A 288,358-nucleotide genomic window follows, 5' to 3' on the forward strand; every position below is an offset into this window, starting at 1 on the left:
CTGCATCACTGCCTGGTATGGGAACTATACTTCCCTCAATCGCAGGACTCAGCAGAGAGTGGTGTGGACAGCCCAGCTCATCTGTAGATGTGAACTTCCCACTATTCAGGGCATTTATAAAGACAGCTGTGTAAAAAGGATCATTGGGGATCTGAGTCACCCTAACCACAATCTCTTCCAGCTGCTACCAACTAGGAAATGGTACTGCAGTATAAAAGCCAAGACCAATAGACTTTGGGACAGCTCCTTCCACCAGGCCATCAGACTGATTAATTCATGCCGATACAATTGTATTTCTATGTTATATTGACTGTCCTGTTGTACATACTATTTATTATAAATTACTATAATTGCACATTGCACATTCAGATGGAGACGTAACATAAAGATTTTTACTCTTCATGTATATGAAGGATGTAAGTAACAAAGTCAATTCAATTCAAACCCTTCGTTGTAACATTCCTAGTGTAATTAATTTTGAAATAGTAAATCAAAACATTTTTTTTTATTTAGACACTTTATTTGTTTCATCTATGACATAAGTATTCAAAACACTGTTATAGAAAAAAACCTGAATTCATGTTACGTATATGTATAAATCAAAACTGGAAGAAACCTTTTATCTCAGTAATAGCTCACAAAGCTGCTTGCTGATAATCTTGCACAGTTCAGTGAATAAATGAAATGGATTCATAATTTTGAGACCTGTAGAAACTATTACTGCAAAAGCTAGAAGTTTTTGAAAAAGAAATTTCAAGGTTTTAGTATGTTATACTCAAAATAGCACCAGTTTTAAGGCAACATTTTCTCAAGGTATAAGCACCAGTAGACAAATGGCTGAACACACCAGTTAATTTTAAGGTACTTTATACAATTTATTTGTAATAAATGTGCTGCCATACTTCAATAGTAAATGAACATATTTTCACTTGTTGCACTTCATCTTGAATCATCCTCAAATTTATTGATTCTGGAAGTGTTTAGCCACATTTTTGGAGACAGAGGCTTTAGATACCCATCTCGTGCAATATTTTCTTGGGAGCATCAAACTTATCCCAGTTTCTGTCCGTGGTGAGGTAGTTGAAGCTGGGTAAGTTTTAAATGCAGTTACGCTTCTAATAAGAAAGAAGGGCGAGGTCAAATCTGCTACTGGGAATGTTCGGTGCTCTGTAAAATTACATTTGATTTCACCCCAGCGTTTAGTACCAGAGAGCATTAGTTATTTGTACACCTGTGACATTTTGTTATTTTATTCCATTTTCTGATATGTCATATAACTTCCATCCAAACAATCAAGTGATTTAGAACTTGTCATCCTGGTAGCTTCAAACATAAGCAAATTAAGTGCAGTTTAGTTATGTGCTGCAAGTGACTGTTCAAACTATCTTCAGTGTTACAAAAAGCAGACAGGCCCAATGTCAACACCAAATTCCTGATCCTTGCCACCAATATCGAAGGGTGCAATGTCTACAATGGGTAGATGAATCGTTTTCCGTGTTCGATATTCAAAGATAGTCTTGCCCCATTCGCCTGTGTGCTTCTGTAGGCAAACAGAAAAGTGCAGCTTTTAATTTTCACCCTAAAAGCAATGTTGCTGACATAATAACACTTCAAGTAAATATGCTCTATGAATAGAAGCCTTTCATTTGAAATGGATTTAAAAACTGTAGTGGTATAATATGGCCCATCTACCTCGCCTTATCTTTTATGCTACTTACTGTACAACCATCTTCCAGGATGTTGTATGTGAGTATCTTGTTTCCTTCTGCTTTGAGTTCAACATCAGCTGTGCTCATCAGTTTTAAAGCTTTTTTAACATTTCCAATCTCGTAGTCCATGTAGGCAATGCTGTTCTTACAGTGGTAGGTGATATTCTGGACAGCTTGAGTAGATCGAATTCGAAGAAATGCCATTTGGGTTTCAACAATATCTTCAGACACTCCAGTAGAACCGTAACTGAACTGTGGAAACAAAACATTTTACAATGAATTTGTTCAATAATAATCCATGTTTAAATGTATTCATTCTCAAGCAGTGGGTGTCACCAATAGAGCTAGCATTCAGCTTTTGAGACAGTGACAGTGAGTGAGTCTTTATCTTATACAACAGAAATGATTATTTTGATTTATGGAACAAAATAATGACCAAGTTTTATAAAAGAATGAAAAGTCTTAACCATAAGTTCTGGAAGAGAATTTAGTCTCCCTATTCTCCCAAATAGCTGTTAACCAACTTGTGCCTCAGGCCTGATATTTCTTTTTCATTATATAGGCTATGGAATCACAATGAAGATATTTGTGCTCAGAAAAAAATGTAATAAAAGTTCCAAATTATGTATTGTACTGAAACACATTCTAATTAACCTGGCAACAGATGCCAAACATACATGCATTCCAATATTGTTACTTTGTCCAGTTCTAAGTATTATGGTTATCATACAACAGTTTGACTTAGCGTACATGAAAGCCACCATCCATGGAGTTACCAAACCACACATGCTTCTTGCTGTGACTCTCTTTGCTTGCCCACCAGTTCTTCTGAGGGACGTTGCTGGGATTGGAAGGCACACAGGTCTCACCAGTCTCCATGTTGCAGTGTACCTTGATGGCATCCATTTTGCAGCCTTGATTAGGATCAATCCAGTACTCTCCTGTTTTGTGAATGTGAAACCATAACTGTTACTGTGCTGTCAGGCCTGGATTTAAAGCAATTTAATGGATAAAGAATGGGATACTTTCCTTCATATGATACAAATGTTTTAATTAAAATAAAACAAGAAGGTTAAATTCCTCTCAAAGGAAGAATGAGAACTAATAATGCAAAGGAGATATAGACATGCTAGGTATGCGAACTGATTGGGCAACAACATGATAGGTGGAGTGCACTGGGGAGGAGGGAGGTTTTTTCTCCTGAAGCAGATAACAGAAATGCAGACAGCTTTTCAAATAATGAGATGTTCAAATGGAACCTTGTATCTTTGTATATAAGCCAGTGAGATCTAATATGTAGCTGCAGCAGGCAATTAGGAAAATAGATTGTTGACTTGTAGATTTGGGTAATAATATGTCTCCCTGCATTTATATAGTGCCTTGGTGAGACCACATCTTGGGTTTTGCATAGAACATTGGTCTTTTTTTCTAATAAGTTCAACTATACTTTCTACAGAGGAAGTACAGCAGAGATTGACCCAGTTGGTTCTTGGGGTGTCAAACCTGTCATATAAGAACAAAGTGAGGAGGTTAGGTCTATTATCTAGAAGAATGGGAGGTGACCTTATTGAAACACAAGGAAAATTAAATATAAAATAAATGAACATTACACACTTCTTGGCCAGAGTAATTGTAGGGAGAAAGTTTTCTGTTACTAAGTCATCGATCTCTTGCCTACTTCGGACCAAAATGAGGAGTTCCAGGGTAGAAGAAGATGACTGCAACCCCACAACAGCTATCAAATACTTCATGCCAATTTCCCAAATGCTTCTTCATTTGTACTGGTTACACATAAAGTTGGGTGTTCCTAACCTGGGGGAGGACCTGTAACTGAAATCAAATTGTAGAAGCACGGTACAATGTGCTGGTATTACCAACCAGCAATGCCTTATAGGCACAGGTGGCTAGACTTGCCATAATTGAGATGGACTTAATGGACCAGTGGGCCTTTTCCAGTCCAATATTACATAGGGTATAAACTATTAACTGTAATAATAGATGTTATTTGTAATCATACTTTCAAACATACATTTCTATAAATTAGAGGATTCAATTTATTATTATACTACTATTTCTTTAAATGACATGCTTACCACTCTTGAATTCTGGATGACAAATTTTTAAATCGCGACAGCTGGGTGCTGGACTTTTCTGTGATCCATCTGGTGTCAGCACAGTCTCCATTTGGCTCTTCAGGCTTTTCAGTGTAGCCATTATTTCACCAATGCTCACAGATTCACCAGCTTGATCGGCACTCCAGTACACTTGGCCCTTTTCTGGTTGTGGTGGGTAAATAGTGTTGCCAGGTAAACCTGGTGGACCAGGAAGTCCCATAGGTCCATCTTTACCAGGAGGACCCTAGGGAGTAAAACTTACTTGTAAAGGAACAGTCTATGCAAATAAAAAGTAAGTTATTGTGAATTTTGGAAATATCAGAAAACAAAACAACTCTGAAGAAATTATTCAGTCCAAGTCGACAAACACACATCCTTGATCTTTCACCAACTTTATATGTATTTCCTCAAGTATTTAGATGACTCACTTTTTAATATTGCTATTAATTCTGCTCTATCATGCAATCATAACTTGCCACATAAACTGATAGTTCCTTACATTGATACCTATATTTTGCCAATTACCTTTGAACTGCTCACTTGCTTTTCTGCCGCTGGAGACTCTGAACTGTGCTCTTATTCTCAATCAGATTATTGTGTTTGATTTACACCACAGTCTTGAGAATAAAAAAATTAGGCTGACGTACTAGTTCAGAACTAAAATGATACTGGACAGTTTGAATTGCTGCCTTTTGGATGGTTTGTTAAACACAGACATTACTTGTAGCATTTTAGATAGTGAAAGTGGAGTGTATATTATTAAAAGAGCATCATTTAAAGCAAGTATTCTTCCATTATACATGCTTATTTGTCAGAACTGGCTCTGTGCAAATTGATTCCCCCATGCTTTTTTTTAAAACAACATTCCAGAATCTTTCAGAAGGCGTTGCTTTTCTACAAAGTTCAATCCTATTTGCATGTCATGATGGGGTTGCAAAGATTTAAAGATTAGTTTTATTTTTCACATTTACATCAAATATACAGTAAAATGCATCATTTGCTTTCACAACAACACCGTCCTACAAGTCCTTACATTCTCATTTACTTTTGCAATAGATCCAGCAACATAGAATCATAGAAAACCTACAGCACAATACAGGCCCTTCGGTCCACAAAGTTGTGCCGAACATGTCCCTACCTTAGAAACATTAAAAACATTGAACATTTTATTCTGCTTTAAGTGACCAACTTCAGTTTTTCACTCAGATGAACTTTTTCATCTTTGTACCCTCTCCAAAGGGTGAACTTCTTTTATGAAATATGATAGCAATAACTGATATGATTTCAGTTGGTACCTATGTTTTTCTGAATGTTTAGCCCCAGTTTTGCATTTGTATTCTACTTAATGAAGATATTTAAAATGCTTTGTTAACAATTTGCTGACTTCTTTCTTTCACTTACTGAAATGTATACCCAATACACCATCATAACTCTGCTTACGTGGCCCCCTGCTTCTTTCTGGAGCAAAGACACAACCAGTTCTGCTGCACTATCTGCCTGGCAGTAGTTGTCTTTGCCCTGCACAACTTCTCTTTAGGTTCCTCATGCTATCTACATATCAAAGATGTAGCCTAGGACAGCTACGTGGGCACTAAATACACCCGCCTTTTTTTGTTGGCTGCAGGGAACAGTCCTTGTTCCAAACTTAGTCTGGCATCACACTACATTGGTAGTTGTATCAGTACTACCTGCTGCACTCGGGTAGAACTAATCTATTTTATCAGCTTCGCTATAAAATTCCACCCTGCCCTCAACTTTACTTCTAAAACCCAACTCCCCCTTCTGGCTCTGCCTGTCTCCGACTTGGGAGACAATCTACTGACATTCACTTTTAACCCACAGACTCCCACAGCTACAGCTCCCTTCACATGCTTGTGTGCCATTCCTTTCACTCACTGTCTTTGCACGAGCTGCTCATGAGATGAGGTTTCCAACCCCAGGACATGAGAAATGTCCTACATTTTCAGGAAACGTGGCTTCCCTTCTACTGCAGTTGATGGAGATCTCACTCACTTCTATTCCTACCTTACCTCCCACCAGACAGAATGGAGACTTGTCCTTGTCATCCAGCCTCCAGGTCTAGCTATTCTTCAACATTTCCACCAAATCTAACAAGATCCTACTACTGCCTACTACATCCCCACCACTTCCTGCTTTCCACGACTCTCTGATTCATTCATTTCTTGCCCAGTTACCTGCAATTCCCCCCACCTCCCCACCCCCGGAGATGCAACACTTGTTCCTACAAAACTATTTAGTTTATTTCCTCTTGTAATTCAAAGTTAAGAACTGTTTTCTAACTCTTCCATCAAGAACTTTAGAATATTTTCCAGTGTACAGGAATACACAAGGGTTTGCCTTTGTATACACTTTTACAAGACAGACCAGCCAAAAACAACTTGCAGAGTAAACAATAGGCTACAAAATGGTTGGATGAAGTTGGGATTTGATGGCAGTGGCTCAGATTGACAAACTTCAGGTAGCAGATAATTGAAGTCCCGATTATCCCTAGCTTTCTTACATAGTTCTGTATTTTATCTTCAAATTTATTTCTCTGTTGCCTTCCCACCATTTCATTGGCTATAGTACAAAGACAGCATCATAATAGCTTCCTTCTCTGTTCTGAATTACAGCAAAATAAATTGTGATCTCCAGCAGCTTTCATCTCCAGTAATCTATTTCTCTGATCAATAGTTGCATTTCACAGATACAAATCTGTTTTTTCCCCAAATATCTAGAGCTGGCCGTACAAGTTTGTAATGCTCCCCACCTTTGGGCTATGATCCATATATATACTTACACTGGAGCCAGGTTCTCCACGTGTACCCCGTGGACCGGGAGGCCCAATGGGACCTGGAAAGCCACTGCTACCATCTTTGCCAGGGAGGCCAGGTGGACCACTTGGACCCTTGAAACATTTTAAAATTCAGTTAGAGAATCTGAATGCGAGCATCACAGTGTGCAATTAGTACAATACAGTTTCACAGCTACCCTTTAATAGTAAGCAGCGCACTGGTTGGTAGCACCAGCTATTCTATTAAATAGATAGATTATAATTGGAATCATCCTATTTCCTCATGGACTGCAGCGTCCATGCATTTCTTCAAGGAGAAACTGTGACAGATTCTGACAGATATTTTACATCTAGAATTGTCTAAGGATACTGCATATGAGAGGTCTGTAGATGTTCAATGCTGAATCTCTGGCTTTAGAGAGCGATCTGTATGGGGTGGAGGATACCTTCTTGATCAAAGTTCTAAAACCAGTGGACCATTGAGCTCAGTGCCAAGAATCTAATTCCAAATTATAACTGGCAGATCACAACAAGAAAAAAAACAGATTCCAAAAGATATTTAGAGCTTGAGGCTGCTGTATACTGTATTGGTCAGCAAAAATGGCATGCGATTTGAAAACAGAATCCTTTATTTCCGTGCATAAGTTTAAGGAAATAAACTTTTGCAGGAAAAAAAAATGAAGAATCAATGCAAAAACTTTTATGGCTATATATGAAAATGGGCATGATGATTGTTTAAAAATAATCACAAGGTTGAGCAGCAGATTAACATCCTAAAAAAGTACGGCTAATAATTTGCACATAATTCTGATCAAAATGAATTACAACACAAGTACTTTTTCATTTTTTGACAACATAAATATGGCTTTACTTTTGTGCTTTTCTTCCCCTTGGTGACTGCTATAATTATTAAGGGAAGCCACCTACCTCATTCAGTTTGGATTTCAGAGAATCGGCAACCAGCAGATTCTGAAACAATTGCCAAACCTCCAAGGGGCATAACAACCGTCTTTGCATCCACAAAATATAAATGCAGTATATTCCTAACCTAGATTGGTCTTATGGTCTTCAGACGCAAGAAGAGTATGTACTAACATTGAAGCACTGGTGGGACTGGGCAACACAAATTGTCAAATTGTTCCAAAGTCTGATAAGTCTTTTTATCTCTGAAAAGTGCAATGTAACACTGAATCAGCCCCTAAAACCATTCATAGACCTGACAGACCATAAATCAGGGCATTCCTCAGTGTCTCTGTAGTACATTAACTGCCATGGTAATTATAGAACAATAGAGTTTTACAGCCCAGAAATAGACATTTCAGCCCAACTTGTCCTCGCTAACCAAGAACACTGCCTGAGATAGTCAGATTTGGCTCATGTCCCTCAAAACCTTTCTCATCCATGTATCTGACTAACTGTCATTTAAAACATAATTGTATCTGCCTCTACTACCTCCTCTAGCAGCTCATGCCAAATATCCATTGCCTGCTTAAAAAAGTTGGTCCCTCATTTATAATATTGAGGAAAAGAGCTTGAGAAAACTTTGTGTTTTTGGAGTCTGTCACAGTCCCGACCATTAATTCCCCATTTCTCCTAATTCCCTTTGATGACGACACACCTGGTTTTCATCAAGACCTGCAGCATAAGAACCCCAGCTTAGCACCCACTAGTTGCCAGATTGTTGGTTTTGCAATGTGGTAATTAACGCTTCCCAGCCGCTTAGGATTGTGTGTCCTAAATTTTGCTTCAGTACCGAGATTTATCTGTGAAACTCAGTCTCTCCGTGTCAAGATCAGTTTTCTAAGTTCCACTCCAGTTCCGAAGTTTACCTGTGAAACCCAGTCTCTCAGTGTCAAGATAAATTCTGCTTGTCTCCTGCCTTCCTGCTCTTCCTCCTGTCTGCCGTTCAATGCTCATGCCCGCGTCTGCATCCTAACTAAATCTCCATGCCTGTGTCCTGCGCTTGGGTACGCCTCATTCGTTGCAACAGAGTCATTGTCAAAGTCACTGTTCAATTGAAGCAGGGTGAACATGCTTTGCTATAAAAGGTGGTGAGTCTGGCCTTAAAGGTGGAAAAGGAAGAATAGCTTCCGGCAATACAAGTGATAATGGTACCAAACAGCAGCCGATGGGTAAAAATTACAGAACTCATTGAATCATTTTACTGATGAACTGTAGTCAATCACTTCTTTTGATTTTGTATGAACATTAATTTTCTCACAAATACCAGCAGTAGCAGTCATGAAAAAGAGGGTCTTGGAATAATTAACAAACAGTATATCTATTAAATCAAACAAACTTTTGTCCCTGACATCTTTTATGAATTATTGACAGTGATGATTAGTTTGAATAATGCACCAAGCTCACAGCTGGTCACCTAATGACCCTTGCCTGTATAACCCCATATCCCTCTGCTTCTCCAAAAATGTAAATTGATTATGCATTTGCCTTTCAAATCACAATGCAATATTTTCCATACTTCAAAAATAGTAAGAGAATAATCTTTGGAATAGTGTAATTAACAGTCTGAACCCATTATCTTAACAAATGAAAAGATCATCAATATTCATGTTTCTTCTAATAATAATAATTTTTGTAAACTTTGATCATTTTACTCACTCTTGGACCTTGACCTCCAGGAATTCCACTTGGACCTGGTTGCCCAGTATTACCCTAGATATAAAGAAAATATTTATTTTTTCCAATACGGCTTGGGAGATGATGACGAAAATCTCTGGTGAAAACCAGCTTTGATAGAAAGTCTTGACCCACTACTTAAATACAATCCATTTGGTACTAATAACTTCTGCTCGTTATGTTATTTCTGGAGTTGAGATGTTGTACTCTATAATTTGCATTTGGTGGATACCCATACCTAGTATGGAGGAAATTTAGAGTCATAGAAAAGTACATCACAGAACCAGGCCCTTTGGTCTATCTAGTCCATGCCCAAGCATTTAAACTGCCTAGTCCCATCAACTTGCATCTGCACCATAGCTCTCCATACCCCTACCATCCATGTATCTATCCGAACTTCTTTTAAACATTGAAATCAAGCTTGTGTGCATCACTTGCACCAGCAGCTCGTTCCACACTCTCATGACTATCTGAGTGAAGAAGTTTCCCCTCAATTTTCCCAGTGAATATTTCACCTTTCACCATTAACCATTGATCTCTATTTGCAGTCAATTTCAACTGAAGCAATTGTACATCATACTTCAGAACATGAAACTATCACAGGGGGGAAACCAAATTTGAAGATCTAATTTGTGGATCACGCATATTAAAATAGTAACAACAACAAAATGGTGGAGGAACACAGCAGGTCAGGCAAGGACAGTGGAAGGAAAAGAACACTTAATGTTTCAGATTGAGATTTGTCAACTGGGCTGAATGATAAGGAGAGACAGGCATTATAAAGAAATGACGGTAACCAGTTTAGCAAGAGCTGGCAAGTGATAGATGGATCCTGGTGAGCAAGGGCAATAGGCAAATGAAGGGGTAAAGAGTGGAAATAGTAACAGAGGCTGGGAGGCAATAGGTGGAGAAAACTATTTTGTGTCTTGCTCCTGATTCGTCAATTGTGTCTCTACTTTGCAGAGCATCAAATCTTTCTAGGGTGAATAAGCTACATGCAAATTAATTTTGAAAACATACAGTTTTGACACTTCTCATGAATTGAACCAATGCATGAAATACTTACAGGAGGCCCTAGGGAACCTGGCAAACCAGGCCTTCCTTGGTGACCCTTCAAACCAAACATACCAGGTTTTCCATCTTGACCTTTTTCACCACGTACACCTGGTGGGCCCTGGAAAATGCACAGTCATTAAGTCACAGGGCTTGAAAAAATATGACTCAATTTCAATAAATAGAGCATTATTAAAAATTCTTATGTTAAAGCAGTTTTGAAGAAGTAACCTCAACTGATTTACCATCTGCCCACGTGCCCCATTTAAGCCTGGAGGACCTTGTGGACCTGGAGGACCCTGAAAGATATTGAAGGAAGAAAAATATTGAAATTAAGAACAATCAGACTCAAATTCATTCCATACCTGAAATTTCTCTGAATGTTGTTAACCCCTATGCTATCATATTCTCTGGTAAAATACCAGAGCAGCAGGCAGAGCATTGGATCCTTGACCAGTGATACTAATTTAAATTCCTCAGGTACTGAGATTCAAACTCAAATAATTAAATAAACTTGGGATTCAAAAAAAAGAAAGAGTCTTTCTTCATAGTTGCACTAATGTGGTAAATGCCTCTTGTTCCATTAATATCCTCAGGGAAAGAAATTTGAAATTATACTTGTTCTGATCTTAATGTAACACCATATCTGTCAATGAGATAGAATCTTCTCTATTTAGGGACAATAATGGTGAAGGATGTTGGCATTGAATGCAATTTTCTTATGCTGTGAATGTTTTTTTTTCAAAAAACTTCAGTATCTTTTTTTCTTTCAAGTCAAGAAACCAGGGTAATGTAAATGCTAGCCAGTATTAGCCATAAGTGCTAACTTATGATAAAAAGAGAAATTTCTCATTTGGTCAGGCAGCATCTATGGAGTGAGTTAACATTTCACATCAATTTTCATCTGCCTGAAGTGTTAACTCTGCTCCATACTCTAAGGATTCTACCTGACCTGTTAAGTATTTCTTGCACTTTCTGCTTCTATTTCAGTTTTCCAATATATGCAATATTTATATTTTTATATCCAGAGGTGACATGAACAGGAAAACATTGCAGTCCCATTGCAGCCTCACTTTAGAGGTTTATTGAATTGGTGAAGGACTCACGCCACTCAAGCTGCTTCTTGATTGACACGAAGGGAACTTGATATACATACCTGAATGCAATTAAAATGATACCTATCTTAAACTTTGTACATTCTTTGAAACATTATTTGAGCAATTACATTGTACTAGGTAATGTGTTTCAGACAGATATTTAAATACATTTCATTGTTTTCTTCAAAAAAATCAAACATAATTACCAACTGCTTATATATATATGTCAGAATACTCTTAGATGCTGAAATTTTCAATTAATTATCAATTCCAAATATAATTCCAATGATGCAGTTCAAGATTCCAAACTTACCCCAGAACCTTTTTCACCGGGTTTGCCAGATAAACCAGGCTGACCAGGAGGTCCAGGAGCCCCCGGTGAGCCTTGATACCCTGGTTGCCCAGGCTCACCCCGCTCACCCTGTATCATTCAAAACATCAACGTTAATAGTCAGCACTGATCAGAAAATAAATATACAATTTATACACAATTCTTCAGCTCCTTTTGCTCCAACCTTAGGACCAGGGTTTCCATCTCGGCCAGGGAAGCCACTTGGACCAGGTTCACCCTAAAACATAATAGGAAATTTCCTTAGTATAATGTAAAACAATGCTGGATTAAACTGGTAACAAAGATCACTTGTGAACAATCGGCCCAAGCAGATTTTCAGTAGTTGTTTACTCATTAAGTGAAGTTCATTACTTAAAAATGTCAGAGCATCTTCTTCTGAAATTAATAAAAGACTAAATATAATTTCATGAAAAGCAATTAACCAAAGGGTCCCAAGAATTAGCTTAATCAAAAAGATCATTCTCTAACCTGAACTTCATGAATAATAGTGAACCTGCTGTTCAATTTCTATACAAGTTAGGGCAAGAATCAAACTACTTACCTTGCTGCCAGGTTGACCAGGTTGTCCAGGAATTCCTGGTGATCCTTTCAGACCAGGAGAACCGTCTTTACCAGCAGGACCAGGACTACCCGGTGACCCTTTCGAACCCTAAGTGACATATCACTAGATTAACATTTACTAAATGACAATATGAATTACTACATTTTTTAAAGAGTGCAAAGCTGCTTGAAATCCAAGAATCCCATACTTTAGAATAAAAGAACATCACAACTTAGAGCACAGCAAATAGCTTTGGGCCTTTTTTTGGCATCACCTATCCAACAGAAAATTTACAAAAAATAAATCTCATATCCACAGTCGAATAACTCTGGTGCTTAAATTCCTACTATTTTCGAACATGTGCAAAAGTCTTACTAACATGAGAAAATCTACAGATGCTGGAAATCCAAAGCATCTGACTGTTTACTCTGTTGACTGCTGACTCTTTTCCATAGATGCTGCTTGGCCTGCTGAGCTCCTCCAGCATTTTGTGTCATTGCTGTGCAAAAGTTTTCCTTATTTTGGAATGGCATTGATCTAAGCAGAACCAAGATATTAGAATGGAAGAAAAACAAGAACATAACTGGAGAAACTCAAGAGAAGACATGAGCTCTTTTCAAAAAGAGCTGCTGTTTATAACTGAGTTTCCAGAATAGTGTAAATTATCTTGTTTGATATTGTTGAGAGAAATGGGACCACGTTTTTCAGAAAATTTAAAAAAATAATTTCCAATGTAGTTTTAAGAAAATACAAAAAAAAAATGTGGATAGCCAAGGCTGTTTGAAAGTTTAATAGGAGATAACCTGAAGGTTATGCTGTTAAAAACCTACTTACAACTGATGCATAAGCTGGTGATTTTTAGAAAATCTATTTAAGCATCTAATTTTATCCTTTAGAAACATTAGAATTGTTATAGCACAGAAAGAGGCCTTTCAAGAAGTTGAGCAAATGCAGACTCTCTGTAGATCCATGCTAGAAGTTCCATTCACCTATAGTTTTGTAAATATTTTCTCTCAGGGCTCTCTCCAATTCTCTTTGAAGACACTGGGTGCTTCTCTTCCAACAACCTGAAAACTTTGAACACGTCCACTCTATAAAGGAAAGTGATTTTGCCTGCGTGCCACTTATTTTCTTTTGGCCAAAATTTTAAATCTGAATTCAAGACCATTGTGTTCTGTTCAGCTACTTGGTGAGATTCCAGAGGAATGCAGAGGGCTAATGTTCTGTGTTCAATAAGTGAAATAAGGACAATCATAGAAGCTGCAGATCTGTGAGTCTCATGCTAGGGGTAGGAAACTATTGGAGAAGATTCATAGGAATAGGATTGATAAGCATTTGAGGAGCTAATATTTGAGCAGGGCCAGTCATGTCTAACTAAATTGACTGAGCTTTTCAGGGAAGTGACGAACGTGACTGATGAAGTTAGAGCTGGGAATGTTGTACACGTGGATTTTAATAAGATGTCCAACAAAGCATATCAAATATATACTGTCCATATGATTTGGATGAAAACTTGGATGGGTGAATTAGTAAATTCATAGGCGATACAAAGACTGATGGTGTTGCAGATAGTGGGAAGATTGCCAAAGGTTACAAGCAGGATATATAGTAGATCAGATGCAGCTATGGGCAGTGAAGTAACAAATAAAGTTTAATCTAGGCAAGTATGATGCATTGCAATTTGAGAGATCACATGTTAAAGCACAGTATACTGTTAATGACAGGACCTTTAAAAGTGTTGACATACAGAGGGATCTTGGGGTCAAGTCCATAGATCTCTAAAGTTGATTTTAAAAAAGCACAGGAATCTGGAGCAACACACACACTAAATGCTATAGGAACTTTTATACCTTGAGGGAAATGAAGAGTTGATATTTTAGACTAAGACCCTTCATCTGGACTAGAAAAAAAGAGGCTGTATTGAGTTTTTCAGTCAGCAAATTATGCTGCAACTTTATAAGATTCTTATTAGATTACATCCAGAGAATCACATTCAATTCTAGCCCCACACACAAAATGCTGAAATGCAGCAGGCCAGGCAGCATATATAGGAAGAAGTACAGTCGATGTTTTGGGCCGAGACCCTTCGTCAGGACTAACTGAAAGAAGAGCTAGTAAGAGATTTGAAAGTGGGAGGGGGAGGGGGAGATCCGAAATGATAGGAGAAGACAGGAGGGGGAGGGATGAAGCCAAGAGCTGGAAAGCTGATTGGCAAAAGGGATACAGAGCTGGAGAAGGAATATGGGACGGGAAGCCTTGAGAGAAAGAAAGGGGAGGGGAGCCCAGAGGAAGATGGAGAGCAGGCAAGGAGTGATTCTGAGAGGGACAGAGAAAGAAAAAAGAGGGGGGGGGGGAAAGAAAGATAAATAAATAAATAAGGGATGGGGTAAGAAGGGGTGGAGGGACATTAACGGAAGTTAGAGTAATCAATGTTCATGCCATCAGGTTGGAGGCTACCCAGTCGAAATATAAGGTGTTGTTACTGCAGCCTCAGTGTGGCTTCATTTTGACAGTAGAGGAGGCCATGGAATCACATATCAAAATGGGAATGGGATGTGGAATTAAAATGTGTGGCCACTGGGAGATCCTGCTTTCTCTGGCAGACAGAGCGTAGGTGTTCAGCAAAATGATCTCCCAGTCTGCGTCGGGTCTCACCAATATATAAAAGGCCACACCGGGAGCACCGGACGCAGTATATCACCCCAGCCGACTCACAGGTGATCTGTTGCCTCACCTGGAAGGACTGTTTGGGGCCCTGAATGGTGGTAAGGGAGGAAGTGTAAGGGCATGTGTAGCACTTGTTCCACTTACAAGGATAAGTGCCAGGAGGGAGATCAGTGGGGAGGGATGGGGGGACAAATGGACAAAGGATTTGTGTAGGGAGCGATCCTTGTGGAAAGCAGAAAGAGGGGGAGAGGGAAAGATGTGCTTGGTGGTGGGATCCCATTGGAGGTGCCGGAAGTTACAGAGAATTATATGTTGGACCCACAGGCTGGTGGGGCGGTAGGTGAGGACAAAGGGAACCCTATTCCTAGTGGGGTGGAGGGAGGATGGGGTGAGAGCAGATGTGTGTGAAATGGGAGAGATGCGTTTGAGAGCAGGGTTGATGGTGGCGGAAAGGAAGACCCTTTCTTTAAAAAATGAAGACATCTCCTTTGTCCTGGAATGAAAAGCCTCATCCTGAGAGCAGATGCAGCGGAGACGGAGGAATTGCAAGACGGGGATGGCATTTTTGCAAGAGACAGGGTGGGAAGAGCAATAGTCCAGGTAGCTGCGAGAGCCTGTAGACTTATAGTAGACATCAGTAGATAAGCTGTCTCCGGAGACAGAGACAGAAAGATCAAGAAAGGGGAAGGAGGTGTTGGAAATGGACCAGGTAAATTTGAGGGCAGGGTAAAAGTTGGAGGCAAAATTAATGAAGTCAATTATTCATTAACTGAAGTTCATTACTTCAAAATGTCAGAGTGTGGTAGAGTGTATATTGTCTGGCTGCACCACAGTCTGGTATGGAAATATCAATGCCTTTGAATGGAAAATCCTACAAAAAGTAGTGGATTCAGCCAAGTACCAAGTACATCATGGGTAAAGTCCTCCCAACTATTGAACACATCTAAATGAAACACTGTTGTAGGCAAGCAGCATCCATCATCAGTGATCCCCACCGCCAAGGTCATGCTCTCTGTTTGTTGCTGCCATCAGGTTGAAGCTACAAAAGCCTCAGGTCTTGGACCACCAAGTTGAAGAAAAGTTACTACCCCTCAGCTGTCAGGCTCTGTACAAAAGGAGATAACTACACTCAGTTTCACTTGCCCCATTACTGAAATGCTCCCACAACCAATGGTCTCACTTTCAAGGACTCTTCACCTGATGATCTCATAACTTATTGCTGTGTATTTATATTTATATTTTCATTTGCACAGTTTGTTGTCTTCTGCCACTCCGTTTCATCTCTCATTGCTCTTATTTTGTTACTCATCTATAGATTTGTTGAGTATGCCCACAAGAAAATGAAACTCAGGGTTGTATATGTATATATGTATGTGTATGTAAAAAAAGAGGGTTGAGGGCTGATTGATAAGTTCGTGGCCTAAGGTAGAAGGAGATGAGTTATACAGCTCTTGTTACATGAAGGTGCAGTTCAACTCTTTGAGTGATTATGCAGAAAGTTTGAAGTTAATAACTTTTGTGGTATTTCTGTTGAATATTGGAAGTAAGCACTGTCTGAGAAACATCAGCCTTCGTGCAGTCATCGGCTACTTCTGCCTCAAGGGCTTATCACCCAAGGAGGTCTACGTGGACATGATGGCAACACTAGGGGAGGGTGAAAAATAATTGAGCTAGAGACCATTTGGCCCATCACATTTGCTCTGCCATTCTATCTGGTTGATTTATTATCCCTCTCAATCCCATTCTCCAGTCTTCTCACCTAAACCTTTGACACCCCGATTAATCAAGAACCCATCAACCATGGTTTTAAATATACCTTATTACTTGGCTTTCACAGTGGTCCAGGCCAATGAAGTTTCCTCATGCTCAACACAAAGAAATTCATCCTCAACTCTGTTCTAAAGGGACATTACTTTATTCTGCATCTGTGCCCTGTGGTGCTCACTCCCCATTATAGGAAACATCCTCTCCACATGCACTCTATGTAGGCCAGTCAACATACTATAGGTTTCAATGTGATTCTCTCTCATTCTTCTATACTCCAGTGAGTGCAGGCTCAGAGCTATCAAACGTTCCTCATAGGTTAAACCTTTCATTGCAGAATCATTCTCATGACCTCCTCTGGGCCCTCTCCTATACTATCCCATCTTTTTTTTAGATAATGCGCACAAAACTGCTCACAATATTCCAAGCGTGGTCTGACCAATGCCTTATAAAGCCTCAACATTACATCTGTGCTTTTATATTCTCATCCCCTCAAAATGAATGCTAATATTGCATTTGCTTTCTTTGTCACCAACTCAACCTGCAAGTTAACCTTAGGGAACCATGCACAAGGACTCGCAAGTCCCTTTGCACCTCTGATTTCAGAATCTTCCACCATTTAGAAAGTAATGTATACCCTTATTCCCTCTACTAAAGTGCATGGCCATACACTTCCCTACACTATGATACATCTGCTGCTTCTTTGCCCATTCTCCAAATCGGTCTAAGATGTCCTGTTGTCACTCTTCTTCCTCAAAACTACCTGCCCTTCCATCTATCTTCATATCATTCACAAATTTGGCAACAATGCTATAAGTTTTATCATCCAACATTGTCTCTAAGGAACTGCAGCTCAATATACCTCATGCAGATGTAGTTATCAAGAAAACTGAAGGTTGCCTGGAGTTCCTACATCTCACACGAAGAACATATCACTAACTCTGGACCCATTCTCCTTGCACTAGCTATGTACTAATAGACAAGGAAAGAAACAAAAACTTACAGTACTTAGAGTCTTCAACTCTTCTCACCGAAGCCTCTTGAGGCAAAGCCTGACCATTGCAACACTGTCCCACTCACACAATGACCGCTCCACTATAGGAAGGATGTGGAAGCTTTGGACATGGTGCAAAAAGTGGTCTGCAAGGATGTTGATTAGAGGATATGTGCTACAAAGTGAGCTTGGAAAAACTTGGGTTGTTTTCTAAGGAGCAGAATAAGTTGATGGGAGAGCTGATAAAAATGTAAAAAAAATTATAGAATGTGTAGAATAGATAGTCAGCATCTTTATCCCAGGGTGAAAATGTCTCATACCAGAAGGCACACATTTAATGTGAAATGGGGTAAATTCAAGGGAGATGGGAGGGTGTATGTTTTTTTTTGCACAGAAAATGTTGGATGAATAGAATGCACTGCCAGGAGTTGTGGTGGAGGCAGATATGATAGGCTCATGCGTATGGAAAGAATGGAGGCATATGGACTTGTGTAGACAGAGGGGACTAGTTTAATAGGCTTCCAATTACTATTTTAATTAGTTAAGAACAACATTGTGGCCTTAAGGACATTGTGCTAGAGTATGTTTTTTGTAACTATTGTGATGCCAAACCAGGTTATTGGGTGATTGATGCTAATGAGAGAGATAAGAGAGACAATGGAGAAACATTCAAAATGCTAATGAGAGAGGAGAGAGAGATTAACGGAAAAGAAACACAATTCAGAATATTGTCAGACCAGTTGCTTTGAACCTGAACTGTTTGAAGTTTGATGGACAGGCGATACCCGAGCAGGGGGATAAAAAGAGCAGGTTCGTTAGGCACACGACACACCACGAGATCACGAGATAACAAGACCCTGGAAAGAGCGGTGTGCCCCCACAAGTTGGTGGGAGTTTGGAGGTCCAGTTCGCGGGAACCGACCATAGGCTCACAGGATGTAAAGGTACGATCGATGGGAACCTGGTGTGTGTGTCCGCCCTTGCCTGGCTGCTGGGTTCACCACGGAAGAATGATCATATCCGGAACGAAGGGGTCACAGTCGGTGACCACAGCGGGATAGAAGACATAAAAGGGTCCGCCCGAAACCAACTGTGAAGACATCAAAGGTCTGCCTGAATCAAATTGCATCCCCCTCCCTCTCTCTCTCCAACGGCACAACAGCAATTACTGCGAACTGTACTAAGCTGAACTGAACTCTGCGTCACTTAAGACTGATCATTTTACCCCTAGACTGCGATAGAGCTTGGTTTGATTCCTATTACCCTAGTTCTGTGTACATGTGTGTATTATCGTTGCTAACCTGTTGCATTTATATCCTTACGATTAGAGTACTGTGTTACTTATTTCTTTAATAAAACCTTATTAGTTCCTAGTAATCCAGACTCCAACGAGTGGTCCATTTCTGCTGGTTTGGCAACCCAGTTACGTGGTACGTAACACTATCATGAAATCCTTTGAATCATCCACCAACAAGAAGTTTCCCATTCTGAACCAGTTATGATCCTCTATCAAATTACCACTTAACCTCTTTTTCTTTCTCTAACCTATTCTTGTAGGTTAGCCTAGCCTGTGAAAGCCAGGTAATAAGGTATGACAACCAATTGTTGTCATTCTAGGTAACATTTTGATAAAGCTCCTCAGCACTGTCTCAAGGACTTTCTTTTATAATGGAGGGTAATGTAATGGGTGGAAACACCTATTACAGACCTTTGGACTATTGGAGTCTGAGCGCGCCAAACAGATACTCTGCTTGCCTGGCCTGAAGGATGCTAAGCCTTCAAAGCTAATGGACCACATTCTTTTTCCCCTGGGAATTCGCCATCCTTGATATCCCATGAATAATTATAGGGAGCTTGCTAAAATGGCTGAGAGTCTATGCTTAGCCAGGCAGAGGTGCCTACTTCCTCTTCCTTTTTTAGCCTCAATAAGCCCGGTCAGCAGGGCTTCCTACACATGTATGGCCGCAGCTGCAAAGCAGACAGCGTTGAGTCTGTGCTTTTACCATGATTGCTTTGGTATGAATGCCAGGAAGTGCCAACTGCCTTGCTGCTTTGACAGTGCCAGTGCATTAGGACATCAGAGGTCTATGAACACTGCAGGTTCCAGCTGCCAGGCTCGGCTATGGTTCGTTACTGACACCCTTCTAGGGCAACGCTTCCTGTATATTACGGATGCCTAAGTGAAGGTGCTGCCAGCATTGCCTATTTTGATAAAAGGCAAAGAGTGAGGAAACCTCACTGGAGTCTGCCAGCAAGAGCAGGATCCAGACTTATGGACACAATGGGTGACACTTTGCTTCAGTGGGCAACATTACATATGGGACTTCATCCTAGACCTCCGCTCAGTGCAGATTTTCTGTGTGCCCAAGGACTAACAGATTTTCTGTTAGTTAGATCTTAAGAACTGCTGGCTTCTGGATGTCAAAGACTTTGGGTCGTTACCATAACCATATAACATATAACCATATAACAATTACAGCATGGAAACAGGCCATCTCGGCCCTTCTAGTCCGTGCCCAACTCTTACTCTCACCTAGTCCCACCGACCTGCACTCAGCCCATAACCCTCCATTCCTTTCCTGTCTATATATCTATTCAATTTAACTTTAAATGACAACATTGAACCTGCCTCAACCACTTCTGCTGGAAGCTCGTTCCACACAGCTACCACTCTCTGAGTAAAGAAGTTCCCCCTCATGTTACTCCTAAACTTTTGCCCTTTAACTCTCAACTCATGTCCTCTTGTTTGAATCTCCCCTGCTCTCAATGGAAAAAAGCCTATCCATCTCAACTCTATCCATCCCCCTCATAATTTTAAACACCTCTATCAAGTCCCCCCCTCAACCTTCTACGCTCCAAAGAATAAAGATCTAACTTGTTCAACCTTTCTCTGTAACTTAGGAGATGAAACCCAGGTAACATTTTAGTAAATCTCCTCAATTGTACTCTCTCAATAATCTTTCCTATAATTCGGTGACCAGAATGTTCCCCCAACAAATCTGTCAAGTGCAGGCACCACTGCCCGTGTGCTCACTGAACTGCAAGGCGAATTCCGAACCCTTACCAAGCCCACATATTCAGTTATGGTCACAAAACATGGGGAAGAGCACAAATTTTCCACAACTAGCTCACCAGTCCATGCCCATGCTACACAGACTGGACCCAAAGAAGCTGGCGACCGTGAAGGCTGAGCAGCCAATATGGAAAGTCGTGGCATTGTACACTGGTCGAATAGTCCCTCGGCTTTGCTTCTCTATAAGGTCCCTACGATTAACAATGGTTGTCGCCCATGTGGCAATTACTGGTGCCTTAACAATTTCACCTCCCACGTTCATTACCCAGTCACAAATATACAAGACTTTTAGGCATGTTTAGCTGGAAAGCTGATTTTTTTTCTAGAGTCGACTTAGTCATCATCAGGTGCCTATAGACTCAGAGGACGTTCCAAAAATGGCAGTAATTACCCCGCTTGGCCTCTTTAAGTTTTCTGCACGCGCCATTTGGGCTGCAAAATAAAGCACAGATTTTCCAATGGCTGATGGACTCTGTATCAAAAGACTTTGATTTTTTTTTTTGTTTATTTGGGTGACATACTTGTCGCCAGTGCATCCAAATCCAAAAGTGTATCACATCTCCGCACACTTTTTGAGTGCATAAGCCAATGTCTCCATTCCAGGAGCTGATGACCATATGCATCCCCTGTATAGTGCCCTCAAAAGCAATACCCCTTCGTATGCTAGACTGGTCAGCGGATTTGACCAAAGCATTTCATGACACCAAACAAACTATTTCCAATGCTTCCCTAATAGCACACCCGCTCCCCAATCCACCTATAGCCATTACTACTGATGCTTCAGACTATGCTGCAGATGCTGTGCATGAACAGTTGGCCAGTGGCATGTGGCAGCCACTCACCTACTTCAGCCAGAAGCTCGGTACCCCCAAAAAGAAGTACAGCAAGTATAACTGCTAAATTCTCAGTTTCTATCTGGCTGTCCGCCATTTTCATTCTCTACCAGAGGGTCACCGTTTCATGGCGATCATTGACCACAAAATCCTCGTGCACACGATGGCCAAAATATTAGACCAATGGTCTGCACAGCGCCAATGCCACCTGGCCTACATATCAGAGTTCACAACTAATGTACAACATACCAAAGGGAAAAATAATGCAGTAGCTGATTGCCTTTCATGGCAATAGGAGATGACTATGCTGGCATAGCAGCTGGCCAAGCTACTAACCCAGAGATCCAGGCTTACAGGACAACGGTCATGGGTTTGTAATTGGCTGACATTAAGCTTAGGGAAACTGGGGTTTCTCTCCTGTGTGATATCTCACCTGATTTCCCTCGCCCTATAGTGCCCACAAACTGGAGTTGTACTATTTTTAACTCCATTCACGGCCTCTCACATCCAGGCCCCAAGTCCTCACAGAAACTGGTTGCACTAAAATTTGTGTGGCATTGTGTGACTGGAGTGCAGCCTGTGTTAAGCCCCCGCAGGTGAAAATTAACCGTCATGTTCGGACACCATTGGCATCTTTTCAGATCTAAGAGCGACAATTTGATCACGTCAACGTGGACTTGGCTGATCCTCTCCTCCCCTGCTGCAGTTTCACACATCTCCTTACCATGGTGGATGATATTACCAGATGGCCAGAGGTTGTCCTTCTAGCATCGGCAACAGCCACAGATGTGCCTTGGGCGTTCATCAGCACCTGAGTTGTTGGATTTGGCACCCCATCTCATTCTTCCTTGGACTGTGGTCCCCAATTCACATCAGAACTCCAGGCTGTATTGGCCCAGAACTTCGGCGCTAGGCTGCATCACACCAGGGCGTATCACCCGCAATCCAATGGCATATAGATCATCAATCCTTAAAAGTCTGCTCTGAGTCCTTCCCTGATAGATGACTGTTGGCATGATCTTCTCCTGTGGGTCTTGCTGGAGCTCAGGACAGCTTCAAAAGGGGGCCTGCAGTCGTCCATGGCTGAGTTGATATACAGGCAGTCACTATGACTGCCAGGTGATTTTATTCCTGATACCACGACTTGCTAGTCAGCCTCTCAACAGCATTCTGCTCTCGTCGGCAGGGCAATTCCTATGCATCTATTCCTACCTCCCATCATGGCACTCAGCACTCTTGGTTTCCTGTTGACCTACATTCTACTTTTTGTCTGACATGATGCATACCAACATCCCCCTAGGTCCCCTTATGATAGCCCGTTCCGTGTTTTGGAATGGACAGAAAAGACTTATACATAGATAGGAGGGGTAAACCTGAATGCATTTCAATAGATCACCTTAAACTGGCTCACCAAGATTTGGGGGATACTGCTAGCATGCAGCTGGCATCAGGACATGTCAAAATACCTCTGGATGAGTCAGAAACACCTTCTGTTACTCCACCCATGGAACATAGGACCTGAGCAAAGCGGCTTGTCCGAGCTCTGGACAAGCTCACGATGTCAGATTTGGTGATGTAATGCGTGGAAACATATACTGTTTCCCTTAAACTTAAATTCCTCTGCCATTTTATTTGCAAAAGCCTACCATAACATAGTACTGCTTGATTCAGTGTTTCATGTGGGTCCAACATAAGTTCCCCTTTTGAACTCTGTGACATCATTCATAGATCTCATATTTTACGAACCAGTCTCTGAATATGGCTAACAACAGGAACTCTGCAGATGCTGGAAATTCAAGCAACACACATCAAAGTTGCTGGTGAACGCAGCAGGCCAGGCAGCATCTGTAGGAAGAGGTGCAGTCGACGTTTCAGGCCGAGACCCTTCGTCAGGACTAACTGAAGGAAGAGCTAGTAAGGGATTTGAAAGTTGGAGGGGGAGGGGGAGATCCAAAATGATAGGAGAAGACAGGAGGGGGAGGGATGGAGCCAAGAGCTGGACAGGTGATTGGCAAAGGGGATATGAGAGGATCATGGGACAGGAGGTCCGGGGAGAAAGACAAGGGGTGGGGGGAACCCAGAGGATGGGCAAGGGGTATAGTCAGAGGGACAGAGGGAGAAAAAGGAGAGTGAGAGAAAGAATGTGTGTATAAAAATAAGTAACAGATGGGGTACGAGATGGAGGTGGGGCCTTAGCGGAAGTTAGAGAAGTCGATGTTCATGCCATCAGGTTGGAGGCTACCCAGACGGAATATAAGGTGTTGTTCCTCCAACCTGAGTGTGGCTTCATCTTTACAGTAGAAGAGGCCGTGGATAGACATGTCAGAATGGGAATGGGATGTGGAATTAAAATATGTGGCCACTGGAAGATCCTGCTTTCTCTGGCGGACAGAGCGTAGGTGTTCAGAAAAGTGGTCTCTCAGTCTGCGTCGGGTCTCGCCAATATATAGAAGGCCACATCGGGAGCACCGGACGCACCGGACGAGGGAGATGTCCTCTTTTTTAAAGAAAGGGGCTTCCCTTCCTCCACTATCCGAGGGCGATGTCATCCTTTTTTAAAGAAAGGGGCTTCCCTTCCTCCACTACCAACTCTGCTCTCAAACGCATCTCCCCCATTTCACGTACATCTGCTCTCACTCCATCCTCCCGCCACCCCACTAGGAATAGGGTCCCCCTGGTCCTCACCTACCACCCCACCAGCCTCCGGGTCCAACATATTATTCTCCGTAACTTCCGCCACCTCCAACGGGATCCCACCACTAAGCACATCTTTCCCTCCCCTCCCTCTCTGCTTTCTGCAGGGATCGCTCCCTACACGACTCCCTTGTCCATTCGTCCCTCCCATTCCTCCCCACTGATCTCCCTCCTGGCACTTATCCTTGTAAGCGGAACAAGTGCTGCACATGCCCTTACACTTCCTCCTTTACCACCATTCAGGGCCCCAAACAGTCCTTCCAGGTGAGGCAACACTTCACCTGTGAGTCGGCTGGGGTGATATACTGCGTCCGGTGCTCCCGATGTGGCCTTCTATATATTGGCAAGACCTGACGCAGACTGGGAGACCGCTTTGCTGAACACCTACGCTCTGTCCGCCAGAGAAAGCAGGATCCCCCAGTGGCCATACATTTTAATTCCACATCCCATTCCCGTTCTGACATGTCTATCCACGGCCTCCTCTACTGTAAAGATGAAGCCACACTCAGGTTGGAGGAACAACACCTTATATTCCGTCTGGGTAGCCTCCAACCTGATGGCATGAACATGAACTTCCCTAACTTCCGCTAATGCCCCACCTCCCCCTCGTACCCCACCTGTTATTTATTTTTATACACACATTCTTTCTCTCACTCTCCTTCTTCTCCCTCTGTCCCTCTGACTATACCCCTTGCCCATCCTCTGGGATCCCCCCCCCCCACTGTCTTTCTCCCTGGACCTCCTGCCCCATTATCCTCTCATATCCCCTTTGCCAATCACCTGTCCAGCTCTTGGCTCCAGCCCTCCCCCTCCTGTCTTCTCCTATCATTTTGGATCTCCCCCTCCCCCTCCCACTTTCAAATCTCTTACTAACTCTTCCTTCAGTTAGTCCTGATGAAGGGTCTCGGCCTGAAACGTCGACTGTGCCTCTGAATATGGCTTCTCATTATCAAAGCCTTAAGCATGCTTTTGCCCTTGTCTCTTTGTTCCTGCTTTCCCTGTAAATGTTTTCTAATACTTTTAGATCAGGTAGCAAAACACACAGATACCATTTCTAAAGAAATACTATGTTGTTTTTTAAAAATTACTTCTTTATTTTAATAACCTAGGGGAAAACCTTGCTTTTATTAAAAGCTAAAATTTGATACCAATGTGGAGTAAAGTAAGAAATTATAATTGAATTAATTGGAAGATAAATACTTACTGGTTCACCAGGTTTACCTGGGTTACCTGGAGTACCAGGGAAACCATCTAAGCCCTTCAAGCCACGACCTCCTGTGATTCCTGATGCGCCTGGAGGTCCAGGTAGACCCTATTCAAAATAAAATACTAATTCTAAATCACCTTATCCACCATGAGTCAAAGCATTAAGACATATCCACTAACAGGCTATACTGGAAGAGAAAATTTAGATGCTGTATCTGGCATGAGTGCTTTCTCTTAAAATTAAGATAAGATAAAACTTTATTTATTCCAAAGGAAGCTATTATTGCAAGGTTGTTCAGTCAGAAGTATATACTTTAAAATACAAAATGTAAACATTGAGGTACGAAAAATACAATATGTGTATTAAAGGTAATAGTCCAAAATACAGATGTGCAATTAAATAATATACTTATATATTTAAGGTGGAGGAGTTGTAGAGTCTTATCACCACAGGCAGAAATGACCATGGAAAGGAATATGCCTGGTTTTCCTATTCTTGTAATTACTGTGGCTAAAATATTGTAAAACCTACTTTTGATCATGTCACTTCATAATACTAGATGCTGCCAGAGCAAATCAACTTCGGCCTGCTTAGAATCTGGTGGATGTAACAAATGTGCCAAAACATTGGCTGTTCTGTGTCATAATTATCAAACTATTTCAAGTATTAAATGTGAGAAATGTTATCTCCTGTATATACATTCATTTTCTGTGTATTAACATTGGATTCTTCTGATCTACATGCAAGATGCTTATTGCCTTACTTACTGGATCACCTGCTTTGCCAGGCTGTCCTGCTGGACCCTGCAGACCAGGTTCCCCTTTGTAACCAGGTGATCCATTTCTACCGGGGGGACCAGTTTTACCTGCTTCCCCAGGAGGGCCTATTTTACCAACTGGGCCCTGCGGACCAGGATTACCAGCACCGCCCTGTACAAAAAAAAACAAGACATTGATGTAAGAAGTGCATTTTGAATTTTCTAATTATCTGGAAATTCTTCAGTGGTGCTCCAGTCAGACAGTGGGCAAACCACCAGAAATATAACTGTTTTACAGAGATTACAAGAGGTATGGAAGACTTTCATTGAAATCTAAATCTATTCTATGAAGAGTAATTTATTAACAATTCAGTAAATAATGAAAACATGTAAATAAATTCAAACAATTCAAAGTACAAAGTGTTCTGGCCTTCAATTTTCTCATTGAACTGAATGTTTCTATTCTACATCCAACTTCGTACTAGTCTTCGATGGGATGCCTATGTGTAAATGCTGACAATCTAGATGTTTGTGACACTTGATGGGAATCACCAGTAGACAAAACATTGGGCTTATTGCATTCATGAATGTGTACTTCTTAAATTTGTTGGCACATTACAGGGGAATGCCAATGTTCACACAAAGAATTGTCAAGTTCATAAATTTTAATGCCAATAAATTATAATAATATACAATGCAAGGCCAAATAAAACTATTAAAAGCACCCTACAGATTTTGCATTTTTTTTGTATTTTATTATTATAAATGTAAATGATTCCCGGTATGAAGTTAAAAGCAAAAGCCTGTTGCCATCAGGCCATATCTTACCTGTAAAACATGGATGACCTTGTTAAGAAGAATGTTATATATTTTCTATTTTATAGGTTCACTTTTAAAATATGTTAAAATATGATAAGGAAAACGTATTTATTAGTAATGGATTTAAGGTAAGATATTACAGACATGACAAGGTGGTGCATTTCAAAGAAAAGTCTAACTAGAATTGTGGAAGAAGAGGCTGCCTAAGCAATAACAGAGGTTTGAAAAAGTAACTTACTGGTAAACCAGCTGGACCACGTAAACCAGGAGCACCAGGCATACCTGAAGCACCCTAAAGAAAAATACAATCCAATTTATGAAATTTTCAGATCCACTTGTCTAAAAAACTATTTTAGAAATTGAATGAGAAATTATATTTGTAGTTCTAAAGCAATAATAAAAACATATATAATATTAGCTATACTAACATCATGGGCATGTGGCCAAGTGGTTGGGGCACGTTAGTCCAAGCCCCAGCCGAGGCAACGTGTTGTGTCCTTGAGCAAGGCACTTAATCACGCTGCGACGACACTGGTGCCAAGCTGTATGGGTCCTAATGCCGTTCCCTTGGACAACATTGGTGTCGTGGAGAGGGGAGACTTGCAGCATAGGCAACTGCTGGTCTTCCATACAACCTTGCCCAGGCCTGCGCCCTGGAAAGTTTCCAGGCGCAGATCCATGGTCTCGTAAGGCTTAATGGCTGCCTTTACTTTACTAACATCATGGGTAATAATAAAAAATATTAAAATCTAAATTAGGTAATTAGTAAATGAGACAAAAGGATCAAATTCTACTACTCTTGCATCTAGAAATAACAGCTATAGTAATTGATAAAGAACAACTGAATAACTATGCAACACCACTTACGTTTTAAATTGAACCAAACAATTAATCCTGTGTGAGGTTGGGATGAGTCATTATGAAACAAACGTTTAGTGCTAAATGAAACTGAACAGCATCTTTATTTGAACTATTTAGGTAAATATTTTGAGAATTCATAAAATGTATACTTTGCTCTTGCAGATTGATGACCATTATTGCTTCTAATTAACCTAATAGTAGGTACACTTAATTAAAATAATTTGTACTAAACATAACTAATACGAGTGAGTTATGGAAATTACAAAAATCAATGTTAATACTTACAGGAAGGCCATTTAATCCCCGTTCACCTTTTGCACCTGCATACCCAGGGGGGCCCTGTTATAACACAAATAGTTTAAAAGACGTAATTCAAATTGCACTTTGGATCCTAAGAAATCAAAGCATGTACAATCAAACTTAAAACATTTACTATTACTTATTTACTCAGTGCAAAGTATTTACTTACAGCTGGACCTTGAGCACCAGGTAGCCCTCCAGCACCAGGAAGTCCAGCTTCACCTTTTGGACCTGGCTTGCCATCAGTCCCTTTAGGACCAGCTTGCCCATCAAAACCCTAATTGCAAAAACATTAGGTTAGGTGTATACACAACCAGAATTAGAAATATAACTTTCTGCTTTAAACTTCAAATAGTAGGGCAGAATCAACTTGCAGCTGTTTCTTGGAAAGGAAACTTCCAATTCTAGAGTATGCCTAAGGAAACAAATTTAGCAAGACTAACATTTAATTGTTGGTAATCAATTAGACTTTCTTCCCCGTCATCAGATTCCACTGGCTGAGTGCAGGTATCTGCAGCTGCTATCAATACTTTGCCATGCATTAAATGCCAGTGCTCAAAGTCAAACATCTTTCCTGGGATGTCTCCACTAAATAATGGCCTTTTTCAATTGTTGCAGTTGGAAATTTTAGTTTAACCAATTTTCCTCCCAAATGACTTGAAGAAACAAGTGTGAGTATCTGTCTAAATATTATTAGAGCTACTTCAGGAAAATGAATCAAGGCAAAGTGCTAATGTCATTTAACCTGTTATTTCATGAAGTCGCGCTCCCTGAAATAACAGGTTATATAATGTTAATAATAATATTATTAATAATATTGATGTAGTATAATATTAATAATATGTTAAAAGCAGGGCCTTTCCATTTGGTTTCCAATTCCACATTCTAATCAAATCTTGAGTGAAGTGGCTTCAAGGAATTCAGCACTATAATTGCTATTCACAGTTTACCACAAATGGGCATAAATGTTTGTGTACCTCGCTGCCTCTCACCTTCCTCCCTCAATTTCCCCCTTTGTAGAGGAACATCCAACACCTAGTACAGTCTTCCCTAATAGATGTAACTACTCAGTTCTGGTAACACTACAATAATCTTGTTTGTACCTTTTTCAACACCACTGTATCCCATCTATAATGTGGAAACCAGAACTGTCCATAGCATTCCAAATGTAATGTAACCAGTCATCTGCACAAGCTTAAAATAACTCTCTACTTCCTTGTGCTATTTCTCTGGAAACGAATGCTAGTAGTTTACTTCTAAGGCCTTACTAAAATGTGCTATTTCAATTAGTTATTGGTGTAACTTTACTATTATGACATTTTCAAAGGTGTACGTTACCCACTTCAGCTTCATTGCTGTCATTGACATTGATTTCCACTGGTTCTAACCAAACCTGGTGTAATATATGCTGTCTACTTCCTTGTGCTATCATTATGTCATATTTTACTGCCTGAAAAGTAAGGAATCTGACATCTGAACTGAACCACAAAAAAAATGCTGATTACTCCTGGCATCCATTAGCCTGTTGGGAAGCAGAGGCCTTAAAGTATCAAGCAAGAGTTGTTAATTATATCCACAGAATGATTAAACATTGGGAAGTTAAATTGTATTCCAAGAGAGAGGGGACCATTAATGCATGAACTCTACCTCAATATCTTTGCACTATTTATTTTTGTAATTTGTGGTAATTTTATGTCTTTTTTGTACTGCTGGTGCAAGAAATATCACATCGTATATGCAAGTCACCAATAATAAATTATTCTAATTCTGAAAAAAGCAGAAAAAAATTATTCAAAGTGTCTTCAGTCTGAAACACTGATTCTTTTTCTTGCTACATGTTTCCAGCACTATCTGTTATGTATTTCAGACACAGCGTCTGATCAATTTTTGATTTTCAGGAAAAAAACCTATTTATTTTAAGAAAAAAGTAATTGAAATGTGATGGGAAATAATCAAGTTTTCAGTGTCAAAGAGGATATTTGGCAATGCCAATATTTGATCATGATATTCAGGATTTGCTCAGCTAAATACCCCAACATCACTGTCTTCCACAAATTGTATACTGTTCCTGAATAACCTGAAGAGGAACTTCTGCAGTTCTACAGCCTAGACTTTCAACACCTTCAGAAGTTGCTGTTCAGTTTATTCCAGAATAATGATGATGAGAGTTAGTTTCACCCGTATTCTAATATGAGGTATATGTCTTTGTAACAATGAAAATAGCAAAATGCACCACAATGTCTTACTAACGGTATACTCACAGGAGGTCCAGGAAATCCACTGGCGCCAGGTGGACCAGTTTCTCCTCGTTCACCCTGGAAGAAATAATCTTGTGTATTTTAAAATCAGTATGGAATGCAACATGGAATAGAACATCAGTTATGCTCCATTCTGTCTAAATCTAACTTAACTTTAATTTGCCTACATTGTTAATCATAAATCTCAAATCCAGCAGCTCCTATCATTTGAAAATATATTTAAAGTATACAATCAATCATCCCTTCTTGGACTCCTTCGTGTATTCTGCTGTTACTCCTTCCCTCTATCACTCTAACCACACAAAAGATGATGATGGAGCTAGACAGAAGCAAGGTACCACCACTGCCCAAGGCTCAGTTAAGGAGATTCAGTACATTTGTCCCAGTTATATCACAGCAACTGTAACCTCTCTACTTAGAAGTCGCAAATCCAGGGGTCAGATCTTTATATTCTGTCTGAACTTCCTATTGATGAAATAAATATTTCACCTCAGTAGTGAAGCTGATGTATTTTTTATTAATTGTGAGTTTAAAGGAATATCAAGAAGGCTCAAAAAAGGTGAGTAACTATCTGCCTGATGTGCTGCACCAGGTTAAGAATTCTTATTGTTACCATTCTTCTTACTATTTTTGGACTTTATATAATACCCTATTTACTGTAATACTTCAATGGGGGAAATGCAAGCGGGATTTTTCCATTGAGGTTGGGTGAGAATACAAGAGGTCATTGGTTAAGGGTGAAAGGTGAAAAGCTTAACGGGAACATGAGGGAAACTTCTTCACTCACAGGGTCGTGAGAGTGTAGAATAAGCTTGATGTAAATGCTTTAGTGAAGTTTGGATAGGTACATGGATGGTAAGAGTATGAATGGATATGGGCCAAGTGCAGTTCAATCGGAGGAAGCAGTTTAAATGTTTTCAGCATTACTAGATGGGATGAAGGGCCTGTTTCTGTGCTGTAACTTTCTATGAGTAATTTTCTTTTCTTTTTCCTATTTATATTATTTTTTCAAGTTATATTAATACTTGACTCTCTAAATTTCTCATTTTGTCAATTCGACTAAGAATGATTATTTAATTACCATAAAATGCATTTAACCATCTAAACTACTGTTAAAAAAGATTGTACATTAATTTATGATGTATTCAAACCTTGATATGCTAACATACAGATTACTATTCAGAATATTTTATGTTGCAGTCAATGAACACCAGTCAAGTTTGTTTTAAGACAATGAGATATTTCCGTGTTGCTGCAAAATACTTCCATAGCTGTAAGTAAATTTTTCTTGTCCTTAGCTCAAAAGATAATCAAAGTTATTATCAAAGAATGTATAAAAGTTTAATATTTCCCCTGGAGATAGCCATTACCACCCTCAGACCAGATTTGGTCATGGTCCAGCAATCTGAAGGCTGTAGTAGTCTGGGAAGGTGCAGTCTGCAAGGCATATGAGTGGAAAAATGTCGGGTCACAAATGGTAAGCTGTGTGGATAGAAGATGTCAATTTTCCCAGTACAGGTTGGCTGCAGAGGGTTTGTGGCTACTTCTATGGTCAGATTATTGAAGGGATTGGGAGTCTGAGGCCAAGGCCAGCGGCAAGCTTAAAAGAATTCTCAGAGGTAGCCAAGCGAAGTGGACACTGGTTATGGATGAAGAGGAGTAAGGGCAGCTGGGTCCTAAAATGACCCGTGGGTGGCCAGATGTGGAGGGGGGTGCACCTGGGATGCCGGGTCGCACTGTTGAGCCCTCTGGACATGTAGTGGGCTTAAAATGACGAACCATCTAAGAAGGGGGGTGCCCATCTGATGACCACTGGGAAGCATTTGCCATCCACCAAGCCCCACCTCAAGATCTCTACACTATGACCCAAATTAGGATCTGCTTATCAAAGTGATTGACACATCTTGCTCTATGAGCTCAAACTAAAATACAACCTTGAGATTTGTTTGCTTACAGGCAGTCACAGAGCAAGGAACCTGAAAGAACCCAATTAAAAATATAAGATCAACACCCCAGTGCCCACAGAGAAAGAGAAAAAAAAAACACAAAACAAGTCAATAGAAGTGAACAACAACAAGGAACATTCTGAACCAAACTGAATTCTTAAATGCAAACTCCTGGAGCAACCCGGAGTAGGCCCAAAGTCTCTGTATTTAGTTCATCATATTAGTGGATCATCATTCTGTTAAATGACAGATAGTATTTACTTACACGTGGGCCTGGACCTCCGATAGGCCCAGGAAGACCAGCAGAACCAGGTTCACCCTGGAAGGGAAGATTGAAAATTGAATCAAGTATAAAGAAAGTTTGTTATCAATGACAATTATACAACATGGAAATGTAAATTAGCAGGGTGTGTGTTAATTAGGTTTGATTCAAGTCTGTTATATCAATAAGCACGTTCCACTTGAGAAGACTAAGCAATCAGAAATATATTTCTTAATTATAATAGGGTCACCCTTCTCCTGAGATGATGGCAATAGATTTGGATGCCAATCATTCACCCTGATTGATCTTTCTTTTACATTGGATGTTGCTGCTGATAGCTAAACCGCACTGTCAATGATTAATATCAGTTGCATTTAAACCCTGTACTCTCTCCCTGTACTTACTTCCAGTATGATACAAGCTCCTTTGTGTAACTCCCTATGTAATGTGTAATTTAGACATATTCATGCATGTTTCTGGGTTTTTTTTTGCACAAACAAATGTTGGTGGGACAGTAACAGTCAACAGAAGAGAGCAGGACATCTGGAACTTAGTGAATAAGAGACAGATACTGTACGCATTTATCCAAGGAGGTGGAGAAATGGACAGGAAGGACTAACTCTGAATAACAACAAATTTCTTTCACATGATAATAAATCAAACAAAGGAAATTACCCTCTCTCCTGCACCACCTGGTTGACCAGGACCACCCATGGGACCTTGTGGACCCTGTGTGAAGTGAGGAAATATTAATAAATTCAAGCACAGATTGCACAAGATAAAACTGCAAACATTGGTCAATAATATCCTGTGTACTTACTGGACTACCATCTTTGCCTGGTGTACCAGCATTTCCTGGAGAACCAGGATCCCCCTGTTAGAGAAAATACAGGTAATCAGAAGCTGAATATCAGTTCCAAAACCTTTTGTGCTGACAAAGTGTTACATTGAATAAGAGTTAAAAATACTACAGGGAAAAACAACACTTACCTTTTCACCTTTTGGACCATTGCCACCTGGACCACCTCGTTCACCTGGCATACCTTGTAGTCCTGGACGGCCCATTTGGCCTGGTAGACCTGGAGGCCCAACACTGCCCTAGCATTCAAAGAGAAAGCATTATTATTTTTTAATAATAATAGACACAAGACAGAATGCAGATACTGGAATATTATTGTTATATGTTCCTGCTTTACATGTAGGGATGTAAAGAAGAATAAGTTGAATAGGTTAGGAATTTATTCACTGGAGTGCAGGAGAATGAGGGGCAGTCTTATAGAGCTATACGAAATTATGAGGGTTATCTATAGAATGAATGCATGCGTATGTTTTCCCCTCAGCTTGGGTGAGACGAGAACTAGAGGTCATAGGATTAGGGTGGAAAACAAAATATATGAGGGAAATCTGAGGGGGAACTTCTTCACTCAGAGAGAGGTGCAGGTATAGAACGACCAAGTGCCAGACGTGGATTCAGTAGTAACATTTAAGAGAAGTTTGGATAGGTCTTGGATGACAGCAGAATAGAGAGCAGTATGGAGGTGAAGGTAAATATGATTAGGCAGGATTAGCAGATATGATTAGGACTTGTTTCTGTGCAGTGGTGCTCTACGACTCTATTTTTAAAAATTCCAGAATTACTTACCTTGGCTCCAACTAACCCACTTTCACCAGGAGGGCCTCTAATCCCGGGAATCCCGTTGAGACCTTGGGGTCCAGGCTCGCCTGGTGGACCTGAATCACCCTACATTTTAAAGCAGTAACATTTAAATTTAGAGTTTCTAAAAAAAAAATGTGCAATTGTTATTCAAAGCCAAGCTGAGATAGGACTTACTTTCTCACCACGTTTTCCTGGTACACCATTTTCACCACGAGGTCCCTAGCACAGAGAAAAGATATCAATATACTGCAAGTTCCTATTCAAATCGAGAGCAGTTTTTACAAAACCTCCAATGAATTAGCTAGTGATAAAAGTAGTGATTAGGTTTGTGTCTGGCCAATAGTCTTGGGTTTCTCTTGTCCCAGCACTGTAGTTCACACCTCAAACAGTGATAATAATCTGGAGTCTGACTGTAATTTTCCCAGACACAAGTATCTCTGGAAAAATGGGTGGCCAGAGGTTTTGCTTTTAAGTAGAATCTTAGAGGTCATTACAAAATGCACATTCAGAGTGGAACATTTACTGGCCTATAAACAAAGTTCCCTCTAAGGTGTGCCAATGTGCATGCACACACATCTTTTACTACTAGTGCACAAAGGAATTTAAGCAGCACACAAAAAATTGTCACCCTCGACCTCATTGTCACGTTAAGTATGTTTAATGATCATACACATAGCATTTCCTTTCTCGGTTTCTGATGTGGACGGTGTTGACAACATGGAATTTGTAATGATTTATCTGCAGTTTTCAGAACTGGCTTATTTATACTCTTTTTACTGAGGAAATTATAGATCTATTAAGTCAAATTACAAGGAAGCAAAGGTTGTGAAGCGCAAAAGAACTCTGCTAGTTCATTTAAAATGGAATGGCTTAATGAAACGGTAGAAGCTGCTACACTGAGAGCTCATGAGGTCAGGAATGTATAGCTATGAGAAATATTTATGTACAATCCTTAGAATAGCTTCAGCTTTATTTCCACTTAAAAATTCAGTGCACACATGTTGTTGTCACTGGGCAAGAACTTGCACAGTACAAGATTTTTGTGCATACTAGTCATTACAAAGTAGAGGGAACATTCCCTATAATCTTTTCACACAGAAGGATCAGATCTATCTGTTGTGTCAAATGCTCACTCTGCATCTGAAAGTCAGGTTCATGGATATTGACATCAGTGTGCAACATTCTGAGTTGTTGCCTGTTTCTCTTTCCACAGGTGCAGCCTAACTTGCAGAGTCTTCCAGTATTTTCCATTTTCTACTTCACGCTCAATTCCTTTCTTTTCATACTCACATGTGCCTGGTCTGCAGGCCAAATCCCACCACTAACAAGACATTACACTGACCTAGATGCTTAACATCCTGGTAACTGTCTCCAGAAGGTCACTTCACTCACCCTATCACAGCCATTTCCTTTGTTCTATATATTTTACACCTCACACCTTTTCTCCTACTGAAAACTAAGCTGCATCCCTCTCTGTTTACCAGTTGTGACCCAAAATATTGACTTTTCTTTAATCTTTCCATCAATGCTCTCTGACCAGCCTGAGTTCTTCATGCATTTTCTCTTTTATAGCATTCTGATGTTACTGCAGAGCAGGTTAGTGATCAAGAACTAATTTTATTTGCCACATACATTTTCACGTATTAGGATTTTGCTGTGTGTTTTAATCTACTTTATTTTATTTTGTGATACAGAACAGACTTATTCCTTCTTTCTCTTTGAGCCATGCTAGCCCAGCATCTCCTGACAACGCTGATTAATCCTAACCTATGCACAAGACAACTTACAATGGCTAATTAACCCACCTGGTACCCCTTTGGCCTGTGGGAGGAAACCAGAGCACCTGGAGAAAACTGACGCTTTCCACAGGGGGCCCATACAGACTCCTTACAGAAGGTGCTGGAATTGAACTCTGAACTCCGATGCCCTGAGCAGTAATAGTATCATGCTAACCATTATGTTACTGTGATCAGGGCACAGCATGTGACAAAAAACAACATTCATCAATTCCAAAGAATAAAGAATTATATATAAAAGAGCTCATACAATTAGAGGTTTAAGGACAGAGATAGAATAAATAAATAAATATCAGCACATATTTACACTCTAAGGAGCATTAAAAAATTGTCCGCAGTACAGTGCAGTGAGGGGGTTGAGGTGGACTAACTAAAACAGTTGATCAGATTAACTGCTCGGGTTGATCAGATTAACCTTATCAATATTCTATACTGCTTATTGATCCTAACTATATTTTCTATATTTTAACTTGGGTAAGATAATATATTTAAAGACAATTATTCTGCTTCAGCATTTACGTAATGGTGTTGTCAGAAATTATGCTGGATAAAGACCTACTCAAAACAGTAAGTAACTTACCATTTCACCAGGTTTTCCACTTTCACCAGGTATGCCTGGATTACCAATTGGACCCTAATGTACAAGAAAACAGAACTGAAATTTTAACCTACACACTTGTGCTAAATAATTGATGAACAAAAGTTGTTTGCGTACATAATTCCTTTGTTTTTTTTATACTGACACCATTCGAAATTTATTTCAAAACTGCTGAAACCTTTTGTAATGAGAAGGCAACCTTTGATGTTCATTGCTAATTAAACCTCTCAGTTCACAATCTGATGAATTCATTTCCCATCTCTTGTGAATACCTGCTTTCTCCAATATTGGTGTTCAGACACTTTTGGAGCCCATTCACACTCTGCAACTGTGAAGACTTTTTTTTGATCTGTAGCTCAATCATATATTTTAAATTAGGGCAAACTTAAGTGACTTTGAATGTGCTTTTATACTGAAAGTAGAAATACAAAAATCCTATTTAAAAATGTTTATTCTCTGCTGATGTCATGCACTCTCATCCCTCCCACTTAAAACTTCATTTCCTTTTGTTTTTTGCTTTACTTTTCATTTGTCTCCTCCACCTATGACCTTCCTGTTCCCACTCTCATCCAGTCTCACAATTTTCCCTTCTCTCACTTCTGTTGTTTCCTGCTCATCAATTACCCTGTAACAAAGAATCATGAGCCTTTTATCCCACCAATTCAACCATAAAGCACTCATTCCCTATTTTGTCCTGTGATCGTTACCGTAACACCATAGGACCTTCTAAACCTTGGCCTCTGAGCACATTCCCTCTTTGTTACTGACCTATAAAGATGTGCTATATTTGTTACACCTATGTTGAAACATACAGTGAAATGTGTCATTTTTGCATCAAATCAGCGAGGAATGTGGGGAGAGTCCCACAAGAGTCATTGTGCTTCCAGTGCCAACATGGCATGCCCACAACTCACTAACCCTAACTATAGGTCCTTGGAATGTGGGAGGAAACTGGAGCACCCAAAGCAAACCCACATGGTCCCTGAGAGAATGTACAAACTCCTTACAGACAGCAGCAGGAATTGAAGCCTGATCTTACAGCTGGTGCTGTAAGTTACTGAGCTAATCACTACGCAACCCTGCTGCCCTTCAAGCTTCAATTCTTTGTGCCAGCAGGCAAATTCCTCCTTTCTTTATCATTTGCACCTTAAATCTGCTCTGTTTTACTCCTATTCCACCTATTATTTTCCTTGCTGCACTAACTTCCAGTGAAGTCTACTTTTATACTCCAGATCTAATTATTCCACTTCAACTGAGTGGATCTCTTAATTTCTATTCCCTGCATGCAACACCATAGTAAATCCAGATTGTACACTTTAGTTATTGCATCTTGTCTTTAGAAAATTAATCAACAGTTTGTAAAACTCAGTCAATTAATGATTATTATTATTAAGGTATTTAAAAAGATACCTGAATACCATTATTTCCTGGAGGGCCTGCCAGTCCCCTTTCACCAGGTGGACCCTTAAGAAAAATAGATGACTTAGCAAAGTAATGAAAACGAAATATTCAAAATAAAATCAAGCCAGTAGGAAAGTAGCAAGCATTGTTCAATAACTGATAGAAATTTACATTTAGAATTCAGCTCCTGGTCATGTATTAGCATATTTCTTAATTGCAAATCCCTGTGTCATCCAAACTAGTTCCACGGCAGAAGTAGAATTCTCCCTAATTTATAAAGAAGGCCATGAAAGTAAACAGAATGGTGGGGCTTCATTTGTGGCAATATCTCCATCCACTACCATGAGTAAAACTGATAGAATCTCAAATGGATATATGCGCTATGCAACTAACTCAAAATATGAACACCTATAACTTAATTTATAGAATGCAATGTTAAAGGAGCAGCTGAATAATTAGAGAAAAAAAACACTTCAGAATTCATTTTGTTTAAAATATATATTACAACTCATACTTACAGGTTGTCCAGAAGCACCTACGGGGCCAGTCAATCCAGGTTTTCCTGGAAGGCCCTATCAGAACAACAGCATGGTTTAAGTATTAATAAGCAATTGCATTTTTAGCTTTTACTAAAATATAATTCCAATGGAATACTTAATAAAGTATTTACAGACCTGGATACCACGAGAACCAGGTGGGCCATGGGGTCCATCCTTACCAGGTGATCCCTTCAGTAGGGGAAGTTGGGGTGTGGTGGACAAAAGGATTGGGTAGGAAGAAAAAAAAAATCATACTCAAAATTATGTTGCAAGATAAGGTGTTAAAGCCTTGTGCTCATTTTCCTCAGGCAAGATTGCGGAGACCATCACCAGGGACCAAGATGAGCAGGACGAGGCTTGTCACTCCAAGATATACATGACATTTGTGCTTATTATTGTTGTCAGTTAGCCTGTGCTGATCATTTCATTGTTGACCGAAAAGCATTTGCACAGGCTCAGATTTGTGTGTGGGCAGCAACAGTTCGAGCAAACTAATATTGATTTAATAGCAGCATTGATTCCTTGAAAGTAGGTGTTCTTGGCTGCAACCAAGGATGAAACCCATTCTTGAGGCCCTAGCAACATGATGGAGAGCGGGCAAGTAGATATTCCTTTGCACTAGAATAAAGTTTGTGAGGTATATACTGTAGGACAAATCTTTCATAGATATCTGAGTAAGCTTCTTCTGCCTCTATGCCAGTTGCAGCTCTCCAGCAAAGATGCAGTTCACTAAGGCATTAAGATAGCTGCATAAAATTGTTGGCTTGACTGCTCTTCCACTGTTGAAATCTAGCTATAGCTACCACTGAAAATTTCAGAGCTCAGTGGTTGCTTAACAAATGTTTGGTAGTCACTTGTGTAACCGAAGAGTGGAGGTGCTCATCTTTTTTAAAGAGATTGTTTTTCTAGTTGTTTGCTTCAGAGGAAGATGTGCAGTGGAGGTTCGGCCAACTACAGCACTTTGGGAAGCTTCATAGGAATGTTGAAGGGCTAATGTTCTTTGATATTTCCTATTCAATACCGTTCATGAAAATTAATTTAAATGCAATCCCTCTTCCACTTCTTCCCTATTCTACAAACCCTTGACTCCTCTTCTCCTTCCCCTCCATCTCCTTGCACGCACACAGACACACACAGTCATACATCCTTCCAATCACAGTGGGGCTGGATTAGTGAGTTTTGCAGTCATGGAACCACTAAACAGGGCTGGACATCTTCTTGCTGTTCTCCCAACAATGTTTCTTCTCTAACACCTCTGGTGGGGGACAGAATTATGAAACAATTAGCCTGGTCAGAGAGCTCCTAGGTCAATTCCAGACAGCATGGATAACAATGAAATTAGTACAGTGGCAATGACCATTGGTGGCTTCCGTCCCACTGCTAGATTCTGGGTCTTACACGCAAGATGAGGCCTGCTGCATTAGTGAATCCAATTTGGTGGTGGTAAATTACTGCACATTAAAGTCATATTATCATTACTTTGCATGCTTCCAATATAACTGATGGTGAAGATTAATTTATAAAATGGCATCCTGCTGCAAACTGAAGAATGAGAGATGCTAGAAAACTGAATGTTGTCGCTGTACTAGCTTACAGTACCCAAAGGGCCTCCTTGTAACTGATGTTTCTTTGAATTCCATTCCTTTCCTCGTAAGTAGGAATATCCATTTTATATCAGCTCTAGAGCTGTTCATACCAGATGCTGAAAGGCCTTATGAGATACAAACAGGATTCTTGGAAATTTCTGAAAAAGTAGTTTTGGATTAAAGCGAATTTTCACCATCCAGAATTTCCCAAACACCTTTTGGCTGAAATCAGAATGCTAACCAAAAAAAAAATTACATTTTTATTTATAACTGAGGTTTTATGAGTGCATGCAATCATGAAAACCAGAAACATTGAGAGAAACGCATTATGAAAGAATTGAACTTACGTCAGAACCCCTTGGACCAGGGAAACCCATGACACCTGGTGATCCCCTTGTTCCAGGGGAACCAGGTGGACCTGCAGGACCCCGATCTCCAGAAGCACCCTGGTGATGTAAGAAAGTTTATTGCACATATAATCCAATCAAACAGAACACCATTTACAATGATTGAGCTAGTAATCATAATAAAACACTTAAAATGCTTTATGCTTACCTGAAAAATTGGATTAAACGTGTATCAGCTCTGATCATATCTGACTAACTCCATACTACTTTTAGATAGTCTTTGTTCTATGATCAACAATTTATTATGTTCATAGGTATTAATAGATAATGTGGGAACCAAGGAAAGTTGGAGATAAGGTGCTCAGAATGTAAATGAGCTAGAGGAAGAGCTCATGTTTTCCTGAATAATTCACGATTCAAGATTGCTTAAGATCAAGTGTAAATAAGAACAAAATAATTGTTTCTTTGAATCTGATGCAACACACAAAAAACAGAAGGAATTAAAGAACTCAATCATTTTTAAAAACACAATAAATATAAATGCCTAAGATAGCTTATATACTAGATTGATTGATGTCTATAAAGTGTCTCTAGGCACAGGAGTGTCTATACATAAGGTGACAGACAGGAAATGATAAAGTAGTGGTGGTTGGGGATGTGGACGAGTGGGTTAGTGAGTGGAGGAGTTGATCATTCTTACTTCTTGGGGGAAAGGAACTGTTTTTGAGTCTAGAGGCCCTGGCGTAGCCTCTTCCCTGATGGGAGTGGGACAAGCAGTTCACAAGTAGGATGGGTAGGATTGTTTAAGATGCTACTGACCCTTTTCTAGCACCCTTCTGTATATTGGTGAGTGGACTGGTGCCGGTGATGTGTTGGGCAGTTTTGACCACCCGTTGTAGAGCCTTCCTGTCTGTTGCAGTGCAGTTTCCATTCCACGCTCTGATGCATCTTGTTAGGATGCTCTCTACTGTGGTCCAGAATTACATGAGTATAGATGTGCATAGTCCAGCTCTCTTCAGCCTCTGCAGAAGGTAGAGACATTGGTGAGCTTTCCTCATTGTGTATAGTGTGTTCTGGGACCGAGAGAGGTTGTGCGAGGAATGCGCACTCCCAGGAGTTTGAAACTGCTCACAGTTTCCACTGCTGTGCTGCCCATGTAAAGAGTCATGTGAGTGGTCCGAGTTCTGCTGAAGTTGTTAGCTATCTCCTTTGTCTTGGTTGACATTAAGGACGGGGTTATTTACCTGGCACCAGGCTTCAAGCTGTTCCACCCCCTCTCTGTAGGACATCTCATTGTTGTTGGTGATGAGCCCCACCACTGTCAAGTGATCGGCGACCTTGACAATGTGATTACTCAGATGTTTGGCCGTGCGGTCATGTGTGAGCAGAGTGTCCAGCAAAGCACGTATAATAAGAGAGACTTAGAGTGTATCTGGCTTTCTCCTAGTTTGCTCCTTCATGTTCTTTGATTATGTATTCTTTGTTGTCCAATGACTAAATACATTTTGACCATTACATTTAATTGACTGATTTCAAGATTCATTACAAACATGACAGTAGGAAATAACATTTTTAGATTTCATAGCGTGCATGATTTTTGGACACTTATTTACAGTTGCAGCAGTGGTGCAGTAGCTGGTAAAACTGCGTCACAGCCTCTGTGAATCATGTTTGATCAGCCATCGTGAATGTTGCTGTGTGATAGTGTCAGTTTTTACCTAGCTGTTCAAACTTTCTACAACATTCCAAGATTCTTTTGGTTAGTAGGTTAATTCTCCCTGGTATGGGTACATGGGAGGGAATAAGTTACATGGATAACCTTGGCCGGCCTTGAGGCCAGTGCTATGGAGACGGGTTGGGCATGCTAGGACTTTATTCTTTGGAAAGTAAGAAGCAGAGGGGTTATATTCTAGGGGTATACATATCATGAGGGGCATAGAAAGGGTGAATGCACATGGTTTTTTTCCAGAGAAAGGGAACCAAAAATAGAAGGCATTGGTTTACGGAGAAAGGAGAAAAATTATTAAGCATGAATGAGTTGGTCAAAGAGCCTGTTTCCCTTTGTATTATTCCATGACTCTATGATAAAATTGGTGGAATAAAATTAATGGGATTTCACTTTCAACTGCTACTGGCTTGTCAGTTCAGGCGGCCTCCTTCTCTGCATCAAGAACTATACAAATGAAATGTGAATGAAGTGGTGGATACAGGATCGATTTCAACAATTAAGAGAAGTTTGGCGAAGTACATGGATGGGAGGAGTATGGAGGGTACGATCAAGGTGCATGTTGTTGAGACTAGGCAGAATAATAGTTCAGCATGAACTAGATTGGCCAAAGGGCCTGTTTCTGTGCTGTACTGCTCTATGATTCTATATAATATAATTCATATATAATATATTTTGTTTTATTTCATTATATAATGAAATAAGAGAAAGAAATAATGGAAACAAGTATTTTTGTAACTTACTTGTGGTCCAATTCTTCCATCTTTACCAGGCAATCCTGCGGGACCTGGACGTCCCTAAAGCAAAGATATAATTTGTATAAATGTATATAATATATTATTATCATAATCACAATCATTTCTTAGTATTTCTGTAGCAACTACTTGAACAAACCAATGCCGTTGCTAGAGACCAAGCACGGGAATTATCCTGTATGATGAGCCCTCTGACCCAACCCGATAATAATGTTCTAAAAGTCTAAGAGATATATTTGATCCTTTAAAAGTAAATAGCAAAACACTCAGTCTTGAAGCTTATGATGAAACTTATGAAACTAAAACTAGCAATATTAAACGTACTTATGTGGACTTAAATAAAGTCAAGTGGCTCCAAATGTAATTAAGTGGTCAACAAAAAGATATCACATCTGGTGGTCCCTAGTTCTAAACTCCAAAAAAGAAATGAATACACAAAATTCCCTTCTCTTTTACCACGCCCCCACCTCTGTGACTAGCTGCTACTTAGGCATCCGTTAGTCTTGTGAGACCATGGATTTGTGCCTTGGAAGGTTTCCAAGCTTGGGCAAGCTTGCGGCAGTTGCCCATGCTGCAAGCCTCCCCTCTCCACGCCACCAAAGTTGTCCAAGAGAAGGGCCCTAGGGCCGATACAGCTTGACACCGGTGTCGTCACAGAGCAATGTGTGGTTAAGTGCTTTGCTCAAGGACACAACACACTGCCTCAGTCGAGGCTCGAACTAGCGACTTTCAGATCACTAGACCGACGCTTTAACCACTTGGCCACGCGCCAACAACTACTATAATAAACATAATAAACACACAGCACAGGATACAACACATAAAACAGATACATGGCTCCTACAATTTCATCAAGAAATTGATATGTTTCTTACTTTTTCACCAGGAACGCCAGGATCACCATTACGACCTGGTTCGCCATGGGCTCCTCTAGGTCCAGTTTGGCCAGGTGGGCCAGTTTCACCTGCTTTGCCCTGTTATGATGCGAATTACACAGTATTTACATGGACAGCTTTCTGGAAATCTTCAGCCAGTTGAAAAAGAAATAATGTTTGAAATTTTCATAAAATAGAAGCTCTGACCTTGTACCCAGGAGGGCCAGGTACACCTGAGGGGCCTCGAAATCCAGGAGTACCCTAGGAACAGGAGCAGAAACGTTAATGTTTCAGCTTAGTTTAATTATGCAAAAATGTTGACTTTGAAGGCAACTTATCTGTGAAGCTGACCTGGGAGGAATCACAAAGCAGAGCATTAGGTATAAACAGACTTACTGTGTAACCTTCATGATGTGCAACAAGTTACTTGGGCTAATCAACTCTTACACCAGAATGTTGTTCATTGACTTTAGTTTGGCATTCAATACTGTAATCCCCTCCAAGCTGATCGCCAAACTTCACCAGCTTGGTATCAGCTCATCCCTCTGCAATTGGACCTCGGACTTTCTGACTAACAGACCCCAATCTGTTAAATTAGACAACCTCTCCTCCTCCATTCTCACCCTGAACACCGGCGTGCCCCAAGGCTGTGTGCTGAGCACTCTTTTGTACTCCATTTTCACCTATGACTGTGTTCCTGTACACGGTTCTAACTCCATAACCAAGATCGCAGATGACACGATGGTTGGCCTGATTAGAGGGGATGATGAGATGGCCCACAGGGACGAGGTCAGCACCTGGCCACGTGGTGTGCCAATAACAACCTGGCCCTTAACAGCCAGAAGACCAAGGAAATTATTGTAGACTTCATGCATGCTATGAGCCACACTCATGTCCCCATCTACATCAAGAATGGAGTGTATATCAAGCTTCAGATTCATTGCTGTCCATATTTCCAATGATCTCACCTAGGTCTGAACTCCTCCATCCTGATCAAAAAGGCGCAACATCGTCTTTATTTCCTGCGGAGCATCAAGAAAGCTCACCTCTGTCCCAGGACACTAACAGACTTTTACCACTGTACTGTTGAGAACATACTCACCAACTGCATCTCAGTGTGGTGTGGCAATTGTCCCGTATCGGACCGTAAAGCACTCCAGTGGGTGGTGAAAACTGCCCAGTGGATTATTGGCACCCAGTTGCCCACCATTGAGAACATCTACCATAAATGCTGCCTGGGCAGGGCAAAAAGCATTATCAAGGATGCATCTTACCCTAACCATGAACTTTTTATTCTCCTCCCATCCGGTAGGCGCTACAGGAGCCTCCGCTCCAAACCAACAAGCTCGGGAAGAGGTTCTTCCCTGAGGCTGTGACCTTGCTGATCCTCACATCACAGCGTTAAGCAGTATTGCACCCATATTGGACTATCTCAGTACTTATATATATATGTATGCTGTAGCACTTATTTTTTATTTGCAGTTATTTTGTAAATAATACTATTCTTTTGTACTTCTGGCTAGATGCTAATTGCATTTCATTGGCTTTGTATCTGCACTCAGCACAATGACAATAAAGTTGAATCTAATCTAATCTATATCCCTACAAGTCACAAGCTCTACTTGCGTTGTTAGTTAACTCTCTTCTAGAAATGAATTTAAAGGCAATGTCAAATGTCAAAAGAAAAACTTCAATCAGTGGAGGGAAAGGTGGAATTCCTCATTATTGGGAGAGTTATAAACAACAGGGATAAAAAGAAAATAGTAGATATAAAAAAGGATCATGAAGCATGAAAGAAACATGGGGTGGAGTAGAGTCCATTCCTCTTTCTTCAATTTCTACAATGGACGACTGGATCGTTTGCATCATTGGTATGACATTTCAGTTTATGGGGGTTGTACATGTGATTTGGAAACCTTTGAGTTATAGAAATGATTTGTAATTTGGATGTCTTTAATAAGATAGAAATCCTTTGTGCATTTTAAATGTGTTTTAAGAATGATGTTTGGATTTAAATGTGTACCACTGAAAATTAACTACTCTGTTTTAAAACTACTCTGTTTCAAACTACTTTGTTAGCTGGAAATATCTTCTTGGCAGGGAGGGGCACCACTCAAGTAGTGGATATTGGCAGCTAAACTCACCATGGAGAATAAACAGGAAAGTGAACTAGTCTTTGATTGGTTGTTCACTTCAGAAGGAGTAACAGACCGTACGACCCCATTTACATCGGTGGTGCACAAGTGGAACAGGCCAAAAGCTTTAAGTTTCACAGGGTCAATATCACAAATGACCTGACTTGGTCCAACCAAGCAGCGTCCACTGCCAAGAAGGCCCACCAGCGCCTTTACTTCCTGAGGAAGCTAAGGAAATTTGGCCTGTCCCCTAAAACCCTCACTAATTTTTATAGATGCACCATAGAAAACATTCTTCTGGGGTGCATCACAACCTGGTATGGAAGTTGTCCTGTCCAAGATCAGAAGAACCTGCAGAAGATCGTGAACACAGCCCAGCACATTACACAAACCAATCTTCCATCCTCGGACTCACTTTACACCGCACGCTGTTGGAGCAGTGCTCACAGGACAATCAGGGACACGACCCACCCAGTCAACATACTTTTCATCCCTCTTCCCTCCGGGAGAAGGCTCAGGAGCTTGAAGACTCATACAGCCAGATTTAGGAACAGATTCTTTCCAACTGTGATAAGACTGCTGAGCGGATCCTGACCCGGATCTCGGCCATACCTTCCAAACATCTGGACCCGCCTCTCGGTTTTTTTGCACTACCTTACTTTCCCTTTTCTATTTTCTATTTATGATTTATAATTTAAATTTTCAATATTTACTATTGATTTGTACTCCAGGGAGCACAAAGAGCAGAATTAAATATCGCTGTGATGATTGTATGCTCTAGTATCAATTGTTTGGCAACAATAAAGTATAAAGATTGGGTGATTATAGAGTAACCTCCCCCCCCACCTTTAGTGAGGGCACTCAAGGGTATTTATATTGGATCGGGCTTAAGGTCTTCATTTGAGTCTCGAACTTTATGGTCAGCAAATCCAATACCACACCTCATTAGCTTGAGGATAAGAAACCAAGAACAGGGAACACTCTGGGTGGTGACTTAGGACAAATAGTATTCCAGAAATCTGTTATGAGGTCTCAGATTTGAATCATATAGACTCCAGGCCTAGTTATCTAAATTTTCAGGCAATACTAAGTTAGGAGAGACAGTAATTGAGCAGATGGGAGCAGAATGTTACCAAGAGAAACAGGGAGATGATGTGTGTGAACCAGGAAATTCCAGATGGCATTCAGTGTTGGAAATGCAAACATTATATTTATTTTATATCAAGACTATGATCTAACAAAAAGAGACCAGGAGTCAGAAATGAACAATCATATTTAGGTGTGCACAAATCATGTAGATTTAGAGGACAGGTGCAAAAAGTAGGGCAGAACAGATTGTGACTCGTGTCATTTCTAGGGTCAGGAATCAGACTTCATTTAGAGCACCAAGCAATGCACACAGAATGCTGGAGGAACTTAGCAGGCAAGGCAGCAACTATGGAAAAGAGTACAGTCGATGTTTCGGGCTGAGACATTTTGGCAGGTCTGGAGCACACCATGCTCTTTATGCGGGCATTTGTGGCACATAATAAACCTTGTTTGGATGGGGATTTGATGAAGTGGTTAAAATTATACATTTATTCTTTTAGGGGAATCCAGAACAATGCGGGCATAATAAAAATTTGATTTTTTACATGATGCAGGTTTTTACTTATTATACAAAGATGACAATGAAAATGAAACAGAGACAAGTAAACAGAGTTGAGGTAAAATCAAATAGAATGAAATAATTTATGCATCTATGTTCCTATTACGAACACCAGCATCATTGTTTTAAAACACACACCAATTACATGAAAAGAAACTTATGCATTCCCTTATTTGAAGAGCAAAGATAAACAGAACAGTACTCTGGATATGTTCTATGCAGAGGCAGGGTTCAATGATAACACATTGCTTCCTTTAGTCCCTGAAATGTGAAGATGCTAAGAATTCTTGGAGACATGGGAGACCACAGCTGTGGAAATCTGGAGCAGAAGCAAATTGCTGGAGGTACTCAGTGAATCTAGCAGCATCTTTTTTTGGGGGAGGAAGAGAAATTTTGATGTTTTGGGTTGAGAATCTGTATTTTGGGTTGGCTCAAAATGTCAATTTCAGTACGCTGGATGAACTCAGCAGGTCGGGCAGCATCAGTTAGAAATGATGAGTTGACGTTTCGGGCCGGAACCCTTCGACAGGACTGAAGAATGAAAGATGGGGAAGGATTTGAAAAATCCTTGTAGCTTCAGTTGAAAGACCAGTAATTCGAAAGACCTGAAAGACAAAGGGGTACGGGGGGGGGAATCATTGACGTCATAGCCCTGAAAACAATGGGTAGTAGAAGAAGGAGGCGGAACCATGAGGGAGCTGGGGGAGGGGATAGAGTGAAATAGGGATAGAGGAAGGGAGGGGAGGGAATTACCGGAAGTTGGAGAATTCTATGTTCATACCAAGGGTCCTTACTGGTCTTTCAACTGAAGCTACAAGCATTCTTCAAATCCTTCCCCATCTTTCATTCTTCAGTCCTGACGAAGGGTTCAGGCCCGAAACGTTGACTCATCGTTTCTGACTGATGCTGCCCGGCCTGCTGATTTCATCCAGCGTACTGAAAGTGTTGCTTTGATCACAGCACCTGCAGATTATTATGTGTTTTCGAAATGTCAATAATTCCTATCCCTTCGCAGGGATAGCTCAAATTCTCTGAACTCTTTCAGTCGTTTGTTTCTTGTAAAGTGTTCTCTTTCTTTCTCTCTCTGAAACACCATCTACTTACATTTCATTTTGTGTTTCAACATATGTTCTTAAATAATAGAATGCTATTTAAAATTCTGAGAATTACACAATAAACCACACAGTATAAGCTCTTCGGCTGAAATATATTCACTATTACTTGAATTTGACATTATCCTTACATTCACTGAAAATCTCTAAGGATTTTGAAGTGAGTTATATTGATAACAATTTAAATAACTTAGAAGCACTTTCTGAATTTTCCAAAACATACAATATTTGCTCCTTAATTGGGCATTGCTACTGGGAAAAGTTTGTAGCCCAATGCAATACACACAAAATGCTGGAGGAACTCAGCAGGTCACGCAACATCTATGAAAATAAATAATCAAAGCTTTTTAGCCCTGCCTTCACTCCCTTCTTTTTCACCATTCTGAATGGACCGCTTTCTCTGCAACTCCGGATAGTTGTACAGTTTCTCAGGCAACCACAGAAGATACAACCCCCCCCCCCACCTCTTAACCTTTCACTTCCCACCATAAAGAGGGCCAAATATTGCTTCTAGATTAAGAACAAATTCTCTTGCACTTCTACTTTTGCACCCAGTGCTCACAATGTCTCTACATCAAAGAGGCTAAACACAGATTGTGTGAACATGAGTTTCCAGTCTTGTGTCATGGTAATTCCAGATCACCCAACCTCCAACCTCTCAGCCTTCAACTTTCTACAGAATTTGAACAATGCCCAATGTAAGCTTGAGGAATGACATCACAGAAGGAACTTCCTGCTTGTTTCCATTTGCTTCCCTTTCTTTCTCTAGATGCGGTTCTTGTTTTGCTAAAATATGTGAGGAGCATTTACTTGTTGGAGTTTAGAATAATGAGGGGGATCTCACTGAAACTTATGAATATTCAGAGGCCTAGTTAGAGGTGACATGAAGAGGATGTTTTGAATAGCCGTGAAGTCTAGGACCAGAGGGTCAGAATATCCTCGGAACAGAAGGATGACCCTTTAGAACAGAGATGATAAGTACTTTCTTTAGTAAGAGGGTGGTGAATCTGTGGAATTCATTGCAACAGATGGCTGTGGTGGCCAAATCTTTGGGTGTACTAAAGTGGAGGCTGATAGGGCTAATAAATGAGCAATGTTTAAGATTCTGCAGTAGATCTATACTTATTAACTCTTGTACACCACAATGAATTGCCTACTCTCCTGAATGATAAAAGTTGGTACTTACGCTTATGCCAGGAGTACCCGGTGGACCAATTGGCCCAGTTTCACCAGGGACACCTGGTTTGCCATCTTTACCAGCAGGGCCAGCAAAACCAGGTTGCCCAGGTATGCCCTAGCAGTAAGATAAAGGTAGAATTAAAACATAGAAATTAATTAGCACTCAAAGTTCAAAGTAAATTTGTTATCAATGACTGACAAACAACTAATGTGCAAAAGATAGGTAGCTGTGGGTGGGTGATGGGGAGGTACAAGGGAGTGATAGATGGATGATTAATTAACTAATTAATACTGAGAACATGAGTTTATAGTCCTTGGCACATTTTATCAAAGCAGTTCAGAGTTGAGATAAGTAAAATTGTCCATGCTGGTTCAGGAACCTGATGGTTGAAAGGTAATAACTGTCCCTGAGTCTTGTAGTGTCGGACCCAAGGCTCCTGTACCTCCTTCTCAAAGATGCATCAAGAAGAGGACATGGCCTGGATATTGGGGGTCCTTGATGATGGATGCTGCTTTCTTGGGGCAGTTTCCTTGAATATGTGCTGAAAGATGGTGAAGGCTTTGCTGTGTTGAACTGAAGTCCCTCAGCTTACTCTGTGGTGCTTAGCCAAAGTAGAATGAGACATCTTTGTAACACACCTAAGCTACCTTGCTGTGACATAACATTAGTGAGGAGTTATGACACTTGCTTTTCATTTTACACCAAATAAAACAAGGAAACAATTTTTTAGAATGTACTTAGATCTTAAGTGGTCTTATCCTTGGTAATAAAGTATATTGTGTTGTTTCTAGAAAAAGTTCATGACAATCAAATCATGACGGTTTTTCATCACGATGTAGGCCTCAAATTCGATTCAATTGGATGAATCAATTAAGATCTGTACAAACAAGTAAGTTAAACTCAAATGTTAACTTAATGTCAAAATAATACTAAAAATGCAATAACTTGGTCATTATCTTTACTTTCCGATGTAATATAAAATAGCACCAGACTTACAGATTCTCCTTTTGCTCCAGGTTGACCAGGTGGACCACTCTTTCCAGATTCGCCCTTAAAAGTGAAAGCGTTACTCTTGTTAGAAAGCAATTTTAGAAATAGTTTTGTTTTCTGATTTGACAGACTACCAGGTGAAATATTACATCTGACTGGTATATCCTTTGTACTGTATTTCCTGTAGGGGCTCCCAACATGTGGTCCATGGACCCCTTGTATAATGGTACTAGTCCAAGGCATAAAAAAGGCTGGGAACCCCTGTCCTATAGGAGTATTTCTAAAGCTAACCTCTGCAAATGTTGTATATCTTGGTAACACTGTGTAATAGTAATAGAAAAAGCAGATACATACATGTAAACTGCACAAATGTTTAATATAACAATAGTAGTTGGCATGCAATAATCTATAAACCGCTTTCAGGGTGTTGTTTTTATTTTTGTATTATGGCTAGATGACAGTGTGATGGTCAATAAACAGGGAAAAGGAAAGATGTACTCTATTATCAGACCAGAATCCGACTCATGTGGACAAGGCCCTTATGCTGTGGTATTGCCTATTGCAGTTGCCCACGTGAGGAGACACCAGAGACAGTGTGGGAGAGAGAAGAGTCTGCTCCACCATTTCATCTTGGCTGGTTTATTATCTCTCTCAACCCCATTTCCTGCCTTCTCCCTGTAACTTTTGACACTCTGACTAACTAAGACCCTAAACTGGTCTTAGTTAATAAACTGGACTGGTCAAAGAACACTGAGGCTGTCTACAAGAAGGGTCAGAGCCGTCTCTATTTCCTGAGGAGACTGAGGTCCTTTAACATCTGCCGGACGATGCTGAGGATCGTGATGCCAGTGCCATCATGTTTGTTGTTGTGTGCTGGGGCAGTAGGCTGAGGGTAGCAGACACCAACAGAATCAACGTAAGGCCAGTGATGTTGTGGGGACGGAACTGGACTCTCTGACGGTGGTGTCTGAAAGGAGGATGCTGTCCAAGTTGCATGCCATCTTGAACAATGTCTCCCATCCACTACATAATGTACTGGTTGGGCACAGGAGTACGTTCAGCCAGAGACTCATTCCTCCGAGATGCAGCACAGAGTGTCATAGGAAGTCATTCCTGCCTGTGGCCATCAAACTTTACAACTCCTCCCTTGGAGGGTCAGTCCTGGACTTATTTCCTGGCATAATTTACATATTACTATTTAACTATTTATGGTTTTATTACTATTTATTATTTATGGTGCAACTGTAACGAAAACCAATTTCCCCCGGGATCAATAAAGTATGACTATGACTATGACTATCAACCTCTGCTTTAAATATAAAGTCCTCCACAGCCATCTGTGGCAATGAATTTCTCAAATTCACTACCACCTGGCTAAAGAAATTCCTGCAACACATATAAAAGTTGCTGGTGAACGCAGCAGGCCAGGCAGCATCTCTAGGAAGAGGTGCAGTCGACATTTTAGGTTTGTAAAGAAATTCCTTCTCATTTCTGTTCTAAATTGACGTCCCTCTATTTTAGTGGTTCCTAACCTGGGGTTCACGGTGCCCTTGCTTAATGGTATTGGTCCACATAATAAGAAAGATTGGGAACCCTTGTTCTATTCTGAGGCTGTGCTCCCTGGTCCGAGACTCATCCACTATAGGAGACATCCTCTCCATATTCATTCTATCTAGGCCTTTCAATATTCAATATCAATCTAAACCTTTCATACCCCTCCATTTTTCTTTCATCCATTTGCCTATCTAAGTGTCACTTAGATGTCCCTAATGCCCTATTGTACCTGTGTCTCCCTGGCAGGATATTACATGCACCAACTACACTTTGTGTTGGAAAAAAAAGCACTGACATTCCCCCTATACTTTCCTTTAATCAGCTTAAAATTATGCCCCTTGTGCTAGCCATTTAAGCTCGGGGTGGGGGGAGTCTGTGGCTGTCCACAATCTATATCTTTTATCATCTTTACATCTCTCATCTTTCTTCACTCCAAACAGAAAAAAAAACCCTTGCTCATTCAACCTTTTCAACTCTGTTCTAAATTGACGTCCCACTATTCCAGGGGTTCCCAGCCTGAGGTCCACGGACACCTTGCTTAATGGTATTAGTCTATGGCACATACTTACCGGTAGACCTTTATCACCTGGAAATCCATTAGTTCCTGGTGGACCTGGAGGACCAATGGGACCAGGCCCACCAATGTGCCCAGGAGTTCCAGGAAGACCCTAAGAACATAAAGAAAACTGGTGTGAATAGTGTTTCTACTAAAGGCTATACTTTTGGATAGCGCCAAAGGCATATAACTAAAACAGCAAACGTAAAATAACAGGACAATTGAAATTTTAATTGGTCCCTTTAAAATGTAGAACAAAGTACCTTTGGCTTCTGTTAAGGAACAGATAATTCACATTGAGTGATTAAATCATGTTCAAATGAAAGATGCAAGCCAAATTAATGAGACATTTATCAGATTGTCTCCTCTATAATCAATGCATTACTCCACTGTATTTGTTACATATTTTCACAATAAATGAAAAATGATTTTGATGTAACTGACCTGAAGCCCTGGTGAACCAGGTGATCCATCTTTTCCAGGATTCCCCTGCAATACAAATCAGAAGTAAACAGACAGATGTTGTTTTCCACCATTTACTAAATGGTAAATGGAAAACTGATGTGCAGCAAATGTTGGTTACGTACAGGATTTCCTCGGTGTCCACTAGGACCAACATTCCCTGGTAGACCTCTAAGTCCTGGAAGACCATTGGAACCAGGAGGACCTTTTTCACCAGATTCACCCTGCAAGGTAAAGTATTAAAGACTAGTTACATTCTTGAAAATGTGTAATCCTTTGGATAGTTTGTACATAATCTAAATTACAAGAGAAAAAGATGAAGCGTATTTTGCTTTCTAATCATTATTTAAAAGAGACATTTTAATGTAACCATTCTTAGTGATGACAGGTTTTGCCAGGACATCAATTCTGTAGGTCTTCCATCATGTTTGTAACTATTTGTACTTTGTCCCATTGAATTCTCTCCAGGATCTGGGTAGAAATAGGAGGTAAAAGCTGAACTTCTCCCTTCTCTAAGATGGAAACTCCCACCTTAGCAGCCTCTAGGGACCCAGTGAAATATTGACAAGACAGAAATTTTGCCTCTTCAAGCTACGTTACATGGCGTGTGGTGGCGGAACATTGTGAATCTTCTCCCTGGTTCTCACACGAAGAAGCAATCTCAAGATATACCAGAAAATTCTTTTGATTTGGTCCTTAGAAAATTGAAACCAGCTAGCAGCAGAGTTACTGAGTTCCAGAGTGAAAGTCCAAAATTTTCTGGATAAGATTGTAAAATATCCCAAAATTTCTCCTTGAGATGCAAGAGACATATACACCTCTTACAGTAGTTCCTCATTGGTCTTGATGCCCATGGGTGTATGACATGTAGAACTATTTTCTTTGATGTGCCTACCTGTGTTATCTTAATCATTCAATCTAATTGTGCTCTCTTTACATTCAGAATCATTTCCACTATATTAACCACTGTAGCTTTTTATATGTTTTTTTTCTATGAGCTTGAACAATTTGAATTTGAAGAGATGAAATTATAAAGTGATACAGCATGGATACAGGCCTTATGGCTCAGCTCACCTAAGCCAATCAAGGTGCCCATTGAAAGTTAGTCTCATTTGCTTGTGTTTCGGTCCATATCCCTAAAATAAAATCCCTTTTTCCTGGGACAAAGACTGTGTACATTCAGCATCTTAATGCCCTTTTATAAGGTCATTCCCTCAGCTTCCTTTTCTCTGGGGAAAACAGTCCCAACCTCTCCAGTTTATTCTTCTAACTCAAGCCCTCCAGTCCTGGTAAAATCCTTGTGAGTTTTTTGGCATTCTGTATAGCTTCATCACATCTTTCCTACAGCGAGTGGCCAGAGGCACAGTCTTGGCAACATCTTGTACAACTGTGACATGACATCCTAACCCTTCTATTCAACTATCCAAACTTTGAATTCAAGCATGATATACAACTGCTTCACCCACCTGTCTACCTGTATTACCACTTTCAGGGAACTATGTGCTTGTAAGCCCTAGGTCTTTCTGTTCAACAACACTCTGCCAGTCACTGTATATGTCCTACCAGGTTTAACTTCCCAAGATCAATTACTTCACACTTGTTTGAGTTAAACTGCATCAGCCATTCCTTCAACCACTTTCACAATTGACCTACATTTTGCGGTAACCTTCCTTGGTATCCATTGTTCCACGAATTTTATCATCATCCAGAAACTTTTTAATCATGTCACTAACACTCAACAAAATCATTAATCGTTAGAGTTCTCCATCTGAAAACAATCCTCACCATCACCAAGCCAATTTTGCATCCATTCAATTGGATCATCATGGATCACTCTTCTGGATCAGCTTAGCAACTTGTACTTATAGGCTTCATGGTCAAATAAGTTGACATTCCTTTTGTACAGTATTGCTTTCACCGCACTTGTTCAAGCTACCCTCCCTCTCCCATTAGATGTAAATTTTGGCTTCATTGTAAAACCTGCATTGTAAATACTGAAATTCATAACTTAACAGCAGAATTTTAACACATAATTTGGGAAGACACCTCAAAATCTGTGTAGAATGTCACCATGACTCCTTTTCCTCTCTTTCCTGAACATTATACACTAAATAGGCACTATTAAAAGTGAAAGACAGATCAATTTTCAGTCATCAATCAACAACCCTAGGAATGATTATTACATTATTTGTTCAATTACTGTTTGTAGCAATTTGCTGTCCATCAAATGCTGTCACTTTTCTCTTTGTCAGAACCATCAATCACACATTGCAAGTACAGTAGACGCCAGTTAATTGGGCCATCGGTTAATCGGGACAGCTGCTTATTTGGGACAACACTTAAGAACAAGATCTAATTGGGAAAAGAGTCAGAACTCCTTTTGTTTATTTGTGACTTGATGCCACTTAATTGGGACAGGAGACTGTTGTTGAACAGTTTCAAACCAATGTCAGTCATGTGCACTTGTGTGGCTAATAGACACTACAATGTGTTTAGAATGAACAGTTTTGAAATGGGCATCAGTAGTGTGTGTTTGCATTCAAAAAGCAATGATTTTTGTCACTGATAGTTGCTGAGGCAATTAAGAACTGTTTTGCTCACTGTGGTTTCAAGCATTTAGGCTTGAAGGTGCAAGAAATGGCAGGGAGTGTAATTGAAATGGCTTCACTTCACAAGTTAGGAACTATGTAGAATTTGAAGGTATCAACAATAATCTTGAATGTTACAATGAAATGAAGATTTGGAGGATTCAATTGTTGAAAGCATTGTATGAAGGCAATCCATTATCTGCATTAGGTGTGGGACAATAAATGCTGGGCTTGCCAGCAATGCCCAGATCCTGAAGAAAATAACTAAGTCCATGAAATAACTCTGCCATGGATGGTCCCAAGTCTGGCTGCAAAAGGGGGAGTATTAGACTCGGGGGCCAGCAACCGCATCCCGTAGAAACCCGGCGCTACAGAAACATTAAGAGAAGCCCCAAAGACCTCATCCCTGGGAAAGAAGGGATTTTCTAGGATGGGCTGCATCTATGGGTCCAGGACAGAGGACTCTGGCAAGCTGCCGTCAGCAGCTTGTACCCCAGTAGGGGTGGTGGGTTTAAGAAGATGAAGCCCATGAAATGCCTATTGTCAAACATTCAAAGTAAATGTACTATCTAAGTAAGTATACCATACATGACCTTGAGATTCATCTTCCTGCAGGCAACTACAAAACAAAGAAACATAGTAGAATTCACGAAAACTCTGCATCACAAAGACAGCCAAACATCTAATTTGCAAGAACAAAAAAAAAATTGAAAACAATAAAAAGCAACAAACAACCCACAAAACATAAGCCACAGAGCCCCTGAAAGAAATCCACATACTTTAGGACCTGGTTGACCACTAGCACCAGGATTCCCAGGATTGCCATTTCTGCCCTAAACGGAAATATAAACAGAAATTTTATTAGTATGAATTTAAAGACAACCATATAAGGAGAACTGAAGGGGCAGTATGAATAATGCTTTGCACTAATTACACATTTCACTTACAGGGGGACCATCTTTACCAGGACTGCCATCATATCCTCGTAAACCCTAAACAAAAGATAGACCCATGTTTAGAGACTGCTTCCAAGGAGAATCTTAACAATAAAATCACTTCAATATTTTATCAAGGGAAGTAATCAGAATTTAATGATTTTAGATTTCAACTTGAAACATGTTTCCATAAAATCGTCAATTTCAAAATTGAATTCCAGTTATTAACTTTCAGGCCCTAGAGCAATATTTACTGGTTGCTATAATCATTACTTAATTTTTTACTGTTACTATGGAAGATGTGATTATTTTCATTTCATAATATAGATCAAAGTTACCTGGAGAAAAATATTGATAACAGATGTTGGGCATTCTCTATATAACAGAGATGCATAAATGATAATAACAGCACTTACTGGTGTTCCAGGCACCCCATCCCGTCCTCTCTCACCACGTAAACCAGGACGACCCTAATGCACATGATAAAGAGAAACACTCATTTCACAACATAAAATTAATTTTTTACATTAATTACATTGATAAAAGAAATGCTTATCTGCTATATCAGAATATGGGTTTATAATACAATTGGTTGCACATTAATGTGTATGAAATGGAAAGAGCAGCTTAATAACCTACATGTCAAAGAGCTATTGTTTGTCCTTCTGTTTTCCAAAGTAAACATAAGGATTCGTTCCGTGCCTCAATGACCTCATGAGGAGCGGGTGTCATAGACTGGTGTTTCCCAGGATCTTGAAAGGCCTGAATACAATGGACATGGAACAAATGCTTTCTCCCATGAGAGAATATAGAAATCGGGTTCACTGTTTGAAAATGGCCGACTTGTCATTCAAACCAGAGATAAGGCAAAAATATTCTCTCAGAGGATTGTGTGCTTTTAGAAATCTCTTCTTCAAAGAGTGGTAGAAGTAGTGTCACTAAATATTATAAAGAAACAGATCATTGATAAATGAAGAATAAAACTTACTGGGAATAAGTGAGAATGTTGAAGCTACAATAGATCAGCCATGATCCTTTCCTCTGGTGGTTCAACAGGCTGACTAGTCTCTTCCTGCTGCGAATTCTCATTCTAGTATGTAAAACTGCTTGAGAATTTTTATCTACATGGCTTCTACATTATATCTACAATTCTATCTATGTTACATTTAAACCATTTAAATTAATGAGTGTAAAATATAGATGCACTGCTTTTCAAAATGGATTTCTTCAAACTTTCCTCTTCCAGAAATTAGCAGAAACTGAGGCTAATAGCTTAAGTGTATAGGCTGTAATCAGGCATTGGAATAACCAGTTGAGTTTCAAAATAGCTTTAATCAATTTAGAGAAGTGGGGAATGCAGTGACTTCTTCAATGTATATGATCTCTGTTAAATGATGCCTACATTATTGGCAAACCAATTTTGGATCTGTTGCAAGTCCAAAATGCATTAATGTCACATGCATCAAGATAATGACATGCATATGTATGAGCAGTCCTTTTCTTCATTAAGTCCTCAAAATCACAAGGCTCATCTTCTCTCCTTTTCAGGTTGAGAACAACTTGTTTCCATATCTAGCTCAGTTCAGTAATCTTGAAGTATCTGATGAGGTATTGCTGGATCTTATAGAGAGAAGTTACTTGACAGGTCAGTATGGGGTAGGTTGCATGGGAGGTGCTTGGACCTTTTCACTGTTTATGTTAGACTTCGGTGTTCCCAACATACTAACTTAAGATTCTTAATGCCATACTAAATTTGCATTCTTCATTTAGAAGGATCACGGCTCAGGGAACCTTATGAATCGGTGGGTGCTGTGTTTTTACAAGGCGTCTTTGAGAGAAACCTTGGGTATTTCTCCTGTTTACCTGGTAATGTATTGTCATGATATTGGAATGAAGGCTTTTTTTTTCCAAGAGTCTAGTGACAATTGGAATTAGCTAAGAGTAATTTGGGCCTCATTCTTGGGGACGTTATCCAACATCTAATTAAGTAATCATGTTGTATTCAATGATTCTTTGTTTGCATTCAGGCTTATCCTTATATGTAAAATTAAAGTTCAAAGTGAATTTATTATCAAAGTACATATATGTCACCATCCACAATCTTGTGATTCATTTAATTGTGGGCATGCTCAATAAAACCATAATAGAATAATAACCATAATAGAATCAATGTACACTAATTACCAATTCTCCTGGACACTTAAATTGTTTAGGTCTGATCAACCCAGCCCATTACAGTAATTATCCACAATCAGCATCTGAAATGTACTATCAACATACATAATATAGAATATATGCTACAACAAAAGTATTTTAATGCTTCTTCTTAAAATGTTCTTTGTTTTTTAACTTTATAAAATTTACTTAACCTAATGTTTTGATTTGATTTTGTATTTTATCATTTTCTTCAATAGGACATCCAAAAGCCATAGGCTCTACTTCCCTGAAGCAGCAGTAAGGGAACGAACTCCACCAGCAGCATGATGCACTGGGTTCAAAATATATTCTGGCCTTAACTTTACATTATGTCCCATAAACAGGATTAAGAAGGACAGTATCTGCCATCCATACATACGCACAGGCAGCTTTCAAATTGATACCAGTTTTATTCATGGGAATCGGTAGTTATGCCATTGTATCTTGTTATGATATTGGAAGTGGAATTGGTTTATTATTGTCAGATGTACACAGATGCAGTGAAAATTTTGCCTTGCATGCTGTTCATAGAGGTCAAATCATTAAACAGTGTATTGAAGTAGAACAAGGCAAATCAAGAACAGAATACAAAGTGAAGTGTATTGGCATTTGGGAAGAAATAGATCTAAAGATACAGAGTGATATGTACTTGCACCTTGGACAGAGCTGCTGCTCTCTGAACCAACTGGGCATACAGACCACAGTCAACCAACTATGTCATGGCAGATGAAAACTGAAATTGGACTGTGACTTTAGATAGGTAGATATTTAAGGAAAAGATGTGTCAGTATTCACATTCTCTATGGCAACTAATACCAAGACATTTTGTAAATTTGTTTTACCATCGCTCCAGGTGAGCCATCGGATCCAGGAGTGCCTCCATCTCCCTGTTTGAGAATGAAATGGAAAATCACTGTAATTCTAACAATAACATCCAGAAAACTTAATTATTTAGTTCTCTTTACTTTAATAATGAATTGGTGATTTTTTAAAATCAGAATTAATTGGGATAATTACCTTTGGGCCTGAAGGTCCTCGTTCACCTTTGCTACCATCATGTCCATTGATTCCCTGTCAATAGACACATGCAGTTAGACAATCCACATACATTTCTACAATGCAAGCAGTAGAAATAAACTATTGTTAATAATTGAGTTGTTATGGATAATATCCCATTATAATTATGGAATTAAAATATAAAAGCGTTTCTCCTGGATACTTACTCTATATCCTTTCAATCCAGGCATGCCAGGTCTTCCAGCAATACCAATAGGACCCTTTAAGAGAAATGGCACTGTCTTTGAATAGTTTCCATTAACAATACAATGTGAGTGGCAAGTTCATTTTTACCACAACCAATGAATCAGTCTGGGTAAATACCTGCCCCAACTTTTTAAGGTGGTAAGAATAGAGGTGGACATTGTTATCAAAGGTATTATTTCTTTGAAAGGTAACTAAGATTCTTACTACACACATGTTTGTCAAAGGTCTTCACAGCAGCATTGGCTTAACTTGATTTTCAATCTTAAATCGGTAGAGTTGCGAGAAGTCTGGACTCGCACATGGCCTTGCAGGAAAACGCAGTACTTGATTACCACAATGATATCATGCCTCCATAGATCTGACTAGCTAACTATGAGGAAAGATTACACAAGCTAGAGAAGCATCTGCTGAAAATCAGAAGTTTAAGGATTGTTTGAGAAATGGATGAAAATCTTCAATATAGGGTGGATAAATAAAAGGTACTACTAATAAAAAACCTAAAATATTGATTGCAATCTTTCAAACTACATACAAATGCATCAAAATAGAATTAAGACTTAGTGAAACTGTTGTATCTTCATGAAACACAAGGAGTACCTTATTGCTAAAGACGCAATTGAAAGAATTTAAAAGTCTCTTAATAAGTATATTTAGCCAGCTGTGACAAACTCTTAGAAACTGGTAGTGAACGTAATTCGGAGACCCCTTTCAACAACTTGATGTGGTCTTCACGAATATCAACAACTTCTTTATCAAAAACAATATATTATTCTTCAGTCTAAACAGTATATATTTCAATAAGTGTGCTGCTTATCACCAAACAATACAAATTGTATGTTCACCTGCAGAGACAATTATGCATTAATTTTATATATTTTTTTTACTTACTGGAGGACCTGGCAGTCCTCTGTGCCCATCTTTTCCTGAACTTCCAGGCGAACCCTAATTTTAAACATTACAATATCAGTTGTTATAGCAGATTTGGGATGGCAGCTTTAAAAACTGCTTTGAACTGTATGCTGCTGACACAAGCATTTGATAGTCAATGCAAAATTCTGAGATTCCGAGATAAAACAGGCTGCCTATTTGCCATGAAACCATTGAATTGCACAGGAAAAGACACATTTCATTCTCATTATTTTAAATATTGACAAAATACTGAGAAATAATAAATTGGGTAGGACCAGGATGATGGAAATGTGAAATTAGTCAAATAAGTCAATAGAGATTTTAATGCGTAGTATAAAATCTCTATAATTCCGATTCAAAAACATCAATGACAATACATGCTGCTCTTCAAATCATAAGGGAAGCTACAATTACATCAAATGAACATGTTGTAGCAAAGACTAAAAGATGATTGTCCAAAATCTGATTTATTGGGTCAATGTTTGCATCAATAGTTAATAGAAATCTCAAATACCCTCCAAAAGCAATCATTGGTATTGCAAGGTATGAGAAACACTTGTCTATTTATGTTCACAAAAGTGCACATCAAACTTATTCTTCCTGCTGATTATTCTGATTTCAATCTAGTCTATGTTAAACAAGATATTGATGAGGTCCAGCATGAATCATCGGCACGGATCAAGATAGCCTGGACCTCCGGGGAAGATTAATGTGCCTATAGATCTAGTGTTATAGACAATAGGTGCAGGAGTAGGCCATTTGGCCCTTGGAGCCAACACCGCCATTCACTGTGATCATGGCTGATCATCCACAATCAGTACCCTGTTCCTGCCTCCTCCCCATATCCCTTGACTCTGCTATCTTTAAGAGCTCTATCTAACTCTTTCTTGAAAGAATCCAGAGAATTGGCCTCCACTGCATTTCTGAGGCAGAGCATTCCACAGATCTACAACCCTCTGTGTGAAAAAGTTTTTCTTCAATTCCGTTCTAAATGGTCTACCCCTTATTCTTAAACTGTGGCCTCTGGTTCTGGACTGCCCCAACATTGGGCACATGCTTCCTGCCTCTAGTGTGTCCAATCCCTTAACAATCTTAAATGTTTCAATCAGATCCCCTCTCATCCTTCTAAATTCCAGTGTATACAACCCCAGTTGCTCCAATCTTTCAACATATGACATTCCCGCCATCCCTGGAATTAACCCAGTGAACCTACGCTGCACTCCCTCCATAGCAAGAATGCCCTTCCTCAAATTTGGAGACCAAAACTGCACACAATACTCCAGGTGGGGTCTCACCAGGGCCTTGTACAACTGCAGAAGGACCTCTTTGCTCCTATACTCAATTCCCCTTGTTATGAAGGCCAGCATGCCATTAGCTTTCTTCACTGCCTGCTGTACTTGCATGGTTACTTTCAGTGACTGATGAACAAGGACACCCAGATCTCATTATACTTCCCCTTTTCCTAACTTGACACCATTCAGATAGTAACCTGCCTTCCTGTTCTTGCCACCAAAGTGGATAACCTCACAGTTATCCACATTAAACTGCATCTGCCATGCATCTGCCCACTTACCAAACCTGTCCAAGTCACCCTGCATTCTCATAACATCCTCGTCACATTTCACACTGTCATCCAGCTTTGTGTTATCTGCAAATTTACTAACGTTACTTTTAATCCCTTCATCTAAATCATTAATGTATATTGTAAATAGCTGCGGTCCCAGCACCGAGCCTTGCGGTACCCCACTAGTCACTGCCTGCCATTCTGAAAAGGACCCGTTAATCCCTACTCTTTGTTTCCTGTCTGCCAACCAATTTTTTATCCATGTCATTACCCTACCCCCAATACCATGTGCTCTTGTTTTGCCCACTAACCTCCTATGTGGGACCATATCAAAGGCTTTCTGAAAGTCCAGGTACACTACATCCACTGGCTTTCCCATGTCCATTTTCATAGCTACATCCTCAAAAAATTCCAGAGGATTAGTCAAGCATGATTTCCCCTTCATAAATTCAGGCAGACTCGGACCTATCCTGCTACTGCTATCTAAATAAACGTCCGAGGTCGGCCGAGGTGCGACAAGTGAAGGACTGAGTGAAGGGATTGGCTGAGTAGGAGCGGTTGATTTAAAAACCGGTCGGGACTATCCAGCAACACAAACGTTCAAGGTCGGCCGAGGTGCAACAAGTGAAATGAATTAGTCAAAATATCAGCCAATATAATCAAGGTTTGCTCTAGGGGAGCGGCCTGTCGGGGAGCGGCCTTGTCGAGGGAAGTGCCTTGTGAGAAAAGTGTGAGTCTTTGTCTCGAGAGTCTTCGGTGAGGAGGCTGTGGGAGGAGACTACGCCACAGTTGGAGAGGGTGAGAAATGGTGAAGAAATGATAGGTCAACTGATTCAGTGTGATGCTTGCATGATGTGGGAGGTCAGGGACGTTGATGGTGCCTCTGGCTGCTACAAATGTGGAAAGTGTGTCCAGGTTCAGCTCCTAAAGGACCGCGTTGAGGCACTGGAGAAGCAACTGGATGACCTCAGGTTCATCTGGGAAACCGAGAGTTTTCTGGACACTGTTAATAAGAACTCATACCCGAACTTTTGATGAACTATTGCACTGTCACTCACAATAGGGAAAACCCTTCAACCATATCTCACAGAACTGCCATATTACCCAAACATGTATCACATTTCTCAATGCCATACTCCTGTCTTTTGAAAGATAAGGTTTGCGCAATCCAAGACAACAGGAGAGAAACATAGACAGCCGATGCAGCTGCTCGTCCTTTCCAAATAAAATGCTATGTATCACCACTGGGGCAATTCCCACAGATATTGCAAACAGTAGACTGAAAATTTTGACTATAGCGTTATACCAATGCATGATTTTTCTCCTCAGCCCTTCATTCAGCAACTTCAATCCATCTCCAGTCTCTACCCTTCTCTTATTTACAATGTACACAATCAACTTCACTTGCCAGTCATTGAAATGTTCCCATAACCTATGGACTCACTTTCAAGGACTCTTCTTCTCATGTTCTCTGTATTCATTGCTTATTTATTTAATATTATTGTAAAGCCTGGTTCACATCTTTACTATTATGCAGTAGATATGTCATTTAGCAGCTCTGTAAGAGCAGTTTGTTCTGCTGTCAGCCTGTTTGGGTTATTGTTGAAGATAAGGGATAATGTGGAATGTGTGCAATCTAATCAATGGGAAGTTTTCTTGGTGAGGGACAATAAGGTTGGTGTTGGGCTTGTGTTTGGCAGGAGATGGAGAGGGAAGGCACTGGGGAGAACTGCTCGTAGCAAACAATCCGGTGGGAGACACGTTTGTTCAAGATGGATTGTGACCGACGTTCAGAGGTGGTGGTGCTTTCACACGGACCGAGGGCCCAGCGTGTGAGTGACAGAGAAATTCAAGATGAGCTCCAACTTGTGCACATTTGACTGTTTAATTAGAATGGGCCCTTTTCTTTTTGGTATTCTTTACTAACCCTTCAGTTAAGATTCATAAATATAATTTCTTTAATCGTATGCAGTGTACCATCTGTTGTTTCCTGACACTAATTTGTAACAGGGTAGCAAAATACCCAGCATCCACACAAACCAGAGTTTGGGGCGTGATGAGTTGTCTCAATCTCACGAGTTTGGCAGGACTTAAGAATGGCTTCCCTCGACTTACGCAGCCAAGGAAACCAGGGTGTTTCATTATTATTTCTTTCCTTTTGCATCTGCGGAGTTTGTTGTCTTTTACATATGGTTGAATGCCCAGAATGTGTGTGATCTTTTACTGATTCTATTATGGACTTATTGAGTATCCCACAAGAACATGAATCTCAACATTGTATATGGTGATACATATGTACTTTGATAATAATTTTACTCTGAATTTGGATCAAATGCAGTAAGTTATACTCCTGTACCCTGCCACCACCCATCGCCACACAACACAATCTAACTCTAGTGCCTTAACGATTTCAAATTTTCCATGAAAAAGCTCCTCATGACGAAGATAAAACTTCATTCAATTTCAGTCATAACTATTGTCTGAGATAATGACATTACGTGTAACTTGGCCGATAGAATGGATGTATAATATCCATTAGTAAGATGTTAGGTATAATTAGCGTGCTGCCAAGTTATGGGCAAAGGTTCTATGAATTTCCCCATTTTGATGAACAAAAGTAGGGTCTGTGTTTCTTCTATCATGTGGATTGAAAGGTAAGAGAAACCTTGCATCAAAAAATAAGGCCTCTGTAGTAAGTAAGTTTAGTAAAGGGAAGGAGAATAACCAGCTTGGATGAAAGCATAAAAAAAATCGAAGGAGAAGTGAGAAACAGGAATGTGATGATTAGACAGGAGAAAGGGAATTAATCTGCCAGAGGAAAAGAGTGACACAAATATTTTCAAAGTGGTTTGTTTTAGAGCATTCCTTGGAATGTAACTCAGTAAGATGGGTTAATGCATAATGAAAATGTATTTCAATTTAGAAAGGGGTTGCTTCAACAAAGAAATAGCTAATCATAAGCTAATAATTTAATATGATTGGTAGTCACAAGACAACTTAATGCAACAATTATAAAAGTATTAGATATATGAAGGAGAAAGGAGCTGGCTGAATCAGAGTCAAATTCTTCCACCACACCTGAGTATTACTACCATTAGAGTAGAAAACACAAGCATATCTCTACAGATAAACATTAACCTATTCACATCAAACATCAGTGATGATGAATTTGAGTCTCATCAATGACCTGTGGTTGAATGAAGAAAACATTTGCTTGGTACATTCCTGAACACTGGTTCTTATCTATCTAGTTATTGCCACTTGGGCTTCATTGGTAATGCCAGCATGCATTGCCTTAGGTCTGGTAAATTGCCTTCTTGAACTACTGATGTTCTGCTGGTGAAGGCCACCTATTATGCTATCAGAAAGGCAGTTGCAGGATTTGAACCAATGATTAGGAAGGGACAGTAACTTTTTTATAAGTCACATGGTATGTCAATTGGAAGGGAATATGCAGGTGAAAGTGTCCTAACTGCTTGTGTCGCTTGCCTTTTTGTTGGTCGTAGAATTAGTAGGTTTGGGAACAGCTGCCAAACTGGCTTAGACAAGTAACTGTTGTGTACTTTAACAAAGATAAACAATGCAGATACATTGATTATACTTGTGATACTAAACCAAATCATTCTCCAAGACACCATTAGTAGTTATAGTTTAAGTATTATTTGTATTTTTCCAGTTACTTTAAGAATAAAATTTCCTAACTCTTGCTGACGGCAAAATTTTGCTTCATTATACATGTAAAATAAATTAGCAAATAAAATTAGCTAAAATAAAATTTAAGATAATCAAAACCATGAAAACTACATCGAAAAATAAAACTTACCTTTACAGTTTCTTCCGAATATTTCAAATAGTGAATCAGTTATTCTTTCTTATACAAGACTAGGTAAATGTTGACCAGAGTATGAGCATAAAATTAACTGCAATAGATTAATTGAGTTGCAAACACTTTAACTGGAATACTTCACCCTGTTTTGCACTTTGAACATGTTACAGAAAAAGAAAATTGCTGTTACTGGTCAAAAATGATAAATGGCAGCAGCATAGATACTTACATCCTTCCCTGTTGGCCCAGGAGGTCCATATGGACCTGGAGGACCTGGCTGGCCCTGCAGTAAAAACAAAGTAATTAATATCTTCAACAAAACAACAAATTTCACAATATCTACGTCATCTGATTCTAATATCTACTACCTAGTAAATTTATACTATTAAAGATAGAAAGTATAACAAAATATATAGAAAGGTTATTTGATTCGAAACAATTGGTTTATTGATCATTAGAGAATGTCTCTCTGGTGCTTCCTGCTGCCTTCCCCTTTTCTCAAACATGGATCCCCTCTCTCTGCCCCCTTCCCACTCTCAGTCCACAATAGAGACCCATATCAGAATCAGGTTTATCATCACTCACATGTTATGAGATCTGTTTTTCTTGCAGCAGCAGTACTGTGCAATACATAAAATTACTACAGTACTGTGCAAATAAAGAGGGAGATGACAGTCTCCATGATCAATTTGGAAGGTCTCCAAGATTAATTTGGAAGGTGAGAACAGTGTAAATTACTCATTTAATTTACAGTTATATTTTTAATATCCTGCCCATAACTGAAGAACACAAAAAAGATGGAAGCTGAACAAATTGCCTAAAACTTACTTTTTCATGATCAACTACACAAGAATATTTGAATAAATGACAAATATTATGTTTGTGACAATTACATTTAAATCCAAAGCAACTCACACAAAGTGTTGCAGGAGCTTATCAGGTCAGGCAGCATCAATGTAAAAGAGTAAACAACCAACGTTTCGGGCTGAGACCCTTCAACGGGACTGGAAAGAAAGAGAAGTCAGAGCAAGAAAGTAGGGGGTGGGAAGAAGTAGTATAAGGTGGCAGGTGATGGGTGAAACAGGGATGGGGGATGTGGTGAAGTAAAGAGCTGCAAAATTAATTGTTGTTGAAAGAGATGAAGGGCTGGAGAAAGATGGTAACTTGATAGGAGAGGATAAAAGACTATGGAAGAAAGGAAAGAAGGAGGAGAACAGGGGTAGGGAAGGGTGATAGGTAAGGAGGTAAGGTGAGAAAGGGAAACAGGAATGGGGAATGATGAAGGAAGAGCAATTACTGTCAGTTCAAGAATCCAGGTTATTTGCAGAAGAAGCAAGTGACCAAATACCAAGTCCTCCTCAGACCAACTGCACAAAAATTTCCAGTTAATGGTATTTCCTTGTTGTCCATCTTATTTTGATCTTTTATACTGAGCCAAATTTTCTTTCACTATGTCAGATAAAACATGCAAATCTATAGAAAGAGAAACAGGGCTAACAATTTAGGTTGAAGACCCTGTGTCAGGTCTGTGGAAAAAGCAATAATTTTCACCCTGGATCTGGGAGTCTTTGTCAAAACTGGGAAAAGGAAATTCTAACCTACACAGAATTCTGTCCAAATGATTCAACCTGATTTGTCAGCTATCCATTTCCCTCCACAGATGCTGCTGAGAGGCCATGAGTAAATAACTCGGAGTAGAGTGGAGTGGAATATTGATTTGGCAGGCAACTGTAAACTCAGCATCATCCCCTATGGACTTCCTAAAGGCACTTCCCAAAGTAGTCACCCTGTTTGTGTTGATTCCTGCAGAGACAACCATATTAACCTCAGCTTAGTTTTACTTGCTGCTTTCTCTTGGAGCACAACTTTTTTTATCATCTTGAATAGTCTATTGTGTGCAAGTTGGTCAACTTTGTGCAGACTACATTAAATGTATTATCATCTTAGGTCTTCATTGTGTAATGCCCTAGTTCATATTTTTACTGTTATGCTGTTTGTATTTCATTCTGGCAGTTCTGTAAGAGCAGCTTGTTTTCAGCTTGCTCCATTTTCAGCTTGTTTGGGTTATTGCTGAAAATAAGAGCTGAGGAGAAATATGTGCCATCCAATTAGGATGGTTGACTTAATGGGGTGTTTCTCTGGTGAGGGACACTAAGGTTAGGCTTAAGGCTTTTATTTGAGAATAGATGAAGAGGGAAGATTCAGGAGAAAAGATGTCATAGGATTTGACCTGGAGCTGGACCGTTATTCGATAAAGCCAGGGGTGATATCAATTGAGGATCAGTGACTAAGGAAAAACTGTGAGCTCCAACCACCTGTGCACATTAGACTGTTTCATTAAAATGGGCAATTTTTCTTTTTTTTTGTTCTTTTCTTTACTAACTGTTTAGTCAAATTAAGAATCATAAAGATAATCTTTTAATTGTATGCGGTGTACTATCTGGTATTGTGGCACTAATTTGTAACAGGGTAGCAAATGACACAGCATCCACACAAACTGGGGTTTGGTGTGGGAGAGCACCTCACTCCCAGGAGTTTGGCAGGGTCAGAAGTTGTCTTCCCTAGACTTACGCAGCCAAGGAAACCAAAGGGTTTCACTTGTAGTTTCTTTAATCTGACATAATCCTTCCTTTTTACTAAGGAATTAATAAAAGGAATTAGCTGTATTTTTATTAAGGAATTAGCTGTCTTTTTCTGAAAACTCATTTAAGCTGTCCTTCCTGAATTATTTATTCCAATTGCCCTTATTAATCTGATAAGCTTATGATTTATCCCTTACTCCCTTCTTTAAAGATTTGATAGATGTGATCTTGCCCTGTAGCCAAAAAAAATGTGGAAATGGTAGAGCCATTGCTGCGTTCTTCCCATTTCTTTTTAAAGCCTGAGATAGATTCTGTCTTAGCTTGACAATTTAACAAATTTTTAAAAAGTTGAATTCCAGACATAGTCCACATAAAGTTACCACTATCTTTTCTTCCAGAACAGCAATATGACTTTATAATTATTAACTGAGACATATTTGAGCTTTAGTGCTCTACAAATGTATATTGTTTTCCTCTTATTACTACTCCTAGTAAACGTCGCTGTTTCACACGCATATTGATACAAGTAGTATACGGCTTAAGTTTCATTCGGACTTGTGAACACTTGGGGTCAGGATCTAATCTCCTCGATGTGAGGTTCCCATCAGCTCTTCTGCAGCCCATTCCCTAAGCATAAAAGCTCCAAAAAAGGACCATTATGTCAAGTAACATAAAGTATAGAATTTCTTCTTCATTAATGAAAGTGTACAATTTTGTCTGCCATTTGTCTGCCATAGATCTTTTACCTTGTTAAATCCTAAAAATAAACTCATATTAAACCCATGTATAACAGTATCCCTTTTGTTGTGCTCTTGAAAATCAGTTAAAGGTAAATCATTATGTTAGATATTTGCTCACACACAGACACTGGTCTATCATATATCAAAGCTGATGACAGGAATGTTAAAATCTTTTTGATGTGGGTTTCATTTGAAAAGACAGAAAGTTAACCTAAAAGCTTTAAAGGGCCTTCATCTTCATGAGCACATCAACAAGTCAGGAAGATAGAGAACCAAAAGCAAGAAGAAGTGAAACAGTTGAACAGATTGTACGAGGAACTCAGCAAGTTAGGCAGCAACTGTAGAGGAAACGTAGTATACTTTTCCTTCTTCGAAATGCCATTTTCTTAATTGTAGATCTTTATGATACTCACCCTAGGACCAGCAGGTCCAGTCTCACCCGTTCCCCCTGAGTAACCTTGTGGACCCTAGGTGTGAACATAATATACATAATATGATATAAACAATAAATATCATGTTTCAGAATATTATTTTTTTTTTTATAATTCAGCTAAAAGTTCATCATTTTTATTGAATCATGAATTCCTCAAAAGCAGTCATAAAATAGGACATATTTTGATGAGCTTGGTAGTTAAAACCTCAAAAGATACTGAGTAAACTTGGGTTGTTTTCTCTGGAGTGCTGGAGGCTGAGGGGAGATCTGATAGGGGTTTACAAGATTATGAGAGGCCTAGATAGAGTGGATAGAGAGTATCTGATTGCCAGGGTTGAAATCCTTAATAACAGAGGGTATGCATTGAAGGTGAGAGGGAGTAGGTTCAAATAGGATGTAGGAGTAAGTTTTTTACTCAGAGAATTGTGGATGCCTAGAATGTGCTTCTTTGTATGGTGTTGGAGGCAAATTCATTTGGATAGGCACATGAGTGTAAGAGAAATGGAGGGATAGGGACATGGTGTAGGTAGGAGGGATTAGTGTTTGGGTGTTCTGGACTTTCTTTTTACCTGGATGGCACAAAATTGTGGACCAAATGGCCTGTTCCTGTGCTGTATTCTTCCATGTTCTAATATCATTGCTTCATTAGAAAATCAGTTTTGGTTAGACAGTTGTTTTTGAGAATCCTGAAAATACTATCTATTCCATTCCCTCATAACAGTTCAGGAAATTTTAAAACATGTAACTTGCCTGTCATGCTTTACATTTGGAATGGCTGCTCACAGATTCTTCAACAGAGTAGAAATGTAAATCAAGGTATCGAAAGGGAATACGGGATACTTGATACTTACCACTGTTGGCTGAGGCTTGGAATACAACAGGGCGCCCATTGCAAGAACTGTATACATTATATCTCAACTGGAGCACTTTATGCATTTAGAGTTGCCACAGCAAGGACATCATGAATTGGAGAAGGTGAAAACGATCTTATGAAGATCTTGCCACGGGTAAAGAATTGTTGATGCATGGAATGGTTGGTTAGGCTGGAATAGTTTTCATTTGAACAGCGAAGACTGAGGGGATATCTAATCAAGGGGTATAAAATTTTGAGGACCAGATAGTGTGAACAGGAAGGCTGTATTTTCCTTAGTACAGATCAAATATTTGAAGCGTTTGGATCACATTAGTACTTGGTGAATTTAAAAGAGTTAAGGTAATAAATTTTCACCCAAGAGCATTGCAAGTCTGGAATGGACTGTCCAACAGAGCAATAGAGTCCAAAAGCTTCACCACATTTCAAAAGTTCTTGTGCGAGTAGCTGATTTGCCATAGGATTATGAAATTAAGTTTGGCTTTCCCGGATACAAAGGTCTAAATCAACTCCTACTTTGTTGTATTTCTGTTATATCTCAATTCAACCAGTAGTGATACTTCTAAAATACATCACTAGCCATGGATTTTGGTTTGTATTGTGGGACTCTTGAGCTACAAATAAATTCCTTATGCACTTTAAATATTTTACGTTTAGAGAAGAACATACAAAATACGTACATATACACAGAGTTACATTGGGCTTATTAGTAATAGGGACAAAAAATTTTCTATTCATGCCCAACACCTTTAACTCTGAAATGGTAAAACTCTGAACGAATGGTATTTCCTTCCATATAGTTAGAAGTTCCTAACCTTATCTTATTGAAACCATTATTTTCATATGCATAAAAGGCCTTTATTAAATTGCATTATAGGAGGCTAGGAATTCTCAGGTTCTGAATCTCTTTAATCTATCTATTTACAAATATCACATGACTGATTGCTCAACAGTGAACTGTCCCGGTTGTGGAAGTGTTAAGAAGCGGGCTTTTAAGTGATTGACAACTGTTTCTAGAATTACTTGCTTTCTTCAGAGATACATTTGCTTTGCAGTATTGTCAACCTTAGTTTGAAAAGCATCAAAATACAGTAAAGTAAATACAAATGCTAAATACAGTATAAGCAGCTACTTACAGGTGGTCCAGGGGGGCCAACTGGACCTCTAGGTCCTGGAGGACCCTAAATTATAAAGAATTATAAGTTGTTATTATGAAATTAAAGCAGAATATCTGTGACTTATTTTGATGCAAGCAGAATCCAGTGATTTAAACAGCAGAATGACAAGAATCAACTCACTGTAACCGTCCCAACTCCTGTTACTGGTCCGTAGCCACTTTTCTTGCTACCCCATCCATATCCATATCCATCTTTACCTTGATATACAGGCTGCAATAAAGAATAAATTTGAATGCTCTTCACAGACCAAAACTTAGAAACTTGAGAATGTTAAAACAATCAAATTAACTTAAATAACTATTTTGTTCAATCAAAATTGTCTTAAATTCAGCCATGTATGTTCCCAAGCCCAGCTGCGAAAGGGGGTTGGGCATGGGCTAGCATCCCCATCCTGTAATGCCCCAGAGCTATAGAAATGCCAACAGAAGCTCCAAAGACCTCATTCCTAGAAGCAGATTTTGGCCCAGAAGACAACGAAGGGCAACACCTGGGGACGACTTGAAAGACTGGCCCAGGAGAGAGGACTCTGGCAAGCTGCTGTCAGTGACCTATGCCCAGTAAGGGTGATGGGCATAATTAAGTAAATTTGTCTTACTCCCTGAAGGAATAATACCAGGACTATAATCTTACAAACTACATTTTCCTCAGAAAAGACAAAGGCTATCTGTCAGTTTCAATGTAAAGCATTTTGACCATTTTAGATTGTCAATGAAAATTGCGGTGTGCATTGACCTCAATGCAATTATACATATGGTAAAGCATTACTAAATGTTTAGAATTATGGCATCATAAAATTTTTGAAAAATCTGAAATTTATTAAAACTTACTTATAGCTCATTGAAATAATAAAAATATAGTCATATTATTGACTGATACCTTTTAACATAATTATCAAAAGATAAGAGGAAGAGCAGGAAACAAAAAATTGCTGAGATATATCACAAAGGTATAATCCAACAGAGGTTATTTCGATTTTACAGATGTCATTGGTGTTGAATATTATAGCATCAAAACAAAATAGATTAATTGAAAGGATCAGATTAACAAATACTGTCAAAGTATGGAACTATAACAGCTAAGACTCTGGTACAGGATAAACACAACAATATATACAAGATCATTTTACCTCTTTCAGTAGCAAAGAATTTCAGGAGCACCCTGCACAGATAATTCTAAATTGTACAGTTATTGTCATTGATTTGATAAAGAAATGTCATTGCTTTTTAAAGTTTAAGAGAAATTGTTGTGCAGGTGTCAGCAATTCACCTACTGTAGGCATGGAAGGGAAATGGGGAGACTGGAAGGAGAAGGGGCAAATCAGGCATGGAAGCGTTGGGTAAAGAGGAGGGGAATAGAACAGGTGGCACGGTAATGTAGTGGTTAGCACAATGTTTTACAGTACCAGCGGGTTCAATTCCCGCTGCTGCCAGTAAGGAGTTTGTACATTCTCCCGGTGACTGTGTGAGTTTCCTCCTGTTTCCTCCCACAGTCTGAAGACGTACCAGTCGGTAGGTTAATTGGTCATGGTAAGTTGTTCTGTGATTAATCTAGGACTGAATTGGGGATTTCTGGGCAGCATAGCTTGAAGGGCTAGAAGGACATATTCCATGTTAAATCTCAATAAATAAATAAATAAGGTTAAAAGGTGAGAGGGGGTGGAAATGTGGACAGAGGGAGACAGGAGGATGAGGAAGAGAGATCACTAAATAGGAGGAAGAAGATGAAGGGGAAAGAGGGGAAGGGAAGGGTGGAAATGGGGAAAAAAAACAGAAGTTGAGGGAGTGATGATGGAATTGGGAAATCATTGGGAGGGAGTATGTGGCAGCTGAGAAAAGCAGGAGGAATGCAGACATTGCATTTAGGCTCCACAGACCACTCAGTAGATCTATTGAAGAGTCTAAACAGTAGTGTATAACAAGTGTTACTTCCACCATTAACCTATTTTTGAGAGCGACTGAAATGGTAAAACTTATCAGCACTGGGCATTTTGTCTGCATATGGAGGAATGAACAATTGAGCTGCTACACCTGGCATGTGATGCACAAGCCTTAAAGATAGTGAGATGCATTTGCTGCTCGTCCTCAGAGAGATTGAGGTGCTTGTAGGGTTAGACATGCTGACATCTCAATAACAGGTCATCTTAAATTTCCATCACTCAAACAGAAGTCCAGGACATACAGATTTATGAATGACTAATCACCAGCACATCGCTTTGACTATCAGTCTACTGGTCTGCCCAATGCAGCCCATTGAATTAAACTACCAACTGCAGCTTATACCTCGACATATCACGAGCTATATACGCCTTTCATTCCATTTTTTCCATTGAAGAGTTTAGAATGGCTGCCTTCAGAATATGCTGTTGATTTGGATTGAGTGTTCAGTATCTACTTAACAATAATCAGGACATACATAAAATGGCTTTTAAATTTGTTACCTCTGATCATGTAAGCAATAAACTTTATTTCAGGCTGCACAATAAAAACTTCAACCGGGTGGTAGGGAAATGGTCAACTTACTACTCCATTGGAAGATCCAGGAGGGCCAGGAGGGCCAGGAGGTCCGGGAGGGCCAGGGTAGCCATTCCTTCCAGGTGCTCCAGGAGGACCAGGTGGACCCTTGTATATAAAATGAGTATTCACAATCAAATATTTTTAAAAAGACATACATGGCATTCAGATATTATTTTTTTATTTCCAAGCTTGAAGAGTTATTTTTATTTATTCATGGGATGTAGATGTTGTTAGCAAAACCAATATTTATTGCCCAGCCCAAGTTATACTATGAATCACCTCTTTGCAATTCATGCTACAAAGGCGCTTACACTCTGTTGTGGGGTAGGGAGTGCCATTACTTAGAAACAGCGATAAAAAGGAAAGTAACATGTTGCCTAACCAGGATGGTGTGAAACTTGTGGAGGAATTTGCAGATGTAGCACACTATGCACCAGGTACCTTTGTCCTTTCAAGTGGCAGACGTGGCATGTTTGGAGTGTATGTTAATGGCAATTGATGTACACATGTTGCCAAGACAACAAGATTTTGCTCCATAAGTCAATGTGGTGTGTGATAGCTGTCCCATATTAAGAGATTACACATGGTGAAATCCCACTTCTCAAGTTCAAGTATAATTATTATTCAACCATACATGAATATAGTTAAATAAACCAGCGTTCCTGCAGGGCCAAGGTGCAAAATGCATTACCAACAGCACACAGTACACTGCACATGGCATATATAGCACATATGATTACAACAGCAGAAAAACATAAGGTCACAAAGAAAAAAAATACTATCGCCCAAGTCCCTGAGTGGCATGGCATGTAGGTTGATGGCAAGTTGTCCTGGACCAGCTTGTCCTTCCTTCAAGTGAACACTGGAGAGCAGCACTGATGAGGGGCCAGCCCCAACCCACAGAGATATCTGCTCTCTCCAACACTGCTTCCAGCGTCTCCTCCCCCTGGATGGCTGAAGAGGCGATCCAGCAGCATGAGGGTTAAGTCCTCACCACAACCGAGGCAAGACAGCTTCCCTGCCGTGGGTCTTTCCAATGAACCAGTGAACTGGACGTGCAGTATACTGTTGTAAATTACCAATGTCTAACAAGGTCATGCAATCACGATACAAACATCCAAGACAACCACTTGCACTGCAAACCACCTTGGCAAAACAATAGTATGTAATAAGTCCAGGCAACGACACAACAACAGTACGCAATAAGTCCAGCTTCATCACCATCGAGCAACTCGCTAATGTGATAGTCCTGCAGTACTTAATGTCCTTAGAACCAAGTAGTATCTTATGATTGTATAAAAGACATAGAGGATGAGCAATTACACCTTTAATTGGACTGTGGTTGCCATCTTACCAATGTGAAGTAGGACAGAACAGGTCAGGCTCTTAGTTGGGTCTAATGTTCTATAGCAACAGACTTGGCAACCCCAAGCAAACAATTTTCTTGAAAGAGTACGCAATCTTTATATGGACACAATTAGAATGTAGTTATGTAAATTGAATCATTTTGAAAGCTTTGCATTGATCCCTTACAAAGCCTCAACATTGGAAACCAGTTAGCTTTACAAATTACATTTTATTATCAAAATTGCTATTAAAATGTAATCCCCCTTTAAATTTAAAAAAACAATATTAACTAATTCCTTTCTTGATGAGATTATCTGAGATTTTGCAAATAATTTGATTGTTCTAAATGTGTGCATGTTTACAACCACCAACCTGTCATAAGGTCCAAATGTCAATATTGTTTGATGGTCCAGTTTTATCAGGGGAGGGGTAGTATCAACTACAAATGAGTAGGATGAATAACATCTATGCATATGATATAACCCTTTTTGTTTGCTATTACACAAAGAAATTCACAATTCATGATAATTTCACTATTAAAAAGTAAGATTGGACAAACACCAAAAGCTATTTGTTTTATTTTAAATCAAAAGGTTTGCACTTACTGGGTGTCCATTTTCAGGTGTTATAGTCTATAATGTAAAAAATATATATTTTACTAATAGGAAGTATCATATAAATGACAAAATACTCCAGTATAATATGTGAACAATATTGTTATATGAGCATTTTGTTACATGAAAACATAAAAAATTGCATGCTTAGATAATGCTGCTCTGCAAACCAACATGAACATGACTGATCACTTGCATGCATAGGACCCATTGATACCTGATTGCTTACTGGTAATAATTCTATTCAGTTAATCTCTTTTCCTGATGCCTTTCATTTCACACTGCATCCTTTTTTTTCTTTTTAACTCTATATTGAATGCCACAATCATATCCATTTCCAGTGAACATTAAAAATAAGTTTATAAATGATGATATATTGAAATCAAACCAAAAGACCTTACAGGTATTGATTTGAACTCCTGGTACTAGAAGATGACAGCAAAATAGGATGATTTATTGCAGCAATTCTTCTACTCATCCAGTGTAGATTTGGATTTGTAGAAAATTCAATTTATCAATGCAAATCTTATAAAGCTGTGGTATATTATTTTATTTTCCCAATACAAGGTTTTTAAAGTTCTTTCTCTAAAGTTATACAGGCAAAATCACTTTTTGGAAAATTCATCCTCTAAAGTATCACTGGTCTGAAGCAAGAAAATCATTTTCTGAACTGATGAAATATTTAAAATAATGTTAAGGTGTAATCGCAGATGGTCTAACATTTTCTGATAGTACGTTCACTCTCTACCAATGTGCAGTTCATGGGCAACATATGGTACTGTACAAAAGTCTTAGGCCCCCTAGATCTCTCATATGGTTTCAGATGCCATGGCCTCTACAGAGCCCTGATCTGAACATCATTGAGGCTGCCTGGGATTACCTGGAGAGACGGAAGCTAGCGAGGCAGCCAACATCTCCAGAAGAACAGTGGCAAGTTCTATAAGATTCGAGGAACAACCTACCGGTCGATTTTCATGTAAGACTGCCTGCTTGTACCTAAGAGAATTGATGCAGTTTTAAAGTGAAAGAGTGGATAGAGCAAATGCTAATTTGATTTAGATTTTTTTTACTGTTTACTGCTACTTATAGTAAATTTTTTGATATTTAGAAGCTGTTCACTTCATTATTTTGGAAAGCATCAGCGCTTTACGGAATTGTTTTACTCGTGTTTAAGACTTTTGTACGGTATTGTATATGACATGATTGATCCTCTATCCGGAAGGACATAAGTGATCTGGTATTGGATCTTGGATCACATTTACATTCAGATGATAAACTGCTTAAAGCCTTCAGGTAAATAAGGAATAGTGGTGCTCTAAAACTTGTGGAGGCCCTGGACATACAGAAAATTATTGCTGGGGCTTCTGTGTAGGTTCATGAAAATCTCCACTGTAAAGTAAACCATCTGGATAAAACAATAGCCTAACCGGTTCTGCAATAATGGACATTGCATGAAATGATACTACATAAATTGTACATTTCAGAAATCTGATCATTTTTTAAAACACTTTAAGACTTAAAACATGTTATAACAATTAGAAGTACATTCTAAAGAAAATACTCCAAGCCATTTAGAAAACATGCATAAAAATCAAGAACATAGAACAGTACAACACAATGCAGGACCTTTGGCCCAGATATTATGCTGACCTTTTAACTTACTCTAACCCCTCCCTCACATATAGCCCTCCATTTTTCTATCACCCATCCAACAGTCTCTTAGTGTCCCTAATCCAGACATCCCACCTCCCCCGGAACTTCCGGGAATCTCCGGCATATTAATAGTGGCTCCCTGATGCCCGCAAATTATATATGATATCACGGAAATCAATTTTTTTGAGAGCGAGCACAAGAAAAGCAAGAGCGAGCACGAGAGCGACCACGAGATAGAGTGCGCGCGCGAGAGAGAGCGAACGAGCACGAAAGCAAGCGAGAGCGCGCGAACGACAGAGAGAGAGAGGGAGAAAGAGAGAGAGAGAGACAGAGAGAGAGAGAGACATTGCAGAGTGTTCCAAAAAAAAACGTATGCCACCCCAGACTACGCTAAAGTGTACCCCTGCCTAATAGGGGTCAAAAATAATGACAGTGTTGCTCGCTGCACTTTTTGCAACAATGACTTTTCTATTGCCCATGGTGGGTTAAGACTGTAAAAGACATGTTGAGGTGAGTTTAACAGGTGTCATTCGTTCATTAGCATAGCTAACGTTATTTAAACTAGCTGGCCAGCTGCTAAGGAGCTACTCTATTGCAGACATCCCACCTCTCCCGGAGGTCTCTCGCAAATTGATGATGCTACTTCCCTGAAATGAGTTTTTGCAGGGTGGGATGTCTGCCTAATCCATCTGTCTCTACCACGTCCCCTGGCAGGAGTTCCACACACCCACCATTTTCTGTTTAATAAACTCACCTCTGACATCCCCCCTATATTTTCCTCCAGTTCACCTCAAAATCATGCCCCTTCATGTTAGTCATTTCTGCCCTAGGAAAGATCTCTGGCTATCCATTTGACCTATGCTGCTGATCATCTTATACATGTCTATCAAGTCATTCTTATCCTCTTTCATTCCGTGAGGGTGGACTGAGCGAACAAGATCTTTTGTCTATGGAATGGAGGAAGATGAGAGGTGATTTGATAGAAGTGTATAAGATGATAAGAGACATTGATAGAGCGGACAACCAGCACCTTTATCGCAGGGTGGAAATGGCTAACATGAAGGGGCATAATTTTAAGATGAGTGCAGAAAATATAGGGTGACATGTCTGAGGTACAGTAGGTACGTGTCTGAAAATCACTGTCAGGGCAGTGATAGAGGCAGTTACATTAGACAGATTTAAAAGGTTCTTAAGTGGGCACATGGATGAGGGAAAAATGGAGGACTACATGGGAGAGAAGCATTAGATCTTGATCTTGGAGTAGGTTAAAAGGTCTTCACAACATCGTGGGCCAAAAGGATTGTACTGCACTATACTGTTCTATATACATCACTGAAAGTATTATATTTTATGTACCTTTTAAAATTAAATCACTTGCCTGAATTCACTTGTAGTCTTTTACACAGCTAAAACAACATCCCCTCAGGACTAGTAATCTATGAGGCACTGTGTGTTATGTTTTGGAACTCCAAAATATATAAAAAAAAAACTAATTGAAAGAAAAACAAGGGAGACAGGAATGTTGAGTTTAACTTAATTTTTTACTTTAAGCGAAGTGTGCATGCATCACACAGCAACATGACAACAAATGCCATTCACCTACTTTGTACGTGTAACCATAAGTAATAGTCCAGCACATTCCCTGCTCTACATAGAAAAATAGAAACATAGAAAACCCTCAGTTCAATACAGGCAAATCATCCCACAATGCTGTGCTGAACATGTCCTTACTTCTGAAATTACCTAGGGTTACCTATAGCCCTCTATTTTTCTAAGTTCCATTGTACCTATCCAGGAGTCTCTTAGAAGATCCTGTTGTATCTGCCTCCACCACTGTCGCTGGCCGCCCATTCTACACATACACCACGCTCTGCGTAAAAAAACTTATCCCTGACATCTCCTCTGTACCTACTTCCAAGCACCTTAAAGCTGTACCCTCTCGTGTTAGCCATTTCAGCCCTGGGAAAAAACCTCTGACTATCCACACGATCAATGGCTCTCTTTATCTTGAACACCTCTATCAGGTCACCACTCACCTCCGTCGCTCCGAGGAAAAAAGGCAGAGTTCACTCAAACTATTCTCATAAGGCATGCTCCCCAATCCAGGTAACATCCTTATAAATCTCCTCTGCACCCTTTCTATGGTTCCCACATCCTTCCTGTAGTGAGGCAAACAGAACTGAGCACAGTACTCCAAGTGGGGTCTGACCAGGGTCCCATATAGCTACAACCTTACCTTTCGGCTCTTAAACTCAATCCCACGGTTGATGAAGGCCAATGCACTGTATGCCTTCTTAATCACAGAGTCAAACTGCACAGTAGCTTTGAATGCCCTATAGACTCGGACCCCAAGATCCCCCTGATCCTCCACACTGCCAAGAGTCTTACTATTAATACTATATTCTGCCATTATATTTGACCTACCAAAATGAACCACCTCACACTTATCTGGGTTGAACTCCATCTGCCACTTCTCAACCAAGTTTTGCATCCTATTGATGTCTTGCTGTAACCTCTGACAACCCTCCACACTATCCACAACACCCCCAACCTTTTTGTCATCAGCAAATTTACAAACTCATCCCTCCACTTCCTCATCCAATTCATTTATAAAAATCACGAAGAGGAGGGATCGCAGAACAGTGCCCTGAGGCACACCACTGGTCACCGACCTCCATGCAGAATATAAACTATCTACAACCACTCTTTGCCTTCTGTGGGCAAGCCAATTCTGAATCCACAAAGCAATATCCCCTTGGTTCACATGCCTGCTTACTTTCTCAATATGCCTTGCATGGGGCACCTATCAAATGCCTTGCTGAAATTCATATACACTACATCTACTGCTCTACCTTCATCAATATGCTTAGTCACATCCTTAAAAATTTCAATCAGGCTTGTAAGGCACTAACTGCCTTTGACAAAGCCATGCTGACTACTCCTAATCATATTATGCCTCTCCAAATGTTCATTAATCCTGCCTCTCAGAATCTTTTCCATCAGTTTACCAACCACTGAAGTAAAACTCACTGGTCCATAATTTCCTGGGCTATCTCTATCCCTTTTTTGAATAAGGAAACAGCATCCCATTCCTACTAGTCCATCCAAGCTATATCTCTCTATGTTCACTTTTTCCTTCTCCATTGACCAACAATTTCTATCCCTTACCCCTAGTTCTACATTTCTATTAACCCTCCCTCGTCTAGTTCCACTTAACATTCCAAGATTCAGTCTCCCATCTTCTCCCTCCCCACACCACTCTAGACCTTCTGGTTCCATCTGCCCATGATCCTACAACCTCACCTGCTTCCACCTATCACCTACCAGTCCACCATCTCACCTCTCCAGCTCATCTCTTTATATTGACTATCTTGCCCGTACACTCCCAGTCCTGATTCATGGTCTCTGCCTGGAATCTTGCCCATCTCCTTGCCTCTGCAGATCCTGCTAAACCTGAAATTTATTTTTTTTCCCTAACTTTCCAGGCTGATTTTCCATCAGAACCAGATCTTCTAAATGTGGAAAAGGAGGAGAACTCTACTCTTGCACTACATGCATTCCCTTGATGTTTATTAAATGTAGCAAACATATTTCCAGATTGTTATTGAGTAATTCCTACTCACCACATCGTGACTGTTGCCAAAGAATGCATCCCATACCACACAACTGAAATTCTGGATTACCATTGCTTATATAATTAACTATATTCTACATTGCACACAAATTATATCAATATCCGATCCTGAAAGACAAATTCTAGGCGCAGGTTATACATCAGCATTTTAAGAAAAATGGAACATGCCATAGAAAGACTCTTACAGGGTTTAGACAGATTGGACAGCACTCTTCATTGAGGATCTCTGCATCAGGGCAGTCGACATCATCACAAATTATTTCCTCACAGATGACCTCCCCTTTGTCACAGACGCAAACTCTGCAGGGTTCTGGTTTCCAAACATCGGTGTCGGAATATTCTGTATCTTCAAATGTGCATAAATCACCTGAGAAAGAAACAGACACATGTATTAAACTCAGAACATAAGAAATAAGAAGAGCAGAAGGAGGTCGGCCAGCTCTTGGCATTCAACGAGATCATAGCAGATTCAGTGCTTTCTCCAATACCACCTGAGTCCCTTGTCATTTCAATATTTCATTCTTGAATATAGACAAATACATGATCTCTATAACTGTCATAACAAAGAACTCAGGATTCTGTAAGTGAAGAACTTCCTCCACATCTCCACCAAAAATGGACAATCTCTTATTATGAAACAAAGACGCCAAAGATATCATCATGAGGGGGATCATCTTCTCAGAATCCACAGTGTCAAAACTCCTTTGAATCTAATTGTTTGAATATACCTTGTAAAAAAGAACAAATTATTTTTGTTGCAGCTGCACACCCGGACATATCCTACACAATCAGGAAAGCTCATCAATGCCTCTACTTTCTGAGGAGGCAGAAGAAAGCTGGACAATGCACATCAACACTCCCGTCCTTCTGGTGATGCACAGTAGAGAGCACCGTAACATGCTGCGTCACTGCATGGTACAGAAACTAGACTGCGGCAGACAAGAAGGCTCTAAGACGGGTGGTCAGAACTTCCACAATGCATCACTTGCTCCAGCCTATCCGCCATCAATGACATATACCTCAAAGGCTGCCAGAAAAAGGCCAGTAATGTCATGCTCACGGACTATTTGTCCCACTCCCATCAGGGAGGATGCTACGTAGCATCCACTCCAGGATCACCAGACTCAAAAACGGTTACTTTCTCCAGGTAGTAAGGCTGATCAACACCTCCACCCATTAACCCACCCCTCCACACCCCCCAACCCCTGCTTTATCATTTCCTGTCAGTCACCTTATGTACAGACACTCCTGTTCCGAGCATTACTTTATGGACATACAACCAATCTAAGTATATAAGCTATCCAATGTATTTATATATATTTTTTTATTATTGTGTTCTTCTTGTGCTGCATCAGGTCCAGATTATTCCATATTCTTGTATACTGGAAATGACATCTTTGCATTCTTTGCATTTGGAATGCCAGTTTTTTTTTGTATCATAACATTTCAGAGTCCAATCCTGATTGTTATCGAGGTATTCTCCCTGTGTCTACAGTTGGGCATGCTATGTTTGTGCCAGGATGTGTGGCCACATTTTCTAGCTAGCTTCAGCTTTTGCTGTCCATGTGGGAAGTGGGCATGGTTGAGAGCGAGGCTGAGAACAGAGTGTGCGGCCTAATAACAGATTGCAAACCCATGATCGGCTCCGTTACTCGCCAGTCTTGCCAATTAAAGTGTGAGCAAGATTGAAACCAATGAGGGTGACAACGGAAGATGAGCGGGTGTTTAGCACTGTCTGCCTGCGTTTTACTAGTCTCCTTCTCCCTCTCAGTCACTGCTGCTGGGGGAAGGAGCACGGGTCTTGGGTCTTGAGTCTTGGGCAAGGTTTTATTGCTGTGGATTGTGGATTGGACTCTGCTGTTCATATTATATACACTTCTGGTTTCTCCTATTTTTTAAAATTGCTATATTGTGCTGCGCTGTTTTAATTGGGGCATTTGGATGCGGACTGGCTCTGTGACCTACAGTCAATGACTGATGCAGCATGAAATTAAGCTGAACTGAAATAAACTGAACATTACTAGACAGTGTCAAGGACTCCGTAGTTTGATGTTTAATAGTCCTTCTGTTATTCACTTGTCTTTCTTTTGCTGTTTGTATGATTTGTTCTTTTTTTGCTTTTATGCTTTCTTTGAACGGGTTCCATGATGTATCTTTGTTTCATGACTGCCTGCAGGAAGAAGAATCTCACGGTTGTATATTGCAGAGATCCTTTGATAATAAACATACTTTGAATCTTTGAATCCTTGGCCTGTCTTGGTTGGTAACAGAAATGGTACTTTTCACTGTATGTTTTGATGTACACATGATAAATAAATGAATCTGAATCTGAACATTTTTCTTCCAAAAGTATTTAAGCTATTTCCTTAACTAGGAAAACAGATTATTATCTGAATGGTGGCCGATTAGGAAAAGGGGAGGTGCAACGAGACCTGGGTGTCATTATACACCAGTCATTGAAAGTGGGCATGCAGGTACAGCAGGCGGTGAAAAAGGCGAATGGTATGCTGGCATTTATAGCGAGAGGATTTGAGTACAGGAGCAGGGAGGTACTACTGCAGTTGTACAAGGCCTTGGTGAGACCACACCTGGAGTATTGTGTGCAGTTTTGGTCCCCTAATCTGAGGAAAGACATCTTTGCCATAGAGGGAGTACAGAGAAGGTTCACCAGATTGATTCCTGGGATGGCAGGACTTTCATATGAAGAAAGACTGGATGAACTGGGCTTGTACTCGTTGGAATTTAGAAGATTGAGGGGGGATCTGATTGAAACGTATAAGATCCTAAAGGGATTGGACAGGCTAGATGCAGGAAGATTGTTCCCGATGTTGGGGAAGTCCAGAACGAGGGGTCACAGTTTGAGGATAGAGGGGAAGCCTTTTAGGACCGAGATTAGGAAAAACTTCCTCACACAGAGGGTGGTGAATCTGTGGAATTCTCTGCCACAGGAAACAGTTGAGGCCAGTTCATTGGTTATATTTAAGAGGGAGTTAGATATGGCCCTTGTGGCTACGGGGGTCAGGGGGTATGGAGGGAAGGCTGGGGCGGTGTTCTGAGTTGGATGATCAGCCATGATCATAATAAATGGCGGTGCAGGCTCGAAGGGTGGAATGGCCTACTCCTGCACCTATTTTCTATGTTTCTACATCATATAGTGGTGAGCAACATATTCAAAAAAAAATTAAAAGGCAGATCACATGGTGATTTAAGTCTACTTTAGCACAAAATCAGATTATGTCTGAGCTCCATCAGGTCTTTGTCTCCTGCATCATCACCAACCTTATCAAATCTGGAGATCAGCCATCCATTGCCACCAATATCATAATTCCTTTACCCTGCACTGCTCGTTTCTACCTCCTAACCAAGATCTACAAACCTGACTGTTCAGGTAGGCCCATTGTTAATGCCTGCTGTTGCCCCGCTGAACGTGTCCACATACCTCAACTTCATTCTGCTTTCCCCAGGAATTGCTCCCTATTCGACTCCCTTGTCCATTCATCCCTCCCCACTAATCTCCCTTCTGGAAATTATCCTTGCAAGTGGAACAAGTGCTAGAACAGCCCCTACACCTCCTCTCTCACTAATATTCAGGGCCCTAAACAGTCCTTCCAGGTGAGGCGACATTTCACCCGTGAGTCTGTTGGTGTCATGTATTGTGTTCAGTGCCCCCGGTGTGGCCTCCTGTACATCGGTGAGACCCGACATAGATTGGGAGACCACTTTACCAAGCACTTATGCTCATCCTTCAGAACAAGTGAGATCTCCCACTGGCCCATTTTAATTCCACTTCCCATGCCCATTTTGAAATGTCAATCCATGGCCTCCTCCACCGTCATGTTAAGGCCACACTTAGGTCGGAGGAACAATACCTTATACTCCGGTTGGGTAGCCTCCAACCTGATGGCACAAACATTGATTTCTCCAACTTCCCTTAATGCCCCCCAAACCACCCCCCCACCCCTTCACCATTCTCCATCCCCTTTACCCTCTCTCACCTTAACTCCTTGTCCGCCTATCACCTCCCTCTGGTGCTCCTTCCCCTTTTTCTTTCTTTCATGACTTTCTGTCTCATTCACCAATCAACATCCCAGCTCTTTACGTCATCCTTCCTCCTCCAAGTTTCACCTATCACCTTGCATTTCTCTCTCCCCTCCTCCACCTTTTAAGTCTCCTCAGCTTTTTTTCTCCTGTCCTGCCAAAGTGTTTCGGTCTGAAGCGTTGACTGTACTCTTTTCCCTTGGTGTTACATGGCCTGCTAAGTTCCTCCAGCATTTTGTGTGTGTTCGTTTTATTCCCCTTGGTTCAGTCCCTATCCACCTACATCCACAACATTTTACATGCTCTTGATCTCCTCAACAACTTTCAATTTCCTGGCCCTGATCATTTCACTTCCTCCATGGATGTTCAGACCCTACATACTTCTATCTCACATCAAGAAGGCCTTAAAGTTCTCCACTTCTTTCTCAACAGATCTGACCAGTTCCTCTCCACCATCACCCTCCTCCACTTGGTCAAGTTGGTCCACACACTCAATAATTTCTCTTTCAGCTTCTCTCACTTTCTCCATATTCAAGGTTAAGCCATTGGCACCTGCTTGGGCCCCAGCTATACCTGCCTTTGTGTTGGCTACATGGAGCAGTCTATGTTCCAAGCCTTTCGTGATAATAATCCAGAATTCTTTCTGTGCTATATTGATGATTATGTTGGTGCTGCTTCAAGCACCCATGCTGAGCTCATCACTTTCAACAACTTTGCCTCCAACTTCCACACTGCTCCTAAGTTCACTTAGTCCATTTCTGACACCTCTCTCCCTTTTCTCATTCTCTCTGTCATCATCTCTGGAGACAAGCTGCCTACCAATATCTGTTATAAACACACTAATTCCCATGGCTATCTTGATTATATCTCTTCCTACCCTGTCTTCTTTAAAATTGCCTCCACTTCCCTTCTCAATTCCTTCATCTCTGCTGTATCTGTTCCCAGGATGGGGATTTCCTTTCCAGGACATCAGAGATATCCTTCTTCTTTGAAGAATGGAGGTTCCCTTCCTCCACCAATGATGCTACCCTCGCCCATATTTCTTCTATTTCCTGGATATTTTCCCATCATCTTAATAGGGATAGAGTTCCTCGACCTCGCCTATCACTCCATGAGACTCTACATCCAACGCATCATTTGCTGCAACTTCTGCCATCTTCAAAAGGACCCTACCACAAAACACATCTTAATGCCCATCCCCAACTCTCTGCTTTCCTCAAGGGTTATTCCCTTTATGATTCATTTGTCCATTTGTCCATTCGTCCCGCCCACTAATCTCCTTCCTGGTACATATCCCTGCAAGGGGCAGAAGTGCTACACCTCCAACCTCACCTCTATTCAGGGCCCTAAACTGTCTTTCTAGGTGAGGCACATTTCACCTGCAAATCCTCTAGGGTCATCTACTGTATCTGGTGCTCCCAGTGCAGCCACTTCTATATTGGTGAGACTATTGGAAAACATTTTAACTCTAAGTGTTTATTTTAAGTGTTTTTATTGCGTATTAGGTGTTTATTCAGATGTTGACCATGCCTTTACTATGCATTAAATGTCTGTTACTGAGTGCGTGGGATTACTGTGGTATTTGGGATGTAACCACTGAATGAAACCTGTGTACTTTTAACCACCTGAGAAAAAAGAATGTAGCCAAGTAAGAGAGATAAGAGTGATTGATTTATTAGTTAGAGTAAAAAACTTACAGAGGTATTCTAACCCAGAAGGGCTATAAAGAATGCTGTGTGAAAACGACAAATGGGCAGTCAGTGATGGACTTACACAGCCTAGTCCACTGTCTGTCTCAGCTTTACTTTGCAAATTAAAGTTTAAACATTTCTTGAAGAATCTTCGGCGCTTCCTTGTCATTTGTGAAACCACGACAAAACTGGCGTAGTCGGGCAGGATCGGGAAGAGACCCGTGGAAGAAGGAAACGACAAATTGAGGGCGCTTCCCTGTCCCTGGTGTCCTCCACAGAGCTAACAGAGTTCAGGGTGCACCCAAACGAAGGTAAGCGCTTGTTAGCGACAATTTGGACTAAGAATTCTGTTGGTTTTTGGGGAGGTCTCTGGGACTCAGAACTGTGAAACAATTGCCGAAGGGTCTCTCCGATTCAAAGAATCGGGCAGAATTGAGTGTTAAAAGGAGGCTCTCAGGATTAATCAAGAACACTGCAGTGAGGAGGGTGAGTATGAATAAAGTAATAAGAAGTTAAGTGAGAAAAATTCCATGTGGTGTTGGTAAGTCCCCGTGGATACCGCTTCGTACGAGACGAAGGTCTGAACGGACAGGGAAAAGAAGGGTAAGGTAAGTCCCTGTAGATACCGCTTCGTACGAGACGCAGGGCTGAACGGACAGGGAAAGAAAGAAAATAGAAAATCGTCGTGAATATCGCCTTAAGAAAAGTTAAGGGTCTGAATAGGCGAGATGCAAAAAGGTTCTGCGGATACCGCCCGAGAAAGGGGTCTGCACGGGCAGAACAGAATAGAAGATAAGGATAGCTTAAGTAGATAATTTAGACGCGGGTGAGAAGAAACCATAAGGCTAGATAGAAAATAGTATTACTTTGGTGTGAGGCGCCAAGAATACCTTAAAAATGGGAAGAACAATATGACAGGGAAAGGAACAGCAGTAGAAATATTGAGTAGAATATTCAAGGTAAGATCGCGGAAATTTCAGAAAAATGGGAAAAAAGAACCAAAAATCTGGTCACGAAGTGGCCCAAAGAAGGAACATTGGATGTAAGTTTATGTGAGGAAATGGAGGCGCTGATTAAAAATTATAAACCACGAGATAAATCTAAAAAAAGGGAGAAAAAATAGGAGATAGAAGTGTTAAAACTCTTCAGGATGGAGGGAGAAAGATTGAGAAAGAAAGGACGATTATCAGTAGCAAGTAAAGAAGACACAGAAACAAGAAAAGCAGTCTGGTAAATCACTGGAGAAACCGAATAAAGAGCCGACTCTATACCCAGACCTGAGAAATGTAGAAACCCCTCCCCCTTATTACGAGAAGGAGACTCTTAAACAGTGCCCTTGTATTAACAGGAGAACTAGAACTGGAGGGAAAGTTTAAAGTCTGGGAGAACGAGGAGGAAAGAAGGAAATATGAGGAGGAGAGGGGGCACTGTGGAAGGAGACGCAGGAAGATAAGAAAAAAGTAGAACAAGAAAGTAAGATAATAAGAGAACGTATCACAGGGGGATACCACAGGGGGACCAATATCCTTTCAGGGAGGTTTGGTAGTGCTATTGGGGAGGCTTTAAACTAGATTTGCAGGGGGATGGGAACCAGCGTGCCAAAGCTGACAGTGTGGCTGGGGTGAAAATAAATGATGTTGAAGGTTTAAGCAAATCCGATGATAGAAAGGTTGTGAGTGGTGGTAAAAATCTTCTGAGGTGTATATATTTCAATGTTAGGAGTATTGCGGGCAAGGCGGATGAGTTGAGGGCGTGGATTGACACGTGGAATTCTGATGTTGTAGCAATTAGTGAAACTTGGCTACAGGAGGGGCAGGACTGGCAGCTTAATATTCCAGGGCTCCAATGTTTCAGATGTGATCGAGGCAGAGGAATGAAAGGTGGGGGAGTAGCATTGCTTGTTAGGGAAAATATTACAGCAGTGCTCAGGCAGGACAGATTAGAGGGCTTGTCTACTGAGTCCTTATGGATGGAGCTGAGAAACAGGAAAGGTATGGCCACATTAGTGGGATTGTATTACCGACCACCCAATAGTCAACAAGATTTGGAAAAGCAAATCTGCAGAGAGATAGCATGCAACTGCAGGAAACATAAAGTTGCGGTGGTAGGGGATTTTAATTTTCCATACATTGATTGGGACTCCCATACTGTTAGGGGTCTAGATGGTTTAGAGTTTGTAAAATGTGTTCAGGAAAGTTTTCTAAATCAATATATAGAGGGACCAACTAGAGGGGATGCAATATTGGATCTCCTGTTAGGTAACGAATTAGGGCAAGTGACGGAAATCTGTGTAGGGGAGCACTTTGGTTCCAGTGATCATAACACCATTAGTTTCAATTTGATCATGGACAAGGATAGATCTGGTCCTAGGGTTGAGGTTCTGAACTGGAAGAAGGCCAAATTTGAAGAAATGAGAAAGGATCTAAAAAGCGTGGATTGGGACAGATTGTTCTCTGGCAAAGATGTGATTGGTAGGTGGGAAGCCTTCAAAGGGGAAATTTTGAGAGTGCAGAGTTTGTAGGTTCCTGTCAGGATTAAAGGCAAATTGAATAGGAATAAGGAACCTTGGTTCTCAAGGGATATTGCAACTCTGATAAAGAAGAAGAGGGAGTTGTATGAAATGTATAGGAAACAGGGGATAAATCAGGAGCTTGAGGAGTATAAGAAGTGCAAGAAAATACTTAAGAAAGAAATCAGGAGGGCTAAAAGGAGACATGAGGTTGCCTTGGCAGTCAAAGTGAAGGATAATCCAAAGAGCTTTTACAAGTATATTAAGAGCAAAAGGATTGTAAGGGATAAAATTGGTCCTCTTGAAGATCAGAGTGGTCGGCTTTGTGTGGAACCAAAGGAAATGGGGGAGATCTTAAATAGGTTTTTTGCGTCTGTATTTACTAAGGAAGCTGGCATGAAATCTATGGAATTGAGGGAATCAAGTAGTGAGACCATGGAAACTGTACAGATTGAAAAGGAGGAGGTGCTTGCTGTCTTGAGGAAAATTAAAGTGGATAAATCCCCGGGACCTGACAGGGTGTTCCCTCGGACCTTGAAGGAGACTAGTGTTGAAATTGCGGGGGCCCTGGCAGAAATATTTAAAATGTCGCTGTCTACAGGTGAAGTGCCGGAGGATTGGAGAGTGGCTCATGTTGTTCCGTTGTTTAAAAAAGGATCGAAAAGTAATCCGGGAAATTATAGGCCGGTGAGTTTAACGTCAGTAGTAGGTAAGTTATTGGAGGGAGTACTAAGAGACAGAATCTACAAGCATTTGAATAGACAGGGGCTTATTAGGGAGAGTCAACATGGCTTTGTGCGTGGTAGGTCATGTTTGACCAATCTATTGGAGTTTTTCGAGGAGGTTACCAGGAAAGTGGATGAAGGGAAGTCAGTGGATATTGTCTACATGGACTTCAGTAAGGCCTTTGACAAGGTCCCGCATGGGAGGTTAGTTATGAAAATTCAGTCGCTAGGTATACATGGAGAGGTGGTAAATTGGATTAGACATTGGCTCGATGGAAGAAGCCAGAGAGTGGTGGTAGAGAATTGCTTCTCTGAGTGGAGGCCTGTGACTAGTGGTGTGCCACAGGGATCAGTGCTGGGTCCATTGTTATTTGTCATCTATATCAATGATCTGGATGATAATGTGGTAAATTGGATCAGCAAGTTTGCTGATGATACAAAGATTGAAGGTGTAGTAGACAATGAGGAAGGTTTTCAGAGCCTGCAGAGGGACTTGGACCATCTGGAAAAATGGGCTGAAAAATGGCAGATGGAGTTTAATACTGACAAGTGTGAGGTATTGCACATTGGAAGGACAAACCAAGGTAGAACATACAGGGTTAATGGTAAGGCACTGAGGAGTGCAGTGGAACAGAGGGATCTGGGAATACAGATACAAAATTCCCTAAAAGTGTCGTCACAGGTAGATAGGGTCGTAAAGAGAGCTTTTGGTACATTGGCCTTTATTAATCAAAGTATTGAGTATAAGAGCTGGAATGTTATGGTGAGGTTGTATAAGGCATTGGTGAGGCCGAATCTGGAGTATTGTGTTCAGTTTTGGTCACCAAATTACAGGAACGATATAAATAAGGTTGAAAGAGTGCAGAGAAGGTTTACAAGGATGTTGCCAGAACTTGAGAAACTCAGTTACAGAGAAAGGTTGAATAGGTTAGGACTTCATTCCCTGGAGCGTAGAAGAATGAGGGGAGATTTGATAGAGGTATATAAAATTATGATGGGTATAGATAGAGTGAATGCAAGCAGGCTTTTTCCACTGAGGCAAGGGGAGAAAAAAACCAGAGGACATGGGTTAAGGGTGAGGGGGGAAAAGTTTAAAGGGAACATTAGGGGGGGGCTTCTTCACACAGAGAGTGGTGGGAGTATGGAATGAGCTGCCAGACGAGGTGGTAAATACGGGTTCTTTTGTAACATTTAAGAATAAATAGGACAGATACATGGATGGGAGGTGTATGGAGGGATATGGTCCGTGTGCAGGTCAGTGGGACTAGGCAGAAAATGGTTTGGCACAGCCAAGAAGGGCCAAAAGGCCTGTTTCTGTGCTGTAGTTTCTATGGTTTCTATGGTATCAAAGAGTTGCAGGAATTGAGGCTGAGGAAAAATCAGGAGGAATTTCTGTTACAGGAACATGACACTGAACAGGCTGAAAAAGAAGATGATTTATCAGAAGAGCGAGAGTCAAGTAATGAGTGTGAAGGTATAAGAGAGTGCAGACAGGGGATAGAAGAGGAGTTCCTTGAAGGGGAAAGAGAGAGAGTGGAGAGGGAGATAAGAGAAGCGGAGAAAGAGTATAGGAGATTACAGCGGAAATTGGGTTTCCCACTGGGTTTCCAACAACAGTTTGAGGAATTCGCGAGGACCTGAGCAAATGCTAGCCTGAATCAGAAAGAGAGGACTCTAAGGAGAAGTCAAGAGAAAATAAGAAAACAAGGGAGAGAGCAAACCCCGGAGAGATTTGTGTGGCAGCCAGTAAGAATGAGGAGTCGGATGAGGAGGAAAATTAGAATATGGGGAGAGAAGGAAAAAAGTGATGCTGTTGTTAGTAAAAGGGTCAGGACAAGTACAGTATGTTCCTTGGGGCTCCCAGGACCTGGAAGGGCTGAAAAACACCCTGCCTAGCTTACATGAAGGAGCAGGGAAGTGGATTAGAGCTTTTGAAAAAGAAACTACGGGACGGTTATTCGCTATGGGAGATTTGAAGACACTGCTGATAAGGTTGATGGGAACCTCCAAATTAAAAGAGTTGATGGAAACGGCTGGACTACTAAATGCGTTCAGCCCAATGACTGACGGGACCGGCTTTGACCAAGTGAGGCAGAGGGTATGGCAGGCCCTCCGGAAGTTTTACCCACCCAAAGTGGACCCAAAGCTTTGAAAGGGGATCCGCTGGGGGACACTCAGAATCCAGCAGCCTATGTAGAAAATCATTTGAAAAGGTGGAGGCTGGAGGCTGAGCAAGAAGTGGAAGACAACTCGTTTATGACCATACTGTTCCGAACCGCCGTTTTGGAAGCAATGCCTCCGCGAGTTAAATCTAAATTGGAGGAAGTGGTCGGACTGATGTCAATGAACTCACGAGAATTTACAGACCACGGAATTCATGCGGTTGAGAAATATCGGAAAGACAAACGGAAGCTGATTGAGCAGCAGGAAGAGGTGCAAAGAAAGCTAACGTAAATGCAGCTTGAAGAACTTAAAAAGGAAAAAGATTTGCCAGTAGCACCCGCTTTGAGTGCAACCGTTGAAATGAATGAAACACCACCATATGGAGGAACCGGTCGCTCTGTCAGACAGGGGCTTGAAAACCCCATGCCAATAATAAACGTCTTTGGAGGAGCATTCCAACGAATGCCCTATCAGGAACAGAGTAAATTTAAACAGCAGCCCAGACAGGACTGGAAATCCCAAGGAGGGGGACAGAGAGGTTATGGACAAAGAAGGCCAGTGAGGAGACAAGGGGAGAGAGAGATAGAGAGACTTTGCTGGGAGTGTAAACAGCCAGGAGATATGAGAAGAGACTGTCCACTCAGGTTATGGCCCGTTACGTACCAACAGGGGCCGATGAGAAGGGAACCGCAGGTTAGCCAAGGACCAGCCCCCACAGGCTCAAACGGACCCGTGAACCCCTATTCAAGATGCTAGGGGTGCCCAGAGAACCCAGGTGGGAAGGGACATTACCCAGTGATAACAAGGGAGGCGGTTGAGGAACCCATTGTTCAGGTTATGTTAGAAGGGCAATTGACACCCTTGATGATAGTCACTGGAGCCACGTATACCTGTGTACAGCCACAGTATGCCCTTCACCTTCCCATGTCAGGAAAATTTATTAAGACTGTAGGGTTCTCGGGGAAAACACAGTTAATACAATATACAGCTCCAGTACGGTTGGGGATGGGCAGTAAAAGAATAGTTCTGCCAGTATTAGTGTCCAAAGGAACCCCGATTAATTTGCTAGGCAGAGATGCACTATTAAAACCAGAATTAAAATTGGAATGCACTAGAAATGGGTTGAGTGTGGAAAGAGCGAATACTCACTTACTAGTGTGGGAAATCAAGAAAGCTAATGTTTTCTGGATAGGAGACATAGAAGATCAGATCTGGGAAACCTGGGGAAAATGGAAAAAGGGCGTGCAGGCCATATTGCCCAAGGCGGAAGCGCCTGAGTCTGAGTTACGTTGCACAGTAATTTTTGACGAGACTCAGAGTAAGGAGTTAGAGGACAGATGACGCGAGGAGCCATGTACTCGGCAGCACCTAAGAGGAGAGGCTATAATAATTGGAAAGCAAGGGGCAGCCCTACAAGTCGGGTGGAATACCTTCTTGGAGAAATGGTATAGAATACCGGAGGCTGTGCCCCACATAACGTTGCCGGTGAATGAAGGATACCAGTCTAAAGAACTAGGACCCTTAGTAAAACGCGTTGGAACCGTAATGGTTTGGAGGAAAATTATGCAGGAGGTATGGGCATCGGGAGACAACAACTACATTAAAATAATGGTAGCTATAGATATGACAGGAACTATAAAGGAGGTCGAAGTAATTCCTCAGCTGCACATGTCACTATTGGAAAAGGAGAAAGGTCAGGGAAAAGATAACAGGCTGGATAGGTTACCATCTATTCTGTGGTTGCAACATGACACGGACGTAGGGAGAATAAAAACAGCAAGTCCGGTAGAAATAAAACTGAAAAAGGGAGCAGTTCCACCTTGGAGACCACAATACCCTCTAAGACCAGAAGCAGAGGAGGGAATAGCACCCACGATACAGGGGTTGCTCGAAGCAGGTGTACTTAAGAGGATAGATAGTCCGTGTAATACTCCGCTGTTGCCCGTCTTAAAAGCGGACAAATCCAAATGGAGACTGGTACATGATTTACCAGCGGTAAATGAGGTAGTGGAGGACTGGCCAGCCGTAGTCCCCAACCCACACACGCTTTTGACTAACGTTCCGCCGGAATCAAGCTATTTTTCAGTGATTGATTTGTGTTCAGTTTTCTTCAGCATTCCCCTGGCCGATCAGTGTCAGTATTTATTTGTATTTATACCTATACAAGAATGCCGCAAGGATTTAAGCACTCACCACACATTTTTAATCAGGTATTAAAGGCAGACTTAGAGGTTATACAATTGGAAAGTACAATAAAACAGTATGTGGATGATTTGTTAATTTGCTCCGAAAGTGAGGAGCGGTGTGAACAGGATACCGTAACCCTTTTAGAAAGACTGGTGTATGGAGGACATAAGGTATCCAAAAAGAAGTTGCAACTCTGTAAGCAACAGGTAGGGTAATCGCCAAGGGAATGAAGGCGCTAGCGCCGAGTCAAATTGAGGCAATAACTAAAGCTCCTAAACTCCAGACAGTAAAGCAAATGATGATGTTTTTAGGATTAACAGGATACAGTTCAGATTGGATTGGGAAATATACTGAAATCGTAATGCCATTAAGGAAAATAATGAAGGAGGCAGGACATACAAGTTTGAAAAGTGGCTTACAGTGGAACGAGGAGGCAGAAATAGCATTTAATACTATTAAACAGGAATTGCAGTCAGCCCCAGCGTTAGCTTTGCCTGACTATGAAAAGGACTTTCATTTGTATGTATCCAACCGGCAGGAAGGCTATGTCGCAGCGGTTCTAACACAAGAGCCAGGCACAGGAAAAGCAAAGCAACCAATAGCATACTATAGTGCGAAATTGGATGAAGTGGCTCAGGGGTACCCACCCTGTTATTAGGGATTAGCAGCATTATACTATGCCTATGAAAAGGCATCATCCGTGACCATGGGCTACCCTGTAATCCTGTACACACACCACAAGGTAACAGAATTACTGGAAAGAGGTAAATTTGTGTTGACACCAGCCAGAATAACAGCATATCAGATGTTATTGACATTTCCAGATATAACTATACAGAGATGTACTACCAGTAATATAGCTGATAATGTCCCTTTGGGTCATGAAGGAGAACCCCATGACTGTGTAAGAGAAACAATGGCATTTGCCAAATTAAGAGCAGATTTACAATCCGAACCACTAGAAGATGAAGATAAAAAGGTTTCGTCTGTAGATGGCTCCTGTTATAGGGATTATGATGGAAATCATGCAGGTTTCTCAGTAGTGCAGCAGGATCAGACAAGCTTTAAGACTATTAGAATGGAAGCTTGCCCCCAACCGTGTTCCGCTCAATTAGCCCTGACAGCAGCATGCGAAATGATGGAAGGTGAGAAAGTAGACATTTATACTGATTCGGCATATGTGCATGAAGTGTGTCACTTGTTTGGGGCAGTGTGGAAACAGAGAAGATTTAAGAAGAGTAATGGAGATCCCATACAGCACTGCCAGCAAATTTTAGATTTAATAACAGCGATGATGAAACCCAAAGCGTTGGCTATAGTGAAGTGTCAGGCACATAAAAAAGGAAATGATGTAATAACTAAGGGAAATCAATCTGCAGACGAAGCAACCCGGAAAGCATCTGGATGTATGTCGGCCTTCATTGTGCCCCAGGTAAGTTTGGAACTGGAACCTAAGGTAGAGGACCTGATTGAAATACAAGGTAAGGCAACTTTGGCAGAGCAGACAATGTGGAGATGAAGGGGGGCCAAGCAGAGCCCAGACAGCCTGTGGAGCACGGAGGACAGTTTATTGGTAGCACCCACCCCGTTGTTGACTATCCTGATTTCAGAAGTGCATGGGATGGATCATTGTGCAAGGGGGGAAGTAATAAGGAAAATAAAAAAGGACGGTTTTTGGTCGCCTTCTTTACAGGCTTCAGTAGATCATGTGCTGTCGCAGTGCGAGGTATGTGCACAGAATAATGTTCGGAAAGGAATTACAACCCCAGTAGGTCATATACCTGTGCCCGAAGGGCCATTTAAACATTTAGTGATTGACTACGTAGACATGATAAGGACAGTAAGAGGGAAAAGATACATGTTAGTAGTAATTGACAGATTCAGTAGATGGGTAGAAGCGGTACCCCCGAATGATCAAAGGGCAGGAACAGTGGTAAAATTCCTGACAAACGAAGTGATCCCAAGATTCGGAATACCTACAGAAGTCAGCTCAGACAATGGTTCAGCGTTTATCCAAAAAGTGGTCAAATTAGTATTGCAAGCACTAAGAATAAAGCAGAGGTTTGGATGCGTGTATCACCTTCAGTCGCAGGGCATGGTGGAAAGAATTAACGGGACTCTAAAAACCAAACTGAATAAAATTTGTGCAGGTACTAAACTCAACTGGATTGACGCACTGCTGTTAGCGTTAATGAGTTACCACATGCAAACTAATCGAATGACGTGTCTAACACCGCATGGAATGCTAACGGGAAGGCCCGTGCCAGTGCCCCAGTGGAGAGGACCATGCAAAGGGCCTAGCTTGGAACAACTGGAAGTAGAACTAAAACAATACATGCAGCAACTAACCATGATACATGAGTCTATCTATGCACAGGAAAAACGGAAAGAGCTGGAGATCGTGCAAAGGGAAGGACCAATCAAGCCAGGCGATCAGGTCTATGTGCGAACTTTTCGAAGAAAGTGGAACGAACCAAGAAGGGAAGGGCCTTTTACGGTAAACAAGGCGTCACCCACCACAGTTCAAGTAGAGGGACGTTCCACCTGGTACCATCTCAATCACTGCTCCAGAGCAGTCCCGCAGGTACAGTCAGGTGTGGAGCCCGAGGTAAGTCGTGAAGAGGAACGGATAGCAGGGGACAGACAAGAAGAACAAGAAGTTGTCACTGTACCACAGGAGTTTGATCAGACCATAAGGGAAATTTTTGGTCCTGAGGACAGGCCCAAAGACCCTAAGGATGGGGTTATGGGTGGTAGTACTTTTTCAGATAATGGGGACGACTTGGGGGCGACCAGTCTCGCCCCTCGGGATGATACACTCAGATACTCTTGTGCAGACTTGGAGACCATTAATTTGGCAGATGTGGCATGGGACTGTTAGGATCCCACAAAACTAAGAGAGAAAAGAGTAAGAGGAGCACAACAGTTACCTCCATACCATGGTACCAGAACACGTGGTACCAATGGGCAAACTATACAGCAGGATGACGAAGAGGCAGAATTGTTATCTGTTCTCAAGGGCAAGCCCAGCACAGTATTTAATTCCCATGCCATACAACTCCTCCACTTGTGTGCAGTGGTGAGGGGAGCATAGAGAACAGTGTGAACGGCAGTGCCCGAGAGTGACCAAGGCTTGTTCCATGAGGGTTTGTGTTAAGGTAAACCCCTGTGATCAGAAGTGTGTGGCCAACACACCAATGTGCCTTTATTGGTGTATGTTATACCAGGCTTCCTCGCAGTTCGATCAAAACAAGCTTGCCTCTAACTGTAATTGCAGAAGACCATGGGCTATAAATAAAAGAAGCCAGACACCCACATTAGGAAAGCTTAAAATGCAGGAACATTTGAGTTATGAATGCTTCATGCGGACGGGTGATCTCTCAGTTGGGCATTTCAGCGGCAACTGTGTTAAGACTTGGGATGTAACCCCAGACTGAAGATACAAGACAGGTACCCCTCCACCCGATGGTGCACTGGATGCCCAGACCATCCCATTAGCAGATACCTGGTGGCTGTGTGGATAGTAGGGAGGTCTGAGATCCACGCTCCCCCTCGGTTGGACAGGTATATGTACACGGGTTATGCTGATTCAAGAAGTTGTAGTATCCCCTGAAGTACAATTTAACACTCCAAAGCAGCAGACACTGCGGCGGAAGAGGCGAAAATATGAACCTGATCCAACGATCCAAATCGACAGTATAGGACAGCCAAGAGTTATACCTAATGAGCTTAAGGCAAGAAATGAGATTGCTGCGGGCTGGGAAGCACTTATACCCATGATAGGGGTTAGCAAAAATGTTGAGTGGATCAATTATATATATTATAATCAACAGAGATTCATTAACTACACCGATGATGCGCTGGAGGCACTAGGACAACAGTTGGATGCAACCAGTAGAGTGGTGTGGCAGAATAGACAGGTGTCAGACTGGCTGTTGGCAGAAAAAGGAGGAGTTTGTGTAATGTTTGGAGAACAGTGCTGTACTCTTATACCAAATAACACTAGTCCGGAGGGATCATTTACCAGTGTAATGAACAAATTGAAAAGTCTGAGAAGAGAAGTTAGACAGAATGCAGAGTTCGGACATCAGCTATTTGACTGGTTAGATAGTAAACTAGAGGGATGGGGAACATGGCTAACCAAGATAGCGAGAACTGTAGGTATTGTATTGGTAAGCTGTGCGATTGTTTTGTGCTGTTTTCTTCCATGTCTCAAGTCTCTTATAGTGCGGGCCGCAACAAAATGCTTTCCGATGCTCCTGGAAATTGCTGAATCAAGCCCAGTGGAAAGAGAAACACCGATGATGTATTGTTACAGCTTACACGACCTGCAAGATGTACAGGAGGGAAATGATAATGTGGCAGTAGACTGTAAAGGCTCCTGAGTCTTTTTTCCTGTCTCAGACATGAAGGGACAGGCTTTTGGCTCAGTGGCCTAGGAAGGTAGGGAGAGAACACCTTGAGTTCTAAGCACAAGAAATTATAGTTTGAACCAGATTTGGGAATAAATTCTGGAGTTTACTTAAGCTTTTGTGTGTGTACTCGGAGTTTCCTCTCTCTATGTAAGACTTTGTCAGTCTCAAAGGAGGGATTATATTGGAAAACATTTTAACTCTGTTTTCTAAGTGTTTATTTTAAGTGTTTTTATCGTGTATTAGGTGTTTATTCAGATGTTGACCATGCCTTTACTATGCATTAAGTGTCTGTTACTGAGTGCATGGGATTACCGTGGTATTTGGGATGTAACCATTGAATGAACCCTGTGTACTTTTAACCCCTCGAGAAAAACGAATGTAGCCAAGTAAGAGAGATAAGAGTGATTGATTTATTAGTTAGAGTAAAAAACTTACAGAGGTATTCTAACCCAGAAGGGCTATAAAGAATGCTGTGTGAAAACGACAAATGGGCAGTCAGTGATGGACTTACACAGCCTAGTCCACTGTCTGTCTCAGCTTTACTTTGCAAATTAAAGTTTAAACATTTCTTGAAGAATCTTCGGCGCTTCCTTGTCATTTGTGAAACCACGGCAGGACCCAACAAAGATTAGGGAACTGCTATATTGAACACCACCGCTCCATCCACGAAAAGCAGGATTTCATAGCGGCCAGCCATTTAAATTCGTGTCCCTATTCCCATTCTGATATTTTGGTCCATGGCCTCCTCTTCTGCCATGATGAAGCTACTCTTAAGTTACAGTAGCAGCACCTCATATTCCGTCTAGGTAGCCTCCAACCTGATGGCATAAACATTGATTTTTCCAACTTCTGGTAATATTTACTCCTCCACCTTCTCTCTACTTCAGTTCCCCACTCTGACCTCGTATCTGTTCTCCTCACATGCCCATCACCTTCCCTTGGTGCCCCTCCTCCTTCCCTTTTCCCATGGTTCAATCTCCTCTCCTATCAGATTCATCCTTCTCCAGCCTTTTACCTTTTCAACCTATCACCTCTCAGCTTTTTATTTCATCTCTTCCCCCCCCCCACCCCCACCTGGCTTCATTTATCACCTTCTAGCAGGTCCTCCTTCACTTTCCTCTCCACTTTCATATTCTGGCATCTTCCTCCCTTTTCAGTTCAGATGAAGGATCTTGCCCTGAAATGTCGACTGTTTATTTATTTCCATAGATGCTGCCAGAGCTGCTGAATTCCTCCAGAATTTTGTGTGTGTTACTCTGGATTTCCAGCATCTGCAGAATCTCTTTTGTTTAGGATTGAGTTACTGTATTCATTCCAGTTCTAAATTGAGATCACTCTTGATTTCTATTTGTATCAATAAAACTACTGAGCCAGATTGTGCTTGAACTAGACTAATCTTCATGTTCAAATCACTGGCATGTATAGGGAAATTTGCTGTTTTTACATTTTGCTGCAACAGTATATTGCAATTATATATGTGTGTGTATGTGTATATATATATATATTCTGCATTCATTGTCCATTCAGAAATCTGATAGTAGAGGGGAAGAAGCTGAAGAAGCTGTTCCTGAAACATTGAGTGTGTCTGTTCAAGCTCCTGCACTTCCTTCTTGATGGTAGCAATGGGAAGATGGCATGTCCTGGGTGACTGGGGTCCATAATGATGGAGGCATTACCTTTTGAAGGTGGCCTCAGTGCTGGGAAGGCTAGCGCCCATGATGGAGTAAGCTGAGTTTACAACTTTCTCCAGCTTTTTCCAGTCCTGTGTAGTGGTGCCTCCATTACAGGTGGTAATGCAAGCAATTAGATTGCTCTCCATCTGTATAAGCTTGTATGTGTGCTTGGTAACATACCAAGTCTCCTCATTTTTCTAATGAAGCACAGCCACTGTCGTGCCTTCTTTGTAATTGCATCAATATTTTGTGCCCAGGATAGTTCTTTAGAGATGTTGACACACAAATACTTGAAACTGATTAAATAGGTTAGGACTTTATTCCGTGAAACATAGGAGATTGTGGGAAGATTTGATAGAGGTATACAAAATTATGAGGTGTATAGACAGGGTAAATGCAAGCAAGCTTTTTTCACTGAAGTTGGGTGGGACTACAAATAGAGGTCATGGGTTAAGGGTGAAAGGTGAAAAGTTTAAGGGAAAAAATGAGAGGAAGCTTCTTCACTCAGAGGATCAAGATATGGGGGAACAAGCTGCCAGCCCAAGTGCTACAATGCAAGTTCCATTTCAACGTGTAAGAGGAGTCTGATGTTTAAATTACATTGTTTGTATTTTTTTTGTATTAATTTCTCCTGTAATTTTATTATATTCTAACAGTGTATTAGTGCCTATATGGCTTACCTTTTTGTATACTTATTCAATAAAAAGATTTAAAAAGAAAGAAAGAAAGAGGAGTCTGGATAGGTACCTGGATGATGGAGGTATAGAGGGCTGTGGTCCTAGTGCAGGTCAATGGGAGTAGACAGATTGAGTGGTTCAGCATGGACTAGATGGGCTGAAGGGCCTTTTTCCATGCAGTACTTTTCTATGACTCTATGATTCTACACTCTTTCCACGCTGATCGATCGATGAAGACTGGTGTGCGTTCTCATGACTACCCCTCCCTGAAGTCCACAATCAATTCCTTGGTCATACTGATGCTGAGCACAAGATTGTTTCTTGTGACACCATTCAACCAGCTGATCTACCTGCTCCAGTACATCTCCTTGTCACCATCTGAAATTCTGCCAGCAATAGTTGTGTCATCGGCAAATTAATAGATGGCATTTGAGCTGTGCCTAGCCACACAGACATGGGTGTAGAGAGACTAGAGCAGTGGGCTGAGCACACATCCCTGCAATGCACCAGTTTTGATTGTCAGTGAAGAAGAGATGTTACTTCTGATGTGCTCAGACTGTGGTCTGCTGGTGAGGAAGTCATGGATCCAGTTGCAGAATGATGATTCAAGATTCAAAAAACTTTATTGTCATTCTAACCGTATATCAGCTTTGCAGGGCAGAATGAGACAACGTTTCCCAGGAGCAGTGCAATCATAACATAACAAACGCAACCTTCTCTGCACCCCTAACCACCCTCTGCAAGGCATTTTTGTCGACAGCACTGCAGCTGGAGTACCAGGTTGTGATGCAAAAGGTCAGCACACTCTCAACCATGCCTCTGTAGAATGTAGTTAAGATGTTAGTGGGGAGTGATGCTTGTTTAAGCTTCCTCAGAAAGTGCAATCTCTGCTGGGCCTGTTTCACAATCCCAGTGGTGTTCCTGGACCAGGTGAGGTTGTCCAAAATCTGCACCCCAAGGAACTTGATATTTTCCACTCTCTCCACTGTGGAGCCGCCGATGCTGAGGGGTGTGTGCTCAGGCTGAGACGGTCTGAAATCGACGATCATCTCCTTGGTTTTGGTGACATTAAGCATCAAGTTGTTATTACTGCACCAGCTCGCCAGGTGTTTGACCTCCTCTTTTCACCGCTCTGCCATCATCCCTGCTAGTGTCCCCTTCCAATCAACCTTGGCCAGCTCCTCTATCATGCCTCTGATTTTAGCTTCTCCCTTTCAAATTGCAGGGTGAATTCTATCATATTATGATCACTGTTTCCTAAAGGTTATTTTACCTAAAGCTGTTGAATCATATCTGGTTCATTACACAACACTAAATCCAGCATTGCTGATCCCCTACTGGGCTCTACCACAAGTGGTTCCAAAAAAGCCATCTCAGAGGCATTGCACAATTTCTCTCTCTTGAGATCCAGCATCGACACGATTTTCCCAGGTTATTGGGATCTCTCTATCTTCTGTCCAAGACCTCTTTCAGAGTCGATGCCTCCAGAAGACACGGTACGTCATTAAAGACCCCTCACACTCTCTCCGTGAACTGTTTGTTCTTCTGCCATCTGGCAAACGTTACAGGAGCATCAAAACTAAAACCACAAGGCTACTAAACAGCTTCCTCCCACAGGCAGTCAGACTGCTAAATAGCTGATCTACCTGACTCTGCTTTTGGACACTTTTAACTTGCACTGGACTCTTATAACTTGATTTTAACTGACATGTGGCTGTTGTGTTTTACTATTTATTGTTATGTTTATTATTTAGTGTTGCAATAACTGGAGTATCTGGGAGCAATTCAGAAAGCACAGGACAGATACATCCCAAAGAAGGGGAATATTCTAAAGACAAGATGACAACAGAAGTCAAAGCCAACATAAAAGAAAAACGGAGAGAATATAATAGAGCAAAAATTAGTGGAAGTTAGAAGATTGGGAAATCTTTAGGAAACCAACAGAAGGTATCATAAAGAGGGGAAAGATGAAATGTTAATATAAGCTAGTTATTAATATCAAAAATGATAGCAAAAGTTGTTTTCAGATATATAAAGAGTAAAAGAGAGGTGACAGTAGATATTGGACCGCTGTAAAACGAGGCTGAAGAGATAGTAATGAGGACATGGAAATGGTGGATGAACTGAATAAGTATTTTGCATAAGTCTTCACTATGGAAGATGCTAGCTGTATGGTGGAAGTTAAAGGTGTCAAGGGTCATGAAGTGTGTAAAGTTATCATTACTTGGGTGGTGGTGCTTGGAAACTGAAAGGTCTAAAGGTAGATATTGTAAATCATCTGGACCTGATGGACTACAGCCAGGGGTTCTAAAAGACATGGCTGAAGAGTTTGTGGAGGCTTTAGTAATTATCTTTCAAGAATCACTATATCCTGGCATGGTTAGAAACATAGAAACATAGAAAACCTACAGCACAATACAGGCCCTTTGGCCCACAAAGTTGTGCTGAACATGTCCCTACCTTAGAAATTACTAGGCTTACCTATAGCCCTCTATTTTACTAAGCTCCATGTACCTATCTAAATGTCTCTTAAAATACCCTATCGTATCTGCCTCCACCACCATTGCCGGCAGCCCATTCCATACACTCACCACTCTCTGAGTAAAAAACTTACCCCTGACATCTCCTCCGTACCTACTCCTCAGCACCTTTAAACCTGTATCCTCTTGTGGCAACCATTTCAGCCCTGGGAAAAAACCTCTGTCTATCCACACGATCAATACCTCTCATCATTGAGGTTTTGGAGGACTGCAAAATTGTGAATATCATTCCACTCTTCAAGGGGGTGGGGTTGGGGAGGTAGGAGAAAGGAAATTATAGGTCAGTTAGCCTGACCTCAGTTCAAAGTTCAAAGTATATTTATTATCAAAGTATGTATACCTGATACATTCTTGAGACTTGTCTCCTTACAGGCAGGCATGAAACAAAGAACCCCAGCAGAACCCACTAAAAACAAAACAAGACCATCGGGCACCCAATGTGCAGAGCAAGGAGAAAAAACAAATTTTACAAACAATTAATCAAGCAAACAGCACTCAGAACTGAAGTTCACAATGCCAGGGTTTGCCAACACTAGGCAGCTGATTCAGAAGGCCTCAATCCAGCACAGGGTCGAGCAAGTCTCATGGAGCTGCGAGTCGAACTGGCTCCTCTCTCACCACGACCATTTCAATCTGGCCCGGTGTTAAATTGTCCAAACTTTGGGTTCGGGCTCCATCACTGAACTAAAAAGAGTACAAGACCCTGTCAATTCAGCTCAGCTATTAAATCAATCAAGCTTCAGATCTCTCCTTGCTTCACCTCACCTCGCTTTGCCTTTGCTAGCTTCGCTTCTCCTCGGCTGTGCCTCATCCAATCTTTTCAATTCAGCTTGGCTCTTAAGTCGATCAAACTTCAGATATTTTCATGCCTTGGCTCCACTGCATCATATCGCCTGAAGGTCCGCTCCAGCAACTCCAACCCAGACATGTTGCAACTATGCTACCCCAGCGAGACTCCAGTCACACCACAAAAATACCAGATCGTACAGGCGATTCCACTCAACTCTGACAGAGAAGCCGCAGGCCACTGTTTGCAGTGATCATTTCCCAGAAAGCGTGTGAATAATGACGTATTTAGTTGCTTCCAGTGGATGGGAAGATGTTAGAGTTAATTTTTTTAAGATCTTGTTTCAGGGAACTTGTAGGCATATGACAAATTACGCCAAAGTTAGCACTGTTTCCCTAAGGGAAAATCTGGCCTGACAAATCTGTTGGAATTCTTTGAAGAAATAACAAGCAGGATAGACAGAGGATAATCAGTATATGTTGTGTATTTGTATTTCCAGAAGTCCTTGGACAAGGTGCTGCACATGAGGCTCGTAAACAAGATATGAACCCGGAGTATTACAGGAAAGATACTAGCATGGATAGAGCATTGACTGATTTGCAGGAGGTGAAGAATGGGAATAAAGGGAGCCTTTTCTGGTTGGCTGCAGGAGACCAGTGGTATTCCACAAGGGTCTGTGCTGGGACTGTTCCTTTTTACATTGGATGTCAACAATTTGGGTGATGAAATTGATGGCTTTTTGGCCAAGTCTGTGGACAATATGGAGAAGGGTGGAGAGGCAGATAGTGTTGAGGAAGCAGAGAGGCTGCAGAAGGACTTAGACAGATTAGGAGAATGGGCAAAGAAGCTGCAAATAGAATGCTGTGTTGGGAAGTGTATGGCCATGCACTTCCATGAAAGGAATAAAAGCATAGACCACTTTTTAGACTTGGTGAAAATTGAAAAATTCAAGGTTCAAAGGTGTTTGGGAGTCCTCAAACACCTTTGCAGGATTCCCTTAAGGTTACCTTGCAGGTTGAATTGGTGGTAAGGAAGGCAAATGCAACAATTGCATTCATCTTAAGAGGAGTAGAATATACAGTAAAAGCAAGGATGTAATACTGAGGCTGTATGAGGTACAGGTGAGGCCTCACTTGGAGTATTGTGAGCAGTTATGGGCCCCTTATTTATGAATGGATGTGCTGACAGTGGAAAGGGTGCAAATGAAGTTCACGATAATTATTCCAGGAAGGAGAGGGTTATCACATGAGCAGTGATTGAAGGCTCTGGGCCTGTACTGACTGGAACTTAGAAGAATGAGGAGATATCTCAGTGAAAACTATCGAATGTTGAAAGGCCTAGATAGAGTGGATGTGAAGAGGATGTTTCCTTTGGTGGGGGGATCCTAGAACCAGAGGGCACAACCCCAAAATAGAGTGGCATCCACTTAGAATAGAGATAAAGAGAAATTGATTAAAAACATTAAGGTTGAGTCCCCACTCAGAATCAGTAACTCCATCCAAATGATGCACCCATTAGCCTTAGAAGAAAAGCTAAGGACCTAGGTTCAAAATGAAACCATCCCCTAGGCTCAGCACAGGTTGATTATGAGTTATTGACCAGCTTCAGACACAGATATCATTTGACTTACTGATGTGCATCTTCCTGGCCTGTTCTCCCATCACAACCATCACCAAACTGTGGGCTAGCCAACCAGCACAATCCCAGTACAGTCACATGAAGATTAAATTCCCATATTAGCAGCCAGAGATCTTGACCAATGGCCCAGAGACACAAGTTCAAAATTCAAAACCTACTTAAGCAACTGAAGAAATTAAATTCAATTACTTAAACAAATCTGGAACTGAAGGATGGAAAATGAGATGGAACTAAAACCAAGAGAGAAAAAAATTCACTGAAACCAATTCACAATCTGAAAGAATGAGTCTCCACATAAGTAACCTTTTACCTGCTGTAAGAAGTTGTTAATTGAGAATCAATAATAATTTGAGTATTTTTTGGATAGGTAGGAATTTGAATTCTTATTTTTTGAACATTTTGTGTTAGAAAATCAATAGGGCAATCAAGATGCAAATAAAGCAACTTCAAAAATTAGACGGTGATGCAAAGGGCTGAACTGGGTCTTTTGAAAACTAGTAGAGGAGTACAACAAATTGGTCAGAAAGTAGGATGAAGTAGGAATAGACTGCTCAATCCTTCATGCATATTCCACTATTCAACAAGACTGCAGCTGATCATCAATCTCAGTGATACTTCCCTTATAGTTATAGACCTTGATAACTTTTACATTCAAAAATCTCTTGTAAATATTGTAGTGATCAACAAATCATGTGTTACCTTTTCTTCCCATAATAATGAGTAATTTGCACAAAATAATAATGTTGTGCATTTTCACACTAAAAATATAACCCATTTTTCATTGTTTGGTGTTGTTTCCCTTCTCTGCAGTAGGTGACACTATTCCTCATACGCCTTCAGTTTCTGATTTACTATGAAAGGACCGGATGAATTAAATTTGTGACCTCAGTGTAATTGGACATATCTCTCTAAAGATTTGTGTAAATCTTCAGTATTCACAGAATACATTATATTTAGACATGTTTCTACTCCATGAGCTTTACTGTGGATAATGCACGTCAGCTCTGGCAAAGATTTGCCGGCCAATACTTCCTACAAGGCGAAAACTACCAGTATTAATGGATGCGATCTTCACTCCTAGATGAGCACAATGCCTTTTAGAAACTTGCCTACCGCCACAATAGGTCTACAGAGGATGCAATCTCACTGGTTCTCCACACTGCCATTGATCACCTGGATAACAGTAATACTATCAGGCTGCTGTTTATTGATTACAGCTCAGCATTCAACACCATGATACACTCAGTACTATTCAACAATATCCAAAACCTGGGCCTCTGTACCTCCCTCTGAAATCAGATCTTTGACTTCCTGATCAGGAAATCAGGGTCAGTGTGTTTTGGAAATAATGTCTCTTCTTCACTGACAATCAACACTGGCACATTTCAGAGATGTGTGCTTACTCACTCTTTCTACACCCATGACTGTGTTGGCAGGCACAGCTCAAACACCATCTATAAATCTGTTGGCAGAATTGCAGATGGTGACAAGGAGGCATCCAGGAGCAAGATAGATCAGCTGGTTAGTGGTGTTGTAACATTAACCTTGCATTCAACATCAGTAAGGCCAAGGAATTGATTCATCAAGTCCTCATGAAGGAAACAGCAGTAGAAAGAGTGAGCAGTTTTAACTTCCTGGGTGTTAACATCTCTGAAGATCTATCCTGTGTCCAACAATTAATGCAATTATGAAAAAGGCAGACCAGCAGCTATATTTCATTCTGAGTTTGAGAAGATTTGGTATGTCTAACAAAGACTAGTAACTTTCTACAGTGTGAAGAGCATTCTAACTGGCTGCATCATTGCCTGGTATGGAGGAAGCACTGCACAGCTTTAGACAAAGCTGTAGAGGACGGCAAACAGCCTGCTCCTTCATGGGCACTAGCCTCCCCAGCATCAACGTATATAGTATTCATACACACATATGTTGGTACGAGCAAGAGAACATCTGCAGATGCTGGAAATCCAAGCAACACACTCAAATTGCTGTAGGAACCCAGCAGGCCAGGAAGGATTTATGAAAAAGGGTACTGTTGACATTTCAGGCCGAGACCCTTCAGCAGGACGAGAGAAAAAAAGGTGAGGAGTAAATTTAAAAGGTGGCAGAAGGGTGAGAGAAACACAAGGTGATAGGTGAAACCAGGAAGGGGAGGGATGAAGTAAAGAGCTGGGAAGATGATTGATGAAAGAGATACTGAGCTGGAGGAGGGGGAATCTGATAGAAGAGGACAGAAGGCCATAGAAGAAAGAAAAATGGGGAGGATCACCAGAGGGAGGCAATGGGCAGGCAAGCAGATAAGGTGAGAGAGAGAAGAGGGGATGGGGAATGGTGAAGGGGGGGAGTATTACCAGAAGTTTGAGAAGTCGATGTTCATACTGTTCATACCAGCAGGTTCGAGGCTACTCAGACGGAATGTAAAGTAGTGTTCCTCCAACCTGAGTGTGGTCTCATCGCAACAGTAGAGGGGCCCATGAATTGACATCAGAATGGGAATGGGAAGTGGAATTAAAATGGGTGGCCACAGGGAGATCCCACTTGTTCTGGCAGATGGAGCATAGGTGCTCGACGAAGCAATCTCCCAATCTACATCGGGTCTCACCTACATACAGGAGGCCACACCGGGAGCACCAAACACAGCATATGATCCCAACAGAATCACAGAAGGACTGTTTGGAGCCCTGAATGGTAGTGAGGGAGGAGGTATAGGGGCAAGTGTAGCACTTGTTCCACTTGCAAGGATAAGTGCCAGGAGGGAGATTGGGGGGAGGGACGAATGGACAAGGAAGTCACATAGGGAGTGATCCCTGCTGAAAGCAGAAAATGGAGGTAGGGTGGGGAAGAGTGAAAGATGTGCTTGGAGGTGTGATCCCAGTGGAGGTGGCAGAAGTTGTGGAGAATTAAGTGCTGGATGAGGAGGCAGGTGGGGTGATAGCTGAAAACAAGAGAAACCCTATCCCTGGTAGGGTGGCAAGAGGATGGGGTGGAGCAGATGTATGTAAAATGAAAGAGGGCAGTTGAGGGCAGTGTTGATGGTGGAGAAAGAGAAGCCTCTTTCTTTGAAAAAGAAGGGCATCTCCTTTGTTCTGGAAGGTAAAGCCTCCTCCAAAGATCAGATGTGGAAGAGAAATAGGAATTGAGAGAAGGCGATGATATTTTTACAAGTAACAGGGTGGGAAGAGGAATAGTACAGGTAGCTGTGACGGTCCATGGGTTTATAACAGACAGCAGTAGATCAGCTGTCTCCAGAGATAGAGACAGAGAGGTTGAGAAAGGGAAGGGAGGTGTCAGAAATGGTCCAGGAAAATTTGAGGGCAGTGTGGAAGTTGGAGGCAACATTGATGAAGTCGACGACCTCTCTCTCTCTCTCACTTTGCATTTTATTATCTTATTTACAACAATATTTGGTTTTTAGTGCTGTATGTATTGGTGCATCATGGTCCAGAGGAATGTAGTTTTTTTTGGTTTTATATGAGAGATAGAGATAGAGAGATAGATAGATAGAGAGAGAGAGAGATAGAGAGATGAATACATATTGCATTGTACTATACCACAAAACAACACATTCACCACATATGTCAGTGATACTAAACCTGATTCTGATTTGAAAGACGATCTCAATTGATTTAAAATCAATAGACGTGGAAACTTACTACTTGTTAAACCAGATAAAGGGGCATAAGAATTAATCTTGTGTAAAACTGGAGGTCACCGATGGTTAGAAATGTACTGTTTTAAACTAGCCTGCCCATTATGAAAAGCACCCAATGGCAACCACATCTGCATAGGGAGAATACTCAGTGGAAGAACGCAAATTTGAGTTATCTCCCTCACCAGTTCAACGAGAGGTCTTGTCTAACTAAAGGGCAGCTGAAGCTGGAGCTAAGAACAGCAATCTTATTTTCAAATCATTATCTTCAAACATTACCATAAGAGAGCAGGACCAAAAGAGAGAGAGAGAGGGAGAGAGTAGGAGGAAGAGAGAGAGAGAGTGATCTGTCCTCTCTCTCAGAGAGCCTGTCCTGCACCCATCATATAAGTGCAATTGTAAAGAAAGCACAACAGAACTTTCTACTTCCTTAGAAGTCGATGAAGATTCAGCATGACCTCAAAAGCCTTGGTAAACTTCTATAGATGTGTGGTGGAAAATGTATTGACTGGCTGCATCACAGCCTGATATGGGAACACCAATGCCTTTGAGCAGAAAACCCTACAAAAGGTAATGGATTCAGCCCTGCGCGTCACAGGTAAAGCCCTCCCAAACATTGAAGAAACGTTGTGGTAGAAAAGCAGTATCCATCATCAAAGATCCTCTCTACCAGGCCATGCTCTTTTCTCACTGCTGCCATCAGGTAGAAGAAGCAAGTGCCTCAGGACTCACACCACCAGGCTCAAGAACAGTTACTGCCCCTGAACCATTACGCTCTTGAACAAAAGGGGACAAATACACATTCTATTTCAAGTGATCGCACAACCAATGTTCTCACTTTAAGGACTCTTTACCTTGTTATTCCAAGTTCTCGTTATTTATTTCTATTTATTTATATTTGCATTTGCGTAGTTTGTTGTCTTCTATACTCTTGTTCTTTCATTGATCCTATTTACAGTTACTGTTCTATAGATTTTATGAGTATGCCCGCAGGAAAAAGAATCTTAGGGTTGTATGTGGAGGCATGTATGTACTCTGATAATAAATTTTACTTTGAACTTTGAAGATTGTCCACTATGAAGGATGCAGTGAACCATCTTTCTCAAAGTATGAGTCAACACATATGATTAATATATTTTATGTAACTGTGTTTGATGTCCCTTAATATTTTAATCAGTTGCTTTAAAAATCCTGCACAGAGTGGATCTGACATCTCATTTTTGTTGTGCAGAAATTGTCCTACAAGGGTTGCAGAATATAGCAAACTTCCCTTTGCCAAATTGATCATGTTGACCATGTACTATCCATCTGCATGATTGCTTGCTGTAATGAGTTAGGCAGTTATTTTTCTTTTTCTGACTGTTATCTTTTCAGTAAAGTATTTACCTGCAAAACAATGCAGAAACATTTTGATTCTTGCAATGACAATTTCTATGTTTCCAGCAGGTAGTACGATGTTTAAAACATGTGAAATGTTGATGTCAATGAGAGTACAAAAATGAAAAAATGAAACAACATCTTAAAATAGATACGCAATTCAGTGGCAATGGCAGTAAATTGACGCTGAAATAACGACTGACAAGCAACCAATGTGCAAATGATAAACTGTGTAAATAGAAAAAAACATCTGACGCACAGTCTGACAAATAGATCAATGTGTGTGTGTGTGTGTGGGGGGGGGGGTAAGAGGGTTAGATTGATCTCTAAGTAGGTTAAAACATTTGCTGCTACCAGCCCATTTTCATCCAGAACTCTTAATGCAAACTTTTGATCATCAAGGACTAGTCGAGGCCAGTAAGTGAGAAAAAAAATATATTTGCAAATGCTCTTTTAGAGAGTGAAAAATTATGCTTGGAAGATACAGATGAATTAATGAAATTGAAATACTGTAAGTAAACTTAATTTTTGTTTTTTTTCCAATTAAAATAAAGGATTTTTATTAGAACTAGAACACACATGCATATAACTAGGTTTATTTTGCTGAACTGCAGTTATAATTGCAAAGTTAAAGACTCACTTAGACCTTGACTATGGAAATTTAACAATCCTTGAGATTGTCAATGTGCTTTACAGTAAGTCTTTACAGTAATTAATTTCATGCTAATTTGAGTGGTTTCCCTTTATCTGTTTGAGAAAACTGCAAATAATACAATCTATTTAAAAATACCAAAACCTGGACAGCGGTTCCTACATTAAACAATATAACAACTCTAAAGCAGGTGTGAAATCTTTGGGAGTGATGACAGAGGATTCTTTGATTCTGCTGTATTCACAACCATAAAAATCACACATTATGTGAGTGATGAGAACAGTATCAGGTTTTAAAATCCTTGCTGGCATTGAAGAAAGGTGACCTGCTCAAAAATGGATTCAGCTAAGTTATAGATTATCTAATTTTGGAAGGTTTGGTTCATTGCTTGGCAGTTACCATCAGTTACCATGAGCAAAAATGGTATTAAGTTTTGAACTCTATTTGCAATTTTTGTTTAATTATTTACACATAAGAGGGATGAACTCAATAAAAAAATGACATCTAACACTTTCCAGAGCAACAGAAAATAAATCCTGTACTTGAAATCCAATACTGGAAAATGAGTCCTTTCTTGTCCTCAAGAGTGTGAACTTAAATATGATAAGTACACTCAGAAACTTTATGATGCGGTTATAAACAACTATCAGATTGATTGTTTATATTCACTGAAAGCAACTTTTTCAGGCAAGGCTCAATAAGTCTGAGTCAAAGCAGCTGGGGATTTCAAGAGTTACAAATTACAATCCTCTAGAATTTACTTCACTGGAAATTATCATGGCATATAAATATTTACAAGAATAATTTCTACTGAATGAATAGAATTAGAACAATCTTGTTACCAAAATTACACATGCTCTTTGTTCTGAAATTCTTCATGGACCCTTGATTAAAACTGAACAAGTTCCCCACTACCAATTAATTGACCATAATAGGATGTGCCGACTTTGATAGGCAGGGAGAAAAAAGTTTCAAGACAACTTCTGACTCAATTTCTTTTCATTACTAATGGTGAATTAATGTGTTTAACAAATGGAAAATGTTAGTGCTGCTCTGTAATGTTGGCTCAATACAGATTAGATTCAGCGTGGGAGCACTTTGCTACATTTAAACACCTTAACCCTTTAGTCAGAAAAATCTTTTAAATAGACATCTGCCACTAAGAAACATTCAGTAACAAGCTGGCCTGGAAGAACCATTAAAGTACAATCTGGAAAAGGTCTATGACACAGCATTGAGATTCCGTGTCTAACACCCTAATCATAAGAATATAAGAATTAGGAGCAAGAGTAGGCCATTTGGCCCATCGAGCCCACTTCATCATTCAATAAAGTCATGGCTGACCTAGACATGAAATCAGCCCTGAAATCTCCTGCTATGCAAGAATCGATCTATACTTTATATACTTTTAATGAGATATTCTCTACTGCTTTCCTGGGCAGAGAACTCCAAATTCGCAACGCTCTGGGAAAAGCATTTCCTTCTCATCTCAGTCTTAAATCTACTGCTCTGAATCTTGTATGCCCCCTAGTTCTTGTCTCTTCTACTAGTGGAAACAACTTACCCGCTGCTATGTTATCTATCCTTTTCATAATTTTGTCAATTTATTTAAGATATCCTCTCACTCTTTGTGGACTTCAAGCAGGGGAAGTTGGAAGGACACACTAAAGAAGTTTCTGGGCCTCAGTGTCTCAGGGCCCAACATATTGACATAATCACAAAAACGCATGCTAGCGCTCTACTTTGTTAGGAGCTGGGGGGGATTTGTTATGTCCATAAAGCCATAAGATATAGGAGCATAATTAGACTGTTCAGCCCATTGAATCCGCTTCACTATTCCACCATGGCTGATTCAACTCCTTTCAATCCACTGGCATGTCTCTTCCCCATAACCTCTGATGCCCTTACTAATCAGGAACCTATCAACCTCTGCTTTAAGTATACTCATATTGCCTCCGCAGCTGTGTGCAGCTATGCAATCCACAGATTCATTCACTAGGTAAAAACGTGTCCCCTCACCTCTATTCAAAAGGGATATCCTCCTATTCTGAGATTGTGCCCCCTGGTCCTAGATTCCCCCACAATAGCAAATATTCTCTCCATGTCCACCCTGTCTAGGCCTTACAATATTCAATAGGATTCAATGAGACCCCACATCATTCTTCTAAACTCCAGCAAGTACAGGCCCAGAGCCATCAAATGCTCCTCCTATGTTAACCATTTCATTCCTAGAATAATTCTTGCGAACCTCTTCTCCATTTCTTTGTCTCCAATTACTACTTCTCCAATGTTATTTTCCGGTAGTGATATCCACTCTCACTTCACTTTTACTCTTTATATATTTGAAAAAAAAGGTATCTTCTTCTATATTATAGGCTAGATTAATTTTAGATATCCTTGTTTTCTCAGTACTGCTTTTTTTAATTGCTTTCTTTTTGTTTTGAAAAGCTTCCAATCCTCTAGCTTCCTTCTGATTATTACTCTATTATATGCCCTCTATTTTGCTTTTATGCTGTCATTGACTTCCCTTTCAGATATGGCTGCATCATTCTGCCTTTAGAATACTTCTTCTTCTTTGCAATGTATCTATCCTGCACCTTCCGAATTGCTCCTAGAAACTCCAGCTATTGCTGCTCTGCCATCATCCCTGCTGGTGTCCCCTTCCAATCAACTCTGGCCAGTTCTGCTCTCGTGCCTCTGTAATTCCCTCTGCTCCATTGGAATAGTGATATATTTGATTTCACCTGTCATACTGCAGGGTGAATCCTATCATATTATGATCACTGCCTCCTAAGGGTTCATTTTCCTTAAGCTCTCTAATCAAACCTGATTCATTGCACAATACCCAATCCAGAATTGTCTTATCCCTAGTGCACTGAACCACAAGCTTCTCTAAAAATCCATCGTGTAGACATTTTATAAATTCCTTCTCTTGGGATCCATCACCAAATTGATTTTCCAAACCTACCTGTATATTGATATCCCCTGTGATTATTGGAACATTGGCCTTTTTATATGACTTATTTATCTCCCTTTGTAAGTTGTACCCCACATCCTGACTACTGTTTGGAGGCCTGTATATAACTCCCATGAGGGCTCTTTTACCCTTGAAGGTTCTTAACTCTAACCACAAGGATTCTACATCTTCCAATCCTATGTCAACTCTTTTTAAGGATTTGATTTCATTTTTTACCAATAGAGCCACTCCACCTGCCTACCTGTGACTCCTTTCATCCTTGGATATTATGTTCCCACTTCTTCTTTCAGCCACCGTGATATCACACTCAAATTCTAAATGCACTACAAGATCATCCAACTTTCAAATATAGCGCCTTCAATCCTGTATTCATCACCCTATTACATTGTGGCTCCATGCTACTGGAAGTTAAATTCTTATCCCTTTCTAAACCTTTTATCTTTTTATTTATTCAGAAGACTTTTGTAATCTCTTCTGCACTCGCCTTCCCTTTTACTTAATCCTCATTTTTCCCATCTGTTAAACTGTTAAACCCAATATTTAGTTTAAAGACACAAACCAACCTGTCTCCCTGAGTGCAATTTTGCTGTATCACCTGCCTATCATTCATTACAGTCTCATTACACATTGTATCTACTTACATACCAGTGCCCAATCTTTTGCCCTATCACTCCAGTTTACATCCCCCTGCAAAATCAGTTTAAATCCTTCCTAACAGCTCTGGCAAACTTGCCCACAAGGATATTTGTCCCCCTCAACTGCAGGTGTGATCATTCTATTTTTTTCTGAATTCCAGGGAGTATCCTTCCAGGCAACTCGATCTTTCCTCAAAGACTATCCCCTTCAACTTTGGGAGCAAACTGGTGAATCTCCTCTACATTTTCTCTAAAGCTAGTGTCTCTTTCCTCAAGTACGGAGACCAAAACTGCATGCCGTACTTCAGGTGCAGCCTCACCAGCACCCTGCACAGTTGCAAGATAATGTCCCTGGTCTTAAATTCAATCCCTCTAGCAATGAAGGCCAACATTATATATGTCTTCTTCATAACCTGTTACACCTACAAACCACCTTTTATTATTCACACACAAGCACTCCCATGTGCCTCTGCACAAGAGCATACTTCACTATTTAAATAATAACCTAATCTTTAATTTTTTCCTTCCAAAGCAGATGAACATGCATTTGGCAACATTGTACTCGATCTACTGGACCCTTGTCCATTCACTTAATCTGTCTATATTACTCTGCAGACTCTCTGCATCCTATACGCAATTTGCTTTTCCAGCAAACTCAGAAATGCTACACTCGGTCCCCTCTTCCAAATTGTTAAAATACAGTATATCGTGGAGAGATGCAAGCATAGCATTAACACCTACAGCCACTTCTGCATTACTCGGTATTACTTACCCCTTTTCATCTTATAACAACTTAAGTTCACTTTAGCAGAAACAATTTCTATAACTATAAAAATATTTCCCATCTGTTTGTATATGTTGTGCTGGTTTAACTTCATTATCTACGGTAATGTCCCTTTATTAATTGCATGCATAATTGTTCTTCATTTTTGTTTAAAGTTTTCCAAATCTTCCAGATTCTCGCTACTGTTGGTGACTTTTTATGGTGTTAGTGATCATTCCTCCCTTCCATCACATGCAATTATTGGACTGCATGACATCATTAATGTTTTTACAAAGGCAAAGACTTCTATGGTATAGAAGGAAAAGAGCAATAGGTGCACTGAAAAATCCCTACCTGAAAGCTCCAATTCAAGTCCTGCATCATCCTAAATTGGAAATGTATCCCCACTCCTTCATTGCCACTTGGTCAAAATTTTGGAACTCCCTATCCCATTGGATTGAGGGAAGATTTCCACAGAAGTCAAAGGCTCTGCCCCACCACCTCAGAGCAAATATCAACGGACATTGAATGCTGACAATGCTGAAGGACCTTCTAGCAGATGTCTGACAATTTTAGTTAAACTTTCTCATTAAGATTTCCATAAAGAGCTTGTCATTGACTTCAAAAACTGGGGCAGTGCACACATTCCTGTCAAGACAAGCTTTTCACTGAATCTTGGCACATGCGATAATAGTAAACCAATACCAATACCAGGATGAGATGGGATTGCTTTGGCATTTTTGTTTCCTACGGAAACTATTTACAACTTCAAAAACAAACTTAAACACAGTCGTGTTAGCAATCTACAAACGTATAATACCGGAATGCAAATTAATTTTATGATTTAATTGTAAGGTTTATTCAGTTAGTTATGTCAGTACTTATTAACCAGTATCTCTAAGTTAATTGGGAATTTTCTCTAACTACTGCCCTCTGCATAAGGTGTTTAAGAATTTTGAATCAAGTGTGTGAGTGAATGTCTAGAATAGAAAGTAACTTAAATATTGGAAGGGAAACATTCTCTTCCACCTATATTTTTGCCCTTTTATGTAGCAGTTGTTTATAAAGTGCCACTGAAGAACTTTTTGTATTGGCAAGATCCTTGCAACTATGGGTGTGGTTTCTGCAATGGGATTGTACAGGAGTATTATGCCAGAGAAACAAATATGTAACTTGCAGATGTTATAAAATTTATATCTGCAGTAATAAAGGAAGAAAGTTGTGGACTGCAGAAATAGATTGATCAAATGAGTAGAAAGGTACCAGATAAAACTGAGCTGGAAGAAGGAAGAAATGATGCTTTTAGAAGTGCTAAGTAATGTTGGAATACGAAGAAGTGCATTAGAGAAGAAGAGTGTAGAAATGCACATTTACAGTTCTCCAAAAGTAGTAGGAATGATGAATTAATAATGGAGAGAGACAAAATATTTTCCTTTTTTAGCTGAAGCATAGAATTCAAGAGCAGGGAGGCCATGCTCAGACTGCATTAAACAGCATGGCTAAACAACTGCTTTCACTGCGATCACAAAATTACAAGATGGGTGTAATAGCAAGTTGATTAGTATAGAGAGGATTCACATGGATTTTGTGAACATGGAGAATATTTCTTCACTGGAAAGGTTAGCATAGATATGTTTGAAACAGTGGAGACTGAGGGGTGATATATTCAAGCAATATATAACTGCAAAGTCATGATGTGCTGGAACTCAAAAAAGGGATCTATTTCTCTCAGCATGTAAATCAATAACTAGATAGCATACATTTTTGCAACTGATTGGATTAGAGAGATTGTACGATTTTTATTTCCACCAGAATCTAGTAGGGTTTTCCAGTTCTCTGCCTGAAAGCATGGTGGAGACAGAAACCCTCATCATTTTCTGCTTAGATGAGCATTTTATTATTCTTTCATTCCCAATGATAACACAATATCACAGTGCATCCTGCAGAGAGAACCATGCTGAGTTATGCACCAACCCATGGTTCCACTGAAATAATTGCCAATAGGCCAGTTGGTCCATTGATTGTTTAAGTTTCTTAAACACTCAATGGAATTGCATTCATCTGGATAAGTGCAAAGTAGTCCATCCCTCTCCTGACCTATTCTTAGCAGGTGGGGGAGATGAGTTGGTAGTAAGGATATTAACTAGTTCAAATAGCAGTTGAAGGAAGGCTGAACAACTGAATCGTGACGTGATGGTTCAGGGAGGCTATTTGGTTGTGTTGGCTGGGTGTTTGGAGGGGTGTCGAGAAGAGCAACATGGTTGTAGTTAGAGACAGTATAGTCAGGGAAATAGACACAATTCTTTTTTGCAAGGACCCAGTGTCCCAAAGGGTGTGTTGCCTGCCTCATGCCTAGTGCCAGGATATCTCATTTAACCCGCCGAGAAATTTGGAGTGAGAGGGGTAAGATTCAGTTGTCATTGTCCATTTTGGTTCCAATGACATAGGAAGAACAAGGAAAGAAGTTCTATTGAATTGACCTTATTTCTTATATCCTTCACCTTGAAAATCTTTATGTTATGTCTCCATCTAATTGTGCAATGTGCAATCATAGAAATTTATAATAATTTATAATAAATAGAACAGTCAATGTAATATAGAGTACAATCAAATCAGCATGAGTTTATCAGTCTGATGGCCTGGTGGAAGAAACTGTCCCGGAGTCTGTTGGTCCTGGCTTTTATGCTGCGGTACCGTTTCCCGGATGGTGGCAGCTGGAATAGATTGTGGTTAGGGTGACTCGGGTGCCCAATGATTTTACGGGCCCTTTTTACACACCTGTCCTTGTAAATATCCTGAAACATGGGAAGTTCACAACTACAGATGTGCTGGGCCATCTGCAGCACTCTCTGTAGTCTTGCGATTGAGGGAAGTACAGTACCCATACCAGGCAGAGATGCAGCCAGTCAGGATGCTCTCAATTGTGCCCCTGTAGAAAGTTTTTAGGATTTTGGAGCCCATACCAAACTTTCTCAACCGTCTGAGGTGAAAGAGGTGCTTTTGTTCCTTTTTCACCACACAGCTGGTGTGTGGTCCTCAGTAATGTGGATGCTGAGGAATTTAAAACTGTTTACCCTCTCAATTCCAGATCCATTGATGTCAATAGGGATTAGCCCGTTTCCATTCCTCCTGTAATCCACAACCAACTCCTTTGTTTTTGCGAATTTGAGGGAGATGTTGTTTTCTTGACACCACTGTGTCAGAGAGATAACTTCTTCCCTGTAGGCCACCTCCCTATTGTTTGAGATAAGGCCAATCAAAGTAGTCTCATTGGCAAATTTAATTAGCAGATTAGAGCTGTGGGTGGCAACACGGTCATGGGTATACAGGGAGTAAAGGAGGGGGTTCAGTACGTAGCCCTGAGGTGCTCCTGTATTGAGAGTCAGCGGGTTGGAGGTGAGGGAGCCTTCTCTTATGACCTGCTTGCAATCTGATGAAATTAGAGCAGCTAGTGACTACAGAACTATAAAGGTAATAGTCTCTGGATTGTTACCTGAGTCACATGCAAATGGAACGGGATCAATGAGTTCAGAGTGTTAAATAAATGCATGATTCAAAGTTAAATACATGGTTGTGGGAGAAGTGGGTTTGAATTTGTAGGAAATTAGCATATGTATTGGGGAAAGAGGGAACTGTTCCAATTGGACTGGTTCCACATGAACCAGGCAGGGGCAAGGGTGCTGGCGAAAAGCATAACTAGGTCTGTGAATGGGGCTTAAACTAAATAGTAGGAGGATAGCTTCAATGCCTTTGAAAGGTTTGGATAAGCTAAAAGGAAATGAGAGTGCAGGAGAGGTTGTCAAAGTCTCCAGAATAAAGACAAAAAGTTTACAAGGAGATAAAAACTTAACTTCAGGTAACATGGGTGATGAATACAGGACTGAAGGTATTATATTTGATGCATGCAGCAGACAAAGTAAGGTAGATGATCTCATTGTGCAGTTGGCAGATATGACATTTGTAGACATCAGAGAGTCATGGTTAATTAAAGATCAGAGCTGGGATCTTAACATCTAAGAATACACATCGTATTGAAAGGATGGGGAAGTGGGCAAAGGGGTGGGGTGCCTTTGTTGGTAAAATAAATTAAATCAAATTCTGAAAAAGAAGTATCATAGGATGGGAAGATGCAGAATCCTTGTGTTACAGTTGAGAAACTGCACTGGTAAAACAAACTCTGAAACCCTGAAACCCTGTTGGGTCTCATATACAGACTATGGGATACAAGTTACAATGTGAGGCAGAAAAGGCATGCATAAGGAACAATGTTACAATGGGGGATTTCAATATGCAGGAAGATTGAGAAAATCAGGTTGGTGCTAGATCCCAAGAAAAAGGATTTGTGGAATGCTTATAAGATGTCTTTTTGCAGCTTTTTGTGGTCAAGGGAAAAGCAATTCTGGATTGGCTGTTGTGTAATGAAACAGATTTGGTTAGGGAGCTTCAGATAGAGGAATCCTTAGAAGACAGTGTTCCTAATATGATAGCATTCACATTGCAATTTTAGAGTGTGAAACTAAAGTCATTTGTATCGAGATTACAGTTGAGTAAAGGTAATTACAGAGGCGTGAAAGGGGAGCTGGCTCAAATTGATTGGAAAGGGTACTAGCAAAGATGATGGCAGGACAGTAATGGCTGGAATTTCTAGGAGCAATCTGAAAGATGCAGAATCAGTTCATCCCAAAGAAGTAGCAGCATTCTAAAGAGAGAATGAAACTACAGCTGGCAAGGGAAGTCAGAAATAGCATCAAAGCAAAACATAGGAAGTACAAGATAGCAAAAATTAGTGGGAAGCTATCAGATTGGGAAGCTTTTAAAAAGCAAAAGAAGGTAACTAAAAAAGCAATAAGGAGACATACGATGAAACATGAAAATAAGATAGTCAATAGTATACATAAAATAGGATACGAAAAGTATTTTTTTCCAGATAAGCAAAGAGTAAAAGAGACACAACAGTGGATATGGGACCACTGAAAAATGATGCTGGAGAGGCAGCAATGGGAACAAAGAAATAGCAGATGAACTGAATAAGTATTTTGTGTCATTCTTCACAGTGGAAGGCATTAGCAGTATGCCAGTGTCAGAGGACAGAAGTGTGTGTAGTTGCTTTTACCAAAGAGAAGGTGCTTGGGAAGCTGAAAGATCTGAAGTCACCAAGAGCAGATAGGTGACACCTTAAGGTTCTGAAAATGATAGGTGTGGGGATTGAATAGATTCTGGAATGGTTCCAGAGCACTGTAATATCATAATTGTCAGTCCACGCCTTAGGAAGTGCGGGAGACAAAAGACAGGGGACAGTAGGACAGTTAGCCTGACTTCAGAGGTTAGCAAGTTGCTAGAATCCTTTATGAAGGATGAAGTTTTAGGGTACTTGGCTAAAGTTGACATTGTTTCCTGAAAGGCAAGATCTTGCCAGACAAAGCTGTTGGAATTCTTTGAGGAAATCAAAGTCAGAATAGACAAGAGGAAGTCAATTGATGTTGTCTACTTGGATTTTCAGAAGGTCTTTGACAAGGAGCCCCACATGAGGCTGCTAAACAAGATAAGGGCCCCGCTGTTACAGGAGAGATACTCGCATGGACAAAAGATTGGCTGATTGGCAGAGGGAAAGTGTAGATATTAAACGGGCCTTCTCTGCTGGTCACTTATGTTGCTCTATGGGAGTTGATGTTGGGTCCGATTCTTTTCATGGTTCATATTAACAATCTGGATGATGAAACAGGAGGTTTTGTTCCCAAGTTATGGAAAATAGAGGGGTAGGTAGTCCTGAGGAAGCAGAAGTACTTGGACAGATTAGAAGAATAGGGAAGGGCATGGTCATGCATTTTTGTGAAAGGAATAAAAGCGTAGGCCATTTTCTAAGTGGGGAACAAATTCAAAAATCAGAGGTGCAAAGGGACTATGGAGTCTTAGGCAGGATTCAACTTGCAGATTGAGTTGGTAGGCAGAAAGCAAATACAATGTTAATGTTAATTTGAAGATGAGTAGAATATAAAAGCAAGGATGTAATTCTGGGGCTTTATAAAGCATTGGTCAGACCACATTTGCAGTATTGTGAGTAGTTTTGGGCTCCATATCGAAGACAGAATGTACAGGCATAATAGAGAGTCCAGAGGTGATATATGGGAATGATCTCAGGAATGAACGGGTTATATATGATGAGTGCTTGATGGCTCTGGGTCTGTACTTACTGGCATTAGAAGAATGAATTGTGGATCTCATTGAAACCTACTGAATATGGAAAGACCTATATACAGTAGATATGGAGAGAATGATGCTGATAGTGGGAAATTCTTGGACTAGAGGGCATAACCACAGAATACAAGGAATCCCCTTTAGATGAGACAGAATTTCTTTAGCCAGAGGGTGGTGAATCTGTGGAATTCATTGTCACAGACGGCTATGGAGGCCAATCATTAAGGGTGGGCTGATAGTTTTTTGTTTAATAAGGACGTCGAGGGTTATGGGGAGAAGGCAGGAGAGGGAAAATACATCAGCTATTATCAAATAACAGATCAGACTAATCAGGCTTCTGTGTCTTATGGAATAGATAGCCTTATTCCTCCTATAGTAGTAATGCTATTTATGTAACTATTACTGAGGGGTAGTAAGTACTGTGATTCTCCCTTTTATGATAAATAATAAGATTGTAAAGATTTTTATTTAATCACAATAAGCTACATGTGAAGTCACCAATACCACTAATCTTCATTGTAAATAGATTATTTATTTAAAATATTCCACATCTAGTACTTTACTAATAGTAAATGAGGAATAATTTAGGTATTAGCTAATGTAATGGCAAGGAGATTTAGTTTGGTAGAACTACACAATTGAATTAAAGCTTTAAATTGCTCACAAAACACTGCTGGGTTCATACATTGCACAAGAATGGAAATCTCACTTAAATATTTTATAGGGTATTAGTGAGACATATTGGAGATTTGTGGACAACTTTGGCCAACTTATATAAGAAAGATGTACTTAAATTCACTTTCAGGGATTATGTGTTTTACACAGACTGGAACTGCAACTTTCATTTTTTTAAGTTTAGTAAAAAGAGAGGAGACTTCTTCTTAAATTCTTAACAGGCATGACAGGCTAAATACAGAGAAGATGATTCCCTGAGCTGAGAAGTTTAACCAAGAGGACACAACCTGAGAGTAAGCAATAAGAAATTTAGAATTACCATGAGCACAAATTTCTTCACTTAAAAATTAGTGAAGCTATGAAAATAAGAGAATTAAAGGTTATGGGGATGGTGCTGGAAAATGATGCCATGGCAGATAGGCCTTAAACCACTAACTGTTAGCACAGGCTCTGACGTGTTCTTTTTGCCATACGCAATATAATTCAGAGCATTCAATATAGGTTTTAATCAGAAGTTCTATATATCTGGTTCACAAATCTAATAAAGCACAAAGGGTGATATCAGTCCTTATAACATCAGCAGAAGAAATATTGGGGAAAATGTTCACTCAACAATAGCACATAAGAATAGCAGAGGCAAATCCTGATCCATATTGTTTAATGGGGCTATCAATGGCTTTCAGATGCGTTGAGGATTCATTTGGGGACAAACTTGTTAGATTCCATCATAGAACTTCAAAGCTGCAGAAACTTAGGGAGTTGAAACAAAAGATGGTTGATGCCGAAAATCTGAAACTACAGCAGAAAATGCTTGAAACATGCAGCAGATCAGGCAGCATTTGTGGAGAGACAAATCAAGCCAATGTTTTGGGTTCATGATCTTTCATCAGACAATTTGGAACTGCCCCGAACGCTGCAGTAAATCTGCAATCTGGTTACAGTTCTTGTTGCCGTCACTCTGTTACTGATCATCTTAGCACAAATTGTGAAAATCAGAATAAAACAGATCACATAGCAAGCATTTTAAACAGCCACTCAACACCAAGAGCAAACCATAATCTAAAGCACTCAATTGCTCACAAATTAACCCATGCTCATCCAATATTTATTTTTGCTTGTCTTACTATTCATGCAATGCTCTCTGAGGAATTTGAAGTCAGGATGGTGGATAGCTGTTTCCTTGAGTAGAAGAAGCTTCAGCTAGCGGTGAAAGATTAGCTTAGCTTTACTGTGCACCATTTTTTCATTAGCCCTTCTCTACCACCAAATGCAAGGACATTACAGAGAGGCAGTCGTCGGAGTTTTAATGCTATACATGGCTACTGTTTTGGACTAATAGATATATTTCAGGATCATTGGCCAGCAGCTAGGGGAGATAAATACAAACAATTAAGTGTAAAAAAATCATTAATTAAAAAGATACATTGATCTCCTTAATGGAAACTATGGATCTGAGAGACTGAGGTTAAAACCGATTCTCTGATGTTCTCAGGGAAGAAACTCTATTATCCTTATTTGGACTGGACTATATGCAACTCCAGACCCACCACAGCAATCAATGGTGGACAATAAAAGCTGACATGACTAGCCGTGTCCACATCCCATTTATGAATAAAGAGATGTCAGCTGGTCTAGAGATCTAAAGGTGGTCAGATTGCAGGGGTGCTGTGTGGCTCCTGACTACATTTCCCTGAGATTCAGGAGCTCTGCCATCAGATACTACTCAGTAGTTTGTCAGTTATTATTACTATAGAACTGGCTGAAACATGTGATTCAGTAACGGCATCTCACACAGTCCAGCCACGGCCTCAGAGTCTTTGTCTATTAACTGTCTTATCATAGTTCGTATTTTATACTTTCAATGATAGAAAATGAGGACTTTTGGCTCACCTGGTCTATTTCAGCTCCTTGGGGAGAGATCCCATTAGTCCATCCCCCGTATCCTAATGTTACTGTGCTTATCCTCTCTCAAACACCTTTTGATCACTTTTGCCATCAGCCTAGACTACGGGGTGACTTAGCCACTGCCACATCATTGGGACATGGGAGAAATTTGCAACACCTGACAGAAGCTCATAAAGTGATAGATGTGCAAACTATGCAACCATAGCACATGAGTTCAAAGTCAAGAGAGACTGCAGATGCTGGAAATCCAGAGCAACACGTACAAGATGCTGGAGGAACTCAACACATCAGACAGCATCCATGGGAAAAAATAATTGAAGGTTCTGGCCAAAGTCAAAGTAAATTTATAATGTATAGGCATGTATATGTCACCATATATATCTTGAGAGTCATTTTCTTGAAGACATTTAAGGAAAATAAAGAAATACAATTGCACTTATGAAAACTATACATAAACAATGTCTGACAAATAACCAATGTGCAAAAGACAAATTGTGCAATTAAAACATAAATAAATAATGCAGAGAACATGAGTTGTAGAGTCCCTGAAAGTGATTCCGTATGTTGTGGGATCAGTTCGGAGTTGAGGTACTTCAAGTTATCCAGGACCCTGATGGATGTAGGGTAATAACTGTTCCTGTACCTCCTGCCTGGTGGTAGTGCCGAGAAGAGTGTACGGCTGGATGAAGAAGGTGGATGATGCACTCCTTGTACATGTGCTCAATTGTGGGGAGGGCTTTTCCTGTGACGGACTGGGCTGTATCCACCACTTTCTGACAATTGTTCCATCAGGTTGAAAACTGGGGCTACGAGCCAGCCGCAGTAACTGTTGTGCTACCATGCTAGATGACCTTCAGGAGTAGAAGTAGTGTGCAACCTCATATTGATGAGAGCTGCAGGGAATGGGTAAACCTTGCTCAGTTTATTACAGGCTCTTCACTTCTTCCAGCTAATTCATCTTCAAGATTCAGTTCATCAGAATGGCTAATCATATCAAGGACGCCTGCTTTCCTAGCCTTTTCTTTTCACTCTTGTAAGTCCTACAGAAATCCTAGATGACCAGATGCAGAAGCAGCTTCTTCCACACTCTTGAACCTTAATTCCACCTCGTCCGTTATTGTCCCTTAAACATTTCTTTTTGCACTACTACCGTTTGCTGCGTAAGCTTTGTGTATGCAAGAGAAGTTGCTTAAGAGTCCCAGCATCTACAGAATCTTGTGTCTTCTTTGTACCTTGATGTGTATAACAATAAATGAGAAAGTAAATTGGTATAGTAACTACTCTTTCCCACAGGTCCGGCTGCTGTTATCTCGTGTCTGGTGGCTCGCTTGTGATGATCCTGTGACTAAATGACTAAAATCAACAAGGATCTGCTGGTGGATGTGACAGAAAGGTCTAGTAATATCTTGCGTGTAGGAAATAAGAAAGCCATCAAGCCATTGTTGTAACAAGAGGAAGGAGAAGTTGAAAGGATCTCATTTAAACTATCTGTATGGAAAAGATTGCATCTTGAAGGGGCATTGAAAGTTAATGACTGGGAGACCGTTTCGCTGAACACCTATGCTCTGTCTTTCAGAGAAAGCAGGATCTCCCAGTGGCCAAACATTTTAATTCCACGTCCTATTCCCATTCTGATATGTCAATCCATGGCCTCCTCTACTGTCAGGATGAAGCCACACTCAGGTTAGAGGAACAACACCTTATATTCTGACTGGATAGCCTCCAACCTGATGGCATGAACGTTGATTTCTCTAACTTCCATTAATGCCCTTCTTCCCCTTCTTACACCATCCCTTATTTATTTATTTATTTATTTGTTATTTTTTTCCCTTTTTTTTCTGTCTCTCTGTCCCTCTCACAATAACTCCTTGCCTGCTCTGCATCTTCCTCTGGTGCTCTCCTCCCCCCTTCTTTGTCCTCAGGCCTCCTGTCCCATGATCCTTGCCCTTCTCCAACTCTGGATCCCTTTTGCCAATCAACTTTCCAGCTCTTAGCTTCACCCCTCCCCTTCCTGTCTTCTATCATTTCGGATCTCCCCCTCCCACTTTCAAATCTCTTACTATCTCTTCTTTCAGTTAGTCCTGATGAAGGGTCTCGGCCCTAAACGTCGACTGTACTTCTTCCTATAGATGCTGCCTGGCCTGCTGTGTTCCATCAGCATTTTGTGTGTATTGCTTGAAAGTTAATGGATCAGGATTTGGACAGAAAAACAGCAGAACCACTGACACTCAAAGAATCAAACCAACAATTAGTCATCAATTCCTCTTTTAGTTGATTGTGCTACTTTGGGGCAATAGTTCTCCCTCTAGTCTGATGCTGCAGTCTGCAGATACAGGGAACCTTACTGTGGAGGAGAGAGAAAGACTAATGATGTGTACATTGAACAGATGTGATATGTCTGCTGTGGTTGAATAGTCAGGTATAGGGTGTGCAATGGGCTTGAGGGTGCTGAACATGTGAGATCTCTCTGTTGTCCACATTTTTGATAGGGATCTGAAGGCGAATTTCAGTGAAATGGAATTTTCACTCCTGTGACTATGCTACATTTATTGTGTCAGAGCCCAAGTTACTCAATAACCCCAGAGTTCTGTCTCCTGACATGAATTAAACAACAATCCTAAGAGTTTTAATAGAACAAAGGAACCGATTTAGAACTAAGCAAACAGCCACCAGATTTGTCAAAGAGCACTGCATGAGACAGAACCAAAACCTAATCAATATTATTGAAGCAATATTCATGAAGAATATAGAAAGAAGAGAAAGATTTTGTGGGAAATGGTAGACAGGGATAAATGGGAGAAGATTAATTGACTTCTCGAGTCTATTCCCTGATTCAATTGGATTATCATTTTTCTTTTACCAGCAATAACCCAATATCACTTAATCTCTATTGATCTCAATCTTAAATATACTCATTGATTGAGCCTTTACAACCTTATTGGGCAGGGAATGATACTGTTTCCTCTAAGTGAAGAAACGCCTTCTTTTGACAGTCCGGAATAGCTGACTCTTCACTTTCAGACAACTAACCCTGATTCTAGGCAATCCAGTTAGAGAAACATCATCCCTATATTTTCCCTCTTATGTCACTTAAGAATTTCTTACTCTTCCTGGAGATCACCTCTTACTCTTCAAAAGAGCGTAACCCTGTTCTTTCCTCATATGACAAACCCGGCATCCCAGGAAACTATTCAGTAAACTTTTGCTGTGCTTCCTAAATCATGAGCATTTCCTTCCTTAGATAGGAAGAATAGACCCATAATATAATTCTAGGTGCAATATTAGTGACCTATGTATGAATAGTGCAATTTCTCCCTAATGTTAAATGCAAATTCTCTTTCATGAAAGGCCAATATAGTCTTTGCCTTTGTATTTGCTTGCAGCACCTACCTTAGCTTTCAGTAACTTGTGTTCAAGGACGTCTAGGTACCCCCCAGCCCCAAACACCAACACTTACATCATTTAAAAAGGTACTCTACTTTTCCAATTTTTCTACCAGTTTGATACTTGCCTCCCCTTTAACTAGTGTCGTAATGATGCAGATCAGCACAGATCAGTTTCATTCAGTGCAAGACACTCCAGAAATTCTCACCTTCCCGCACATTAAAGTATCAAACAGATTGCCTGGCACATGCCTTTGTAGGGTCATGTAAAATTACTCCAGGACAATGCAGCCCTGGCAGTTTACACAGGCCCGCTTTAGCTTGTCTTCACCAGCAAGAGCTTTTACATGATAATCTATATTTTGACAGAGAGATTATATTATTATAATAATTGTTAGCCTTACACTACTGTAAACATTTCAGATTAATCCCTTGAAATATGAAAAATCTTATCCCACATAACCCTTCAGTTCAGAATGTTAGAGGAATGATACATTAAACTTTTCCATTCAAGGTTTCTGAATCTGGCTGACAGTGTGCTGACAGTGTTGCCAAGGGAACACATTACAATATGATTTGGATAAGTAATATCACATATTTCCTTCACTGCTGGAAAGCTCGTCTGCAATATTTGCTGCAGACACACAAAGAAAGATAGCTGGCAATGTTGCAGATAACTTTATCTTTGAAGTATTGCCTGAGCTCAGGTGAATACTATGAAATGGAGCTGATTGCTTTATATTAAACCAGATGCTAAGGTTTGTTGCAAAAAGCCATGTTAAGCTTTACTATCAGCTAAATACTAAAGCAGAATCCTGCATTCTTCTACAAAAGTGAACTACAACCCGTTTCAACTGCATGTAAATATAATTCCCCCATTTACAAAGTTCTGTCTCCTGATATGGATCAAACAATTATCCTAAAAGTTTTAACAGAACAAAGAAATAGATTTGGAACAAAACAAGCAGCCAACAGATCTGGCAAGAAATACTGCATGAGACAGAAAGGTGGAAACAGAACTAAGACCTAGTCAATAGCTATCGTGCAATATTCATTATATAGCAAGAACATAAATGCTTTACTAAAGTGGTTGCATGACTGGATCTGAAGAAAGTTATAGCATTGATGAAAGTTATATTTAATGAAGTATTTTCCTGATTGCATAGTTATGCCTAGTATGTGTACAAAAACTACAAAACCTGAATATTTTAATTTCAATCTCTGGTTTACTTTGCTGAGTGATTAGGCAATCTACATTAATCTAGTGCTTTTGCTATAGGATTAGCTCTCCAAAGGCACTTACAGGAACATTAACGTATTTTTTTGTTTATGCACAATCTCAAAGTGGCATTATTGAACGTAATAAAAATCTAATCAGAGGGTGGTTTTAAGGAGCAACTTAAAGTAAAGAGAGGCAGAAAGATTAATAACTCAAAACATCAAACCTACATCCTCCAGACTGCAGTTTCTGACCATTACCTAGTCAATGTTAAGCAACTTTTTGAATAGAGGGTGGAAAGAGGATTAGCTTTGCTACTCAGTGGCCAGAGTCCAGTCATGAAGGAATTCATGGCAAAAGCAAAAGTAACAGCCTTTATATTTGACATTAGTTACAACATTCAGATGGAAGCAGCAAAGAGTAAACATTTGTAACCGTGGGAAATAAACTCATATAAAAGGAACAGATACATAACATGCAGTCTGTTGAATATATTAACTAGTTTTGATTAGAAACAATGCATCTTAAAGACTTAAACAAGCTTTCATAATATTGCCTTGACACACAGCACCACTTTCCATAAAGACATCAGAACAAGGCAGATCCAGAATAACACTCACCCACTTCTGCTAATGTCAGTGGCGCTCGTAACATAACAAGGAGGAAAAAGTATCCTACATGAACAAAGCCCTTCATGTCTAAATATTAGACAGAGGACTTGTCATGTGAATCAACCAGAAATCAATAATAATCTGCTTGGTGTTCTTCTCTATTCAGCACCAGTTCTCGTACAAGCAGCAACCTCACTTCTGCTTGTCTAGCTTTAAATAGGAAAAGTTTGGCAACACATTTGTGCCTGCCTTCTTTGAAATCTGATGCTCTGATGGGCCTCTCGCTTTCCGTTCTGAATGTGATTTCTATTAGCTTAACAGATTATAGACATACTGTTATTTTTTTTAAATCATGATTAATTGAAACATCTTCTGAATTGGTTTACTTGCAATGTTCCAACCAAACAGTCTAGAGAAGATAATCGCAACCATTTTTTTAGGATTAAAAAATGGTTTAAACTACTTATCAGAACTGATGGTGACAAGACTTAAAAGGGAGGAAAAGCAGCCTGAATTTAGCAGAGAAATACTGACTTTTGCATGCCTACCAAGTTCTGGATAACCACACATATAACCAGTAGATGCTATCAACCCTGACTGTGGGTGGGGACGAGCTCACAAAACTTTGAAAAATATTTGATATCTCACAAGACCATGTGAGCTTAACAACTATTAAAACCAATTAATTCAAATGTTAAGATAATTAAAATGTTCAAATACAGGGAAACTAAAACGCTTGAAATATTTCTGGAAATCTTTAAACAATTGCAAAGACTAAATTCATTAAATAAAAATTAAAATATGTATTATTTCATTCTGCCTAGCCACTTCTTTGCATTTGTGAAAATTGGAGATGACACTGAGTTTAAATGCTGGGGCATTATTGCAATTGTTCATGTGAATGAATACAGTGTTTGCCAACCTATTCTATGATACAAATGACACAACTTGAAATTGCAATAATGCCCCAGCATTTAAACTCAGTGTCATCTCCAATTTTCACAAATGCAAAGAAGTGGCTAGGCAGAATGAAATAATACATATTTTAATTTTTATTTAATGAATTTAGTCTTTGCAATTGTTTAAAGATTTCCAGAAATATTTCAAGCGTTTTAGTTTCCCTGTATTTGAACATTTTAATTATCTTAACATTTGAATTAATTGGTTTTAATAGTTGTTAAGCTCACATGGTCTTGTGAGATATCAAATATTTTTCAAAGTTTTGTGAGCTCGTCCCCACCCACAGTCAGGGTTGATAGCATCTACTGCCCAGAAGAGTCCCTCTCGATTGGAGATAATAACAGTTTTGGGCAGAAATCTGACATTAACAAGCATGGACTTTTCACTCCTACTAAAATCTTAAAGTCATACCCTGAAGCCCCACGTTTCATTTTTTTTTCATTTACTGGGACATCTCATGGGTCTACTTCCAATCCACTGCCGAGACTACTTAAGTGTTATGGACACTGGTAAAAAAGAGAGAATTCTTTGGAATCAATGGCTTGATTTCTCTCTGCTTTGCTTTGCTGAACAGAAGCTAGTGAAGGAACAACATAGACCAGTATCACCAGGAACCCTAATTTGTCTCTTTTCTATCCTTTTCACCCACAAGAATTGATATTTGTATGACACTTTAAACATGATAAAGTCACCAAGATCCACCAGAGGACTATTACAAAACAAAACGTAATGCTGAATTGCTGTTACAACAGGTGGCCAAATGTTTGGCTCTGGGTAGCGTTTTATGAAGGAAGAGGTTTAGAGTGAAAAAAATGTCAGAAGTTGATGCCTTCATTAGTGCGGCAATAGACATCAAAAACATGGTGATGAAGAGGCGCTCAAGGCTCTATGTCTGAAGGGGTTTGACTGCCATGGATGGTCTGCTCAGTGTATCATGGGGACATGGCTCCATTAAACAGCCATAAGAAGATCAATTGAGGAGACCAGGAGGGGGCTCTCTATGAATAGTTTGACCAACTGTAATCCCAGTACACATAACCTAATTCATCATTTACATATACAATATGTCTAAACTGTGTCTTGGACATTACATCACCCTCTTTGCCAAAATTCAGAAAAGAAAGCCAACACAAAATAAATACTCTGATTCAAATATAAATCAAAATATGTCTTAATGCACAGAAATATCCATTAATCACCCCTATGTATTTACTTAAAAAGCCTGTCCTTTTTAGTTTCCTGGAATTATATTGCAGGGCTATCTCAGTGATTGGCGAAACCCAGCTGACTGAAGGATAATTCTGAAACGGCTATCTCAACATGTTTGACGGAGGTCTGACTTGTCATTCTAGCTTACATATGTTGCACAGCTACAGTTTGAGCTGAAGAGGAAACCAAGAACCATCGGCAGACTTTGCATGATTGGTAGATCCATGAGAGTACTCATGGTTGTTACTTGCTACTTTCGTGCAGAAATTGATAGTCCTTAAGCAAAGCCCTGTGCGAAATTGATAATGGACTCCTGTGTGCTCCTTGACATTTCTCACAGGTTTACCAGGCTTGATCTGCACCAACTGTTTTATTCTAATGATCTGCTTAGCCTTCTTCTAAAACCTGCCTCATCAAAGTCCTTAACCAAGTCCTCCACAGCAATACTCAAGTAATCTTGATTTGGAAAAATGACATCTGTATTTCCATTGTCACCTTTCCTAACTATAGGCTTCCCCTGATCAGTACCTCACCAACTTTACTCCCACTCTTGTCTTAAATGGACAAACTATGCTAGTATCTGAGCTGGTGTGTGCATGGAAGTCAAAGACAGAACATGCCTATCATTATTTTCTTGATCTTCCATTTTACCTGCTAGATTGCAACTCCTGTGCATCAAAAAGAAGAAATGGGCAAGGGTTAAGATGAGAGGTGATGTGAGGTGTGCTCAGTAGTTTAAATTTTCTGTCATTTTGATATTCAACAATGTATTTTTTCTTGCATTATATTATAAACCAGAAGAAATTGTGTGGCCACAGACAAATAGGATGAAGAACGTGACTAAGCAGAAGCAGAACTATATCTTCCATTGTTTCAACCCTACCCCTGCCATGGCCTTAGTTATTCCAAGATAGCAAGGATTGTCTCCATTGCTAACAGTGTTTACAGACTGGGTGATGCAGTTATGAAACTTGCATCCATGCTACCAGATTCACTGTGGGGTTAGCCTAAGAACTATGAGTCTTGATTAAGGAAGTTTGTTGGTGGTGACTGATAGCGGCTCTTGGTACAGCGAATGCAATGCGGCATTTGAGGATCTGTTCACTGCCCGTGATTTTCACTGGCCATAATGTCAGTTAATTTTTGCCTTCATCACCACAACCACTTTTAAGGCTATCCAATTAAGAGCCATAGATTTTCATGCTAGTTATTATGGGAACCATGAAAGAGGTTAAAAAGTAATATATAACATTCTTATAACAAAGAAACGGAGATACAATCTGGTGATGGTTCACAGCAATCAAGCTTATACTTGGAAAGCTTTCCTTCAATTTAAAACAAATTGTTCCATGCAAAAGGCATTCTAACACTCCAAATTTTATTTCTCTTTTTCACTACAGTAACTTACTTACTTACTTACTGCCTGTTACACCACTGGTGTTTAGGGCAGCAGTGAATGTCCTCCATCTCAGATGGGGCTGAGAGCTTCCTTCACCACGACAGTAGCTTCCTCTCAGTTTTCACTACTGTCAGTTATGCAAGTCCCAGCTGGAGACTCAGGAATACTGTCGCACATTCTTCACAGCTGTTTCTATAACAATTTTGTTTTGTCAGTCAGGCCTGTTAACCCTGAGCTGGACGCCTGAACCCAGAGAAGTGGTGGACCTCTCTTAGATTGTCCTCTACCCTTTGACCAGTTTGGCATGGGTGACCAAGAACCAAAGCATAAAGCCCTGACTCCAGTCAACATAGCTCTCCGGGTCACCAAAGCACGGTGAGCCCCCAAATCCAATGACAAGTTTGTGGTCCTCTTGGAGGTTACTGCGATAAGGAATCATTTTTATTCCCAAGTTCTTAGAAATTCTGGAGATCTATTGATTATAAATCCTGTTTCTGGCTCATCAACTCTGCAGAATCTGATCTATGATCCTCCAAGCTTCATGCTTGCAAGAAATGCTCCAGCCACAGGTTTAACTAGACTGTTTAGTCCTTCAGGAAACAATAAAATACTTTATTGAAAATCTTGTTCTAAAATGAAAAGATGAAAATTGTTAGTTTACAAGTATTTGAATCTATTATGGTTTTATTGAGTATTCCTGAAATAAAACGAATCTCAGCATTGTATATACATGTACTTTGATAATAAGTTTACTTTGAACTTTGTTATTTACATTTGTCATTTCAAGTTGATAGCTAACACTTGGGTATTAAATAACTTTGCCTGATGACTCTAGACCAGTAGTCCCCAACCACTGGGCCACGGACCGGTACCGGACCACAAAGCACGTGCTACCAGGCCGTGAAGAAACGATATGATTTGGCGATATGAGTCAGCTGCACCTTTCCTCATTCCCTGTCATGCCAACTGTTGAACTTGAACGCACACAAGGTCATTATGCACGCGTCATCCATGTCTGCATGGGAAGAAGATGAACTTCTCGAGCTTGTAAATGACGGCGGGCTGAAAAGTATGTTTGACATATTATCTCTGCCGGCATTCTGGATCAGAGTCAAGGCTAAATATCCTGAGATAGCCATGAAAGCACTGGAAACATTGCTTCCATTTCCAACATATCTCTGCGAAGCAGGCTTTTCTGCAATGAATGCAACAAAAACTAAATTGCGGAATAGACTGGACATAAGGAACCCCGTTTGAGTATTGCTGTCTCCCATCACTCCTCGATGGGACAGTCTTGTTGCAGGGAAACAAGCCCAGGGCTCCCACTGATTCAGCACTATTGGTGTGTTGCAATGATTTTATATGTTCATACGAGGAAAAGATATGCTGTGTTTAATATCCAAACGTTACTTAAAATGTTATGATGATGTTGACTTATAAGTGACTTATAATTGACTTTCACTATATTCATGTGAGGAAAATATGCGCTGTGCTTAATATTAAATTCACATTATTTAGTATTAGCCACTTATAAGTGACTTATAGTTGACTTATCACCTATATACCAGTCGTGATTAACACTCTCCACCCCGCCCCCCGCCCGGTGTCTTCTTGTGGCAACCATTTCAGCCCTGGGAAAAAACCTCTGACTATCCACACGATCAATGCCTCTCATCATCTTATACACTGTAGGAAGGAATGTTGATTTATGGCTGCCGAGGTGAAGTACTGAAATGATGGACTTAGATGGATTTGGTCACATCCACACTTCGAGAAACACTTCTGTTATCCATCTTTAATTTATTAAGATCTTTGCTCATGAAATTAGTTTCTAAACTTTCCTCAAAAAACATAATCAGCAGATGCCGGAATCTGAGCAACACACACAAAATGCTGGAGGAACTCAGCAGACCAGGCAGCATCTATTAAAGAGTACAGTTTACATTTCAGTCCTGCCAGAGGGTTTTGGTCCAAAACATTGACTGTACTCTTTTAGAAGATGCTGCCTGATCTGTTGATTTCTACCGGCATGTTGGATAAATTTGGGCAAGAGCTCTCCTCTATGTACAGATGTTATTTTGGCTCCTGGAAATTGACTTTTGATCAGCCTGGCTGCTGGAGTTGTTGCTGGGCAGACATTGACTCCACAGGCAAGTCTTGGGGAGCGGAATATAACATATATCATCTGCTTATAAGGAATCACACTAGCAACATCACAGTCCCTTGCTACTCTCAGTTACAGCTGACAGTTCTCTCCTTAAAAACTCTGAATGCTTTAGAATAATCAAAGCATTCTCATCCTTGGCCTCTAAACCAAAAAAAAAGGCGATCTAATAACTTATTTCCTTTTCCATATCTTGCTAATTAATATTTCCCAGCAGAATCTGGCAAGAAATCTACTGCATATTGAAAAAGATAAAAATCTGATCCAACAACCCACATCTTAGTTCGTCCACTTCTGCTGTGCATTTTCTTATTTCTTATTTATTATTATTATTTCTTATTTCAGTACAGCACAGTACAGGCCCTTTGGCCCACAATGTTGTGCCGACCCTTAAACCCTCCTCCCATATAACCCCCCACCTTAAATTCCTCCGTATACCTGTCTAGTAGTCTCTTAAATTTCACTAGTATATCTGCCTCCACCACTGACTCAGGTAGTGCATTCCACACACCAACCACTCTCTGAGTAAAAAAAACTTCCTCTAATATCCCCCTTGAACTTCCCACTCCTTACCTTAAAGCCATGTCCTCTTGGATTGAGCAGTGGTGCCCTGGGGAAGAGGCACTGGCTGCCCACTCTATCTATTTCTCTTAATATCTTGTATACCTCTTTCATGCCTCCTCTCAACCTCCTTCTCTCCAAAGAGTAAAGCCCTAGCTCCCTTAATCTCTGATCATAATGCATACTCTCTAAACCAGGCAGCGTCCTGGTAAATTTCCTCTGTACCCTTTCCAATGCTTCCACATCCTTCCTATAGTGAGGCGACCAGAACTAGACACAATACTCCAAGTGTGGCCTAACCAGAGTTTTATAGAGCTGCATCATTACCTTCCAACTCTTTAACTCTGTCCCTTGACTTATGAAAGGTAACACCCCATAATCTTTCTTAATTACCCTTTCTACTTGTGAGACAACTTTCAGGGATCTGTGGACATGTACCCCCAGATCCCTCTGCACCTCCACACTACCAAGTATCCTACCATTTACTTAGTACTCTGTCATGGAGTTTGCCACTTCTCAGCCCACTTCCGCATCCTATCAATGTCTCTCTGCAATCTTCAACAATCCTCTACACTATCCACAACACCACCAATCTTTGTGTCATCTGCAAACTTGCCAACCCATCCTTCTACCCCACATCTAGGTCCTTAATAAAAGTCACGAAAAGTAAAGGTCGCAAAAAACATGTGACAGGAAGGAAAATGTCTTCATTTTTCATAAACCTTTGTGGACTGTAGGGTTGTTACCCCACTCCCATACATAAGATTGAAGACTAACATATTGAAAAGTGAAAACAGTTCTTTCATCAGACTCTGGATAAACTAAAATACGTTGGGTCTCTGATCCAAAAGTGATCTGTTAATTACTTTCTTCTATTTACTTAATATTTTACTCTTCTCTTGATGTTCAGACTATTACTGCAAAACTCTAATCTCATTTTAAATTCAGGCTATCATCCTTAAGCTGTGTTACTTGTTAATCATGTTATTTTTCCCCAGTAACTGTCATGGTCCGGATCGGGGTCCCTTTAAATTTACCTTGTTTATGTTACAATCCGGACTGTTGATTCCCGGTTTTCCCGTGTCCCTTGGCTTTGGTGATTAGAGGCAATTAATGCTCGGCTGAACCAGTAGTTTATAGTCTCCGGCTTTCAGCCATTCGGCGCAGAAACGTCTGTAAAGTCATCAAAGGTACGGTGTGCAGATGTCATCTGGCCGGAGCAAGCCTAGTCTCTGCCGAAGCGAGTGCCAGTAATTTGCCCTTCCACACCGGAGCAATCCTGTCCAGTTACCTCGCCGAAGCGAGCCTGCAAAATTTCCTCATCAAGGTAGGTCCGTCAGTTAACCCGCTGGAGAGAATCAGGAGCCGCTGTCTACTGTTCCCCGGCCGAGTCTAGAGCTCGCCACTACCCGGAGCTTCCAAGTACCATGTCCTGGCTCCGGTGGCATCCCAGTACCACATCCAAGTCCTGGCTCCGGCAGCATCCAAGTACCACGTCCAAGTCCAAGTCCTGGCCCTGGCGGCATCCGAGTACCAAGTCAAGTCCTGCCTCTGGCAGCATCCGAGTCCCTAGTCGAGTCCCTAGTCAAGTCCTGTCCCTGGCGGTCTGTGATTCCTGGCTGAATACATTCTCTGCCCCTCTCGCCTCTAGCCCTCGTCTGTAGCCCTCGCCTGCACCTCGGTCTAGTTCTATCACTGGAGCTAGATAGGAACTGTGTTGTTCTTTGGTGTTTGTCTTGTCTTGGCCTCGCCTCCATGGGGTAAGTCAGGCCGTCTTGCCATTGCCCCGCGGGGGTCATGAGTCTCGGCCCTATGTCCTGTACCCAAGGAGGGGTCCGAGCTCTCTGTTCTGTGTGCGAGTCCCGGCCCTATGTCCTGTACCCAAGGAGGGGTCCGAGCTCGCTGTTCTGTGTGTGAGTCCCGGCCCTATGTCCTCTTCCCAAGGAGGGGTCCCGGCTTTGTGTTCTATGTATGTGCCCATGGTTACATGTACCTGCTTTCCTAAGACCGAGGCTCTGTGTTCCCATGTTCGTCCTCTCCCTAGCCCATGTCATGTCCTTGCCTGGTTCTGGGGTCCCAGCCAGAGGCAAGACCCAGGTACTGGGTCCTTGCCCAGCCTCTGGCTCGGAGTCCATACCCTAGCCTTTTCATGTGTCCTCTAGTTCTGGGATCCAATTCCGAGTCCTAGCCCAGACTCCTAGTCACTGCCTAGTAGTAGTCTTGAGTCCTTGTCCAGTTCACTACTCCTGCTCCTGTCTAGCTCTCCTGGTATCGAACAATAAGCTAAATCTAAGTAACCTCACAAGATGTGTCTTGCATTTGGGTCCACCCTTGCCCCTAATGCACCCCCCCCCCAGTGTGACAGTAACTCAAAACAATGAATCTGTTCATCTCCTGCTAGCTCCTGCAATCAAAGTATTTTCAAAATCCCCAAAATTCCCTGAAACCTAATTGTTATTGATGTATATCGTTGTATTTGGTCATACTCATTCCAGTCTCCTTGCTTTAGTGGACATCAGCCATTTTTAATTTTAAAATGTTAAACAAGGATACAAGAATATTTAAATGTATTGACAGAAATCTTTATTCTTTCAAAACCCAAGCTACATGCATTGCTATTTGTGCTTAAAAACATATAAGCCAAAATAACAAAGCTAAAGAAAAGTTAACAAACTAGTTGAAAGCTCCAGTGTACAGTGACTTAAGTTCCAAAAATAAGTAAACATGTACACATTCACCCTTTCACCCAGTGTTCGGCAGGATGTTTGCCTGATTATTTTTAAATTACTTAAACAAGAAACTGTCAATTTCTATTACTAAATGGCAAATGACCAGAAAATCAATTAAATCTGTGAAGAGATATCACTGCAATCATGGAAAAACAATCTTAAAATTCTAGTTTGGAATTGAAAGTAATTGTATAAACTAACTAAGATGGTAACCATAGTCATGGAATCAACAATATAATATGATTTTCTAAGCTCCAACTCTTTACCCTTTCCGCACTTATAAACATGAGGAACTCTGCAGATGCGGGAAATCAACACACGTGAAATGCTGGAGGAACTCAGCACAATAGGCAGCTTCCATGGAAATGAATACACAGTCGAAGTTTCAGGCTGAGACCCTCCTTCAGAACTGGAAAGGAAGGGGGAAGATGGCAAAATAAAATGTTGGGGGGTGGTGAAGGAGGATAGCTGGAAGGTGATAGGTGAAGCCAGGTGGGTAGGAAAGATAAAGGGCTAGAGAGGAAGGAATTTGAGAGGAGTGGAAATTGGATCATGGGAGAAAGGGAAGGAGGAAGGGACCCAGGGGGAGGTGATAGACAGTGAGAAGAGGTAGCTAGCCAAAGTGGGGAGTAGAAGGGGGGGGGGAAGAAATGGAATTTTTTTACTGGAAGGAAAGATCAATATTCATGCCATCAGGATAGAGACTACTCAAACTAAATACAAGTTGTTACTCCTCCCAGCACATGTGGAGGCCTTAGACCAACATGTTGGAACAAGAATTGCAATAGGAGTTGGATTAAGATGTTTGGCCACGAGAAAGTTCCGCTTTTGGCAGATGGAGTAGAGGTGCTCAGTGAAGCGTATATGTGCCGGGAGGGAGATAAGTGGGGAGGGGCAAATGGACAAGGGAATGGATGTGGACACATTACCCACCTCAGCTTCCACCATCTCCAAAGGGAGCCTACCACCAAACATATCTTTACCTTCCCACCTCTCCACTTTCTGCAGGGATCAGTCCCTCCATGATTCCCTTGTCCATTTGCCCTTCACCACTAATTTCCCTCCTGGCACTTATCCCTGTAAGTGGCTAAAATACTACCCCTACCCATTCACGTCTGCCTCCACATCCATTCAGGGCCCCAAACAGTCCTTCCTGGTGAGGTAAACCTTCACCTATGAATCTACTGGGGCTGTCTATTGTATTGGTACTCCCAATACAGCCTCCACTACAGCAGGGAGACCCGTTGTACATTGGGGACCCCTTCATCAAGCACCTCTGCTCTATCCGCCAAAAGCGGAACTTCCTAGTGGTCAAAAATTTAATTCCTGTTCACATTCCTGTTCGACGTGTCGGTCCATAGCCACTTCTTGTGCCAAGATCAGGCCACCATCAGGGAAGAGGAGCAACACGTTATATTCTGTCTAGGTAGCCTCCAACACAAGGGCATTATTGATTTCTCCTTCCAGTAAAAAAAATCACTCCCCCTCCACTTTTCTTCTATTCCCATATCTGGCCTCTTAGCTCTTATCTCCTGTATATCACCTCCCCTTGTCTCCCCTCCTCATTCCCTTTCTTCCACGGTCCACTCTCTTCTCCCATCAGACTCCTTCCTCTCCAGACCTCTACTTATCCTACCCACCTGGCTTTACCTATCACTATCCTCTTTTCCCTTCGCCCTCCCCCCGCCCCAACTTTTAATTCTGGTGTCTTCCCCCTTCCTTTCCGGTCCTGAAGAAGGGTCTCAGCCCAAAACCTCGACTACTTATTCATTTCCAATAGATGCTGTCTTTCCAAACTTGGAGATTTTTAAAACAATGCCAATGCTCTTTTATCTTGGAACTATGGCAGTGTTCTGGCTCTGATAAAAAGAAACAGCTACATTGTGCCAACAAACATAGACTGATGCGTCAATCTAGAAAACATAAAATGGGCTGCATTGGACAAGCTTTTGTGCTATTATCATTTTACTAAGCAACTGTTCCTTTTTAACTCAGAACTGGGCACAGATGTATTCCAGTTATTAGCCCACACAAGTCCCACAGAAAGTTATCTCCATGGAGAGGGTTCTTGGAACTGGTGGGAGTTCAAATAGAAAAAAATGCATTTTTATTAAGCAAAATTGTAAATTAAGTACTAAAATCTCCTTTTTATCAAGAGAAATGTAAATATAATTATAAAAACAGCATGGTTATATACAGCACAAAGTCCATAAGCCCATTTAAATCTTGCAGACAACAACAACTCTGAAAGAATGGCTTGTTAAGTGTTGCATGCTTGCCTTGTTCATTTGGTCTAAATGAAATAGTGAATGATAATATGTCATTTTTGGTTCAAAATCTGAAACATAATTAAGTTGGAGAAGTTTGAACCTAAGTCCACTTAGAAATTGTTTCCAGTAGCATATATACAAAAAGGGGAATCATTAAACAAATCCAAAGGGTTTCTACGGTTATATTAATAGCAAAAGGATAGTGAGGGATAAAATTGGTCCATTAGAGAATCAAAATTGATGGCTATGTGCAGAGCCAAAAGAGATGGGGGAGATTTTGAACAATTTATTTTCTTCGGTATTCACTAAGGAGAAGGATATTGAATTGTGTAAGGTAAAGAAGGATAGTTATAGAAAGTATGATAATTAAAGAAGAGGAAGAACTGGCGCTTTTAAGGAATATAAAAGTGGATAAGTCTCCCGGTCCGGACAGAATATTCCCTAGGACCTTGAGGGAAGTTAGCGTGGAAATAGCAGGGGCTCTGACAGAAATATTTCAAAAGTCATTAGAAATGAGGATGGTGCCGGAGGATTGGCGCATTGCTCATGTCTCCATTTCCTGAGGAGATTGAGGTCCTTTAACATCTGTCGGATGATGCTGAGGATGTTCTACGAGTCTGTGGTGGCCAGTGCAATCATGTTTGCTGTTGTTTGCTGGGGCAGCAGGCTGAGGGTAGCAGACACCAACAGAATCAACAAACTCATTCGTAAGGCCAGTGATGTTGTGGGGATGGAACTGGACTCTCTGACGGTGGTGTCTGAAAAGAGGATGCTGTCCAAGTTGCATGACATCTTGGACAATGTCTCCCATCCACTACATAATGGACTGGTTGGGCACAGGAGTACATTCAGCCAGAGACTCATTCCACCGAGATGCAACACAGAACGTCATAGGAAGTCATTCTTGCCTGTGGCCATCAAACTTTACGACTCCTCCCTTGGAAGGTCAGACACCCTGAGCCAATAGGCTGGTCCTGGACTTATTTCCTGGCATAATTTACAAATCACTATTTAATTATTTATGGTTTTACTACTATTTAATTATTTATGGTGCAACTGTAACGAAAACCAATTTCCCTCAGTATCAATAAAGTATGACTATGACTATGGTATTCCATTGTTTAAAAAGGGTTCTAAGAGTAAACCTAGCAATTATCGGCCTGTGATTTCGACGTCAGTGGTAGGTAAATTGATGGAAAGCATTCTTAGAGATGGTATATATAATTATCTGGATAGACAGGGTCTGATTAGGAACAGTCAACATGGATTTGTGCGTGGAAGGTCATGTTTGACAAATCTGACTGAATTTTTTGATGAGATTACTAGGAAAGTTGACGAGGATAAAGTGGTGGATGTTGTCTATGTGGACTTCCGTAAGGCCTTTGACAAGGTTCCAAACGGAAGGCTAGTTAGGAAGGTTTGATCGTTAGGCATTAATATCGAAGCAGTAAAATGGATTCAGCAGTGGCTGGATAGGAGATGCCAGAGAGTAGTGGTGGATAACTGTGTGTCAGATTGGAGGACGGTGTCTAGTGGTGTGCCTCAGGGATCTGTACTGGGTTCAATGTTGTTTCTCATATATATTAATAATCTGGATGATGGGGTTGTAAATTGGATTTGTCATGGTCCGGTCCATGAAGTCCGTATTCTGTTTCATGGTCCAGTTTATAGCTCCTTATTCCAGGGTTTCTGGATTTCCCCCGTTTCTGTTCTAGGTACATGATTCTTGTTTTGGAGCTGAGACGTAAATACCTCTGCAAACCAGGGATTCCCTGCTGGACTGTTCTGTTCCCCTCCTTGTCTTTCCCCCCTCGCCTGACTCTCTGTCTGCTCACCTAGCCTGGATACCCCGCCTGTATACCCCACCTGTATCGCTGAAGTTTTCCACTGGAGCAAGACTGGAGCCTGGTTAGGTCAAGATAAGGAACTGTCTTTCATTGTGTGGAATTGTCTCTCTGTGTTCACGCCTTCGCTAGGTAGGTCCAGCCGTTTGCCGCTACCTAGTGATGAGAACTGTCTCTGTGTCCTTGCCTTCGCTAGGTGGGTCTGGCCATTTGCTGCACCTTGAGTTGGGATCCGTCTTTTCATGTTCAGTGTTCTGTGTACAAGTCCCAGCCCTATGTCCTGTTCCAAAGGAGGAGTCCCGGCCCTATGTCCTGTTCTCAAGGAGGGGTCCCAGCTCTGTATTCTGTGCTCCTGTCTCTCCTAGTCCTAAGGCTCCGTGCTCCTTAAGACCCTCGTCCCGTCCGTGCCTTGTCCAGTCCTATCTGAGTTCTGTCCATGTGCCTTTACCTGTCCTGGTGTCTCGCCCTACCCAGGAGTTCCTCACCCTAGCCATGTCCAATCCTATAGCCTTGTCTTGGCCTCACCTAGTTCTGGAGTCCGAGCTTGAGTCAAGTCCCAGGTTTTGGGTCCTTGCCCAGATTCTGGCTTGGAATCCATACCCAAGCCGCGAAGTACCCTAGACCCAAGACCCCAGCCTGCAGCCTCGAGTCCCCAAGTGTGTCTCCAAGCCTCAAGCCCTGCAGTTATGTCATGTCCTTGCCTGGTTCTGGGGCCCGAGCCCGAGGCAAGACCCAGGTTCTGGGTCCTTGTCCAGTATCTGGCTCGGGGTTCAAGCCCAGGCTCCTAGTTCATAGTTCCTTGTCTGGTTTCCCTGTTCCTTGTCCATGTCCTAGCCCAGGTCCTGCATCCTTGTCCTGTTCTTTGTACTTCAGTGTCTGTGTCTTGTATTTGGGTCCATTCCCAATGCCCCCATTGTGACAGGATTAGTAAGTATGCAGATGATACTAAGATAGGTGGAGTTGTAGATAACGTAGGTTTTCAAAGCTTGCAGAGAGATTTAGACCACTTAGAAGAGTGGGCTGAAAGATGGCAGATGGAGTTTAATGCTGATAACTGTGAGGTGCTGCATTTTGGTAACACTAATCAAAATAGGACATACATGGTAAATGGTAGGACATTGAAGAATGCAGTAGAACAAAGGGATCTAGGAATAATGGTGCATAGTTCCCTGAAGGTGGAATCTAATGTGGATAGGGTAGTGACGTAAGCTTTTGGTATGCTGGCCTTTATAAATCAGAGCATTGAGTATAGGAGTTGGGATGTAATGTTGAAATTGTATAAGGCATTGGTAAGGCCAAATTTGGAGTATTTTGTACAATTCTGGTCACCGAATTATAGGAAAGATGTCAATAAAATTGAGAGAATACAGAAGATATTTACTAAAATGTTGCCTGGGTTTCATCTCCTAAGTTACAGAGAAAGGTTGAACAAGTTACATCTTTATTCTTTGGAGCGTAGAAGGTTGAGGGGGACTTGATAGAGGTATTTAAAATTATGAGGGGGATAGATAGAGTTGACGTGGACAGGTGTTTTCCACTGAGCGTGGGGGAGATTCAAACAAGAGGACATGAGTTGAGAGTTAAAGGGCAAAAGTTTAGGGGTAACATGAGGGGGAACTTCTTTACTCAGAGAGTGGTAGCTGTGTGGAACGAGCTTCCAGCAGAAGTGGTTGAGGCAGGTTCGATGTTGTCATTTAAAGTTTGATAGGATAGATATATGGACAGAAAGGAATGGAGCGTTATATGCTGAGTGCAAGTCAGTGGGACTAGGTGAGAGTAAGAGTTCGCCACAGACTAGAAGGGCCGAGATGGCCTGTTTCCGTATTGTAATTGTTGTATGGTTATATGGTTAAACTTACGACTGGATCATCAGATAGACTCAGACACCCATCGACCAAAGAGATAAGAAAACACTGAAAACAAAAAGCATCTTTATTTGAATGAGAAGTTTTTCATTCACAGGTGTTTCAGGTTTTCCTCTTTAAAGGACTGATTGCTTGCTCAGTCACCATAGCAGCAAGCAGAGGACAGGACAACTGCTCAGTGTTTAAAGTAGTAATGCAAAGGCCAAAAAGAAGATTGTATTACAAATTTCCCAAACTTTTGTGGCCAGAGGAGGCACACTAATGATCAGTTGATGAGTCAGAGAAATGCAGAAGAGAGATATTTTCCTTCATTAATGCTGAGAAGTTTCTTAACTCTGCAGCAAATGAGAATTAAGTTCTAATACAAACATTATATCCTATGAGGATCTCGATCTAGGTGGGGAAATGTATGAGCACACTGACCCAAAGGTTTTTCTACATTATAATTGGTAACCACATTTCCACACCCCAGTACTTCTTTGGAAGTGGATAACTAATATTAAAGTGATTCTGCCTTTGGTACATACACAAGTTGTGTCATGGAGTTTGGAGCCAAAATTAGCCAAGAATAAAGTTTACCACTGGACAATTGGGATTGATAAATCTATTGAGGAATTGGATTGGATTGAATTGACTTTATTCCTTACATCCTTCACATACACGAGGAGTAAAAAAAATATACATTAATCTCCATCTAAATGTGCAATGTGCAATCATAGTAATTTATAATAATTTATAATAAATAGAACAATCAATGTAATATAGAGTACACTCAAATTAGCGTGAGTTCATCGGTCTGATGGCCTGTGGAAGTAGCTGTCCTGGAGCATGTTGGTCCTGGCTCTTATGCTGCGGTAGCACTTCCCGGATGGTAGCAGCTGGAATAGGTTGTGGTTGGGGTGACTTGGTTCCCTAATGATCCTACGGGCCCTTTTTACACAACAGTCCTTGTAAATGTCCTGAATCATGGGAAATTCACAACTACAGATGCGCTGGGCTGTCCGCACCACTCTCTGCAGAGTCCTGCGATTAAGGGAGGTACAGTTCCCATACCAGGCAGTGATGCAGCCAGTCAGGATGCTCTCAATTGTGCCCCTGTAGAAAGTTCTTAGGATTTAAGGGCCCGTACTAATCTTCCTCAACCGTCTGAGGTGAAAGAGGTGCTGTTGTGCCTTTTTCACCACACAGCTGGTGTGTACAGACCACGTGATACATAGCTGTTGATTTAAGAGTGTCTTTCTTTCCAAATGCAAGGCAATGGAAAACCTCCATAGGATTACCATCAATCTGTCTGGAAAGATTGTGTATAAATGCCCTAGGTGCAACTGAGGAGTTGATAGTGACCTCCCATTTCGAACCCCTGAGTACTTCTGCTATAAGTAAACCCAAAAGCTTGTCAAGGAATATGACCACCAACAAGAAATGGCAATTTGATGGTGCACAACCTGAAGTGGAACCTGTGGGTGGTGTCAGTGTATCCATGTGCCTTCTGTTCTTGTCCTCCTGCAGGATGGCAAATCTATGGCACAGGTACCCAAGGTAGCATGTGTAAAGGTTATGTTTGTACCTGGCATGCTGTGCTGCTCCTTGATTCTTCAAACCCCACCCCAGGTACAGAATGATCATCCTTACTGCCAAATGAAGCAGTGAATAATTTTTTTACAACCCAAGATCAGTGAGATATTTTCACACAAAACATCTCGCGACCAGAGAACACTGCCTCAGAATAGAGGGATGTCCTTTTAGAACAGAGATAAGGAGAAATCTCTTTAGCCAGGGAGTGGCGAATCTGTGGAATTCTTCACATATATTTAAAGCAGAGGTTGCTAGATTCTTGATTGGTTAGGTCATGAAGGGATACAGGGAGAAGGCAGGAGATTGGGGCTGAGAGGAAAAATTGGATTAGCCATGACGAAATAGCAGAGCAGACTCGATAGGCCAAATGGCCTAATTCTGCACCTGTATCTTATGGTCTAATGGTCTCACACCAGCTTGGCACCAGCTAGATGATTATGAGAACACGTGACGTTGGATGGTACATTTTGAAATCCTCACAGACCTGGTGTACATATCAGTATTTGGATAGTAAATGGTTGGGCCAGTTAGCATTAGCTTCACTCTACTTATATTTTTTTTCTTCTGTCATTTGTGAGTAAATGTTGGATATTCAGTGACAATAACGGTAAATACTGTATGCTCAAAGAAAAGTTAATATCAAAATATGTATATTTTACCATATATTACCTTAACAGTCCATTTCTTGCAGGCACTGACAGGGAAAAAAGAAATACAATAGAATTTACGAGAAATGACACTCAGTCAACTGTGCAAATGAAAACAGACTTATTTGTTCCAGGGCACTGGAGTTTCCAGGCTGTGATGCAATCAATTAAGATACTCTCCACTATGCATCTATAAGAGTTTGTCAAAGGTTTAGCTGACATGCTGAATCTAGTCATACTACTTAGGAAGTTGAGACGTTGCTGTGTCTGCTTTGTGATGATATGATGAAAGGTTGGTGATGAAACGTATCGACTCCTGCCTGAGAAATGACTTAGATCCACTCCTTTTTGCCTACCAGAGCAGCAAGGCCACAACAGATGCCATCTCACTGGCTCTTCACTCAACCCTGGAACATCTGGACAGCAAAGCTCTTTACCAACTACAGCTCAGCATTCAATGCTATCATCCAATGCTATCATCCCTTCAAATCTTCTCAATAAGTTCCAAGACCTTGTCCTCAATACCTCCTTCTGTAATTGGATGCTCGACTTCCTCACTTGCAAACCCCAATCAGTTAAGATTGGCAATGTCATCTCCTCCACAATCTGTGTGCTTATCCCTCTGCTCTACTCGCTTTACACTTTTGACAGTGTGGCTAAGCACAGCTCCAATGCAATGTTTAAGTTTGCTGATGACACTATTATCGTAGGTCGAATCAAAGGCGGTGACAAATCAGCACATGGGAAGAAGATTGAAAATCTGGCTGAATGATGCCACAACAACAATCTCTTTATATCAAAAAGGACCAAGGAGTTGACTATTGACTTTAGATGGAGGAAAGCAGAGGTCCATGAGACAGTCCTCATTGGAGAGTAAGAGGTGGAGAGGGTCAACAACTGTGAATTCCTTCGTGTTATTATTTCAGAGGAACCCGTCCTGAGCTGAGCACATCGGTGCATATATAAAGTAAGCACATCATTTCCTCTGCTTCCTCAGGAGTCTGTGGGGATTTGGCATGAATCTAATACTTTGACAAATTTCTATAGATGTATAGTGGAGAGGCTGCATCACAGTCTGTTATGGAAACACCAATGCCCTACATGGAAAATCCTATAAAAGTAGTGGTTACAGCACTACCCGTCTCAGGTAAAGCTCTCCCCACCGCTGAGCATACCTACAAACGTACATGAAACACAGTCACAGGAAAGAGTATCCATTATCAGGGATCCCACCACCTAGGACATGCTTTCTTCTCACTGCTGCCGTCAGGAAGAAGGTACAGGAGTTTATGGACGCACACCACTAGTTCAGGAACAGTACTATCCCTCAATCATCCCTCTTAAGACACTATGAGTCTGTGGTGGCCAGTGCTATCATGTTTGCTGTTGTGTGCTGGGGCAGCAGGCTGAGGGTAGCAGACACCAACAGAATCAACAAACTCATCCGTAAGGCCAGTGATGTTGTGGGGATGGAACTGGACTCTCTCACGGTGGTGTCTGAAAAGAGGATGCTGTCTAAGTTGCATGCCATCTTGGACAATGTTTCTCATCCACTACATAATGTACTGGGTGGGCACAGGAGTATATTCAGCCAGAGACTTATTCCACCGAGATGCAGCACAGAGCGTCATAGGAAGTCATTCCTGCCTGTGGCCATCAAACTTTACAACTCCTCCCTTGGAGGGTCAGACACCCTGATCCAATAGGCTGGTCCTGGACTTATTTCATAATTTACTGGCATAATTTACATACTATTATTTAACTATTTATCGTTCTATTACTATTTATTATTTATGGTGCAATTGTAACAGAAACCAATTTCCCCCAGGATCAATAAAGTATGACTATGACTTAAACCAAAGGGGATAACGTCACTCAATTTCACTTGCCCCGTCATTGAAATTTTTCCACAACCCGTGGATTCACTTTCAAGGACTCTTCATCTCATGTTCTCGATACTTATTGCTTATTTATTTTGTTATTATTATTTATTTATTTGTACATTGATTAAATGCCCAAGTTTGCACGGCCTTTCATTGATTCTGTTATGGTTATATTCTGTAGATTTCTTGAGTATGCCCACAAGAAAATATATATCAGCTTTGTATATGGTGACATATATGTACTCTGATAATAAAATTAGTTTAAACTTTGAACATGTGTGATATAGTTTTTAACTCCAAAACATGTGTTTCTGGTTTCTGCTCAATGTTCCCTCTAATTTGTAATGACCAGTATGCACAGACATCTTGTGCTCTGCAACTTTTTGCCCAGTGACAAAAACATGTGCACACTGAATAATTTCTTCAACAAAAACTGTATAAAGAAGCCAGTTCTAAAATCTGCAAACATATCATCACAAACTCCATATTATCAACACTGTCTGCATCAGAAACCGGAAAATGAAATGTGGCAATGTATGATCATGAAATGTACTTAACATGCCAATGAGGTAGAAGGTGACAACCTTATGTGCACAGCTTAAATTCCTTTGTGCACTAGGAGCAAAAAATTTGTGTACGTGGACACCTTAGAGGGAACGTTGTTTCTGGCTACTCCTTTTTTTGTTGCTATTGCGAGCGATTTTGACGGGGATAGCCTGGAGATAATGAGCATTGAGCTGAACTGAATGTGTCTGGATTCGTTCGATTTTGTGTTTTGGATTCTATGCTTTTTGCTGTTTTTTTAGGTTGTCGTTTTGCACAATTTGTTTTTTTTTGTGAGTAGGGTGGTGCTTTGATGTTTTACTTTGAACGAGTTCCATGCCTTTCTTTGTTTCATGGCTGTCTGTGGGGAAGGCAAATCTCAGAGCTGTATACTGCATACATACTTTGATAATAGATGTACTTTAATTTTTTTAATTTTTAAAACCAATCAAAAGGAAAACAAAGAAGCCGGGAATGCAAGTCCCGATTTTTACATAGTGACGTTGTATGCAATTCACATGCTTTTTCATTTAACCCATAGTGAAGTACTTAAAGAAACAGGATTGCTTATCAAACAATATATTTATATGATTACTCAAATATTATTGAAATAGTAAGTACCCCAATGTGTTGGTCCCAGGACAGGTTGTTTGATATGTTACCACCAAAGAATTTAAAATATGCTGTTTAGTGAGCCCATGAAGACTTATTTTTACAAATACTTTTTTTGACTTGTTCATAGTGACAGATACACTAGCAAAGAAACTGAAACATTCAAATGATAGGAGAAGCAGTGGAGATTTTCAGGAGTGGTGGAGTGAATGATTTGGCAAGATTAAAAAAGGTGATTTAGCATTATGCATCTTATATTTTGAAACGGGTGTGCAGGACTTCATCCTTTAAGCAGCATTATGAAACTATTCATAAAAGTTTTTGTGATATAAGTGAGCGAGGAAAAATAAAGCAAACATCTCTCAAGATATCAGCAACATAAAATGCAGTCCAATACAGTGGGCCATTGGTTTACTGGAGCAGCTGCTAATTTGGAACAGATCTTAAAGAACAAAAGCTAATTGAGAAAATATCCAGGATGACCTTCAATTATTTGAGACACTATGCCAGTTAATTGAGACAGAAGACTGTTGGTGAACAGTTTCTAACTAGCATCAGTTGTGGGAACTTATGTGAGTGTAAGACACCACACCATGCATAGAGCAAGAGGTCTTTAAATAGCAGCATGCACATTTTGTGTTCATAAAGCAGTGATTTTTGTAACTGATATCTGGTGAGAAATAAGCAGTAGGACATTTCAGAACTGTTTTGCTCACTACTGAATTCAAGCGTAGAGATATCAGAAATGGCCAGGAGTGAAAATAAAAGGATTTCACTACTTCAACAAGTTAGAAACTATGAAAAATTTGAAGGTATCAACAATCATCCTGAATATTCAAATGGAAATGAAGAATTGGAGGATGCAATCATCGAAAGCATTGCATGAAGGCAGTCCATTATCTGCAATAGATGTCTGCGCTGATTTTGTTCATTTACAATGAATCAGAAGAACATGGCAGCATACACTGGATGAATTCTTCCATCGATGCTGTTAGGGACTAATAGAGTTTTATAGAACTGTGGTAGTATTGGTAATATTCTATTTTGTTCTGTATTTTATTTAGATAAACGCTTTGTTACTCAGTTAAGCAGTACTTGGTCTTTTTTATACCTTTTTAACTATTTCCATGACACTTCAGCTAATTGGGACAGCTACTTAATTGGACCAATATCGATTAGTCCTGATGTGTCCCAATAAAGCGAAATCTACTTACTTTGATGATATTTATTTCAGGCAGTTAGTTAGTTTTGAGGTTTCAAAGATTATTGTCCAATGTGGAAAACCACTCAGTGATGGGGAATATGCTAAGGGATCACGTTCAGAGTGTGCTTCTTTCCTTCTTGACGTTTTTCCAGATAAAGAAAAAAAATACTCAATGCATTAAAGATTTGCCAGTGAGCAGAAACACAGTAACGGACAACAGTAACACAGTGGTAAAAGTATTGTCTGGTTGAGAAGTTAATCTTTCCAAAATAGTTTCTGTGACAACTGACGGTGCACACAGCATTTTTGGTAAAGAGGAAGGTTTTATCAATTTTGCAAAGCATGTTGGATTTCACTGATTCACTTTCATTATATTATATATGAGGAGGCTTTGTGTGCAAAAGCTGGCCTTAAGGAACTTGAAGAAGTGATGTAAATTGTAACCAAGGTAAATCATTTTATTTCTGGGTGTGATTTTTTTTAAAAAAAGGCAATTTAGAATTTTCTGACCAAAGTGAGTTTGGTGTACAGGACTACTAACATACAATAATGTTCATTGGTTTATTAGAGGTTCTGTCCTGAAATGATTGGTCAAGTGCTTGGATAAAATTTATTTGATTCTGATTTTGGTGAGTATTTTCAGAGACATATAGAGTGACGAACTTGGTCAAGTCTAATTATCGGAGTAAACTTACAGATGAAACTAGTTCCATATACATTGCCCCCAGAACAACCAAATGCAAGCTGGATATAAAATGCAGCAACAAAAGTCTCACTGACAGTAAAATGTGTTTATTTTCCTTTCTCTGAACTTTAACAAATATATACCAATGCTTATAATTTCGTGCTCCCATTTCTTTTATTATATATGAAGTACAATAATATTAAAGAAATTGTTATTTTTCACTAGTGTTTTTAAAAAACTATATTAATAATTTTAACAGGTTTCTAAAATTACTTATTTCAATCTATCTCTATTTTATTTTTATTAATTATAAAACAATAAAAACACATAAATAAGCAACAGGCCATCCGCTTTCCTTTAAAAAAAATCCATAATTATTATTGCTAATTCATTAATCAATGATAGTCTCTGCTCAGAATTACCTTGGGCATGTTCCATGTGTCAAAAGAGAACTTTTTGAAAAGATTAGTGCCAATTTGGGCACAAAAGGGTTCGCCACCCCTATCAGAGAGCATTTTGTAAATAGTATCCACCATAGCCGCTGTGTGCTAGTGGTGGAAGGAATGGCTATTCAATATTATTGTTGGGTGACCTCCTGGCTGGCTACTTTACCTCATGTTGAGCTTCTCAAAAATTGTTAAACTGAACCATTTGAGGCAAGTGAAGAATACTTGAGATCATCACTGCATAACTGGCAAAAAGGGATATAAATATTAGAAGGTATGAAGGGTGGGGGCGGTGAGTTACAGAAATAAGACATATCGTCCATTTTTGAGCCTTGATCTGAGAAAGAGTCAATACTGAGCAATAGCAACAGCAGGTTTACCTATAGAAAGGGTGGCTCTTTATGTTGTGAGCCAAACATGAAAATTATTCAACTAAGTGTTATCCTCATCAAAGACCTGAACATAGTTTTCTTGTTACCAAACATGCTGTGCTTAAGTAACACCATCAGAATTATTTTCTAGCTAAGATATTTGTCCCTTGAATACAAATGATAGAATTCATTTCTTTGACTTCTAATTTTTCTTGAAACAGAAGTGATTCACCTTGCCCTTCCATTCAGAATCAATACAGTTTTTTGTTAGTCACGTATTCGTGCTAAACTATCGTGTTGCACTGGATTTTTTTTGCGTGTACAATAGATCCAAAATGGCACCTTCTTTGTAGTGAGAGTTCCAAGGAGAGCCACTGGCACCTCAGGGAGAAGCATCAGGAGCAGGGCACCCATGCATCAGTCCTTCTACCATGCCAGTGGAGTTAGCGTTAAGTAAATGAATAACTTTGGTTGGGTCTAAATTGATGGTTCTTTCAAATGGAATTTCATACTTGGATTGATAAAGGTATGTGCAAATGTGAAGTCTGCAGTTGTTTTGAACCTACAGGGCCTAACAGTTATTATTAGGAATGGAATATTGGGCTGCATCATGCTGGATACTGTTCACTCACATGTTTCCCCAGCAGGCCCAAACAACCTTTGGATTGCATCAATGGATTGTAAGTGAGGTCATCTTCTGCTGGATTTCTGATAGAGGTATTTAAATTTGAATTAAACAGATACAAATAATTTAAAAAATATGAATACACTCTTAATAAGATAAAATTGTTACAGTTTATTAAAAGAATTAAAATATTACAAACAAACATAAAATGGCACAAGCACATTCTTACACTTAACTCATTACCTCAAAAATGGAAAATCACCAATCCTTCCCAAGCCTTCCCTGGCATGCCTGAGGCACAGATATTGAACAATGTCTCACCCTTCTTTGCTATTAGGCGGAGCGCTGAGTCTGGCAGTGGTCAAAGCCGGTCCTCAGTGATTCAAAAGATAGCTGTATTGCTCTTTTTAACAAATTTTAACACCACAGCTGGGTGTTTTATTGGGCAAAATAGTGGCCAACGGAATTTAATCCGGAGATGTGTGAATCAAAGCACCTGTTTAGTTGTAGCTACACCAGACAATATACAAAAAATGGCACAATATAGAGTAGTGTGAAGGCACAGAGAGGTCATTGGGAGCAATCGTCCAAAGATCTTTAATGGTAGCTAGAAAGATTTATAAAATGGTTAAAAACAGCAAACAGTGTTTTCCTTTTTCAGCTAAAGCTAGGAATCAAAGAATAAATTGACTTTGATGGAGTATACAATGTTATTTAGGATATACTGTAGCTTAGAACATAAGACCATAGGAAAAAGGAGCAGAATTATGCTATTTGGCCCATCAAGTCTACTCCGCTGTTTCATCACAGCTGATCCAGTTTTCCTCAAAGCCCCAATCTCCTGCCTTCTCCCCATATTCCTTCATGCCCTGACCAACCTCCACAGCTGCCTGTGGCAAAGAATTCCACAGGTTAACCATAGGAAATATCCGCTCCACATCCACTATATCAAGGTCTTTCACCATTCAATTGGTTTCAATTAGGTTAACCTCATTCTTCAGAATTCTAGTGAATACAGGTCCAGAGGGTGTACAATATGTTGTGGTTTGGATCACATATTACTAGGAATGCTGTGATTGCACAGGATAGGGTGTAGAGGTTTATGAGACATTACCATGGCTTATGAATTGCAGCTAAATTTAATTTTTTGTGGAACAGAAGTGACTGAGAGAAAACTATTTGAGATCCATTAAACTATGAGGGGCCTAGACAGAGTAAATAGAAAAGCCCTATTTACATCAGCTAAAAGATAAAAAAAAACAAGAAAAAAGTTGAAGGTCATCAGAAGAAGAACTGGAGAAGAGATGAGGAAAAATTTCTTAAGCCAAAGGTTCAAATATTTGAATAGTTTGAGATCTGGAACTCATTGCATGAAGGAGTGTTGTAGGCAGAAGCATTCATCACACTTAAAAAGTATTGCTTGGATATCATTGTGACAGACTAAAACTGACCCACATGGAAGCCGTAACTGGGAAATATAAAGTCTTTATTCACACAGAAGCTTCCAGGAGAAAGATTATCCAGGAGGATCCAAAGAATCTCACTCCCTTGACACAAAGTTTTATAATTCTTCAACACGAAGATAACAGTGAGCGATTAACTAAGTTTCAATTACTATAATGGCCTAACTAACTTTAGTTTTTGGAATGTAGTCAGTATATTTACAGAATTACATATTTATCTATTATGGAGTTATTGAGTATGCCTGCAAAAGAAAATGAATTTCAGGGTTATTCGTGTACTTTAGTATTAAATTTACTTGGAACTTTGAATAATGGTAGCACATACCAATTAGCAGAACCCTTTTGAATAGTTAATTCAAACCCCTTTTGAAAACATTAAAACCACCCACGTGCACAAAAGAAACATGGCAACATAAACCCACAACACAGAAAAACAAAACAAATCATGCAAACAGCAAGAGTATCAAACCCCAAACCCACCCCCGCACATAAAAAAACTAACAAATTGTGCCATACAGCAAGAAGAATGGCTACATGATCATCAACACCCCCACCCAAAAAAATCATGCAATTGACAAGAAGAACATCAAACCTGGTTCCGGTGACATCATCGTTCAGAATGGCAGCTTAAATCAAGAGCTCCTCCAGAAAAACGCATATTTTGCCCCGTTAATCCAAAAAAGCACCACTGCGGAGCCTATGGAAGAGAGAGGTACAGAGCGCAGCTCTCCTACACGTGCGCGTGGCAGCGAAGCTGATGATGGGCCTTGTGCAGACGAAGTGGCAAATATGATGAGGTTTCTGGAAGTACAAAATGATATAAAGCAGCACTCAATGATATAAAGTCAGAGCTCGCCAATGTCAACCAGAAAATAGTAGTGACAGAGACTCGAATTGAGAAGGTGGAAGATTGCATGCAATATGTGGAATAGTAAGACGATAAAAATATTAAATCAACAGGAAAGTAACTTGCTTGACCAGAAGAAAAGATCACAACAGAAAAATATCAGGATTTATAATGTTCCCCCAGGAGCGGAGGGATTGTCGATGATGGACTTTGTAGACATGCTGCTGCGGGAAGCGCTGGAGATCCCCCAGACTATGGAGATTGAAATTGAGAGGGCATGTCGTTTGCTCATCCAGTAGCCTCCTGGAGACAAACAAAGTAAACCACGCTCAATTGTACTTAAATTCCTTCTATTCAAGAGCAAGGTGGAGTTTCTACGAAGGGCCTGGGATAAGAAGAGGGATTTTTGGAACGGGAAGTTAATATACTTTGATCATGATTACCCCCCAGCGGTCCTACAGAAACGGAAGGAATATTCTGAAGCAAAACGAATATTAAAGCAAGAAAAGATTAAATTCCAAACCCTGTACACTGATAAACTGAGGGTATTTTACCAAGAATGGAAGCGACTGTAACAGACAGTGGAGGAGGCGACTACAGACATGAGCAACAAAGGACTGTCCATTAGCGTGGTCAAACCAAGGGAAACTCTGGCTGAGCGGTTGTCCCGAGCTGCTTGGGAAATAGTAAGAGAACCTAGAAAGCAGGGGACGGGAGCAGGAAGAGAGAAGGATATTAGGAAGAGACTGTCAGTTCTCTGAGGGCAGCCCTCACCTCCTCCAGAAGAGCCATAAGGTTTGGCTAACTTTAAAAGTGCTGATAAACTAAATGGAATCAAAAATAGATGGTGATATACCTATCTCGAGAAATACGTGTTATAATGTGGATCTTATATTACTCCATTTTTTAAAATTCATTTATTCATTCCTTTTCCCCCACCTAAGTGAGAATATATACATGGGAGGAATACACAGGGAAATCATTTCTGTGTAATGGACATAGTTTTTTTTTTACTTACTTTTATAGGTACTGTAACAGGGGCCCTCAACTCACAGGTAGGAGGGGCTATCCCCCACGGCTAGACTTTTCTTCTAGCCCAACTCAGGGTCATCTAGAGACCCCAGCCTTGAAATCACATCTTCGTTACCTTTTTTTTAATTATTCGCATTTCTTGTCTCTTATTTTTTCAGGGATAGATCGATAAAGTTATATTCTGCAAATTTTAGTGATATACTAACAGATAAATACACATGGCTAAGGACAAAGAAAATTCATTTCTTTTAATGTCAATGGGCTGTTGAATCCAGTCAAGCACAGTAAAATTCTATCAAAAATGAAAAAAGAACAACCCCATGTAGTATATTGACAGAAAACTCACTTGAGTGATAATGAGCATGGAAAATTAAAGAGAATGGGCTTCACTAATTTGTTTTTCTCCTCGTATAAATCAGGACATAGAAGAGGAGTTGCTATTCTAATCTCAAGCAAGGTAGATTTTGTAAAAAGTATTTGAAATAGGAGATAAGGAGTGCAGATATATTCTGGTAAGGGGGAATATAGATGGAAATCCAGTTACTTTATTGAATATATATGCACCCCCAGGAAGTGATATTAGTTTCTTCCAGAAAATTACTAATATTATGGTAACAGAAATAGAAGGTCTCTTGATATGATTATGAAGACACACAGTCCTCTTTTATTGTCATTTAGTAATGCATGCATTAAGAAATGATACAATATTTCCTCCGGTGTGATATCACAAAACACAGGACAGACCAAGACTGAAAAAAACTAACAAAACCACGTAATTATAACATATAGTTACAACAGTGCAACAATACCATAACTTGATGAAGAAGTCAATGAGCACAGTAAAAGTTCAAAGTCTTTCAAATGTCCCACATCTCACGTAGACGGGAGAAGGAAGAAAAACTCTCCCTGCCATACCCGACCATGGACCGACTCTGAGTTACCCGAAAACTTCGAGCTCTGATCAGCTGTCCGACACCGTCGGAATAGAGTGCCATCTCTATTCGAACGATTCGACCTCCATCTCAGTCGCTATTGGCAGGTAAAGCCGGGGATTTTGAGGCCTTCCCTCTGAAAGATTTCCGACCGCGCAGTAACAACAGCAGCGAACGAGTGTTTTAGAATTTTTTCCAGATGTTCCTCTGTACTTTCATGTCCATCTCCATCAAATCAGAATATGTGGGGGAGACTTAAGTTTACAATTACAATGGGAGGAGAAGATGGCGGCGCAACACTGAGCGTGCAGCCTCTCCAGTGATGAATATCTGTTACATGTCAAGTAGGATGCTGTGCACAATTCTGATTTGATGGAGGCAGACGTGAGAGCACGGAGGAACATCTGCTGAAACTTCTGAAATGCCTGTTTCGGTGCTGTCGCTACTGTGTGATCTGAAATCTCTGGAGGTGAAGGCTCCGAATCCTTGGCTTTGCCTGTTGGCTGGCGGCCGGGGTCGGGGTCGAAGTGCTCGGCGGAGATGGTGCTCAGTGCTCAGTTTCGGAGGGCTGGTCGGAGGCTCGAAGTTTTCGGACGGACTCAGAGTCGGACTGTAGTCGGGTGCTTCCAGGATGCTGCATCGGCAAGTTTGCGGCGCTGGAAGCTCATGGCAGGGAGAGTTTCTCGCTTCTACCGTCTGCGTGAGATGTTGGGGCTATCGGGACTTTGAGACGTTTTTTTAACCATGCCCATGGTCTGCTCTTATCAAATTACAGTATTGCTTTGCACTGTTGTGTAACTATAGGTTATAATTATGTGGTTTTTGTCAGTTTTAGTCTTGGTCCGTCTTGTGTTTCTGTGATATCATACTGGAGGAACATTGTATCATTTTTTTAATGCATGCATTTGTAAATGACAATAAACAAGGACTAAGTGTCCTCATAATCTAACCAAAGTTAGACTCTTCCAATAGAACAACTTATGAAACAAAGTCCTTACATAAGAAAGTTAACACTCTTTTTGATGATGTTGGTCTAATTGCTATATGGAGGGACCTTTCCCCCAACAGAAGAAATTACACTCATTATTCTGCCCGCCATTACATATATACAAGAATAGACTATTTCATAACATTTGGAAAAGACAGAGACAAAATAATCACCTGTGGAATTGGGACAATAGATGTAAGTGACCATGCACCTATATATTTATCTGTTGATATTGACCTACAACCAAAGAATACTATTTGGAAACTAAATTCAAGTCTACTCAATGATCCCTATTTTAAGGAACAAATTGAAAAGGAAATTGGTCTTTACTTAGAATTCAATGATAATGGAGAGGTTTCAACTCCCATTCTATGGAATACTCTGAACAGAAAATTACAGCGGTATCTTCATATAAGGAAAAAAAAGGAATAAAACATTAGAGGAATTACAAAATAAGCTGAAGGAACTAGGAAAAAAACACAAATTGAGTTTGGCCCACGATATATTAGAGGAAATTTTAAAAATTAGGAATGAAATTAATAGTTTGGCTACACAAGAAATCAGAAAAATTTTAATGTTTCTGAAACAGAGACACTATGAAAGTGGATCTAAGTCTGTGAAAATACTGGCATGGAAACTGAAAAAAAAGGTAGCAGAAAATACAATTCATAGAATAAGGGATCCAAGAACAAAAGTGATAAAAAAAATAAGCTAAGTGAAATTCAAGAAGCTTTTGAAAAGTTTTACGAAACTCTATATCCAAAATTCCAGGGGGAACCATAACCCAAATTGACACCTTCCTGATTTATTTAGAGTTACCCACTTTAAGCAAAGAACAAAATAGAACGATGACTGCTGACATAACTGAAGCTGAACTAAAAACTGCAATTAGTAGGCTTAAATTAAGCAAGTCACCAGGATCAGATGGATATACGGCAGAGTGGTACAAAGAGTTTAGAAGTGAGTTCATTCTTATTTTACTCCCCACACTGAACTGGACCCTAAGAAAGGCACAAATGCCACCCAGCTGGAAGGAAGCGATAATCTCAGCTATACCGAAAGAAGGCAAGGATAAAATGGAATGTGGGTCATTTAGACCAATATCTGTTCTTAATGTGGATTATAGAATATTTACTTCCATCATGGCCAAATGATTAGAAGTGTTTCTACCCACACTGATACATAATGATCAGACAGGTTTTATACAACAACGCCAAGCACAAGACAATATACGAAGGACACTTCACGTTATGGATCATATTAGAAAAAATGAAATTGAAGCAATAGTGATAAGCGTGGATGCTGAAAAGGCATTTGATTTGGTTAATTGGAATTTTGTTTACAGAGTTTTACATAGATTTGGACTACATGACACAATTATTAAAACTATACAGGCACTATACGACAATCCTAATGCCAGGATTAAAATAAATGGATATTTATCTAATAGCTTTACCCTAGAAAGGGGCATGAGACAGGGTTGTGTATGGTCACCACTACTCTTTACATTATATCTGGAACCATTAGCTCAATACATCAGACAAAATGAAGATATCAGGGGAATTACTATTAAAGGGACAGAGCTTAAATTGGCCTGTTACGCGGATGACGTTTTGATCTATCTGAAATACATCTTTCAATCCTTTGAACAATATGGCCAATTATCAGGATACAAGATCAACACAGATAAAACCCAACTACTTTCATATAACTATAGCCCACCAAGAAAAATTGAAAGTAGATATCCTTGGGCATGGCAAACAGAGTCCGTCAGATATTTGGGCATCATTATGCCAAAAGATTTGGCAAAATTACCAGAATGCAATTATCAGCCTATGTATAAAAAATTAAGGAAGATATAACAAGATGGAAGCTAATTCCTTCTCTTGGTCTCAGTTCAAGGATTGAATCTGTTAAAATGAATATACTGCCCAGACTACTATATTTCTTTCAGACCCTACCAATAGAGATTAACCAAAATCAATTCAATGAATGGAACAAGATGCTATCAAGATATATATGGCAGTGTAAAAGGCCTAGGGTTTGTCTCAAAACTTTGCAATTAGCCAAGGAAAAGGTGGGATGGGGCCTACCTTCTCTTGGAGATCATTATTTTTCCGCACAGTTGAGAGCCGTGATATGCTGGTGTAACCCATCATATGGCGCTCAATGGAAAAACATTGAGGAGAGGATACTTTCCATCCCCATACAGGCAATTTTGGCTGATAACAACCTACAAAGTTACACATATAATATTGCCAACCCATGGGTGAAATGGACTCAAAATATGAAAAACTATTATAAAAGAACATAAACTAGATTTGCAATTCTTAAATGGTGTGCATATAACTTGGATTTTACGCCGAATAAACTGGATGCTAGATTTAAGGACTGGACAGCTAAAGGAGTAACAGCTATTTGCAATATAATGAAAGAAGGAACACTGTTCAGTTTCGAAATGCTCAAAGAGATTAGAAAAACAAGACTTTTACCAGTATTTAAAGATGCGACAGTATGTTAATAGGATGGTTAAAAATTTAACCAAGGCAAGTACATGTCTGATAGAGTTACTTAGAAAAGCATATAATTCAGACAACGGTAGTAGAATAATTTCAAGCGTTTATAAGGGTTTGTCAAATCTTAAAACACATTCGACTTCATACATTGAAACAAAATGGGAGAAGGAAGGAGGGATAATAATATCTGAGGAAGACTGGAGAATAATATGGAGGTATCAGTGAAAGTGTACCAGTTCACAGAAATGGAGGGAGTTCGGGTGGAAAAACTTGATAAGGTATTTTATTACACCCTCTCAGAAATCCCATTATAATAGTAACCTCCTTGTTTGCTGGAGAAATTGTGGAAATCAAAATGCAAACTATTATCTATTTTCTGGGAATGCCCTGTTATCAAAGACTATTGGAGAGGGATACATAATGCCTTACAAGACATCTTTAAATGTGAAATAGCCTTAGAGAGTAAGACCATATATTTTGGGTATAACCCTCAAGAATGGTTGAAAAGAGATAAATATTTAATGAATGTACTGCTGGTGGCTGGTAAAAGGACCCTTACCAGGAAATGGTTATCTCAGGAGAGCCCAACTTTAAATGTATGGATGGAAATTACAATGGACATTTACAAAATGGAGAAGATAACAGCATCTGTTAATCATAAGTTGGAACAATTTTATTCATACTGGAAAAAATGATTTAACTACATAAAACCTCATAGGCCTGATTTTATTCTCACAAGTCAATGAATATGTTGTAAAAAAAAATCACTCCCTACTCTGTACATGGTTTTCTTCTTTCGATTGCTCTTTCTTTCCTCTCCTTTCTATAAGTGTATACCTCAGATAAGTATTATGTGGAGATTTGTGACAAATATGATATATATGTATAGTATCTGAAATACATCTTATGGAAATGTTTGTTTGATGACGAAATTCAATAAAATATAAACTACAAAAAAAAAAGGATATCAACTCTATGCATTCCTGTGCAGAAAACCAAATGGTGCAAAGGGCAAGAACATCAAAACCAAACTCCAAATGCTCTGCACAAAAAAAACTAACCAATCGCGTCAAACAGCAACAAGAAAAATAATCAATGTGAAATAATTCCAATGAAGTTCTCAGAAGTAATTTTCTACTCCATTTCTTCAACTAAGTCAAGCAGGAAACAAACATATTTTCAGAACGGACATTGTAAAATTGTATATTCTAATTAAGTATTTACTGTCTTCTACAACATTTGCCAGTGCAGCTTCAACATTTTTTATTGAGTAGATAAACCAAGGTTCTATTCAGTCTTCTGAATGGGTGAATGTTACTTTTGAATAATTAGAGTATTGTTCTGTGACCTTTCCTTTCTTTCTTTTTCAATCTTTTTATTAATTTCATAGAATGAAAACATAACGTAGCAATAATACAAATAGTAGGAGATACATTGTTCCACTTAAAATGAGTAATTGTAAGACCAAATAGTATAAATTGACAAAACTCCCAATCGTGTAGAATAACAATGAATAATATAAAGCAAAAAAAAACTGAAGAAAAATCATGAAAAAGAAAAAAAAATAGGAAAAAAAACCCATCCCCCAAAAAAACTAAACTAAACAGAATTAGTCAGCTAAACTAAAAGACTTGGGCAATTCTAACAACTTAAAAATGGGAAAGAAGAAAACCTTGGTGTCAACAACTCCATTCCTCTTAACCAACAGTACAGAGAAATAAAATAAGTTTGGAAATGGTCAAATTACATCAAATGAAAATGCTGAATGAATGACCTCCAAGTTTTTTTAAATTTAATAGAAGGGTCATAAACCGCACTTCTAATTTTTTCCAAATTCAAACACACCATAGTTTGTGAAAACCAGTGAAATACAGTAGGAGGGTTAATCTCTTTCCAATTCAGCAAAATGGATCTTCTAGCTATTAAAGTAAGAAATGCAATCATCCTACATGCTGAAGAGGTTAAATAATTTGAATCTATCATTGGTAATCCAAAGATAGCAGTAATTGGATGAGGTTGTAAGTCTATATTCAAAACCGTTGAAATGTCAAAAATATCTTTCCAATATTTTTCCAACAAAGTACATGACCAAAACATGTGAGTTAAAGAAGCTATCTCGAAATGACATCTGTCACATATTGGATCAATATAAGAATAACAACGAGATAGTTTATTCGTCTTTTTCGTGGTACTAGGCAAGGATGTCCTCTTAGTCCTTTACTATTCAATATCGCCCTTGAACCTTTAGCAATTGCTATCCGCGACTCACCTAATATTTTTGATATTACCCGAGGAAACGAAATACATAAATTATCACTATATGCAGATGATTTGTTGTTATACATCTCTAATCCGGAGAAGTCAATTCCTGCTATTCTAGGTTTGTTGGCTGAATTTAGTAATTTTTCTGGTTACAAATTGAATTTTAATAAGAGTAAATTATTCCCTCTAAATAAGCAGGTACCTATTTATGGATGTTTACCATTTAAATTGGTTACTGATTCATTTACATATTTAGGGATAACAATTACAAAAAAGTATAAAGACTTATTTAAAGCTAATTTTTTACCTTTAATTGATCAGATTAAACTTTTGTTTACTAAATGGTCACCAATCTCTTTGTTTTTGATTGGATGGATTAATGCTATCAAGATGATCATTTTGCCCAAATTTCTATATGTATTTCAATTGATACCAATTTTTATCCCAAAATGATAACGTAGACTCAAAAATTTCCTCATATATATGGCAGAACAAAAATCCTGTGACCTTTCCAATACACACCATTCAACCAACAATATTAAACCAGATTAATCTGGTCAGTTATCACAGAACACATTCAAAATGCTGGTGAAACACAACAGGTCAGGCAGCATCTATGGAGAGGAATAAACAGGCAACCTTTCAGGCTAAGACTCTTCATCAGGACTGGAAATGAAGGGGGAAGAAGCCAGGATAAGAAACAAGAGAAAATGTGCAGATGCTGGAAATCTAAGCAACATGCACAAAATGCTGGAGGAACTCAGCAAGCCAGACAGCATCCATGGAAACCTTTCTGGCCGAGGCCCTTCATCAGGACAAGAATCCAGGATAATACGTTTTTTTGGGGGGGGAGGGAGTGAACAAGATAAAAAGTGAAGCCAGGTGGGTGGGGGAGGGGCTGAGTATGAAGCTGGGAGTTGATGTGAAAGAGGCAAAGGGCTAGAGAAGAAAGAATCTGATAGCAGGAAAGGTGGATTATGGGAGAAAGGGAAAGGGGGATGCTAGAGGAGACAGGCAAGTGAGGAGAAGAGGAAGGAGGCCCGAGTGGGGATAAAGAAGAAGAAGGAAGAGGAAGGGGAAATCAAATTACCAGAAGTTAGAGACATTGAAGTTCATACAATCAGGTGGAGGCTACCTAGACAAAATCTGAGGTTTTCCTCCTCCAGCTCAAGTGTGGCCACATCGTGTCATGTTGGAAAGGGAATGGGGATAGGAATTGAAATGGTTGGCCACCGAGAAATTCCACTTTTTAGGTATGGAGCTGAGTTGCTCGTCACAGAGGTCCTCCCAGCCCATGTCGAGTCTCACCAGTGTAGAGGAGACCCCAGTGAGAGCATTGGATACAGTATACGGCCCCAACAGATTCTCATGTGAAGTGTTGCCTCACCTGGAAAGACTGTTTGAGGCCCTGAATGGAGGTGAATGGGCAAGTGTGGCACTTCTGCTGCTTGCAGGGGTAAGTGCCAGAAGGTTGATTAGTGGGGAAGGACAAAAGGAATCACAAAAGGAGTGAACTCAGTGAAAGGCAGAGGGCTGGGGAGGGGTAAAAATGTGTTTGCTAGTAAGGCCTCACAGAAGATGGTGTTTAATGCAAAGGCTCATGGGGTGGTAGGTGAGTGCAAGAGGTACACTATCCCTGTTAAGGTGGCAGGAAGATAGGGTGAACCAAGATGTCCAGGGAACTATCAATGGTGGAAGGGAATCCCTGTTCTTTGAAGAAAGAGGACATCTTTGATGTCCTGAAAAAGAACGTCTCATCCTGGAAAGAGACGTAGCAGAGATGGAGGAATTGAGAAAAGGGATTAGTTATCATACAACTAGTGCTAAAATTGCCTATTATTAGATTAGATTTAGATTAGATTAGATTCAACTTTATTGTCATTGTGCCAATGAAAGCCAATGAAGTGCAATTAGCATCTGACCAGAAGTGCAAAAGAATAATATTATTTACAAAATAACTGCGAATAAAATGTAAGTGCTACAAATATGAAAGTACTGAGACAGTCTAATATGGGTGCAATACTGCTTAGTGCTGTGATGTGAGGTTCAGCAGGATCACAGCCTCAGGGAAGAAGCTCTTCCTGAGCCTGCTGGTGTGGGAGCGGAGGCTGCTGTAGCGCCTTCCAGATGAGAGGGGAGTAAAAAGTTCATGGTTAGGGTGAGATGCATCCTTGATAATTCTATATTGCAATTGTCCTATACTGCATCTTAAAGATAGAATTGATTGATTGTCTACCACTTAGGGATGCCAAGGATTGCAAGTTGTAAGATGTATATTTACAAATACAGTGGCCTGCAAAAGTTTGGGTACCCCTGGTAAAAATTTTTGTTACTATGAATAGTTAAGTGAGTAGAAGATGAACTGATCTCCAAAAGTCATAAAGTTAAAGATGAAACATTCTTTTCAACATTTTAAGCAAGATTAGTGTATTATTTTTGCTTTGTACAATTTTAGAGTGAAAAAAAGGAAAGGAGCACCATGCAAAAGTTTGAGCGCCCCAAGAGATTTGAGCTCTCAGATAACTTTTACCAAAGGCTCAGACCTTAAATAGCTTGTTAGGGCTATGGCTTGTTCACAGTCATCATTAGGAAAGACCAGGTGATGCAAATTTCAAAGCTTTATAAATACCCTGACTCCTCATACCTTGTCCCAACAATCAGCAGCCATGAGCTCCTCTAAGCAGCTGCCTAGCACTCTGAAAATTAAAATAAATAATGTCCACAAAGCAGGAGAAGGCTATAAGAAGATAGCAAAGCGTTTTCAGGTAGCCATTGCCTCAGTTCATAATGTAATTAAGAAATGGCAGTTAACAGGAATGGTGGTCAAGTTTAAGTCTGGAAGCAAACAGCACACCGTCTGTAAAAAATCTGAAGATGAAAAGAGGATGGCTGCTACAACAGGATAATGATCCTAAACACACCTCAAAATCCACAATGGACTACCTCAAGAAGCACAAGCTGAAGGTTTTGCCATGGCCCTCACAGTCCCCTGACCTAAATATCATCGGAAATCTGTGAATAGACCTCAAAAGAGCAGTACATGCAAGGCAGACCAAGAATCTTACAGAACTAGAAGCCTTTTGCAAGGAAGAATGGGCAAAAATCCCCCAAACAAGAATTGAAAGACTCTTAGCTGGCTACAGAAAGTGTTTACAAGCTGTGATACTTGCCAAAGGGGGTGTTACTAAGTACTGACCATGCAGGGTGCCCAAACTTTTTCTTCAGGCCCTTTTCCTTTTTTGTTATTTTGAAACTGTAAAAGATGGAAATAAAAAAGTAATAGAAACATAGAAACATAGAAAATAGGTGCAGGAGTAGGCCTGCTTAAAATATTAAAGAAATGTGTCATCTTTAACTTTCTGCCTTTTGGAAATCAGGTCATCTTTTACTCGCTTAGCTATTCACAGTAACCTCTTTTGACCATGGGTGCCCAAACTTTTGCACCCCACTGTAAGTGATCATGGATAAAGATATATCTGGTCCTAGGGTTGAGGTTCTAAACTGGAAGAAGGCCAAATATGAAGAAATAAGAAAGGATCTAAAAAACGTGGATTGGGACAGGTTGTTCTCTGGCAAGGATGTGATCGGTGAGTGGGAAGCCTTCAAAGGAGAAATTTTGAGAGCACAGGGCTTGTATGTTCCTGTCAGGATTAAAGACAAAGTGAATAGGAATAAGGAACCTTGGTTCTCAAGGGATGTTGCAACTCTGATAAAGACGAAGAGAGAGTTGTATAACATGTATAGGAAACAGGGAGTAAATAAGGTGCTTGAGGAGTATAAAAAGTGCAAGAAAATACTTAAGAAGGAAATCAGGAGGGCTAAAAGAAGACATGAGGTTGCCTTGGCAGTCAAAGTGAAGGATAATCCAAAGAGCTTTTACAGGTATATTAAGAGTAAAAGGATTGTAAGGGATAAAATTGGTCCTCTTGAAGATCAGAGTGGCTGGCTATGTGTGGAACGAAAAGAAATGGGGCAGATCTTAAATGGGTTTTTTGCATCTGTATTTACTAAGGAAACTGGCATGAAGTCTATGGAATTAAGGGAAACAAGTAGTGTGATCATGGAAACTGTACAGATTGAAAAGGAGGAAGTGCTTGCTATCTTGAGGTAAATTAAAGTGGATAAATCCCCAGGACCTGACAGGGTATTCCCTCGGACCTTGAAGGAGACTAGTGTTGAAATTGTAGGGGCCCTGGCAGATATATTTAAAATGTTGATGTCTATGGCACCTCATGTTGTTCCGTTGTTTAAAAAAGGATTGAGAAGGAAATTATAGGCCGGTAAGTTTGACGTTGGTAGTGGTTAAAGTATTGGAGGGAGTACTAAGAGACAGAATCTACAAGCATTTGGATAGACAGGGACTTATTAGGGAGAGTCAACATGGCTTTGTGCGTGGTAGGTCATGTTTGACCAATCTATTGGAGTTTTTCGAGGAGGTTACCAGGAAAGTGGATGAAGGGAAGGCAATGGATGTTGTCTACATGGACTTCAGTAAGGCCTTTGACAAGGTCCCACATAGGAGGTTAGTTAGGAAAATTCAGTCAGTAGGTATACATGGAGAAGTGGTATATTGGATTAGACATTGACTCAATGGAAGAAGTCAAAGAGTGGTAGTAGAGGATTGCTTTTCAGAGTGGAGGCCTGTGACTAATGGTGTGCCACAGGGATCAGTGCTGGGTCCATTGTTCTTTGTCATCTATATCAATGATCTGGATGATAATGTGGTAAATTGGATTAGCAAATTTGCTGATGATACAAAGATTGGAGGTGTAGTAGACAGTGAGGAAGGTTTTCAAAGCTTGCAGAGGGATTTGGACTAGCTGGAAAAATGAGCTGAAAAATGGCAGATGGAGCTTAATACAGACAAGTGTGAGGTATTGCACTTTGGATGGACAAACCAAGGTAGAACATACAGGGTAAATGGTAAGGCACTGAGGAGTGCAGTAGAACAGAGGGATCTGGGAATACAGATACAAAATTCCCTAAAAGTGGCATCACAGGTAGATAGGGTCGTAAAGAGAGCTTTTGGTACATTGGCCTTTATTAATCAAAGTATTGAGTATAAGAGCTGGAATGTTATGATGAGGTTGTATAAGGCATTGGTGAGGCCAAATCTGGAGTATTGTGTTCAGTTTTGGTCACCAAATTACAAGAAGGATATAAATAAGGTTGAAAGAGTGCAGAGAAGGTTTACAAGGATGTTGCCGGGACTTGAGAAACTCAGTTACAGAGAAAAGTTAGGATATTCCCTGGAGTTAGGTTAGGATATTCCCTGGAGCGTAGAAGAATGGGGGAGAATTGATAGAGGAATATAAAATTATGATGGGTATAGATAGAGTGAATGCAAGCAGGCTTTTTCCACTGAGGCAAGGGGAGAAAAAAACCAGAGGACATGGGTTAAGGGTGAAGGGGAAAAAGTTTAAAGGGAACATAGGGGGGACTTCTATGAGAGTGGTGGGAGTGTGGAATGAGCTGCCAGACGAGGTGGTAAATGTGGGTTCTTTTATAACATTTAAGAATAAATTGGACAGATACATGGATGGGAGGTGTATTGAGAGATATGGTCTGTGTGCAGGTCAGTGGGACTAGGCACAAAATGGTTCAGCACAGCCAAGAATGGCCAAAAGACCGTGTTTCTGTGCTGTAGTTTTTCTATGATTTCTATGGTTTCTAAGTGTAAGCAAGATGGGTGTTTATTAGTCATGATGAGTAATCTCGAGTTAATTCTCTAAAAGCGTTTGCAGAGATAGGCCAAAATTTTTAGACCATGAGTTCAGCAGACGTCAAGGCTTTAAGATATCTTTGGATTGTATAACACTGGTTAGATTTTACACAGCTGCAGGAATAAAAGCATTTTTAGCTAGCAGTTCATAAACATTTACAAGGAATGCTGCCACAAGGAAGAAGCATCCATCACCATCCAGGTCATACACTTTCCTCAATACTGCTGTTGGGCAGGAGGTACCAAAGTCTTAGGTCACACATCAACAGATTCAACAATAGTTATAACCCTTCAACCATCAGGTTCCTGAGCCTTGTATTGATGATCTTACCATTAGTCTGAACAGATTCTATGATCGGGGTGAGAATGGCGTGGGTGTAGACACACACAGCCCTGAGACACAAGGCAAGGTCATTTGATTCCAGCCAATCAACTGGTTTATTGATCATAAAAGAATGTCTTTCTGATGCTTCCTGCTCTTTCTCCTCTCCCTGCCCCCTTCTCACTCCCAGTCCACAATAGAGACCCATATCAGAATCAGGTTTATCATTGCTCACAATTGTCATAAAACTTGTTTTAGTTTTTTGCAACAGCAGTACAGTGCATTACATAAAATTACTACAGTACTGTACGGAAGTCTGAGGCACCCAAGGTAAATATATAATAAGCAACACACACAAAATGCTGGAGGAACTCAGCAGGCCAGGCAGCATCTATGGAAAAAAATACAGTCAAACTTTTAGGCCAAGACCCTTCAGGAGGACTGGAGAAAAAAAGATGAGGAGTAGATTGGGGGGAGGGGAGAGAAACACAAGGTGATAGCTGAAACCGGGAGGTAGGGAGGCATGAAGTAAAGAGCTGTTAGTTGATTAGTGGAAGAGATACAGGGCTGGAGAAGGGGAAGTCTGATAGGAGAGGACAGAAGGCCATGGAAGAAAGAAAAAGGGGGAAGGAGCACCAGAGAGTGGTGCTGGGCAGGCAAGGAGATAAGGTGAGAGAGCGAAAAGGGGATGGGGAATGGTTCATGCCATCAGGTTGGAGGCTACCCAGATGAAATATAAGGCATTGTTCCTCCAACCTGAGTGTGAACGTGTCAGAACATAATTTGAGTATAGGACAAGAGAGTTCACAGTTTAGTTGAAATGAAAGACTTCAGTCTCACAAAGCTGATGGGGATCCCATACATGACGTTGAATGATGTACATATTCAGTCGGATATCCCTTGTACCTGTAGAAATCAAACTGGTTGGTTTATCTCTCTCCTTGTTTCGTCAGTCCCTTGGAAAGGAGATTATCCAAGTAGTCCATCTTGCTTATACAATGTTAGAACATATCATGGTAAAATTTACCAGATACTTTCTGGTAAATTCAAGTATGTGGGTGTTGCCAGAGAAGTCTTGAACATGTGTAAAAAAATGCAAATGCTGGATATCAGAAACAAAAAAAAAAGAGATAATGCTGGAAACTTCAGCAGGACAGGCAGCATCTGTGAAATGACAAACACTCTTATTTTCTGGACTGTGACCCTTTGCAGAGTAGAAAATAAAGATTTGCAAGCAGGTTTTCAGTAGAAAAGAGGAGAGGGTAGTACAAAAGATGTCTCTGCTGGGATGTCAGTTTAGTTTAATGAGAGGTAGTGATTAGCACAATAAGCTAATAAGGTTTGTGTAGTGAATTGTTAATGTTAGGGTGATGGGAATTATTTGGTAAGACAGACTGTGAGTGCAGGACAAAAATAAAACAGAAAATGGAAAATACTGGAAAACCTAATCTGGTCAGGCAGCATCTGTGGAAAAGTAAACAGTTGAAGTTTAATTTGAGGGACCCTTCATGAAGTGTGAGAAAGGGAAAGGGTTAGTCTGATTACCAGCAAAACATGTGTAGAGTAAAGGAATTGCTTTAATCTGCAGATGGGATAAGGCACTATGAGAGACTGTAAATGCTGAAATCTGAAACAAAAACCAAGCAGCTGGAGGGACTTGCAGCAGAACTAACCAGTTCTGATACAGGGTCCAGAAGACTGCTCTAGGATTTCTACTAATTTAACCATATCTTCTGCTTGACGGGGAGTGAAATTTAACTTCAATAATAAAATTGGCTCATAGAAAACTTGAGCTACTATTCCTATTAAGTAAATAGAACAGCAAAAAAGATCAGTTGTTTACTGTAAGATTGATTTGATCTATAGATAAAAAGGGCCAATTTCATGCCATACCATATGCTCCACATCACAAAAAAAAATGCCTTTATCTTCTAAATACTTGTTATGGTGAAAGCCAAAGAATACAATATTAATCAACAAACTGCAGATGCTGAAAATAAATGTAAATAATTTTGGAAATACTCAGCAGGTCAGAAAGAGAAACAAGTTAATATTTAAGGCCAAAGACCCTTCATCAGAAATGAGAAAGCTATTTAGTCAGAGAACGAGGGAGGGCAATGGATGAAACAAAAGGTAATATCTGTACTAGTGCAAAATGATGATTCCACTAAATAGACAGTTCCTTTATCACTGTAATATAGTCTGGCCTACTGGCCAGAATATATAAATGAATGAAAAGGAACAGAGGAATGGCAGGTTAAATTGGCCAGTTCTAACACGCCCCTGATAGGGTCACATGGTAGCATAATGGTTAGCGTAACACTTTACAGCAGCAGCAATCAGAAAATCGGGGTTCAATTCCTGCCACTAACCATTTTTAAAGAGTTTGCTTGTTCTCCCTGTGACTGTGTGGTTTTCATCCGGGTGCTCTGGTTTCCTCACACATTTCCCAAAAGATCATATGGGTTAAGAGTAGTAAGTTGTGGGCATGCTAATTTGAGGCCAGAAGCACGGCAACACTTGCAAGCTGCCCCAGAACATCTTCGGGCTGTGTTGGTCACTGATGCAATTGACACATTTCACTATATGTTTGATGTATATGTGACAAATAAAGCTAATTTTATCCTTACACACAAAAGGAAAGATTATGTTATCTGAAGTTGGAGACATGCGAAGATACTGAATTCTGGTGGGTGAACAAATGTGGTGTTGTTCCTTGATCTTATGATTGCCTTTATAACAGTGCAGGGAGTCACAAGTAGGTCAGAGTAGGAGTGGGATAGTAAAGTAAAATGGTAGGCAATTAGACACTCAGGATCAGGACACAAGAAGCTGCTGATGCTGGTCAAGTAATATGCACAATGCTGGAGGAGCTCAGCAAGTCAAGCAGCATCAATGGAGGAAAGGAGGACAATTGACATTTCAAGGTCAGACACTTCATCTGGTCCTGTTTTACCATGCGTCCTCCATACTTCAATTTCCTTTCCCTGCCACACAGCAACAACTCCTTATTGCTGCGGTTAGAAGGGACATTTTCCCATCAAGTCTGTTTCAGCTAATTCAGACAAAAAGATTAAGGATTTTTCGAAGGTTCCTTTCCCCTGCAGCTACTTATTACTTGCTTAATAGTTTTTTGTACAAATTAAGCCTAATTTTAACATAACATTTAGAATATTTTTGTGGCAGCACATTTTTAGTTATGTTATTATAGGAACACTGAAAACATGCCAAATATTTGACAGCTGGAAACTGCAGTTAATCTGGTAATTCAACTGTAAATTTACATTGTGGAATAAACAGAAAAGGCTAGGAATTTATTTGTCATTAACTATCTTATCCTGAAGTATAAAGTTGAGGAAAACTCAGATGAATAAAAGCTCATTGGGTGGCTTTTCTTGATTCTTCTCTTTCTAAACGGATAGCATTTTCTCCTCTAAGTCAGAAGCAAATGAACTCAAGTCCCATTCTGTACATTTGAACACAATTTTGACTAGTAAACTTGTCTTGCATTTCTGGAGCTGCTTTTCTCTTTCTGAGTGCACTGTTGAATCAAGGCTTCTTCTGCCCTCTTGGCAAACAGACATTTAGAGCTGTGCACTTAAATCTAGATTCTCGCATTGACATCTAGGGAATTTAAATTGAATTACTTAAAACAAAAATCTATTGCAAGAATCAGTAACTAGGAAATTCAGATTGCCCTAAAAGAATATGCAACTCACCATTGTCCTAGAGGACAGAAGATGTAACTCTTTTGACCTGTGTATGAATTATTTCTGCCATCCCACTCGAAGTACATTTTGCAATTAGTTTCCATGGTTGCAAAGTTCCTTTGCACCCTAGCCACCCATGCATCCCCTGCCTGTCCATTTCAAATGCATGGTGCATCCATTTGCTTTTCCATTAGCTTACCCTTGACTGCTGCCTCTCACTATTAATACTACCCTTATCTTCTCATTTTAAACTTAACACTTATGAAAACTGATCTACAGAAAACATACTATAATGCCTCTTGCACTAAAATGACAGATGGAAGTAAAGCTAGAGAATGATCTAAAAAGGTAGAGTAAAATCAAATAGGGTAATGTCAAATAGAAAATGCTTCTGGATCATAGACCATATATACTGCAAGGCACATACTGACGTCTATGTAACAGAGTAATTTTTTATTTGCCACAGCTAATAAGAAAAACAAGCTTTGCATTTTGGAAGAGACTTTTAAACAATAGATTCTTCTCTGATCCTTCACATGTTTTCTAAAATCTAATTTTGTCAAAAGTAATTAGTCTTAAGACATAGTCTGGCGAACTACTAAGCTACAAGATGAAGTGCAACTGCACAGAACAACCAACATTATTCTGCATAGATTGTATAAAGATATTTCAAAATCACACCTGGAGACACTGTTATAGACATATGAAGAAATCTTTAAATACACTCAAACTGGCATTATTTAGCGGAAGTATGAAAACTGATCTACAGAAAACATACTATAATGCCTCTTGCACTAAATTGACAGATGGAAGTAAAGCTAGAGAATGATCTAAAAAGGTAGAGTAAAATCAAATAGGGTAATGTCAAATAGAAAATGCTTCTGGATCATAGACCATATATACTGCAAGGCACATACTGACGTCTATGTAACAGAGTAATTTTTTATTTGCCACAGCTAATAAGAAAAAGAAGCTTTGCATTTTGGAAGAGACTTTTAAACAATAGATTCTTCTCTGATCCTTCACATGTTTTCTAAAATCTGGCACACAGAACTGAATAAAATCTGCTAGCCAATGTGCTTTTGTAGAACTAAGTTTTGAATTAAAAGTTCAAAGGTCAAAGTAAATGTATTATCAAAGTAATATATGTCACCACATACAACACTGAGATTCATTTTCTTGCAGGCATGCTCAGCAGTCCAAGAACCACAAAAGAATCAAAGAAAGATTGTACTCAACAGGATTGCAAACAATCTATGTGCAAAAGACAACAAACCGCAAGTTGAAAAAACCCTACAAATAATAAATAATTAAGCAATACATATTGAGAACATGAGATGAAGAACCCTTGAAAGTGAGTCCATAGTTTGTTGGAACAGTTCAGTGAAGGGACAAGTGAAGCTGAGCGACATTATCCCCACTGGCTCAAGACAATGATGGTTAAGGGGTAATAACTGTTCCTGAACCTGATGTTGTGAGTCCTGAGGTTCTTCCCGATAGCAGCAGTGAGAGGAGACCATACCTGTAGAAGCCCTTAGGATTCTCCTTCACCTTGTCTGCTAGAGGCACCTTGTGTCTTATTTAAGTCTTTCTGATTCCTTTCTTGATTCATCTTCTTGCATTTCTTATACTCTCAAGTACCTCTTTTGTTCCTATCTGCCTATGCATGTTGTGCACCTCTTTTTTTTTCCTTAAGCAATGCCTTGATAGTTCTTAAAGCTAATGTTTCTTAAACTTATTCTCCTTGCCTTTTATTCAGATAACCACATACAAGCTTTGTACTCTCAAAATTTCACTTTTAATGGTCTCCCACTTACCAAGTACACCCTTGCCAGAAAGCAGCCTTTCTGAATCTACACTTCTCAAATCCTTTCAAATGTTGCCAAAATTGGCCTTTCTCCAATTTAGATTCTGAACCCGAGGACCAGACCTTTTCCATGATTACCATGAAGCTAATGTCATTATGATCACTAGACGAACAGTGTTCCTGTACACAAACTTCAGTCACCAGCCCTAATAGGAGATCAAGGATCGCACAGTCTCTCATTGAGACTGCTATATGCTGAATAAGGGAACTTTCCTGAGTATATTTGACATGCTCTATTCCACCTAGTCCTTTTATATTATGGGAGTCCCAGTCAATATGTTGTCTCGTACAACAGTCTGTGATCTCTCTACAAATTTGTTCTGCTAAATCCCATGGACTATTGGGTGGTCTATAATATTGTCCCAGTAACATGGTCACACCTTTCTTACTCCTCATTTCCACCTAAAAAGACTCACTAGACAAGTTCTCAGTCTGTCCTGGCTGGGCACTGCCATGACATATTCACTGATGAGTAAAACCACCCTCCTCCTTTAATCCCGCCTGCTCTATCACATCAGAAACAACGGAACCCCGGGATATTGAGCTGCCAGACTTGCCCCTCCTGCAATACAATCTCACTAATGGCTACAATATCATAATTCCACATGTTGATGCATACCATGAATTCATCTGCCTTTCCTACAATACTTTGTGCATTGAAATATATGCAGCTCAGAACATTAGTCCAACCATGCTCACCGTTTTGACTTCTGACTTTGACACCTGTCTCCACAATCACTCCACTATCTGTTCTGGCACTCTGGTTCCCATCCCCCTACCTCTCTAATTTAAATCAAACCACCCTTCCCCCCACAACCCCCAGCCCCATGCAGAACTAGCAATCTTTCCCACTAGGATATTAATCCTCCTCCAGTTTAGATACAAACTGTCTCTCCTGTACAGGCCCCACCTTCCAGTGTTCCAATCCAAATGCCTTTTAAATGTCGTTAACATACCTGTCTCAATCACTTCCCTGGCAACTTATTTCATATGTGTAACACCCACTAAGTGAAGAAGTTGCTCCTCTGGTCCTGTTTGAATCTTTCCCCTCTCACCATAAAACTAAAGCCTCTAGTTTTTGACTCCCTTTTCCCAGAAAAAAGACTGTGCATTCACCTAATCATGATTACATAAACCTCTATAAGGTCACCATCATACATTCCAAGGAATAAACTCCTGTCCCACCTCTTCCTTCAACCCAAGCCCTTAAGCCTTGGCAACATTTGTGTAAATCCTCTTTATACTCTTTCTAAATTAGTGATGTCTTTCCGATGACCAGATGACCAAAATTGTTCATAATACTCCATGTGTAGCCTCATCAATGTTTTGTGCAACTACGATATAATCTCCTAACTCCTGTACTCAGTGCTATGACTGCTAAAAGCCAAAAGTCTTCTTCAGTGCCGGTCTACTGTGATGCCACTTACAGGGAACTAGTATCCTAGGTCTCCTGAACCTAGAACATTCTCCAGAGTTCTACAGATCCCTGTGGAAGTCCTATTCTGTCCTGGCTTTCCAAAATCCAACATCTTGCACTTATCTGAAATGAATGCCATATGCCATTCCTTAGCCATCTTATCTAGATCCTCCAGTAATTTTTGATAAACTTCTTTACCATTTATGATTTCAGTTAACTTTGTGTCATCAGCAAATTTAGCAGACCAATCATATGCTTTACATTCTTATCCAAATCATTTATCAGTCATAACTTGTTGTATGCAAGCCAATTATCACATGATTTTTATGATTTTCTGTTAAAATGTCTTTTCTGCCAGGAAACATAAACTGTTGGGAGGCACGGTAGTGTATCAGTTAGCACAATGCTTTTACATTGCCAGCAACTTGCATTCAATTCCCATATTGCCTGTAAGGAGTTTGTTCATTCTTGCCGTAATTGTATGGGTTTCTTCTGAACACTCTGGTTTCCTTCAGCATTCCATAGGACCATAAGGTACGGAGCAGAGTTAGTCTATTTGGCCCATCCATCGAACCTGCTCTGCTTTTTCATCATAGCTGATCCAATGTTCCTCTCAGCACCAATTTCCTCCCTTCTCCCATATCCCTTCGTGCCCTGACTAATCAAGAATCTATCAACCTCTGCCTTACATGTACATAAAGACTTGGCCTCCATAGATGCCTGTGGAAAAGAATTCCAAGGATTCAACTGTCTCTAGCAAAATAAATTCCTCTTCATCTCCATTCTAAAAGGACGCCTCTCTATTCTGAGGCATGATCTCTGGTCTTAGACTCCTCCACCATAGGAAACATCCTCTTCACATCCAGTCTATTAAGGCCTTCCACCATTCAATAGGTTTCAATTAGGTCACCCCTCATTCTTTGGAATTCAAGTGAATACAGGCCCAAAGACAATCAAGTACTCTTCATATGAAAAGCATTTAATTCCAGAATCATTTTTGCGAACCTCCTTTAAATCCTCTCCAGTTGCAGCACATCTTTTCTAAGATAAGGGGCACAAAACTGTTCTTCTACCAAAGTGCATGACCGTACACTTCCTGACACTGTATTCCATCTGCCACTTCTTTGCCCATTCTCCTAATCTGTCTAAGTCCTTCTGTGGTGTCTCTACTTCCTCAAAGCTACCTGCCCTCCACCTACCTTCATATTGTCTGCAAAAAAGCCAAAAATTCCATATCAGTCCCAACACAGACTTCTGTGGAACACTGATAGTCACCAGTCACCAACCAAAAAATATTCCCTTTATTCCCACTCTTTGCCTCCTGCCAATCAGCCTCATGTGTGGTCCCTTATCAAAGACCTTCTGAAAATCCTAATACACATCAATTGATTCTCCTTTGTCTGTCTTGCTTGTTATTTCTTCAAAGAATTCCAACAGATTTGTCAGGCAATATTCTCTCTTGAGGAAACCATGCTGACCACAGCCTATTTTATCATGTGCCTCCAAGTACCCTGAGACCTCACCCTTAATAATCGACTCCAACATCTTTCCAATGACTGATGTCAGACTACTTGGCCTACAGTTTCCTTTCTTCTGCCTCTCTTCCTTCTTGAAGAGTGGAATGACATTTACAATTTTCCAGTCCTCTGGAACCATTCTAGAATCTAGTGATTCTTGAAAGATCACTGCTAATACCTCCATGATCTCTTCAGCCACCTCTTTCAGAACCCTGTGGTGTACACCATCTGGTCCAGATGGTTTATCTACCTTCAGACTTTTCATTTACCCAATAACCTTCTCCCTAGTAATGGTATCTTCACACACTTCATGAGCCCTGACACCTGGAACCTTCACCATAGTGCTAGTGTCTTCTACAGTGAAGAGTGATGTAAAGTACCATTTAATTCGTCCCCCATTACTACCTTTCCAGCGTTATTTTCCAGCAGGTCGATATCCACTGTTGCCTCTCATTTACACTTAAGTATCTCAAGAAACTTTTGGTATCCTCACCAATATTATTAGCTAGCTTACTTTCGTATTCCATCTTTATCTTCTTTATTCCAGATAAGTATGGGTTAGTAGGTGTGATGGGAGTCCTGGGCAAGGATGGCTTGGACCCAAGTGCTGGAGTATCCACGTATCAAGTCAAATCCATCGGTCAATCAGAACCCCTATAAGTCCTCAGCTGGCTCTCCTAAGGTGAAGGCATCCTTCAGTTCATCTCAGAGTCTGTGGTGGTACAGCATGGTCAAGGCCTCCCCGTTCCAGCCACTCTCTTGGGCCAAGGACCAAAATTCAATCGATTCTTGGCATTTATGTGATTCAGTCCTCTATACTCAATGCAGGGATGCAAGCTCCCATCTCTCTTCTGCACGAAGAAGAAGCCAGCACTGGCTGGAGAGGTGGAGGGCTGAATTAATTCCATGGCAAGAGAAACCTTTACGTGCTCCTCCATGGCATTTCTCTGCGAGCCTGACAGAGCATATTATCGACCCAGTGGAGGACAAGTACCAGGCAGTAGATCTACAGCACAGTCAGTGCAGTGGAAGAGTCGAGGCCTTTCCCTTACTGAAGACCTTTTCTAAAGCCTTGTAGACAGAAGGGATTTCTACCGGCTTGGGTGCTGTAATTACCCCCAAACCTTCCTCCAAGGATGAATCTTGAGACTCCATCGGTAGCAGATGTGATTTGGCAGACCCTAGAGTCTGCCCCATAGGTCTTTAAGAGTCCTTAGTGAAAACAGAGGCCAAATCGCATCAAGATCCTCATCCATCTCCTCAGACATCGGTGGTGAGGTACGACAAATGGACCTTATGCTTCTGGGACTTGGCTCCAAGGATCTCCATTTTGGAGCCTTCCACCTAGGCGGGACCTTGCAACTGAAGCCCTTTGTCTTACCTGCTAGAGTTGTTACACACTGCTTTGGCATCCCCTTGGTTTGCTCCTGAACCAGAGATCTAGCTCCAGCGCACCTCTGACTGGACAGGGTCAGGACTCACATGGGCCTATTGGATGGAGTTAACTTGTCTTCCCTTGAAGGCAGGACTGAGTTTCCTGGAGGCTCCAGGTTACCCTGAAAATGAGTCTGCCTCTCATTGACTGCTGGAGTCGGGACAGTCTGGGGATCGGAAACAAACCTTCTTACAGCAACTGGACCATACAATGATCCTCCCTTCTTTCCAGTTTATGGAAGTTCATGCCAGGACAGCCAAGGGTGCAGGAGGATCAAGGGTATGTGACGAGACTCTGTGATATAGAAGTTAATGTCTTCCACATGATTCTCTATCCGCAAGACCAATGTCTGCTGCTGAATCTGCCTGGAATCAAGCGGACAGCCATCTGGGACAGTTGTGGGCATGCGCTGACTCAACTCCTACAGTGGTGTGCTCAGCCAGCGTCCGGTAGCCAAGTCCAGGAAATTTCCAGCTGCCCCGGAGTCTTAAAAGGCATTCACACCTCATCGGCTCATAGGCCAGGAGATCTCCACCCTCAGCGTGACACCAAAATCCGTGAGGTTAGGGGTAGTGGCTGCTACCGTCACAGTCTCCCAACTCCAAACAGTCTGAACAGTTCTCGCAACAGCTGCAACTTTGGCCATTCAGCCTGCATGTGACCTATTTCCCCGCAGTAATGGCAGCAACTAATCTGACACCGGAACTTCTCTTTGCAGGAGACTCTTATGCAGCAGATTCACATAGGCTCGACTGGATCCTGAGCAGCAGACGGGCTGGTCATGGTCTGAGATCGGTGGGGGGTGGAAAAACAACGAGATGTGTCTGGGCTCAGGCTAGCCCTCTTTGACCTCTTGGTGTTGTTCCATTTAAGCTCTGCCAGGTGATTATCAAGACAAATCCATCGGTCGATCAGAACTGCTATAAGTCCTCAGCTGGCCCTCCCAAGACGAGGGCATCCTTCAGTTCGTTTCGGAGTCTGTGGTGGTATACTGTGGTCAAGGCCTCCCCGTTCCAGCCACTCCCTTGGGCCAAGGTCCGAAATTCAATCGCTGCTGACTGTCTGCCCTGTCAAATCTTCATCAGGCAATCCGAGGCTCGGCTGGCTCCAGCGGAGTGACAGAGCACCTTCCTCATGGCAGCCCTGAATTCTTCCAAATCCTAGCAAATCTTTGATCTACAGTTCCAATGCACGGTAGCCCAGGGCAGGGCTCTTCCAGTCAGAAGAGAGCTATTGAAGGACACCTTTCCATGCACCGAAGGGAACCGAGACGGCTGGAGTTCAAATATTAATGAGCATTGGATGAGGTAAATGCACCAAGAACCCTGGTCACCATTGAATCTCCCTGGGATTGAAAGATGGACTGGCTCCACAGAGTGACCAACAACCTCACCCGAGCGACTTTGGCTTTCTCCTTGCGATAGGTGGCACATGGCAAGCTGGAGGTCATGTATCTCCAGGCTCTGACTTGAAATTTTCTCTCTGTGGCTGGCCACAGCTGACTAAAGGCTCCAACACCATGCTGGGTCCATGTTGACTCAATCATACTGTGCCGAGGATGAAGAGTCCTTGATGAGGATGGCCTGGACCCAAGTGCTGGAGTATCTGAGGCTAGGATCAAGAAACAGTTTCAAACTAGGTTGAGAATCGGAGCACCATACAAACACTAGACAAATTCACAAGTAGGCTTATGATTGAGCACCAAACTTCTGTTCCAGTGGTCCATAAATGCTCAATCCTTGGCGCCAAAAACACGACTGCCAATTAGTGGAACTGTGCTAAATATATAAAGGGACCACACCAGCTATCCATACTCCCGGGAGTTAGAGCATCTGAACCTCGAAACTGATGCAGATGAGCACGTGTTGAAACAGTAGGTTAGATGGTCATATGGGTGTAATTGGACCTCGTGAGCTTGTTGGACTGGAAGGGCCTGATATGGTTCCATATATGTCTCTCTATGTTTATAAAAGATGTGTATTCATCTGGATAGGAGAATTATAAATCTTTCTTTTTCTGGAATCGAAACTGTTCAGTGTAAAAATTTGGGTGTTTTTGAATGGTATTAATCTTAATTTACAAGTTCTGATCTGGATTTAACAGCCCAAAACATCCAGTTGGTTTTTCTTTTCTCCAGATCCTGTCTGACCTGTTGTGTTCCTCCAGCATTTTGTGTGTGTGGTTCTGGATTTCCAACATCTGCAGATTCTCTTGTGTTCACGGATTTAACACAACTGTTGTAGCGTGAGGTTCTGACTGTTCAACTGGTAAACAAAGCATCACTCATGTGCAGTGCAGTATTTCAACAAACTGGAGTCAGAACATGTCCATGGGTATTCTGACTCAGTATTAACTTGATAAATTATGAACAGATTATAGTAATTATAGTCAGTCCTGTCCTGCAAGTCTGTTACGATATTAGAATAGGAAAAGCTGGTTGATCGATCAAGCCTGCTCTCCATTCTGGATTCTTGGGTGATTCAGGACCCCATGACCCTCTACTCCTGGGGGGGTGAGGGGACAAGTTGTAAAAAAAATAGACATTGAGGATATGTAAGAAATGTTAACAGGAACATGATTAGATGGTACTTATCAATGTTATGTTAACTGATAGATCGCTCTCCTTTCATGCTCTTTGTCTCCAATCTGCAAGATTGTCATTAATATCGGTCATAGCAGATTTTTTAAACCAGATTCTAAGCTTCAAACCAGTCAATTTATGTTCGAAGTGCAACAATAACATGAAAATAAATCAAACAGATAACTCAAAACTTTTTGAACTAGTTGTTGGGGTCCATTGCCAGATATGCTTGTTTGATATTTCTACTTGAACTTAGACCCAAGGCTCTGTTTCACACTTGGACTTCAAACGAAACTGTAGAGTGGAGCAAGCCGTTGGTCATAAACCTCCTCTAGAAGATTTTGTGAGAGGGATAAACCTGATCATTCGTTTTGTCATCTCTCAGATCTGTAAAGGTTCTCAATACTTCTGAAACAGTCACAAACAATTAAGAAATTAACAATTTAAAATATAATAATAAAATTTGAAAAGTAGCTCCACCGAAACAATAAAACACATTGGAATAATTAGTAGTAACACCGGAAACAAAGATTTTGCTTCCTGAATACTTCTGGGTGCATCTTTTAGAGTTTGGGCTGCTGATCATGAAAATCACCATGAAATTTCCCTCTCACACACCATTTTTTGAAGCAAGCATACAATCAGAGGAAACTCGTTTTGCCTGATTTTCACCTTTCTTCCTCACCCCTACATAAATCAATCCAAAAGAATGGTTTTCAGATTGCTTACCAAACATAACCTGAGAGTATATTCCCAAAATAAATTTTTAAAGGGCATGGGAACCAAACTGAAGTGACGGAGGAAAGGGAGGTTGGCTCACAAATAGAGAAAGTTTGGAGCCAGTGCGAAAGGAAGAACAGGCAGAGGATAGAGAAGGGATGCACTCAGTCCGATGGTTTGAGATGTGTCTATTTTAATGCGAGGAGCATCACGAATAAAGCGAATGAGCTTAGAGCGTGGATCAGCACTTGGAGCAATGATGTTGTGGCCATTACAGAGATTTGGATGGTGCAGGGGCAGAAATGGCTACTTCAAGTTCCAGGCTTTAGATGTTTGGGAAAGGACAGGGAGGGAGGCAAAAGAGGTGGTGGCGTGGCGCTGTTGATCAGAGATAGTGTCACGGCTGCAGAAAAGGAGGAAGTCATGGAAGGGTTGTCTACGGAGTCTCTGTGGGTGGAGGTTAGGAACAGGAAGGAGTCAACAACTCTACTGGGTGTTTTTTTATAAACTACCCAATAGTAACAGGGACATCAAGGAGCAGATAGGGAGGCAGATTCTGGAAAGGAGTAATAATAACAGGGTTGTTGTGGTGGGAGATTTTAATTTCCCAAATATTGATTGGCATCTTCCTTGAGTGAGGGATTTAGATGGGATAGAGTTTGTTAGGTGTGTTCAGGAAGGTTTCTTGACACAATATGTAGATAAGCCTACAAGAGTAGAGCCTGTACTTGACTGTTATTGGGAAATGAACCTGGTCAGGTGTCAGGTCTCTCAGTAGGAGAGCATTTTGGAGATAGTGATCACAATTCTATCTCCTTTACCATAGCATTGGAGAGGGATAGGAACAGACAAGTTAGGGAAACTTTTAATTGGAGTAAGTGGAACTATGAGACTATCAGGCAGGAACTTGGAAGCATAAATTGGAAACAGATGTTCTCAGGGAAATGTACCGAAGAAATGTGGCAACCCTGTGATTAAGCATTCTTTACAAATTTGGCTCCAGTTCCGCAATTTTTTTGATCTTAAAAAATTTAAACTATGTAGTTTAATTTATCAAAATTACTTTTTTAAGCCTTCTTTGAGTGAGCTAATATTTTTACTTTGGTAAATAAAGGTATTAATTCTTTTCTGGATTTATTTAAAGAAGATAATTAGTTGATAAATATTCGCTTGCATACTCACCCTTTTTACAATACCTTCAAGTTAGACATTTCTTACAAAAATATTTAAGTCATTTTCCTTACATATTGGATGCTGACCTGTTAAATACCATTATGAGTATGAACCCTTCGATGAAGGGTTCTATTGGAAGAATTTATAATTTACTATTACAATGGGATAAGCGTCCTTTATTTAAGATTAAACAAAATTGGGGAAAGGAACTCAATTTGACTTTTATGATGGAGGATTGGACGTGGATTCTGATGCTGGTTAACTCTTCTTCAATCTGTGCTTGTCATTCACTGAATCAATTTAAAATTATACATAGTTACTATTTGAGGAAGGAGAGACTGCCTAAAACATTTCCTAATTTTGACAGTTATTGTGATAGATGTAAAACTGAGACAGCTACACTGACACACATGTTTTGGTTTTGTTCTATAGTGGAACAGTTCTGGAAGTCAGTTTTTTCGACAATTTCTAAAGCACTTAAAATTAATTTACAACCTAACAAATTAACTGTGTTTTTTGGAATAATTCATTGAAATATCCGTGGTATCTCTGTGTCTGACCAACATGTTATTGCATTTGTTACATTGATAGCTAGGAGGGCCATTTTGTTGAAGTGGTTGGATACATCAGCTCCTACTTTGTCACCATGGTTCTCTCAATTGATGCTATGTCTTAATTTGGAGAAAATTACAAGTCGAACCATTGAGCCTATATTTGATTTTGAGAAAAGATGGGGTTCATTTGCTTGTTATTTTCATTTGAGTTAATTGATAGATTTCCTCTACGATCTAATTGTAAATTTTTGGTCCTTTTTTTTTCTTGCTGGCGGTTTGATGCTTATTTTTAGAAGCTTTTGTATGACGCATGGCTCCAGGGTTGAACACCTAATGGGGGTATTTTTTCCCACTTTTTCTTGCTTAGTAGGCTTTTTTTATTATCACCAAAAATGTTTCAATCTTTAAAATAATGTTTTTTTTTTCTTAAGACATTGTAAGTATTGCTTACTTCAATGTACTCGTGTTAAGTTTGGATAATAATAATAATAATAATAATAATAATAATAAAAAAAAGATTTGAAAAGAAAGAAATGTGGCAAATATTCAGGGGATATTTGCGAGGGGTACTGAGTAGGTATGTTCCAATGAGACATGGAAAGGATGGTAGGGTACAAGATCCATGGTTTACAAAGGCTGTTGTAAATCTAGTCAAGAAGAAAAGAAGAGCTTACGTAAGGTTCAAAAAACTAGGTAATGATATGAATCTAGAAGACTATAAGGCTAGCAGGAAGGAGTTTAAGAATGGAATTGGGAGAGCCAAAAGGGGCCATGAGAAGGTCTTAGTGGACAGGATTAATGAAAACAAACCCCAAGGCATTCTACAAGCATGTGAAGAGCAAGAGGATAAGACATGAGAGAATAGGACCAATCAAGTGTGACAGTGCAAAAGTGTGTATGGAACTAGAGGAAATAGCGGGGGTACTTAATGAATACTTTGCTTCAGTATTCACTATGGAAAAGGACCTAGGCGATTGTAGGGATGACTTGCAGTGGACTGAAAAGCTTGAGAACGTAGGCATTAAGAAAGAGGATGTGCTGGAGCTTTTTGGAAAGCATCAAGTTGGATAAGTCACCCGGACCAGACAGGATGTATCCCAGTCTACTGTAGAAAGCAAGGGAGGAGATTGCTGAACCTCTGGCAATGATCTTTGCATGATCAATGAGGACGGGAGAGGTTCTGGAGAATTGGAGGGTTGCAGATGTTGTTCCCTTATTCAAGAAAGTGAGTAGGGATAGCTCAGGAAATTATAGGCCAATGAGTCTTACTTCAGTGGTTGGTAAGTTAATGGAGAAGATCCTCAGAGGCAGGATTTATGAACATTTGGCGATGTATAATATGATTAGGAATGGTCAGCATGGCTTTGTCAAAGGCAGGTCGTGCCTTATTTGCCTGATTAAATTTTTTGAGGATGTGACTAAGCACATTGATGAAGGTAGAGATGTAGATGTAGTGTATTAGAATTTTAGCAAGGCATTTGATAAGGTACCCCATGCAAGGTTTATTCAGAAAGTAAGGAGGCATGGGATCCAAGGGGGCATTGCTTTGTGGATCCAGAACTGGTTTGCCCACTGAAGCCAAAGAGTGGTTGTAGACAGGTCATATTCTGCATGGAGGCCAGTGACCAGTGGTGTGACTCAGGGATCTGTTCTGGGACCCCTACTCTTTGTGATTTTTATAATTGACCTGGATGAGGAAGTGGAGGGATGGGTTAGTAAATTTGCTGATGACACAAAGGTTGGGTGTGTTGTGGGTAGTGTGGAGGGCTGTCAGAGATTACAACGGGACATTGATAGGATGCAAAACTGGCTGAGAAGTGGCAGATGGAGTTTAACCCAGATAAGTGTGAGGTGGTTCATTTTAGTAGGTCAAATATGATGGCAGAATATAGTATTAATGATAAGACTATTGGCAGTGTGGATCAGAGGGATCTTGGGGTCCGAGTCCATAGGACACCCAAAGCTGATGCGTAGGTTGACTCTGTGGTTAAGAAGGCCTTCATCAATCATGAGATTGAGTTTAAGAGCTGAGATGTAATGGTGCAGCTATATAGAACCTGGTCAGACCCCACTTGGAGTACTGTGCTCAATTCTGGTCGCCTCACTATAGGAAGGATGTGGAAAACATAGAAAGGGGGCAGAGGAGATTTACAAGGATGTTGCCTGGATTGGGAAGCATGCCTTATGAGAATAGGTTGAGTGAACTTGGCCTTTTCTCCTTGGAGTGACGGAGGATGAGAGGTGACTTGATAGAGGTGTACAAGACAATGAGAGGCATTGATCATGTGGATAGTCAGAGGCTTTTCCCCAGGGTTGAAGTGGTTAGCACGAGAGGGCATAGTTTTAAGGTGTTTGGAAGTAGGTACAGAGGAGATGTCAGGGGTAAGTTTTTTATGCAGAGCGTGGTGAGTGTGGGCACGTCGCCAAGTGGTTAAGGCATTGGACTAGTGACCTGAACGTCATGAATTCGAGCCACAGCCAAGGCAACGTGTTGCGTCCTTGAGCAAGGCACTTAACCACACATTGCTCTGTGACGACACTGGTGCCAAGCTCTATGGGTCCTATGGAGCACGGGCGACTGCAGGTCTTCCATACAACCTTGCCCAGGCTTGCGCCCTGGAGAGTGAAGACTTTCCAGGCGCAGATCCATGGTCTCGCAAGACTAACGGATGCCTTTACTGGTGAGTGTCTGGAATGGGCCGCCAGCGGCAGTGGTGGAGGCGGACACGATAGGGTCTTTGGAGAGACTCCTGGATAGGTACATGGAGCTTAGAAGAATTGAGGGCTCTGGGTAAAGCCTCAGTAGTTCTAAAGTAGGGACACAACAGCGCCTCTTTCACTTCAGATAGGTGAAGAAGTTTGGTATGGGCCCCCAAGTCCTAAGAACTTTCTATAGGGGAACAATTGAGAGCATCCTCCCGGTGTGGGAACTGTACTTCCCTCATCGCAGGACTCTGCAGAGAGCGGTGCAGGCATCCCAGAGCATCTGTAAGCATAAAATACTCTGCAGATGCTGGGGTCAAAGCAACACTCACAACATGCTGGAGGAACTCAGCAGGTTGGGCAGCATCCGAGAAACGATCAGTCAATGTTTCGGCCTGAACCCTTCGTCAGGACTGAAGAAGGAAGGGGCAGAGGGCCTACAAAGAAGGTGGGGGGAGGGTGGGAAGGAGAAGGCTGGTAGGTGCCAGGTAAAAAAAACCAGTACGGGGAAAGATAAAGGGGTGGGGGAGGGGAAGCAGGGAGGTGATAGACAGGAATGGTAAAGAAGGAATAGGGGAAAGCACAATGGGTAGTGGAAGGAGGCAGAACCATGAGGGAGGTGATAGGCAGCTGGAGGAGGGGGCAGAGTGAAACTGGGATGGGAAAGGGAGGAGGAGGGTATTACCAGAAGTTGGAGAATTCAATGATCATACCAAGGGGCTGGAGAATACCCAGACGGTATATGAGGTGTTGCTCCTCCAACCTGAGTTTAGCCTCATCATGGCAGTAGAGGAGGCCATGTATGGACATATCTGAATGGGAATGTGAAACAGACTTGAAATGGGTGGCAACCGGGAGATCCTGTCTGTTGTGGCGGACGGAGCGGAGGTGCTCGACGAAGCGGTCCCCCAATCTGCGTCGGGTTTCACTGATGTACAGGAAGCCACACCGGGAGCACCGGATGCAATAGATGCCCCCAACAGACTCACAAGTGAAGAGTTGCCTCACTTGGAAGGACTGTTTAGGGCCCTGAATGGTGGCAAGAGAGGAGGTGTAGGGACAGGTGTAGCACTTGCACTTACAGGGATAAGTGCCGGGTGGCAGATCCATGGGGAGGGACGTGTGGATCTGGGAGTCGCGGAGGGAACGGTCCCTGTGGAATGCGAAGAGGGGTGGAGAGGGAAAGGTGTGCTTAGTTGTGGGGTCCTGTTGAAGGTGGCGGAAGTTGCAGAGGATAATGTGCTGGATCCGGAGGCAAGTGGGGTGGGGTAGTAGGAGTCTGGTAGGATCATAGATAGATAGATAGATAGACACACTTTATTGATCCCAAGGGAAATTAGGTTTCGTTACAGTTGCACCAACCAAGAATAGAGTATAAATATAGCAATATAAAACCATAAGCTGAATTTGGGACTTTTGAGAAAAAAAAGGGACATCAAAAATGAATTCCAAATAACAGTGAAGAACAAATTCGAGGCTCTACAAAACATCACTATAATAGAACAGCAATGGGAAAGCCTCAGAGACAGCATAACACAAGCAGCACAAGAAGTGATTCCCAAACAACTGAGAAAAGCTAAAAAGAAATGGATGACAGAAGAAATTCTGAATCTTATGGAACAAAGAAGAAAATGTAAGGAAAATGAAAAAGCCTACGTATCCTTGCATGCACAAATAACAACCAAGTGCAAGGAAGCAAAAGAAAAGTGGCTTAAGGACAAATGTGAGTTAATAGAACAATTGCAGAAGACCAACAACAGCAAACGTATGCACGATGAGATCAAAGAGGTCACAAATCGGAAGAAAAGCAGGGCAACAACAGGATGTATAAAAGTGTCTTGGTCTGTCCTGTGTTTTGTGATATCACACTGGAGGAAATATTGTATCATTTCTTATTGCATGCATTACTAAATGACAATAAAAGAGGACTGCGTGTCTTCATAATCTAAAAAGACGGCTCTACAATTATGGAAGAAGGAAAAATAATGTAAAGATAGTCAGAATACATCAAAGACCTATACGACGACAAAGACCAAGAGGTCAACTTTGATGTTGGCAACAACAACGAGGGCCCAGCAATACTGAAAGAAGAAGTGGAACATGCTATGAAGAAAATGGGAAAGGGGAAATCATCAGGACCAGATGACATTCCGGTTGAACTGTATGAAGTGCTGGAAGATTTTGGTGTAGAGAAATTATCAATCTTATTGAATAGGATATACAACATTAGGTGCAACAGAATGTGGACAACACAGATCAATTAGTTTAATGAGCCACCTCACAAAAAGTCTATTTAGAATCATCATGCTCAGAATCAGAAACAAAATTAAACCAGAGATCAGTGAAGAACAGTGCGGCTTTGTCAAAAGCAAGGGAACATCAAACGCCACTTATATCCTCAGGAATATTATCGAAAGGTCAATAGAAGTACAACAAGACCTATACTTCTGTTTCATTGACTACACAAAAGCCTTTGACACAGTGAAACACCAAGTCATCATGAAAATGCTTAACGATATTAATATCGACAGAAAAGATCAAAGAATAATCAGGAATCTCTACTGGCAACAAAGTGCAGCCATACGGATAGACAACGAGATTGGTGAATATCAGCCAATAAAATGAGGGATCAGACAGAGTTGTGTTCTATCACCAGACCTGTTCTCCCTGTACAGTGAAAACATCATGAGAACCATACAAGACCTACCTGGAATAAGTATAGGAGGATACAATGTCAACAACCTCTGCTATGCGGATGATAGAGTACTGATAGCAAACAGTAAAGTAAATTTACAGAAACTAGTATCTACCATCAACACAGAGAGCGAAACACTTGGCCTAACCTTAAACAAAAAGAAAACTGAAGTAATGGTAATATCAAAGAAACCTGATATCCCGAACTGTAGGATCGTATCAGGAAATGAAATCCTGAAACAAGTTCACAACTTTAAGTACCTTGGATCATGGATAACACCTTTATACTTTATACGTTATACTTTATTGTCACCAAACAACTGATACTAGAACATACAATCATCACAGCGATATGTGATTCCGCACTTCCCACTCCCTGGGTTACAAATCGCTAGTAAATATAAAAATTTAAATTATAAATCATAAATAGAAAATAGAAAAATGGAAAGTAAGGTAGTGCAAAAAAACCGAGAGGCTGGTCCGGATATTTGGAGGGTACAGCCCAGATCCGGGTCAGGATCCATTCAGCAGTCTTATCACACTTGGAAAGAAGCTGTTCCTAAATCTGGCCATACGAGTCTTCAAGCTCCTGAGCCTTTTCCCAGAGGGAAGAGGGATGAAAAGTGTGTTGGCTGGGTGGGTCATGTCCTTGATTATCCTGGCAGCAATGCCCCGACAGCGTGCGGTGTAAAGTGAGTCCAAAAATGGAAGATTGGTTTGTGTGATGTGCTGCACTGTGTTCACGATCTTCTGCAGCTTCTTGCACTCTTGGACAGGACAACTTCCATACCAGGTTATGATGCACCCTAGAAGAATGCTTTCTACGGTGCATCTATAAAAATTAGTGAGGGTTTGAGGAGACAGGCCAAATTTCTTTAGTTTTCTCAGGAAGTAAAGGCGCTGGTGGGCCTTCTTGGCAGTGAACTCTGCTTGGTTGGACCAAGTCAGGTCATTTGTGATATTGACCCCGAGGAACTTAAAGCTTTTGACCTGTTCCACTTGCGCACCACCGATGTAAATGGGGTCGTGCAGTCCGTTACTCCTTCTGAAGTCAACAACCAATTCCTTCATTTTGCTTACGTTGAGGGATAGGTTATTGTCTTCGCACCATGCCACCAGGTTCTTAATTTCCTCTCTGTACTCAAACTCATCATTACCCAAGATATGGCCAACAATTGTTGTGTCATCAGCAAACTTATATATTGAGTTCAATGGAAACTTGGCTACACAATCATGGGTGTACAGTGAGTACAGCAGAGGGCTGAGTACACAGCCTTGTGGGGCACCGGTGCTCAGAGTGATTGTAGAGGAGAGCTTGTCCCCTATTTTTACAGCCTGGGTCCTGTCTGTGAGGAAGTTGAAGATCCAGCTGCAGATCTGAGACCTAAGGCCCATGTTCCGGAGCTTAGGAATCAGTTTATTTGGAATAATGGTATTAAAGGCAGAGCTGTCGTCAATGAAAAGGAGCCTTACATATGCGTCTTTATTCTCCAAGTGTTCTAAGGAGGAATGTAGGGCCAGAGAGATGGCATCTGCCGTTGACCCGTTGCTCTGGTAGGTGAATTGATGGCAATTGCAAAACAGACGTAAAAGCAAGAATAGCAATGGCCAGAACAGCATTTACAGAAAAGAGAAACATCCCAACGAACTAGAAAATAGCAATTGACATCCGCCTTGGAACTCTCAGCTGCTACATTCTTCCTATATTGATGTATGGCTGCGAGTCATGGACCATCAGAGATGCAATGGAAAAAGAATCAATGCAGCAGAGATGTGGTTCCTCAGAAGAATGCTATGCATATCATATACGGACAGGATAACCAACAAAGAAGTTCAACAGAGAACAAAAACGAAACATACATTACTTAAAAAAAAATCAGAAAACAGCAATCAAAATTCTTTGGACACATCATGCGAAGAGAGACATTAGAACATTTAGTTACAACTAGAAAGCTGGAAGGAAACAGAAGCAGCGGCAAACAGAGAATGAAAATGATAGATGGAATAACATCATGGTTAGAAACAGGGGAGGCAACGACTACAATTCGGAGGGTCAGGAACCATGATGGATGGAAAGGCAAGATCGCCTATGCCAAACATCAAGGCACCTGAAGAGAGAGAATGTAAATATCTTTACTCCTCATGTATATGAAGGATGTAAGAAATAAAGTCAATTCAATTCAATTCAATTTATCGTGCACCGCAGTGGAAACCAAAGATGAATATTTCTACCCCCAGCAAATGTATGGACTTTGATCTTTGATTCCTGTTCTTCCAGCATTAAAGAGGTATTTTAATGAATCACTTATTCCAAATATGGACTGGAAATGGACAGTCCAGGTAAACACTGGAAATGTCTAGAATGATAGTCATAGTTCAATTGAAACCAATGCTTTGCCCATATGAATGTCACTTACATTGGGTAAGGAGGTTGTTTTAAAATGCACTGAACAGAAAATGTGCTATACTGCTGACAACTGGGGAGATCACACAGAGTGGTGTGTTTGTCTTAAAAACACTGAGAAAATAATAACTATTAACTGGAAGAACAATGAGGAAATCTTGTGTGGTCACAAATTTGAATTTCGTTGGAAGTATTTCAATCATTAATTTGCTCATCATGTATTGAAGATCTATCATATAATGAATACAATGAATTTATTTGAAAATCTGTTTGTATTATGAGATTCAATGGCCCATGCCATTCCACATAAGTGATAACCACAAAGCAAAACATGATGAAATAAATTAGCAAATGAGATGGTATCTGAAAAAAATGCAATAATACTCTGGGCAGAAAGATTTTAATGTTCAGAAAAAAAGGAAGGGTTTCTCCTGCTCAATGTATTTTATTGCAATCCTTTATGTCTTGTAAATGATAGAAAGAACTTGGAGATGAAGATGGTGACTCGCTCACTGTAGAATGTTATTATAAAGTAGTAAAGGAAAAACAAAGAATATAGAACAGTACCACAGAGGAACAGGTCCTTCAGCTAACAATGCCTGTGCTGACCATGATGCCAATTCAAACTATTCTGATCTATGTGCCTGTTATCCCTGTTAATGTACCTGTCTAAAATGCCTCTTAAATGTTGTTATTGTATTTGCATTTATCATATATCTTAAAGAGAACATTTTCTGTCTGTCTTGGAGACCAATTTTCTAATTTTGGTTTTGCTCAGGGAAACTGTCCTGGTCCGTACTCTTCTCCTTTTTGCATGCTCACCTTAGGAAACTCCATTAGAGAGCATGAACTTGATTTTCACAGTTAGGCCGATGACACATACTTCTATATCTCAGTTGAGCCTGACAATGATACACTGTAACCCAAACTTCTCTGACTTCCGGTATGTCTGCAATAAACAAACAGATGAGCAAAAATTCCTAAAGCTAAATGAAGATAAAACTGAAATATAAACAAGAAAATATCTATAGATGTTGGAAATCTGAGCAACACACACAAAATGCTGGAGAAATGCAGCAGGCCAGGCAGCATCTATGGAAAAAATTACAGTCGATGTTTCAGGCTGAAACTAAAATATTTTTGGTTGGTCAAAAGAGCTAAAGGTCTTGATAAACTTGGGAACTTGGCTCCACTTGTAAAATCAGAAGTATCAAGCCTGGATGTTATCCTTGAATCAGATTTGAATTTTAAATCCCGCTTAAGGAAAGTGACCAGAGCAGCATTTGTACACTTAAGAAAGATTGCAAAGGTACGTCCACTTCAGCCACATCATGATGCTGAAAAACTAATTCATGGCTTTATATCGAATAGACCAGATTATTGCAATTCACTTTTTCCTGGCCTTCCAATGCAATCTGTTAACAAACGTCAGCTCATTCAGAACACTGCTGCTAAATTTTAACTAAAACCAGGATGAGGCAGCCTATCACTCTCATCATATCTACTCTCCACTGGCTTGCTGAATCTTTTAAAAATGATTTTAAACTCCTATTGCTTGCTTGGTGTGTCAGAAACAACCAAGTGTTCAACAATACTTGGTATAAAAAACATCCACGAAGATTGTGTACTTGGATTAGCCCTGGAGATAGAACAAGGAATCAAATAGATTTCATTACCATCAATGATCGCTTTAGAAATAATATCACAAATTTTAAAGCCTACCCAGGAGCAGACTGTGGTTCAGATCACCATCCAGTAAAAGCTACCATCAAAACAAAATTAAAGTAACTGAAATGTGGAAAAAAGAGAAAGAAGTATATGTTGGGAGAACTTAAAAATGATAGCATACTTAAGCAACAATTCAAGACAGCTATAGAAGAACACCTCAACGAAAACGTAACAACACCTATTTGGGACAGATTTACATATGATATACAGCAATCAGCAGAGCAGATAATCCCAGTACAAGAAATCCAACACACCAACAAGGGGTGGGTAACCCAAGAAATTCTAGATCTGATGGAACAAAGAAAGTTAGTGAGGAATAATGAAGTGCAACAGAGAGCTAGACAGATCGGCCAGACAATGACATTGCAAAGGAAGAATGACTGAATCAAAAATGCAATGAAGTAGAAGGCCATATTAACAACAGCAAAGAAATGCTCAAGAAAATTAAGGAGATTACTGGAATTAAGCAAACCTCCTCTACAGGATGCATAAGATCAGCAGACGGATCCATACTAACAGATCCAAATAAAGTATGTGAGAGGTGGATTCAGTATATAGAGCAGCTGTTTGAGGATAATAGAGAGGAACCCCAGATATTAAACACCCTAATTCTGGCCCACCTATTACCAATCAAGAAATAACTAAAGCAATGAAAAGCATGAAACATGGTAAAGCCACTGGACCTGAAGAAATTTCAGTGGAAGTGATACAAGCCCTAGAAGATCTAGGCATAGATATTCTTTTTGAACTGTTCAACGGGTCCCTTTCAGAATGGCAGGCGGTGACCAGTGGGGTACCGCAGGGTTCAGTACTGGGACCGCAGCTGTTTACAATATATATTAATGATTTAGATGAGGGAATTAAAAGTAACATTAGCAAATTTGCCGATGACACAAAGCTGGGTGGCAGTGTGAAATGTGAGGAGGATGTTATGAGAATGCAGGATGACTTGGACAGGCTGGGTGAGTGGGCAGATGCATGGCAGATGCAGTTTAATGTGGATAAATGAGAGGTTATCCACTTTGGTGGTAAGAACAGGAAGACAGATTATTATCTAAATGGAGTCAAATTAGGAAAAGAGGAAGCACAACGAGATCTAGGTGTTCTTGTACATCAGTCACTGAAAGCAAGCATGCAAGTACAGCAGGCAGTGAAGAAAGCTAATGGCATGCTGGCCTTCATAACAAGGGGAATTGAGTATAAGAGCAAAGAGGTCCTTCTGCAGCTGTACAGGGCCCTGGTGAGATCACACCTGGAGTACTGTGTGCAGTTTTGGTCTCCAAATTTGAGAAAGGACATTCTTGCTATTGAGGGAGTGCAGCATAGGTTCATAAGGTTAATTCCCGAGATGGCAGGACTGTCATATGTCGAAAGGTTCGAGCAACTGGGCTTGTACACTCCGGAATTTAGAAGGCTGAGGGGGGATCTTATTGAAACATATAAGATTATTAAAGGATTGGACATGCTGCAGGCAGGAAGCATGTTCCCGCTGATGGGTCAGTCCAGAACCAGAGGCCACAGTTTAAGAATTAGGGGTAGGCCATTTAGAACGGAGTTGAGAAAAAACTTTTTCACCCAGAGAGTGGTGGATATATGGAATGCTCTGCCCCAGAAGGCTGTGGAGGCCAAGTCTCTGGATGCTTTCAAAAAAGAGATGGATAGAGCTTTTAAAGATAGTGGAATCAAAGGTTATGGGGATAAGGCAGGAACTGGATACTGATAGTGGATGATCAGCCATGATCACAGTGAATGGCGGTGCTGGCTCGAAGGGCCAAATGGCCTACTCCTGCACCTATTGTCTATTGTCTATTAATGGCACACAGTATATGAATCTGGTGTATTGCCTGACGATCTCTTGAAATCAGTGTTTATAACTCTACCAAAAATTCCTGGAACTATTGACTGCAAAAATTATAGAACAATTAGTCTTATCAGTCACATAATAAAGATTTTGGTGAGACTTGTTCTGAGTCGAATAAATAACAAGTTGAATCCTGAAACTTCTAAACTACAATATAGGTTTATTGAGGATAGAGGAACTAGGAACGCAACTTTCATACTACGAATGCTTTCAGAAAGGGCAATTGAATATCAAAATGATGCCTTTTTATGTTTTATTGATTTCACTAAAGCATTCAACAAAGTGCAACATGAAAAATTATTTCAAATTCTCGCTAAGCTAAACCTTGATGGAAGAGACCAACAACTGCTTCAAAATTTATATTGGAACCAAATGACGGCGGTAAAAATTGATGATCATATAAGCAGTTGGACTAAAATTCAAAGAGGAGTTAGACAGGGATGTTGTGCCTCACCGGAATTGTTTAATATCTATCGTGAAATGATTCACAGAGAAATATAAGACTTTGATGGGATAAAAATTGGAAGTGTTAACATCAACAATATAAGATATGCAGACGATACCACCCTAATAGCAAGTGCTGCAGAAGACCTACAAATCCTCCTAGACAAAGTAGTACAAACAAGTGCAGATTTTGGTCTAACTGTCAACTGTAAAAAAAACGAATGTATGGTAATATCAAAACAACAGGGTACTCCCAACTGCCAATTGTACATTGGTAACCAAGAGATTGAACAAGAGACCAGCTTTAATTACCTTGGTAGTTTTATATCACAAGATGCTAGAAGTAAAGTAGCAATAAAAAGAAGAATTGCCATTGCCAAAACCAACTTCCAAAAAATGAAACCCATTTTTACCAACAGACACATTTCTATGACAACAAGGCTTAGGCTACTAAAATGTTACATCTGGTCAATCTTGCTGTAAGCTTCTGAAACATGGACTATAACACCAGAACTCCAAAGAAACTTAGAAGCAACAGAAATGTGGTTTCTTAGAAGAATGCTGAAAATATCATATAGAGATAGGGTAACTAATGAGACAGTACTCCAACATGCCCATACAGTACAAAAAGATCTTTAATGAGAACATTAAATAAGAGGAAACTTAAATTCCTCAGCTATGTCATCAGAAAGGGAGAAATAGAATGTCTTACATTACAAGGCCGTATGCCTGGGAAATGCAGAAGAGGAAGGCACAGAAGAAAATGTATGGCCACTGTGAAAGAACTAACAGATCTAAGTGTACGAGATATCATTGACGCTGCGAGGGATCGTTCGATGTGGAGAGCCATGATCGCCCAAGCGTGTAACGCACAAGGCACATGAAGAAGAGAAGAATTGCTTGCTTGTAAAGATTTCAATGGTCTGGACCGTAGTGTATCACAGAATCCTTTTCATTTTAAAATCCTGCTCGAGCTCAGGTCTTCTTCCATTCATCTCTTAAATTTCAACGATCTCCCTCAAAAGCTGATAGCATCTATAGGTGATAGGTCAAATTTCTGAACTACGCTCCAAAACTGTGCAACTCAATATCTAAAATTGTAAGATTACAGACTCAGTTGACACTTTTAAAAGGCAACTCAAAACCTATTTCTTTAACCTTGCTTTGACTAATATCTTTTTGTCTTTTTTCATGTTTGCACTTTATCCCATTGTAAAGCACTTTGAACTACATTGTTTATATGAAAAGTACTCTATAATTAATTTATTAGTATTATTGTAAAAATATAAAAACATTTTTTTCTCAGCTCAAGCTGGTAAACTCTGAGGTACGGACATAGATCATTTCTCAATTTATAGGAACTTTCAGATTATTCTAGTGGTGTTTAGTATTGTGGCTTTCTGAAAATTTACATAGATATTGCTGTGAGGTCCTACTGTTTAATGCTATTGTATAGTGACTTTGGAATATTATTATTATTAGCCACTTCTGTGGAATTGTGTTCCGGCTACTCTCTGTTTAAGAAAAAATCTTGCCTCATAAACTTCAATTAAACTTACTCTGTTTCACCTTAAACATATTCCTCTATTATTTGACATTCTTGCTCTGGGAAAAAGATTCTGACTATTTACGCTATTGATGCCGCTCATAATTTTATATATTTTGATCAGATAACCTGGAGTTTCCAATCCTCCAAAAGAAACAACCCAATTGTGTTCAATTTCTCCTTTCAGCTACTACTCACTAATCCAAGCAAGATCATGGTGAATCTCTTCCACACCATCTCCAAAGCTTCCATATCTTTCTTGTAATGTGTGGACCAGAACTGCCTACAATGTTCTAAACGTTGCTTAACTAAAACTTTATACTGCTGCAACAGGACTTCCATATGTTATACTGAATTGCCTGGCCAATAAAGGGAAGTTTGCTATGCACCTTTTTCACTGCTTTATCTACTAGTGTTGTCTCTTTGTGTCATCTGCAAACTTATTCATCAGCCCAACCACATATATGTCCAAATCATATGCCTTACATGCAACAGAGGTCCTATCACTGAACCTTGCAGAACACCACATGTCACTGACCTCTTTTAGGATAACCCCCCTCCTGTCATTTATCAAGGAATTCCAGCAACACACACGAGAAGCTCAAAGTACTCAGCAAGCCAGGCAGCATCACAGAGGGAAATAAACAGATGACATTTCCCTCATGGATGCTGCCTGAATTGCAGAGTTTCTCCAGCATTTTGTCCGTGGAGCTTAAAGTTTCCAACATCTGCAGAATCTCTTGTGCTAAAGGCCATCCAAGAATATATTATAAACAACATCATAATAGATCATTCATAAAATTTGGAACATGATTTTCAATTAGCAGGCTCATGTAGTTTGAGCATAAATAAACATGTTTCAATTTCTTTAAACAACAAATATAGAATTTATCAACATACTGGATATCACACAAGCTCAAAATTACTGTGTACAAAAGAAATTCTAGGGTGTCACAGTACACTCTGCAGCTCATGATTGGATTGCTATAACTTTATTCTGGGAAGGTAACATTAGCACAATTGACTATACAGAAATTGTCCTCTGCCAGAAAATATGACTCATGCTTTCACTCCTGTCATTCCAACAATATCCTTGCTGTTGCCCTCAGTCAACTAGCTCTGCTTGGTGTTGTCCATGTTAAGATTGTGCCTCCTGAAGTCAGTCTATCTTGGTGCAGTTGCTCTAAGTTGTCATTCTTGTGGTCTTCTCACATTGTTAGGCAGCCTTTCACCAGCCTTGCTAGAGCGGTGGGAAAATATTACATAGGACCACACGTATCAGCCATTAATGGACAATTGAGCATATCTAATTTAATTTGCAGGATTTTATTTTCCACTTTGGACTTGACTTAGCAGTTGGTAGTGGATTTGATGTTTGTGTTATTTCAATTACAGCAAAGTGGCAGGGAAGGTGAAAAGTGAATGATTGATTATCAACAAGAAGTTGGGTTTGAGTTTATTAGTAAACAGTTAACGATTATCTATCCACATTGAACATGGTCAGAAAAGACTCATGCCACTCACCTGAGTTGCAGCCTTTCTCTTTTCTACTCGTTTTGTTTTGTACTGCTGCTTCATAATTACGTATAGCTGGCACAGATCCACTATTATTGTATCATTCAGTCACAGTTGCTGAAACCCATTTCGTCCAATTGCACCTTTTGGTTTGTGGAGTGAATAGGGCCCAGGCCACCACAGAGCACAGCTACACGGTGTGCTGTCACACTACGTCAGCGTCCATCATCAAGGAGACCCAACACCCGGGCCATGCTCTCTTCTCGCTGCTGCTGCTATCAGGAACGTACAGGCATCTCAGGACTCACGGGACCAGGTTCAGGAAAAGTTATTATCCCTCAGCCATCAGGCCCTTGAACCAGAGGGGATAACTTCACTAAGCCCACAACCTATGGACTCACTTTTAAGGACTATTCATCTCGTGTTCTCCATACTTATTGCCTATTTATCTATCCTTCTTTTGTATTGTCACATTACCGGCAACAGTGAATATAGAATTGAGTAAGGTTTTATAAAAACAATCAAATATTTATTAAACTCTGCTCAATATAAATAAAAACGAAAATCTCAACTGGAAGTAAACTGCTATGCGGCCATTTAACAAACCGCCACTCAGTACTAGTTCTTAAAGCGGTAAATGCGAAAACAGTTCTTAAAGTGGTGAATCCAAACACAGTTCTTAGAATGGTAAATTTGAAAGTCCAAGAGATTTATACAATCAATTAGCAGAGACTTTCCTGAAGTAAAGAATTCCTCAAAGACACGACTTCACTGCCAATCCCAGCCAGATCCTGCCTTGTCCGCAGGATTCACGGCGACGGAAATAAAATGGTTTAAAGGCACTGACCTTTCCCTCTGGATACTAGATACTGCACAGCCTTTTCTGCTGCTTTTAGCAGAGGCTATCTCATGCACATCACTCTTTCTTGAACGAATTCAATAATAGTCGATCCTTTCAACCGTTCGAACGACTCCTTCAGGTTCCCGTCTTCACTCTCCAATATTACTGAAAAGGTACATCAACAAATCTGGCAGCTATTGGTTTAGTTGCCAGCCCAACACTTCTGTACCTTACATTAGAAAGTAAAACTCCATTTTAAAACTATACTGCGTCATGAAATTAATAAGTAGCATAGCAGAGTATTTGACTGATGATTTAACTGAAAACTAACTGCGTCTCCAGGGGTTTACACTTAAAAACCTGGTGAAAACAGGTCATCACGTGACCTCACATCAGTGGGAAAATTACATCATGTGACCTCCACAAGACCATTACATCATCCTCATAAGACAGTCACAAGAGATCCATGAGATACGTAACACCGCCCTCCAAAAAAAATTTGGTCTTTTAGGAGCAAAATTTTAACAATTAACTATTTACAGAAAATACATAATGTGTAAAATTTACAACACACAGTATACACAGTATCATCATACAGCCTTTTACAAACTAATATACAGTAGGGGTGTCACAAAGGTTAAAACATCACTCCATAAAAAAATTTACATTGTACATTTAACATCTAGATAGACAATCAGTGATCACATTATCTTTACCTTTAACATGAGTGATCAAAATATTATACTCCTGTAACAGCAAACTCCAATTTAATAATCTTCTATTTTTGTTTTTCATCTTACTCAAAAACACTAACGAATTATGATCAGTGTAAACTATGAGTGGTTTCTGACTAGTACCAACAAACATTTCAAAATGTTGTAAAGCCAAAACAAGAGATAATAATTCCTTTCCTATTTTTGAATAATTTCTTTGATGGGTATTAAATTTCTTAGAAAAGTAAGCTACCAGACGATCAACTTCATCACCCTCATCCCTTTGAAGTAACACTGCTCCTGCAGCTTCATCACTAGCATCTACAGCTAAGGAAAATTGTTTTTGAAAACAGGTTGACTGCATATTATAGTTTTCAATTTATCAAAGGCCTCTTGACAAGGATCTGTCCAAACAAACTTTTCATTTTTCTTCAAGAGATTAGTTAATGGAAGGTCAATGTTCGCAAATTTCTTACAAAATTTTTGGTAATATCCTACCATACCCAAGAATCTTCTGAAAGCTTTCTTACCAGTTGGAGTGGGTACTTCTAAAATTGTCTGAACTTTTGCCTGAGCAGGAGCTAATTTTCCTTGACCCACAACATAACCAAGGTAGGTTACCGTGGCATGACCAAATTCACTTTTAGCTAAGTTAAAAGTTAAGTTAGCTTTTGAAAGTCTCTCAAATAGTTTCTCCACCGCAGTAATATATGCTTTCCAAGTATTATTTCCTGTAACTAACTCACTAATAAAGGCAACACACATAAAAGTTGCTGGTGAACGCAGCAGGCCAGGCAGCATCTCTAGGAAGAGGTGCAGTCGATGTTTCAGGCCGAGACCCTTCGTCAGGACTAACTGAAGGAAGAGTGAGTAAGGGATTTGAAAGTTGGAGGGGGAGGGGGAGATCCAAAATGATAGGAGAAGACAGGAGGGGGAGGGATGGAGCCAAGAGCTGGACAGGTGATAGGCAAAGGGAATATGAGTGGATCATGGGACAGGAGGTCCGGGAAGAAAGACAAGGGTGGGGGGGGAACCCAGAGGATGGGCAAGGGGTATATTCAGAGGGACAGAGGGAGAAAAAGGAGAGTGAGAGAAAGAATGTGTGTATGAAAATAAGTAACAGATGGGGTACGAGAGGGAGGTGGGGCATTAGTGGAAGTTAGAGAAGTCGATGTTCATGCCATCAGGTTGGAAGCTACCCAGACGGAATATAAGGTGTTGTTCCTCCAACCTGAGTGTGGCTTCATCTTTACAGTAGAGGAGGCCGTGCATAGACATGTCGGAATGGGAATGGGATGTGGAATTAAAATGTGTGGCCATCCTCTAGGTCCCCCCACCCCTGTCTTTCTTCCCAGACCTCCTGTCCCATGATCCTCTTGTATCCCTTTTGCCTATCACCTGTCCAGCTCTTGGCTCCATCCCTCCCCCTCCTGTCTTCTCCTATCATTTTGGATCTCCCCCTCCCCCTCCAACTTTCAAATCCCTTACTCACTCTTCCTTCAGTTAGTCCTGACGAAGGGTCTCGGCCTGAAACGTCGACTGCACCTCTTCCTAGAGATGCTACCTGGTCTGCTGCGTTCACCAGCAACCTTTATGTGTGTTGCTTGAATTTCCAGCATCTGCAGAATTCCTGTTGTTTGCGTCATCAATAAAGGCATCTGTATCTTTTAACCCATGAATCACACTATTAATCATCCTCTGGAAAGTACCTGGTGCATTCTTCATCCCAAATGGAAGAACATTATATTCATATAACCCGGATGGAGTTACAAAAACAGAAATCTCTCTCCCTCTATCCGTCAATGGGACACACCAATAACCTTTTAACAAATCAACCTTTGTAAGGAACTTAGCTTGCTCAACTTTATCCACACAATCATCTACCCTAGGAATTGGATATGCATCAGTTTTTGTCATAGCATTCACCTTCCTGTAATCTGTACAAAACCTAATACTTGTTGTTTGCGTTTTTAAAAAAACCTAATACTATTGTCTGGCTTAGGCACCATAACACACGGTGAACTCGAATTCGAATTAGGAGGTCTAGTAATATTATTCTCTAACATATACTTAATTTCTTGTTCAGCAAGTTCACATTTTTCCTTGTTCATCCGATATGGATGTCGTTTTATAGATTTTGCATCTCCAACATCTACATCATGTGAAGCTACGGTAGTTCTTCTAGAAACATCTGGAAATAAATCCCTATATTTAAAAATTAATTGTTTCATATGCTCTCTCTATTCTGGCTGTAAATGAGCTCATTTCTCATCAATATTTTCCAGAATTGTTGAATTTGGTAACCTGGCAGAAATAACGTTGGATTTAAAATGAGTTTCAGATGAATCTTCCGTTAAGTTTTTAGAAAGATCAGACTCATTATTGATCATAACAGTCATAGTAGCAGCCTCTCTCTCATAATACGGTTTTATCATATTTATATGACACAGCTGAGTTGGCTTTCTTCGATCTGAAGTTTTTATCACGTAATCCACATCATTTACTTTAGATTTAATCTCATAAGGACCATGAAATTTAGCTCGTAATGGGTTCATTTGCACCGGGAAAAGAACTAACACTTTATCTCCAGGCTTAAATGACCTCATCCTAGCCTCCTGATCATACCAAATTTTCATTTTCTCCTGAGCCAGTTTTAAATTTTCCTTAGCCAAGCTACAAGCTTTATGTAATCTTTCTTTGAATTTCAAAACATAATCCAGCAAATCAGTGTGTACCTCTTTATTAACCCACTGTTCTTTCAACAAGGCCAAAGGTCCTCGAACTCTATGCCCAAACACAAGTTCAAAAGGACTAAAACCTGATGCTTCCTGTACTGCCTCTCATACTGCAAAAAGTAGTAAATGTACGCCTTCATCTCAGTCTTTTTCATTTTCCACATAATACATCCTAATCATAGTTTTGAGGGTAGAATGGAATCTCTCCAAGGCTCCTTGCGATTCTGGATGATATGCAGATGAGGTAGTCTGTTTTGCTCCCTGCTATCTGCTATAAACTATCTGCTGAAACAATCCAGACATAAAATTACTACCTTGATCAGATTGTATTTCCTTAGGCAACCCAAAATAAGTAAAGAATTTTATAGGAGCCTTTGTCACGGTTTTGGCTGTTATATTCCTAAGAGGAATTGCTTCTGGAAACCTAGACGCTGTATACATAATCATCAGCAAATATCGATGTCCAGTTTTAGTTTTTTGCAATGTGCCTACACAATCTATATTAATTTTGGAAAACGGCTCACCAAATACTGGAATCGGTTGCAGTGGGGCCACTGAAGTAACTTGATTAGGTTTACCCACAATTTGTCAAGTATGACATGTCCTGCAAAATGTCGCTGCATCTTTTCTTAAACTAGGCCAGTAAAAATGTTTAATAACCTTGTTCATAGCTTTCTTTACACCTAAATGGCCACCCGAGGGCATACTATGAACCATAGTTCAAATCTCATTTCGATAAACTTTAGGAACTACTACCTGATGATTAACTTCCCATTCCTCACTTGCAGGAACTGTAAGTGATCTCCACTTTCTCATTAATACTCCCTTTTCAAAATAATATCCTACGGCCACCTTCTCAATTTCACTATCTGGAAGAGCTTGTTCCTTTAATTTAACTATCTCAGGATCTCTACCCTGCTCTGCTATCATCTCCTTCCAAGATAAAGACAAATTTTCATTGTCAGAATTACTACCAAATTCCTGATCAAATAATGAAGGTAAGGAAGTTTCTGACACATCCTCAAAATTCACAACCCGAGTTGAACATTCATGGGTAATAACCTCACCCTGTACATCAGTCTTTTTAGTCATAGCTCGGGTTACAACAATCTGTGTTAGAATCCCTCTCAGAATTAGGCTTTATTGTCAAATGCACTTCAGGAAAAACTAGTTCACCTGCTAAGTCATTCCCTAACAAAAGAGAAACATCATTCACAGGTAAACTGGGTTGTAGTCCTACTTTAACAAGCCCTGTAACCAACCCTGACCTTAAATTTACTCTATGTACATGTACTGACATAAGGGCACTCCCTCCTCCTCTTATATAGTTTACCTTACCAATGTCAGACTCATCACTAAACTTTAGAACACTGTCTAACATTAGTGATTGAGAAGCTCCAGTATCTCTAAGTATTTTTATTGGTACAGGATTGGATTCCTCTTTCAAGGATATAAATCCTTTGGTTATAAAATGTTCATATCCCCTCTTAACTTGGTCGGACTCTGACAAAACTTCATTGGTATTTATTGAACTCTGTGGATTTACAGGTGGTTCCATATGCTGCACACAAGCATCTGGGACTGCTTCCTTCTCTTTCTTTTTCAATCGAAAACAGTTAGATATTACATGTCCAGGTTTCTTACAATAATTACAAATAAGACCAAAGTGTCTTTCCTTCGCATGTCTCCCTTCATCCTTAGCTTTCTCACTAACTTCAGATTTAATTTCTGGTTTACCTTGACTCTCTGTGCTATTTTTCCTTTTAAAAGTCCTACCTGGAGAAAGTTTACTCTTATGAATTAAAGCATACTCATCAGCTAATTTAGCAGACTCCTGCAACGTAGCAGTGTCCCTTTCATTTAAGTACGTTCTCACTTCAACAAAAATGCTTCTTTTAAATTCCTCCAGTAAAATCAACTCTTTTAATTTATTATACTCCCCATTCACATTTTTAGGGGAAACTCATCTCTCAAAACACACAGATTTCCCATAGGCAAATTCCACGTAAGTTTTTCCCACAGATTTCTTCAAATTTCTGAATCTTTCTCTATACGCTTCTGTAAACCAGTTCATACACTTTCAATATATCCTGTTTCACAATATCATAATCCAATGCTTGCTCAGCATTTAAAGCTGTATAAACTTGTTGTGCCTTGCCTTTAATTACACTTAGTAACATCACTGGCCATCGCTCTTTTGGCCACTAAACTCAGTGCAACAATTTCGAAATGCTGTAAGTATTTGTCCACTTCTGCTTCACTAAATGGAGGAGCCAAAATAACCTCACGACTAGCAATAAACTGTTTCTTAGAACCAGAAGCCTGATTCTTAGATTTCAATTTCTCCAACTGTAGCTCAAACTCCCTCCTTTTATCTGCTTCTCTTTCTTCAAATTCCCTCTGGTTATTTGCAGCTTCTAACCGACATCATTCCAAGTCAGCTTCTAATTGTTTCTGTTTTAAGTCAGCTTCTACTCTAGGCTTTTCTAACGCTACCTGTTCCAGGTGCAACTGGATCGCTGCTTTACTTACAGGGAACCTATCTAACTCTGTTTCATCAAAAACACCCAAATGTATATAATGTTCCGCGATTTTTCTCTGAATTACGGGCTTTGTTGTAACCTTCGTAATTCCTTTAAGGTCCAATCTTCTAGCAATTTCAGATACATCACCCTTATTCACCTTCACTAAAAACTCCAGGTTTGGCGATTCCATAAATTCGTCAATAGTCATTGCTGCTGAATACCACTCACACACCAATCGAACAAAAGAATTGAGTGTTTCCCTTTTCCAAATCAGGTTGATATTTAAACTAGCAAATAAGCTCAAAAATCGGAACAGATCCCGACGTGCCCCCAAATTATGTCACGGGACTGGCAACAATGAATATAGAATTGAGTCAGGTTTTATTAAAACAATCAAATATTTATTAAACTCTGCTCAATATTAAAAAAAACAAACGAAAATCTCAGCCGGAAGTAAACTGCTATACGGCCATTTAACAAACTGCCACTCAGTACTAGTTCTTAAAGCAGTAAATGCGAAAACAGTTCTTAAAGTGGTAAATTCAAACACAGTTCTTAGAATGGTAAATTTGAAAGTCCAAGGGATTTATACAGTCAATTAGGAGAGACTTTCCTGAAGTAAAGAATTTCTCATAGACATGACGTCACTGCCAATCCCAGCCAGATCTTGTCTTGTCCGCAGGATTCACAGCGACGGAAATAAAACGGTTTAAAGGCACTGACCTTTCCCTCTGGATACTAGTTACTGCACAGACTTTCCTGCTGCTTTTAGCAGAGGTTATCTCAAGCACATCACTCTTTCTTGAACAAATTCAATAATGGTCGATCCTTTCAACAGTCGAACGACTCCTTCAGGTTCCCTTCTTCACTCTCCAATATTACTGAAAAGGTACATCAACAAATCTGGCAGCTATTGGTTACACTGACAGCCCAACACTTCTGTACCTTACAATAGAAACTAAAACTCCGTTTTAAAACTATACTACGTCATGAGATTAATAAGCAGCATAGCGGAGTATTTGACTGACGATCTAACTGAAAACTAACTGCATCACCAGGAGTCTACACTTAAAAACCTGGTGAGAACAGGTCATCACGTGACCTCATATCGGTGGCAAAATTACATCGTGACCTCCACAAGACCATTACATCATCCTCATAAGACAGTCACAAGATATCCATGAGGTACGTAACAGTATTTGCACAGTTAGTTGTCTTTTGCACATTGGTTGTTTGTCCGTCCTTTCGGTTGTGGCCTTTTATTGATTCTATTGTATTTCCTGGACTTACTGTGTAAGCCTGCAAGAAAATGAATCTCAGAGTTGTATATGATGACATATATGTACTTTGATAATAAATTTACTTTGGACTTTGAACATCAGTACTTGAGAAGCTACTATGTAATCTTTACAACAGTAATTTTTCTTCTCCTCATCCCTCTTCAGTCATAAGCAATCACTGAGTTAGGTCATGTCGCCCTGCAAGCTCCTCCAGGTAACATCGACCTGTCCTTGAATAACAGCATTTCCCTCCCTAATCTCATGTCCTTCTCCTTGGTGAATACAGATGTAAGTACTCATTAGGAACCTCACCCATTTCCTTTGGCTCTATTCCTTTCTTTGTTCTTGAGTCTACATACCTCTTCTTGCTTCTGATGTACATGTACAATGCCTAGGTGTGCTCCTTGAATAAAATGACTTGCGATTCCCTTAATCTGTTTTTCTTCCCCCCATTGGTAAACTTACTCTGAATTTTAAAAACCAGTATTCAATAATGAAACTTCTTTGCATGTGGGTTGGAGTATATATTCCTTCAGGGTCAAATAAATTTCATACCAAGGCCAAATGCATCCCCCAAAGGCAATTAAACATGTCAGGAACAACTACAATGGAACTGAAGCAACTTTGCACAATTTTTGTGGGCTGTTTGATTGATTCTGGTTCCAATGCGTTCTGCTGGTGTGGTAGCAAGGAATACAATGAGTTTCACCAATCTCATCAGATGCAGGGGAAGGTGAACAGCATCCAGGGAAACAAGAATTAACTAAGAGGATGGTAAGGGCTGGAGAGAAACAAGAGGGAGAAGCAATATCATTACTTAAAGATTAAATAATAGCTTCCCAAGTTTGTATGCCGGGATTGCTTTACAGGTCACCACTCCAGAGTTAATGGATTTTGTGTTTTCTGGACTTGATCACAGATGTGCAAAATCTTGGTTTGGTTACTTAAGTGAAGATAAACTTTGTTGGTCCAGCAAGCAGCTGTAACAAAGTGGGATGGGAACTATTTGGCTGAATTAAAATATTAGACAAGATTTTTCTTCGAATAATAATGTTCTTTCCAGTGACTCCATGGCCAAATTGAGGCAGATTCCAATATGACACCAGTAACTAGACGTGATTCTTGTACTGCTTTTTAGAAAATCTCCATTTGCATTAAGAATAATGTTTGAAATATATAGACACTGTCATGACTGTGATCATTGTCACTGGAAAGATGATGAAGCTGGTGATATAAAAGTTCTTATTCAGCACAACAAGCAGACATCATTTTGAAGACACTCTCAGTGGAGGCTCACAAACGTAATGGTACATCACATTCTTTTTGCCTTAAGATCTAAGGGAACAGTTCAATACAATTTCAATAGTTACAATGACATTATTTACTTCAATACTTTGGTTTCAAAGTTCAAAGTACACTTCTTATCAAATTATGTATATTGTAAGTACACTGAAATGCCTTTCGGAGAAACTAATTAACACAAATATTCTAAAACCTTTTGACAATATGGAGCTAGACACCTAAAATTAATGTTGTCAGTGTGGTAACTTCTACTTTGAAAAGGCACACTCGACAACTTCATGCCAAAGAAACAACTTTATCTCGAACGTTAAAACCGTTATGTATATACAGAGGCTTCCACAACCCTTACGGCATGACGACATGGCAGGAACACTATATACAGAGCACACCAGAAGTAAAGAAAATTGAAGTAAACCACCCCTCCCATTATCCTAATTATTATTAACTTACTTTTTATAATGCTCACATTACAACACTTCTCCCCCTTTAAAATCCAACATTCCCCAAATGTAAAAAACTAGGAAATAAGAACAGTGGTGTTATTAACTTGTGTACCCCTGAAAACTTATACTAGTATCTTAGCAACAGTTTACCAATACAAAACATCTGGAAAACGTTACAGATTCAGCTTTCAATCTAACAACAACAAAAAAAACTGTCCCGTCAAAGATTCAGTCTGTCAGGAGGTTTATGAGCACACTGTGATCTGCGCACTACCCCCAGTGACCCAGCAGGCACCACTGGTGATGGAGTTTTGGGTGGGTCTGGTTTTGGGGGCATGAGAGGGGTCTGTGTGTCTGCATGAGAATGTCCATCCTCCTCAGGGGACTCCGACCCCTCTGCCAGCCTCTCGCCCTCTGGCAAAGTCACTGGTGGACACGATTCCGCAGTAGTCTGTCTCACTTTTGCCTTCATGTCCGAGCGCAGCAGTTCCAATCTTGACTTGGGCCTATGCCCCATCAGCAACTCTGCTGGAGTGCGGGCAGTCGTAGTCTGTGGTGTGAGGAGGTATTTAAACAGGAAATGTGAAAGCCGAATGCTAAGAGAGTCCCCTGTCATCCGCTTCAGGCCTTCCTTCACTGTCTGAGCAGCCTGCTCAGCCAACCATTGGAGGCTGGGTGGAAAGGGGCCGTCCGAATGTGATGAATGCCATTCTGCTGCATGAACTCACTGAACAGCTCACTGGTGAACGTTGGGCCATTATCCGTGACCAGAGTGTCAGGCAACCCGTAGACTGCAAACACTTGCCTGAGTTTGTCCGTGGTTGAGGGGGCTGTGATGTTGCTCATGATGTGAGCTTCGATCCATTTAGAATGCACAAGAAACATCTGCCCCATAAAAGGGCCAGCAAAGTCCAAATATAGCCTAGACCAGGGGTGGTCTGGCCACTCCCATAGGTGCAAAGGAGCTGGTGGTGGCATATTCAGATTAGTCTGACATTGCGTACATGATCCTGATCCATTCTTGGCCACCAAACATAGGATCTTGCAAGGCTTTTCATTCGAGACACCCCTGGATGAGTCTCATGAATTTCCTTCACAATCTGTGAATGGCCAGGGTGAGGCACAATGACCCTCGCCCCCCCCAGAAAATGCAGCCATCCTTCAGACTCAGTTCTGTCTTGTGTTTGGCATAAGGACTCAGTTCCTCTTCCTTCCACGACTCTGGGCCAACCTTGTAAAAGAAAAGTCTTGACTTGGGACAAGACTGGGTCCCTGTCTGTACACTGCTTAATCTGGGTCGCCTTTACAGGTGTCTCTGACAGCCTCTCCAGTAAAACACAGTCTCTGGAGGCACATACGTAGCAACACTGGTCTCAGGTAAAGGTAGTCGACTCAGTGCATTAGCATTTGCATTAACCTCCACCACTCTGTACACTATAGTATACTGGTAGGCTGACAATGAAAGAGCCCAACGCTGTATCCTGGCTGAGGCTAGCGGTGGGATGCATCTAGTCTCACTGAACAGGCTCATCAGCAGTTTATGGGCAGTATAAATTGTAAATATGCGTCCATAAAAGCACTGATGAAAGTGTTTGACCGCAAAAACAATGGCCAAACCTTCTTTGTCTAGCTGTGAATATCCCTTCTCAGCAGCTGTACATGAAGCAAAACCAACAGGATTCTCTGAATGGTCCTCCATTACATGTGAGAGAACTGCCCCGACTCCATAGGGCGAGGAATTGTATGCGAGGGTGATCTCCTTGTCTGGGTCATAGTGAACAAGCAGCTTCGCTGAATGGAGGAGTTCTTTCACTTCCTTGAAAGCTTTCTCCTGCTCTTCACCCCACTGCCACTTAGTGTCAATGTGAAGCAGCTTATACAGTGCAGTCAAAACCCGTGAGAGGTCAGGAAGAAACTTGCCATAATAATTCACCATGCCCAAAAATGATCTGAGTTCCGTGACGGTCTTAGGGCTTGGGGCCCGCTTAATAGATCTCAATTTGTGCTCCACAGGGCAAAACCCCTCAGCTGTGATCTTGTGTCCCAGGTAAGTCACACTTGATGCCAGAAACACACATTTTCCGCAATTCAACTGCAGCCCTCCATCTGAGAGCCTCTTTACAGCCCGTTCTAAATCAGCCAGATGCTCCACCTCTGTAGCCCCCATGATCAAAATATCATTAAGGTACACTGCTACGTGCAGAATCCCCTGCAGCAAAGTGTCCATTGTCCTTTGGAAAATGGCAGGGCTGGATGCCACTCCAAACACCAGGCGATTGTACTTGAATAATCCCTTGTGCGTATTAATTGTGACATACTCCTTTGAATCCTCATCGAGCAGCAGCTGTTGGTGGGCATGGCTCATGTCCAGTTTTGTGAACAGCTTACCCCCGACAGGGTCGCAAACAGGTCATCCACCCATGACAATGGATACTCCTCCAGCCTAGAGACCTGATTCACCGTAAATTTATAATCCCCACATACCCTCACTGTTTTGTCTGCCTTCAAAATTGGAACAATGGGAGCCGCCCACCTTGAAAACTGGACGGGCTCAATAATGCCCAGCCTCTGTAAACGTTCCAGCTCCTCCTCGACTTTGCCTTTCATGGCATAGGGCACCGACCTGGGCTTAAAAAAAACGAGGTGTAGCCACAGGGTCGACATGGAGTTTCACTGTCACGCCCTTCAGTGTCCCCAGCTCGTCCCTGAAAACGTCACTGTACCGCTGCAGAATGTCCTCCATCATGTGCGCATACTTAATTTCATGCCAGTTTAGCCGGATTTTGCGAAGCCAATCGCGACCCAAAAGACCGGGCCCCCTGCCCTTAGCTATCACCAGCCTGGCTTCAGCCTTCTGACCCCCGGCTGAAATGTCCCCATATAACACCCCTAAATGAGGTATGGGTTGCCCCATATAGGTCCTAAGTTTGAGCTTTGTCAGTCTAATGGGAGACAGGTTGGACCCCATGTCCTCCTGTAGGTCTCCTCACTAGTGACTGATATAGTAGGCCCTGAATCAATCTCAAACTTAATGTCCTTTCCCCTGACGGTGACTGTGGCATAAGTGGTTCCTCATCTGTTTCCACTTCAAACATGTTGTACGCACACTCTGCCTCTTCATCTGCTTCTTTTAGATGGTGTGTGGCTGCCTGAGCCTGTTGAGCTTTCCCCTGCCCAGGCTTAATCTTACCCTTCGAACTTCTGCACTTTTTAGCTAAATATCCCTTTTTGCTACAAGCATGGCAGACAGTGTCTTTGAATTTGCAATCATTTGTATAGTGCGTCCCTCCACACAGGAAACATTCCACCCGCTTTGCCTGTTTACCAGTCTCCCTCCTGACTTGGTGCATTGTCGCCGTTTGCAAACCCCCCATGTCCTTTCTGGATATCCTTGACATTATTAGCAGCCATCTCCATGCCTTGGGCAATCTCTAAGGCTTTCTTGAAAGTCAGCGGTGGGGTTTCCCCTAACAGGCGGCATTGTATGCCGTCATTATTAATGCCGCATACCAATCTATCATGGAGCATATCTTCCAACACCGCTCCAAAATCACAATGCTCCAACAGCTGCCGAAGCTCGGCCACGAAATTGGCCGCAGACTGACCTGGCTTCCTGAAACGGCTGTGAAACTTACACCATTGGACTATCGCAGAAGGTTTCGGATTGTAGTGGTTCCCCATGAACTTGACCAGTTCGTCACGTGGAATGTCCCCCGGTTTCCGCGGTGTGGCTAAATTCCTTATTAGCTTGTAAGTCTTTGCCCAACACACACTCAGGAGAATACAGCGCTTCTTAGCCTCCTCAGTAATTCCATTAGCACAGAAAAAGTGTCCCAACCTTTTCTCATACTCCGGCCAGTCCTCTGTTACCTCCACAAAATCACTGATAGTCCCAAACATAGCCATCTGAACGTGAGGCCCCCTATCAGCGCTGCTGCTCCTGTTCGAAACGTGCCGACACGTCGACAAAGCCGGTTCACCTCATCGCCAAAAATATGTGGTAACTTCTACTTTGAAAAGGCATACTTGACAACTTCATGCCTAAAGAAACAACTTTATCTCGAACGTCAAAACCGTTATGTATATACAGAAGCTTTCACAACCCATATAGCATGGCAGGAACACTATATACAAAGCATACCGGAAGTAAAAAGAACAGAAGTAAACCGCCCCCCCTACCCCTGCCAACTATCCTAATTAGTATTAACTTACTTTTAATAATTATCACATTACAACAATCAAGACTGTTTCTGAGTACACAAATATGATAAGTACACAAAAAATATTGATTGCCTACACCAGTGACCATTTTTGACATGCTAATTGACAACATCCGTCTGGTCTGTCAGCTTGCACTGAAGTCACAGTGGTGCAAGTAACTTAGCCATGTTGCCTTGGATGCAAGTCAATTAACACAAATTGTTTCAACCTTTGGCTATTGCATATGCTGTCTCTTAGTCTGTGGAGCAGCTTTTAACTTCAATTTACTGCTTTCAATTTACAAAAACAGCTGAAGGCTAATTGCAAGCTTCCTGAACTTACTGGCATTTACTGTAAGAAATGAACCCTAGTTCCTGTTTAAATTAATATCTGCTATATTCACGTAACTCCAGAATATTCTGTAACAAACATCTCAGGCAGAATGAATTATCTCGGAGCTTTGATGCAAATGTAACATTTTTTCCTAGCAATGGTAATATAAACAGAAAGCAAAAGCAGACACTGATGCAAGATCTAATAGATAAACAATGGACAGAATGATGAAATCTAATCATAATCAACATCTGAATGTTTAAGTCTCTGAATATCTGTTCATATTGAATCCACTTATAGATTACTAATTGATATTTCGGAAATTCTGCACTAGGTGATTGATTTTGTTAATAAGACCAACAGGTCATATAGACAATGGGCTATTTTCTACAGAATCCAAGTTAAAATGAGAATTTTGCTGCATCTAGGGTGCAAATTCAGTTCTTTTCACCATTGCCTATTTTCTCAGTATACACACAACCATTTCTCCACACACCTTGAGATCTTTGTTTTCCATGCATTTACCACATATAAACTCTGCTTCTTATCTTGACAGCAGATTGAACCTTATTTTCAATCTGTTGTCAAGAAACAGAAAACACGCTCATCTTCACCCCAACATAAATTTGGGTCGTTGTGCGAAGTAAAAGAATCACTGTCCCAAAAGCAAACCCAAGGTAAATAGTATTTATTGATCAATGTTTTGCTTGTGGGGGGGGGGCGGGGGGGTGGATGTTCTGATTAATTGGTGCTCTCCCTGACTGTACAGAGCATGACATTTTTCAGATGAGATAAAGCATTTCTACCAATGTACAGAGATTCAATTACCTCGTAATCTGAAGGAACAGAGATGTATCTGGTTCTCTTGTACCTTGAGGACCCTTATCTTTGTCAGTGTCCAATCATAAGAAAGCTCTCCTTCGAATCAATTGTTGCTTTAATGGTTCAATGATTCCATTTAATATCAGAGAATGTATACAATATACAACCTGAAGTTCTTACTCCCCGCAGACATCCTCAACACAGAAGAAAAACCTCAAAGATTCAATGACAGAAAAAACTTAAGAACCCCAAAGCCCCTTGTCCCGTGCCACACACAAGCAACAGCAAAGCAGCATTAACACTCTCCCCAACTTATTCTACCATCAGCACTCCCCCCACCCACCATGTAAGCAACATCAAAGTCCTGAAGAGACACCACAGTCTACAGTCCATCAAAAACTGCTCATCCTAACAGTTCAACATGTCTCAGGCTCTCTCTCACTAACATGGGAGAGAGAGATATCACCCCTTCCACAATGAGAGGGGAACACTCAGTGTTTAATATTAACCACATCCCTCCCGAGATCATTTATATTCAACATTCCTGTCATCAGTGGCCACATTTTTCTGGCAACCGCCTATGATCAACAGAACAGACATTCCTTCCTATCGTCATCATCAGGTGCATGCCCAGTTTGAGCTTTGACTGCCATGGCCCACAGACTCCTGTTTCAGGTCAAGTGGATCAATTCATTGGTATTCATTTCCAGCTCTCTGGCTGCTGTCTCCATCATCATTTGTCTTTGTCTTCCTCATGCTTTCTTCCCTTCAATCATTCCCATAATTACCGTGCATTCTAACTCCTCTTTCCTAATCACATGTCCAATGATGTTACATTGCCTTTTCATGATCTCATACATTATCTCTCTCTTTGCGTTTGCTCTGTTCATGACATCCTTGTTAGATATTTGTTTCATCCATGCTATTCTTTGCATCCTCCTCAAAAACCACATCTCTGCTGCTTCAATTCGTTTCCTCATGTTATTAGATAGTGTCCAACATTCTGAGCTATATAACGTAACTGAAAAAACGTAGCACTTCAGTACTCTGAGGCAGGATGTCATGCCTAGTTTAGTATCGGTCAGTATACTCTTCATCCTCATAACGGTGTCTTTTGCCATCCCTATTCTTCTTTTGATGTTCATGTCGCACCTGCCATCTGGTGTCACCCAGCTTCCTAAGTAGCAAAAGTTCTGTACTTGTTTTATGTTTTCCCCATTTATTCTCAGCCTACAGATAGGATTCTCCTTCTTTTTGGATATCACCATACATTCTGTCTTTTTGCAGTTGATAGATGGACCCATTTTTGCACTTTCTTCAACAACTATATCAATTAAGTTTTGTAGTTCTTCCTCTGTACTTGTAATTAACACAGTGTCATCTGCATATCTGAAATTATTGATGTTTTCACCACCAACTTTGATTCCCAAGATGTCTCTTATTTTTTTGTAATATTGTTTCACTGTACATATTAAATAAATCAGGGAAGAAAAGGTACCCTTGTCTAAAGCCTCTCTTGATTTTCATAAACTGACTCACTTCTCCATCTATTCTTACAGCGGCACTTTGTTCCCAGTACAGATTTCTGATTAGGCAGAGGTCTTTCAAATCTAGATCTAGAGTTTTCTGTAATATTTCAAATAACTTATTGTGCTTCACTTTATCAAATGCTTTTGTGTAGTCAATAAAACAAACAAATCTTTTTGCACTTGAATAGCTCGTTCTGATAGTATCCTTAACATCAATATTGTGTTTCTTGTACCTTTGTCTTTCACAAAACCACATTGTTCTTTACCCATTTCAGCTTGCATCTTACTTTTAGCTCTTGTCATCAAAATTCTTAGAAGTAAATTGGTAATATGACTCATCAAACTTATGGTCCTATGTAATTCACATTCTATTGCTCTAGGTTTCTTAGGAAGAGTGATTAATACTGATTTTTTTTCATCTCATCTGGTATTATTCCAGTCTCATAAATATCATTGATTAAATCAGTAAGTTTTTCAATTCCATAATCTTCAGGGGTGAAATTTGTTCTATTACTAATTCATCAGGACCTGGTCCCTTTCCTTTCTTCATCTTATTTATTGCATTACGATCTTCAGATTTTAAAATACTTGGACCTTCAACGTTTTCTTAATTTCTGGTTTTTCGCCTCAATCGTCTTTAAACAGTTCCTGAATATACTCAGTCCACCTGTTCATAATCTCATCTTTTTCCATGATAATGGTACTATTCTTTGCTTTCAAACAACTACCTGAAGAACAGAGGAACTTTTTACCAGTGATATTCTTGATTTGTTGATGTAACCTTTTTGGATCAGTAATAGGGATTCTTTCTATTTGCTCACATTCCTGGTTTAACCATTCTTCTTTGGCTTTTTGACATAAGCTTTTAACTTTTTATCTAAAAATTTATATTCCATAGGACTTGCTTTCTTCTGTCTCCTTTCTTCCATTAGATTTTTGATTTAATCTGCCATCCATTTATTCTTTGTGCTTTTTTCATTTTTAGGAATCACTGACTTTGCTGATTCTACCAAGACATCCTTTAAAGAGTTCAATTTCATTTCTACATGATTGCTATCATCTTCAACAGATTCTATTTCTAGACTTTGAAATCTATTCCTTACTTCAATTGTAAATTTTTGTCTTAAGTTTTCTTCTTTAATTAATTTCAAGTCGTCAAGGGATTGTTCAGGTTTTTGCTTCTTTAGTTTTTAAAGTTTTACTGTTACATGACATACTATTGGATTATGGTCACTATTACAGACTGCACCTGGATATGTTTTGCATTGAGTCACTGAGTTTCTAAATCTTTGGTTTATAGTAATAAAGTCAATTTGATTTCTGGTGTTATCACCTGGACTTTTCCAGGTCCACAAGCATCTTGGATGGTTTTTAAAGTAGATATTCATAATGACCTGATTATTTATCTTGCACCATTCTACCCATTTCTCACCTCTTTCATTTCTTTCCCCTAGTCCAAATTTTCCTGTGGTATTTCCATCAGCACCTTGTCCTACTTTAGCATTTGGATCTCCCATGACAATAACAATATCTTGAGATTTGCATCCATTCTTTGCTTGTTCAAGCTCTTCATAGAATTCATCTATATTCTCATTTGTTCCATCTGTTGTTGGTGCATATAACTGTATAATTGTTAAATCAAATGGTTGTCCTCTGAATCTAACAAGGAGCACTCCTTCTGATATTGCCCAATGTCCTAAAACACTTTTTGCCATGTTTTCATCCATAAGAATTCCTACTCCATTAGTATGGGATGTTCCACAAGAATAATTTAGTGTTTTATTTCTATTCTGACATGTTCTAGCACCTATCCAATGAACTTCGCTAATTCCTATGATGTTAATCTTTAGTCTTGCCATTTCATTTATCAAATTGTCCAATCTTCCTGCTTGATATGGGGTTCTTACATTCCAAGTGGCAATAATTTTCTTTTGTGTTACTTGAATTTTATGAGCAGTAGCTTGATGACGGTCGGGGATCCCCTGCTGACCAGAATCAACCCTACCGAGCGAAGCATCTTCAGAATTGTCTTGAAGATCCTCTTGACGCTGTTGTTGTGTGATACGTTTTGTGAGTTTGACCATGGTTTTCTTAGCAAGTAGACTTTAGGAAACTTAGTATCTAGAAACGGTGGTTCGCTATTGCCTACTGTTGGGCAAACTAAAGAAATCGCCATTTCTCTTCCCAAATGTTCATCCGCCTGTACTATAGCTGTTGACATTTGAGGTCCTAGCTCATCCGCCTTTTCCGTCATAAGTTCAGTTACTGAACCTGCCGGATCTGCTGTTGGCCTTTGCTCATATCCTGAGCAGAAACTCTTGCAGGTGCTACCATTTCAGGTCAGAGCAGCCCTGGGAGCAATGAATGACTAAGGGGTACCTCCACTTTCCCCAAAGCTCTGAAAGTCCCCAATCAGAGCCTCATCACTGGTTGCAGTTTAAAGTCATACCCAGAACAATCCCTTCCGATAGTGATTAATTATTTTGTGAATAGGCTTGCAGAACCTTTTATCTCTGTTCCATACTGCCTTTTTCTATTGCCCACCTATCAGGAAGCAAACAATCAATTACATCTCCTTACATATCTCTATATGTATTGTCCTACTTGACAAATCCTGATGTTTCCCAGACTCTGCTTGCAATGAGGTTGTTGTAACAACTGCTTTAATTCTGTGATCTCTTTAGATGATTCCACAAAGTGAGGTTATCTGAACAAGGATATTATCATTGACTGTTCAGCTACATAGGACTGGCTTAATTTTTGGTGAGGCAAACAACCATTCATACATTCTACGTTATTTAAATATATAAAGGGTAAAAGAGGGTTCAGAGTAGATATAGGACCAATACAAAATGATGCTGGAGATATTGTAATGAGAGATGCAGAGATGGCAGAGGAACTGAATGTGTATTTTACATCAAACTTCACAGTGGAAGACATCTACATTATACTAGATATTCAAGAGTGTCAGGGAAGTTAAGTAAGTACAGTGAAAATTACAACTGAGAAGGTGCTCAGGAAGCTCAATGGTCTGAGGGTGGATAAATCTCCTAGACCTGATGAACTGCACTCTCAGGTTCTAAAGGAAGTAGCTGGAGAGGTTGCAGGGGCATTAGCAATGATCTTTCAAGAATCCATAGATTCTGGCATTGTACCGGATGACTGGAAAATTGCAAATGTTACTCCGCTATTTAAGAAGGGTGGGAGGCAACAGAAAAGAAACTATAGACCTGTTAGCCTGACATCAGTAGTTGGGAACTTGCTGGAATGGATTGTTCGGGATGAGATTATTGATAAACCTGGAGGCACATGACAAGATAGGCCAAAGCCAGCATGGTTTTCTGAAAGGAAAATCCTGCCTGACTAACCTACTGCAATTTTTTGAGGAAATTACAAGCAGGGTAGACAAAGGAGATGCAGCAGATGTGGTGTACTTGGATTTTCAGGCCTTTGACAAGGTGCCACAGATGAGACTGCTTAGCAAGATAAGAGAATTACAGGGATGTTACAAGCATGGGTGGAGCATTGGCTGATTGGCACAGAACCAAGTGGGAATAAAGGGATCCTATTCTGGCTGGCTGCTGGTTACCAGTGGAGTTCCACATAGGTCAGTGTTGGGACCGCTGCTTTTTACGATGTATGTCAATGATTTGGACTATGGGTTAATGGATTTCTAGCTAAGTTTGCCGAAGGTACAAAGGTAGGTGTAGAGCGAGTAGTGTTGCAGAAACAGAGAGTCTGCAGAGACACTTAGATAGTTTAGGGGAATGGGCAAAGAAGTCGCAGATGTAATATAATGTTGGGAAGTGTCCGGTCATGCATTTTGGTGGAAAAAATAAACAGGCAAACTATTATTTAGATGGGGAGGGAATTCAAAATGCAGAGATGTGAAGGGACTTGGGAGTCCTTGTGCAGGATACCCTAAAGGTTAATCTCCAGGTTGAGTCGGTGGTGAAGAAGGTGAATGCAATGTTGGCATTCATTTCTAGAGGTATAGAATATTGGAGCAGGGATGTGATGTTGAGACTCTATAAGGCACTCATGAGACCACACTTGGAGTATTGTGTGCAGTTTTGGGCTCCTTATTTTAGAAACGATATACTGACATTGGAGAGAGTTCAGAAAAGATTCACAAGAATAATTCCAGGAATGGAAGGGTTACTATATGAGGAACGTCTGGCAGCTCTTGGGTTGTATTCTCTGGAGTTCAGGAGAATGAAAGGGGATCTCGTAGAAACATTTCAAATGTTAAAAGGCCTGAACAGATTAGATATTGCAAAGTTATTTTCCATGGTAGGGGAATCTAGGACAAGAGGGCACAACTTCAGGACTGAAGGATGTCCTCTTAGAACTGAGCTGTGGAGAAATTACTTTAGTCGGAGGGTGGTAAATCTGTGGAATTTGTTACCATGAGTGGCTGTGGAGGCCAAGTCAATGGGTGTAATTAAGGCAGAGATAGATAGGTTCTTGATTAGCCAGAGCATCAAAGGGTATGGGAAGAAGGCAGGGGAGTGAGGATGACTGGAAGAATTGGATCAGTCCATGATTGAATGGTGGAGCAGACTCAATGGACCGAATGGTTTACTTCTGCTCCTATATCTTATTGTCTTATTATGATAAAAGTTTAACCCAACAAACCACTTCCCTGTCAGATGTCCCATTTTGACAAGTTTTTTGCTGAAAGTAATTGAGAAGTAAGTTCGCCACAATCCTGAAACTGCTGAAACAGCATAAGAGTGATTTACATTCTCAGGTGCTTAAATAGGTGATTCCAAATATTCTGCACAACAATCAGAGAAGGAAACCCACCTTTAAAGGCACACTATACATTGCAATCACACAACAACTATGCGTAATTTGGCTGCAGTGGAGAAACAGGATGCAGTCAAGAGGGAGCGAGGGGCGAGACACATATTCAGTCAAAGATACATGCAAGCTCTGGTCAGCAAGATATATGTGGTATCAGGATCCTGTGCATCAAGACCAAACTTCCTCTTCGGAGGTGCGCACATTAGACATTTGGAGTGAGAATCCCCATTCAAAGGAACAATTCTGGTAGAAGTTACAGTATTTTTCAAAATGTTTACATTACTCTGTTTATATGAGCCAAGAGGATATCTGTGCAGAAAATGTGTATTGTCCAGAGATGTTAGTTTTTCAAATGAGGTGTCTTAATTATGAAATAGCAACAGAGCGTCAAGGTAGATCAAAACATCGAGGCAAGTGCAGAAGATGAGTGAGTGTTCAGTGTCATCTACCAACCTCTCGGTCACTGCTTCCGGACGATGGTACCAGAGTTCTAGATCTGTGATGAATGGATCAGACTGTAGTTCACTTGCACTCTTTCAGTTTTATGTTTTTATATTCTGTGCTTCTCACCGTTCTTTCTTGTTGTCATTTGTGCAATTTTTTTGCATATGGGGGGAGCGGGGGTAAATGTTCTGGTTGCTGTTTGCATGTTTTTCTTTGAACGACTTCCTTGTTTTCTTTGTTTTGTGGATGTCTGGAGAAGACGAATCTCAGAGTTATATACTGCATACATACTTTAATAATAAATGTACCTTGAACCTTGGACATTATAGCAAGCCAGTATAGTAACTGGAAAGGGGATTCAATTACTGGTGCACTCTAGTCAGTGTAGTGTGCCTGTACATTAACTTGGGAAATGCTCTGGGAAATGTCATCCGATGAAAACATTGAGCAAGGTTAACTCAATTCAGATGAGACAGTCTGTGCTTCCTGGGAATCTGATATCTACTGTGTGAAAACTTTTCATTTGACCATAATGGCTGCACACTGGTGAAGAACAAGCCTTTCTAGTTCATGGTCCCTATGACCCGATGCGAATGCAGTCAGTGGCAGCTTGCACCCAATGAAGTCCAGATAAGCTGAAAAATCCTGATGCATAAGATGCCATTTGATCTTAACTTATGTTTCTTTGTGAACCGCACCCCCCCACCTGCAGTTCCCCTGGTTTCCTTGGCTGCATAAGTCTAGGGAATTCACACTCTGGTCCCACCTAACCTGTAAAATTAAGACGGCTCTCCCACTCCAAACCCCAGTTTGTGTGGATGCTGTGTAATTTGCTACCCTGTTAGAACTCAGTGCCAAGAAATAACACAGCACACTGCATATGATTAAAGGAATTTTATTTTATGAATCTTGACTTAACTAAAGAGTTAGTAAAGAAAAGGAAGAAAAAAACAAAAAAAGACCCACTATAAGTAAAAAATCAAATGTGCCCAAGTTGGAGCTCAACTCTTCCCAAAAGTAATATCCACCGATCCTCAGTCGACCTCAGCGCCTTGCTCCATCGAATCATGGTCCCCAACTGGGTCATATCCTTTGAGCGTTTTCTCTCCAGTGTCTCCTCTTTTCATCTCCTGCCAAACATAGGACCCCAGCTCACACCGGTGTCAGGGCCACAATATAAAAACCCGCCCCCCTGATTGGATGGCTCACATTCCAAAACACCCGTTATCTCTAACCATAATCCAAACGCTGCTTCCACAGAAAGACGACTACATTAGCAGCGAAACCTTTCCCAGGGTGTTACATTTGTGTATCCAGTGCTTGGTATTCTCCTTGAGAGGGCGGTGAACAGAAATTTGGTGACACCTATAGAAAGAAATTCAAAGCGAATGTAACTTGAGCTTAACAGAGAGTATATTACAGACCCAATAGGCTGGATGAAGGACTTTCCAGTGAATGTCACATAGCTTAGAAAACCTTAGCACAAGAAATCATTGTTTAGGGGGATTTGAGTAAGATGTAATGGATCCAACAGATGTTGCTTGTGAAGTGCATTTCTGCAGCAAGAAAGATTGACAACAGTCTTGATGAGAAAATACAGTCTTGCTTGACCCCAGCTGTGTAATGTAATTGTATGTGCAAAGACATTACTCACCCTGTAGTCAAATTGAAATAAACAAATGTATATGCTTGAGTAGTTGTATCCATTGGTTAATGATTCGTCACATTTCTGCCATAAAATGTGGTCAGAACAAGAACCAACACATCTGTACTGATGAGATCTGTGGTAAACTTGTCAATGAGGATTATGGCTTTAGTATCATAGCAAGTGGGAGATTATAATACATTTTGGGGACAGCCAAATATAAAAAGAATCATCTATAATCTCTATATTTACATCCTACAGCAGTTACATCTCATTCAGAGCTTCAGCGGATTTGTTTTGTTGACTAAAACACTCATACACTTCTACAAATATGCTGTGGAGAGCATTATGATTGCCTGTATCACCATCTGTTATGGGAAGAGGGTGATCTACTGCTCAAGATCTAAGCAAGCTGCAGAAACTTGTCAAATTAGTCAGCTCCATCAGGAGTACAAGTACAGAACAAAGTATCCAGCTTTCGTGAAGAATCAGTTCATAAAAAGAGATGTTGAAGATACTGGACCCTTTTAGCAAAACTATTCTAATCTATAGCTGTAGTTTCTCTGAAAAATATGGTCTTAAACCTTCAGAAACCTTCTTAAACCTTCAGCAATTCTTCAAAACTGCCACGATGTTTGTAACGTCAATGCAAAAGGTATAGAAGGGGAAAGGTAGATATGGCTCATTATTGACCAAGATAGATTGCTAGATTAAAAACAGAACATGGTTAAATACTCGAAGGTTAGACAGCTACTGTGGAGAGGGAAATAGTACTAATATGGAATTAGTAATAATAAGAAAAAGAATTAGTACCAGAGGATTGCAGAAAGGCAAATGTTCCTTCACTTGAGAAAAGTAATATAGATAATCCTGGGAACACACACAAAATGCTGGTGGAACGCAGCAGGCCAGACAACATCCATAGGAAGAAGCACAATCGACGTTTCGGGCCGAGACCCTTCGTCAGGACTAACTGGAAGAAGAAATAGTAAGAGATTTGAAAGTGGGAGGGGGTGGGGGAGATATGAAATGATAAGAGAAGATAGGAGGGGGAGGGATCGAGCTAAGAGCTGGAAAGTTGATTGGCAAAAGGAATACAAGGCTGGAGAAGGGAGAGGATCATGGGATGGGAGGCCTAAGGAGAAAGAAACGGAGAGGGAAGCACCAGAGGAAGATGGAGAGCAGGTAAGGAGTTATTGTGAGAGGGACAGAGAGAGAAAAAAATGGGGGAGGGAATAAATAAATAATTTTAAATAAATAAGTGTGTGGATAAATAAATAAATAAATAGCTAAGGGATGGGGTAAAAATGGGTGGGGAGCATTAACGGAAGTTAGAGAAGTCAATGCTCATGCCATCAGTTTGGAGGCTACCCAGACAGAATATAAGGTGTTGTTCCTCCAACCTGAGTGTGGCTTCATCCTGACAGTAGAGGAGGCCATGGATAGACATATCAGAATGGGAATGGGATGTGGAATTAAAATGTGTGGCCACTGGGAGATCCTGCTTTCTCTGGCTGACCGAGCTTAGGTGTTCAGTGAAACGGTCTCCGAAACAATCCTGGGAGTTGTAGACCAGTGAGTCTCCGTGGTGGGCAAACTAATGGAGTAGATCTTAGGGAGAGCATCTATGAGCATTAGGAGAAGCACAATCTTATAAGTGATAGTCTTCATGGCTTTGTGAGGAGCAAGTCATGCCTCAGGAGCCTGATTGATTTTTTTTCAAGGAAGAGACAAAACAAATTGATGAAGGTGGACCAGTATGTGGTGAATATTGAGTCCTGTCGCTGTGGTATTTGACAAAGTGCCTTATGGAAGGCTCATCCAGAAGGTCATAGGGCATGGGATCAATGGAAACTTGGCAGCACAGGTTTAACATTGGCTTGCTAACAGAAAGCCAGAAGACAGTAGTAAATGGAGTGTATTCTGCCTGGAGGTTGGTGACTAGTGGTGTTCCACAGTGACTATTTTGGGACCCCTATTCTTTGCGATTTTTATAAATGACTTGGATGAGGAAATGGAGGTGTGGGTTAGTAAGTTTGCAGATGACATGAAGGTTGGAGATGTTGTGGATTGTGTAGAAGGATATAATGGGATACAGTATAGATATGATGCAGAGCTGGGCTGAGAAGCAGCAGAATGGAGTTTAATCCAGAGAAGTGTGAAGTGATACATTTTGGAAGGTCAAACTTAAAGGTTAATGGCAGGATTCTTAGCAGTGTGCAGGAACAGAAGGATCTTGTAAATTGGTTGGGTGGTTAACTAGGATGCCGTCTGGAGGAAAGGTTGTGTGAGCTATGGCTTTGCTCTTTGGAGTGAAGGAGGATGCAGTCTGCCTTTGGTACTTGCTGATTATATTTCCAGCCTCTGCAGTTCTTTGCTTTTAGATTACAGAACTTCTTATCATTATCAAGTTGATGAAATTATTTAGAAGTTATAAATAACACAATAAAATCCACTTTTCTTATTAATGAAGTGCAAAAAGTGCAGTTCAGTGAGCAATTGATGTTTAACAACTCTATCCAGTCTCAAGAATACAGTCCTTCACACATTCAATATCACAGCCAACTTCCCAATATTAAACAACTTACCCACAGCAAAACAAGTATCTTAGAAAATAATTTCCTCTCTCCTTAACTGGTCAGGCAAATCCAAAACAACAGTACAGAGTTATTCACAAACCTTGCTTTGCACACACTCCAGAATGAGTTGAAGCACTTTTATTGGATTGATATCCCACAACCTCTCCATTCTACCTTTCAGAAGTAAACCAAAAATTCACACGCAGTGACATACACAGATAGCAAGATCCACTATAGATTAGGAATGTATAGTGTGGAAGACGTGCAGCCATTTTCATCCCATTCACAGCTAGGAAAATATCATCTTATTGGTCATTGCAACTGCAATAATATCTTTCTTTTATGGAAACTTATATGGCGTATAGCTCTGGGTTTGTGCTCCAAATGTTTTTTTTTACATTTTTTTTGTTAGGGTTTTTTTTTTTGTTTTGTTTTAGTTAGTAGGGGTTCTTTTTCCTTCTTTCTTTTTTCCAAAAAAATAGCTTTAACATTTTGTTTTTTCTTATTACTATCGATATATTGTTTAACTTGGTTGATAGTTTAACTCTTATTGTACATATTGATATGTTGACTTGATTACTTCAATGTATTTTTTTTGTTGTTGATTTTCAATAATAATTAATAAAAAGATTTAAGAGAGAGAGAGAGAGAGAGAACGAGAGACCTGTAATAACGTTCAAAGAATCACCTAAAACTTCACCAACGAGAAAATCTGCAGATGTTGGAAATCTGAGCAACAACCACAAAATGCTGGAGGAATTCAGCAGGTCAGGCAGCATCGATGGAAAAAAGTCAATGTTTTGGGCTGAAACCCTTTGGCAGGACTGGAGAAAAAAAGCTGAGGAGTAGATTTAAAAGGTGGAGGGAGGGGAGAGAGAAACACCAGGTGATAGGTGAAACTTGGAGGGGGAGGGATGAAATAAAGAGCTGGGAAACTGGTGAAAGAGACAGAAGGCCTTGGAAGAATGTAAAGGGGGTGGGGGAGGAGCACCAGAGGGAGGTGATGGGAAATGGTGAAGGTGTGGGTGGGGAGGGAGGCATTGCCAGAAGTTTTAGAAATCGATGTTCATGCCATCAGGTTGGAGGCTACTCATACGGAATATAAGATGTTGTTACTCAAACATAAATGTGGCCTCATCACAACAGTGGAGGAGGCCATGGATGGACATATTGGAATAGGAATAGGAAGGGGAATTAAAATGGGTGGCCACTGGGTGATCCTGCTTGTTCTGGTGGATGGAGCATGGATGCTCAGCAAGCAGTCTCCCAATCCATATCGATCTCACTGATATACAGGAGGCCACGTCAGGAGCACTGAACACAGTAGATGACCCCAACAGACTTACAGGTGAACTGTCATCTCACCTGGACGGACTGTTTAGGTCCCTGAATGGTAGTGAGGGAGGAGGTGTAGGGTCAGGTGTAGCATTTTTTCCACTTGCAAGGATAAGTGTCAGGAGGCAGATCACTGGGGAGGGATGAATGGTTAAGGGAGTCATATAGGGAGCAATCGCTGCAGAAAGCCACAACTGGGGTGAAGGGAAGATGTGCTTGGTGGTGGGATCTGGTTGGAGGTGGCGGAAGTTTCCTAGAATTATGTGCTGGACGCAGAGGCTGGTGGGGTGGTAGGTGAGAACAAGAGGAACCCCGTCCCTGCTGGTGGGAGGATGGAATAAGATCAGACGTTCGTGAAATGGAAGAGATGCAGCACTGATGGTGGAAGAAGGGAACCCCCTTTCTTTGAGAAAGGAAGACATCTTCGGTCTAGAATGAAAAGCCTCATCCTGAGAGCAGATGTGGCGGAGACAGAGGAGTTGAGAGAAGGCGATGGCATTTTTACAAGTAGCAGGATGGGACAAGGTATAGTCCAAGTAGCTGTGAAAGTCCATGGGTTTGTAATAGACGCCGGTGGATAAGCTATCTCTGGAGATCAAGACAGTGAGACTGAGAAAGGGAAGGGAGGTGTCGGAAATGGACCTGGTGAACTTGAGGGCAGGGTGGAAGCTGGAGGCAAAATAGATATTTTTCCATAGATGCTGCCTGGCCTGCTGAGTTCCTCCAGCATTTTGTGTGTGTTACCTAAAACCTCACAGCGCCCTTCCATACTGAGCAACACAAGATGCCATGAAATTGCCCTTTTCTACACTATCAAATCTACCAAATTCTTTGCAGTTTTAAGTTCCTGAGTGTCAGTGTCTCTGAAGATCTATCCTGGGCCCAACATATTGATGCAATTACAAGAAAGGCACGACAGCAGCTACATTTCATTAGGAATTTGAGGAGATGTAGTATGTCACCAAAGACTCTAGCAAATTTCAACAGATATTCCCTGGAAAGTATTCTAACTGGTTGCAAACAACAGGAATTCTGCAGATGCTGGAAATTCAAGCAACACACATCAAAGTTGCTGCCTGGCCTGCTGCGTTCACTAACTGGTTGCATCATTGTCTGGCGTGGAGGGGCCAGTAAAGGACCAGTATAAGCTGCAGAAAAGTGCAAGCTCAACCAGCTCCATCATCCAGGCACTGAGGACACCTTCAAAAGGTGATGCCTCACAAAGATGGCATCCATCATCCAGGGCATGCCCTCTTCTAATTGCTACCATCAAGAGCATACATCCATTTACATGTAAGTAGCACTTCCCTCCATTGTGTGCTTTGAGAGGTTGGTGATGAAACATATTAACTCCTGCCTGAGGAGCAACGTGGATCCTCTCCAATTTGCCTGCCTTTAGAACAGGACAACAGCAGATGCCATTTCATTGGCTCTTTACTTAATCCTGGATCATCTGGACAGCAAAAATGCAAACATCAGGATACTATTAATTGACTATAGCTCAATATTCAATACTATCATCCCATCAAAACCAACCAGTAAGTTTCAAATCTTCCATTTTAATACCTCCTTGTTCAACTGGACCCTTGATTTCTTCACTTGCAGACTCCAGTCGGCTTGGATTAGTAAAACTATCTTCTCTATAATCTCCCTCAGAACAGGTGGCCCACAAGGCCATGTGCTTAGCACCATGTTCCATTCACATTACAATTATGACTGTGAGGCTAAGCATAGCTGCAATGTCATAGTTAACAAGGTGTCACCTAACACCTTGTGTTTCTCTCTCTCCTCCCCTCACCTTTTAAATCTACTCATCTTTTTTTCTCCAGTCCTGCTGAAGGTTCTTATTCCAAAATGTTGACTGTACTCTTTTCCATAGTTGTTGCCCGGCCTGCTGAGTTCTTCCAGAATTTCGTGTGTGTTGCAGTGTCATGTTTAAGTTTGCCATAAGTCCTCACCAAGGAATCAGAGGTGGAGAGGGTAAGCAATTTTTAACTCCTCAGTGTTATCATTTCAGAGGATCTGCCCTGGACCTAGCATGTAAGTGCCATTATAAAGAAATTTAGAAGTGTGTGAAGATTTAGCCTGTCAACTAAATCTTCAACCAACATCTATAGATGTGGCAGAGAGTATATTGACTGGTTGCATCATGGCCTGATATGGAAACACCAATCCCCTTGTACAGAAAAGCTGACAAAAAGTAGAGGATACAGCCCAGTCCATCACAGGAAAGCCCTCTCCACCATTGAACACATCTACCCAGAGCACTTTTGCAGGAAAGCAGCATCCATCATCAAGGAACCCGCCATCCAGGACATGCTCTCTTCTCACTGCTGCCATCAGGCAGAAGCTTCAGGACGTACACCACCAGGTTCAGGAACAGTTATTACCCCTCAACCATTAGGGTCTTGAACCTGTAGGGATAACTTCACTCACCCCATCATTGAACTGTTCCCACTGAACTGGACACTTTCAAGGAATCTTCATCCCATGTTCTTGATATCATTAGTTATTTATTTACTATTATTATTATTATTTTGCTTTTGCATTTCCACAATTTATTGTTGTTTTGTAATCATTAATCATTGATTCTATTGCGTTTCTTGTATTTACTGTAATTACCAGCAGGAAATGGAATCTCAGGGTTTTGTATGGTGACATATGTACTTCGATAGTAAATTTACTTTGAACCTTTGAACTTTGAAGGAGGAACTACAGGACCATGAAGACACACTCAGCATTTTAGGATCAGCTTCTTCCCTTCCGCCATCAGATTTCTCAATGGACAATGAAACCATGTACACTACTTCACTCCTTTTCCCTCTCTACAGCGAATAAAGGTAAATAAATCCCCCGGGCCTGACATGATATTTCCTTGGACCTTCAGAGAGACTAGTGTAGAAATTGCAGGGGCCCTGGCAGAAATATTTAAAAGGTCCTTAGCCACAGGTATGATGCCGGAGGATTGGAGGGTAGCTCATGCTGTTCTGTTGTTTAAAAAAGGCTCCAAAAGTAAACCAGGTAAATACAGGCTGGTGAGCCTGACATCAGTAGTAGGTAAATCATTGGAAAGTATTCTGAGAGATCGGATATACAAGTATTTGGACAGCCAAGGGCTGATTAAGGATAGTCAGCATGGCTTTGTGCGAGGTAGATCGTATTTAACCTATCTTGAAGAGTTTTTTGAAGAGATTACGAAGAAAGTAGACGAAGGAAAGGCTATGGATGTTGTTTACATGGACTTTAGTAAGGCCCTTGACAAGGTCCCACGTGGGAGGTTAGTTCAGAAGGTTCAGACACTAGGTATCCATGGAGAGGTTGTAAACTGGATTCAAAACTGGCTGTGTGGGAGAAGACAGAGAGTGGTAGTGGATGATTGCTTATCAGACTGGAGGCCTGTGACTAGTGGTGTGCCTCAAGGATCTGTGCTGGGACCATTGTTGTTTGTTGTCTATATCAATGATCTAGATAATAATGTTGTGAATTGGATCAGCAAGTTTGCTGATGACACTAAGATTGGAGGCATTGTGGACAGCGAGGAAGGCTTTCAAAGCTTGCAAGGGGATCTGGACCTACTGGAAAAATGGGCCAGAAAATGGCAGATGGAATTTAATGCAGGCAAGTGTGAGGTGTTGCATTTTGGAAGGACAAATCAAGGTAGGACATACACAGTGAATGGTAGGGCACTGAGAAGTGCAGAGGAACAAAGAGATCTGGGAGTTCAGATACATAATTCCGTGAAAGTGGCGTCACAGGTAGACAGGGTTGTAAAGAAGGCTTTTGGCATCCTGGCATTCATAAATCAAGTATTGAGTATAGGAGTTGGGATGTTATGGGGAAGTTGTATAAGACATTGGTGAGGCCAAATTTGGAGTATTGTGTATAGTTCTGGTCACCTAACTATAAGAAGGATATCAGTAAGATTGAAAAAGTGCAAAGATTTACTAGGATGTTGCTGGGTCTTCCGGAGTTGAGCTACAGGGAAAGATTGAACAGGTTAAGACTTTATTCCTTGGAGCGTAGAAGAATGAGGGGAGATTTGATAGAGGTTTACAAGATTATGAGGGGTATAGACAGAGTAGATGTGAATAGGCTCTTTCCACTTAGATTAGGAGAGGTAAATACGAGAGGACATGGCTTTAGGGTGAAAGGGGAAAGGTTTAGGGGGAACATTAGGGGGAACTTCTTCACTCAGAGAATAGTGGGAATGTGGAACGAGCTGCCATCTGACATGGTAAATGTGGGCTCACTCTTAAGTTTTAAGAATAAATTGGATAGGTACATGGATGGGGGAGGTCTAGAGGGTTATGGACTGGATGCAGGTCAATGGAACTAGTGGAATAATGTTTCGGCACAGACTAGAAGGGCCAAATGGCCTGTTTTCTGTGCTGTAGTGTTCTATGGTTCTTTTTGCACTACTATATACTCTGCAAATACTTCCTCATCTAGTCTCTGCTACCAATACCCACTACCAAGGTGGTGATATTTCCAGCAAAGTATTTAAAGACAGCTTATTTTATTTTAATGACACATGTAACTTTAGACTCATAGTTCCTATTTAAAGCTCACAGAGGATTTCTAATTTTTAAAAGATTTCTGAATTCTAAAAGATTTATAAACTACAAAGGATTTCCAAACACAGGTACAATTCTTATAAACTAAAAGAACATAACGAATTGCAGACAAATGTGTCCTCTATCACAGAAACTGAAGGTTGAGGAATGAATTTTGGCTCTTCTTTCTGTCATTCTCTGTCATTCTGAACAAGTGCCAGTGTTTCCTAACGTTTATACTGTTTTGCTACTAGTTAACATTATTTGCATGTGATGTTTTAGATACCTTTGCTGGGACAAAGTAATTCACACAGATGGTCTCAAAGCTTCAGGGATCCCAAATGTGCAAAAATAAAATCGTGAGGGCTGACTCTCTGAGTACACAAATATCCTAACCATAGTTCCCTCTAAGCTGTGCGCATGTGTGCGTGCACACACATTTTTCAACCAGCGCACAAAGGAAATTAATGTGCGCACAAAAGGTTAGTTACCTAAAATAATGTAGTAGTTAATAATTATGTTTATTGAAAATAATATTTTAGTTAACTGTTTCTGTTAACTAGTTAGACGGTTTTTCAAATACCACAATGCACGTCACTAATTTACGTCACCTCACCTATCCTGTTCCGGTTTGTACAGCTGCATCACGGCGACAGCCATGGTTGGCAGACAGTGTTCCTATCATAAAGTTTACAAAGATCTGTTTCAAATCCTATAGATAGCTTACTAAGTTTTTATTGGGAAAAATATTGATTCACTACGTCAAGTTCAAAAGAAGTGAAGGGCGTGAAGTGCAAAAGAACTGCAGATTTGTTTAAAGTTGAATGGCTTAACAAAATAGTAGAAACTGTTACACCGAAAGCTCATGAGGTCATGAACGTTCAGCTATGAGAAATATTTATGTATCATTCAGAAACTGGAGTTATCTGTTTGTATTGTTGTGATGCGAAAGTTGCTGGAGAATTTGCTAGTGGAAAGAAGTGGGATGATATTTGGAAACGACTTTTTGAAGCATCACTTGACAAGTAAATCACATTTGGACGGTATACAAAAGCGCAGGCAACAGAACCCATCATTACCCGTTACAGGAGTGCTATGCATGTTATGGTTGAGTGCAGATGAGCAAGAGCAAAAACGATCAAACTCAGAGGAGATCAAAGTTGAGGTACAAGAATGGTCATCTTTTGATTTCTCCACAATTGCAGATTGTGACTTCATATTTGGTGATGAACAAGTTAATGCCTTATGTCTAAAATATCACCATTTTCTAGCTGAAACTATTGTAATAGTTAGACAGTTTAATGATTTCAAATTTTCTGTGCAAGAAAAAATTAAATCCAAACCAATTTCAAACTTTTCTCAAATGGTGGCATTTGTACTTCAAAATGAACAGTTTTGCGACCTTGCACAGTTGATGGACATTGGGGGAACCTTTCTTGCGTCTAGTGCGGACTGTGAGCGAGGTTTTAGCCTAATGAATCAACTCAAAAACAAGCTGAGAAACCGTTTAGGTGAATGTCATTTAGATATGTTAATGTGAATCTAAAGCTATCAATGCAATGGAAGTTCTATTAATCGAGATAGAGTTTACAAAGAATGGGTAAATGCCAAAAACAGGACAGAGAAAAAATAACTGAGTGACTTAAATATGATAAAAATTAAATATCTCCAACCTGATGGCATCAACATCGATTTCTCTAACTTCCGTTAATGCACCCCCTCCCCTTCGTACCACATCCCTTATTTATTTATTTATTATTATCACTATTATGATTTTTTTTCTTTCCCCTTTTTTTCCTCTCTTTTTTCTCCCTCTGTCCCTCTCACTATAACTTCTTGCCCATCCTCTGGGTATCCCCCCACTTTCTTTCTCCCTAGGCCTCCCATCCCATGATCCTCTCCCTTCTCCAGCCTCATATCCCTTTTGCCAATCAACTTTCCAGGTCTTAGCTTCATCCCCTCCCCCTCCTGTCTTCTCCTATCATTTCAGATCTCTCCTCCCCCCCCACTTTCAAATCTCTTACTATCTCTTCTTTCAGTTAGTCCTGACGAAGGGTCTCAGCCCGAAATGTCGACTGTACCTCTCCCTATAGATGCTGCCTGGCCTGCTGTGTTCACCAGCATTTTTTGTGTGTGTGACTTAAATATGTATATAATTTTGTTGTTATTCTGTGCAGTTTTATGTCAAGTATTTTGTAAACCTACGTAAACTGTCCCATGTGTGCATTCAGTGCGCACATACTTTCGTCACAGGAATAAAATTTGCACAACGTAAGATTTTTGCACACACTGACTACTAAAAATTAAAATAGTGATCCCAACTATTGATTGATCATACCTGTGACCATGTTTGATGTAATATGTGATAACATTAGTCCGGTCTACAAACTTCCTTGAACTAAATAACTTAGCCAAAGTTTAAAGGAAGCAAGAGGAACTGAACTCTAGCGAGCACAATGCCAAACTATTGGAATTCTGAACAATCTGATATTAGATTACTGGAGTGCTTCTACCCCTTGGCATCCTACTATTTCAGTATACATTTAGTCTCTTCTACTGTGAAGGCTGATATAAAATGTGTGTTTAATATCTTTGCCAGTTACTTACTCTCCATTTAAACCCTTCTCTCAGCTTATAAGAAACCAAAGTTACTTGAACAATTCTCTTCTTCAGTATCTTTAGAAGCCAAGGATGGATCACTTTTTCCATGGAATATTAAAAAAAATATTCTATTGCTATTCAGCTGCATGTAAATCTCTTGTGATTAAAAGCAGTGTGCTTACTTGGCAATACACAATTCATTCCTCTTGGCAGAGTTAATGGCACTAAGCTTTATATTCTATTTTCAACACTAAGCTTTGTATTCTGCTGTAGTCTCCACTAATACTTGCTTTAGTTGGCTAGATTTGTTTTTGTTTTTTTGTTGAAGAGATAAGAGCACATGTATCAATTTAGTAGCATTCCCTGAACAATTGGTGAAAGCAGCTTTCGGAATTAATCTCTGACAGGTTTCTGCAGTACAGATTTATTAAAATTTACCTATTGAATGCCTGCTTTCCTTTCAAGGAAAAGAAAACTGAAGAGCAATGATTTGTCAGTGTATGGCAAAGGAAAATTTCATGAGCTAGATTCTCTAGTTCAAACGTACTTTCTGGAAATTAATTATCAGTGTGTTTCACACTACTCTCCTCAGACAGCTCAAATTAATTACAGCAGTTTGTTGATTGCTTGCTCACTTTGTGGAGCTTCTCAAGTTAACATTGTTAAAGTGATAGATCTGGCATTTGAGTTGTGTTAATAACTCCTTTGTGCTTTATGCATTCATTAAATATTCAGGTTACCAGAACCAAAACACTTTACATCCTCATAATTATCTCTTCAAAGATATGTTCATATAGTGTTTGATGTATTTATGTATATATATGATCTCAGGATGTCCCAGGTGCTTTCCAGACAATGAGCATTTTTTTAAGTTTCACGACTGCCACCAGGAGTTAAGGTGCAGGAGCCTCAGGGCTCACACCAGCAGGTTCAGGAACAATTACAACCCCAAAGGGGGTGATTTCACTCAGTTTCACTTGCCCCCTCATTGAAATATTCCCACAACCAATGGACTCACTTTCAAAGATTCTTCATTTCATGTTCTCGATATTTATTACTTTTTAACTTATTACTATTGTTTTATTCTTTTTGTATTTGCACAGTTTTTTGTCCTCTGCACACTGGCTGAATGCCAAATTGGTGCGGTCTTTCATTGATTCTGTTATAGTTAGTATTCTTTAGACTTACTGAGTATGCCTGCAAGAAAATGAATCTCAGCATTGTATATACTTTGATAACAAATTTACCTCGAACTTTTAATTTTGAGCTATTGAGGCTAAGAACATGCTTATTGATCAGTTTTGAGGGGATGATGCTATTGAATGTTGTAATTGATAAAGAGCATCCTGATCTATGCATCTTTGCAGTTCAGATGTTTCACGGTTAAGCGAAGAGCCAATGTGAAGGCAATTGCTGTGGACCTCTTGCTCCGGAGGGCAAATTAGAGTGGATCCTAGTCACTTCTCAGGCAGGAGTTGATGTTTTATCACATGTAATGCATGGATCTATTTCTTTTAGAGCAAATAACATCTCCCACCAACACTAAATATTGACCTGTTGTCTGTGCATGCCCTGTTGGCCATGTATGCATCTCTCTCGCTCTCTCTCTCTTGCTGCAATGAGAATACACCAGCTAAAGCCATCTCCTGTGTGCACGCTTTTATTAAATTGACACATTGTTGTGCTCAGACATAACAAACTGGCGACGAGTATGAACTTCACCAACAGTTACAGGATGAAACAGCAAGAGAAGACCATCATAGATGCTAAAAAAACCTGTGAGTACAGTACATAGTAACTGTGAAAGACGCTCTAAATTTAAAGTGAAAGTAATGTGGCAGTGGTTTCAGTCAGGAAAGTTAATGAATTTGATAGTGCTAATGAAAGCTGGGAGTCGTACATTGAGAGGGTTGAACTGCATTGTAGTGAGAGCAATGTGGAGGAGCAAAAGAAAGCCCCTACATTTCTTAGCTTAATGGGCCCAAGAACATAGAGTCTGTTACGTAACCTAGTAACCCCTGAAAAGCCAGCAAGCAAGACGTACAATGACATTGTTACAATTCTACAAAATTTCTTGAGCCCTAAACTGCTGGTAATAGCTGAGAGATTTAGATTTTACAAAAGGAACCAGTCAAAAGATGAAAGCATTTCTGAATACATTGCAGAACCACACAAACTTTCCCACTATTGTGACTTCAGAGATGGACTTTCTGACGCATTGAGGGACAGGATTGTATGCAGCATGCATAGCCAAAGCACTCAAAAGGGGCTACTGTCTGAAAGAGACCTAATCTTATGATGGGCTTTGTCCATTGCAATATTGTTAGAGACTGCAGCAAAGGATGCAGCAGAACTACAGAAAAGGAGGTCAAATTGTAAAATGCACAAAATATCCCTGAATGGTGCAAAAAGCCATAAGACCATAAGACATAGGAGCAGAATTAGGCCATTCAGCCTATCGAGTCTGCTCTGCCATTCTATCATGACTGATCCTGAATCCCACTCAAACCCATACACCTGCTTTCTCACCATATCCTTTGATGCCCTGACCGATCAGGAAATGATCAACTTCCACCTTAAATATACTTGCGGACTTGGCCTCCACTGCAGTCCACAGATTTACTACTCCCTGGCTAAAAAAAAATCCTCCTTACCTCTGTTCTAAAGGGTTGCCCCCAATTCTGAGGCTCTGCCTTCTACTTCTGGATACCCCCACCATAGGAAACATCCTCTCCACATCCACCCTATCTAGTCCTTTCAACATTCGGTAAATTTCAATGAAATCCCCACACATTCTTCTAAATTCCAGTGAGTTCAGGCCCAAAGCTGCCAAATGCTCTTCATATGTTAACTGCTTCATTCTCGGAATCATCCTCATGAACCTCCTCCGGCCTCTCTCTAATTACAACACTTTTTGAGATATGGGGCCTAAAACTGTTGACAATACTCTAAGCGCAGCCTGACTAGTGTCTTATAAAGGCTCAGCATTATCTCCTTGCTTTTATATTCTATTCCCCTTGAAATAAATGCCAACATTGCATTTTCCTTCTTTACCACAGACTCAACCTGTAAATTAACCTTCTGGGAGTCTTGCACGAGGACTCCTAAGTCCCTCTGCACCTCTAATGTTTGAAACTCCTCCGCATTTAGTTAGTAATCCGCACTAATGTTCCTTTTACAAGGATACATTTCCCAAAAATGTATTCCATGTGCCATTTTTTGCCCAATGTTCCAATTTTTTAAAGTCATGGTACAATCACATTGCTTCCTCAACACTACCTACCCCTCCACCTATCTTTGTATCATCTGCAAAAGCCAAAGATGTTATCAATGTGGCAAATCCTTCCATGACGCAAATGATTGTTGGTTCAAAGAAAAAGTCTGTAGAGAGTGTCACATAGAGGGAAGGTGCAACAGAGACAAAAAACACAACCGAGTGAAAAGTCTCAAACACAAAACTAAGCAAATGCATAAAGTTCCCAAATGTAAAACAGAATCAGACAGCATAGAGTCTGCTAAAGACGAACTGTCTTGCCTACAGCTGCATAGTACTACTGAAGCAGATCGCAATATAATAACTATCACCATAGATGTGTCTAGTGTAAAACTGAAAATGGAGCTGGATACAGGGTCAGTGTTGTCTATAAAGCCAGAGGCTGACTACAACAGACTCTTTTCTGAGTTACTATTAGAGAAGACCCCAGTAATGCTAAAGACTTAAACAGGTGAAAAAGTGTCTCCCAAAGGCAAACTGAAAGTGAATGTGACATATGGAGGCCAAACACAACAATTAGAGCTTTGTTTATTGAGAAGTGGAGGGCCAGCACTTTTCAGGTGTGAATGGTTAAGAAAAATCCAAGTAGACTGGCATTCAATCAAAGCTGTCAGTGTGACATCAACAGGCAATGGCAGCCCAAATGGTAGCATTAACCGGAGGCGGGCACAGCTGTTTAATGATAATGAGGTGTTTGAGAAGGGGATTAGTAAACTCAAAGGCATGAAGGCCTGAATTGAACTGGATGAAGCAGCAATACCAAGATTCTATAAAGTGTGTGCAGTGCCTACACACTGCATCCTAAAATGGATGCTGAACTGCAGAGCTTGAAGGTATCTGGCATCCTCTCCGAGGTTGAGTGGAGCTATTGGGCTGCTCCATTTTCCCAGTGATCAAGAAAGGGAAGTCTGGAGCCATGCACATATGTGGGGATTTCAAGCTGAGCATCAACCCAGAGCTGCATACTGTGCAGTATCCCCTGCCACGAATAGAAGAGATTTTTGTTTCTTTGGCAGGCTGGGAGAGGTTTCCAAAGATTTGCTTGTCACATGCCTATCTGCAAATGGTGATTGAAGCTTCAAGCAGAAAGTTTCTCACAATCAACACTCACAAAAGATTGTTCCAGTATAATCGTCTCTTCTTTAGGGTCGCATCAGCTATTTGGCAAACAACAATGGACCGAGTGCTCCAAGCTATCCAAGGAACACAATGTTACCTTGATGACATCATCGTGGCTGGCAAAAATGATGAAGATTAGCCTTGATAAAGTGCTTACCAGGCTGAGTGAGTATGGTCTGCAGGCAAAGAGAAAAAAATGTGAGTTTTTCAACATCTCATATTGTGCACATATCATTGACAAGCATGTCTTACACAAGTCACAAGAGAAGATTGAAGCAGTGCTGCAGGCACCCAAACTGGAGAATGTGTCACAATTCAGGTCATACTTGGGCCTTGTAAACTACTACCACTAGTTTCTCCCAAACATTGCTACAGTGCTGCATCCATTGAACACACTGTTACAGACAGCAGCAAAGTGGGAATGGTCAGAACAATGTAAAAAAGCATTCAAGGAAACAAAGAGACAAATAACAGCAGATGACTAGCGCACCCATTATGACCCATCCCTGCTCATCAGACTGGCGTGTGATGCATTCCCTTATGGCATTGGAGCCATTTTGTCAGGCATTATGAAAGGTGGATCTGAACGCCTGACTGTGTTTGCTTCAAGATCACAGACGAGCACAGAACACAACTATGCGCAGATCGATGGAGAGGCCCTTAGTTTAGTATGGGGAATAAAGAAGCTCCACCACTTCCCCTATGGACAAAGGTTTACGCTAATGACAGATCACCAGCCTCTTGTGTCCATTTTCAATCCCAGCAAGGGAATTTCAGCGATGACTGCTACCTCGTTACAACGTTGGGCACTTTTCCTAGGTGCCCACTCTTATGATGTAGAGTTCCGGTGTACCAAACAACACAGCAATGCTGATGGCTTGTCACATCTTCCACTACTGGCAAATGAAGAAAAGTCTTCATACTGTGATCCAGCAGAAGTGTTCCACGCTGCATCGGTGGACCAGTTGCCGGTAACAAATTCCGAAATACAAAGGGAAACAAGGAATGACCCAACATTGTCAAAAGTCTATGAAATCACCATGCAAGGGTTGCTAGCTCATGGTAACTCTATGTTTCCAGACAAGGTGCTCATTCAAAGTTGCTGGAGGTTACACCAATGAAGTCAACCACCTCAGCAAAGTCTGTTTCTGCTCTGAGGACTATCTTTGACAGAAACGGCTTACCAGAACAAATTGTGAGTGACAATGGATCACAATACATGTCATGAAGAAAAATGGCATCAGGTGTTTCAAGTCAGCTCTTCACCACCCAGCAATGATTAGGTTAGCTGAAAGGTTTATACAAACCTCCAATAAGTCCATTAAAACGATAGACAAGGAGGACGTTTCTCTACAACACAAGGTGGACAACTTCGTTTTTGTGCATTGGAATTTTGTTCATGCAACAACAGATCAAACTCCTGCAATACTGTTCATGAGCAGGAATCTGAGATCTTGAGTAGACCTCCTGAAACCAGACCTCCAGAGGGAAGTACAGAATAAACAGTTCAGCCAGTTGCGAAGTGAAGCAGTAAGGAGATTCAAGATTGGGCAGGAAGTCCTAGTGTGTGATTACCGAGAAGACAAGTGGACACCTGGTAGGATAGCTACAAGAACTGGACCACAGATGTACACAGTGTATGTTGGAGATCAGACATGGAGATGTCATGTGGACGAGACACTGGATGCTCAACAAAAGGACACACCCGAGTCGACTGCATCCAACAAGATGGACGCATGCTGTTGTCGGACATACCTGTCAGTGATGATGTCACTAACAGCAACATGACACCAGAAACCAAGAGCGTTGTCTGAGACAAGACACCTATTAAACCTGATGTCACTCCCCCGGTCCAAAAGTGCTATCCTGAAAGAAACAGAGCACCAACCAAAAGTCTGAATCTTTAGAATTGTGAAGTTAGTTATGGAAACAACAGGAATTCTGTAGATGCTGGAAATTCAAGCAACACACGTCAAAGTTGCTGGTGAATGCAGCAGGCCAGGCAGCATCTGTAGGAAGAGGTACAGTCAACGTTTCAGGCCGAGACCCTTCGTCAGGACTAACTGAAGGAAGAGTTAGTAAGAGATTTGAAAGTGGGAGGGGGAGGAGGAGATCCAAAATGATAGGAGAAGACAGGAGGGGGAGGGATGGAGCCAAGAGCTGGACAGGTGATTGGCAAAGGGGATATGAGAGGATCATGGGACAGGAGGCCTGGGGAGAAAGACAGAGGGGGGGTTAACCCAGAGGATGGGCAAGGGGTATAGTCAGAGGGACAGAGGGGGAAAAAGGAGAGTCAGAGAAAGAATGTGCAGACTGGGAGACCGCTTTGCTGAACACCTACGCTCTGTCCGCCAGAGAAAGCAGGACCTCCCAGTGGCCACACATTTTAATTCCACATCCCATTCTGACATGCCTATCCACGGCCTCCTCTACTGTAAAGATGAAGCCACACTCGGGTTGGAAGAACAACACCTTATATTCCGTCTGGGTAGTCTCCAACCTGATGGCATGAACATTGACTTCTCTAACTTCCGCTAATGCCCCACCTCCCCCTCGTACCCCATCCGTTATTTATTTACATACACACATTCTTTCTCTCTCTCTCCTTTTTCTCCCTCTGTCTCTCTCACCATACCCCTTGCCCATCCTCTGGGCTTTCCCCCTCCCCCTTTTCTTTCTCCCTAGGCCTCCTGTCCCATGATCCTCTCATATCCCCTTTGCCAATCACCTGTCCAGCTCTTGGCTCCATCCCTCCCGCTTCTGTCTTCTCCTATCATTTTGGATCTCCCACTCCCTCCCACTTTCAAATCTCTTACTAACTCTTCCTTCAGTTAGTCCTGACGAAGGGTCTCGGCCTGAAATGTCGACTGTACCTCTTCCTAGAGATGCTGCCTGGCCTGCTGCGTTCACCAGCAACTTTGAAGTTAGTTATGGACTATTTTTATGAAAACATGTTTATTTGGAATACGAGTTTACAAAAGGGAAATTGAATATTTTGTACATATACAGTTTTTTATGTTGCATTAATCTTTAAGGGGAGGAAGTGTAATGTATGGATCTTTTTCTTTCAGAGCAATGCCCCCCCCACCTCCTAACACCATGTATTGATCTGTTGTCTACACATGTGCATTGTTTTCTCTCTCTCTCTCGCTGCAATGTGAATACATCAATTAAAGTCATCTCCCATGTGTGTTCTTTTATTTAATTGATGTCATTGTGCACAGACACAACATCACCAACCTCTCAAAACACCTCATCACAATGGAAGTATGTGCTGCTGGACGACAGTCATCGAGGCAGTTCAACATGTTCTTCTTAAGCACTGATATAGGGGAAGCCTGTTTGAAGCAGGTAGGTAAGTCAGACTGCCGAAGTGAGAGGTTAAAGATCTCATTAAAGAGCTGATTATCACAGGTCTCTAGTACTTGGCCAGATACCTCAACTGGGCCGGATGCTTTTCATGGGTTTACCCTCCTGAAGGCTGTTCACACATCGGTCTCAGAGACTGAACTCACAGGATCACCAGGGGAGGGGCTGTGGGAGTTTGTGACGGTTCCTCCACATGCTTTGACTGTCAAAGTAAGCACAGAAGACATTGAGCTCATCTGGAAGCAAAGCCCTGTTGTCGTTTATGTCACTTGATTCAACTTTACAAGAGGTAACAGCATTCAAACCCTACCACAATTGTCCAGTAGTCGTCATTGATTCAAGTGTAATGCCTTGGTAAAGGTTTCGCTGCTAATGCTGTAGGGTATTTCATGTAATGGTCTTCCTGCAGAAACAATGGTTGGGTTATTGTTAGAGATAATGGGTGCTTCAGAATGTGACCATCCGATCAGGAGAGAAGGTTGAGGGAGCGGGGTTGTTTGTGCCTGACACCGGTCTGAGTTTTTGTCCTTGTTTGGCAGGAGATGAAGAGTGAAGACACTGGATAGAACTGGTCGTAGAATTCAATTTGGTGGGGACCATGATTTGACGGAACAAGTTGTGGACAAGTTGATGGAACAAGTTACATTTGGACACATCTCTTTAGCGGGGCAGCAGTATGGTCGCATTGTTTATTCCAGGAACCAGCTGATTGCGCTTATGCCGGCCGGTTTAGCGAACAGAGCGGCGGACACCCCAGCTGAAATTTGGAGGAAAACACATAGGATGCACAGGGGGATCAAAAAGGCAAGGAAAGAGGACCGGGTCGAGACAACGGAGACTTATGGAGAAGAGGAGTTCACTGGGTAATAAAATGGACGAGTTGATGGCTCTAGCCAGGAGTCAGAAAACATTTCGAGAGTGCAGTGTTATGTGTTTCACTGGAACGGGGCTGCATGTGGACATACCCGACCAAAACTTTTCCATGGAGGGCTTCCAGACCGTTCGGGTTGACCGGAAGTACACTGAGAGCAGTAAGCATAAAGGAGTTGTGGGCTTGCTGTTCTGGTTAACAACGGATGGTGCAATCCTGGTCATATTACGATCGAGGAATGTGTTTGTAGCCCGGATATTGAACTTTTTGCTGTTAGACTCCGGCCATATTCCACCGAGATACAACACTGGGCGTCACGGGAGGTTGTTCCTGCCTGTGGCCATCGAACTTTGCAGCTCCTCCCGTGGAGGGTCAGACACCCTGAGCCAATAGGCTGGTCCTGGACTTATTTCCAGCTGGCGTAGTTTGCATTTTGTTGTTTGATTGTTTGTGGTTTTTGTATTGCTATATTTATGCTCTCTTCTTGGTTGGTGCAGCTGTAACGAAACCCGATTTCCCTCGGGATCAATAAAGTATGTCTATGGAAGTCTACGGATGATCAGTGAGTATGACTCCTGAGAGACTTCAGCTGCAGCCTGTGCACATTTGACTATTTAATTATAGTGCGTCCTTTTTTAGTTTTTTTTTCTTTCTTTTCTTTACCAACTCTTTAGTTAATATTCATAAATATACCTCCTTTAATTAAATGTAGTGTGCATTCTGTTATTTCTTGGCAATGAGCTGTATCAGGGCAGCAAATCACATAGCATTCACACGAACTGGGGCTTGGGTGGGAAAGACATCCCAATCTCATAGGTTTGGTGGGAATAGAGGGAGTATATCCTAAATATACAAGGCCAGAAAATGGTGGGTTTCATTGCAAAACATTTCCTGAGACCCCCGGAAAGAAGGGGTGCATTGTGGGGGTATCGTCATGGATTGAGTTCGTTGGATGGAGTGTGATTGCCCTGAGCATTGATCAAGTGGGTTGTGTGTTTAAGCCTGAGTTAAACTATTGTCCGGTAAAGTGATTAAGATACATGGGTATGGATGCCACAGGGATTGAGTGGTGGTGCGAATCATTGGGATTACCTGTAGCTAATGCTTGTGTATTGAGTGGAGTGGATATTCGTAGCCCAGATGAATTGTTGCTTGGGAGTTTAATTACCATTAAAGCATTAGAACAGTTACGATCATGGAGCAGAGGTTTGACAAAATGGTGGGTAAAGATTTCATTTTAGTTCAGACCAGCGCTGATTTAACAGCAGTGGATCTGCCCAGTACACAGGAGAGGGGAGACCATGGACTGCATATTCTTTCCAAGAAGAATGGAGTGCAGGTGAGGGTTCCTAATCGCAAGCTGAGTTTCTCATAGCTGGGGGCGTAGACTTTAAAGACAAGATGCTCTCGTTTCTGCAGAGCAAGGGGAAGGAGTGGTCAGATGTGGAAGGTCTAATGAGTCCTCCAGCGAGGGGTGGGAATTCTGAGTTGGTACTGGCCCTTAAATCCCTGGCAAGTAACTAGCAAAGTGCACCAATGGAGAGTCCCAGATATCGCAGGCTGAGGATTTTCTTGGGGGCAAAGCCCAGCCCCGAGGGGGAGGAGAAGTATAACTGCACCGGTCCAATGAAATAATGCCCACGCAACATATAGATGTCCTTGAATATTTATTTTATTTCCCTCTCTCTCTTTATTCAGTAGATACCATGAAAACTACAAGAAAATAAAGGACATAAAGTTTGAAACATACATCTCTCTGTCTTTTAAAGTCTCTCAAGCTAGTGTCCACCAATAAACAGGCCCAAACACGTTAGCACATCAGAAGTGTGCTGAAATCAAACAAATCACTAAAATGTATCACACTGTTCATATAAAGACACCTCAACAACATTATACAAAACAAATTAAGAAAAACAATTACCGTGTGCGCCTTTTGGACCACATGCAGAATGAGGTTATTTTAGGGCCATGTGTCTTTCTCTGCTTCCATGTTGGTTCTGACCCATAATGCCACAGTCATGCTTTTATCAAACTCTGGTCATGTGACCTGTTAACTCTGGTCATGTGACCCATTACACTCTGCATTAAATAAACCTTACATAAAATATTTTAAGGTGATAAATTAATCATGAATTTATGACAAAAACATATAAAATAAACATTTCAATGAAACATGTTCCTGAAACAGTTACACTCCCACCAAATTACTATGCTTTATGATAACCTTTATACAAATATTTGAATAAATCTAGCAATTTCCAGAACCAAATAATTGGTATTTGTACCAAACTCTAAGGTCAAGACGGATACTTTAAACTCTCCACACAGGTATGTTTAGAAATTAGTTCCATTGGAACACATTTTAGTTGTTCTTTACAAGGACAACTAATTTATGAATAAGACGTTCAAGAATAGATGGATTAATGAGTTGTTGACCCTCTTTTCCTAGCTCTTTATTTCCTAATTGTATTGTGGCTCTTCGCATCAATCCATCTTCATCTTCACAAACATCAAGCACTCTTCCAAGTCTCCATTCACTACGAGGAATCCTTTCCTCTTTTACGATGACAATATCTCCAATCTTCACATTTCGTCTTGAAGAGTGCCAGCGCTGTCTGAAGGTGATGTTTGCTAGATATTCCTTCTTCCATCTGCTCCAGAATTGCTCTGTCAGATATTGCACTCTGTACCACCTTTTCCTGGCATACAGATCTTCTGCCATAAATTTTCCTGGTGGAGGCAGCGGGACAGATGTTTTCATGGTAAGTAAATAGTTTGATGTAAGTGGCTGTAGACCTTTGGGATCATTGATGCTGTCAGTGGTGAGTGGGTGCTGTTTATAGTTGACATGGCCTCATAGAAAAAGGTTCTCGAAGAAGCATCATCTAATCTTCCAGTGCTCTGTAAGAGGACTGAGCTTAGGACACTCCTAACTGTCCTAATCTGTCGTTCCCAAACACCTCCCATGTGACTGGCATCAGGTACATTCATGGTGAAGTCATATAGTTTTTCGGCCAGGTAAGCCGTCAGTCTGTCTTTGTCCACTTCCTTTCAGGCTTTTGTCAGTTCATTTTTCGCTCCAACAAAGCTTCTCCCTTGATCCAATCTGATTTGTCTTACAGCTCCACGGATAGCTATAAAACGTGGTAAAGCATTTATGAAGACATCAATTGTTATATCTTCCAACATTTCTATGTGAATTGCCCTCGAGGACAGACCGGTGAATATGAGACTGTATCTCTTGTACTCTTTACGACCTTGCTTAGTGTGAAATGGTCCAAAACAATCTGTCCCACAGTATGAGAATGGTCGCGAGAGATCAACACGGTTAGCAGGAAGGTCCGCTATCTTTTGCATTTCTGTTGGCCTGCGAGCTTTCCTGCACGTAACAAATTGTTTGATGTAGTTCGCCACAGCTTTGCTGCCACCAACAACTCAGTAACCATTTCCTCTCAGTTTGTTAAGGGTTTGTCCTCTGCCTTGATGCTGAGTTTTTCCACGGCAGTAATCTAGGATCAGATGTGTGACCACACCATCTCTTGGTAGGATTACTGGATTCTTCAAGTCGAGAGGTAAAGAAGCTTTCTTTAATCACCTTCCCACCCTGAGAGCACCATCTTGCAATACTGGGTCAAGTTGGAACAGTGGATGTCCATGTGGCAGTTTGTCATGACTCAGTATTCGCATTTCCTCTTTGAAGGCATCCCTTTGTGCCAATTTTACAAGCTCAAGACTGGCCTTTCTTCTGTCTTCGACATTTACGGGTTTTGCTGCTTTGGTTCTCTTTGCTAGTTGCTGGATCCGGGCAACCACAGTCAATGCTGTGTGCCATTTTGAGAACCGTTTAAGTCTCTCCAAAAAATTGTCCTCTTTTACCACCTTTGTTTCCTGGGCTTCTCTTTCTTTGATCAAATGACGCTTCTCTTCTCTGAAGCAATCTAATTCATTGACAAGTGAATTATTCTGCATATGAAGTGTCTTTAGTGCTTCAGTTAATTGATCAATCTTGTCGACATTTTTTAGTAATTCTGCCTCCAGGTACTCCCTCTCATTCTTGACTTTGTCTGACATTTCCTGGACATTTTCAAGTTCTTCTTGGAGGAGAGATTTGTCATCCTCTAAAATTTTGACTTTTTGATTCAAGTTTATAGTCTCTTGCTGGCAAGCTTTTGTTTCCTGCTCAAGCTGTGTAATTATTTCACCTTTTTAATGAGTCTCCACTCTGAGACAAAACTCTAACTGTTGAAGCTTCTCAGGCAGTGAGTGTTTTACTTGCCCCAAGTTGTAAACCTCTCCTTTCTCGACTGTAAGCGTGTTCGCCAGGGATTGCACTTCCGAAGACTGTGGCTCATTGACCTGGGACTTGTGGTCAACTTGTGATATGCTCTTTCTCCCAGGGTTTCCATCTCTGAAGTCTGATTTAAGGGCTCTAATGACAGTGGCTGGTGTCAATGGTGGAAATTCCTTGACAGATACATAATGGCACAGACCTGTCACTTCTGTTGGCTTTGCGACCCGTGGTGAGCTGCCAACAATGCTCCAACCCAGGTCAGTGTTGATGGCATATGGCTCATTGTCACCTCCTGTAATGACTTGTCGTGGTGCCAACACTCGTGCATAGTTGCAGCCTATCAGGAGTCCGACCTCGCAAACCATCTGCTCTGGTATTTCTTGTGCTACTCCATTCAGATGTTTCCACCTTTTAGCCATTTCAGGGGTAGGAATGTGGGAACGTTCGAGTGGGATGAAATCTCTGATATAGGCAGGTGGCAAATTCATAAAACTTTGCGAGGAAAACCCTCTAACTCTAAGCCCACTAACTCTTCAACTCTGAACAATGGAATCTTTTCTCATCATAGTGGTAAACCTTAACTTGACTGGTTCTAATCCTGCCCCCCTCTTCTCACATACCTCTTGGTCTACAAAAGTGTTGCTACTCTATGTATCAAATAGGGCATACACTAAGGTCTCTATTTTAGAGGTGGTGATTGAAGAAATCCATACAGGCAATATCATGGATGTACTCCCACCATCGCCTCTGTCTATGCAGCAAGAAAGGGAAGATGTGTTTTCTTCCACTTGCATAACATGAGAAAATGTGTGTGTTGCAGCAGAAGGACGATCTTCATGAAGGGGTGTTGGATGATGTTTCTTACGTATGCCACAAGTAGCTTTGCTCTTACAATCCTTTGAATTATGTCCTTTCCTAAGACAGCCAAAGCACAGGTTATTGTCCAATATGAATCTTCTCTTGTCCTCCACAGTCTTATTGGTGAGCTTCTGGCATTTGTGGATGGAGTGGCTTTCTTCACAGCACACGCATGTGACTGGGTTTGAAGATGAAAACGAAACGTTTACCTTCCTGGATCCGTCTGAATCCTTTGAGCTGTTCTCCATGGCCCTGTACGTTTCCATCACTGTGCTTGATTTGTCCGACGCTTTCACATTTGTAACGAACGCGTTAGCCTTTGTGCACTTCATATCTCTAGATGGCTTTTCTTCAATAGGCTTCAAGGCATGAAAGAATGTTACAGGATTGCATGCGATTTCTGCTTCTTGAGCTACAAAATCAGCAAGCCCCTTGAAATCAGGGAATTTCCCCGTTTGTCGCAACTGCTTTGTGACATGCCGATTCCAGCCAGAGGTCACTCAATCAGGGAGTGTTTGGAGTACCTTTTGATTCTCTTCACAGTCATTTAACACCTCAAGCCCTTTGATATGTGACATGGCATTGCTACAGGCTGTCAGAAAATCTCTGTATTGTCTCAGTTTAACTGACTCCCTTGAGCCAATCTTTGGCCAGTTATTCAGTTTTTCTCTAAATGCGCGCTGGATTACAAAGGGGTGGCCATACCGAGCATTCAAAGCCTCCCATGCCTGGTCGTCAGCTTCATCACCCTTTCTGTAGAAGCTTCCTTCCAATACAGATCGTGCCTCACCACTGATGTATTTCTGTAAGTAGAACAACCTGTCAGCTGGATTTGTGCATCGCGGTCCTATCGATGGCTTAAAACTTGTGCTCCACTCTAAGAACCTAAGTGGGTCCCCTGAGAAGATTGAGGGCTCGGGTGTAGGGAGTCTGGTGACAACCATCGTGTCATGTAGGGCTTGTACTAATGATCCTTCATTGTTAGTACTGTTTGTTTGTTCATTATTATAGTTCTTACATGTTTGCCCCCCCCTTTCATTTCTTTATAAGGTATTGGAAGACAATTAGCCAGCTAACTGCTTGCTGTTCTACTTTCCTGCAAGGCCTCACCTGAGTCAGCTTCAGAGTAGGCCTTCAGCTTTGCCGCTATTACTTGAAGATCTCTCTAACTTTCCAGTCTTTTAAGTTCTTGCCTTTGTACACCGATAGCCTCCTCCATCTCCATTTCGGCCTGCTTTGCAGCAAACTGTGCAGCACACTCTGCTCTTTTTGCTGTGATGCTTTGCTGTTCTGATAAACAGCTTGAGTGGTGGCTATGAACAGTGGATTTGGAGATTGTAGTCCCAAATATCAACTGGGCATACTCTTTGTCAAGCACCATACGAAGCCTTGCTTCTTCTGCCTTAGCATCAAACTCCTCTTGCCCCACTTCTCTTATACGTATGTTCATTAGCCCCATTAAATCTGCTGTTACTGCTGTGCAGGAATCCATCTTTCTTCTAATCTCAGTAGAAGGTGCTGTTTGGGATCGTATATTTTCATACACATCTTTCACTTGTGTCTCCAGCCCTTCAACAGCATCCATCATGTCACGTAAGTCTCAGTCAGAGCACTCATCCTTAAGTTTGGTACGTGTAGCTCTACGTTGGTCTTTCCAGCTTTCATATAGCTTGATGAATTCACTCTCCCTCTGAGAAGCCTCTTGTTGCTTAAGCTCCAGCATTTTTGGGGTCAACTTCCTTTCCCGTGAAGATTTCCTAGGTCCTACTCTCTTTAAAGTAGCATTAAACATGTTTTAAAAAAAGAAACACTGTATCTATCACAAAGTTATTGCTGAGTATGCATATAACCTTTTGCAACTATGTAATTGTCAGTGCAATTCAAGTTCAAATATTTGGCAACTGTTTAGACAAAAAAACCTCCAAATACTCTTTTGATTATGCGTTTGAACTCTCAGATCAAGAACACCATTAGAACATTCATAACAATGCCACTAGTAAAGCAGGAACAACAATTAGACTATAATGATAAATCAGTTACTTTTCTCATCAATAAACCAGTATTTTAACAAGTATTTCTCAAATTTTACGTATGTCCATAAGGTAGTAAAGGTAGCACAGTCAATCCTGACACCATCTGCAGAGCCGCACTTTCCTGCCTGAAGACAGACACTGCAATCTGAAGCCCGTAGAGATGATATTTGCAAAGTTATAGCCTACTCTGGTAAACGTTGCTCTCTCTTGGTGAAATCACGGTATTCTCAACCCGACGGTGTCAGGAGCCACACTCCCGTTTTCTCTCGTGAATCGACAAGCCCTTTCTGCAACGACTTCTCCGGCCACCCGCTGCTCCAGCGATCGTGCTTCCTCCTCTCTTCTTCCCGGACACGCGGCGCTCCTTACTTTGAACTCTCGGCCTTGTTGGCTGCATATTTTCACTGTAACTGCACCGGTCCAATGAAATAATGCCCACGCAAAAAATAGATGTCCTTGAGGATTTATTTTATTTCTCGCTCTCTCTTTCTTCAGTAGACACCATGAAAACTACAAGAAAATAAAGGACATAAAGTTTGAAACATGCATCTCTCTGTCTTTTAAAGTCTCCCAAGCTAGCGTCTGCTGATAAACAGGCCCAAACACGTTAGTACATCAGAACTGTGCTGAAATCAAATAAGTCACTAAAATGTATCACACTGTTCATATAAAGACGCCTCAACAACATTATATACTGCATCGATGGAAACCTGGAAAGATGCACTATTTACTGAGGAAGCATGGAAAAAGAACTGGGCTTCTGGTCAGATTGAAGCTGAGGGGCTTCAGGGACCCTATGCCCACCATCCTACTAGCTAATGTGCAAGCCATAGAGAACAAGGTGGATGATCTTAAAGGGAGACTCACCTACTGCAGGGAGATGCAGAACTGCTGTGTTTTCTGTTTCACCAAGACATGGCTCTCCCCTGCCATCCCCGACTGTGCCATCCGACCGGAGGGATTTTCGATCCATCAGATGGACCGCACGGCACCTTCAGGCAAGACGAGGGGAGGTGGTGTCTGCCTACTGACCTACACTGCATGGTGCTCGGACACAGTGGCACTGACAAGCTCCTGCAGCCTGGACCTGGAACACCTGTCAGTGAAGTGTCATCCCTACTGTCTGCCATGGGAATTCACCTCGGTCATACTCACAGTGGTCTACATTCCCCCCCAGGCGGAGGTGGAGTGTGCTCTGAACATACTGTATGCCACCATCAGTGAACTTGAGACCAAGTATCTGGAGGCTTTGCTCATTACAGCCGGGGACTTTAACCAGGCCAACCACAGAAAGGCACTGCCAAAGTTATACCAACATGTCTCCTGCCCCACTAGAGGCCTGAATATACTTGACCACTGCTACACAGCAGTCAAGGATGCCTACTGTTCTGTCCCATGACTTCACTTCGGAAAATTGGACCATCAGGCCGTACTCCTCCTCCCGGCTTACAAACAGAAACTGAAGCAGGAGGTCACGGTGTCAAATGTAGTGTCGCGTTGGATGGAGGAAATGGATGAGGTCCTCCGTGACTGCTTTGACTTGGTAGACTGGTTAGTATTCAAGGACTTGGCAGCTAACCTCGATGAGCATGCCTCAACTGTCACAGACTTTATTTGGAAATGCATAGAGGACTGTGTATTTCGCAAGACAATCCGGGTATTCCCTAACCAGAAACCTTGGATGAATTATGAGGTCAAGTCCCTTTTAAAGGCTAGATCTGCGGCTTTTAGGTCCGGGGATACCAGTCGCTACATGGAATCCAGGCATGAACTCCGGAAAGCTATTAAAGGCGCCAAGAGGCAATATCGAGCCATGTTGGAAGCCCAGGCTAACCAGATGGATGCCAGCAGACTATGGCAGGGTCTAAATGAGATCACTGGGCACAAAGAAAAGGCTGGGAATATCAATAACTGTGGCGCTTCGCTTCCTGATGAACTTAACATATTCTACGCAAGATTCGAACAGAAGAGGAACATTCCGCTCCCTCCGGATGAACTGGACCTGGTGGCATCGAGATTCATCATCACCGAGGAGGACGTTAGAAGGGCCTTGCTGAAGATAAATCCAAGGAAGGCGATGGGCCCAGATGACGTGATGGGTTCTCCAGGACAGTGAAAGCGAGCTAGCTGGAGTGTTTGCTGACATCTTTAGCTGCTCCTTGCTCCAGTCTAAGATCCCCTCATGTTTTAAGAAGGCAACGATAATCCCAGTGCCGAAGAAGAGCAAGATGGCATGGCTGAATGACTATCAACCTGTGGCTCTGACATCAATTGCTATGAAGTGCTTCGAGAGATTGGTTATGGCACACATCAACCACAGCCTACCGGTCAACCTCGACACTTTGCAATTCGCCTACCGGAGTAACAGGTCAACAGCAGATGCCATCTCTCTGGCCCTACGTTCCTCCTTAGAACACCTGGAGAATAAAGATGCATACGTAAGGCTCCTTTTCATTGACTACAGCTCTGCCTTTAATACCATCATTCCAAATAAACTGATTCTTAAGCTCCGGAACCTGGGCCTTAGCACTCAGGTCTGCAGCTGGATCTTCAACTTCCTCACAGACAGGACCCAGGCTGTCAAAATAGGGGACAAGCTCTCCTCTACAATCACTCTGAGCACCGGCTCCCCACAAGGCTGTGTACTCAGCCGCCTGCTGTACTCACTGTACACCCATGATTGTGTAGCCAAGTTTCCACTGAACTCAATATATAAATTTGCTGATGACACCACAATTGTAGGCTGTATCTTGGGTAATGATGAGTTTGAGTACAGAGGAGAAATTTAGAACCTGGTGGCATGGTCCGAAGACAATAACCTATCCCTCAACATGAGCAAAACGAAGGAATTGGTTGTTGACTTCAGAAGGAGTAGCGGACCACATGACCCAAATTAAATCGGTAGTGTGCAAGTGGAACAGGTCAAAAGCTTTAAGTTCCTCGGGTTCAATATCACAAATGACCTGACTTGGTCCAACCAAGCAGAGTCCACTGCCAAGAAGGCCCACCAGCACCTTTACTTCCTGAGAAAACTGAAGAGATTTGGCCTGTCCCCTAAAACCCTCACTAATTTTTATAGATACACTGTAGAAAGCATTCTTCTAGGGTGCATCACAGCCTGGTATGGAAGTTGTCCTGTCCAAGAGTGGAAGAAGCTGCAGAAGATCGTGAACATGGTGCAGCACATCACACAAACCAATCTTCCGTCCGTGGACTCACTTTACACCGCACGATGTCGGAGCAGTGCTGCCAGGATAATCAAGGACATGACCCACCCAGCCAACACACTTTTCATTCCTCTTCCCTCCGGGAGAAGGCTCAGGAGCTTGAAGACTCGTACAGCCAGATTTGGGAACAGCTTCTTTCCAACTGTGATGAGACTGCTGAACGGATCCTGACCCAGATCTGGGCCATACCCTCCAAATACCTGGACCTGCCTCTCGGTTTTTTTGCACTACCTTACTTCCCATTTTTCTATTTTCTATTTATGATTTATAATTTAAATTTTTAATATTTACTATCGATTTGTAATCCAGGGAGCGGGAAGCGCAGAATCAAATATCGCTGTGATGATTGTATGCTCTAGTATCAATTGTGTGGTGACAATAAAGTATAAAGTATATAAAACAAATTAAGAAAAACAATCACCGTGTGCGCCTCTTGGACCACATGCTGAATGAGGTTGTTTTAGGGCCATGTGTCTTTCTCTGCTTCCATGTTGGTTCTGACCCATAATGCCACAGTCATGCTTTTATCAAACTCTGGTCATGTGACCCGTTACACTCTGCATTAAATAAACCTTACATAAGATATTTTAAGGTGATAAATTAATCATGAATTAATGACAAAACCACATAAAATAAACATTTCAATGAAACATATTTCTGACACAGTTACAAGTATGAGAGTTGGGCCAGCAGACCTCCCAGATGCTGGATAAGTGACAGTGCTCTGATACTGTGAAAAGTCAGCGACTGGTAGGGAGTATGAAAGGTCTGGCTGCTGAGGTAACAAGAGCCTTAATGACCCTTTGGCATAACCGTGGGCCACATGCAAGCACTAGAAAATGTTTTGGCGTGACTGGAAGTCCAATGGAGCATATGACGGTGTTTAGGAACATACTTCAGGAGAAGGAGAAGAAACTTTCCACTTGCAGTTTTCAGCTAGAGAGACAGCTGAGCTGCTTGTGGCACTGAAGGGCCATCTAAATGGCTGAGGTGAATCAGATAAGGATGGAAGAAGTGGCGAAAGGTGTACAGTCATAGGACATGATTACTTTCGGCCTCCAATTGTCTCATATGACGCACCACCTCCCTCAATTGTTGAGCCGATCAGAGAATTAAGCGAGGGGGAGAATGCAATGGAGGAGCAGGAGGCCCCTGTCAGCAGAGTGCAGTGCTTGATAGCGGCCCCCATTGCTAAAGTGACCCCTGATATCCCAGAACTGGTAGTGTTAAAAGAGATTGTGGCAGATCTGAGAACTGAGGTGTCCCGGTTGTTACCAGAGGGTGCAGCCACCAAACAAGACAAAGCTGATAGGGAGCAGCGGTTATTTAAAAAGGGAGCTTTATGAGCATTTGTCCATTGTATGTGGCCTATCAGCGGCTATAACCAGAGCACCAGTCGTGAGATAGATAGCAGTGAAGGTTCAGGCATAAAAGGGAGACACTGCCTAGCATAGCGGCATTCAACAGAGTGACCTGAGGCAGAGTGGTAGGGCTTTGGCTTATTCGGGCTTCGGTGATATCGGGTCAAGGCGAGATAAATTACCTGTGAGGAATAGAAACAGGACGTATGTCTGTGAGGCCAGTGTTCTGTACTGGGTGTCAGATGTGAGAAGTCCGGGAGACTCCCATCTCCCGGATGGCCACATCTGCACTAGGTGCATCGAGCTACAGCTCATTAGGAACCAGGTTAGGAAATTGGAGATGCAGCTCGATGACCTTCGTTTGGTCAGGGAAAGTGAGGAGGTGATAGAGAGGAACTGTAGGCAAGTAATCACACCGGGGCCTCGAGAGACAGATAAGAGGGTAGCAATCAGGAGAGGGAAAGGGAAGAGTCAGATACAAGAGAGTATCCCTGTGGTTATCCTTCTTAACAATAAGTACTCCTGTTTGAGTACTGTTGGGGGGATGGCCTACCTGGGGGAAGCAACAGTGGCTACGCTTCTGGCAGAGTCTGGCCCTGTGACTCAGAAGGGTAGGGAGAGGAAGAAGGCATCAGCAAAAGGGGATTCTATAGTTACGGGGTCAGACAGGTGACTCTGTGGATGCAGGAAAGAAACCCGGATGGTAGTTTGCCTCCCAGATGCCAGGGTCCGGGACGTTTCTGATTGTGTACGTGATATCCTGAAGTGAGAAGGTGAACAGCCAGAGGTCGTGGTGCATATTGGTACCAACGATATAGGCAGGAAAAGGGATGAGGTCCTGAAAACAGACTACAGGGAGTTAGGAAGGAAGCTGAGAAGCAGGACCATAAAGATAGTCATCTCGAGATTACTGTCTGTGCCACGTGACAGTGAGTATAGGAATAGAGTGAAGTGGAGGATAAATGCGTGGCTGAGGGATTGGAGCAGGGGGTAGGGATTCAGATTTTTGGATCAATGGGACCTCTTTTGGGGAAGGAGTGACCTGTACAAAAAGGACAGTTTGCACTTGAATCCGAGGGGTCCAATATCTGGCAGAGAGGTTTGCTAAGGTTTTTGGGGAAAGTTCAAACTAAAATTGCTGGGGGGGGGGGGCATGGTGGGGGAACCGAACTGAAGAGACGGAGGAAAAGGTCGTTAACTCACAAACAGAAAAAGCTTGGAGACAGTGCGAGAGGGAGGATAGACAGGTGATAGAGAAGGGATACGCTCAGACCGATGGTTCGAGATGTGTCTATTTTAACGCAAGAAGCATCATGAACAAAGCGAATGAACTTAGAGCCTGGATCAGTACTTGGAGCTATGATGTTGTGACCATTACAGAAACTTGGATGGCTCAGGGGCAGGAATGGTTACTTAGAGTGCCAGGTTTCAGATGTTTCAGAAAGGACAGGGGGGGAGGCAAAAGAGGTGGGGGCGTGGCACTGTTGATCTGATATAGAGTCATGGCTGCGGAAAAGGAGGAAATCATGGAGGGATTGTCTGTTGAATCTCTGTGGGTAGAAGTTAGGAACAGGAAGGGGTCAATAACTCTACTGGGTGTTTTTTATAGACCACCCAATTGTAACAGAGACATCTAGGGGAAGATAGGGAGACAGATTCTGGAAAGGTATAATAATAACAGGGATGTCGTGGTGAGAGATTTTAATTTCCCAAATATTGATTGGCATCTCCCTAGAGCAAGGGGTTTAGATGGGGTGGAGTTTGTTAGATGTGTTCAGGAAGGTTTCCTGATGCAATATGTAGATAAGCCTACAAGACGAGAGGCATGATCTGGTATTGGGAAATGAGAATGGTCAGATGACAGGTCTCTCACTGGGAGAGCATTTTGGAGATAGTGATTACAATTCTATCTCCTTTACCATAGCATTGGAGAAAGATAGAAACAGACAAGTTAGGAAAGTGTTTAATAGGAGTAAGGGGAAATACGAAGCTATCAGGCAGGAACTTGGAAGCATAAATTGGGATCAGGTGTTCTTAGGGAAATGCACGGCAGAAATGTGGCAAACATTCAGGGGATATTTGCTTGCTGTTCTGCATAGGTACATTCCATTGAGACAGGGAAAGGATCGTAGGGTACAGGAACCATGGCGTACAAAGGCTGTTGAAAATCTAGTCAAGAAGAAAAGAAAAGGTTCAAATAACTAGGTAATGATAGAGGTTGAGAAGGTTATAAGGTGAGTAGGAAGGAGCTTAAAAATGAAATTAGGAGAGCCAGAAGGGGCCATGAGAAGCCCTTGGTGAGCAGGATTAAAGAAAACCCCAAGGCATTCTACAAGTATGTGAAGAGCAAGCGAATAAGACATGAGAGAATAAGACCAATCAAGTGTGACAGTCGAAAAGTGTGAATGGAACTGGAGGAGAAAGCAGAGGTACTTAATGAATACCTTGCTTCAGTATTCACTATGGAAAAGGATCTTGGTGATCGTAGGGATGACTTACAGTGGATTAAAAAGCTTGAGCATATAGACATTAAGAAAGAGGACGTGTTGGAGCTTTTGGAAAGCATCAAGTTGGATAAGTCGCCGGGACCAGAATAGATGCATCCCAGGCTACTGTGGGAGACAAGGGAGGAGATTGCTGAGCCTCTGGCAATGATCTTTGCATCATCAATGAGGACAGGAGAGGTTCCAGTGGACTGGAGGGTTGCAGATGTTGTTCCTTATTCAAGAAAGGGATAGAGATAGTCCCGGAAATTATAGACCAATGAGTCTTACTTCAGTGGTTGGTAAGTTGATGGAAAAGATCCTGAGAGGCAGGATCTATGAACATTTGGAGAGTTATAATATGATTAGGAATAGTCAGAATGGCTTTGTCAAGGCAGGCCATGCCTTACGAGCCTGATTGAATTTTTTGAGGATGTGATAAACACATTGATGAAGGTAAAGCAGTAGATGTAGTGTATATGGATTTCATCAAGGCATTTGATAAGGTACCCCATGCAAGGCTTATTGAGAAAATAAGGAAGCATGGGATCCATGGGGACTTTGCTTGGGGATCCAGAATTGGCTTGCCCACAGAATACAAAGGGTGGTTATAGAAGGGTCATATTCTCCATGGAGGTCAGTGACCAGTGGTGTGTCTCAGGGATCTGTTCTGGGACCCCTTCTCTTTGTGATTTTTATAAGTGACCTGGACGAGGAAGTAGAGGGATGGGTTAGTAAATTTGCTGATGACACAAAGGCTGAGGGGTGTTGTGGATAGTGTGAAATGCTGTCAGAGGTTACAGCGGGACATCAATAGGATGCAAAACTGGGCTGAGAAGTGGCAGATGGAGTTCAACCCAGATAAGTGTGAGGTGGTTTATTTTAGTAGGTCAAATATGATGGCAGAATATAGCATTAATGGCAAGACTCTTGGCAGCGTGGAGGATCAGAGGGATCTTGGGGTCCAAGTCCACAGGACACGCAAAGCTGCTGCACAGGTTGACTCCGTGGTTAAGAAGGCAAATGGTGTATTCATCAATCATAGGATTGAGATTAAGAGCCGAGAGGTAATGTTACAGCTATATAGGACCCTGGTCAGACCCCACTTGGAGTACTTTGATCAGTTCTGGTCACCTCACTACAGGAAGAATGCAGAGACTATAGAAAGGGTGCAGAGGAGATTTACAAGGATGTTACCTGGATTGGGGAGCATACCTTATGAGACTAGGTTGAGTGAACTCGGCCTTTTCTCCTTGGAGCGGCGGAGGATGAGGGGTGACCTGATAGAGGTGTATAAGATGATGAGAGACATTGATTGTGTGGATAGTCAGAGGCTTTTTCCCAGGGCTAGCATGAAAGGGCACAGTTTTAAGGGCTTGGAAGTAGGTACAGAGATGTCAGGGGCAAGTTTTTTATGCAGAGAATGGTAAGTGTGTGGAGTGGGCTGCTGTGACAATGGTGGAGGTGGATACAATAGGGTCTTTTAAGGGACTCCTGGATAGGAGCTTAGAAAAATAGAGGGCAATGGGTAACCTTAGGTAATTTCTAAAGAAAGTACATGTTTGGCACAGCAGTGTGGGCCAAAGGGCCTGTATTGTGCTGCAGGTTTTCTATGTTTCTATCAAGGAACACACAAAAGTAAGAAACCCTATTCCTGAAGGCTTACTGGGGCCTAGCTCCGGTGTATCGCTATGGATCGAGGATATTTATGCCAGAGCCATACTTGACACCAGCTCTCAAGTTACTCTACTGTACTGTTTATTTTACCATTGACGAATTTACCATTGACGCCATACAGTGCACTAGACATCTGGGTCTTAGTACTGATGACTACCTGTATGATGGTTACTTGTCATTGAAGCTGGAGTTTTTGGAGGCAGATGTTGGAGTAGCTGAGGTCCTCGATACGTTAGTGTTAGTTTGCCGGACCCGGTGGAGAAGTACAAAGCTTCAATTTTTGTGGGAACAAATACTCCTTTTGTGAGGAGGCTCATGGGAGCCTGCAAGGAGAAAGTTGGAGAGAGCCTTCTGAAAATATTGTCCATTCAGCCAGCGTTTCAAGCTACTTTTGAGGAAGTGTGTGGCCGCACTGGGCTGGATGATGAGCATAAGTGAGGTACTGTGTGGTACACCCAGTCCAAACCGGTCACGTTACAACCTGGGGAAGTAGCTGGAGTGACAGGAAATCCCAAAATTCCCCTAAGGCCTGAGGCTGAGGCCCTTCTGGTGGATGCTCTTGAAGACCACGAAGAGGAGTCACGCTTACCAGCTGGGGTACTGGCTAGGCCCGAACTGCAGAAGCCCTTGGTTGTACAGGTGAATGGAGTGACAGTGATTGTCAGGGACACCTCGAAGTGGGAGGTCAGTTTGAGGTGTGGAATGCCAATGGCGAACCTTTTTCCGGTGAATGTAATGTCTAGTGATCCTGTGAGACAACCAGGGGAGAAACCCTCTCCAAAAAAGAGAAAGTTAATAGCTGAGTCATTCAACTTTGGGGACTCCCGGGTACATGGAGATTGGAAAAGGAGATTGACAGAGAAGAGATTGAAGCTGGAAGATGTCTTTTCTACTGACGAGTTTGATGTGGGTTGTTCCAAGAGCACTCGCCACACTATCCAAGTGACAGAGGACACCCCGTTCAGAGAAAGGTTGCAGCGACAGGCACCCACCAAGGTGGAGAACAATTGGCAGGATCTGCGAAAGCTGAAGGAAGCTGGGATCATCATTGATTCCAGAAGCCCCTATGCATCCCCCATAGTAGTGGCAAGGAAGAAGAATAGGAAGATACAAAACTGTGTTGACTATCCGACTCTGAACCAATGCACAGTCCCCGACTAGTATACAGCCCCAAGAATCGAGGACATGCTGGCCTGTTTGAATGGTGCGAAGTGGTTCAGTACGCTGGACCTGAGAGTGGATATTATCAGATAGCCATGACTGATGCTGACAAGGAGAAGACAACATTCATATTTCCACTACCAATTTGAAAGGATGCCCCAGGGCTTATCAGGAGCCCTGGCTACTTTCCAGCATGTCATGAAGAAAACTGTGAGGGATATAAAATTGCTTGAGGTGTTGATGTACCTTGATGATCTCATAGTGTTCGAGTCTACCTTGGAAGATCATGAGGTGAGGCTACTGAAGGTGTTAGGCCACCTGAAAGCTGAAGGGTTAAAACTGTCCCTGGACGAGTACCAGTTCTGCAAGACATCTGTCTAATACGTTGGGCACATAGTTACACGGGTCGGAGTAGCTATGGATTTGTCAAAGATAGAGGCAGTGCCGTGCGCTCATTCCTTGAGTTCTGTGGGAACTATCGGAGGTTCATGAAGGACTATTCTATAGTAAGTCACCATTTGAATCAGCCTCTATGCGGTTACCCTCCCATGGGGACAAAAGGGAGGAGGATGAAAGGAGAGGATGACAAAGACGATCTCAGAGCCTTTTGGAGCAAGGGGGGGATGCCAAATGTGAAGAGGCCTTTCAGTTGCTGAAGGAGATGCTGACGAAAGCACTTGTGTTGGCTTTTGCAGACACCTGATTGCCGTATGTACTGCATACATTGCCAGGAGAGGGGGCTTAGGGGGTGTCCTGTATCAGGCTCAGGTTTGAAGCCTGTCGCGTTTGCCAACTGGAGTCTGTCGCGTTTGTCAGCTGGAGTTTGGAGCTGAGCGAAACTACCCCACTCACAAATTTCTGGAATTGAAATGGGCTGTGGTGGACAAGTTAAGTTGTTATCTATATGATGCCAAGTTCGAGGTGAGGACAGCCAACAACCTATTAACTTACATCCCGACCTCAGTGAAAATGGATGCCATAGGCCATCAGTGGCTGGAAGCGCTGGCTGCCTATGATTTCAGCCAGAAGTATCGGCCGAGGAGTCAGAACATTGATGCAGATGCATTGTCCCAATGTGTACACGAACAGGGATGAAGAATAGGAGAGCGTTCATGCCCTGGAGTCAAAGCCACGTGCTAGTTTTCCGTCACGGGGAAGTCAGAAGCAAGGCAATCGCAGGATCGAGTGGTAGATCATTTGGGAGCTTCTGGCTGTGCCATTCCACAAGCTAATTGCAACCTGAACACTCCGAATATAAAGCAGTTGCCTGAGTTGAGTCCAGGGGAAGTAGCCACAACTCAGTGAGATGAAGCTTGCATAGGTACCGTTTGGTCAGCAGTTGCAGAAGGGGAAATGGCCCAAGCAGACAAGATGAAACACCCTGCTGTATCTCTACTACTGAGAGAATGATCCTGATTCTGAATGGCCCAGACTGGAGTTGAGGAACCTGATTCTATACTTCTACACCTCCAGACAGGCCTCTGCAGCCCCAGTTAGTTCTGCCTGAGAAGTATCAGGGGATTGTATTGAAGTCACTTCATGATGATTCTGGCCATTTGGGGGTTGACAAGACCTATGGATTGCTCAGAGATTGGTTCTACCGGCCCCCAATAAAGCTGGAGGTTGAAGAGTACTGTAACTCGTGCATTTGATGTATACGGAGGAAGACGCTGCCTACGAGGACCACACTGTTATCCCATTTGCAGAGTGCAGGGCCATTTGATCTGCTGTGTATGGATTTCCTATCAATAGAGCCTGATTACAGTAACATGGAAAATATCTTGGTTCTTATGGATCACTACACCAGATATACGCAAGCCGTCCCTACAAAGGATCAGAGGGTGTCCACCGTGTTATACAAAAAGTATTTCATTCATTATGGCCTCCCCAGATAGATGCATAGTGATCGGGGAAGGGATTTCAACAGTAGGCTCATACATGAGCATGCTTGGAGTTGAGAAGTCAAGGACTACACCGTATCACTTGCAGGGTGATCCCCAGCCCGAGAGGTTCAACGGGACATTGCTAGACATGCTCAGAACCTTGAAGATCAGTAAGGGAGAACAAGCAAAGTCAGCACATTGGGCATCTGGTCCACTGCTACAACTGTACACAGAACGAAGCTACTGGGTATTCACCATATTATCTGATGTTTGGGCATGAACATTTGATGTTTGGGCCCATTGACCTCTGTTTTAAGACTGGCGGGGAAGATTCGCCACTGAAGAATTATCTGAAGTATGTGTCTGATATAAGGTGGGAACAGCAAAGGGCTTATGAACTGGCCAAAGTCTCTGCTACCAAGCAAAATCAAGGAAGTAAGAGGAGATATGATCAAAAAGTTAAGTTCTCCCAACTGAAGTCTGGAGACAGAGTTCTCATAAAGAATTTGGGGCTATCTGGGAAGCCCAAGCTGGCTGACTACATCCTATGTAGTGGAAAGTCAGATACCAAATGTATCAGTTTCCCAGGTGAAACCAGAGGATGGGAATGGACCTGTCAAGATCCTCCATTGGAACCATCTTCTGCCTCAAGGACAAGAGGTATGTGTTGACCCAGAGCCTGACCTGGACCTGACACCTAATAAGTAGACTCTGCGGTGATATGGAAGAACAAGAGAACAAGCCATGGAAAGGTCTGGGCAGGACCCAACCACTGAATGTGATACAGACAAAGACAATGAAGAAATGGTGGTGTGGATTATGCTACCCTTTGTAAACTGCCCAATAGTTGACGAAGAGATTCCCAACCCTCCACATGCTGATGTGGGTGAAATGGGAAGAACTAGCAGTGGGCAGCAGGTTAGCGGATGGACAATGATGGGAGACTGGGCTCTAAAGTAACTGGCATAAAGCCGAGCTCAGCCAAGTGAAAAGGGGACCTGAGTTGCTGGGAGACACGAGTAATGGACAGGGAGAGGCCTCTCCATGTAGGCAGGAAGTGGCTGAAACTGAAGAAGTAGATGATGGGATAAGGAGGTCTCAGAGAGTTCGGAAACCCCTAGACAGGTTGGCCTATGTCGCACTGGGGGAGCAGAATGTTGTGCCTAGCCCCTTAGTGAAATATGTCACTATCATTTACACATGGATTGGAGGTCCTGACATTACGAAATTAGTTTGAAAATTTGTGCTATTCATGAAGGGGTAATAAATTATCTCAAAGTCTTGAGGACATGGCTATTTTTGGTGGGTGTAGAGTGTAGCACCCTGGTAAAGGTATCACTGCTAACGTTGTAGGATATTTCATGTCATGGTCTTTCTGCAGAAGCAGTGTTTGGGTTATTGTTAGAGATAATGGATGCTTCGGAATGTGAGCCATCCGATCAGGAGAGGAGGCTGGGGGAGTGGTGTTTCTTTGTGCTTGACACCAGTGTGAGTTGTTGTCTTTGTTTGGCAGGAGATGAAGAGAGAAGACACTGGAGAGAACTGGTCATAGGATTTGATCCAATGGGGACCGTGATTCGATGGAGCAAGGTGCAGGAGTCGAGTGAAGATTGGTGAATATGACTTCTGGGAGACTTGAGCGGTAACCTGTTCACATTTGACTGTTTAACTACAATGGGCCCTTTTGTTTTTTTCTTTCTTTTCTTTACTAACTCTTTAGTTAGGCTAATATTCATAAATATACTTCCCTTAATTCAATGCAATATGCGGTTTGTTATTTCTAAGCAACAAGCTGTAACAGGGCAGCAAGTCACACAGCATTCACACAAACTGGGCTTGGGTGGGAGAGACATCCCAATCTCACAGATTTGACAGGGCTGAAGGGAGTATACCCTAGATGTGCAAGGCCGGAGAACAGTGGGTTTCTCGGCACCGGGTAGGGAGATTGCCAGCAAGGGCTAACAAGGCATTTACTGAGACACCTGGGAAGAAAGGGGTGCACAAGTTTAGTCCAGAATTGCCACTTTGCCCATGAGATGGCTTCCTGTAAATCATACCTGGACCTGTTGTAACTTTCTTGGTCACCAGACCTGAATGCCTCTGATCTGGCCCTCAGCAGATTGCAGCTCTCATAGTTCATCTAGGGTTTCTTGTTGGGGAAGATTCTGAATGATTTTGTGGAGATGCACTTGTGTACAACAGTTTTAATCTGTGATGCAATCAAAATGACTGAATAGCTAATCACATTAAAACATTTTCTTAGATAAAAAAGGAAACAAAATGCTTAACAATTAATATTTCTTTAAAATAATGTAGATTAGAAATTAATGACATTTAATTGAAGAAGAAACCAAAATGTCATAAACTTCAAAGAGTACATACATTTTTAAATAGTCAGTATAGAAATTACAATGTATAATCATAAATTAGTTTTATAGAACAAAATGCCAGTTAACCAAAGAATAATGGATTTAAAAACTCACTTAAGATTTTTGTAATTTAACATAAGATTTCCAGAACTTTTTTTCTTCCAAATTATTCTTCCAATTATTTGTAAATAGTTAAATTCATATCTGTTAAAGTAATTTTTAAATGGTGCTGAAAGTTATTCTTTCACTACCCTGTAAAAAATTGCTTTCTAGTTACCAATATGCTGTAAGGAATGGTATTTGTGTTATTTATCTGACATTCATGCTATGTGGCCCGAACAACACAGCCATCCTTATCAGAGCATCTATAATTGGCATGCTACCATTTTATAAATATCAGTGGTATGAATCATCAAACCTGCACACATGGGGCAAGGCAGAGTCATCTGCGTGCCCACTGTGCTCCAAGCGAGGAACCCTGGAGCACATCCTCAGCGGCTGTGCAAGGACACTTGGTGAGGGACGGTACAGGTGGAGGTATGATCAGGTCCTGAAGACCATCGCTGAAGCTGTCAGTGCAGGAGTTGAGTGGGCGAAGTGGTTCCGACCCTCCAAGCAGACCATTGCCTTTGTCAGAGCTGGGGAGCAGCCAATACCTGCCAAAAGAACATCTGCAGGCATTCTGACCTCTGCAAGGGACTGGCAGCTGTTAGTGGACCTCGAAGGGCAGCTGAAGTTCCCCAACCATATCGCAGCCACCACCCTGCGACCAGACATTGTCCTAGTGTCTGAGTCTACTAAGCAAGTGATGCTGCTGGAGCTGACAGTCCCATGGGAAGATAGCTTGGAGGAGGCCTTTGAAAGGAAGCTCTCCAAGTACGCAGGACTGGTCAGCAACTGTCAGCAGGCTGGATGGAGAGCGAGGTGTCTCCCAGTGGGGGTTGGTTGTAGGGGATTCATAGCCCGTTCTTTAGTTAGAGCCTTCAGCATTTTGGGCATCGAGGGAGAGAGGAAGAGGAGAGCCATCCGCAGTACCACGGATACGGCAGAGAGGGCTTCAAGATGGCTGTGGCTCAAAAGAGGGGAGCCATGGAGTCATAAGTAGCCAGCCATCTGGACACAAGCCGGCGTCTGATCAGCCCCGGCTGGGTCACCTGGAGGAGGTTGTATGATGTTGAAAGACCCGAAACACCCGATGATTCCAGGAACATCACTGAAGATGTGTCCAGAAGCATCAATAGATGTATGTACACAGTTATCAGATCATGCTCAGAAGTTAAAGCCCAAACATAAGCAGACCCTGCAGTCTCGATGAAGCACTTCGGCCGAAATGTCGACCGTTTATTTCCTTCCATTGATGCCAATTGACTTGCTGAATTCCTCTATCATTTTATTTGATGTCGCTCAAGATTTCCAGTATCTACACAGAACTCTTTGTGTTTTTGGTCTGCAGGAATCAAGGGTTGGTTTATTACTGTGGTGGAGTGGTGGAATGGAAAAGGTAAATCAAAGCATTTTACCCCAAATTAGTCATTAATAATGAAGTTTAATGACAGCTGGCACCATCGGGACATGAGTTCCTTTTGAAGACTCCAAGGACTGAACAGTAATAATAGGCTAATAATATATTGACTGGTCATCTTTGATATTTCGCTGTTTCTTTGTTCAGGCAGTGAAGTAAAATAGGGATATCTTCCTCCTCCCCAGATATAGGGCTTCTCAAGGCATAGAATCAGTGAATAACAGAAATTTTCAACATGCCTGTGTCATGGTCCGGTCCGTGAAGTCTGCATTCCGGTTCACGGTCCGGTCTGTGGACTCAGGACTCCGGGTCTTCCAGCTGTCCCTTGTTTGAGTTAATCATAGGCACCTGATTCCCATATTTAGGCTTGCAATATAAGTAGCCTTGGGATTGAGTGTGGGTGGTTGGGTGATGCTGGGTTAGGAGTGGTTGGACTGGAAGCTGGCTGTGTTTTGTTTGATGTGTGAGTGTGTTTTGGAACCTGTTGAGGGAAAGAGAGTGGGGAAGGAATGAAAATTGCTGGGAGGGGGTCATGTGGGTCTGGTAGTGGTGGATAAGATAAGAGGTGGGGTTGAGGGAAAGAAAGTGGAGAAGGAGAGGGATAGAGACTTGGGACCAGAGGTAGGCAGCTGGGGAGAGGTGGATTATTGTGAAGGGAGAAATAAAGGGAATGAGGAGGTAGTGAGGGGTTGGATGAATAAAAACCAAGACAAAGGGAATAAAAGAATAAGAAATGATAGTGGAGAAAGCTCTGAAAGTGAGGAAGATGAACAAGCTCAGAGAGGAGGTGTTGTCATAATTAGGTTTAATGAGAAGGCTCAGGGACATATGAAGAAAATTAACCTGTTTGTGCTAACAACAACTCTGACAAATAAGGTAGGGGAAATAGTATTTGCAAAAGTCCTTAATGATGGCAACTTATTGGTAAGATGTGTGAATGAGGAACAACTTGAGAAAGCACTCAAGCTAAAAGAGATAGGAAAATGCAAGGTGGAATACACTGGGAGGGTGGGAGCACAAAACAGTGGTTGTAAGGGAGTGATCACGGGGATACCAATGAGTATAAATATGGAGGAGTTAAAGAGGAATATCAAAGGAGGGAAAGTAATGAATGTTCAAAGACTGAAAACAACAAAGGAGGGAGTGAAAAAGGAAAGTGAAACAGTATTGATTGAATTTGAAGAAGAAAGAGTGCCAAGGAAGGTGTTCCTGGGTTTCATGAGTTACCCAGTAAAGGTGTATGTGCCAAAGCCACTGAGGTGCTATAATTGTCAAAGGTTTGGACACGTGGCTAAAAACTGTGAAAGGCAGAGGAGATGTGCTAGATGTGGGGGTGATCATGAATATGGAAAGTGCGGAACAGGAGTTCAACCAAAATGCTGCAATTGTGGAGGAGCTCATAATGTTGCATATAGTGGGTGTGCGGTTGTGAGACGGGAGGCTAAAATTCAAGAAATAAGAGTGAAAAGAAAGATCACTTATGCAGAAGCTGTAAGAATGTCAAGAGAACAGAAGAATGTTCCTAATGAACAGGGAGCAATAGGGATATGAGAGATGCAACAAAGAACAAATGACAGGATTTATGTAGACAAAAAGGCTCTAGTAACATTCATTGCAGGAGTGATTAATAGTACTGCTGAGGTAAAATCAAAAAGTGACAAAATTCAGCTGGTGGTAAAAGCAGCAGTAAACCATTTAGGGTTAGTAGGACTGACATGGGAGGAAGTGAGGGAGAACCTCAGTAAGCAGTCAAGCCAGGAAGTGTCATGTGTTGGTTAATACTAATTATGGTGATTCTTTTACAATGGAATGCAAGGAGCTTACTGGCCAATAGCCAGGAATTCAAGCAATTTATTAAAGAAATGGTTGTAAAACTGGATGTAGTGTGTATTCAGGAAACTTGGTTGAAACCAACTTTAGACTTTGTGGTATATGGGTATATAATAAGGAAAGATAGAAATCTAGGGGGAGGAGGGGGTTGTGCTATGTTAATCAAGCAAGGTATACCATATAGGGTACTGGAAAAAGGAGATGATCAGGAATACATAGTGGTGGAAGTGTGGGAGAGAGGGGAGGGAGCGGTTATAATTAACTACTACAATCCATGTAAAAGGTTGGATTTGGACAGCCTATTAAAGATACAAGGACAAAACAGACATAAAGTAGTGTGGTGTGCAGATTTCAATGCTCATAGCACAATATGGGGGGAATCAGATTACAGATCCAAATGGAAAGGTAATTGAAGATTTGATGGAAGAAAGGGATTTGGTGTGTATGAATGATGGTAGCGGCACAAGGATAGATATAACAACAGGAACTGAGTCAGTGTTAGATATTACGTTAGTGTCTAATACCTTGGCTGGCATTAGTAACTGGGGAGTTTGGACTGCTTCAACAGAAGGCAGTGATCGCTACCCAGTTTTGTGTTCAGTGGGTGAAAGATTTGAAGTAAAACCAGGTGGCGGAACCCCAAAGTGGGTGTTTGAAAAAGCTGATTGGGGTAAGTTCCAGAAGTTGAGTGAAGAAGGGTTGACAAAGATTGATATTTCTGGAAATGTAGATGAATTAAACAGTCAGGTGACTTCAGCAATTATCATGGCAGCAGAAGGATCTATACCTAGGAGTAAAAATAGGATGAATAGAAAACTGGTACCATGGTGGACAGAGGAATGTTGTCAGGCTGTAAAAAATAGAAATAGAGCATTCAGGCTAGTTAAAAGAACCCATAATATGCAGCATTTGGTTCAATATAAGAAAGCACAGGCAGTGGTGAGGAGAACTATACGTCACGCTAAAAGGGCAAGTTGGAGGAGTTTTTGTGACAAGATAGGAAGAACAACACCTGTGGGAGAGATATGGGGAATGATTAAGAGGATGGGAGGAGATAGAAGGGAATGAGAATATCCAGTAATGATATCTGAGGAGGAAACTGCAGTCTCCAGTAGGGATAAGGCTGAGGTCATGGCCAAGTCATTTGTACTGATACACAGTTCAGAAAATTTGTCTGAAGAAGGGAGGAGAAGAAGAAGGGAAAGAATAATGAGCCAACACCCAGGTGTGTTAAGCAGGAGGGAAGGAACAGATGATATAATTGATGATCAATTTACATTAGCAGAAATGGTGAGAGCAATAAAGAGATCGAGACCAACCTCCCCAGGGAAAGATCTGATATGCTCTGTGATGCTAAAAAATCTAGGAGAAGGAGTGCTCTTGAAGTTGCTGCATTTTTTATAACAGAGTGTGGGAGGAGGGAAGATTACCAAGTGCATGGAAAGAAGCAGTAGTAATTCCAATAAGGAAGCCTGGCAAGGATCTGTCAAATCCCACTAGCTACAGACCAATTGCATTAACATCAAGTATATGTAAGATAATGGAAAGGATGATAACAGAGAGGTTATCATATGAGCTTGAGAAAAGGGGAATGCTGGCAAGTTATCAGAGTGGTTTTAGAAAGGGAAGGAATTCCATGGACTCAGTGATTATGTTAGAGACTGAAATAAGGAAGGCCCAGGCAAATAGAGAGTCAGTAGTGGCAGTGTTCTTTGACATTGAAAAAGCCTATGATATGATGTGGAAGGAAGGATTATTAATTAAACTGCACAAGATGGGGGTTAGTGGGAGAGTTTTTAATTGGATTAAAGATTTTTTGTTTGGTAGAAAAATTCAAGTTCGGATTGGATCAGAATTATCAAAACAGTACAGAGTGGAAAATGGCACACCTCAAGGTAGTTACTTTACTTTTGGCCCATTACTTTTCATGATTATGATCAATGATGTCTTCACAAAGGTACCAGTGGATATAGGTAGGTCACTGTTTGCGGATGATGGGGCCTTGTGGAAAAGAGGCAGGAACATGGACCATATAATCAGGAAACTACAAGAAGCAATTGATGAAGTGGTGGAGTGGGGTTATGATTGGGGATGTAGATTTTCAGTAGACAAAACTCAATCTGTATTTTTTTTTTACCAGGAAAAGGGTTGAGGTAGGGAAGAAGTTAAGGATGTATGGGGTTGAATTAGAAAGGGTTGCATCATTTAAATTTCTGGGAGTTATATTTGATTCACGATTAACATGGGCAGACCATATCAGGAAAGTTGAGGAGAAATGTAAAAAAGTAATAAATGTGATGAGATGTTTGACTGATAGGGAATGGGGAGCAAGTTGTTCAGCTTTGAAGAGAATGTATGTGGCTTTAGTAAGATCTGTATTGGATTATGGAAATATAGTATATGGATCAGCAGCTAGGTCTCTTATAAGGAAACTGGATGTGATTCAGGCTCAGGCCTTGAGAGTGTGCAGTGGGGCTTTTAAAACGTCACCAGTGTCAGCCCTACAGGTAGAAATGGGAATAATGCCTTTGGAACTAAGAAGGATGCAACTGATGGCGAACTACTGGGCTAACTTGCAGGGGCACAATGATTCTCCCCCTACTAAAGGAGTGTTGCAGGAGTGCTGGGAAAATGGGAGGTTTCAGAGGGATACCTTTAGTCGGGTAGGGAATGATATCGCGAAAGAAGGTGGAGTATTTGATCTAAGGATAAGTCCTTCAGTAGTTTATCCGGTTGTAGCTCCATGGAAGCTTGTATGGCCTGACATAGACTGGCATTTGTTAGAGGTAAAAAGGAAAGAAAGATATAAAACTGATTTGGTAAATGCATTTAACTGTCATGTGATGGAAAAGTATAGTGATTATACTCACATTTATTCGGATGGTGCGAAGGAACCTGCAACAGAAGTGACAGGGTTTGGGGTGGTCATACCAGCAAAAGAAATTGGAATCAGCAGAAGAACATCTAATAAGTTAGGAGTGTTTACAGTGGAGATGCTGGTGGTGTTGGTTGCGTTGCAATGGGTGCAGAAAGCCAGACAAGTCAAAGCATTGATATGTTCAGATTCATCCTCTGTTCTAGCAAGTTTAAGGTCTTTTCACACTAACAGTCGGCAAGATGTACTTTATGAAGTCCTTCAGTTAGTTACAAGGATTGCAAATCAGGGAGGTCAGGTAAAATTTCTATGGGTTCCAGCACATGTAGGGGTGAAGGGGAATGAGAGGGTGGATGAGTTGGCAAAGAGGGCGTTAAAGAAAGAAAATGTGGAAATGCACATTAGTATCAGTAAAGCAGAGGTTAAGTGTGTAATCTGGGAAAAAGTCAACCGAATGTGGCAAGAAAGATGGGACAGGGAGGGGAAAGGGAGGCATTTATATCAAATACAAAAGAGTGTTGCAGTTACTAGGCTAGGTAATGGAAACAGAAGAGAGGAAATTGTGTGGACTAGGTTAAGGCTGGGGCATTGTGCATTAAACAAAACATTGAAAATGATAGGGAAACACCAGACAGGATTGTGTGAGGAATGTCAGGAAGAGGAGTCAGTAGAACATGTAGTTCTAAGTTGCAGGAAGTATGGGATACAGAGAGAGATGATGAGAAATAAATTAAGGGAGTTGGGGATGCAGGAATTCACATTAAAAGGGTTGCTGGGCATGGGTGAGAGAGCACAAGTCCGGGTATTTTTAGCATTTTTAAGGGGTACAGGGGTTTTTTTTATAGAATATGACGAATAAACAGGAATAGGATACTAGGATGGTCAAAGATGGGAGGGTGGTGTGTGTGTGTGTGTGTGTGTGTGTAGGGATTTAGAATGTATGTCTAGTGCACATTCTGGAGCAGAGGGTGGCGGTAATGCACCATTAAGCTGGATGCCAACCGCCGTAAAACAAGATACAGACAGTGTGGGTGGTTGGTTTGTCTTGTCAGTCCCTCTTGGAGCAACTGGCTGATGAAACCATTTGTGATCTCTAGGCCTGGTTGGAGGACCACTGCTTCATGGAGCCTTGTTGCCACTTGTAGGATTAGTCTTTGTGGTATGGATTTGGCTGTTTCCCAGGCCAGCTGAGTGGCTGCCAGCTACTCTGAACTAGGCAGGGATCTGGCTGTTTCTGTAGCCAGCTGAGGCTGCTGGCTGAACTGAGACTTGGAGCTACCTTGGAGCAGAGATGGAACTGTTTGTTGTTCTTTAGTGTTTGTCTCTTCTTGTCCTTGCCTCTGGGGTAAGTCAGGCTGTCTTGCTGCTGCCCTGCAGGGGGATATGTCTTGTCTTTGCCTCTGTTGGGTAAGTCTGGCTGTGATGCTGTTACCCAACAGATGGACCTGTCCCACCTTGGTGTGGAGAAGTTGAAGCCTGGCTTGTCTTAGGATATGTCCCGGCTCTGTCTGTTCTGTCCTGTCTAATGTTAGTGTGGTGTTAAAGATGAGTCCTGGCTTGTTGAAGGATAAGTCCCAGCTCCACGTTGATGTTCAGTTCCCAGTCTGTATCTCAGCTCAGTCTCTGAGTTATCAGCCTCCGCATTTCAAGACAAAGATCCTGCAACCAAGCTCCAAGACCCCAAGCCTCGAGGATCCCAAGCCTCGAGGATCCCAAGCCAAGCTCAAGACCAAAGACCTCAAGCCATGTCATGTCCTTGCTTGGTTCTGGGGTCTGAGCCCGAGGCAAGACCCAGGTTCTGGATCCTTGTCCAGTCTCGGGCTCGGAGTCCAAGCCTTGTCTCCTCATCCATGGTTCCTAATCCTGGTCCCGCTTTCCCTTGCCCAAGTCTGCACTCTTGACCCTGCTCCTTGCCTGAATCCTGTCATGTCCTTACTCTAGTCAAGTCCTTTTCCTTGTACTTCAGTGTCTGTGACTTGCATTTGGGTCTGTTCCCAGCACCCCTTGTGACAGCCAGACAAAATGAAATAGAACCATTAAGGTTATTCCCATGACCTAGGTCTTGGTCAGCAGCCCACAAACATTTTAATTGTGACAGTGGTCTCTTTTTTCCCCCCATTAATTTATCAGCTGGTGACATAAATCTTGTTGCTGGTTTTAGTTTGTAGGAGTTGATGACATTTGAGCCTTGCTACAGCTGTCGAGCATCCTACTATGATTCAAACAGAGAAAGAGAAAATCTACAGATGCTGGAAATCCAACACACACACACACACACACACACACACACACACACACACACACACACACACACACACACACACACACACACACACACACACACACACACACACACACACACACACACACACAATGCTGGAGGAATTCAGCAGGCCAGGAAGAACGTATGGGGGAGAAAAGTACAGTTGATATTTTGGGTTGAGACCCTTCAGAAGGACTGGATGGAAAAAGATGAGTGGATTTAGAAGGTGAGGGAGGGGAGAGAGGCATGAGGTGGTAGGTGAAACCTAAGGGGGAGGGATAAAAGAGCTAAGAAGTTGATTGGTGAAAGAGATACAGGGATGGAGAAAAGGGAAGCTACTAGGAGAAGACAGAAGACAATGAAAGAAAGAAAAAGGGGAGGAGATGGGCAGGAAAGGAGATAAGGTGACAGAGGGAAAAGGTGATGGGGAATAGTGAAGGGGGAGCATGATGGGAAGTTGAAGAAATTGAGTGCATGTCATCAGGTTGGAGGCTACCCAGTCAGAATATAAGGTGTTCCTCCAACCTGAGTGTGGCCTCCTTGCAAGTAGAGGAGGCTATGGATTGACATATTGGAATGGAAATGTGAAGTAGAATTAAAATGGGTGGCCACTGGGAGATCCCACTTCTTCTGTCCGGTGCTCCCAATGTGTCCCTACCCTCCAATTTAACTGGTTCATTTCCGACACCTCCCTCCGCTTTCTCAATCTCACTGTCTCTATCTATGGAGACAGCTTATCTACTGATGTCTATTATAAACCCTTGGGGTCTCACAGCTACCTAGACTATACCTCTTCCCACCCTGTTACTTGTAAAAACGCCATACCCTTCTCTCAATTCCTCCATCTCCAACACATCTGCTCTCAGGATGAGGCTTTCCATTTCAGAATTAAGGAGAGGTCCTCCTTTTTCAAAGAAAGGGGCTTCCTTCCTCCACGATTGACACTGCCCTCAACTGCATCTCTTCCATTTCACACAATTCTGCTCTCACCCCATCCTCCCACCACCCTACTAGGGACAGGGTTCCTCTTGTCCTGACCTACCACCCCACCAACCTCTGCATCCAGTACATAACTTCCTGGAATTTCCGCAATCTACAATGGGATGCCACCATCAAGCATAGCTTTCCCTCACCCCGCTTCTTTCTGCTTTCTGCAGGGATTACTCCCTCTGTGACTCCCTTGTCCATTATTCCCTCCCCACTGATCTCCTTCCTGGCACTTTTCCTTGCAAGTGGAACAAGTGTCATACACCACCTCCCTCACTACCATTCAGGGCCCCAAACAGTCCTTCCAGGTGAGGCAACACTTCACCTGTGAATCTGTTGGGGTCGTATATTATGTTTAGTGCTCCCAGTGTGGCCTCCTGTATATTGAATTGAATTGACTTTATTTATTACATCCTTCACACACGAGAAGTAAAAATCTCTATGTTCCGTCTCTGTCTAGCTGTGCAATGTACAATCATAGTAATTTATAATAAATAGAACAGTCAATGTAGCATAGACACACACTCAAATCAGTGCAAGTCAATCAGTCTGATGGCCTGGTGGAAGAAGCTCTCCCAGAGCCTGTTGGTCCTGGTTTTTATGCTGCAGTACCGTTTCCCAGATGGTAGCAGCTGGAATAGATTGTGGTTGGGGTGACTTGGGTCCCCAATGATCCTTCAGGCTCTTTTTACACACCTGTCTTTGTAGATGTCCTGAATCATGGAAAGTTCACAACTACAGATGCGCTGGGCTGTCCGCACCAGAATCCTGCGATTAAGGGAGGTACAGTTCCCATACCAGGCAGTGATACAGCCAGTCAGGATGCTCTCAATTGTGCCCCTGTAGAAAGTTCTTAGGACTTGGGAGCCCATACTAAACTTCCTCAACTATCTGAGGTGAAAGAGGCGCTGTTGTGCCTTTTTCACCACACAGCTGGTGTGTACAGACCATGTGAAATCCTCGGTGATGTGGATGCAGAGGAACTTGAAGCTGTTTATCCTCTCAACTCCAGATCCATTGACGTCAATAGGGGTTAGCCTGTCTCCATTCCTCCTGTAGTCCATAACCAGCTCCTTTTTTTGTGTAACCTTGAGGGAGAGGTTGTTTTCTTGACCCCATTGTGTCAGAAAGATGACTTCTTCCCTATAGGTCACTTCATTATTGTTTGAGATTTGGCCAATCAATGTAGTGTTGTCGGCAAATTTAATTAGCAGATTAGAGCTGTGGGTGGTGACACAGTCATGGGTATACAGGGAGTAAAGTACACAGCCCTGAGGAGCTCCTGTGTTGAGAGTCAGAGTGGTGGAGATGAGGGAGCCCACTCTTACAAACTGCTGGTGATCTGACAGGAATTCCAGGATGCAGCTGCACAAGGCAGAGTCAAGGCCAAGATCTCTGAGCTTCTTGTTGAGCATGGAGCGAAGTATGGTGTTGAATGCTGAACTGTAGTCCAAGAACAGCATTCTCACATAAGCATCCATCTCCTACAGATGTGTAGAGCGGTGGCTATTGCGTCACCTGTCAATCGGTTGTGTCGGTTGGTGAACTGTAGGGGTCCAGTGTGGGTGGTAGCATGCTGCAGATGTAGTCCTTGACCAGCCTCTCAAAGCATTTGCTCATTATTGAGGTGAGTGCGACAGGACACCAGCCATTGGTACAGGGACAATGGCAGATGATTTATATCGATGAGACCCAACATAATTTGGGAGACCATTTTACCTACCATCTATGCTCCATCCACCAGAAGAAGTAGGATCTCGCATTAACCACCCATTTTAATTCCGCTTCCTATGCACATTCCACTATGTCAGTCCATGGCCTCCTTTACTGTAGCAAGGAGGCCACACTCAACTTGGAGGAGCAACACTTTATATTCCATCTGGGTAGCCTCCAACTTGACGGCATGAACATCAGTTTCTCGAACTTCCTGTAATCCCCCCTCCTTCACCAGTCCCCATTCCCTTTTCCCATTTTCACTTTTTCTCCTTGCCTGCCCATTGCCTCCCTCTGGTGCTTCTCTCCCCCTTTTCTTTCTTCCAAGGCCTCCTGTCTTCTCCTACCAGATTCCCCTTCTCCAGCTCTGTATCTCTTTCATCAGTCAACTTTCCAGCTCTTTACTTAATACCTCCCCCTCCCAGTTTCACCTGTTACCTTGTGTTTCTCTCTCCCTCTCCTCCCACCTTTTAAATTTACTCATCTTTTTCTCTTCGGTCCTGCTGAAGGGTCTCGGCCCAAAATGTCGACTGTACTTTTTTACATAGATTCTGCCTGACCTGCTGAGTTCCTCCAGCATTTTGTGTGTTGTTTCTGTGATCTAAAGTTGATCTAGAATTGCTACTTAGCATGTGAGAAGTCATACCTGGACCTCTTTCTTTTGTCACCAGATGTGAACACTACTGATCTAGCCACAGATTGTGAATATCTTGGTTCATCCAGCACTTCTGGTTGGGGAAGACTGAATGATTTTGTGTTGACACGCTCACCTGACTCTTGCTTGCTGTTTCTTGTTTGCTAATCATGGCATTCGGTACATTGGCTTAACATCTGCCTTTGGTGGTATGTGTACTGTCCATCTGGATCTTGGCAGAGATCTCTCTTGGTAGGAAGAATGGTCGGCACTTAAGGATTAGATTTTCCAGGTTGGGAGAACAAGAGAGTGACAGACCAATATGTCCAATCACCACAAAGAGCTTATCATGAAACACATTCCCCCACTTCATGTCTTCTTTGGAAATGGACTTGGGAGTCCACGTGCAGGATTAGCTAAATGTTATCGTGTAGGTTGATCAGATGATAAGGAAAGCAAATAAAACATTAGCATTCATTTCGAGAGGACTAGAATATAAAATCTAGGGTGCTATAAAGGCATTGATCATGTGTTTGAGCATTTTTGGGTCCCTTGTATAAGAAAAGATGTGCTGGCATAGGAGAATGTGATTGAGGCCATGGGATTGATCCCAGGAATGGAAGGGTTAATGTACGCGAGGTGTCTGAGCCTGTACTCGCTGGAGCTTAGAAGAATGAGGGTGGGGGTTGGTAATCTTATTGAAATCTATTGAATATTGGCGAGAGGATGTTTCCTATAGTGGGGAGTCTATTATAGAACAGATGAGAAGGAATTTCTTTCACCAGAGGGTGAAGAATCTGTGGGATTTATTGCCACAGAAGGCTGTGGAGACTTTGTGTGTATTTAAAGCAGAGCAGAGCTTTTTGATTAAAAAAGGGCTTCAAAGTTTATGGTGAGAAGGCAGGAAAATGGGGGGGGGGGGGGGGGTAATAAAACAGCCATAACTGAATGGTAGAGCAGAGTAGATGGATTAAATTCTTTCTGAATCTAATGTCTGTGAGAAGAAAAATTTCATTATTTCTCCTAACAGAGAATTTGCATAAATCATGATTAGCACATCAACATATTGAGTAATCAGGGAATGACCTCCTCATACCATGTTATGATTTGGCTGAAGCCTTTTTCTTAAAACAAAAGAGACAGAAGTTTTCTCCTAATATGATGAATTCCTTTAAAATTTATCCTAAATTCCTTGTTGGCAGCCCTTTTAGAATCCGATTTGGATGTACTGAAAATAATCAGTTTTGCCGTTCATACGCCATCTTTTGTGTTACTAACTAGCGTGTATTGACTCTACACAGCCATTTTAATTAACTGGAAAATGGGCTTTTGTATTTTCAACCTACACTGACCAAAGGATTATATCTGCTTTGAGTGCTTTAAGAGAAACCGTTACAAGTTTATCTTCAAATTCCAGAGAAAATGCAGCACATTTTCTTCAAATAACTTCTAAATTGTTCTGTTAAATCCATCCATTTGTGACTTCAGTAACAAGCGTTGTTTACACCCTAGGCAATCAACCCATTATGGCTTGATAAGTAATGAAAATCCATCCTTACTGATTTCACAAGTCATTTCCAAAGAAGTTGGAATAGGAATGAACTCATGGCATTTACACCAACAAGTAAACAAAACCTAATTTTTCTCGACTTGCATTTCTTTACGCATGAACAGATGATGTAATTTTGTGTTATGCAAAAGCACAATATGGACCATTGTCTTGGAATGCAATCCTAATTGCCCATACAGGGTTCAGTAATTTTACCAGCTGCCAATGCTTATACAAACTTACTGATCTGTTACTTGGCTCATGTAGGTAAATTACCAAATTGCACAATTGTGGAATACTTCCAGAATTTAAACTACAGAGAATAGAGTGATCATGTAGATTTGGGGAAAAAGATTTAACAAAATAAAATTGTTGTCAAATTATTGCTAGGTTCTAAGTACACCATCTGTTCTTCAGTAAAGATGAAAATAAAGATTAGTTTTCTTTGTCACATGTACAGTGAAATGTGATTTTTTGCATCAACAGCCAACACAGTCCAAGGATGTGCTGGGCGTATCCCATAGGTTTTGTCATTCTTCCGGCACCAACACAGCATGCCACAGTTTGTAAACTGTACATCTTTGGAATATGGGAGGAAAGTTGAACACCTGAACGAAACGGATATCTTCATGGGGAGAATGTACAAACTCCCCACAGACAGTGGTGAGATTTGAACCCCAGTTGTTGATGTGGTAAAACATTTTGCTAGCCAAGGCTCCACAGTAAAACTGTTTGTAAGTAGTTATCCAGTAGCAAGTTGGAACATGTGCCTCTGCTGGTGTGGCGGAATGTAAAGACATCTGAAGACCTGAATTAAAGGTATCTCTTACATCAATCATGATGATAAATTAAACCTGAACTTTTCTCTTCTGTGACTGATGTTATATCAACCACTGTGCATACAATATTTGGGATATGCCTCATATCCCAATATTTGGGATATGCCAACATTTTAAAAACTGTTCTGTCTCATACACCACCAGCTGTCAAAACTGTAATATTGTTAAGATTCAGATAATTACAATCTAAAATTTGGGAAAATTAATAATCAGCCCATTAAACTAAAAATCTTAAAAACTGGGAAAATATTTAAGATATTCTAAGTTTTAATAACATTGAAGTATATTATGTAAGCTCTGTTAGTTATAAATATAAGGTTGCTACTCACCTTTCTCCCCCTCAGCCATCCATCTCCACTGCAGCAATGGAGTCACTGATCCTGCATACTGACTAGCCAGTCAAAGATTTGGGAGCCATGTTTCCAAATTTGACAGAATCTTAGGAAGATTACAGAACAGAAAAAGGAGCATTCAGCCCATCAACTGCATCCTCAATCTATGTCGAGCTCATTCAGTCTGCCTGGCTTCTCCCCATAAAACTGAAAATTATTTCTTTTTACATACTTGTCCAGTTCCATTTTTGACTATAGTTGAATCTGTTTTGGCTTTGTGTATTCCAGATTCTAACTGCACACTATGAAAACAGAATTCCACCTGTTGATTTTGTATCTTATGCCAGGCAAAGCGGTGATTTGCAGAATGTTCGGATCATCTGGTCAGACCTATTCAAAACCGCTTCCCATGCTCTTCAGGGAAGAAGAGGGGTCAAACATATTGTGAATGCTGTGCATTTTTGAGCTTGAATGTGCGGCATTAGTGGCACTCCTACCATAGCTCACCAGGCAGATAAACAAATGGAATGGATGAAACACAAGTTCTTGACTTGACTAATTGCATTCCACTGGCAGTGTAAATATGAGTGGGATATAAATATTGTGTCAGACTTGATCCTATCAGGTTGCTGATAGGTTAGGTTATAACAATCCCTATGTTAAGTAAGTGAGCAAGCAACGCACATCAAAGTTGCTGGTGAACACAGCAGGCCAGGCAGCATCTCTAGGAAGAGGTACAGTCCATGTAAGTGAGCAACCTTTGCTTTATTCAGGAGTAAACATCCATTTATCTCGTAGTGATAGAATGAGCTTTAGTAGAGCTAACCTCCAGTCATATTGGACTTCATTTTGTTACCCTTATTGCTCAATAAGATTATTATCTCTAATACAGTGAAGTATCAAAGTACATTAAAATAACAAGCCAATAACTTAATGGAACTACAGATTTTATCTAGTGAGAGTGAAGGGGACGGGGAGAGGGATATGTTTGTGTAGGGCATGAATATGCCAAAAGGTTCATTGCAATTCAGTGCACCATTTTCAAGACTTTTGTTCTTTCATTAGTAAAGAGAAACAGCATTGAAAATATAAAACGTTGCTTAAAAGGACTTCTGTACTTAAAAATCAAAATTAAAAAGAGAATTGTTAATGAAAGCAGGCCATACAGTCCAGAGAGAAGCAGTTTATAAAGTGAGATCATATCAGTAGTTAACATACTAATAAAAGCAGGCATTTGAGCACAATACAGGCTGAACTGTTAGTGCATGTCCTTATATTATAATAGGACATTCAGATGAATGATTACAATTGTTTGTAATTGTTTTCAATTTGCATAGATTTTAGTTATTAATTTTAAAAGCCATCACTCTGAATGTAACAGATAGTTGGAATAAAGCATGAACTTATATCAGGTGAGACAATAATTACATAATTATGGATAAAACCAATAGAAAAGAAAGAAAGCCAAAGTCAAAATAAATCTATTATCGAAGTGCTTATACATATATTGTACTATATACTACCTTGAAATTAATTTCCCAACAGACATTTATGAAAAAATAAAAAAAATACAATATAATTCATGGAAGCTGTACATAAACAAAGACTGACAAACACTGCAGATGTGGAAAATAGAAATGGAAAATATACACTGGGTAAGGAAGTTTGTGCAGAGGCAGCTCTATTATCTCTCTGTGGATGATAACTGATGCATTGTCTTTTTTCCCGATACATATTAGGGATTTCACATTCTTAATATTTTAACTTATTTTTCCTGTGCTACCCTGTCTGGAGCACGCAAGTTTATTCTGGATTTTCAGGAAACATGAATAAATTAGAGTGGCAATTTTGGAAATTAAAAATAAACTGCAGCACTGCTAAGTGAACAACCTATTGATTGGTGCAAGTAACATGGGCAAAATAGAGGCTCAAAGTAAATAAGGTACAGGATCCTGAAGACATACACTCAATGTTTTAAGTACAGCTTCTTCCTTACCACCATCTGATTGCTCTATTTTTGCTCTACTTACTTTGCTTAATTTTGTATATATTTCTTATTGCAATTCATAGTTTTTATTATGTATTGCAATGTACTGCTGCTTCAAAACATATGCCAGTTGTATTAAATGATTATGATTCTGATTTATTATCAAAATACGCATATATCACCATATACTACCATGAGTTTATTTTTTTTGTGAGCATTCACAATAGGTACAAAGAAGCACAATAGAATGAATGAAAAAAATCACACCAACAAAGACAGACAAACAACCAATGCGCAAAAAAGGACAAACTACACAGATACATTATACAAAGATAGAGTTAAATGCAGAGCTGTAGTCAATGAAGAGCGTCCTAGTGTGTGCACCTTCACTGTGTTCCAGGTTAGAAGAAGAAGAAAGCCCTTAACTCCAAGTGGAGTCATCAGGATGCTGTCATGACGGCGTTTTTTTTAGCAGGCTTTCTTATTTTTACGAGGCCAAGTTGCTAGCTCGACGCTCAACCCAGCACGGATGGAAAGCATGCAAGGGAGCTGGCTGGATTCAAACTCGGAACTTCGCTCCAAAGTCCGGTGCTAACGCCACTATTCCACCAGCCGGCAGGTTCCAGATTAGGGCAAAGCTAAAATAGAGATTTGTACCTTAAGTATTTTGTGAAAAGTTTCTATAAAGCCTTTTCATCAGCATTTAATCTAAGAATAGATACTTGAAGAAACTGGACAACAATGAATTAAAGGTATATAATACAAATAAAAGCAGGGAAGAACAATATAGAACTGTATGAATGAATGGAACTCTGCAACATAACACCAGCCAAGGTCATCAAGAATAGAGTACATTAGATATGTTCGCTGATTATACATTAGCATGTGATTGGTTGATGAGGAGATAATAGATCCTTGTACCTATAAACAGACATATGAGGGAATTTAACCAATTTTTCTAACTTCCTTTTTTTAAAATTAATCATTAGATATTAACAAAGGCAAAAAAAATACCTCAGCAACTTTACATGCAGTTAGTTCCATTTTTATTTTATTTGTGTCTCAAATCTTAAAGGCATCAGGAGAATTTGAGGTGAATCTAACTATGCAGAACCATCATTTTTGATTTCAGTACCGTGTATGAAGGGAGACTAGAGCCTGGAAACATCTGATGCCTCTGGTAAGTCTTATTTGATGGACTCTTGAAACTAAGTGTAATTGACCTTGTTTAAACAGGGTTGAGCTATAAACTTGTTGATATTTACCTGAAAGGTCTCTGTGCTAAATGGCCACTGTCACCTTTACAACCCACTTTTACAATCAAAGGTAGAAGTTTTTATTTTCTCTCTAATGAAAAAGCAATAATGTCATTACGTGTACAGGGTACTTTGAAAGCAAAGTTTTCATTGTACTATTTTTCACAACAGAATGAGTCCATAAACTTTACCATTCCTCCTCCCATATATACAACAAGGCCATTTGATATAGACAGGAGACTTGCTTGATTTAAAACTTGTAGCCAGACTTCAAGTGGGAAAATAGCATAGGGATTAATTCACTGGGAAAGTATCCACAGATCTGAACAACTGGCCAAGAATTCAAATCCAAACACAATTGTTGAGAAATTTGAATTCAAATAGCTAATTCTAACCCTAATCATAAACTACACTGGATGGCATTTGTAACACAAGAGATTCTGTAGCTACTGGAAATCTAGAGTAACACACACAAAATGCTGGAGGAAATCAGCAGGTCAGGCAGCATTTATGGAAATTAATAAACAGTCAACATTTTGGGCTAAGACCCTTCGTCAGGACTGGAAAGAAACCCTTACCATACAGCCCTCATTGCTGGGGGAGAAGCTCCATTCAATGCAGGATGGCACTTCCATTGTATCTTGGATAATGGACTACTTGACTGGCAGACCACAGTTTGTGCAGCTTCGGAGCTAAGTGTCAGACATGGCTATAAGCTGCACTGGGGCCCCACAGGAGAATGTATTGGCTCCCTTCCTGTTTACCCTGTATACCCTGCACTTTAGATCGGATTTTAGATACAACGCTGAGTCATGTCATCTGAAGAAATTCTCTGATTACTCAACAATAGTTGGGTGTATAAAGGGAGGATGGGAGGATGAATACAAGGCTAAAGTAGAGGACTTTGTCAAATGGTGCAAGCTGGATCATCTGCAGCTCAACATTAGTAAGACAAAGGAGATGATGATGGACTTTAGGAAGACTAAGCCTGCATTGCTCTTTGTTAATACAAGTACCTGGGGGTGGATCTGGATGAGAAACTTGTGTGGAGGACCAACACAGAGGCTGGGTACAAGAAGGGCCAGAGTCGCCACTACTTCCTGAGGAGACTGATGTCCTTTAGAATATGTAGGATTCTCCTTCAAATGTTCTACCATTCTGTTGTCATCAGTATAATCTTCTATGCAGTGGTGTGCTGAGGCAATGACATCAACATGGGTGATGCGAAAGGCTCAATAAACTGATCAGAAAAGCTAGCTCTGTTATAGGAGTCAAACTGGACACACTGGAGGCTGTGGCAGAACAAAGGACCCTAAGAATAATCCTGGCAATTCTGGATAATGTTTCTCAGCCTCTGCATGCCACCTTGGCTGAACAGAGGAGAACTTTTAGTAATAGACTAAGAAAACTGCGCTGCTCTAAAGAGTGCTATATGAGGTCATTCTTACCCTCGCCCATTAGGCTCCATAATGAATCAACCTATAGCCGGGGAAGTGACTACCCTCTCCTGTTAGACTGTTTGAGGAAACTTATATTTTATTCTTTCTTACTTCTCTTCTAATATTTGTGTATTTGTATATCTGTGCACTTGTAATGCTACTGTGACACTGTAGTTTCCTTTGAGATCAATAAACTACCTATATCCATCTCTATGGATTGGGAGACCGTTTTGTCAAGCCTGATGTAGATTGGAGGACCATTTTGTCAAGCACCTTAACTCCATTCGGAAAAAGTAGGATTTACCGGTGGCCCATCATTTTAAATCTAAACCCCATTCCCATTCTGACATGTCAGACCATGGCCTGCCCTACTGCATGATGAGGCCATTCTCCCCTTTCCCTCTTCTTCAATTCCCCACTATGGGCCACATTTACATTTACTTACATTTTCTCTTCTCCTCTCCTCGCCTTACCTGCCTATCACCTCACTCTAGATCCCCTCTTCCTTTCCTTTCTCCCATGGTCCACTTTCCTTTCTCCTCTCCTATCAGATTGTTCCTTCTCCTGTCCTTTATCTTTCCCACCTATCACCTCCCACCTTCTTACTTCATTCCCCCCCCACACACACATGGCTCCATCTATTACCTTCTACCTTGTACACCTTCTTCTCCTCCCACTCTCTTGTTCTGGCTCCTTTCCCCTTCCTTTCCAGCCCTGATGAAGGGCTTCAGTCCAAAATGTTGACTGTTTATTCATTTCCCATTTACCCTTGCAGTTCCTAAAATTTACCCACAATGATTCTACATCTTCTGATTCTGTCACCTCTCTCTAAGGATTTGGTTTTATATATTGTACCACCTGAGCCATACCACTCCCACTGCCTACCTGCCTGTCCTTTCGATAAATATGTATCCTTGGATGTTAACTATAATCTTCTTTTAGCCATAACTCAGTGATGCTCGGAATGTCATACCTGCGAATCTCTACCTGAGCTACAAGGTCACCTACCTTGTTCTGTATACTGTGTGGATTCAAATATAACATCTTCAGTCCTATATTATTCGTCATTTTTGATTCAGTCCTTCAGTTCTGCATCATTCATCACTTTGATTTTGACCCTCTGTTACACTGCAGCTCATCCCATTGACAGCAAAAGGACACGGAGAAAAAGAATGTGTGTATATAAATAAATAAAGAACGGATGGGGTACTTTAGATTTGATTATAAGGACACGCAGTCCTTTTTTATTGTCATTTAGTAATGCATGCATTAAGAAATGATACAATATTCCTCCGATGTGATATCACAGAAACACAGGACAGACCAAGACTGAAAAATTAATAAAAAACCACATAATTATAACATATAGTTACAACAGTGCAACAATACCATAACTTAATGAAGAACAGGCCATGGCACAGTAAAAAAGTTCAAAGTCTCTCGAAAGTCCCACATGTCACGCAGACGGGAGAAAGAAGAAAACTCTCCCTGCCATGCCCGACCACAGTCCGACTCTGAGTCGTCCGAAAACTTTGAGCTCTGATCAGCCCTCCGACACCAAGTACCGAGCACCATCTCTGTCCAAACACTTCGACCTCAGCCTCGGTCGCCAGCAGCAGGCAAAGCTGGGGATTTTGGGGCCTTCCCACCGGAGATTCTCAATCGCACAGTAGCAGCTGCAGCGAACCGGGCATTTCAGAAATTTCTCCAGATGTTCCTCTGTGCTTCTCATGTCTGTCTCCATCAAATCAGAATTGTCCACCGCCCCTATTTAACGGATACGATATCATTTCACCGGAGAGCTGTGCGCACTGCTGCCACGCTGCCATCTTCTCCTCCCGCCTCTATTACGAGGCGTAATAGAGGGGGAGGTGGGGCATTAGCGGAAGTTTGAGAAGTCAATGTTCATGCCATCAGGTTGGAGGCTACCCAGACGAAATATAAGGTGTTGTTCCTCCAACCTGCATGTGGCTTCATCTTTACAGTAGAGGAGGCCATGGATAGACATATCAGAATGGGAATGGGACGTGGAATTAAAATGTGTGGCCACTGGGAGATCCTGCTTTCTCTGGCGGACAGAGTGTAGTTGTTCAGTAAAACAATCTCCCAGTCTGCGTCGGGTCTCACCAATATATAGAAGGTCACATCGGGAGCACTGGACGCAGTATATCACCCCAGCTGACTCACAGGTGACTTCTCAAACTTCCGCTATTGCCCCACCTCCCCCTCGTACCCCATCTGTTCTTTATTTATATACACACATTCTTTTTCTCTGTCTCCTTTTTTCTCCCTCTGTCCCCCTCACTATACCCCTTGCCCATCCTCTGGGGTTTTTCCCCCCTCCCCCTTTTCTTTCTCCCTAGGCCTCCTGTCCCATGATCCTCTTGTATCCCTTTTGCCAATCAACTGTCCAGTTCTTGGCTCCATCCCTCCCCCTCCTGTCTTCTCCTATCATTTCAGATCTCCCCTCCCCCTCCCACTTTCAAATTTCTTACTAGCTCTTCTTTCAGTTAGTCCTGACGAAGGGTCTCAGCCCAAAACGTCGGCTGTACCTCTTTCTAGAGATGCTGCCTGGCCTGCTGCGCTCACCAGCAACTTTTATGTGTGTTGCTTGAAATTCCAGCATCTGCAGATTTCCTCGTGTGTGAGTGAGGTAGTATTCGTGGGTTCAATGTTCATTCAGAAATTGAATGGCAGAGGGGAAGTAGCTGTTCCAGAATCATTGAGTGTGCACTTCCAGGCTTCTGTACCTCGTTCCTGATGGTAGCAATGAGAACAAGATATGACCTGGGTGATAGGGGTCCATAATGATGAATGAAGCCTTTCTGAGGCATCGACCTGGATACAATGAAGGCTAGTGCCCATGATGGAGCTCTCTGCAGCTTATTACGATCCAGTGCAGTAGCACACTCATAACAGACAGTGATTCAGTGAATTAAAATGCTCTCCATGGTACATCTGTAGAAATGTGCAAGTTCTTCCTGACAGTGTAACTACACACTGCCTCTGTTTCTATACCAACTGCCCCATGCTTAGCCCTATCACTCAGTTTCCCAATTCCCTGCAAAACCAGTATAAACACTCTTCAACAGTTCTAGCAAATCTGCCTGCAAGGAAATTGGTCCCCATTGGGTTCAGGTGTAACCAGTTCCTTCTTTACCTTCCCAGAAGAGATCCCAATAATCCAGAAATCTGAAATCCTGACCCTGCACCAGTTGATCAGCCACTCACTCACCTACCAAATCATCTATTCTTACCCTCAATGGTGTGTGGCAATGGCAGCAATCCAGAGATTACTTTCCTGGAGGTCCTGTTTTTCATCCTTCTATTTAACAACCAAAATTTG

At 41.0% G+C, this 288,358-nt stretch overlaps 1 protein-coding gene across 1 annotated transcript; it reads right to left on the reverse strand.

The window, feature by feature from the left end:
• Positions 1 to 504: 504 nt before the first annotated feature.
• Positions 505 to 131,795, reverse strand: LOC140199506 (uncharacterized). Its single transcript, XM_072261703.1, has 51 exons — positions 131,586 to 131,795; positions 82,681 to 82,862; positions 77,200 to 77,226; positions 75,254 to 75,352; positions 72,855 to 72,944; positions 72,693 to 72,737; positions 70,666 to 70,719; positions 67,160 to 67,213; positions 61,520 to 61,573; positions 60,592 to 60,645; positions 60,386 to 60,439; positions 60,211 to 60,255; positions 57,589 to 57,642; positions 57,185 to 57,229; positions 57,017 to 57,070; positions 53,775 to 53,873; positions 53,632 to 53,676; positions 53,201 to 53,299; positions 51,084 to 51,137; positions 50,094 to 50,201; positions 44,220 to 44,273; positions 44,013 to 44,111; positions 43,126 to 43,179; positions 40,657 to 40,755; positions 38,859 to 38,912; positions 38,703 to 38,756; positions 38,194 to 38,247; positions 36,766 to 36,819; positions 34,564 to 34,608; positions 34,375 to 34,473; positions 33,723 to 33,830; positions 33,553 to 33,606; positions 33,408 to 33,461; positions 32,736 to 32,789; positions 30,528 to 30,581; positions 28,436 to 28,543; positions 28,252 to 28,305; positions 27,344 to 27,397; positions 26,297 to 26,458; positions 25,527 to 25,634; positions 12,298 to 12,405; positions 11,920 to 11,973; positions 11,718 to 11,825; positions 10,553 to 10,606; positions 10,321 to 10,428; positions 9,237 to 9,290; positions 6,624 to 6,731; positions 3,803 to 4,067; positions 2,460 to 2,650; positions 1,719 to 1,961; positions 505 to 1,540 (listed from the first exon to the last, which is right to left on the reverse strand). The coding sequence occupies exons 1-51, from the start codon at positions 131,659 to 131,661 to the stop codon at positions 1,394 to 1,396; spliced, it is 4,308 nt and encodes a 1,435-aa protein (XP_072117804.1). The 5' UTR covers positions 131,662 to 131,795; the 3' UTR covers positions 505 to 1,393.
• Between the last annotated feature and the right edge of the window lie 156,563 nt (positions 131,796 to 288,358).

Source organism: Mobula birostris, chromosome 6 (assembly GCF_030028105.1).
Source record: "Mobula birostris isolate sMobBir1 chromosome 6, sMobBir1.hap1, whole genome shotgun sequence".
NCBI lineage: Eukaryota > Metazoa > Chordata > Chondrichthyes > Myliobatiformes > Myliobatidae > Mobula > Mobula birostris.

Bases quoted from the DNA above. Each gene is read 5' to 3' on its own strand.
- LOC140199506 (XM_072261703.1), bottom strand. From the start codon at position 131,661: ATGAAGGGCTTTGTTCATGTAGGATACTTTTTCCTCCTTGTTATGTTA. The intron at 38,757-38,858 runs GTCTGTAAATAC...TTGTTCTGATAG, and splicing joins CTGGTTCTCGTGGTATCCAG to GGCCTTCCAGGAAAACCTGG. The intron at 33,831-34,374 runs GTAAGTAATTCT...TTTGAATGCTAG, and splicing joins GTGGGTTAGTTGGAGCCAAG to GGCAGTGTTGGGCCTCCAGG.